Source organism: Heterodontus francisci, chromosome 45 (assembly GCF_036365525.1).
Source record: "Heterodontus francisci isolate sHetFra1 chromosome 45, sHetFra1.hap1, whole genome shotgun sequence".
Classification (NCBI taxonomy): domain Eukaryota; kingdom Metazoa; phylum Chordata; class Chondrichthyes; order Heterodontiformes; family Heterodontidae; genus Heterodontus; species Heterodontus francisci.
This window is the reverse complement of record NC_090415.1, coordinates 14,722,872-15,011,229: the sequence shown is the minus strand read 5'-3', so window position 1 is coordinate 15,011,229 and position 288,358 is coordinate 14,722,872. Positions and strand designations below refer to the sequence as shown.

At 42.9% G+C, this 288,358-nt stretch overlaps 3 protein-coding genes and 1 long non-coding RNA gene across 15 annotated transcripts; all 4 read left to right on the top strand.

Moving 5' to 3' along the window:
- Window positions 1–90,089: 90,089 nt before the first annotated feature.
- Window positions 90,090–91,522, top strand: LOC137356348 (uncharacterized). Its single transcript, XR_010971034.1, has 3 exons — window positions 90,090–90,680; window positions 90,879–90,914; window positions 91,485–91,522. It is a non-coding gene; the product is annotated as an uncharacterized lncRNA (long non-coding RNA).
- A 2,168-nt stretch (window positions 91,523–93,690) lies between these two features.
- LOC137356126 (immunoglobulin superfamily member 1-like) lies at window positions 93,691–172,591 on the top strand. 5 transcript variants are annotated; one of them, XM_068021924.1, is made up of 11 exons: window positions 93,691–93,952; window positions 97,533–97,823; window positions 101,759–101,866; window positions 112,349–112,567; window positions 149,974–150,097; window positions 152,478–152,513; window positions 153,084–153,374; window positions 155,247–155,552; window positions 159,132–159,422; window positions 162,657–162,764; window positions 163,440–165,222. In XM_068021924.1, the coding sequence occupies exons 5-11, from the start codon at window positions 150,067–150,069 to the stop codon at window positions 163,499–163,501; spliced, it is 1,125 nt and encodes a 374-aa protein (XP_067878025.1). In that variant the 5' UTR covers window positions 93,691–93,952; window positions 97,533–97,823; window positions 101,759–101,866; window positions 112,349–112,567; window positions 149,974–150,066; the 3' UTR covers window positions 163,502–165,222. The 5 variants fall into 5 exon arrangements, with proteins under 5 accessions (XP_067878025.1, XP_067878028.1, XP_067878029.1 ...); XM_068021927.1 differs by lacking the exons at window positions 93,691–93,952; window positions 97,533–97,823; window positions 101,759–101,866; window positions 163,440–165,222 and adding exons at window positions 111,710–111,822; window positions 172,512–172,591; XM_068021928.1 differs by lacking the exons at window positions 93,691–93,952; window positions 97,533–97,823; window positions 101,759–101,866 and adding an exon at window positions 151,294–152,279 and having other exon boundaries at window positions 112,361–112,567.
- Window positions 172,592–173,377: 786 nt separating this feature from the next.
- Window positions 173,378–226,133, top strand: LOC137356452 (immunoglobulin superfamily member 1-like). Of its 4 annotated transcripts, none has more exons than XM_068022344.1 (8): window positions 173,378–173,450; window positions 210,891–211,014; window positions 213,391–213,426; window positions 213,997–214,287; window positions 216,159–216,464; window positions 220,045–220,335; window positions 223,572–223,679; window positions 224,355–226,133. In XM_068022344.1, the coding sequence occupies exons 2-8, from the start codon at window positions 210,984–210,986 to the stop codon at window positions 224,414–224,416; spliced, it is 1,125 nt and encodes a 374-aa protein (XP_067878445.1). In that variant the 5' UTR covers window positions 173,378–173,450; window positions 210,891–210,983; the 3' UTR covers window positions 224,417–226,133. The 4 variants fall into 4 exon arrangements, with proteins under 4 accessions (XP_067878445.1, XP_067878446.1, XP_067878444.1 ...); XM_068022345.1 differs by lacking the exon at window positions 173,378–173,450 and adding an exon at window positions 186,075–186,099; XM_068022343.1 differs by lacking the exon at window positions 173,378–173,450 and adding an exon at window positions 209,987–210,105.
- A 7,381-nt stretch (window positions 226,134–233,514) lies between these two features.
- Window positions 233,515–286,602, top strand: LOC137356148 (immunoglobulin superfamily member 1-like). Of its 5 annotated transcripts, XM_068021961.1 has the most exons (10): window positions 233,515–233,647; window positions 234,174–234,392; window positions 234,519–234,656; window positions 271,344–271,467; window positions 273,855–273,890; window positions 274,461–274,751; window positions 276,624–276,929; window positions 280,510–280,800; window positions 284,036–284,143; window positions 284,819–286,602. In XM_068021961.1, the coding sequence occupies exons 4-10, from the start codon at window positions 271,437–271,439 to the stop codon at window positions 284,878–284,880; spliced, it is 1,125 nt and encodes a 374-aa protein (XP_067878062.1). In that variant the 5' UTR covers window positions 233,515–233,647; window positions 234,174–234,392; window positions 234,519–234,656; window positions 271,344–271,436; the 3' UTR covers window positions 284,881–286,602. The 5 variants fall into 5 exon arrangements, with proteins under 5 accessions (XP_067878062.1, XP_067878061.1, XP_067878063.1 ...); XM_068021960.1 differs by lacking the exon at window positions 234,519–234,656 and having other exon boundaries at window positions 233,516–233,647; XM_068021962.1 differs by lacking the exons at window positions 233,515–233,647; window positions 234,174–234,392; window positions 234,519–234,656 and adding exons at window positions 270,439–270,560; window positions 272,350–272,480.
- Window positions 286,603–288,358: the final 1,756 nt, after the last annotated feature.

Genomic DNA, 288,358 nt, shown 5'->3' with positions numbered 1-288,358 from the left:
TGTTCTTGTGCTAGCACTGCTGTTGCAAATCCCTGTTTTTCGCTAACATACAGGGAAAAAAGGCTTGGTATATACGGGTAGTGCTAGAGCTGGGGCCTCCACCATCGCTTTCTTAAGGTCTAAGAATGCTTTATTTCTTTCTGGTGTCCATTCAATGATAGAGGGTTCATTTTGCAACGTGGCTGATCTCAGAATTGCATCCATTTCTCTTTAATCATAGATCCACTGTCTGCAGTATCCCACCATCCCCAAAAAGGATAAAATGTCTATCTTAGTTTTTGTGGATGGGCATATTTTGAACCGCTTTGATGCGCTGCCCGTGTTCCAACACGAAGCCAAAATACTGTACTGATGTCTGGCAAAATTGCAATTTTTTTTTTAGAACATTACAGCGCAGTACAGGCCCTTCGGCCCTCGATGTTGCGCCGACCTGTGAAACCATCTGACCTACACTATTCCATTTTCATCCATATGTCTATCCAATGACCACTTAAATGCCCTTAAAGTTGGCGAATCTACTACTACTGCAGGCAGGGCGTTCCAAGCCCTTACTACTTCTGAGTAAAGAAACTACCTCTCACATCTGTCCTATATCTATCACCCCTCAACTTGCAGCTATGTCCCCTCGTGTTTGCCATCACCATCCGAGGAAAAGGACTCTCACTATCCACCCTATCTAACCCTCTGATTATCTTATATGTCTCTATTAAGTCACCTCTCCTCCTCCTTCTCTCCAACGAAAACAACCTCAATTCCCTCAGCCTTTCCTCGTAAGACCTTCCCTCCATACCAGGCAACATCCTAGTAAATCTCCTCTGCACCCTTTCCAAAGCTTCCACATTCTTCCTATAATGCGGTGACCAGAGAGTCCCTATGACCCCTTTTGGCCAGGTGTCGTAGCAGCGTTAGGGTATCTTCTAGACAGTCGAGTCCGGTTGTAGATGATACTAACAGGTCATCGGCATACGCTATTACGGTGAATTGATTGGATAGTTGACACTGCTCCAAATCATTCTTCACTGCCGCGGCATAAACGGCAGGACTTTCAGTGTAACCTTGAGGCAAACGAGTCCAGGTATATTGCTGATTTTTATACGTCAACGCAAATAGATACTGACTGTCCGAATGTAACGGATGAGAGTATTATATTAGTATCCGGTACTAGAGGGGCAATAGGGACAACAATCTTGTTAATGGCCGTCAGATCTTGCACTAATCTCCAGTTGTTAGTGCGTCCTATTTTTGTAATAGGCAACATCGGCGTATTGCAACGACTTTGTGCTTTTTCCAACACGCCTTGTTCTATCAGTGCTTCTATTACTGGAGCTATGCCTTCCTCTGCTTCTGAAGCTAAGCGATATTGCTTGAGACACGGTAATATGGCGTTTTTCTGAAACTGGACCCTGTGTTCAGGGGCTGAGTATATTCTTCCAACGTGATTTTTATGTTGGGCCCATAATTCTGGAGGTACTTTTATCAACGCGAGGGGCAACAATAATCGAGATTCTCCAGGGGACTGTTGTCTCTCAAATATGGTATCCCATTGCCTCTTACCTATCTTCATTCCCCCTTCACATTCATTGAAAAAATCTACCTCCCCCTCTTCGTCCCCTCATGGGAGGACGATTGAAAATAATGGATGATAATCTTTTATTCGTTTTATCATTTCTCCTACTTCTTTCGGGCGGGCAGGTGTTTTAACTGCCAATGTAAGATGAGGTTCCGATGTGTTCCCCATTTCAAATCTCGCGTACTGACTAGGATTAAGTTAAATCAGGACTCCCAGACTTTCATTTCCAAAATATAAGTAGGGTGAAGCCTGTACTAATTCAGGCAGGCCCAAATATGGGTTGTCAAACTGCCGATATTGCTGGGAATCTGTATGCGTGAACCAGGCCGGACAACGGACCCTTTGTTTTTCCTTGCTGGCCATGATGATATATTGCAAATTATTTTCGTGTTTTTCATCAATTGTCAAGACACCATATATTTGCTGTATCAATCGGATTATCATTCAACTGCCAGCAGTATAATATGGGGACGTTTTCTTTTTTTGTTTCCATTCATGTATTCATTAATTGGTATGCTTTTATTTGGGGGAGTTCCATCCACATACCATCAGGGGTGCAAAATAGGGTGGCTCCGAATTTGCACAATGCCTGTCGTCCTAACATGGGGAGAGGGGCAGTTTTTGAAACAATGAGAGTGTCTGCAATTGAACTTCCATGTATATAAAGTTCAGTTGGCTCGGATAAGGGTTCTAACATGGGGACACCGGCTACACCCATGCTGAGGATATTTGTCTGGCTTTCGGGCAGTCCCACAAAAGGGGGCACAGAGGACATAGCAGCTCCGGTATCAACCAAAAGATCCAAATAACTATTGCCTAACTTTACCGTGGTCATAGGCTGCTCCTTCATTGATTTGGACTGTCTGATTACTGTCGCCTGTACCGCCACTTCTTCCGGGCTGTCCTATGCAGATTGGTTATTAAAGGAGAATGGGGTTGGTCTTTGGCTCGGGTATTCTCTCTGGTATTCTCTAGCCTGAGGGCATCCCTGTTGTTTCGGGGGACATTGACAATCCCTTGCCCAGTGACCTATTTTGCCACAATTTCTGCACTCATCCTGTGTTTTATCTCTACTTCGCCACTGGCCTCGGCCCCTTCCTCTTCCTCTTCCATAACCCCCTCTTGCTGTGAATCCTCCTCTATTTTGCTGGAAAAATTGTCCTGGTGGTTTTAATTTTTGTTCTCTGGCGGAGCTAAAAAGTCCTTCTCTGTCCATGTTTATTAATGCTGTGACTACTTGTGTCCATGTTTGTTCTTGCCAATTTAGATTAACCAATTTAAAAGCTTGTGCGTCGGAGGGCAGCATGCAATTCAATAAAGTTTGTACTGCTAGGGGTCGATTGCCTTCCATTGGGACTCCTGCATGTTCTTCCCATTTACTCCTAAATCGGGCCACAATATCTGGGATAGTCTCATCTTTTCGTTGCAAGCAGCGGGTTACTTCTCCTATATCACTATGTTTCTTTGCTCCTCTCAAAATGGCTTCTTTTCCTCTGTTCTCTAACCAATGCACAAGTGACTCATTTCCCTGATCCCGTTGTTCATTATCTTGCCTAAATTGTCCATTTTCTCCAGGAGGGTAGACCACGAGGACCCGTAGGCACATTTTAGTATCATTAACACATCCCCAGGAAGGGGTGAATAAATGTCACACATTTGCTGCAGCCAGTTGTGAAAGGCAATCAGCTTTGTTAGGGGATTTGGGGCTTCGGTTATCATATCCCGAGCTTCTGCTGGGGGCCAAGGTTTTAAGACCGGCATATCGCCAATCATTACTCTTGGATACATTTCCATGCCTGTACTACTATCTGGGGGTTCCAGATCATCTTCCGTCGTGGAACCTACTACTTGCATTTTGGATCGGGTCCCATCAGCGGGACCTCCCGCGCCCCTATCCTATGGATCATCTCTGGGACGTTCCACCACCTCTTCCTCTTGAACTGTTGGGAGTGCTTCTGCTCCCCCATTCCCTGGATTATGAGCGGGATTATTAGGATTATAGGGAGGTGGCTGCTGGTGTCTCCAAGCAGCAGCCATCAGTAGTAAGTTATTTAATTCCTCTCCGGGGTCAGTGGATTCCTTGGCTGGTAGTCCAGGATACATTCCTACTATACGGGTGGTAGGTGGAATTGCCTTAATAACCTCCTCTTCTTTTTTCTCTTTTTTCTTTGGAGGCTGGTGCCTTTGGGCCACCTCCTTCCATTTTGCAAAACTCCATAACATATAGGAGATATCCCAATCGGGGTCTCCTCCCTCTGCCTTTGTAATATCTTCTCATTCCTGTATTCGAGATTACTTAAAACTTCACCCATACGGCCAGTCACCGTTAGACCAACCATATAGATCGCTACTAAAAGTTACCACATATTGATCATCTCCAGTTTCTCTTATTACTGTATCAGCTGGCGATCCCGGTGGAACAATGGGATCTCCTACCTTCCTTCGTGGTCGGATCGTTTTTCGTATTCTTGCTTCGGTCTTTTTCTTGTGCTGGCAGTTTGCACCCGTTCCCACACGGGTGTCCTTACCTTTTGTTACTCCTTTGGCAGGAGCGGATGTGTCCGCTCGACTGCCTTTGTTACTCATTCTCCTCCTGTAACTTAAATGTCTTTAGTTATATACAACAGTGCCCGCGATCTATAATTTATAAAAATATACAATGAGCGCTCACCGTTTTTCTTTTCCCTTTTCCGAGCCTCGAAGTCAACCCTTATTCTCTATAGTAGCTACTTTCTTATATTCTGTTGCTTTAAGTCTCACTCCTTTCCTTCTCGGCGATCTTGCCTCAGCTCAACAGGCTTTGGCTCAGCTCGAGTCATCGGCCGGACTAGACTAAGCAATCCTGCGCCGTCCCCTTTTCAGCTCGGACGCGCAGCGCCGTCCTCGTTTCAGCTGGGACGCGCTAGGAACTCTCCCCCTTTCAGCTAGGGGGCTCCGCGACTTTCCCAATGGGTCAGCTCCCAAATTTAGATATTTTGGGATCAGGCTTCAGCCAACTGTCCCTTGCCCCCTCTGGTCACTTCGCCGAGTTAATATTGGCCTTCACGTGGGGCCCAGTCGCCCTCTTAATTCCTTCTCAGGCTGGGTGATTGAGACATTAGGGTCGCAGAAGAGTTGACTTACCCCTGATCCTGCCGATTAACTATTCACTAGGTTTGTTTTGGATCCCGTTAACTTAGGGATCCTGCCGACTACGACAATTTTGTCGTGGAAATTCAATAATACAGATGGAGACTTCGTGATTCGCTGCTAGGAGTTTATTGACGTGATATCACGGAGAGCCCGTACAGTCCACACTGTAAGCAGCACTCTCCCGAACAGAGAAGAGTGCTTACATTTATACACCAAAGTAAACGACTTTGCGCTATCAGTTTATATTCCTTTACATTAGTCATCTCTGACCCCATCAAGGGCATTCCTTATCATTAATCTCACAGAGATAGGTAGTATTGTTGGAAAAGAGCCCATTGTTCCAAATCACAATGGGTTACCTGATTATACCACAAAGGAGCAAATGTTCTGATAATTACTGGAATCACAGGCGTCTGCTAGTCTACATGATTCCACATCATCAGCATTTACTTTTAACTATTTCGTTCCTTAGCAAGCATAATTATTTTACTTATTTTCCCTGATTATTATTTTCTTCCACAGCATTTGATAGAATCAGAGTGTTTACTAGTACAACGGGAGGAAATTCGGGCCACCATGTCTGGAAGAAATTTGGAAAGAGCTATTCAATATTTCCCCACATAGCTCACCTTCCACGGAACCCTGCAATGTTTTCATTTGAGAGATAAATGCACTGTTTTTTTGAAGGTTACCACCGCAAAGCATCCATTGTGTTTTCAGTCAGTTCATTTCAGATCATAACATGTCATTGCGTCAATAAAATCTCTTCGCCCCTCTGGATTGTTTTAACCAATTATCTTAAATCTTCGTCCTTTGATTACTGACCATCCTGCAATTGGCAAACGTGTCTTCCGAACTACTCTATCAAATTCCCTCTGAATGTTAAGTATGTATTCTAAATCTCTTCTCAAGGTTAAACTTTAACAAGTATAATCCCCAAATCTCTAGTCTCACCAGATAAATCTGCCTCATCGTGGTATTATGGTCTTTGTGTCGCAAGCAGAAAGAGATCCCAATATCATGCTCTTTTCCAAACATCATGCTTAAAATCTTTCTTCGTTTAACCCTAATCAGATCCATAAATACAGCTGTGAATGTTGCAAGAGAAAGAAAAAGCCTATCTCTAAGGAACTGACCAATGTCATCGCACAGCATTAAAAAGGAAAAAATGAAGCTGGCGGCAATATAGCTGAGTGGAAAGTAAACATCATAGACTTACCTATCTTCCATATGTCTCTCTCCCTCCCTATCACCGTTTTAAGCTATCACTTATCTACCTGTTTATTTTCTGTTTAAATCTATCAGTCCATTAATTCATTTATGTATCTACTATATTGTTTTTTCTGTCTTTCTGCAAGATCAAAAATGCTCGAGATTAAATTAATTGTGGTCAGGCATTATTGGAATTATTTGCATGTGTGAATGACAACCGAGTGCCTGTTTTACGACCTCTCTAACAAATTGCCTGGCTCCAAGTGGAGAAGATGTCGGCAACCACAATTTTAAAGGTAAGTTTTATTTTTGCTTACGCTGACCCTTGGAGAGGAGCAATACTCTCTACTGACTGCAAAACTTTCCTCATGGCAGCAGCTGACCGGGATCGGAACCTATCCTGCTGTTTTATTTTTTCCTGTTGTGCTATCGGTCTTTTGCCTTTACAGTCCGAGATTCTATTTTTTAATGATAGTAAATGAGAAATGTTTCCTTGCTACAGTTTGAATAATCATAACACCACGCTCCAGTTGTTCACTACATTTTTTTTTCATTGCTCTTGAGATGGGAGCCTCACTGGCAAAGGCAGAATTTGTCGCCCATCCCTCATTGGACCTAAACGGTTTTTAAGCCAACCAGAGCGGAGTGTCTCGTGAGGATATTGCAAAAGGCAGTTTCGAGTCAAACACGTTGGTGTGGATATGGAGTCACATGTCAGCCGCACTGGGTGAGATTGACAGATATGCTCCTTAGAAGAACACTAATGAGCCAGAGATGGGGGTGGGGTGCGGGAGATGTCAACCCAAACGTATTATTGTTGTTAGTACTACTGGAACTTTACATTTCTCAATCAGTTGAATTTCATTGCCTGCAACGGTGGGATTTAAACTCGTGTTAATGAAGTACGCCTCGAAATTCCTGCAGTATTAATCCAGTAACATTACCACTATGTTATCGTTCCACCCGCATTAACGTCTCTACTGCAATCTATGTTCATGGAGCACATGGGCTGCAGTGGTATAAGAAGGCAGATCACCACCACCTTCTCAAGGACATTTGGGGATGGATAATAAAGGCTTGCCTGCTCAGCGATGCTCACATTCGATTGACTCTACCATGGTACCACACAACCAACCCCAGTTTAACGAACTGTTTGGGAGAGCATGTGAAGCAGCAACAGGCATGGCTAAAAATACAGGATGGCACAGTGGCACAGTGGTTAGCACCGCAGCCTCACAGCTCCAGGGACCCGGGTTCGATTCCGGGCACTGCCTGTGTGGAGTTTGCAAGTTCTCCCTGTGTCTGCGTGGGTTTTCTCCGGGTGCTCCGGTTTCCTCCCACAAGCCAAAAGACTTGCAGGTTGATAGGTAAATTGGCCATCATAAATTGTCACTAGTATAGGTAGGTGGTAGGGAAATATAGGGACAGGTGGTGATGTTTGGTAGGAATATGGGATTAGTGTAGGATTAGTATAAATGGGTGGTTGATGTTCGGCACAGACTCGGTGGGCCGAAAGGGCCTGTTTCAGTGCTGTATCTCTGATCTAATCTAATTGACATGAATGAGAAATCGCGGGTTCAGCATGCTACAGACATAATTCAGTGTTCCTAGAACCAAACGATTTGATGATATCTCTGACAGATCCAGTGGTGAACACTTAAACAACCATCTGGAGCTGGAGGCCCCACGAGCACTCCCGTCTATCATGATACCTGAGTTCAGCATGGGAGTGCAAAAGACAAGGCTGAAGCGTTTGCAAACACCAGAAGTGCTGAGTGATGATTCATCTCCACCTGCTCCTGATGTCCCCGGCATCACAGATGCAACTCGGCGCCGTCAGTCTATTTTTAATCATCAGCGAACTGCTCACTGATGCTCAGTTTGGTATCTGCTAAGACCACTCAGCTCCAGACCATAACTGGGAAAAGAGCTGCATTTCAGAGGTGAGGTGAGAGTCACTGCCCTTGAAATCGAGGCATTTGAACAGTATCGTATCAAGGAGAGCTAGAAAAATTGAATTCACTCAGGATCTTGATGGGGTCGGTGGGAACTGTTCACTGATTGGAATCATTCTGAGAACTGTTCAAAGAACATTGCAGTCCCAGTTCTCCCAGGAAAGCAAAACGGTTACAACAGCTATTCACCATTTTATCGTTTCATTCCTTCATAATTGCTGTTATATGTTCAATTAACAGAGAGACCAATTCTGTACATTGCTCTTGCCTCACTCGTGCAAAGAAAAAAAACAAATTCTTAAAATCATCCGATGAACTTGAATGGTTCCTAAAATGCCTTTTCTATCATGCTTAGCTATCTAATATTTTTACTTATTGCTTTCTCCTATTTTAAACACATATGAAACATTTTGTCTTTTCAGACACAAAATGGGCAACAGCGGTTTGGCTGCCGGTTTTACATAGCTCTCAACTTCGGCTACCATTCACAAATGGAAACAGAAGTCAGATGAGGTGTACATAGAGCTGCCTATACTCAATCTCCTGAGTTGTTCGGCTTCTCAAATGAATTTCAAAGCCATTCGTCAGGCTGTTTGGGCCATTTACCTCCGAACCATTGGATCTGCCATCAGACAGCTTCCCAGTGTCTGTGAATTTGTCCTTAAATAGTGATGTCACCGCGTTGTTTTCCATTGGAATGGTTCTGTTACTCATGTAATCATTGATTCATCAATAAATAATCTATTTTCGTAATTTTATTATTATTTCATTTATTTGTTATTATGATTACATACCGATTGTTGCTAGGCATTCCTTTGACATGCAAATAATTTGTAAACAATGTTATATTTAATTGCGCATATATGTTCAATGCTGCTACTCAATGGCAGGTCAAAGCATGATATATTATGAGCCAGTGAGAAAGCATAACACTATAAAGCAATGCATAATGCAAATAGACAGCTATGCATTCAGCATCTCCAGTAATAACACTGGAGAGTTCCAGTCACAATATATACTGATTAACATTAACATAACTCTTGTTTCGAGACACTAGTCTATGTTCTATACCCACAACTGTAATGGAACCTGTCTTTGTAAACTGTCATGCCGAATTCACATCCTTTCAGCGGTGGCAATGAAGCACTACAGTTTGATATCACATGGTTCGTCTGGATGTCCTCCAGAGTAAGTCGCACATTCGAAACAAGACCAAGTGCTGTCTACAGAAGAAGTCACATTGCAGGTTATGGAACAATTGGCTAAAGGTCCGCCAATAGGAATCAGTCCCCGTTTTGATTAATACATGTTGTGTTCTTTGAACTGCACTTTGGCCGTACTATTTACAGTTAAGTAGCTAAACCTCTGGTAATGGTAGAAGCAGAGTTAGTCAGAACATCGAAATTTCTCTGATAAACAGAGCAAGAAACAGAAAGGTGCAAAGCCAGGGATTGGAGGACCACCAGTGAGTGGAATGCATAATTACACAGCTGTCAATTTGCATAGCGCCAACCTGAAATGGGGCTCCAGGAATCTATAGCGAAACACCTTCACACAGCATTCCAGCAAAAAATAACATGACTGTAAAACCTTTATGCAGCAAAATACATACAGAGAGAATCATGACATTCTAACGGAACAAATTACGTTCTAAGCAGAACGACATGGGGTTTCATTGTTTATGAGCGTTCAGATCCAAGTTGCATCGCTTTCAAAATCGGACAGTTGAACTGGGTGGTTCAATAAGCATCCGTTGTGTGCGAAATGTCAGTATCTACACACTGCTTTCTTCATGGAGTTTGTCAGCTGCGCTTGTTGAAAACTGGCTTCGATTTCCTGAATCTTTACTTTTTGAGCCATTTTCTGTTGCAGGAAAATAACATATTGGTCAGAAAACAATGAGTGCAGTTGCTTTCTTTTTTTTTGTGCCAGGGCCATGATATTATGCAAATATGTAATTAGAAGATGCACATTTAATGTGATGTCAATTTGTGTTTCATAACGCTCCTATGAAAGACAGTTAAACTATGTTAAAGGCGCTATATAAATACCAGTTGTTTTTGTTACTCCAATATAAGCTTCTGCACTAATGCATGAAAAATACCTTTGAATTTATTTACTGAATATCTCCATCTAAATTACCCAGATATACTTCATACTGATGTTGGGCTAGATTCTCCCAGCATCATTTTAACACCAGTGAATGACACTGTTAGAACATAGTTTAAGGAGATTTCCCTCCACCGATTGCAGACGACATGTTAATTCACTTATTTTTAATGCTTATGAAAAGAAGGCGGGTAAAATGGATGTAAGATACAGGTCACAGCAACATAACACAGTTATTTTCAGGGGTATTGTAATCTCCTGGTATGTTTGCTATTGCCTCGGGATTTGAAAAGCAATTTGTTTTTTTCTTCCGCTTGAATTGATTTTGGGCTTTAACTTTTCCTTCACTTTCCCGGGAAATCACATGGTTTGCGTGAGTTCGGGAATATAAATTGGTCTGCGGAACAGGGAGAGTATATCAGAATATATTTTTCTATCTGTCCTTTGTATCAGCCCTAATATTATAGCTCTTAGTATACAGCGGGCAGAAGCGGAGGGCCTATTTCAGTCCCTGCTTTGCTGAGTATTCAAACGTTTGTTCCATTTTCAATGTCTCACATTGCAAAGCCAGGCACGGGGTTCCAATTTAATCATTAATAAATTATTTAGTGAGGCTACTATTGCGTCCAGACAGTTTCAACAACCCTCCTCCCTCTCCCCGCCCCCATCACCGCTCTGCAGTTTTAATTTCAGCGGTGATTCGGCACTTGACTAGAAGGCCAGATTTTCTTTTTTTTAAATAAAAAATAACAAACCATTGTCCGTACTCTATTTAAATAAAGGTAAAGTGAGACATTAACTAATTTCAACAACAATTGTTGTCAGTATTACAAGTCACATGGTCCCCAACCAGCAGCAAATGTTAACTTATGTAAAAGATGATTAAAATAAGGTGAAAAAAAAACACTGAGCCTGAAGTTTTGTATCATCCACATTGCCGACGCACCTGTAATACAAGTTGTGCTATTCAGCAACCACATTTTTTCAGTTCCCACCTAAGCAAATTTATAGTTAGAACCGGGATAGCAGCGGCAACACAGAGGTGGATAAATCCTTCCATGTAATTGTGGTCTGGAATATAAACATTGGTAAATCCCCGACACCGGTATTAATGTGAAAGAGATTCGCTCAATACGGGCGGAAACAAGGAACTTGTGGGTCGTCGATATTTGTGTAAACTAACGAGGTGCTGAAATCACCTCGAGCAATAGTGCGAAACTGGCGGTTTCATATCGCCCGTTTTAACCCTTGACCAATATGCAATTGAGCTGACTCAACAGAGCGTAACATCTGTTATGCACTAGAACAGGCTCTCCCTGCTTTCCCGTACAGTTAGTATCCACGCCCAGGTCTAATTTCACTGCATATCAACAATACTTTGCGCCCGCCCCGATATCGCTTGATTCCCTGAAGGACCAAAAATCCATCCATCACAGCCTTAACCATGTTCAAAGATGGAACATCCACAACCTTCGGTCTTAGAGAATACCAAAGATTTGCAATCCTCTGAGTGAAGATATTTCTCCTGCTCTCATTCATAAATGACCGGACCCTGATCCTGAGACTGTGACCCCGTCTTCCAGATTCCCCAGTCGGGGAAACAACCTATCAGTATTTGTTCTATTAATCTCCTTCAGAATGTGCATGTTTCAATGTGATTGTCTCACATTTCTCGAAAGTTTAGAAAGTATAGACCTAGTTTACTCAGCTTCTCATCATAGGACAACCCTATCATGGCTGGAACTAATTTAGGAACAATTCCTTGTTCGTTATCCAGGGCTAGAATATTTTTCCTGAAATATGGAGACCAAATGTGCGCACAGATCTCCACATGTGGTCTCATTAAAGCCCTGTACACTTGTAGCAAGACGTCCATATGCTGGTATTCCAATCACATTGCAGTCAAGGCCAAAATGCCATTTGCCTTCCTAACTGCTCGTTGTAGCTGCATGCTGATTTTTTTTGTGTTCCTTCTGCAATTTCCACATAATAAGTTTCCATAAACAGCAACGAGACGAGAAATCTTTTTAGTGATGCCTTTTGATTAGTGAACATTGGTCATGGAACTTGGGGGAGCTTCGCCTGCTCTTCAATGAAATACTTCCATAGATTTAAAAAGTCTATTTGAGAGTACAGCCATGCATCATTGTTATGTATCATATACAATTCAGCACGAGAGATAATGCAGAAAACCTTTTTTAACAACACTGGATTGTACGCCTACATTCTATTCTCAAATTCTTGATGAGAAACTTGAACCCATGATATTCTGACTCAGAGGTGCGTTTGCTGCTACTGCGTCACTCATGCCATGCAACAGTTCATATTCATGCAACTTTCAAAACGCAACCTAATGAATTAAGATGAATGTCGTTGCATATAATGCACGCTTTCAATGAAAACAGAGCTGTTCGGTCATCACATGTTTGCATCACTTCCCATAAGTTTGCAAACTAAGCTCTGCCACTTACTAGCAATGCTCTGTTTCTATTAAAAAGATTACCTCACAGCATTTTCCTGCATTCACACAATAACAGCTTAAGTAAATCATTTGTCTCAAATTTTAGCACAACACTGTCACAATTCATATCAATTATGCTGTTACTTTTAGCACAATTCTCCAGATATCAGCATAAAAGGTGCAAAGGATTGGGAGAACTTCTGCACAAATTGTTTACATCACAACTAAAGTTCGTCATGTATTTTTTTCATTGGTTTGAAACTATACTGTTAGAAGGCAGTGGTTCCCACATTAATCACCACTCCTCTAGGTTAAATCTATCATCATTTGGAGTTTCCACGGATTTCAAGGACCTGGTTAAGGCTGCAAATCATATGCTGGAACGTATGGGTGCAGATATCACAATGGGTATAATTTGATTTTATTTTTAATCCAATCAAAATAGAAAATATATTTTTATATATTTTTACAAAATGCATTTTCAGTAATCTGACATTGGATTACTCGAGGCTGCTGGCCGAGACACGCCGATTTATATTTGTGATAAACCGATTTTCAACGTATGAATCAAACTTCCCCAAATAACTACTCGCAAATATATCAAAGAATATTTGGCCAGCATTATATTACTGATTCAGGGGAGAGTTTGTGATTGCGGATATGCAAATTAATCTGAGAAAAACGAAAGAAAAACACTTCTCATGTTGGGCGTAACTAGATCCACAATCGCCAATTGTACCAGAAACTGTATCCCCACTGCAGTCATTTCTGCATTTAGATATCAATTTCCTGTACCACTTTTATTCATAACAAAAGTGTTGGCTGACTACTCATACTAATCCTTTAAAAATAATAATTGGATATGCATTTCAAGCACGTTTAGCTACAGGCTACGTTTTAAGGGCTGGAATGTGAGACGAGGTTGGGTAGCTCTTTTTTGGCCGCCCAGGCACGTTGAGCCGAATGGATGTTGGCATGTGCTAAACTCCCAAAGTGACCGTATTAGTGTATTTCTCTCTACCATATCTGTTTCACTTATTCGATCGACAATTTGGATTAAATCACCTATGAACCTTCTAAATATCAGTGAATATTTTCCATGCATTCTATCCTGCAGATACAAAGGGCAGCATTTCAAAAGCACTTAGGTGGTTGTCTGTACCGGCTGACGATGTTGTCACAATCTTTGTGCCACAAAATCAAGTCTCCGAATTTCTACTGCTTTTAAACGCATCATAATAAAGTCGTCAGTGGTCAAATCAGTAAGCAATTGAGGACAACCATCATCACCAACCGAGTGGTTAGAAGGTGGAACTTGCTAGTCATTCAACTTCACTGGAGGCAGTGAAGAGAAAACCCGTGAAGCATATGAGAGAGAAAGGACCTAGTGTGGGAGGGGGCACGTGTGGAGCATGAACCCGGCATGGACGAACAGACCCAGCGCTCTATTTAGGTTATCTAATTGCTATGCATTCCTATGTAAATCTATTTCAAAACTGTTTTAGTTATCAAAGACATCCCTTCATTCTTTCCATGCCCTATCTCTTCCTAAAACCAGCCACGCAAGAAAATAATGCACATCTGAGTATCTGAAACTCAGCACCGCCATCGTAACAGAAAGTGAGATATTAACATTGCTGCCATATTATTTGCCAGAATAATACAGAGGCAAATGGAAACTGCTTTGAATCGCATTGTGGACTGTAACACCTTGAGTTAATAGCTAATTTCTTCATTCATGATGGTAAAGTGGGGCTTTCATGGGCAACAAATTTAGATGAAGAGGTGTGAATGTGATATCTAGCCATACCTGAACAAATAACAGACGCTGCCTCGCCAGGGCTGCAGTTGTGTTCTCCCAAGGTTTTGGTTTGACAATGCAATAAATTCATCTCTGCGCCATTGCATTGAACATCATCCAACCAAAAGGAACCAGAGGCTGCTCCAAAATGAGCACTGGGAGGAGCTGATTTTGCGGCTCCACAGCCCAGCTGCCAACAGACCACATTCGCATCAAGTATGTCCCACTCGTCATCACAGACTGCTCCCCAAGTGTCGTCGTAATACACCTCCACTCGTCCGGAACAAGAGCTTGTCCCATTGATCAATCGCACTTGTATCTCATCTGAAAGTAGGGAGAGTGAGAAATGTGAACTATTGTACTCTATTCAAATATTTCAGAACCTTCCTGTTGTATGATTCGATATTTCGTGCTCCGTGCCTAAAGCATTGTTTTTTTTCATCTGACAAAAGCCATTTTTTAATCTAGGCGATTGATTTCCACGTTCCCCATTCTTCATTGACGTGCCTACGCCCGGGAACATTTTCTTTCTCTGCTATGGAAAATTCAAACAAGGACTGTAGCTCATAATCAGTACAGCGAATTGATCTAACTTCCTTTTCACAAGTGTTCATGGCACTTCACACATTAGCTCCCTCGACTGTTATGAGAAACTATTTATTTCTAGGTGTGAATAGAAATAGTGTCAGTGCTACAAATTTGTTCCTGCTCGCACTTGAGGAGAAATATTTACTGTTGGCAACATGTTGAAAGGGTGATATCAGTTCACTCGCCCCTTACACCGATCAACTGACTTGCATGTCCATCCTGGCGAGAAGCAAAGGTTTAAACTACCCCATAACCAGCCAATGGGGTTGTCACGCCAACGTGCTTTGCTTAATAATTTTCTTTAACCCACTGATTGATCTGAATTTATATTTTTCTATAACATTTAAAAAGGGAACAGACAGAAGATGACTTTGCTGGCATCTCAAGATGACCACTTAATTTGCAATTCTGGATCCTACATTGCATGGTCTGTGAGGAGGAAGACGAAATGTCTGTTGACCCGAACAAGAACTACGATCCAGAAAATTAAAAAAAAGGCTTGTTCTTAGTAGCAAGACGAAATACCCTGCTAGCTACCATGCTTGAATCACTGGGTAACTGTCATGTGGCAAGCCTTTCCCACCATCTGCGGTTTTAAGCTGGTATTTCTTTGCAGCAGCAGGGAGATGCGTCTAGACTCTGACACGTGCAGACCCAAGTGGTGGTCCCTCCTCTCTCTCTCTCTCTCTTTCCATTTCAGCTTGCAAGCATCAAATTCTGCCTGCTGACTGACCACCTCTGCATTCTCCAATTATAAACAAAAGACCCTTTGGAAGAAATCTTCCGCATCACTGTCCCCAAGAGACCCACAGAATCAGTCAACTTCAAACCAAAGCCACATGACCAACAAATTCAGATAGAAGCCAGCCGAATCACCAAACTCAGCAGACTGTATATCTTTTTTCTCTATGAATCTAGCTCAACCAAAATAACCTTCTACGGTCTGTAACCTATTTATGAGTTTCTGAATCTCTAGTGTCTGTGTATGTGTGAAATTTGGATCATGGTTTATTATTTTATTTACTTCCGATTAAGCACAATAAAGTTAACCTCCTTCATTGTTAAACTCGATCAAACCAGGCCGATTGGTTTGTGTTCTGATGACGGCAAGGAAATGATCAAACACCGATTGAACTGGCCATTACATGCACTGTAAACAGGAATCAAACCTGTCACGGACAAATAATAGGAGGGAAAGAGGGAGGCCCTTCTCACCTGACCATAACAGGGGTAAAATTATCTCTTGGACGGTACCACAGAATATTAAGAAGAGCATTCACAATATACTCTTCGCTTCTCCCCGAAGTCAGTTATATTGACTTAAGGCGAGTGTTGCCTTTGATCTGAAGTTGGATCGGTATGCTGGCCGGGTAAGAGGGGTTTTTAGAGATACAGCACTGACACAGGCCCTTCGGCCCACCGAGTCTGTGCCGACCATCAACCACCCATTTATACTAATCCTACACTAATCCCATATTCCTACCACATCCCCACCTGTCCCTATATTTCCCGACCACCTACCTATACTGGGGGCAATTTATAATGGCCAATTCACCTATCAACCTGCAAGTCTTTGGCATGTGGGAGGAAACCGGAGCACCCGAAGGAAACCCACCCCGGGTTGTGTGAGGGTAATGCTGAAGCGAACCATTGACAACTGCTCAATTCTGCAGGCCCAATCGTCTGCTTCTATGCAGTGAATTTTACAGTGTGAACGCTCTTCAGAGGGATCTTATCTCTGTCAATGCAGGATTTCTTCAATATTGCAATGGAATTATTGCTGAGAACCTGAAACTCAGCACCGCTGTCATAACAGAATGCTATATTGCGGCCATATTGCTTTCCAGGACATTACAGAGGTAAACGCAAACAGCTTTGAATGCATTGCGGACTCTATCACTTGACGTTCCTACCTAACCTGTTCCTTCAAGCTTATGAAGAGGGACTGTCAGGGGAAAAAGCATTAGATATGCAGGTGTGCATGTGATATCTAGCCGTACCTGCACAAATAACAGATGCTGCCTCGCGAGGACTGCAGTCGTGTTCTCCCAACGTTTTTCTTTGACACTGCAACAAATTCGCCTCAGTGCCATCGCATTGAACATCATCCAACAGAAAGGGTCCAGACGCTGCTCCAAAATGAGCACTGCTCGGAGCTGATTTTGCGGGTCCACAGCCCAGCTGCCGACAGACAACGTTCGCATCAAGTAAGTCCCAATCATCATCACAGACTGCTGCCCAAGTGTTGCTATAATATAGCTCCACTCTTCCGGAACAAGAGCTTGTCCCATTGATCAATCGCAATGGTTTTTCACCTGAAGGTGGGGAAGAGTGAGAAATGTGAATGATTGTACTCTATTGAAATATTTCTGCACCCGCATTTTCCCAATCCTCTGCTTCTATATTTTCTGCTCCTGACTTAAACTTTGTTTTTTCTATCCGTGGAAAATGTTTTTAGTCTAGGCGATCAATTTACTGGTTCCCCATTGCTCGTTGACACGCCGACACGTGCGAAAATATTCATACTCTGTTATGGGAAGATGGAAATACGGACCATAGCTCATAATCGGTACAGTGCATTGATCCCAATTCCTGTTAACAAGGGTTCATGGAATTTCACCGGTTAACTTACTGGACAATTGCAAGGCACTATTCATTTCAAGGTGTGAATAAGCAGTTGGACGACTACATGTACATTTCTACTCACACCTGTTAAGAAGTATTTACTATTTTCAACATGCTTAAAGGGTGATATCAGGCCATCGCATATTATGCAGATCACCTGACATTCATTTGCATCTTGATCATAATCAAAGGTTTTATTTACAACAATATATGGCAATGGGGTGGCCAATGCAATTTGCTTTGTTGAGTGACATCTTTCTTTAATCAACGGACTAGATACATCTGAATTGGCATTTTTTAAAATAAATTTAAAAAGAAGCAGATAAAAGATCATTTAGCTAGAATCTTAACATGACCATCTAAAAAGTCAATAAAAAGGACTGAAACCGGATGGACCACCTCGCATCGACCTAGGCACCGGAAACGACAAAGGCCAACCCAGCCCTGTCGACCCTGAAAAGTCCTCCTTACTAACATGTGGGGGCGTGTGCCAAAGTTGCAAGAGCTGTCCCATAGACTAATCAAGCAACAGCCTGACAGAGTCATACTCATGGAATCATACCTGACAGACAATGTCCCTGACTCTGCCATCACCGTCTCTGGTGTCCAGTCCCAGCAAGCAGAGGTGGCGGCACAGTGATATACAGTAGGGAGGGAGTTGCCCTTGGAACCCTCAATATCGACTCGGGACCCCACGAAGTCTGATGGCATCAGGTCAAACATGGACAAGGAAACCACCTGCTGATTACCACCTACCACCCTCCCTCAGCTGATAACTCAGTACTCCACCATGTTGAACACCACTTGGAGGAAGCACTGAGGGTGGCAAGGCCACAGAATGTACTCTGGGTGGGGGACTTCAATGTCCATCACCAACAGTGTCTTGGTAGCACCATTACTGACCGAGCTGGCTGAGTTCTAAAGGACACATCTGCTAGTCTGGGTATGTGGCAGGTGGTGAGAGTACAAACATTAGGGGAAAACATACTTGACCTCGTCCTCATCAATCTGCCTGCCGCAGATGCATCTCTCCATGACAGTATTGGTAGGAGTGACCACCGCACAGTCATGGTGGAGACGAAGTGCCGCCTTCGCATTGAGGATACCTTCCTTCGTCCTGTGTGGCACTACCACCGTGTTGAATGGGATAGATTTCGAACACATCTAGCAATGCAAAACTGGGCATCCATGAGGCGCTGAGGGTAATCAGCAGCAGCAGAATTGCACTCAACCACAATCTGTAACCGCATGGCCCGGCATATCTCCCACTCTACCATTACCATCAAGCCAGGAGACCAAACATGGTTCAATGAAGAGTGCAGGAGTGCATGCCAGGAGCAGCACCAGACATACCCCAAAATGAGGTGTCAACCTGGTGAGGCTACAGCACAGGACTACCTGAGTGCCAAACTGCTTAAGCAGCATGCGATAGACAGAGCTAAACGATCCCATTTCCAACGAATCAGATCTAAGCTCTGCAGTCCTGCCACATCCAGTTGTGAATGGTGGTGGACATTTAAAAAGCTGGAGGAGGTGGCTCTTCAAATACCCCTATCCTCAATGATGGAGGAGCCCAAAACATCAGTGCAAAAGATAAGGCTGAAGCATTTGCAACAATCTTCAGCCAGAAGTGCGGAGTTGATGATCCATCTCGGCCTTCTCCTGAAGTCCCCAGCATCACAACTGCCAGATTTCATCCAATTCGAGTCACTCCACGTGGTATCAAGAAACGATTGAAGGCACTGGATACTGCAAAGACTATGGGGCCTGGATATTCCGGCAATAGTACTGAAGACCTGAGCTCCAGAATGTGGAAGTGAGCAGAAAGGCATGGCACTATGCTTGATGGGAAATATAGCCAAGTTAGGAATAGTAGCTTTGCTGAGCTCTGATGAAATGATTTAAAGCTTGAGAAACTGCAATTAAATAGTTAAAAGTAAAGGCTGAGAGTGTGAGATCGTATAAACTTACAGGCTCTGGTAATTGCAAGGACATTTGTTCATTTATGACTTGATTGTGTGACTCCTTGTGGTTTGGAACAAATGGATTCCTGTGAGACATGCTGGCCATCCCTGTGTGAGTGATGATAAGGAATGAAAGGCCACACTATCACTGTATACTGTTGCTGCTTGGTGTTACTTCATGATGTGACTTGATAGAGATTACAGGATCCCAGGACTTATGACAATTGTGGGAAGCAAAAGCAGTATCTGTGGGAATCAAAATCAGTATCTTGTTTCTAACCCCTCTTCGTTTGTTAATTGTCTTAATGTCTGTTTTCTTTTGATCTTGCTGATGCAAAACAATATTATGTTCGTAACAAGTATGTATTGAGAATGGAGTGTATTGTAACCTCAGTAACAGATGTACTGCATGTCACCACGTGGGTGAAGTCGAATTGTACCGCACTGATGGTGTAGCATAAATCTTAATGTATAAACAGTAGTACCTGTATCACAAACTTAACTTACTCTGGGGGGGGCGGGGGGGACCCGACAGACTCTGGTGGAGTCAGTGCCGCTGTTCTCAGAGTAAGTCCTCTGGCGACTGCGCAAATAAAGTAATTGATTTTACCTGCACATCCGACTCGGTATATTTACTGAACCAGACTGAAGGCAAAAAGAACATTTTGGTGTCAGAAGTGGGATATCAACATGCGACCGCCGATCATCAGCGAAATCAGAATCAGACTAGTGTTGGACGGAGAGAGGGGAAATGGGCCCCCGATGTGAGTAGTTGATATGTGACCACGTCGGTTTTCCCCTGTCTCGTAGTCTGATAAAAGTTTGATCACTCGCTTATGGTCAGGTAAGATTGTCTGGACGAGATCAACGATCAGTCTGGCGGATTAGAAAGACAAGGATCAGTCGTTGTCGGTACGACTGAGGGTTAATTTTAAGGTCAGGTTTAGTCGGTTAGTTTAGACGACGGCTGATGGGGACTGAGGTTAAACTTTTATGTCAGGGTTAGTCGGTTAGTTTAGACTGCGGCTGAGGGGAACTGAGGTTAAAGTTTTATGTCAGGATTAGTCGGTTAGTTTAGACTACGGCTGAGAGGAACTGAGGTTAAAGTTTTTTCTCAGCATTCGTCAGTTAGTTTAGACTACGGCTGATGGGGACTGAGGTTAAAGTTAAAGTCGGTCGCGACTGAAGGTTATGCAAGGTCGTTTTAGAACGGCTGAGATTAAGGTTTTATTATTTTATTGTGAATAACTGTGTAGATAATTTGTAAGTAATTTTAACTATTTAGATAATTTGTAAGTAAATTTTAACTGTTTAGATAAGTTGTAAGTAATTTTAACTGTTCAGACAATAATTTGTAAGTAAATTTTACCTCTTGGACTGTCGGGGCGTACAACGCAGTTTGTAGTTTGTAATAATAGTTCGTGATGATAGTTGTGAAAATGGGAAACTGTTTAGATAATACAAGTGATCCATCCTGTCCATTACCAGTATTGTGTGATAAGTATCCGGATAAAGGGAAAGACTTCAGACAATTATCGGCAGCCTTAAATAAGAAATTAGGAGACCAATGGCCCTTAGGTGGGACAAAAGATTTGGAAGTGACTTAAAAAAAAACCCCAAGAAAATATCTGGAAACAAAATAAAGGCAATAGGGCCAAAGAATTAATTGGATTATGGAGACAATATTGTCAGGAGAAAAAAAAATAGAATCCTCCTATCAAGTTGGCAAGAAAACGCCCTCAAACAGAATTATCGATTAGTGAAGGGGGAAACCAAAAGACTCTAAAAATTCTGTTGATCCCAACATTGACTGCACCTGTTCGTCGCCTTGTGTGTGGTTCGTCCTTTGTTTGTGTTACTGTGTCTATTCATTTTCTTGTGTCTTGTTTGTTTTCTTTCGTTTTAATGCTGCTTGATTCATAGAAAATAACTCGGGTTTGAGAAAGTAGAAGGAAGAATGGGCTTGACGGCTTGTAAGGAGGAAGGGTTGCCCCCGGGGACAAGTAAACCATGTCCTCTGGAGAAAGGCGACCCACGTCCGTTTGCCCACTCGAGAAAGACGCAGAAGCACCATGGTAAACATGTGTTTTAAAGATAGGTATGTTTTAGAATAAAAACCAGTTACTGTGTCTTTGATTTGAATGTGAGAATGTTGGAATCTTCCGCGAATGAATTGAATGTCTGGGATGTACAGCTTGTGTTCTGTAAAACTGACTGTCGTTAACTCTTTGTTGTCTGGCCTTAATGATGAGAGAATGAGTCTGTTACTTTTTCTATTTTTACAAGTGTATATTTTGTGGGAACCTTGAGTCATGTCTTGGTTGTGAATTAGTTGAACCTGTGTGTGTTCCTTGACATCGGGACAGGGAATTTTGAAAGAGATTTGGTATTTTGAATTCGTAACCCATTGCAGAAATCAATTTTCGAAGTTGTTTGGAATTGAATGAGTGTGAAAAGTGATTGTTGAGTGTGTTCATTTCGATTTAGTGTTGTGCACCCAGGAATGGGTTATAAAGTTGAATTATATTTTAAGTTAAAATTCTATTTTTATTTTTAGCTGGTTTTGCAACGGTGAAAAGGCAATGAACAATTTTCTGAGAGATAAGCTTCAGCCTTGAAGGTCTGAAGATGCTTGGCAGAAATCCAATTTGAAATTTACAACTCCTGCTTTAATTGGAGTTCCAGGTTAAAATCTGTTCTAGTTTTTTTGGAGTTTAAATTAAAGACATGTTTTACTGACTGTTTTAAGTAGCAAATGTTAGGAATTGGATATTGGTCTAAGGGAGAGAAGGATAAACAAAGGAGATATAGGAAATATTCTGTCTGTTTAAAGTTTGTTTAAGAAGCTGGTGTTAAATATTTTGTGTTAAGAATGTCAAATAACTTTTACTTTAGTTTTTGGTTTTATTACAGTCATTTGAAAAGGCGCCTGTAGAATGAACAAGAAAATGATGTAGTTTACCTATCTTTTAAAATAAGCACGTTCGATTCTGTTCTGTGTGTAGTTAATAAGTAGTATAAGTTAATAAATCTGAATTGAATTAATACTATTAAGGTTATTTGACCTGTTTAAGTTGAAGAACTGGAAATTTCATTTGTTGCCACAATGAACTTTCAAGTTTATTATGTCATGTTTTGGAGGAGTCTTCGGTTCCGGACAGAGGACTCACTCATATAAAATTGGCAGTTTTGATTTTAAATATTATTGCAGTGAATTGGAATTTGGAGTCATCTTTGCTAAAAAAAAAAAATCCTTGGATTAGAAACCTCTTATAAAAGATGCAAAAAAATAAGTTTGGAAACAATTGGAGTTTAATCTAAAATCCTGTCTTTCCTCATGGAGATGGTTTCCTTTGAAGTTGAGAATTTTACTAAAGATTTTGTTGTTTGAAAATCCTAAGGATAAAAAAAAACATTTAAAAAGGAGTTTAGTTCTTTTCCATTAAAAAAAAGGGTTACGTAGAGCAGCGCAGTGGAGAATGCTTTGCTCGGCCCCCTTGGAGACAAGCAAGAAATTAATCCTGCTGCAACCACCCTGATCAATGAGACAAAGTGCTTGAGAAGGCGAGATAGTTGCAAGCACTTCTGTCTTTATCGTACAAAAAGTACAACCAAGTCTGGGCATAAGAAATTGGAATCGATAAACAAAATTAAATTGATATGAGTGGTTATTTAAAGCAGTCAAAGGAAAATTTACTGTTATTTGAATTTGGAATAATCTGAGATGTCAAAAATCCAGTTTAATTTGGCAAGTTATTTAAGGAATTAAAATGTCACCTAAGGTAAAAAAAAAAACATGAATAATATACACTAATGTCTGGAATCAAATGGAAATGTTTGATTTCTGTTTCAAAGAATTATGAATATTAATTGTAAAGGTTCCCCAGGGCTCAAAATGAGAGAGAATTATAATTAATGGGAATTGGCAATCAGATCTGTCTGATGCAAGCGCTAATAAAGGAATTCTGGGGATAAACAAATAGTGAAATAAACAGCTAATTTCCAAGAAGCCTCGAATTTTCCAGTGAAAGTCAGGAAAGTGTAGATAAGACTGGCAATTGATAGTTTTCTCTTGGAGATATGAGTTTTTAAGAGAGCTACATTTGAAAGTCTGGCCATAACCTGAGACATCAGGACGCTGCAGGGGGAGGTAAGCAAAGATCTCAGACAGACACCACCAGCATCCCCCCCTCTTTTATCACCGCTGATATTTGATCTTTTGATAAGATCACCTGAGAGTTCAGAATATGTGGCATGACAGTGGGATACCAGTGTAAGTGTGCAGATGTGATTTGTTATTTGGAAAGCAACGGAAGCATTTGTGGCATTTTCAACTTCAAAGGCGTGCAACCCTAAGGATACCAAAAGGATTGAAAAAAATAGATTAAAATGGAGTGTGGGGTTTTTTTTCCGATCAGAAAAGAAAAAGGTTTTGTAAAGTGACGCAGCTGAGACGATTTTACTCCGCCCCTTGAAAAAAAAACACCGCTGCAGCTGCTGTTTTTCCATTTAACCCACCACACAATTTTGCATTGCTGAGAGTAAAATGTATATATAATGGAAATTATTAAACCTTAAATTTCTAAATTGACCGATAGAATTGGACAAATTAACCCATTGGGCTCAGGGGCAGAGCCGCAGTGGATTCTTTGTGGGTTGTTTTTAAGCAGGTGACGACAGGCCATGTGAGAATTGATGCCACAGCAAGAGATCCAGCAGCTTTGAGAATTTAAGACCTTAATTGCAGATCAATGAGACAATTTTCAGCATCTGCAGTATTTTGCTTTTATTTTAGTGAACAATTTAATCTACCAGGTGTGTCAGATTTTGACAGCAAAGGCCCTCAACGGACCTTTTGTGTCAAAATCATTGTTCGGGGGTGTACAAGGGAAGGAGCTAACAATCAAACCAGCATTCAAAATTTATCAAACGGACAACAAGCTCCAATTAGCTCGATTACCCCCACATTTTAATTACTAACGAGTAAGGTTACGACCCAACAGCCACAAGTGACTGGTCTCCCTTGCCCGGCCTTGACTACAGGACCAAAAAATGGACTTGCGATAATAAAGCTAATAAAAGTGTATACGATAACATAAAACTTGAGTTGGTACTGGTAATATTGAATATCTCAGATATCCAACTACCTGGCTGGTGCCCTAAGACCCGAGAGTAGTACAAGGTATTACTGTAACAATTGTTGAGACAGGAATTTGGTAATGAGGGAATAATAAAGAGAAAGAGACATAAGCATAGCTTAGTGAATAACGCAGCCACAGTCCTTAATACGGGAACTTCAATTGTCAATACTATAGATTTGGAAAATGTGGACCAGAATGTTAGAACACTTAGTCAGCTAGTAAAGGATATTTTGAAAAAGGAACAAAAAGGACAGAGTGGTGTAGCTAAAATAGGAAAGGACTTGATGAATACGGTGACAGGAAGGGTGCTAAGACTGCCAAGGTATGTCGTAGCAGGTAGTGAGGAAATAGGACCCGCAAGAGAAAGGGTTAAAGATTTGTGAAGGAGCTGTGCAGACAACTGCACAAGGTGTGGCAGGAGGTTCTATAGAAACATGAGAGGAACAGACAAAGGTAGCTGTTGTGGGAGACAAAGTAATGGTAAGGGGAAAAGCCGGAGGAAACATGGTCCCAACTGAAAGAAATACAATCAAGGGAATAATGATAGTATTGATAGGTATTTGGATTATTATTAGATGGGTTACTAACTGGGCAAGGATTGTGGGGAACGAAACCCGAGCACAACGGGACCATATAGATAATTTCAAAAGAGTAGAGATGATAATATAAATTAACTCCTGGATTCCCCAGGACATGTTTGGTCCCCACAGGTAGACATGTATCCCTCATCGGAGGATACTCACAACATGGACAAGTACTAACACCTGGTGACCACCAGGGCAGTGTGTTCAAATTACAGATATAACCACTGGTGGCGAATGGGAAAGAACCGGACTGCAGTGGCTGTGGGGCCTGATGCTAATATCCGGAGAGGAAGAACAAAGACCCGGTAATGGATGCACAACAGATTAATGAAAGGAGTATTAATATGGACTATATGAACTATGGGGCATAGCACAACATGCTGGATGGGAAGTGTGTACGGTGTTCCACAGATGACCGTGCTAACTGCGTGACCAGACAGAAAGTGGCAGGGGTGACTGAGAGCTGTGTGTTCGGAATTGTTTGTGCCCCCCCATTGGGCAACAGATGATAAGGAAAGTTGAAAGGAACATGGATGTGTGCGGGTACATCGAGCCCAGGGGAAGCGTTGTATGATAATGTTAAACATGAGATTGTGCCTGCCCTGGTCAATATCTCAAATGCCGGGATATTGTGCGGAACAGGCAAGAAATATGTATAGTTTATTAAGTAAGATTGTAATGCAGCAGGCTGCCGATGCCATGGGTGCCACCAGATTTAGAGGCCAGGATCAGCTTTATAGAACAAAGAGGGGAACAGTTAATGACGTTGCTACCAGATTCGATACCGATGCCTCCATCGTAAACTCATTAGATATACTTAAAAAGATGGAACACCTTAAAGGAGTAATGAAGGGACTATTAAAGAGAGCAGAGAAAAATCAGGAGGATCAGACCAATCTGGGAAAAGAGGGTATGGAGATGCAATTAGATGGAATTACGATATTAGAGGCACATGCCAGAACCATCAACCACCTCATAGATAGAGAACGGGAAGATGCTGCAAAGCCAAGGCAGGGACAACTCGGTCACGCTTATGGCTTGTGGATGGTGGGACAGACACGACACAACCTCGATCAGGTACAAAGGGGGGAGGTGCCCGATTGGATAGACAGCCCACATCTGGCTCGGCTAGCCGAGAGAAAAGGGACACTGAACAATTGTACTCCGAAAGTACTCACCAGAGTATACCCAGTGATCCCAGATTGTGAAATGGGCAAAGCTATAGGAGTGGCAATAGTCCTGATGATCCCAATAGTCACTGCAGGGAATCAGGGCCATGTCTCCATTACCAGTTGGAAAATATTGGGGTCCTACGGGGTAATACCTCCCTCCGCTACTATTTAATTGAAACCTCCGCCATACTCAGAAACAATACACTATATGAAACCTCCCTCATGGGATGCAAGCAAAGGGGGGACTTACAGTATGTCCTCACCCAGTGGGACAGGGAGAACTGGATGAATGTGGGTTCAATCGAACCGACGGTTGTGTCGTAGAGATCATACCTGCTCCAAAGCATTTTGCAAGAACAGGCTACGGAGGTAAAGGGAAATACTGCGTTTCCACCACAGGAAGTTCCTACCGCTACAATAATCTACAATGCCCTATCCCATTTTCTCATTTTTACTTTACGCCCTTACAGCCAGTCATTATAGGGCAAGCCCGAATTATCCAGGTTCGGCGTACAGGTACCAAGATCATTAACATCACTGATCATCTCCATGACCGCCTACAGGATTACAAGGAACCAGAACCAGTCCCCATCCCACACCTGGTCGAAGTGCTAAGGGAATTAAGGCTCAGGGTGAGCCAATCCATAAAACTCTGCCACCAACTGCAGACAAAAATCAAAAAGCTAGAGAAAGATACGGACACAGAATTGCAGGACCGGAGTTGGTAGGAGAAGATTTGGGATTGGGGAATGAATGTGAATATCTACCCCTAGATTCGGATAGTTTCTCATGTGCTAGTCGGAGTACAGTTGATACTGGCCATAACATGGGGCATACTGGCCTGCCGATCATACAGGCGATATGTGTAGCGAAGGAGGGTGAAAACTAGAGCAAAAGCAAGACAGACAATTTGTCTATCCAGGGGAATAAGTCATTTGGATCACATTAATGTAAAAAAAAACCAACAATAATAAATAGTATCGGTTGGGAAGACTAGGGTTAGTCTCCTACCGAAAGCGGGGATTGTTGTAGGGTATTCCCAAGCGCAGAGGCACCTGCAGTAAATATCATACTGTTTAAATATTATTTGAATAACCAGTAACATATATTAATGAACAGTGACATTTCAAATAATGAAAGCGTTTGTAGTACATACAGTTCGTGAATGTTAGAACAAACGAAGGAAAATTGGAGGCAAATTGGTGCAGGACAGGTACCAGTTTGGATAAATTACACCCAGTCGGAGAATTTAGCTAGTCACACAAATGATAAAATTACCAGGTGCCAAATCAGAAAACTTGAAGTAAGGAAAGATCAGGAATGTGTAAATACAGGATCTATGAGTATTGGAGTAGTGTTGGGAATACCTGTAATTCTGAGAGATAAGTTAGGGATGCAATTATACAATGCAGAAAATACAGGAGTGATGAGGGGAAAAGATTACATAAAATACAATGATATATTACCCTATGTTATGGAAATTGGAAAAGATGTAATTGGAACAATATTGTCCATTGTCTGAGTGTAGTCTGGAAAACCAGGTGGTCATACGTCCTCATCATAAATATAAAACGGCAGAATCAAAATGTGGGTTTAATGCCACTGCAAATTACACCATGGAGACTAGGAAAGCATTGTCAGAGCTAACCCATGTGGCCTATATGGGAAAGGGGGGATATCGCTTAACCACCACAGCGAAGGAGTACCAGTATGGACATAAACGGACTTGTCCGGTGAGCAACAGTACATTTTGGTTCAACCCACAAATACCAACCCGAGTAGGGAAGATGGAGTTGGTACAGATACATAAGCAAAAGACAGAAACGATAACTGTGACAGAAAGTATTAGAGGATTTGACAAATTACCTCCAAGAATATGAATATACTATTCAGCCATTGCCCACACGCTTGGGTAAAGAGAGACAGCAGCTAGAAGTCATTGCTATCGTGTAATACAATTTGGAACAACAGTCGAAGATGCGACAAGATGAGATTGACGAGATAAATGATTCTACCTGGCAGGAGGACTTATGGAACTGGGGGTCAGACGTGCAGATACACCCCTGGTTTAGGATTATCTCCATGCTCTGATAGTGGTTTCGGGTATCATGGTGTTATATGTGACCTACTTAATTTGGCAACTTTAGAAATTAATTAGGCGATGTAAGAGGATGTATGAACACAGGTTGGACAGCTACCCAAAAAGCAATTAGTGTTCGAACTTTCTCTGTAAAAGGAGGGACAATTAGTTATGTCATAAAAGGGTAATTGTATAACCTATTCATATATTGTTAAAATGAATTAGTGAATGATCAGTATACTCTAAGAATGAAATTGCGACTGTATTATGTTCGCACAATTGATTGATTATGTAATAGTGATGTTAAAATTGTGCTTTCTTCAATACTACACTGCTTATGCTTTTGCTTTGCAAATGAAATTGTAATTGTACAAGTGTACCACCTTTAATGTTGTAAGAAAGTAGTTGAAGCCCCTGCAAAACTTATGCCTTTACAGAGTTCCTGCAGGTCCTTCTTATGGCACAAGCAGGCAATGTATTGAATGCGACCCCTCTGGGTGTTGAAGGCTGTTTCTAGACAAATAGAGACCATTAAAGGCACCTAAGTGGGATCAAGAGATTGATTTATAAATAATATATAGCCATATAAATACCATGGCTACAAAAGCAGGTCAGAGTGCAGCGAGTAACTCACCTCCTGAATATCCAAAGCCTGTCCACCATCTACAAGGCACAAGTCAGGAGTATGATGGAATACTCTCCACTTGCCTGGATGGGTGCAGCTCCAAAAACACTCAAGAAGCTCGACACCATCCAGGACAAAGCAGTCCGCCTGATTGGCACGCCATGCACAATCATTCACTCCCTCCATCACCGATGCACAGTGTCAGCAGTGATTACCATCTACAAGATGCACTGCAGCAGCGCACTAAAGCTCCTTAGACAGGACATTCCAAACCCGCGAACTCTGCCAACTAGAAGAAGAAGGACATCAAATGCATGGGAACACCACTACCTGCAAGTTCCCCTTCAAGTCACGCACCATCCTGACTTGGAACTATATCGCCGTTCCTTCACTGTAGCTGGGTCAAAATCCTGGAACTCCCTTCCTAACAGCACTGTGGATGTACCTACCCCACATGGACTGCAGCAGTTCAAGAAAGTAGCTCACCACCACCTTCTCAATAGCAATTAGGGATAGGCAATAAATGCTTCCTGGCCAGCGACGCCCACATCCCATGAATGAATAATAATAATAAAAGGACCACTGGATCCTACATTGGAAGTCGTATGATCTCTACACAAAATGTCTGCTCATGCCCACAACAACCAAGACCTAGGAAGTTTAAGGAAACGGCCTGTTCCTTTTACCACGAAGAAATACACTGCAAGCTACCATGCTTGAATCACTGTGTGACTGCCATGTGACAAGCGTCCCCCCACCATCTCAGGTTTTAGACTGGTATTACCCTGCAGTAGCCAGGAAAAGCATCTGAACACTGACACGTGCAGATCCAAGTGGGGATCCCTCTTTTCTCTCTCCCTCCATTCTAGCTTGCAAGCTTCAAACCCTGCCTGCTAACTGAACACCTCTGCATACTCCATCTACAAACGGAAACACCTTTGAGGAAGTGTTCCACATCACTATCGCCAAGAGAAACACAGAATCAGTCATCTATCTCTTCAAACTAAAATATGCCGGACCACCAAATTCAGCTAGAAGCAAGCCAAACAAGCAAACTCCACCGACTTTACACTGCTTTTCCTATCGACTCTGACTCAGTCAATCTACCCTTCCCCTCTTTGTAACCTATTTAGGTGTGAGTGAACCTCGAGTATATATGTGCGTATGTGAGTGAAAGTTGGAGCTTAGTTTATTGTTTTATTTCGTTCTTCACGATAGAGAAGACATATAACTCTACCCGAACCGACAATGAAAGCCTCTGAGGTTGTCCGACAGCTCTGTGTCGTATTTTGTCTTGCTTCTTTTCGACCTCAAGACGTTGCAAGGCTATTTAATAAAAATAAAGTGCTTATTCATATATATACACTGTTGTACAGTAGTAAATTTGTCAAGCTGACAGACCATTAATTCTATCAACATCACATAGTCTGTTTTTGTGATGTAGGTGGAGGGTGGAATGTTGGTAAGGAATCCTTGTGAAATCACTTGCTCTTCTTCGAAGTAGTGCCATACTGTATTTTTTAACAGTCAATCTCAGAGGGGTCTCCACTTTAAATTACTAAAATATACTAACGATTGAATGAGATAACCTCACTTAAATTTCACAAATCGAAAGACAATAAGTCGTCTGGTTTATGTATGGAGTCGAGTTGCAAGTATCCTGATTCAGCAGAGAGTGTTTGTATCCTAGTCTTTGGAATGTCAGTGACACCGATACATATATATTGATTGCCCATCACAGCGGTGATCATTCCACATGTTCATAAGCTAGGGAGCACGAATGATGGATGGCCACTCATGGCTACAGAGGGGAATTCAGCAGGGGCATCGTTAGTCACATATTGCTGACTGTGTGAAAATTATGCAAACGGAGTGTTTACGGTTACTGTTGGAGAAGCCTGTGAACTGAAGTTTGGTAGCTATGCTGATCGGGTGAGAAGGCCTTTGTCAGGGTGATTGTGAAGCGAGACATTGACAACTGCTCATTTCTTTTGGACTAATAGTGTGTTTCTGTGCTGTGATTTCCATGGTGTGAACCCTCGTCAGATAGATCTCAGCTATGTCAATCCAGGATTTATTCAGTATTGCATTGGAGTTATTGCTGAGGACCTGAACCTCAGCAGCGCCAACTTAACATAATGCCAGATATTCACATTGTTGCTATATTGTTTAACAGGGCAATAGAGGGCTAAACGGAAACTGCTTTGAATTGCATTGTGGACTTAATCACTTTAAGTTCGTCTCTAATTTCTTCCTTCATCCTTGTCAGGTCGGGCATTCAGGGGCAAAAAGATTAGATGTACAGGTGTGCGTGTGATATCTATCCGTACCTGAACAAATAACAGGCGCTGCCTCGTCAGGACTGCAGTTGTGTTCTCCCAACGTATTACTTTGACACTGTAATAAATTCGTCTCAGTGCCATTGCAATGAACATCATCGAGCAAAAACAGTCCAGACGCTGCTCCAAAATGAGCACTGCTCAGAGCTGATTTGGCGACTCCACAGCTCATCTGCCTACAGACAACGTTCGCATCAAGTATGTCCCAGTGGTCATCACAGACCGCTCCCCAAGTGTAATCCTAATACACCTCCACTCGTCCGGAACAAGAGCTTGTCCCATTGATCAGCCGCATTGGTGCCTCGTCTGAAAGTGGGGAAGAGTGAGAAATATGGATGAGTGTACTCTGTTGAAATATTTCTGAACCAGCATTATCCCAATCCTCGAGTTCCATATTTTGTACTCCGTGCCTTAACCATTGTTCTTTCTATCTGCGGAAAATCATTTTAGTCAAAGCTTGTCGGGAAATGTACAGAAGAGCAGTGGGGGGCATTCAAAAAGGAAATGGGGAGGGAATAGGCCCAACATGTTCCCTCTCGGGTAATAGGTAGGAGCAACAAGCCTAGAGAACTATGGATGACCAAAAACATTCAGGGTACGATGAGAAGGAAAAGAGAGGCTTTCAGCAAATACAAGGAGAAAAAATCAATGGAAGCATTAGTGGAGTGCAGAAAGTGTAGGATGGAGCTTAAGAGAGGAATTAGGAGAGCAAAGAGGGGATATGAGAAAGCTCTGGCTGGTAAAAGTAGGGAAAATCCCAAGATATTCAACAAGCATATCAATGGGAAGAGGATAACCAGGGAAACCCATTAGGGACCAAGGAGGATATTTCTGGGTGGAGCCAGAGGACATTGCTAGGGTGTTGAACGAATACTTCACATCTATCTGCACCGAAGAGAATGCGGATGTAGATATGGAAATTAGAGAGAGAGACCGTGAGGTTCTTGACCAAATTGTCAGAGGGAGTGACAAGGTATTGGAGGTTTTGTAAGGCTTAAAAGTGGATAAATCTCCAGGTCCGGACGATTTGTGTCCCAGGATGCTGTGGGAGGCGATGGTGGAGATTGGCTCTGACCCCAATTTTTACTTCCTCTCTGGCCACAGGAGAGGTGCCAGAGGACTGGAGAACAACTAATGCGGTCCCACTATGTAAAAAATGTTGTAGAGATAAGGCAAGGAACGACAGACCAGTGAGTCTCATGTCAGTGGTAGAGAAACTGTTGGAGAAAATTCTGAAGAAGAGAATCTATCACCACTTGGAGAGGCAAAATTTGATTAGGAATAGTCAGCATGGTTTTGTCAGAGGGAGGTCATGCCTAACAAATTTGATTGAATTTTATGAGCATGTGAACAGGTGTGTAGATGAGGGTAGTGCAGTTGATGTAGTTTACATGGATTTCAGCAAAGCCTTTGACAAGGTCCCAAATGGAATACCTATCAAGAAAGCAAATGCACATGGGACACAAGGTAACTTGATAAGGTGGATTGGGTGGCATAGTGGCGCAGTGATTAGCAACGCAATCTCACAGCTCCAGCGACTCAGGTTCAATTCTGGGTACTGCCTGTGTGGAGCTTGCAAGTTCACCCTGTATCTGCGTGGGTTTCCGCTGGGTGGTCTGGTTTCCTCCCACAGCCAAAGACCTGCAGGCTGATAGGTAAATTGGCCGTTATAAATTGCCCCAAGTATTGGTATGTGGTAGTGGGGGAACATAGAGACAGGTGGGGATGTGGTAGCTATATGGGATTAGAGTATGATTAGTATAAATGGGTGGTTGATGGTCGGCACAGACTCGGTGGGCTGACTGTTTTAGTGACTGGAAGCCAGTGTCCAGTGGCGTCCCGCAGGGATCTGTACTGGGTCCTCCATTGTTTGTCATTTATATAAACGAAATAGATGACTATGTGAGGCTGTAGGATCAGTACGTTCGCGGATGACACAAAGATTGGCCGACTGGGTAACAGTGAGGTGGAGTGTCTTAGGTTACAGGAAGATATAGACGGGATGGTCAAATGGGCAGAAAAGTGGCAGATGGAATTTCACACTGAAAAGTGTGAGGCGATACTCTTCGGATGGAGTAATGTGACGTGGAAGTATTCAATGAATGGCCTGACACTGGGAAGAGTTCCGAGGAACAAAGGGACCTTGGCGTGTTTGTCCATGGATCTCTGAATGCAGAAGGAAAGGTTAACAGGGTGGTGAAAAAGGCATATGGGACACTTGCCTTTATCAATCGAGGCATAGATTACAAAAGCAGGGAGGTCATAGAACATAGAACATAAAACAGTACAGCACAGTACAGGCCCTTCGACCCACGATGTTGTGCCGACCCTTTAACCTACTCTAAGATCAAACTACCTAGATACCCTTTATTCTACTATCGTCCATGTTGGAGTGGTATAGAACTTTGTTGAGGCCACAGCTGGAGTACTGTGTGCAATTCTGGTCGCCACATTATAGGAAGGATGTGATTGCATTGGAGGGGGTGCAGAGGCGATTCACCAGGATGTTGCCTGGATGAAACATTTAAGCTATGAAGAGAGGTTGGAAAGGCTTGGATTGTTTTCGCTGGAGCAGAGAAGACTGAGGGGTGACCAGATCTAGGTGTACGAGATTATGAGGGGCATGGACAGGGTGCATAGGGAGCAGCTGTCCCCCTTAGTTGAAGGGTCAGTTACGAAGGGTCACAAGTTTAAGTTGAGGGATGGGAGGTTTAAGGGGGCTTTGATGAAGAACCGTTTGACCCAGAGGGTGTTGACGGTCTGGAATGCCCTGCCTGGGAGGGTGGTAGAGGCAGGTTGTCTCACATCCTTTAAAAAAGAACTTGGATGAGAACTTGGCACGTCATAACATTCAAGGCTATGGACCAAGTGCTGGCAAATGGGATTAAATCGACAGGTCAGTGTTTTAATGCATCGGTGCAGACTCGATGGGCCGAAGGGCCTCTTCTGCACTGTATTATTCTGAGATTCTGTGATATCATTTTACAGGTTCCACATTGCTCGTTGACATGCCTAAACTCAGGAACAAATTCATTGTCCGTTTTGGGAAGAAGGAAGTACGGACAGCATCATAATCAGTACAGTGCATTGATCTCAAATCCTGTTCACAAGTGATCATGCAATTTCACCAATTAACTACCTCAACTATTACAAGGCACTATTTATTTCAAGCTGTGAGTCGGCAGTGGGACGACTACACGGTCATTCTACTCACACCTGTCAAGAAGTAATTGCTGTTCTCAACATGTTTAAAGGGAGATATCAGGTCATCGCACATTATGCAGACCACCGGACTTTCATTTCAACCCTGACCATAATCAAATGCTTAAAATACCTCAAATCTAGCCAATGGGGTGGTCACTGCGATGTACTTTGTTGAGTGATAATTTTCATTGTTCGACTAAGTACCTGAATTGATGTTTTTTTAAAGAAATTGTGAAAAGGAGCAGAAAATATATCACTTTGCTGCCATCGTAAGATGACCACTTAATTTGCTACACTGCATCCCACATTGCAAGTCGTGTGAGGTGCAGAAAAAATGTCTGCTCATCCCAACAGCAACCAAGACCCAGGATGTTTGTGCTTTTTAGCAAAAAGAAATACATTGCAAACGACCATGCTTGAATCACTGTGTGACTGCCATGTGACAAGACTTCCCCAATCATCTAAGGTTTTCGGCTGACATTTCACTGAGGCAGCAAGGAGAAGCATCTGGACACTGACACGTGCAGATCCACGTGGGGATCCCTTTTCTCTCTCTCCCTCCATACCAGCTTGCAAGCTTCAAACCCTGCCTGCCGACTGAACACCTTGCATACTCCAGCAACAATGTGAAAAACCTTTGGAGGAAATCCACATCACTGTCGCCAAGAAACCCACAGAGTCAGTCATATATCCCTTCAAACTAAAAGCCTCGGCACCACTGATTTCAGCTGGAAGGCAACCAAATCAGCCAGCGCCACCGACTGTATACTGTTTTGCCTATGGACTCTAACTCAACCAATCTACCCTCGCCTCTTTGTAATCTTTGTAGATGTGTGTGGAACTTTCGTGTGTGTTTGTGTATGTGCATGTGGGTGAAAGTTGAGGCTTAGTTTATTCTTTTATTTAGTTCTTTTTAAGTATAATAAAGTTAATCTCTTACTTTCGTAAACGTAATTCTTGATTGATCAGAGCAAGTAATCAAATAACGTATGAATTGGCCTGTACATCCACGTTAAACAAGAAATAAACCTGTTGTTGTCAAACAAGGCGAGGTTAAAGAGGGAAGCCCTCCTCACTTGACCCTAACAGCGATAAAATTACTTCTTGGGCAGTCTCACAGAATAGTGAGTTCGATATCCACAATTTATTGTACACTTCGCTCATCGTCAGGTCTATTGGCTTCAATTGACCTGAATATTGCTCTGGGAGTATAACTGGTTTTCATTATGATATGTCTTGCATTGCATCACAAACCAAAAGAAAACTCAATCCCAAAACAACTCATCTGGGGAGGTATGTTCTGTAAGCAGAACTTCAGTGGCAAAATGTAATGATCCTTGGTGTGTATATCTACAGTTGATCATGCAAATCCATTTTGATACTAGAGTAGAAATGCAACTCTACCCAAACCAACAATGGAAGCCTTTTAGGTAGGCCGACAATTCTGTGTAGTTATTTTTCTCTTGTTTTTTTTCGATTTCCAGAAGTCGCAAGGCCATTTAATGAAAGTAAAGTGTTGATTCAAGTATAGACACTGTTGGAAAGTAGTAACGTTGTCAAATTGATAGGTCAACAATTCCATCAGCATCACAAAATCTGTTTCTGTGATATTGGTTGAGGGTGAAATGTTGGTAAGGAGTGCTTGTGAAGTCAACTGCTCTTCTTCGAAGCCTTGCCCTGTTGTTTTTCTTTAGTTTTTTAACGGTAAACCACTGAGGGGTATCTATTTAAATTACTAAGATACACTATCGATTGAATGGGATAACCTCACTTAAATTGCAAAAGTCGAAAGACAATAAGTCGCCTGGTTTATGTATGGAGTCGAGTTACAAGTATCCTGATTTAGTAGAAATTGTTTGCATCCTCGTCACTGGAATACCAGTGACACCGATGCATCTATATTTATAGCCTATCACAGCAGTGATCATTCCACATGTTCCTCATCTCAGAAGCATGAATGACGGATGGCCACTCATGGCTACAGAGGGGAAATCAGGAGGGACATCATTCGTCATATATTGCTGGTTTTGTGAAAATTATGCCACACGGAGTGGTTAAGGTGGGTATTCTTGAAGCCTGTGAACTGAAGTTGGATAGCTATGCTGATCGGGTGAGAGGTACCGTGTCAGGATGATGCAAAATAGAGCCAATAACAACTGCTCCGTTCTGTTGGCCTAATAGTGTGCTTCTGTGCTGTGAATTCTATCGTGTGAAGCCTCGTCAGAGAGACCTCATCTATGTCAATCCTGAATGTATTCAGTATTGCACTGGAAGTATTTCTGTGTGCCTGAAACTCAGCACCACCATCATAACAGAATGTCAGCTATTCACATTGCTTCCATGTTGTTTTTGCAGGAGAATACAGATGTAAATTAAAACTTGTTTGACTTACATTGTGGACTGTATCACTTTAAGTTCATAACTAATCTGTTTCTTCATGCTTGTAAAGTGGGGCTTTTAGGGGTAGAAGCATTAGGAGTGCGGGTCTACTTGTGATATCAAGCCGTACCTGAACAAATAACAGACGCTGCCTCTCCAGAACTGCAGTTGTGTTCTCCCACCGTTTTGCTTTGACATTGAAATAAGTTCATTTCTGTACCGTTGCATTGAAAATCCTCCAACAAAAAGGAGCCAGGCCCTGCTCCAAAATGAGCTCTGGTAGGAGCTGATTTTGTGGCTCCACAGCCCAACTGCCTGCAGACAACGTTCGCATCAAGTATGTCATAGTGCACCTCCACTCGTCCGGAACAAGAGCTTGTCCCATTGATCAATCGCACTGTTATCTTATCTGCAAGTAGGGAGAGTGAGAAATGTGAGCTATTGAACTCTCTTCAAATATTTCTGAATCTGCATTTACTTCTCCTATGCTTTCATATTTTGTGCTCCGTGTCTTAACCGCTGTGCTTTTTGATCTGACAAAATTCATTTTAGTCTAGGCGATCGATTTCCAGGTTCCCCATTCCTCATTCACACGCATATACCCGGGACCATTTTCATTCTTGGTTATAGGAAGATTGAAATGGGACTGTAGCTCATAATCAATACAGCGAATTTATCTAACCTCCTGTTCACAAGTGTTCATGGCATTTCATACATTAACTCCCTCGACTGTTACAAAAAACTGTTTATGTCTCGGTGTGAATCGACATAGTGTCACTGCTACACGCTTGTTCCTGCTCGCACTTAAGAAAAAAATATTAACTGCTGGCAACATATTCATCATGGCAACATGGCAACATGGCAACATCAGTTCAGTCGCTTATTATTCCGACCGCTTGACTTTCATTTCAGCGAGTAACACACGTTTAAGCTGCCCCATAACCAGCCACGGGATTGTTACGCCAACATGCTTTGCTGAATAATTTTCTTTAACCCACTGACTGATCTGAATTCACATTTTATAAAGAAATGTAAAAAGGAACAGATGGAATATGACGTTGCTAGCAGCTGAGGCTGACCACTTAATTTGCAACACTGGATCCTACATTGTAAGGCCTGTGAGGAGGGTAACGAAATGTATTTTGACTCCATCAAGAAATAAATTCCAGGAAGTTTAAGGAAACGGCCTGTTCTTTATGAGCAAGACGAAGTGCATTGCTAATTACCATGCTTGAATCACTAGGTAACTGCCATGTGGCAAGGCTTCCTCGCCATCTGTGGTTTTAAGGAGGTATTCTCTGCCGCAGCAAGGAGATAGGTCTGGACTCTGAAACGTGCAGACCCAAGTGGGGGTCCCTCCATTCCCTCACTCCATTATAGCTTGCAAGCATCAAACCATGGCTGCTGACTGGCAACCTCTGCACACTTTTACTACAATCAGAAGCATCTTTGGTAAAAAATCTTCCAAATCACTGTCTCCAAGAGACCCACAAAATCAGTCAACTATCTGTTCAAAGTAAAATCTTCAGGAGCACCATATTCAACTAGAAGCCAGTCGAAACACCACACTCTATAGACTGTATACCTGTTTTTTTGGTCTCTGTGATGGTAACTCAACCAATCTACTCGTCCTCATTCTGTAACATACTTCAGTGTTTCTGAACTACGTGTGTGTGTGTGTGTGTGTGTGTGTGTGTGTGTGTGTGTGTGTGTGTGTGTGTGTGTGTGTGTGTGTGTGTGTGTGTGTGTGTGTGTGTGTGAAATTTGGAGTGTGGTTAATTACTTAATAATTTCAATTATTTCAGATTAACTACAATAAAATTAACCTGCTTCATTATTAAACTCGACAAAACCTGGCCGATTGGTTCATGTTCTGATCACGCCAAGTAAATAATCAAACAGCGAGGGAACTGGCCAGTAGATCCACTTTAAACAAAAATTTTACCTGTTGCGGACAAACAAGGCAAGGGGAAAGAGGGAGGCCCTGCTCACCTGACCATAACAGGGGTAAAATTATTTCTTGGATGGCACCACAGAATATTAAGTACAGCATTCACATTCCACTCTACTGTTTGCCCAGAGGTCAGTTCTGTTGACTGCACTAGAACTGAATATTGCTCTGGGAGTATAAGTGGCTGTCAATACGATATTCGTCGCATTACACTACAAGCCTAAAGGAAATTCAGACCCAAATATGGCAATTGGTGAGGTATGTTCTTTAAGCGGAACCTCAGTGACAAAATGTAATGATTCCTTGGTTTTCTTATCGCAAGGTTGATCATTAAAATCAGTTTTAACGCTGGAGAAGAAATGTACAACTACCCTAAACACCAAAGGAAGCCGCTTAAATAGACTGACAATTCGTTTGGTTTTTCTCATGCTTCTTTTGTAGTTCAAGAAGTGGCAAGGTTATCTAAAGAGATTAAAGTATTTTTGAAGAATGGACCGTGTTATTAAGTCGAAATGTTTGCAAATTGACAGAACAGTAATTCCAGCAACATCGCATCATCTGTTTCCGTGATGTAGGTTGAGGGGGAAATGTTGGGAAGGAGTCTATGTGACGTCACCTACTCTTCTTCGAAGTACTGCCCTGCACTTGTTCTTAACCGTCCACCTCAGAGGAATCTCTATTTTAAATTACTAAGATATACTAAGGATTGAATGGAATAACCTCGCATAAATTTCACAAATCTAAGGTCAATCTGTCGCCTGGTTTATGTATGGAGTCCATTTTCAAGTATCCTGATTCAGTAGAGATTGTTTATATCCTTGTCATTGGACTGTCCATGACACCAATACATGCATTTATTGTCCATCACAGCGGTAATCATTCCACTTGCTTCTAATCTGGGGAGCACGAATGTCGGAGGGCCACTCATGAATACAGAGGAGAGTTCAGGAGGGACATCGTTCGTCACACATTGTTGGTTGAGTGATAACTTTGCCACGTTGAGTGGTTAACGCGAGTGATACAGTTGCATTTGAACTGAATGTGGATAGCTATGTTGATCGGGTGAGAGGGTCTGTGTCAGGGTGATGCTCAAGCGAGCCATTAATAACTCCTCACTTCTGTTGGCTCAATAGTCTCCTTCTGTGCTGTGAATTCTATCGTGTGCACCAACGTCAGAGAGATCTCATCTCTGTCAATGCAGGATTTCCTCAGTATTGCACTGGATATTTTCTGAGTACCTGAAACTCAGCACCGCCAGTGCAACAGAATGCCAGTTATTAACATTACTGCCATGTTGTTATCCACGACAGTACAGAGGTAAACGGAAACTACTTTGAATTACAATGTGGGCTTCATCACTTTACGTTCATATCTGATCTGTTCGTTCATGCTTGTGAAGTGGAAATTGTAGGGGAAACAGATTAGATGTGCAGATGTGCTCTAGCCGTACCTGAACAAATAACAGACGCTGCCTCGCCAGGACGACAGTTGTGTTCTCCCAACGTTTCTCTTTGACAATGTAATAAATGCATCTCTGTGCCATTGCATTGAACATCATCCAACCAAAAGGACCCAGACGCTGCTCCAAAATGAGCACTGCTGGGAGCAGATTTTGCGGGTCCGCAGCCCAGCTGCCTGCAAACAACGTTCGCATCAAATATGTCCCAATAGTCATCACAGCCTGCGCCCCAAGTGCCGTCATAATACACCTCCACTCGTCCAGAACAAGCGTTTATCCCATTGATCAGTCGCACTGGTATCTCACCTGCAAGCAGCAAGAGTGAGAAATGTGAACGATTTTACTCTATTCAAATACTTCAGTACCTACCTTTCCGTTCCCGAAGCTTCCATATTCCGTGCTCTGTGTCTTAACCATTGCATTTTCTTTCTTATCTGACAGAAGTCATTTTATACTAGGCGATCAGTTTCAAGATTCCCCATTCCTCATTGACACGCCTGCACCCGGAAACATTTTCATTCACTGTTATGGAAGATTGACATATGGACTGTAGCTCATAACCTGTACAGTGAATTGATCTAACCTCCTGTTCACAAGTGTTCATGACATTTCACACATTAGTTAGAGCAATAGTTATAGGGGAATCTATAGTCAGGGGCACAGATAGGCGCTTCTGTGGACGTGGAAGAGACTCCAGGATGGTATGTTGCCTCCCTGGTGCCAGGGTCAAGGATGTCTCTGAACGGACAGGGGGCATTCTGAAGGGGGAGGGTGAACAGCCAGAGGTTGTGGTACACATCGGTACCAACGACATAGGCAGGAAGAGTGACGAGGTCCTGCAGGGAGATTTTAGGGTGTTAGGTAGTAAGTTAAAAAACAGGACCTCTCGGGTTATAATCTCTGGATTACTCCCTGTGCCACGTGCCAGTGAGGCTAGAAATAGGAAGATAGTGCAGCTAAACACGTGGCTGAGCAGCTGGTGTAGAAGGGAAGGTTTCAGATATCTGGACAATTGGGCTCTTTTCACGGACAGATGGGACCTGTACAAGAAGGACGGGTGGCTTCTAAACTGGAGGGGCACTAATATCCTTGCTGCAAAGTTTGCTAGCGTCACTCAGGAGGGTTTAAACTAGTGTGGCAGGGGTGTGGGGACCAGAGCAGTAGGACAGTTAGTGAATACATGAGGAGGACATAGTAAATAAGGCCAGTAGGACTTAGAGGAAGAGCAGGCAGGGAGCTGTTGCTGAGCACAGCGGGACTGGTGGTCTGAAGTGCATTTGTTTCAATGCGAGAAGTATAACAGGTAAGGCAGATGGACTTAGAGCTTGGATTAGTACTTGGCAATATGTTGTTGTTGCTATTGCAGAGACCTGGTTGAGGGAAGGGCAGGATTAGCAGCTAAATGTTCCATGCTTTTGAACCGTCAGGCGGGATAGAGGGGGATGTAAAATGGGTGGGGGAGTTGCATTACTGGTTAAGGAGAATATCACAGCTGTACAGCGGGAGGACACCTCAGAGGGGTCATGCAGCGAGGCAATATGGGTGGTGCTCAGGAATAGGAAGGGTCCCGTCACGATGTTCGGGGTTTACTACAGGCCTCCCAACAGCCAGCGGGAGATAGAGGAGCAGATATGTAGACAGATTTAGGAAAGATGGAAAGGTAACAGGGTTGTGCTGGTGGGTGATTTTAACTTCCCCTATGTTGACTGGGACTCACTTAGTATTAGGGGCTTGGATAGGGCAGAGTTTGTGAGGAGCATCCAGGAGGGCTTCTTGAAACAGTACGTTGATAGTCCAACCAGGGATGGGGCCATTCTGGACCTGGTATAGGGGAATGAGCCCGGCCAGGTGGTCGAAGTTTCAGTGGGGGAGAATTACGGGAGTAGTGACCATAATTCCGTAAGCTTTAAGGTACTTGTGGATAAGGGTAAGAGTAGTCCTCGGGTGAAGGTGCTAAATTGGGGAAAGGCTAATTATAACAATATTAGGCAGGAACTGAAGAATTTAGATTTGGGGCGGCTGTTTGAGGGTAGATCAACATCTGACATGTGGGAGTCTTTCAAATGTCAGCTGATTAGAATCTAGGACCAGCATGTTCCTGTGAGGAAGAAAGACAATTTGGCAAGTTTCGGGAAGCTTGGATAACACGGGATATTATGAGCCTAGTTAAAAAGAAAAAGGAAGCATTTGTAAGGGCTGGAAGGCTAGGAACAGACGAAGCACGTGAGGAATATAAAGACAGTAGGAAGGAACTTAAGCAAAGAGTTATGAGGGCTAAAAGGGGTCATGAAAAGTCATTGGAAAACAGGATTAAGGAAAATGCCAAGGCTTTTTATACATATATAAAGAGCAAGAGGGTAACCAGGGAAAGGGTTGGCCCACTCAAGGACAGAGATGGGAATCTATGTGTGGAGCCAGAGGAAATGGGCGAGGTGCTAAATGAGTAGTTTGCATCAGTATTCACCAAAGAGAAGGACTTGGTGGATGATGAGCCTAGGGAAGTGAGTGCAGATAGTCTCAGTCATCTCATTATCAAAAAGGAGGAGGTGTTGGGTGTCTTGCAAAACATTAAGGTAGATAAGTCCCCAGGGCCTGATGGGATCTACCCTAGAATACTGAGGGAGGCAAGGGAAGAAATTGCTGAGGCCTTGACAGAAATCTTTGCATCCTCATTGGCTACAGGTGAGGTCACAGAGGACTGGAGAATAGCCAATGTTGTTCCTTTGTTTAAGAAAGGTGGCAAGGATAACCCAGGAAATTATATGCCAGTGAACCTTACGTCGGTGATAGGGAAAATATTAGAGAGGATTATTCCGGACAGGATTTACCCCCATTTGGAAACAGACGAACTTATTAGCGAGAAGCAGCATGGTTTTGTGAAGCGGAGGTGGTGTCTTACTAATTTAATTGAGTTTTTTGAGGAAGTGACGAAGATGATTGATGAAGGTAGGGCAGTGGATGTTATCTATATGGACTTTAGTAAAGCCTTTGACAAGGTCCCGCATGGCAGACTGGTACAAAATGTGAAGTCACACGGGATCAGAGGTGCGCTGGCAAAATGGATACAGCACTGGCTCGGTCATAGAAAACTGAGGGTATCAGTGGATGGGTGTTTTTCTGAATGGAGGGATGTGACTAGTGGTGTTCCGCAGAGATCAGTGCTGGGACCTATGCTGCTTGTAGTACATATAAATGATTTGGAGGAAAATGTAGCTGGTCTGATTAGTAAGTTTGTGGGCAACACAAACGTTGTTGGAGGTGCGGACAATGATGAGGATTGTCAGAGGATAGAGCAGGATAGAGATCAGTTGGAGACTTGGGCGGAGGAATGGCAGATGGAATTTAATCTGGACAAATGTGAGCTAATGCATTTTGGAAGGTCTAATGCAGGTGGGAAGCATACAGTAATTGGAAGACCCCTTAGGAGTATTGACAGGCAGAGAGATCTGGGCGTACAGGTCCACAGGTCACTGAACGTGGCAACGCAGGTGGATAAGGTAGTCAAGAAGGCATAAGGCATGCTTGCCTTCATCGGTCGGGGCATAGAGTATAAAAATTGGCAAGTCATGTTGCAGCTGTACAGAAGTTTAGTTAGGCCACACTTAAAATATTGCGTGCAATTCTGGTCGCCTCACTACCAGAAGGACGTGGAGGCTTTGGAGAGGGTACAGAGAAGGTTTACCAGGATCTTGCCTGGTCTGGAGGGTATTAACTATGAGGAGAGGTTGGAAAAGCTCGGATTGTTTTCACTGGAACGACGGAGGTGGAGGGGCGACATGATGGAGCTTTACAAAGTTATGAGCAGCATGGACAGAGTGGATAGTCAGAAGCTTTTTCCCAGGGTGGAAGAGTCCATTACTAGGGGACATAGGTTTAAGATGCGAGGGGCAAAGTTTACAGGGGATGTGCGAGGCAACGTTTTGACTCAGAGGGTGGTGAGTGCATGGAACTTGCTGCCAGGGGAGTTGGTGGAAGCAGATACGATAGCGACGTTTAAGAGACATCTTGACAAATACATGAATAGTAAAGGAATAGAGGGATATTGGCCCCGGAAGTGCATAAGATGTTAGCTTCGGCAGGCATCAAGATCGGTGCAGGCTTGGAGGGCCGAATGGCCTATTCCTGTGCTGTACTGTTCTTTGTTATTTGTTCTTTATTCTATTAACTCCCTCGACTGTGACGAGAAACTGTGTATTCTAAGTGTGAAGGTTCAAAGTGTCATGGCTACATGTTTGTTCCTGCTCACACTTGAGGAGAAATATTTACTGCAGGCAACATGTTGAAAGGTTGATATCAGTTCAGTCGCCGATTATAACGACCGCATGGCTTTCATTTCCATACCGGTGAGAAACACACGTTTAACCTACCCCATAGCCAGCCAATGGGTTTATGATGCCAACGTGCTTTGCTGAATAAGTTTCGTTAAACCACTGACTGATCTGAATTTATATTTGTTTGAAGGAATTTAAAAAGAAACAGATGGAAGATGAGGTTGCTAACAGCTTAAGATGACCATTTAATTTACATTACGGGATCCTACATTGTACGTCCTGTGAGGAGGGAGACGAAATGTCTGTTGACCCCACCAAGTACTAAGATCCAGGAAATTTAAGGAAACGACCTGTTCTTTTTAGGAAGACGAATTATACTTCTCACTACCATGCTTGAATCACTGGGGAATTGTCATGTGGCAATCCTTCTCCACCATCTGTGGTTTTCAGCTGGTATTTCCCTGCATCATCAAGGAGATGCTGCTGGATTCTGACACGTGCAGACTGAAGTGGGAGTCCCTCCACTTTATCTCTCTCACTGTCTCCATTCCAGCTTGCAAGCAACAAGCCCTACCTTCTGACTGACCACCTCTGCATACTCAAGCTACAATCAGATGCCCCTTTGGAAGAAATCTTCTCAAACACCGTCTTCCAGAGACCCACTGAATCAGTCAACTAGCTTTTCAAACTAAAATACTCAGGGCCACCCAATTCAGCTAGAAGCCAGCTGAATCACCTAAGTCTACAGACTGTATACGTTATTTTTTCTGTGACTCTAACTCAACCAATCTACCCTATCCCGCTCTGCAACCTATTTATGTGTTTCTGAATCTCTGGTTTATGTGTGTGTGTGTGACAGGTGCGGTGTAGTATATTATTTTATTTTGTTCGGATTAAGTACAATAAAGTTAACCTCCTCCCTGTTAAACTCGATAAAACCTGGCCGATTGGTTCCTCTTATGATCATGGCAAATAAGCAATCAAACACGGACGGAATTGGCCAGCACATCCACTTTAAACCAGAATTAAACCTGTCGTGGGAAAAAAGGCGATGGAAAAGAGGGAGGCCATGCTCACCTGACCATAACAGGGGTAAAATTACTTCTTAAACCGTATCACAGAATATTAAGTACAGCATCCACAATCCACTCTTTGCTTTGCCCCGAAGTCAGTTCTGTTGACTTCAATAGAACTGAATATTGTTCTGGGAGCATTAGTGGCTGCGATATTGTTAGTATTGCACCACAAATGTAAGGAAATTCAAGCCTATATATGTCAATTGGGGAGATATGTTCTCTAAGCGGAACTTCAGTGGCAAAATGTAATGATTCCTTGGCATGCTTATCTCAAGGCTGATCATTGAAATCAGTTTTAACGCTGGAGAAGAAATGTACCTCTCACCGAAGCAGCAACGGAAGTCCCTTAAACAGATTGACAGTTCTGTGTTTTTTCTTTCTCATCCTTCTTTTGAGTTGAAGAATTGGCAAGGATTTTTAAAGAAATTAAAGTATTCTTGAATTATTGATAGTGTTGTAAAGTAGTAAAGTTTGCAATTTGATGGAACAGTAATGTTGGTTGAGGGTGAAATGCTGGGAAGGAGTCAGTGTGAAGTCACGTGCTCTTCTTCTAAGTAGCGCAATGTATTATTTTTTACCGCCCACCTCAGTGGGATCGCTAATATATAATAACGATTGAATGGGATAATCACTTACAATTCACAAATCGAAAATCAATAAGTCACCCGGTTTGCTTATGAAATCGAGTTTCAAGTATCCTCATTCAACAGTGATTGTTTATACTCTTGTCATTGAAATGTCCGTGACATAAATAAATATGCATCGATTGCCGATGACAGCGGTGATCATTCCAGTTCTTTCTAATCTGGGGCGCATGAATGTCAGATGGCCACTCATGCATACAGAGGGGAATTCATGAGGGACATCGTTTGTCACATATTGTTGGTTGTGTGAACATTTTGCCATTCGAAGTAGTTAAGGCGAATGCTGCAGAAGCCTTTGCACTGAAGTTGGATAGGTATACTGATCGGGTGAGAGGGGCTTTTGCAGGGTGATGCTAAAGTGAAGCATTGATTGCTGCTCATTTCTGTTGGCCCAATAGTCCGCTTCTGTGCTGTGAATGTTGTATTGTGAACCCTGGTCGGAGAGATCTTATCTCTGTCAGTGCAGGATATATTCAATATTGCACTGGAATTACTTCTGAGTACCTGAAACGCCGCACCGCCATCATAACAGAATGCGAGATATTCACATTGCCGCCATATTGTTTTCCAGGACATTACAGAGGTAAATTGAAACTGCTTTGAATTGCATTGTGGAACTTGTCACTGTAAGTTCATACCGAATCTGTTCCTTCCTGCTTGTAAAGTGTGACTTTCATGGCCAAAAACATTAGATGTGAAGGTGTGCATGCAAAATCTCGCCCTACCTGAACAAATAACAGATGCTGCCTGGTCACGACTGCAGTTGAGTTCTCCCAAAGTTTTTCTTTGACACTGCAATAAATGTGTCTCATTACTATCGCTTTGAACATTATCCAATAAAAACGGTCCAGACGCTGGTCCAAACTGAGCAAAGCTTAGAGCTAATTTTGCGGGTCCACAGCCCAGCTGCCTACAGACAACGTTCGCATCAGGTATGTTCCAATCGTCATTACACACCGCTCCCCAAGTGTTGTTCTAATATAGCTCCACTCTTCCAGAACAAGAGCTTGTCCCATTGATCAATCGCACTGGTTGTGAAACTCAAGACAACCTATCCGACTGGTTCGTGTTATGATTATAGCAAGTATGCAATCAAACACCTAATGATTTCGCCAGTGTATCCACTTTAAAACCAGAATTAAACCTGTTGTGGTCAAACAAGGAGAGGGAAAAAGGGGAAGCCCTTCGAGCCCTCTTCACCTAACTGTAACAGAGATAAAGTTACTTCTTGGACGGTACCACAGACCCGTCAGTACGGCATCCACAGTCCACTTTATGTTTCGCCCTATTGTCAGTTCCACTGAAGTCAAAAGAACTGGATATTGCTCTGGGGGTCTACGTGGCTGTCATTACGAATCCTTGGTGTGGCTATGTCAAAGTTATTCGTTCAAATTAATGCTAGAGAAGAAATGTACCTCTAGCTGAACCAACAATGGAAGCCTCTTAGGCAGGCCGACATTTTTTTTTTGCCTTTTTTGTCTTACTTCTTTTGTACTTCAAGAAGTTGCAATGCTATTTTTAGAGACTAAAATATTTATTCAGTCCGCATACTGTTGTAAAACAGTAAAGTTGGCATGATGACACAACAGCAACTTTATCACCATCACAATCTGTTTCCGTGATGTTTGTTGAGAGGGAAATGTTGAGCAGAACTCCATTTGAAGTCACCGGCTCTTCCTTCAAGTCGTGCCTTTTATTTTTACCATCCACCTCAGAGGGGCCTCGATTTTAAATTACTAAAATATAGTACCCATTAAATGGGATAACCTCACTTAAACTTCACAAATCGAAAGTCAATAAATCGCTTGTTTTATGTGCGGAGTCGATTTTCAAGTACCCTGATTCAGTATTGATTGCTTATATCCTTGTCATTCGAATGCCTGTGACACCACTAAACATGCATTTATTTCCCACCCACATTGCCTGAATAAAAAAAAACAGGCACAGTGGCGATCTTTCCACTTGTTCCTACTGTGGGGATCATTAATGTCGGATGGCCACTGAGGCTACAGAGGGGTATTCAGGAGGGACCTCGTTACTCACATCTTGTTGTTTGTGGAAAAGTCACGTGCTGTCGTTAAGGCATGTGGTGAAGAAGCCTTTGAACTGAAATTGGAAAGGTATGCTGATCAGATGAGAACGGGCTGCAGCAGGATGATGACAAAGCGGAGCATTGGCAACTGCTTATTTCTGTTGGCCCGGTAGTCAACTGCTGTGCAGCAAACTCTATATTGTTAACTATCGTCAGCAGAGCTCAGCTCAGTCAATGCAGGATTTCTTCAGTATTGCATTGGAATTATTTCTGAGTGCTTCGAACACAGCACCACCCTTGTAACAGAATACCTGATATTCACATTGCTGCCATATTGTATTGGAGGACAATGGAGAGGTAAATGGAATCTATTTGCAATTGCACTGAGCACTGTCGCATTTTAAGATGATGTGATATCTGGCCAGACCTGAACAAATAACAGATGCTGCCTCGTCAGGATTGCAATTGTGTTTTCCCAACGTGTTTCTTTGTCACTGGAATAAATTCGTCTCAGTGCCATTGCACTGAACATCAACCAACCAAAAGGACCCAGACGCTGGTCCAAAATGAGTACTGCTCGGAGAGGATTTTGCGAGTCCGCAGCCCAGCTGCCTACAGACAACTTTCGCATCAAGTATGTCCCAATCGTCATCACAGACTGCTCCCCAAGTCTCGTCGTAATACACCTCCACTCGTCCAGAGCAAGAGTTTCTCCCATTCATCAATCGCATTGGTATCTGATCTGACAGTGGGGAGATTGAGAAATGTGGATGACTGTCCTTTATTCAAATATTTCTGAACCCGCAATTTCTTGTCTATACTTCCATATTTTGTGTTCCTTGTCTTAACTCTTATTCTTTTAACTGCGGAAAGACATTTTAGTAAAGATGATCGACTTCCAGGTTCCCCATTCACAGGCCTACACCCGCGACCATTTTCATTCACTGTTAAGCGAAACTATTTATTTCAAGGTTTGAGAAGGCATAGTCAAACTGCTTCACGCTTATTTCCACTCACACCGACCAGAAATACATACTTTTGGCGACATGTTGAAAAGGCGACATCAGTTCAGTCGCCCATTACGAACACCGCCAGATATTTATTTTCATCCAGGTCATAACCAAAAGTTTAAATGACCCAATAACCAGCCAAAGGGGTAAGACCACGTCTTGGACAATACCACAGAATCGTCAGGACTGCATCCACAGCCCAGCTTATGCTTCGCCCCATAATCAGTTCTATTGATTTCAATGGAACTGAATATCGTTCTGGACGTATAAGTGGTTGTTAATACGATATCGCCAGCTTTGCACCACCAGCCGAAATAAAATTACAGCCCGAAATATGTCAATTGGGGAGCCATGTTCCTTAGTAGGACTTGAGAGCGACAACGTAATGATTCCTTCGTGAGCCCATGTCAAAGTTGATCTGTCAAATCAGTTTTGATGAAAGCAAAGTAATGTAATTGTACCTGAACAAATAATGGAAGACACTTAGGCAAGTGTGCGTATCTCCCCTCCGCGCATCACCCCCGCACCGACCCCCGCCCCCCCCCCCCCCGTTTTCATTTGAATCAGGATCTCGCAAGGTTATTTTAAGGAATTAAAATACTTATTAAATGTTGGACAATGTTATAAAGTAGTAAAGTAGGCGAATTGACACAAACAGAAATTTCACCAACATCACATAATCTGTTCTTGTGATGTAGGTTGCGGGGGCAATATTGGGCAGGGTTCCATGTGAAGTCAACTGCTCATCTTCGAATTAGGACCATGCGTTGTCTAACCTGTCCACCTCAGTGCTCTCTCGATTATAATTTACTAAAATACATGCCATTGAATGGAATAACCTCATTCAAATTTCACAAATCGAAAGGCAATAAGTCCCCTCGTTTATGTGTTCAGTCGAGTTTCAAATATCTCGATTCACGAGAGAATACTTTGTATATTTGTCTTTGGACTGTCAGTGACACCAATAAATCTGCACTTACTGCCCTGGCTCAGCTACCATAATAAATACAAGGCACAGCGGTGATCTTTCCACTTGTTCCTCATCTGGGGACCGTGAATGTCGGTTGGCCACTGATGGAACCCGTGGGGGAATGGAGGAGCAGCATCTTTACTCAGATATTTTTGTGTGTTTGCAATATTATGCAACGTGGAGTGCTAAAGGCGAGTGTTGTAGATTCCTTTGAACTGAAGTTGGGCAAGTATGCTGCTCAGGTGAGAAGGGGTGCGACTGGATGATGCTGAAGCGGAGCATTGATACCTGCATATTTCTGTTGGCCCAGAAATCTGCTTCTGTTCTGGAAATTCTATATTGTTAACCCTCTTGATAAAAGTCTCAATCCTGTCATTGTAGCAGTTCTGGAGTACTGCATTGGAATGTGAGTCGACATTTTGTACTCAAGTCTCTCTAATGGGATTGAATTACACCTTCTTCTGAGAGGCGCAAGTGTAACAAATTGAAATAATTCGGACAGATAGAGGGAACATGAGTTTGATCAGTATGACACTGAATAATGGCCATAGGTTTTGTATTCCACTGGCTGGAGTGGTTGTTGAATCCAGGACTTCCAACTCAGAAGAAAAAGTACGAGCAACTGAGCAAAGTCGGACAGTCAAAAAGAGAGAACATTGTGTTTGCCTGATACTCACGGCACAGAGACCCTCTTGGCTCGTTCTCACTTACCATTAACGTACACATGCACTGAGTCGCTGCTGGTTGAGTTCGTAAGATTTCCGAATTTGCTCGTCTGGTAGTGACACGTATAGTTTCCACTCGTGTTGGCATTCATATCCTGGATGTCGAAGCTAAAACTGTAAGCTCCATCTGTAGCATTTCCAGTAGCAATGGGATCAGTTTCACCAGCTTTCTTTAAATAAAACGTACTCCCAGAGTAAAAACTCCAAGCCGTGCAAGTCAGCATTATTCTTTCTCCTGTTATGAAACTACCACGTTTCCTTTCCGGAGAGAGAATGGGTTTCAGTGGTCGATCTGCAATCCAAAGTTAAAACTGTTAGTATTTCCATGTCAATAACTAACTGAGCAGAATCTAAACGTCATTATGCATGGAGGTACCAAAATTATTCTCTTCACTTTGCATGGTCTGCAATTCCAAGTCGCTCAACTTTTTGTTTTTCTTATCTGGTCCAATTCAATACATATATCCTCTGTCAGAATGTGTCACTGAATTTCAATTACAAAGGAGTAAGCACAGTTTTCAATTCAAACCCGACTTTACTCCTTATTTCACTAGCAGGGAGCATTGCCGCACATCGTCCTGCAAAGGAGCTCTCTATCGAAGTTGCTCCCTATTGTGTGATCAGAAGTTTCTGGCATCACTCCAATTCCTCAGCAAAGTCAATGCAGAATTGAACTGTTTATGTTATGGACGCAATTAGTTGGGTTGAAAGTTAATTCCTTATATGCCTCAAAATTTCTCAGGAGTGAGCAATACATAACTTTCATCTCCATATAAGGATTTGTCCCATCGGCTCCCAGGTCTCCACAGAATAATACTCCATACAGAATTTCAGTTATATTGGTGTGTTAATCCAATTTACTGCTGTTCTGGTAGTTGCTATCCACTCAAAGATGCGAAGGGAGTTATTTCAGCATGCTCAACAGATGATCGCCATAAAGCACCGTCGCTAAAATGCCAATGAGCTTCACATTATTTGAACTATCATTATTCAGTATGTGGTCTTGGAAATATAAATACAACTCTCGGACCTTTAAAAGCAGTTTTAAAATACAATTAATTTACAAGAAATTGATGTTTCGGCGAGGCAATCTTCCTCTATGATTCCTCCCCTGTTGTTTGTATATTTATTTCATTCTACTTATATTTCTATCTTTCATTCTTCTGTTAATCATTCCGAATTTACTGGGAAAAAAACAACGAATATTGTACCTGAGCAAATTACTGATGCGTCCTCATGGTGATTACAGTTGTGCACACCGAAGCCAGCTGACTGGCACTGCCAAAGGTTGGTCTCCGACCCATTGCATTGAACAGAATCCAGCCAAATGGATGAGATGCCTTCTCCAAATCTGGCACTTCCAGGTGCAGATTCAACAAACCCACAATGCAGCTCTGTACAGACGACGTCAGCATCAGATAGGTCCCAACCATCATCGCAAACTGTTCCCCATATGTCATTGTAAAAGATCTCGACTCTTCCTGAACATGGGCTGTCTCCATCTACAAGTCTGGTTTGAACTTGTTCTGAGAAAGGCATGAATTAATAACTGAAGGAACGAATAAATACAAACAAGCAAACAAATAAGCAAATAAATAAATGAATTCGTTTGCTATGAACACATTTGTGCAAACAAGCGAAAAAGGAGAAGGGAAAGATTGATGGAAAGGACAGGAAAAATCATTCGGTATACAAAACATAAATATGTTGGCCAGACTAATGATTTTTGAGCCAATCCTCACAATCTGAGGATATCAAACTAAAGGCACTATTTAAACAAAGCTTTACCAAAGACTTGAACAAGAGAAAATGACTTTTGTTTTGCATACTGCGACTGTGGATGCGACATAATCGTCGGCTTTTGCTAATGGAATGATAGGATCATACAGAACAGAAAGTGACACCAATTAGGGCCATCGCTCCTTTGACAGCTCTTTGAACGTCCATTCAATTGCAACTATTTAGCTACACTTTCCACTTGCTTACTTTTGGTCGAAGAAAGCTTTTCATCATTGCTTAACGAGAGACACACAAGAACATCAATATGCATCTCGTTCACCAATATTTATCCCTGTTAATTTTTTGCCTTTGCGAGCATACAATAAAAAACGCACGAATCACCAGTATGATGCCGACCATAAAATGCTAATAATATGCATGGAATAGCTTTGTATTCCGTCATTACCGCCGAATTAGGCCCGACGTGATACAGGTTTGTGCTCACAAAACCCTTGTATCGCAATGTCTTGGGCGGGTCGAGGGATCAGGCATGTTGTGTTAACTTTGATGAAGAGGCATCCGTTGTGAAGCACCCCGAAGGAAACTTTGAGGAGCTGACGGAATGCCTGCACGTCACTCACCCTTATCCTCAGGGTGTTGATTATGACAGAGTGTAGAAATAACGTGACTGAAGAGCTTAAAGGAGGCATATAACGATGGTCACAGAAGCATAGGGAGAGATTAAGAGGACATAAGTGTATCTTTTTCGTTCCATATATTTCTGATTTCTGATGTCTACATTTGATGTATTTTTCTAGGGTAATTTCGTGGCAGCATGCATGGAATCTGGAGACCAAAGTTAGAATTGTTATCACGGTATGAATAAAGCACGTAAACTGCTCTCATGCTGGATCATGGAGTGTGATGTGTCTGAGCTCTCACACAGAAAAATGAACTCAACAATAAAATACAGCATACCCTAATGGAATCGTATAATACTGTTGGGTCAGCACACATGAGCACGTCAGAAGCCAGACTTTGTGCTTGTTACTATTGATGTCTGAGTACTCTGGTGTTTAACGTAATGCAACAAAATGGAACAGTCTCAACAGGATGTCATGCTGGTGGTTAATTTAAGTGATGAGACAGGTGGCTGCACATTATTTGGGTTGGTGCATCAAAAACAAGGTTGTATGACCTTAAAATTAAAGCTGGCAGCTTCAGGGCACTTCTTCAAACAGAGTTTTGTTGACATTTAGAATTGACCTCTTTATCAAACTGCTGAGGCATTTCAGTTTTCAATGTCAAATCCCAAACCGATAATATTTTTGTTAGCCAAGGATTTTAAGGATTGCTGAAGCAAGGAATAGTGATGAAGTTAAGATACACATCGGCCATTACGTAATTGACTTGTGGAAGAACACTAAAGTGCTGCATGGCCAGTTCTCGTCCGAAAACCCCTATGATTACAACTTGTTGAATATCACGAAAAGCAGTAACGACATTTTATGAAGTATATGCTGTCATTGTCGGAAAAATAACATTTCGCACGTGTGACAAATAAAATACCTGTTGATGTTCGTGAGGAGTTTCCGCCACATTGATTATGTTCCATTCTATTATACCTTGCTAAATTATGGAACACTAAATTTGCAAGCTCAATAAATTGATATCCTACTTTGATTGCATCAGTTTGCACTTTCTGGTAAATAATAAAATTGTGCCTCACTTCATTCCATGCATCCTGGACCCAGAAAAGATTATTCAGAGCGTCGCATGTTGAATAGAATACTGAGGAAATATGGTAGCTGGTCTGCATTGCCCTTTCAAATGCAAGCATAATCATAGCAAGACGAGAGCAGGCTTCTTTCACTTATACACTTGGAAAAAACGCAGTATTCATTTAGATCATTGATGATCTTCGATCTAATGATTCGTACACAATTTTGCCCCACATCCCACAACGTCATCCGCTAACAATGTCTCACAAATACAAATTAAGCATCAACAATTCATCAGGCAAAAATTAGTTGTTTGGTGTTGCAGATCTTGAGTATTGCTGCAAACGAAGGTATTGGATCAAAACTTTTCATCTTTCACTCATTTGGACAATTTGCAAGAATATAAATGTAAGGGAAACAACAAAGTTATACCGTAGTTCTGATATGTCGATGACACATCTGCTTTATTTGAATTCGAAGCTACATGTAATAATGTCCGTACATGTCTTATTGGGCTCAAATTCACCTTTGAATTGGAACAGTCAAATGAGCTCCTTTCCCTTGATGTACTAGTTGATAAATCTGCTAAGGGGCTGTCTACCACCGTCTATCATAAACCGACCTTAACTGGTCAATACACGCGTTGGGGTTCTTAAGCTCCATGTGCTATAAGATTGGCCTTATTGGCAACCTTGTCACTAGGGACAGAGCTGGATGTTGAAATAAAATGATGCAAAGAAATCCTGCGTGACAATGGTTGGATAATTTTTCAGTGCATATCATGCAGAGGTATGAACGGGCATAAAGCCGTCATTTGCGTCTCTGAAAAGGGCCCATTCTCCCTCAGATTATCCTGGAATGGTAATGTTTTCCAGACATTTGAGCAACGTGTGTAACCGCCGGATTCACACTGTTACTATGCAATATCAAAGAAAAAAGAACAGTGCAGCACAGGAACAGGCCATTCGGTCTTTCAAGCCTGAGCCGATCTTGATGCCTGCCTAAACTAAAACTTTCTGCACTTCCAGGGACCATATCCCTCTATTCCCATCCTAGTCATGTATTTGTCAAAATGCCTCTTAAACGTAGCTATCGTACCTGCTTCGCACATCCCCTCCAAACTTTGCCCCTCTCACCTTAAACCGATGTGCCCTGGTAACTGTCTCTTCCACCCTGGGAAAAAGCTTCTGACTATCCACTCTGTCCATACCGCTCATAACTTTGTCAACCTCTATCATGTCACCCCTCCACCTCCGTCATTCCAGTGAAAACTATCCGAGTTTATCCAACCTCTCCTCAAAGCTACTGACTTCCAGACCAGGCAATATCCTGGTAAAGCTCTTCTGTACCCTCTCCAAAGCCTCCACGTCCTTCTGCATGCAATATTCTCAGTGTGGCCTAACTAAAGTTCTGTACAGCTGCAGCATGATTTGCCAATTTATATACTCTATGCCCCCACCGATTAAGACAAGCATGCCGTATGCCTTCTTGACTACCTTATCCACCTGCGATTCCATTTTCAGTGACCTGTGGACCTGTACGCCCAGATCTCTATGCCTGTCAATACTCCTAAGGGTTCTGCCATTTACTGTATACTTCCCACCTGCATTAGATCTTCCAAAATGCATTAGCTCACATTTGTCCGGATTAAACTCCATCTGCTATTTCTCTGCCTAAGTCTCCAACCGATTTATATCCTGCTGTATCCTCTGACAATCCTAATCTCTATCCGCAACACCACCAACCTTTGTGTCATCCACAAACTTACCAATCAAACCAGCTACATTTTGCTCCAAATCATTTATAGTTACTATAAGCAACAAAGGTCCCAGCACTGATCCCAGCGGAACACCACTAGTCACATTCCTCCATTCAGAAAAGCACCCTGCCACATGTCTGGTACTGTCACTAGCAGATTCCTGCCGTCGAGCCAAAAAGACGTTCTGCTAAACACACAAATGAGTAGTGTGATATATGCATTTTAATGCCAGTGTGATGCTAGGTCGTTAGATGCCGTACATCGAAAAGAGTAGTGGAACATATGAAAAAGCATGTCACTTCCACTGTCCGCAATAGACAAGGTACAGGTCATACCCAACAATCCCGTACTTGCAAATCTCAGCAGACGGTGTCAAACTCTAGATGTGATTCTGTGATTGGACATTTGCAAAATAATCATCAGTGCGATACAAATTACGCTGACAACCAAATTAAGATGGTCATTCTGGCTGCAGGAAGGTGCATTTTCACGTACTGGAAGCGACATATATTAATCCACGGGGCCCTGTTCTTTGTAGACAGAAAGAGCATGTATAGACTTTGTACATGTTTCAGCTGCACAAAATAAGTGACAGCCTTCGCTGGTTCATTCCTCAGAGCAATGTCTTGACCAATCAGAGTCAAGCTCTCCACTTTAAATTTCTATCAAAGCTTGGCAGTTAACTGTCAGTCAGTATTAACTGGTGCGATCTCCATGGCAACGCCTCTACCAATCAGATTCCACGTGCCCAGCAATCCGCAGTCTCTTCCCAAACGGTTCAAGTTAGTTATTTACTTTACATCGGTATTCTTGTGATTTGTCCTGATGACTGCAAGATGAAAAGCTTTGCGAAAATGTCTCTATTTTCATCAATACTCAAGCAACAATTGTTGTTTATTTAGAATCACAGAATCATGAAATAGTCATACCACAGAAGTAGTTCATTTAGCCAGTTATCTCCATGCCGGCTTTCGGCAAGAGATACTCAACAAGTCCCACTCGACTACTTTCCTGCAGGCCGAGAATCTTTTCTTACAATAATTACTGAATTCCCGCGTGAAAGCCACAATGTAATCTGTCTTCACCACACTCTCAGGCAGTGCATTTCAGATCTGAACCACTTGCTGCATATAAAAGATTGATCCTCATGTCGCCAGTATATATTTTGTTATCAACATCAATTGGAGTGCTCTGTTCCTGGACCCTTTTGCCAATTGTAATAGTATCCCTCTATCTCTTCTGTCTTGAACCCCCATGATTTTGAACTTCTCTCACGTATCGACTCAACCTTATGTCGATAAAGATAAAAATTCCATATTTTGGATTCTGTCCTCATTGCTGAAGCTCTCATCACGAGACCATTGTCGTAAATGATTTCAACATACTTACCATGCCTTCAAATCCTTTGTTCTGCACCCTCTCAAATGTCATTACAACCTTACTGAAGGGAGATCTGAACGGCTACTTTGTGCATAACAGTATTCTAGAATTCCAATCCTGAAAGGTCAGGCGCTAACGAGAGACCATTCGTCCTAGTCCTTCAATAAAAACTTGGATATGCACTTGAAACACCATTACCAGTAGGGATACATGCCAGAGCTCCAAAGTGCAATTGGGCTAGTTAGAACTTTCTTGGCTGGTACAGACACAATAAGCCAAATGGATGTTTGAAAGTGCTAAAGTTCCTGATGAACGTCAGCAGTTCCTCTCAAACAGCTGTTCCACTGGATAGCTTTATAACCTCGATCAATTCACCGATTAAGCGTCAAAATTGCAGGTACTATAAGCATGGCTTGTGCAGTTTGGGCTGATAAGTTGCAAGTAACATTCACGCCACACATGTGCCCGGCAATGACCATCTCCAACAGGAGGGAATCGAACCAATTCTCCTTGTTATTCAATGGCATTACCATTGCCGAATCTCCCACTCTCAACATCCATGTCTCACCATTGAACAGAAGCTGGACTGGACCAGCCACATAAAGGCTGTGGCTACAAGATAAGTTCACAGGCAAGGAATTCTGTGCTGAGTAAATCACCAATTCCTGTCCACCATCTACAAGGCACAAGCCAGGAGCTTGATGGAATTCCCATCACTTGTCTGGATGTTTGAAACTATAACAACACACAAGAAGTTCTTCTTCATGTGGCACTATCATAATGACAAATGGGATAGGTTTCGAACAGATCTAGCAATGCAAAACTGGACATCCATGAGGCGCTGTGGGCCATCAGCAGCAGCAGAATTGTACTCAACCACAATCTGGAACCTCATGGCCCGGCATATCCCCCACTCTACGATTAACTTCGAGCCAGGTGACGAACCCTGGTTCAATGAAGAGTGCAGGAGGGCATGCCAGGAGCAGCACCAGGAATACCTCAAAATGAGGTGTCAACCTGGTGAAGCTACAACAGAGGATTACTTGCATGCCAAACTGCGTAAGCAGCATGCGATAGGCAGAGCTAAGCGATCCCATAACCAATGGATCAGATCAAAGCTCTGCAGTCCTGCCACATCCAGCCATGAATGGTGGCGGACAATTAAACAACTAACTGGAGGGCGTGGCTCCACACATATCCCAATCCTCAATGATGGGGGTGCCCAGCACATCAGAGTGAAAGATAAGGCTGAAGCATTTGCAACAATCTTCAGCCAGAAGTGCCGAGTTCATGATCCATCTCGGCCTCCTCCTGAAGTTCGCAGCATCACAGATGCCAGACTTCAGCCAATTCGATTCAGTCCGCGTAATATTAAGAAACGACTGAAGGCACTGGAGACTGCAAAAGCTATGGGCCCTGACTATATTCCGACGAAAGTACTGAAGACCTGTGCTCCAGAACCTGCTGCGCCCCTAGCCAAGCTGCTCCAGCACAGCGAGAACGCTGGCATCTACCCTGCAATGTGCAATATTGCCCAGGTATGTCCTGTACACAAAAAGCAGTACAAGTCCAACCTGGCCAATTACCGCCCCAGCAGCCTACTCTCAATCATCAGTAAAGTGATGGAAGGTCTCATCAACAGTGCCATCAAAGGCACTTGCTTCGCAATAACCTGCTCAGTGACGCTCAGTTTGGGTTCCGCCAGGGCCACTCAGCCCCTGAACGCAGTACAGCCTTGGTTCAAGCATGGACAAAAGAGCTGAACTCAGGAGGTGAGGTGAGAGTGACTGCCCTTGACCTCAAGGCAGCATTTGATCGAATATGGCATCAAGGAGCCATAGCAAAACTGAGGTCAATGGGAATCAGGGGGGAAACACTCCGCTGGCTTGCGTCATACCTCGCGCAAAGGAAGATGGTTGAGGTTGTTAGAGGTCAATCATCTGAGCTCCAAGACATTACTGCAGGAGTTCCTCAGGGTCGTGTCCTGGGCCCAAACATCTTCAGCTGCTTCATCAATTACCTTCCTTCAATCATAAGGTCAGCGGTGGGGATGTTCACTGATGATTGCACAATGTTCAGCACCATTCGTGACTCCTCAGAAACTGAAGCAGTCTGTGTAGAAATACAGCAAGACCTGGACAATATCCAGGCTTGGTCTGATAATTGGCAAGTAACATTCGCGCCACACAAGTGCCAGGCAATGACCATTTCCAACAAGGGAGAATCTAACAATCTCCCCTTGACATTCAACGGGATTACGATCGATGAATCCCCCACTATCAACATCCTAGGGGCTACCATTGACCAGAAACTGAACTGGAGTAGCCATATAAATACCGCGGCTGCAAGAGCAGGTCAGTGGCTAGGAATCCTGAGGCGAGTAACTCACGTCCTGACTCCCCAAAGCCTGTCCACCATCTACAAGGCACAATTCAGGAGTGTGATGGAATACTCTCTACTTGCCTGGATCGGTGCAGCTCCAACAACATTCAAGAAGCTTGACACCATCCAGGTCAAAGCAACCCGCTAGATTGGCACCCCAGCTACAAACATTCACTCCCTTAACCACCGACGCACAGTGGCAGCAGTGTATACCATCTACAAGATGCTCTGCAGCAATGCACCAAGACTCCCTGGACAGCACCTTCCAAACCCGCGACCTCTACCAACTAGTAGGACAAGGGCAGCAAATACATGGGAACGCCACCACCTGCAAGTTCCCCTCCAAGTCACACAATATCCTGACTTGGAAATATATCGCCGTTCCTTCACTGTGGCTGGGTCAAAATCCTGGAACTCCCTTCCTAACAGCACTGTGGGTATACCTACCCCAAATGGACTGCAGCGGTTCAAGAAGGCAGCTCACCACAACCTTCCCAAGGGCAATTAGGGATGGACAATAAATGCTGGCCTAGCCAGTGACGCCGACACCCCTTGAATGAATAACAAAAATCATCCTGAAATAAGCAGATGGCTTGATTGCCCCCTTCCAGAACCTCTAACATTCACTCCCTCCAGCATCGATGCACAGAGGCAACAATATGTACCATATCAGAGGTACATTGCAGCAACTCACCAACTCTCCTTATAAAGCAACTTCCAAACCCACGAACTCTACCACCTGGAAGGACAAGGGCAACAAATGCATGGGAACACGACGTCCAAGTGCCCCTCCAGCGACACGCACAATCCGTTCTTGGAACTATATCGCCGTTTCTTGACTGCTGCTGGGTCAAGATCCGGGATCTCCTTTCTTCACAGCACTTTTGGTTTAACTACACCCGAAGGAGTGCAGCATTCGAGAAGCAGGTCTGCACCAGCTTCGAAAGGGCAATTCAGGTGCGTAATCAATGCTGGCCTAGCTAGCAACACCCACATCCTCTGAACAAATAAAGCGTCTCACCTCTCTTCATTGGAGACCAGGTTTAATTCTCGAAAATATACACTGCTGCTACACGAGGCTCACATTAGCATTCTGTGTTTTGCACAAGTATCGCCTAGCGAGTAAAGAGTTAACATGTAGAACAACATCTACCCCCTGTAATCTATACCTCCACTACCAATATCGAGCGTTCTATCAGACATTTCAATTACTTTTCTGTTTTGCTGTTTGGGGACATAGTAGTAATCTATTTGCCAGGACTAAAAGGACTCTTGGATCTCCTATGTTCCTACTGCAACATTGGCACAGAGTAATGAAATCAGTAAGTCATTCTCGACAAATATCTGCACTATTCGAAAGTTTTGATGGTGGAATTTGCTCGCAAATGCAGTTGTTGAAGTGACGAAAGGAACAGAAGCTTAGCCATGACAGGTCGATGAATTAATGTGGGAGAGGGCACGTGTTGAGCTTTCACACTGGCATAGATCTGAAGAATCAATGCCCTGCGTTGGTGCACTAAGTTCGATGTATATCTCTGCAATTCTCTCCAAGTATCATAATTAATAGAGAACAAGAGCTGACCCCATTGATCAATCGCATTGGAATCTCATCGGAAAGTGGGGAAAGTGAGAACTGGGAACAACTGTACTCCATTCAAGCGTTTCTAAACCTGCCATTTTGTCTCGTTTTCTTCCATATTTTATGTTCTGCCCTTTAACTGTTTTTCTTTTCTCAGGAAATGTAATTTAATTCAAGGCGATCGATTTCCAATTTCCTTTTTACTCATTGGCTCACTAACCCACAGAAATAATTTAATATGCTGTTATGATAAGACAGCACTGTTTGCACTGGAGTGCTGACTTGGGTTGCATTAGAGTGCTGTCGTGGAAGTTTGGTAACTGAGGATATTTAAGGGTTAATTTTATCTTAAATCTAATCTGTCTTTTTATTTAGCAGATTAATTTAACAGTTGCTGTTAGGGTTGGAGAAGTTGAGTTTTGGACCAGCTTTAAACAGGGTTCACTCAGGCTCTGCTTGCAGCTGCACCTTGTTAATTACATAACTGGTTTAAACCAGTTTTCAGGGGGCTTGAGTCGGTCAGTATAAAAGTGATCCATCTTACAGTGCTGACTTTGTTTGCACTGGAGTGCTGACCTGGGTTGCATTAGAGTGCTGCAGTTGAAGTTTGTTAAATGAGGAAGTTCGGTAAGGAGGGAGCGAGGAGCTCACTCATCCCTGTTTCTCACCTGTCCTCAGAGTGAGGGGAGCCGAGAGCTTCCAAAGAGCACAGCTGACTGGGAGAAGACTCGGAGGCCGGCGTTCCAGACTGGTAAGTGTAAAAAAAACTTCCCTCTGGTAAAAAAAACCTGAAAGTGACATCACAGGATAACTGTGACCTGATTGGCTGGTAGGTTTTTTTTTTACTGAATATGAATATAAAACATTGGTGAAAATTGATTAAAACCCTAATTAACTAACTAATACATAGAGTAACTAAGCCAGAGGGAGGAGATTACTGTATTTACTGAGCATTTAATATTTATAGTAGGAATCTAGCACAAGGGACTACATGGCAAATAATAACAATTTAGTAAGGATTTAATCAGTATTTATTTATTTTAATTAATTTATTAATTAGTTCTATAAATGTCAGTCAGAGAAGTGAAGTGCTTCATCTGTGAGATGTGGGAGGTCCATGATGCTTCCAGAGTTCTGGACGACTACGTCTGCTGGAAATGTACCCAGTTGCAGCTCCTCACAGACCGCATGGAACGGTTGGAGCGGCAACTGGATGCACTTAGGAGCATGCAGGTGGAAGAAAGTGTCATGGACAGGAGTTTTAGACAAGTGGCTACACCCAGGGTGCAGGCAGATAGATGGGTGACCGCTAGAAGGGGAAGGCAGTCAGTGCAGGAATCCCCTGTGGCGATCCCCCTCTCTAACAAGTATACCGTTTTCGATACTGTTGGGGCGGATGGCCTATCAGGAGAAAACAGCAGCAGCCAGAGCAGTGGCACCACGGCTGGCACTGTTGTTCAGCAGGGAGGGACAACGCCCAGAAGAGCAATAGTTATAGGGGACTCTTTCGTCAGTGGCACAGATAGGCGCTTCTGTGGACGTGAAAGAGACTCCAGGATGGTATGTTTCCTCCCTGGTGACAGGGTCAAGGATGTTTCTGAACGGACAGGGGGCATTCTGAAGAGGGAGGGTGAACAGCCAGAGGTTGTGGTACACATCGGTACCAATGACATAGGCAGGAAGAGTGACGAGGTCCTGCAGGGAGAGTTGAGGGAGTTAGGTAGAAAGTTAAAAGACAGGACCTCTGGGGTATTAATCTAGGGATTACTCCCTGTGCCACGTTCCAGTGAGGCTAGAAACAGGAGGATAGTGCAGCTAAACACGTGGTGGAACAGCTGGTGTAGAAGGGAGGCTTTCAGATATCTGGACCATTGGGATCTCTTCAGGTACAGATGGGACCTGTACAAGAAGGATGGGTTGCATCTTAACAAGAGGGGCACAAATACCCTGGATGCGAGGTTTGCCACTGTCACTTGGGAGGGTTTAAACTAGTGTGGCAGGGGGTTGGGAACCAGAGCAGTGGGACAGCAAGTGAAATAAATGAGGGGAAATAATAAATAAGACCATTAAGACTGAGAGGAAGAGCAGGCAGGGAGATGTTGCGGAGCACAGCGGAACTGGTGGTCTGAAGTGCATTTGTTTCAATGCGAGAAGTATAACAGGTAAGGCAGATGAATTTAGAGCTTGTATTAGTACTTGGAACTATGATGTTGTAGCTATGACAGAGACCTGGTTGAGGGAAGGACAGGATTGGCAGCTAAATGTTCCAGGATGTAGAAGCTTCAGACGGGATAGAGGGGGATGTAAAAGGGGTGGGGGTGTTGCATCACTTGTTAAGGAGAATACCAAAGCTGTAATGCGGGAGGACACCTCAGAGGGGTCGTGCAGCGACGCAATATGGGTGGAGGTCAGGAATAGGAATGGTGCAGTCACGATGTTGGGTATTTACTACATGCCTCCCAACAGCCAGCGGGAGGTAGAGGAACAGATATGTAGACAGAATTTGGAATGATGTAAAGGTAACAGGGTTGTAGTGGTGGGTGATTTTAACTTCCCCTATATTGAGTGGGATTCGCTTAGTGCTAGGGACTTGGATGGGGCAGAATTTGTATGGAGCATACAGGAGGGCTTCTTGAAACAATATGTAGATATTCCTACTCGAGATGGGGCCGTACTGGACCTGGTATTGGGGAATGAGCCCGGCCAGTTGGTCGAAATTTCAGTAGGGGTGCACTTCGGGAACAGTGACCAGCATTCCGTATGTTGTAAGGTACTTGTGGATAAGGGTATGAGTAGTCCTCGGGAGAAGGTGCTAAATTGAGGGAAGGCAAATTATAACAATATTAGGCAGGAACAGAAGAATTTAGATTGGGGGCGGCTGTTTGAGGGCAAATCAGCATCTGTCATGTGGGAGTCTTTCAAACGTCAGTTGATTAGAATCCAGGACCAGCATATTCCTGTGAGGAAGAAGGATAGGTTTGGCAAGTTTCGGGAACCTTGGATAACGCAGGATATTGTGAGCCTCGTCAAAAAGAAAAAGGAAGCATTTGTAAGGGCTGGAAGGCTTGGAACAGACAAATCCCTTGAGGAATATAAAGACATTAGAAAGGAACTTGAGCATGGAGTCAGGAGGACTGGAAGGGGTTATGAAACGTCATTGGCAAACAGGATTAAGGAAAATTCCAAGGCTTTTTGCACGCATATAAATAGCAAGAGGGTAACTAGCGAAAGGGTTATCCCAATCAAGGACAGAGAAGGGAATCTACGTGTTTAGCCAGAAGACTTGGGCGAGGTACTAAATGAGTACTTTGCATCAGTATTTGTCGAAGTGATGGACCTGATGGATGATGAGCCAAGGGAAGGAAGTGTAGATAGTCTCAGTCATCTCATTATCAAAAAGGAGGAGGATTTGGGTGTCTTGCCTTCATCGGTCGGGGCATAAAGTATAAAATTTGACAAGTCATGCTGCAGCTGTACAGAACTTTAGTTAGGCCACACTTTGAATATTGCGGACAATTCTGGTCGCCCCTCTACCAGATGGACGTGGAGGCTTTGGAGAGGGTACAGAAGAGGTTTACCAGGATAATGCCTGGTCTGGAGGGCATCAGCCTGAGGAGAGATTGGATAAAATCGGATTTTTTTCACTGGAACGACGAAGGTGGAGGGGCAACATGATAGAGGTTTACAAAGCTATGAGCGCCATGGACAGAGTGGATAGTCAGAGGCATTTTCCCACGGCGGAAGAGTCAGTTACTAGGGGACATAGGTTTAAGGTAACAGGGGAAAAGTTTAGAGGGGATGTGCGAGGCAAGTTCGTTACACAGAGGGAGGTGAGTGCCTGGACCTTGCTGCCGGGGCAGGTGGTGGAAGCAGGTACAATAGCGACGTTTAAGAGGCATCTTGACAAAAATATGAATAGGATGGGAATAGAGGGATTCAGTCCCTGGAAGTGCAGAACGTTTTAGTTTAGGCAGGCATCAAGATCGGCGCAGGTTTAGAGGGCCGAATGGCCTGTTCCTGTGCTGTACTTTTCTTTGTCCTTTGCTCTAAATAGAGTCTGACGCTCTAAATCAGTCGGGTAAATTGATCTAACATCCTGTTCACAGGAGTGCTTCTGGCTCTTCCAAACTACCTCAACTGTCACGTGAAATTCCAAGGCATGAATAGAAATAGCGACACAACTACACGCCCCTTCCCACTCACTCGAAAGAACAATATTTAGTCTTGGCAACATTTTGAAAGAGCAACTTCAGTTAAGTCGCAAAATGTAATGATTTTTTGGTGCGACTATCTGAAATTTGATAATTCCAATCAGCTTCAGTGTTGGACAAGAAATATAATTCTGCCCGAACTAATAATGGAAGCAAAAACAAGAAATGCTGGACATACTCAGCAGGTCTGACAGCATCGGTGGAGAGAGAAGCTGAGATAACCTTTCAGATCAGTGACCCTGCTTCAGAACCAAAAATGGAAGCCTTTTGGCAGACCAACAATTGTGTGTTTTATTTTGTTTTGCGTCTTCGCAAAGTTGGAGACTAATTAAACAGAGTAAAATGCTTATTGAGGTTAAGACATTCCAGTAAAGTGTAAAGTTCACACTTTAGAAAAACACAAATTTCATCATCATTATCATCATCATCATTCGCATCAGCATCCGTAATCTGTATTTATGATGTTGGTTGTGAGTGAAATGTTGGGCAGAAATCTATGTGAATGCATCTGCTCTTCTTGGAAACAATGCCATGGGAGTTTCTTTCTTTGTTGTTTTTTTTTAACGGTCCACCTTAGAGATTTCTCTATTTTAATTTATTAATTTATATTCCATATTGAGTGGGATAACCTGACTTAAATTTCACAAATCGCAAGTCGATAGTTTGCCTGGTTTATGTGAGAAGTCGGGTTTCAAATATCCTGATTTACTAGATATTGATTTTTATCTTTAGTCATTAAAATGTCCGTCACACCGATAATTCGCATTCAGTGCCCATCCTCGGTTCCCCGATAAAACCAGGCACAGCATTTGGGTGAATCTCACCGCCCAGAGATCCTGGTGGCTCGTTGTTGCTTACCTGTTACGTACACATGCACTGAGTTGCTGCTGCTTGAATTTGTAAGTTTTCCGAATTTACTCGTCTGATAGTCACACGTGTAGTTTCCACTCTTGCTGACATTCACATCCTTGATGGTGAAGGTAATACTGTTAGCTCCATCTGGAGCATTTCCAGTAGCAATGGGATCAGTTTCACCAACTTTCTTCAAAGAAAACGTACTGCCTGAGTAAAAACTCAAAGTCGTGCAAGTCATCGATATTGATTCTCCTGCTATGAAAATACCACTTTTCTTTCCAAGAGAGAGGATGGGCTTTAGTGGTCGATCTGCAATCCAATGTTAAAACTGTTTATATTTCCGTATCAGTAACTATCTGAGCAGAATCTGAACGTTATTGTGCATGGAGGTACCAACATATTTCTCTTTACTCAACAAATTATCGGCTTACTGCACCCTCACTATATGGCCGATGAACTTCATATTCTTTGAACTAGCATTTTTCCTCTTTCTATCATTCCACCTTTTGTTAATCATTCCGACATTACTGAATAATAAAAACAAACAACGGATATTGTACCTGAGCAAATTACTGATGCGTCCTCATGGTGATTACAGTTGTGCACACCCAAGGCATCTGACTGGCACTGCCACAGATTTATCTCCGACCCATTGCATTGAACCGTATCCAGCCAAATAGATGAGATGCCTTCTCCAAATGTGGCATTTCCAGGTGCGGATTCAACAAACCCACCATGCAGCTCTGTACAGACGACCTCAGCGTCAGATAGGTCCCAACCATCATCGCAAACCGTTCCCCATATGTCATTGTAATAGATCTCGACTCTTCCTGAACATGGGCTGTCTCCATCTACGAGTATAGTTTGAATTTGTTCTGAGAAAGGCATGAATTAATAAATGAAGGAATGAATAAATACAAACAAGCAAACAAATAAGCAAATGATGAAATGGATTTTTTTTCTATGACCACATTCGTGCAAACAAGCGAAAAAAGAGAATGGGAAAGATATATGGAAAGGACAGGAAAAACGATTCTGTAAGAACCAGAAGACATTCGACTGAAACGAGGAAGCTAAACAGGCTGATTCGCAGTTCACAACCATTGTATGGCACACCCGATTTTCAGTTCATTCTTGTCAATGAAACTGATTATCGGCCTTGGCTTCCAACAGACAGCTTATCCGAAATGCTCTGTCTAATTTAACCGGTTATCCAAAGTAAGCAATAAAACAGGGACCAGAGAGTGAATGGTTATGTCTTGTATTGTATGCATTTGTTCTTATCTGCGACTCATTTGGAGATTACCTGTTTTACTAAAAGGAAAGACTCCACCACAGTATCAAGCTGTGTCAACTCCCTGAACATTATTTATCGTTGCCCCAAACTAATTTGTGTCCGTTCTTGCTGCACCTTTTTCTTTATGTTGTTCTGGGAGATTCCTCGGAATTGACTTTGAATTTTAACACCTCGACTTTCATCACTTCCTGGGTAGAACGCAGAACAATTATTTGCCTTGTGGCACTCGTATTAAAGGAAGGTTTATCCAGCACGTTCTGTAAGTACTGTGTGAAACAAGACGCCGTACGTTCCTATGTGTCTACATATTTCTGCAAGCTTTGGGCTGTTTGTTTCTTGTCGAGCTCATTGGGTGAATGTGGCACTGTGACACTTTGACACACAGGCGCTGATTGCATTCTTCTGTTTGAGTAATTCGCTTCCAGTAGCAGATATTCGTGTCACCAAAATTCACAGATAGGAATCGAAACCTGAGACTAATCACCCCAAAGTTTGCACTTCACTTCAGTATATAAAAGAAAATATGTTGGCCTGACTAAAATTTTTGAGCACAAAAATAATCTCGTGACTCTCCTCATAACCAGTCCTCACTAGGTGAGGATATCAAACGAAAGGCACTATTTAAATAAACCTTTACCAAAGTCTTGTACAAGAGAAAATGACCTTTTTGGTTTGCTTTGCTGTGACTGTGGATGCGACATAATCGTCGGTTTGTGCTAATGGAATCCTAGGATCATACAGAACAGAAAGTGACACTAATCAGAGCCATCGTGCCTTTGACAGCTCTTTGAAGGTCCATTTAATTCGTACTATTTAGCTACTCTTTCCACTTGTTTACTTTTGGTCGAATATAGCTTTTCATCATTGCTGAACGAGAGAGACACAAGAACATCTATATGTATCTCGTTCACCACTAATTATCTCTGTTACTCTTTCGCCTTTGCGTGTATACAATAAAAAATCGCACGATTCACCAGTATTATGCCGACCATAAAATGTCAATGATATGAATGCAATAGCTTTGCATTCCTTCATTACCGCTGATGTTGGCTTACTTGGGCTTGTTGTGCGATCAGACATGCTGAGTTAGTACAGGTTTCAGCATTTGATGAACAGGCATCCATCGTGAAGCACACCGAAGGAAACTTTGAGGAGCTGACGGAATGCCTGCACGTTACTCACCCGAAAACTAAGGGTGTTGATTATGACAGAGTGTAGTAATAACGTGACTGAAGAGCTTAAAGGAACCATCCAACCATGGTCACAGAAGCATTGGGAGAGATTAAGAGGACGGAAGTGTGTCTTTTTCTTTCCATATATTGCTGATTTTTGATGTCTACATTTGGTAGACATTGTATGGTAATTTCATGGTCGCATGCATGGAATGTGGAGACCAAAGTTAGAATTGTTATAATGGTATGAATAAACCACGTAAACTGTACTCATGCTGAGTCATGGAGTGTGATGTGTTTGAGCTCCTTTACAGAAAAATGAACTCAACAATAAACTACAGCAGACCCTCATGGAATCGCATAATACTGTTGGGTCAGCACACATGAGCACGTCAGATACCTGACTTTGTGCTTGTTACTATTGATGACTGGGTACTCTGGTGTTTAACGTGATGCAACAAAATGGAACAGTCTCAACAGGATGTTATGCTGGTGGTCAATTTAAGTGATAAGACAGGTGGCTGCAAATTATTTGGGTTGGTGCATCAAAAACAAGGCTGTATGACCTTAAAATTAATGCTGGCAGCTTCAGGGCACTTCTTCACATAGCTTTGTTGACATTTAGAATTGACTTCTTTATCAAACTGCTGAGGCATTTCAGTTTTCAATGTCAAAACCCAGACCGATATATTTTTGTCAGCCAAGGATTTTAAGGATTGCTGAAGAAAGGAATAGTGATGGAGTTAAGATACACATTGGCCATTACGTAATTGACTTGTGGAAGAACACTGAAGTGCTGCATGGCGAGTTCTTGTCCCAACACCCCGATGGTTACAACTTGTTGAATATCACGAAATGCAGTAACGACATTTTATGAAGTTTAGGCAGTCATTTGATTTGATTTAGATTTGAGTTACTGCACTGAAACATGCCCTTCGGCCCACCGGGTATGTGCCGACGATTAACCACACATTTATGCTAATCCGACACTGATCCCACATTCCTACCACATCCTCACCTGTCCCTATATTCCCCGACCACCTACCAACACGAGTGGAAATTTACAATGGCCAATTTACATATCAACCTGCAAGTCTTTTGGCTGTGGGAGGAAACCGGAGCAACCAAAGGAAACCCACGCAGACACAGGGAGAACTTGCAAACTCCACACAGGCAGTACCCAGAATTGAACCCGGGTCGCTGGAGATGTAAGGCTGCGGTGCTAACCACTGCACCACAGCGCCGCCCTATGCCACTTGTGTCATTTTCGGGAAAATAACATTTCGCACGTGTGACAAATAAAATACCTGCTGATTTTTGTGAGGAGTTTCTGCCACATTGATTATGTTCTGTTCCATTACACCTTGCTAAATTACGGAACACTAAATTTGGAAGCTCAATAAATTGATATCCTGTTTTGATTGCACCAGTTTGCACTTTCTGGTAAATAATAAAATTGTGCCACATTTCATTCCATGCAACCTGGACCCAGAAAAGATTATTCAGAGCGTCGCATTTTGAATAGAATACTGAGGAAATATGGTGGGTCGTCTGCATTGTCCTTTCAAATGCAAGCATAAGCATAGCAAGACGGGATCAGGCTTTTTTTCATTTATACACTTGGAAAAAACGCAGTATTCATTTAGATCATCGCTGATCTTCGTACTCATGATTCGTATACAACTTTGCCCCACATCCCATAACGCCTTCCGTTAACAATATCTCACAAATACAAATTAAGCATCAACAATTCATCAGGCAAAAATTAGTTGTTTGGTGTTGCAGATCTTGAGTAGAGCTGCAAATGAAGGTATTGGATCAAAACTTTTCATCTTACACTCATTTGGACAATTTGCAAGAATATCAATGTAAGGGAAACAACAAGGTTATACCGTAGTTCTGCTATGTCGATGATACGTCTGCTTTATTTGAATTCGAAGCTACATGTAATAATGTCCGTACATGTCTTATTGGGCTCAAATTCACCTTTGAATTGGAACAGTCAAATGAGCTCCATCCCCTTGATGTACTGGCCGATAAATCTGCAAAGGGGCTGTCTACCACCGTCGATCATAAACCTACCTTAACTGGTCAATACACGCGTTGGGGTTCATAAGGTCCATGTGCTATAAGATTGGGCTTATTGGCAACCTTGCAACTAGGGCCTGAGCTGAATGTTGAAATAAATCGATTCAAAGAAATCCTGCGTGACAATGGTTAGATAATTTCTCAGTGCATATCATGCAGAAGTATGAACTGGCGTAAAACCGTCATTTGCGTCTCTGAAAAGGGCCCATTCTCCTTCAGATTACCCTGGAAGGCTAATGTTTTCCAAACATTTGAGCAACATGTGTAGTCACCGGCTTCACACTGTTACTATGCAATATCAAAGAACAAAGAACAGTGCAGCACAGGAACAGGCCATTCGTCCCTCCAAGCCTGCGCTGATCTTGATGCCCACATAAACTAAAACCTTCTGCACTTCCGGGCACCGTATCCCTCTATTCCCATCATATTCGTGTATTTGTCAAGATGCATCTTAAACGTTGCTATCGTACCTGCTTCCACCACCTCCCCCGGCAGCAAGTTCCAGGCACTCACCACCCTCTGTGTAAAGAACATGCCTCGCACTTCCCCTCTGAACTTTGCCCCTCTCACCTTAAACCTATGTCCCCTAGTAACTGAGTCTTCCACCCTGGGAAAAAGCTTCTGACTATCCACTCTGTCCATGCCGCTCATAACTTTGTAAACCTCTTTCATGTCACCCCTCCACCTCCGTCGTTACAGTGAAAACAATCCGAGTTTATCCAACCTCTCCTCATAGCTAATGCCTTCCAGACCAGCCAACATCCTGGTAAACCTTTTCTGTACCCTCTCCAAAGCCTCCACTTCCTTCTGGTAGTGTGGCGACCAGAATTACAGGCAATTTCCTGAGTGTGGCCTAACTAAAGTTCTGCACAGCTGCAGTATGTCTTGCCAATTTATATACTCTATGCCCCCACCGATGAAGGCAAGCATGTCGTATGCCTTCTTGACTACCTTATGCACCTGCGATGCCACTTTCAGTGACCAGTGGACCTGTACGCCCAGATGTCTGCCTGTCAATACTCCTAAGGGTTCTGCCATTTAATGTATATTTACCACCTGCATTAGATCTTCCAAAATGCATGAGCTCAGATTTGTCCGGATTGAACTCCATCTGCCATTTCTCTGCCCAAGTCTCCAAGCGATCTATATCCTGCTATATTCTCTGACAATCCTCATCAATATCCACAATTCCACCAACCTTTGTGTCATCCACAAACTTTCTAATCAGACCAGCTACATTTGGCTCCAAATCATTTATATTTACTACAAAGAGCAAAGGTAAAAGCACTGATCCCTGCGGAACACCACTAGTCACATTCCTCCGTTCAGAAAAGCACCCTTCCACCCGTGTGGTACTGTCACTAGCAGATTGCTGCCGTCAAGCCAAAAAGACGTTCTGCTTAACACACAAATGAGTAGTGTGATATATGCATTTCAATGCCAGTGTGATGCTTGGTCTTTATATGCCATGCATCTCAATGAGTAGTGGAACATAGGAAAAAGCATGTCATTTGCACTGTCCGCAATAGACAAGGGACAGGTCGTACCCAACAAACCCGTACTTGTAAATCTGAGCAGACAGTGTCAAACTCTAGATGTGATTCTGTGAATGGACATTTGCGAAATAATCATCAGTGTGATACAAATTAGGCTGACAACCAGCGGGCTGCAGGGAGGTGCATTTGCACGTACTGGAAGCTACATATATTAATCCACTGGGCCCTGTTCTTTGCAGACAGAAAGAACATGTATAGACTTTGCACATGTCTCAGCTGCACAAAATTAATGACAGACTTCGCTGGTTCATTCCTCAGGGCAATGTCTTGACCAATCAAAGTCAAGTTCTCTGCTTTAAATTTCTATCAAAGCTTGGTAATTAACTATCAGTCAGTATGAACTGGTGTGATCTCCATGGCAACGCCTCTACCAATCAGATTCCACTTGCCAACCAATCAGCAGTCTCTTCCCATGCGGTGCATTCTGTTATTTACTTCATATTGGTATTCTTGTGATATTTCCTGATGACTGCAAGATGAAAAGCTTTGCGAGAATGTCTCTATTTTCATCAATACTCAAGCAACAATTGTTGTTTATTTAGAATCACAGAATCATGGACTAGTCATACCACAGAAGTAGGTCATTCGGCCCGTTATCTCCATGCTGGATTTCGGCAAGAGATACTCAACAAGCCCCACTCCACTGCTTTCCTGCAGGCCAAGAATTTTCTCTTACAATAATTACTGAATTCCCTCATGAAAGCCACAATGTAATTTGTCTTCACCATACTCTCAGGCTGTGCATTTCAGATCTGAACTACTTGCTGCATAAAAAAGATTGATCCTCATGTCGCCAGTATATCTTTTGTTATCAACATCAATTGGAGTGCTCTGGTCCTGCACCCTTCTGCCAATTGTAATAGGATCCCTCTATCTCTTCTGTCTTGAACCCCCATGATTTTGAACATCTCCAACGTATCGACTCAACCTGATGTTGATAAAGATAATAATCCCATCTTTCGGATTCTGTCTTCATTGCTGCAGCTCTCATCACTTGATGCTTGTCGGAAATGGTTTCAACATACCTGCCATGCCTTCAAATCCTTTTTTCTGCACCCTCTCAAATGCCTTTACAACTTTACTGAAGGGAGATCTGAACGGCTACTTTGTGCATAACAGTATTCTAGAATTTCACTCCTGAAACGTCAGACGCTAACTATAGACCTTTCGGCCTGGTCCTTTAATAAAAACTTGGATATGCAGTTGAAACACCATTACCAGTAGGGATACATGCCAGAGCTCCAAAGCACAATTGGGCTCGGGAGCACTTTCTTGGCTGGTACAGACACAATAAGCCAAATTGATGTTTGAACATGCTAAAGTTCCTGATGAACGTCAGTAGTTCCTCTCGAACAGCGGTTCCACGTGATAGCTTTAAATCCACGATCAATTCACCGAATAGGCGTCAAAATTTTAGGTACTATAATAATGGCTTGTGCAGTTTGGGCTGATAAGTGGCAAGTAACATTCACGCCACACATGTGCCAGGCAATGACCATCTCCAACAGGAGAGAATCGAACCACTTCTCCTTGTTATTCAATGGCATTACCATCGCCGAATCTCCCACGATCAACATCCATGTTTCACTATTGAACAGAAGCTGAAATGGACCAGCCACATAAAGGCTGTGGCGACAAGATAAGTTCACAGGCAAGGAATTCTGTGCTGAGTAACTCACCAATCACTGTCCACCATCTGCAAGGCACAAGCCAGGAGCTTGATGGAATTCCCATCACTTGTCTGGATGATTGAAACTATAACAACACACAAGTAGTTCATCATCATGTGGCACTATCATCATGATAAATGGGATAGGTTTCGAACCGATCTAGCAATTCAAAACTGGGTATCCATGAGGCGCTGTGGGCCATCAGCAGCAGCAGAACTGTACTCAACCGCAATTTGGAACCTCATGGCCCGGCATAACCCCACTCTACGAGCAGCTTCAAGCCAGGTGACCGACCCTGGTTCAATGAAGAGTGCAGGAGGGCATTCCAGGAGCAAATCAGGAATACTTCAAAATGCGGTGTCAACCTGGTGAAGCTACAACACAGCACTACTTTCTGCCAAACTGCATAAGCAGCATGCTATAGACAGAGCTAAGCGATCCCATAAACAATGGATCAGATCTAAGATCTGCAGTCCTGCCACATCCAGCCGTGAATGGTGGTGGACAATTAAACAACTAACTGGAGGAGGTGGCTCCACACATATCCCCATCCTCAATGATGGGGGAGCCCAGCACATCAGTGCGAAAGATAAGGCTGAAGCATTTGGAACAATCTTCAGCCAGAGTGCTGAGTTGATGATCCATGTCGGCCTCCTCCTGAAGTCCCCAGCATCACTGATGCCAGACTTCAGCCAATTCGATTCACTCCACGTGATATCAAGAAACGACTGAAGGCACTGGATAATGCAAAAGCTATGGGTCTTGACAATATTCAGACAGTAGTACTAAAGACCTGTGCTCCAGAACTTGCAGCGCCCCTAGCCAAAGTGCTCCAGCACAGCTACAACACTGGCATCGACCCTGCAAAGTGGAAGATTGCCCAGGTATGCCCTGCACACAAAAAGCAGGACAGGGCCAACCCGGCCAATTACCGCCCCATCAGACTACTCTCAATCATCAGTAAAGTGATGGAAGGTCTCATCATAAGTGTCATCAAGGGCACTTGCTTCGTAATAACCTGCTCAGTGACGCTCAGTTGGGGTTCCGCCAGGGCCACTCAGATCCAGACCGCAGTACAGCCTTGATTCAAACATGGACAAATGTGCTGACCTCAAGAGGTGAGGTGAGAGTGTCTGCCTTTGACATCAAGGCAGCATTTGACCGAGTATGGGAGCTAGGAGCCCCAGCAAAACTGAGGTCAATGGGAATCAGGGGGGAAACGCTCCGCTGGCGTCATACCAGCGCAAAGAAAGATGGTTGTGGTTGTTGGAGGTCAATCATCTGAGCTCCAGGACATTACTGCAGGAGTTCCTCAGGGTAGTGTCCGAGGCCAAACCATCTTCAGCTGCTTCATCAATGACATTCCTTCAATCAGAAGGTCAGAAGTGGGGATGTTCACTGATGATTGCACAATGTTCAGCACCATTTGCGACTCCTCAGATACTGAAGCAGTCTGTGTAGAAAAACAGCAAGACCTGGACAATATCCAGGCTTTGTCTGATAAGTGGCAAGCAACATTCGGGCCACACAAGTGCTAGGCAATGACCATCTCCAACAAGGGAGAACCTAACGATCTCCCCTTGACATTCAACGGCATTACGATCGCTTAATCCCCCACGATCAACATCCTAGGGCCAACCATTGACCAGAAACTGAACTGGAGTAGCCATATAAATACCGAGGCTACAAAGCAGGTCAGAAGCTAGGAATCCTGAGGCGAGTAACTCACCTCCTGAATATCCAAAGCCTGTCCACAGTCTACAAGGCACAAGTCAGGAGTGTGATGGAATACTCTCCACTTGCCTGGATGGGTGCAGCTCCAACAGCAGTCAAGAAGCTTGACACCATCCAGGCCAAAGCAGCCCGCTAGATTTGCACCCCAGCTACAAACATTCACTCCCTCCACCACCGACGCACAGTGGCAGCAGTGCGTACCATCTACAAGATGCACTGCAGCAATGCACCAAGTCTCCTTGGACAGCACATTCCAACCCCGCGACCTCTACCAACTAGAAGGACAAGGGCAGCAAATACATGGGAACGCCACCACCTGCAAGTTCCCCTCCAAGTCACACACCGTCCTGATTTGGAACTATATCGTCGTTCCTTCACTGTGGCTGGGTCAAAATCCTGGAACTCCCTTCCTAACAGCACTGTTGGTATACCTACCGCACATGGACTACAGCGGTTCACCACCACCTTCTCAAGGGCAATTAGGGATGGGCAATAAATGCTGATCTGGCCAGTGACGCCTGCACCCCTTGAATGAATAAAAATAAATCATCCTGAGTAAAGCAGCTTGCTTGATTGCCGCCCTCTAGACCTCCAACATTTACTCCCTCCACCACCGACGCACAGTGGCAACAATATGTACCATATCAAAGCTACACTGCAGCAACTCACCAACTTACAAGCACGCGAACTCGACCACCTGGAAGGACAAGGGCAACAAATGCATGGGAACACGACGTCCAAGTGCCCATCCAACGACACGCACAATCCGTTCTTGGAACTATATTGCCGTTTCTTCGCTGTTGCTGGGTCAAGATCCGGGATCTCCTTTCTTCACAGCACTTTTGGTTTAACTACACCCGAAGGAGTGCAGCGTTCGAGAAGCAGGTCTGCACCAGCTTCAAATGGGCAATTCAAGTGCGTATTCAATGCTGGCCAAGCTAGCGACACCCACATCCTCAGAACAAATAAAACGTCTCACCTCGTAATGTACCCCATTGTAGACCAGCTTTAATTGTCGAAAATCTACAATGCTGCTCCACAAGGCTAACTTTAGCATTCTGTGTTTTGCACAAGTATAGCCTAGCCAGTAAAGAGTACACTTGCAGAACAACATCTACCCCCTGTAATCTATACCTCCACTACCAATATCCAGCGTTCCATCAGACATTTCAATTACTTTTCTGTTTTGCTGTTTGGGGACATAATAATAATCTATCTGCCAGGACTAAAAGGACTCTTGGATCGACAATGTTCCTGCAGCAACATTGGCACATAGTAATGAAATCAGTAAGTCATTCTGGACAAACATCTGCACTATTCGAATGTTTTGATCTTGGAATTTGCTCGCAAATGCAGTTGTTGAGCTTCGCCATGATAGGTCGATGAATTAATGTGGGAGAGGGCACGTGTGGAGCAATGACACTGGCATAGATCTGAAGAATCAATGCCCTGCGTTGGTGCACTCAGTTCTATGTTTATCTCTGCAATTCTCTCCAAGTATCATAATTAATACAGAACATGAGCTGGCCCCATTGATCAATTGCATTGGAATTTCATATGTAAGTGGGGAAAGTGAGAACTAGGAACGACTGTACTCTATTCAAGCGTTCCTAAACCTGCCATTTTGTCTCGTTTTCTTCCATACTTTATGATCTGCTCTTTAACTGTTGTTCTTTTCTCAGGAAATGTAATTTAATTCAAGTCGACCGATTTCCAATTTCCTTTTTACTCATTGGCACACCAACCCACAGGAATAATTTCATTTGTTGTTTTGATAAGATCGCACTGTTTGCACTGGAGTGCTGACTTGCATTGCATTAGTCTGCTACAGTGGAAGTTTGGTAACTGAGGATAATTAAGGGTTAATGTTATATTAAATCTAATCTGTCCTTTTCTTTAACAGATTAATTTATCAGTTGTGATTAGGGTTGGAGAAGGTGAGTTTTGGACTAGCTTGAAACAGGGTTCACTCAGACTCTGCTCGCAGCTGCACCTTGTTAATTAGATAACTGGCTGAAACCAGTTTTCAGGAGACTAGAGTCAGTCAGTATAAAAGTGATCCATCTTACAGTGCTGACTTTGTTTGCACTGGATTGCTGACTTGGGTTGCATTAGAGTGCTGCAGTGGAAGTTTGGTAACTGAGGAAGTTCGGTAAGGAGGGAGCGAGGAGCTCCTTTATTTCCTACCTGTCCGCCGAGTGAGGGGTGCCCAGAGCTTCCAAATAGCACAGCTGACTGGGAGAAGACTCGGACGGCGGACTTCCAGACTGGTAAGTATAAAAAACTTACTTCTGGTAAAAAGAAAAACCTGAAAGTGACGTGAAAGGAAAACTGTGACATGATTGGCTTGCAGGGAATTTTTTTTACTGAATTTGAAAATAAAACATTGATTAAAAATAATAAAAACCATAATTAACTGACTAATAAATAGAGTAATTAAACCAGAGGGAGGAGATTACTGCATTTACAGAGCATATAATATTTATCGTTGGAATCTAACACTGGGGACCAAATAGTTGATTATAACAATTTAGTAAGGATTTAATAAGTATTTATTTATTTTAAATTAATTTATTAATTAGTGCTAGAAATGTCAGTTAGATGGGAAAAGTGCTTCAACTGTAAGATGTGGGAGGTCCGTGATGCTTCCAGCGTTCTGGACGACTACGTCTGCAGGAAGTGTACCCAATTGCAGCTCCTCACAGACCGCATGGATCGGTTGGAGCGGGAACTGGATGCACTTAGGAACATGCAGGTGGCAGAAAGTGTCATAGACAGGAGTTTTAGAGAAATGGTTGCACCCAAGGTGCAGGCAGATAAATGGGTGACCGCGAGAAGGGGCAGGCAGTCAGTGCAGGAATCCCCTGTGGCTATAACCCTCTCGAACAAGTATGCCGTTTTGGATACTGTTGGGGCGGATGGCCTATCAGGGGATTATCGCAGCAGCCAGAGCAGTGGCACCACGGCTGGCACTGTTGTTCAGCAGGGAGGGACAAAGCGCAGAAGAGCAATAGTTATAGGGGACTCTATAGTCAGGGACACAGATAGGCGCTTCTGTGGACATGAAAGAGACTCCAGGATGCCATGTTGCCTCCCTGGTGCCAGGGTCAAGGATGTCTCTGAACGGACAGGGGGCATTCTGAAGAGGGAGGGTGAACAGCCACATGTTGTGGTACACTCCGGTACCAATGACATAGGCAGGAATAGTGATGAGATCCTGCAGGGGGAGTTAAGGGAGTTAGGTAGAAAGTTAAAGGACAGGAGCTCTCGGGTTGCAATCTCGGGATTACTCCCTCTGTCACGTGCCAGTGAGGCTAGAAACAGGAGGACAGTGCAACTAAACACGTGGCTGAAAAGCGGGTGTAGAAGGAAGGGTTTCAGATATCTGGACCATTGGAATCTCTTCATGGACAGATGGGATCTGCACATGAAGGACGGGTTGCATCTAAACAGGAGGGGCACAAATATCCTGGCTGCGAGGTTTGCTAGCGTCACTTGGGAGAGATTAAACTCGTGTGGCAGGGGGGTGGGAACCAGAGCACTAGAACAGCAAGTGAAATAAATGAGGGGGAACTAGTAAATAAGGCCAGTAAGACTGAGAGGAAGAGAAGACAGGGAGATGTTGCGGAGCACAGCAGGACTGGTGGTCTGAAGTGCATTTGTTTCAATGCGAGAAGTATAACAGGTAAGGCAGATGAACTTAGAGCTTGGATTAGTACTTGGAACTATGATGCTGTTGCTATTACTGAGACTGGGTTGAAGGTAGGGCAGGATTGGCAGCTAAATGTTCCAGGATTTAGAAGCGTCAGACGGGATAGAGGGCGATGTAAAAGGGGTGGGGTGTTGCATTACTTGTTAAGGAGAATATCAAAGCTGTATCGCGTGAGGACACCTCGGAGGGGTCGTGCAGCGAGGCAATATGGGTGGAGGTCAGGAATAGGAAGGGTACAGTCACGATGTTGGGGGTCTACTACAGGCCTCCCAACAGCCAGCGGGAGGTTGAGGGGCAGATATGTAGATAGATTTTGGAAAGATGTAAAGGTACCAGGGTTGTAGTGGTGGGTGATTTTAACTTCCCCTATGTTGACTGGGACTCACATAGTGCAAGGGGCTTGGATGGGGCAGAATTTGTAAGGAGCATCCAGGAGGGCCTCTTGAAACGATATGTAGATAATCCAACGAGGGATGGGGCTGTACTGGACATGGTATTGGGTAATAAGCTCGGCCAGGTTGTCGACGTTTCAGTCGGGGAGCATTTCGGGAACAGTGACCATAATTCCGTAAGTTTTAAGGTACTTGTGGACAAGGATCAGAGTAGTTCTCGGGTGAAGGTGCTAAATTGGGGAAGGCAAATTATAACAATATTCGGCAGGGACTGAAAAATTTAGATTGGGGGCGGCTGTTTGAGGGTAAATCAACATCTGACATGTGGGGGTCTTTAAAACGTCAGTTGATTAGTATCCAGGACCAGCATATTCCTGTGAGGAAGACGGATAAGTTTTGCAAGTTTCGGGAACCTTGGATAACGCGGGATATTGTGAGCCTTGTCAAAAAGAAAAAGAAAGCATTTGTTAGGGCTGGAAGGCTAGGAACAGACGAATCCTTTGCGCAATATAAATACAGTAGAAAGGAACTTGAGCAAGGAGTAAAGAGGGCTAAAAGGGGTCATGAAAAGTCATTGGCAACAGGATTCAGGAAAATCCCAAGTCTTTTTGTACGTATATAAAGAGCCAGAGTGTTGCGAGGGAAAGGGTTGGCCCACTCAAGGACAGAGAATGGAATCTCCGTTCGGAGCCAGAGGAAATGGGCGTGGTACTAAATGAATACGTCGCATCGGTATTTACCAAAGAGAAGGATGATGAGCCTCGGGAAGGGAGTGTAGATATTCTCAGTCATCTCATTATCAAAAAGGAGTAGATGTTCGGTGTCTTTCAAAGCATTAAGGTCGATAAGTCCCCAGGGTCTGATGGGATCTACGCAAGAATACTGAGGGAGGCAAGGGATGAAATTGCTGTGACCTGGACAGAAATCTTTGCATCCTCATTGGATACCGATGAGGTCCCAGAGGACTGGAGAACAGCCAATGTTGTTCCTTTGTTTAAGAAGTGCAGCAAGGATAATCCAGGAAATTTTTGGCCGGTCAGTCTTATGTCAGTGGCAGGGGAATTATTAGAGAGGATTCTTCAGGACAGGATTTACTCCCATTTGGAAACAAACGAACTCATTAGCAAGAGGCAGCATGGTTTTGTGAAGGGGAGGACATTTCTCGCTAATTTGATTGAGTTTTTTGTGGAAGTGACAAAGATGATTGATGAAGTGGATGTTATCAATATGGACTTCAGTTAAGTCTTTGACAAGGTCCCTCATGACAGATTGGTACAAAAGGTGAAATCACACGGGATCACAGGTGAGCTGGCAAGATGGATACAGAACTGGCTCAGTAATAGAAGACAGAGGGCAGCACACGTGTGGAAGGGTGCTTTTCAGAATGGAGGGATGTTTCTAGTAGTGTTCCGCAGGGACCTTTGCTGTTTATAGCATGTATAAATGATTTGTAGGTAAATGTAGCGAGTCTGATTAGTAGGTTTGCGGATGTCACAAAGGTTGGTGGAGTTGCGGATAGTGATGAGGTTTGTCAGAAGATACAGCAGGATACAGATCGGTTGGAGACTTGGTCTGAGAAATTGCAGATGGAGTTTAATCCAGACAAATGTGAGCTAATGCATTTTGGAAGGTACAATGCAGATGGGAAATATACAGTAAGTGGCAGAACCCTTAGGAGTATTGACCGGCACAGAGCTCTGGGCGTACAGGTCCACAGGTCACTGAATGTGGCAACGCAGGTGGATAAGCTAGTCAAGAAGGCATACGGCATGCTTGCCTTCATCGGTGGGGGCATAGAGTATAAAAAATGGCAAGTCATGCTGCAGCTGCACAGAACTTTAGTTCGGCCACACTTAGAATATTGAGTGTAATTCTGGTTGCCACACTACCAGAAGGACTTGGAGTCTTTGGAGAGGGTGCAGACGAGGTTTAACAGGATGTTTCCTGGTCTGGAGGGCATTCGCTATGAGGAGTGGTTGGATAAACTCGGATTGTTTTCACTGGAACGACGGAGGTGGAGGGGCGACATGATAGACGTTTACAAAGTTATGTGTGGCATGGACTGAGTGGATAGTCAGAAGCTTTTTCCCAGGGTGGAAGAGCCAGTTACTAGGGAGCATAGGTTTAAGGCAGGAGGGACCAAGTTTAGAGGGGATGTGCGAGGCAAGGTCGTTCCACAGAGGGTGGTGAGTGCCTGGAACTTGCTGCTGGGGGAGGTGGTGGAAGCAGGTACAATAACGACGTTTAGGAGGAATCTTGACAAATACACGAGTAGGATGTGAATAGAAGGATACAGTCCCCGGAAGTGCAGAAGGTTATAGTTTAGGTGGGCATCAAGAACGGCCCAGGCTTGGAGGGACGAATGGCCAGTTCCTGTGCTGTACTTTCCTTTGTTCTTTGCTCTAAATAAGGACTGACGCCCAAATCAGTCAGGCTAATTGATTTAACATCCTGTTCACAGGAGTGCTTATGGCTCTTGCAAACTACCTCAACTGTCACGTGAATTTCCAAGGCGTGAATAGACATCGCGATGCAACTACACGCCCCTTCCCACTCATTCTGAAGAACAATATTTAGTCTTGGCAACATTTTGAAAGAGCAACTTCAGTTAAGTCGCAAAGTGTATTGATTCCTTGGTGCGACTATCTGAAAGTTGATCATTCCAATCAGTTTCAGTGTGAGACAAGAAATATAATTCTACCCGAACTAATAATGGAAGCAAAAACAAGAAATGCAGGAAATACTCAGCAGGTCTGGCAGCATCTGTGGAGAGAGAAGCAGTGCTAACATTTTAGGTCAGGGTCCCTTCTTCAGAACCAAAAATGGAAGCCTTTTGGCAGTCCGACAATTGTGTGTTTTATTTTAATTTGCGTCTTAACGAAGTCAGAAAATAATTAAACAGATTAAAGTGCTTATTGAAGTTTAGATATTCCAGTAAAGTATACAGTTGACAGTTCCGGAAAAAAAACACAAATTTCATCATCATTATCATTTTCACCATCATTCGCATCAGCATCAGGTAATCTGTGCTTATGATGCTGGTTGCGGGTGGAATGTTGGGCAGGAATCTATGTGAATGCATCTGCTCTTCTTGGAAAGAAAGCCATGGGAATTTCTTGTTTTTTTGTTTGCTTTTTCTTAACTGTCCACCTCTGAGATTTCACTGTTTTAACTTATTAATTATAAATTACATATTGAGGGGGATAACCTCACTTAAATTTCACAAAACGCAAGTCAATAGCTCGCCTGGTTTATGTGAGAAGTCGGGTTTCAAATATCCTGATTCACTAGATATTGATTTGTATCTTTAGTCATTAAAATGTCCATCACGCCGAGAATTCGCATTTGTTGCCCATCCTCTGATCCCTGATAAAACCAGGCACAGCAGTGATCAGCACTTGGTTCGAAAATGGAGGACCACTGCAAGTTGCATTTTGCAATTAAGAAGCGATATCTTTACTAAGATAATTTCGGTTACATGGAAAATTGCGTCACGTGGAGTGGCTAAGGTGAGTGGTGCAGAAGCACTCGAATTGAAGTTAAATAGGAATACTGATCGCGTGAAATAGGGTAAAGTAGGATGAGGCGAAGGCAGAACATTGACACATGCTCATTTATGTTAGCCCAATAGTCTGCTTCTGTGCTGTAAATTCTACATTGCTGATCCTCGTCATCAAGGTCTCACCTCCATCAATGCAGCATTTCTGGAGTACTGCACTGGAATGGGACTGAATTGCACGTTCTTCAGAGAAGCACAAGTGTAACCAATTGAAACAGATCGGACTGACAGAGGGAACGAGCGTTTGCCTGCCTCGGAGACATTTGTGTGACAGTGAAAAGGCGACTGAGATTTTGCATTCAATTTGCTGAAGTATTCCATGTATCCAGGACTTCCAATTCATGGGAGAAAGTGCAAGCAAATGAAAAAATTCGCACAGTCAGAAAGAGAAAAAATGCATTTGGGTGAATCGCACCGCCCAGAGATCCTGGTGGCTTACCTGTTATGTATACATGCACTGAGTCGCTGCTGCTTGAATTTGCAAGTTTTCCGAATTTACTCGTCTGATAGTCACACGTGTAGTTTCCACTCTTGCTGACATTCACATCCTTGATGGTGAAAGTTATACTGTTAGCTCCATCTGGAGCATTTCCAGTAGCAATGGGTTCAGTTTCATTCGCTTTCTTCAAATAAAATGTGATGCCTGAATAAAAACTCAAAGCCATGCAAGTCATCGTTATTGATTCTCCTCTTACGAAAATACCACTTTTCCTTCCCAGAGAGAGTGTGGGCTTCAGTGGGCGATCTGTAATCCAAAGTTAAAACTGTTAGTATTTCCGTATCAGTAACTATCTGACCAGAATATAAATGTCATTGTGCATGGAGGTACCACCATCTTTCTCTTTACTCAACAGATTATTGCCATAAACCACCCTCACTAATAGGCCGATGAACGTCACATTCTTTGAAATAGCATTTTTCCTCTTTCTCTCATTCCATCTTTTGTTAATCATTGTGAAGGTACTGAATAATAAAAAAACAAGAACGGATATTGTACCTGAGCAAATTACTGATGCGTCCTCATTGTGATGACAGTTGTGCACACCGAAGCCAGCTGACTGGCACTGCCACAGGTTTGTCTCCGACCCATGGCATTGAACAGAATCCAGCCAAATAAATGAGACGCCTTCTCCAAATCTGGCATTTCCAGGTGCAGATTCAACAAACCCACAATGCAGCTCTGCACAGACGACCTCAGCATCAGATAGGTCCCAACCATCATCGCAAACCGTTCCCCATATGTCATTGTAATAGATCTCGACTCTTCCTGAACATGGACTGTCTCCATCTACGAGTCGAGTTTTAAATTGTTCTGAGAAAGGCATGAATTAATTAAAGAAGGAATGAGTAAATACAAACAAGCAAACAATAAATAACTGGATTCGTCTGCTGTGAACACATTTGTGCAAACAAGCGAAAGACGAGAATGGGAAAGATTGATGGAAAGGACAGGAAAAATCATTCGATAAGAACCAGATGAAATTCTATTGAAACGAGGATGCTTAACAGTCTGATTCGCAGTTCACAACCATTGCATGGCTAACCCGATTTTCAGTTCATTCTCGTCAATGATACTGATTGTCGGCCTTGGTGTCCAACAGGCAAATTATCCGAAATCCCCTGTCTAATTTAACTGGCGATAACGCCAGTTATCCAAAGTGAGCAATAAAACAGGGACCAGAGAGTGAATGATTGCATCCGGTATTGAACGCATTTGTTCTTATCTGTTACTCAGTTGCAGGCTACCCATTTTACTAAAGGGAAAGACTCCACCACAGTATCAAGCTGCGTCAACTCACTGAACATTATGTCGTTGCCCCAAATAATTTGTGTATGTTCTTGCTACACATTTTTTGTCATGTTATTTTGAGAGATTTCTCGGAATTGACTTTGAATTTTAACACCTCAGTTTTCATCATTTCCTGGGTAGAAGGCAGCACCATTATTTGCCTTACCTTGTGGCACTAATATTAAAGGAAGGTTTATCCAGCACGTTCAGTAAGCACTGTGTGAAACAAGACACCGTACTTTTCTATGTGTCTACATATTTCTGGAAGCTTTGGGCTGTTTGTTTCTTGGCTGGCTCATTGGGTGAATGTGGCACTGTGTCACTGTGACACACAGGCGGTAATTGCATCTTTCTGTTCGAATAATCCGCTTCCAGTAGCCGATGTTCGTTCTCCCCAAATACACAGATAGTAATCTGAACCTCAGACAAGTCACCCCAAAGTTTGCACTTCACTTAAGTATATAAAACAAAATATGTCGGCCTGTCTAATGTTTTCTGAGCAGAAAAATAATCTCGGGAACGTCCTCAGTGCTAATCCTCACCATGTGAGGATATCAGACGAAAGGCGGTGTTTTATTAAAGCTGTACCAAAGTCCAAGAGAAAATTACGTTTTTGTTGCTTTGCTGTGAATGTGAATGCGACAAAATCGTCGGTTTGTGCTAACGGAATCATAGGATCATACAGAACAGGAAGTGACACCAATTAGGTCCTTCGTGCCTTTGACAGCTCTTTGAAGGTCCATTTAATTCGTACTATTTAGCTGCTCTTTCCACTTGGTTATTTTCTGTCACATATATTTGTTCATCATTGCTTAACGAGAGAGACACAAGAACATCAATATGTATCTCTTTCACCACTATTTATTTCTGTTACTCTTTCGCCTTTCCATGCATACAGTAAAAATAATGCAGCAATTCGCCAGTATGATGCCGACCATAAATTGCTAATTATATGCATCGAATCGCTTTGTATTCCAACATTTAGGCCCGACTTGACACAGGTGTGTGTTCACAACACCCTTGTATCGCAATGTCTTGGGCTGGTTGTGGGATCAGCCATGTTGAGTTAATACACATTTCAGCTTTGATGAACAGGGATTCGTTGTGAAGCAAACCGAAAGAAACTTTGAGGAGCTGATGGAATGTCTACACGTCACTCAACCGTGTCCCAAGGGTATCGATTATGACAGAGTGTAATAAGAATGTGATTGAAGAGCTTAAAGGAACCAAATAACCATGGTCGAGAAGCATTGGGAGAGATGAAGTGGACGTAAGTGTATCTTTTTCATTCTATATATTTCTGATTTCTGATGTCTGCATTTGGTGTATTTTTGTATTGTAATTTAGTGGTAGTATGCGTAGAATGTGAAGACCAAAGTTACAATTGTTACAACGGTATGAATAAACCACTGCAAGCTGTACACATGCTGGATCATGGGGTGTGACGTGTCTGAGTTGTTAGACAGATAAATGAACTCAACAATCGAATATAGCTCAGCCATAATGGAATCGTATAATACTGTTCCATCAGCACACATGAGCACGTCAGAAACCTGACTTTGTGCTTGTTACTATTGATGTCTGGGTCCTCTGGTGTTTAACATGCAACCAAATGTAACAGTCTCAACAGGAGGTCATGCTGGTGGTCAATTTATTTCATAAGATAGGTGGCTGCAAATTATTTGGGTTCGTGCATCAAGAACAAGGTTCTATGACCTTAAAGTCAAACCTGGGCAGATTCAGCGCTCTTCTTCACACATAGTTTTGCTGACATTTAGAATTGACCTCTTTATCCAACTACTGAGGCATTTCAAATCAGCAGTTCAAGAAGCAGGTCTGCACCAGCCTCTCAAGGGCAATTTATGTGGGCAATCAATCTGGCCTAGCCAGCGAGCGACACCCACAACCCCTGAAAGAATAAATGTACCCCATTGGAGAGCAGGTATTATAATGGAAAATGTACACTGACTTCTCCGCAAGTCTAACATTAGCTGTCTGTGCTTTAAAAGGTATGGTCTAGACAGAACAGAGTACACATGTAGAATAATACCTGGCACAGCAACCTATACTTCAAGTACCATTGCCAGCGTTCCACTAGTCATTTGGATTACTTTTTTTTTGTTTTACAGTTTGGGGAGATGATAATAATCAATCTGTCAGGACTAAAATGCCTCTGGCCAATTCTCGATTGACAGACTCTTCCACAGGCTCTGCAGATAAAATTCCTTGTCGGGGCTGTTACACAGCTGGCTCTCTGCTTCCACTTCCGTCTCTTTTCCGACCAATTGCTCGGTCTCTTCGAATCATCTCTGTTTAGCCTCGCCTTTAATGCTGTCCACCAGCTCTGGCGATCGCTGGCAAATGACTCCAGCGAATTGCGTTCACTGTCGCAGGACCTCATGTCGAGTTTGCAGACGTCATTAAAGCGGCATCATGGTCCAGATAACAGTGACGATCTCGCTGTAGAATGCGCCCTTGGGGCTCCTGTCATCATCCTTGTGGCTCACATGGCCAAGCCATCTCAAGCGCTGCTGGCTCAGTGGGCCGTATAACCTGGGGACGTTGGCCACCTCGAGGAATTCTGCATTGGAGTTACGGTCCTGCCATCTGATTCCAAGGATTCTCCACAGACTGCAAAGTTGGAACGTGTTCTGACGTCGCTCTTGGCTGTAATACACTGCCCAGGCCTCGCGGCCATAGAGTAAGGTACTGAGGACACAGGCTTGAAATTCTTGGACTTTTGTGTTCTGCGACAGTGCGCAATTTTTCCACACCATCTTGGCCAGTCTGGACAGAGCAGTAGATGCCTTTCCCACGTGCTTGTTAATTTCTGCATCGGGAGACAGGTTACTGATAATATTTGAGCCTCGGTAGGTGAACTCTTGAACGACTTCCAGAGCGTGGTCGCCGATATTTATGGACGGAGCATTTCTAACTTCCTGTCCCATGATGTTCGTTTTCTTTAATCTGATCTCTAGTCCAATTTTGTTGCAGGTAGCCACAATCCTGTCGCTACGTCTCTGCAGACATTCTTCTCTGTGGGATGTTAATGCAGCATCGTCAGCGAAGAATAGTTCCCTGGTGAGGATTTTCCTTACTTTGATCTTCGCACTAAGATGGGAAAGATTGAACAACCTGCCATCTGATCTTGTGTGGAGGAAAAGTTCTTTTTCTTCTGAAGACACATAGTTTTTTTACTTCTTTGGCCTCCTTGTCTCGGGATACAAAAGGTAAGCGCCTGGAGGTGGTCAGTGGTTTGTGGAGCAGCACTTGGAGTGGCTATAAATGCCAATACTAGAGTGACCGACTTTCATAGTATATGGAAATGCAATCAGTACGTATTTATCTACAATCATGCATACTAATCGAATGTTTTAACGGTATTACCTGCTCGCAAATGCAGTTGTTGAGTTGACGAAAGGAATAGAAGGCTAAATCATTACAGGTCGATGAAGTAGTGCACGAGGGGGCACGTGTGGAGCTTTGACAGTGACATAGATCTGAAGATCCAATGCCCTGCTTTGGTGCACAAAGATCTATGTATAGCTCTGCAAAACTCTCCCAGTATCATCATTAAAACACTAGCACTGTTCTAGAACAAGAGCTTGTCCCATTGATCAATCGCATTGGAACCTCGTCTGAAAGTGGGGAGTGTGAGAAATGTGAACGACTGGACAATATTCAAATATTTCTGAACGTGCATTATTGTCTCCTTTCCTTCCATATTTTATGTTCCATGCTTTAACTATTATTCTTTTATCAGCAAAATGTAATTCAAATCAAGGCGATCGATTTCCAAGTTTCATAATCCTCATCAACACACCTAGACCCGGGAATATTTTCCCGGTAGCAAGAAATATAACGTTATGCGATTACAGTTCGATGGGTCTCGTGTGGAACATTCAGACGAGCACAGACATGAAATACCAATGCCTGTCCACTGCACCTTCCATGTGTATATAGCAATGAATGCAGCTATATTATTATTATGTTATTATTATATAATGAATGCAGCTATCTGTTTTCGCCATAATCTAGGGGTTACGAAAAACAATTTAGTTCCACTACATGACAGAGTGAGATTCTTTCAAAAACAAATCATTTTCAACGTGACCGGAGTGAGATGATTTTGTTCGTCATGTAATTACGATTCAAGATGTGTGCGTCATAGTTCATTGATGCCATGAGAAAATATTGCCCTTGGCAGGAGTGCTGCGCCTCGTCCCGGACATGTTACCAGGGCCCCAACTAATGACGAAAGCTTGCATTGCCTGGAATAGAGAAGGCTAAAAGATTATTTTGATCGGGATTTTTAAGATTTTGACAATAATTGAAAATATAGAGAAAGAAAAAGTTGTTCACTGTTGCAGAATCCAAAACAAGGATCCAAGCACTTGAAATCACCTCCAGACCCTACAGGTCCGAATTAGGGAACTCGTGTTTCACCGAATGGGCGGTGGAATGCAAAAGATGCTATCTCAATGTTTTTTATACCTTGAGGTGCATAGTGCTTTACGCGCCAAGATGATTAAATTTCTTATTCAGAGATTATGGAGCCAAGGCTTGCAGATGGAGTTCGAATGCAAATCAGAAATTATCTTATTGAATGGCGTAACAGGCTAGGGGCTGTTCCTATATTCCTTTGCTCCGAGAAATGCAAACTTTATGTAAAGCATGAGAACAAACTGTGTAAATATGCCTTGCAGTCTTTGAGTATAGAAGATTACAGGTTGATCTGATCGAGACACGGATAATGAAAAAAACTGGTTCTACGATAATGGGGAACCTAAAAGCAAACTAAGTTTTAGAAGAATCGAGAACACACAACTTGCAATTGAGCACTCAGCGATTCAGGAGAGAACTCAGAAAGTACTTCCTAACACAGTGGGCATCTGTCGCATTCTCACCCAAAATAAACACTTGGGTGTAAACCGTCAACTTGAGCCTTCAAAGCTGAGATCAATAGCTGTTACTTTGGGTATTGAGGGCTATGGAGTGAAGTCAGGAAAATGAAGCTGAGATACAGGTGAGCTATTATAAAATTGAACAGTGGGGCAGATGAAAGAAGTTTAATGACCTTCGCCTCTTCCTAATGTTCCTAATACAATGATAATTTAGGAAGTGGCTATATCGATTCTCTGAGAATTGGTACATTTGGTTGGAGATCATTAAAATATCGATGTGCATTTTTTTTTACTTTCTTCGTATTTTGTTTTTTCTGCAGTTCATCTCCATTTGCTAGTCGGACAGGGAACAAACTGTGAGTCTTCAGAAGTAAATGTTACTAACCAATTCACTAACCTGAACCTGAGGGTACTATTGGCATGATACCCAACGACTTAGTACTGGGGAAAGCTGTAAAACTGCAGGGCGCACTGACCCTTTACATAAATTGTTATGGGAAATTTTGCAGTATTTTCTTCAAGTTCCAATATTCCGAAAGAGATTGTCCTCACTATCCAGCAAATATCGTGTGTTAAATTGTATTAAACAACCATGCGCTTTGCTGTCCAAAAGCATGCAGTTTCGCTTTAGCCTTTCTTGTGGTGTAATAAATAACTGTGTTTAAATTGGTTACAATTGTTCTTCTTAGGTTCATTGAAACATTTGTATCATTATTACGACCTTAACCATAATCAAAAATTGTTTGATAGTTCAAAGCTATTTAAAAGCAGAGGGCGTTCTGTCTTCTGACACTATCGTCATTGCAGCATGGATGCGTTTCTTGTTTTGGTAAAGGCCACATGGAACTTTGTTTATTATAATAAGCGAAAAGTAAATTTACGAAAAGAATTTCGTCGATAAGCTGTTCTATTTGTCCATTCCTCAGATGTTTTACCGAAACCAACCTTATCTCTGAATCCACCCTTCAATGGTTTCCTTCGGGGGAAAAAATAAACTTGACTTGTCGTTGCCAGTGTCCCATCACGAGGATCCACGTTTACAGAAGTCAGGATAGGGTCAACCAAAGTTATATCAACCACGGGAAGTGTGAGATCTCATTAGCATTCATAGCAGGCCATGCCCATGACGGGAATTACACATGCCAATGTATAGTCTTGAAGAATAATGAATGGAGATATTCAAATGAAAGCGACGTTGTTCAGATACATATTCGAGGTACATATTTGATTAAGGGTTCTAATTGTCATGTTAATTACAGGGGAAACTGTTCTCGTCACTGGTGCTTAAGGCGTAATTCATGGACCCTCGGACGTCAGTTATATTTGCGTGTTCGTCTCGTTATGCAAAGCAATCCGGGGTACATCGATTTGAAACTGACGGTGTTAAGCAGTCTATAGGTCTTTTTAAACTCCAATTTCATATGGAACGGTTTTGGGTTAGGAGCCTGCTAATGGTGGACAGCTCTAGCAGTTGTCGGCGCATATTTGCTCATTCTGAGAAGGCATTTCCGCCGCTTTCCTTCAACCTGCAGAAAATGTCTTTTTTTTTTAAATAAGCGACCCTCCTGGCAGTCGGAGAGTGAGTCGAAGGCAGAGCAACCCTTCAATATAATCAATCTTGTCATCTCCTTTTTGGTGCTTCTGGTGGAGGAATAGCAACGGGCCATTGGTGTATTTGCACTTAAATGTATTCATGCATTGTTAAATACTGCAGCTAAGTGAGGATATGATATTGAACTGGAAAGTTTGATATGTGATTCAATCAGTCACTTGGTTTTCTACAGAGAAACTGGAGGCTAGTCAAATCAGCTGGGGCGGAGGTGTAAAACGTGCAGTATCGCATTGACCGACATTACAACATTCAGCCTCTCGAGCCTGCACCACCATTTAACAAGATCATAGCTGATCTGTTTCTGTCTCGAACTCCACACTCCTATCTACCCCTGATAACCTTGATTCCCTTGTGTCTACCTCCACGTTAAAAAAAATACAATGATCCCTGCCTCCACCACCTTCTGAGGCAGAGAGTTTCAAAGTCACACAACCCTCTCAGAAAATAAAAACTCCTCATCACTGTCGTAAAAGGGCAACCCATAATTTAAAAGTGTCCCCTAGTTCTGGACTCACCAACAAAAGGAAACATCCTTTTCCAAATCCACCTTGTTACAGCCTTTCAGGATCGCATATATTTCACTCAGCTCTCCCCTCACTCTTCAAAACTCCAGCGAAAACAAGTCCGTCTGACCAACCTGTCCTCATTAGAAAATCCTCGCATTTCAGGTGTCAATTTAGTAAACCTCCTCTGAACCAACTCCAACGCATTTACGTCCTTCCTTAAATAAGGAGACCAAAACTGCACGCAGTATTCGAGATGTGTTCTCACCAATGTCCTGTATAACGGAAGCATAGCATCCTTACGTTTATTTCCAATTCCTCTCGTAATAAAGGGTAGCATTCCATTGGCCAACAGTATGCAAAATGCCCGTAATTGCAGTGAATGGAATTAAATATGTGGCATGGCATGAAACGTGCACCCGATCACTTCAGGCCCAGTCTGTAACACTTTCCGAGATCAAATTCTAGTCGGTAGATTTGAAGATGCATCTCAAAGCAAGAAGGAGATGTGGAGAGGTGGAGTGGTTTAGGGGCAGAATTCCAGAGCTTTCAGGTATGGTAATGCAGCATTTATGGTTGAACAGAGAGACAGTTGCAATGTGCAAATCAGGGGCAAAGACTTCAGAAACTGAAGCGTTAGAGGTGAAGAGACCCAGATAAAGAGTGACGTGAGAATCGGAGGGGAATGGTAAACTTTTGAGCTCAAGGATGGTCAAGATTGAGCAGGCAGTATAGACATGTGCACTTATAGACTGTCCAAGGTTCATTCTTGAAAGGCAGCGAAAGGTGACTGGACGAAATAGCCTGCACATTCGTATTTACCCTTCTCAGTATGCGGTTTATTGTTTTGATTCGATGTTTATGTGGAAATAGGATTACATGTTGAATGTCTCAATGTGCCATTCCGTCGAATTGTGCTATACAATTTCATATGTTTGTTTTTTTCCTGTTATGCATTCCAATATTTTTCCAGAGGAAGTCGCAATGCCGAATATTGTCACGAAGCCAGCTTCTGGTGCCGTTTCAATCGGAGAAAAACTCCATATAAGCTGCAAAGGCGACATTCGCTCCGCAGGGGGGACATTTCACTTATACAAAAGTAACAAAAGGTCACCTCTGCTGTCCCATAATGCTTCTGATGCTGCTCGAACTGTGACCTTTACCATCGACATTCAAAACAAACAGTCGGCAGGCAATTACAGCTGCCGATATCAAACGGAGATTCTCAGAAAGTTGGTGCATTCGCCATTCAGTACAGAGGCGAAGATTACTGTGAGAGGTAGGGAGCAACACATATCAACACGTGTTTTAATGTGCTCATGTCTCAATATCAGTCACTTTAGAATGAACGCAGGCGATGAACTAATTTTAATTCCAACCCTCATGTAAGAATTTATCTGCAAAAGTCAACTGTGGCTGAATTGTTGATCTATTGTATTAACATTTTCTATCCGAGTTCCATGCGCCGGAGGAACTAAGCACTAAACGGGTTTAGAGCAGAATAATCCTAAAACTGATCCTACAGATGGTCATAGATGGTCGACTGGATCGATGGCGTGAAGAGCTAATGGGAGCCGAATGGAAAAAGATTGGTGCAAGAATGTGAAATTCAATTCACGCCTCTTAATCACAAAGGTTCCACGTTCAGTTCCCGCTCCAAGATTGAGCACAAGAAAGGCTGACACTCCACTTCAGTACTGAGAGAGTGCTGCACTGTCGTAGATGCTATCCTTTGGATGAAAAGTTAATCCGAGGTTCCATTTGCCTGCTCGGTTCAATGTGAAAGACCCCCTGGCAATAGTTCGAACAAAAGCATTGCAGCTAACTCTGGGTCCTGGCCAATACTTAGCCCGCAATCAATATTAGAAACACATGGATTATCTGGTCATTATCACATGGCAGTTTATGGATGTCTGATTGCGCAGGTTGACTGCGACGTTTGCTACATTTCAGAAGCTGCAAAACGGTTTGCACGTCTGGTGGTCATGAAAGGCGCTATATAAATGCAGTTTTTCTTTAAATAAATAGACAGCGGATGGTTAGGACTGTCCATACAGAATTGAGAATCTATGTAAGTGACCACTTTGTGTTCATTATTGAACGAAGACAAAATGGGATGCACTAAATGCCCTGCAATAAAATAAAGAATAGGCACAGTCGGTTTCACGCTTTTTTCCATCCTATCTTATATTGTAAATATTACCTAATAGCAACATTTATGTGAAACGTATGTCATATACTTTTAGTTTTAACTGAATGGCACAATTTGCAATATATATATATTGCATAGAGTATAATTTAAGACGCTGGAAACATTTTGTGGGACATTTGTTTTTGAAGTAATTATGTTGCAAGTAAACTTCAAGTGCTGGGAATCTCCATGGACCTCGAGTACAATGCAGTTTCAAATGGAGAAACAGTTCATGCTACCTGTAAGCATAGCATGCCCCCCACAAAGGGGTATTCTCCTTATACAAAAATCATAAAAGGGAACCATTCGCTTAATACATCTGACGCTTAGCCGAATGCGGCCTTTGCCATAAATACACTTAATAATGGCTCTAGATTTAATCGTAGTTCTTGATATCAGTCAGTTTAGCGAAGGTCTGATGGAGTCGTCATTCACTTAAGATACAGGGATTACCATGCAATGCATGGGTCAACAAATATCAAATATTTTATAGCAATTTATCTGAAAGAATTATTCCTTCGATCATATCAATGTATAATTGGTAATGGACTTCAAATGCAATACAAACGACATTTACGAACGTGCTTGGAGAAATTCACTTGGGATTAGTTTTGATCAACTGTCTTACCTTTTCCTTGTTGCATGGGCTGCATAAGTTCACTCCTCACAGTTTTAGCGCAAAATATGTCAAAGCAAAGAAAATGAAAATTGCTGTTTAATTTATTTTTATTATTTAGTCGTTTGGAGGATGTGGGCATCACTGGTTAGGCCAGCATTTATTGCCCTTTCCTAATTCCCCTTGAAAAGGTGGTGGTGAGCTGCCTTCTTGAATCGCTGCAGTCTTCGGGGTGTAGGTACACCCACAGTGCTGTTAGGAAGGGAGTTCTAGGAATTTGACCCAGTGACAGTGGAGGAACGGCGAAATAGTTCCAAGTCAGGGTAGTGTGTAGCTTGGAGGAGAACTTGAAGGTGGTGGTGCTCCCATGCATCTGATGTCCTTGTCTGTCTAGTTGGAAGAGGTCATGGGTTTGGAAGATGCGGTCGAAGGAGTCGTGGCGAGTTGCTGCAGTGCATCTTGCTGCTGGTACACGTTGCTGCCACTGTATTTCTGTAGTGGAGGGAGTAAATGTTGAATGAGGTGGATGGGGTGACAATGAAGTGGGTGGCTTTGTCCTGGAGGGTGTGTGGCAACTTGAGTGTTGTTGGAGCTGCACTCATCCAGGCAAGTGGAGATTATTCCATCAAACTCCTGACTTGTGCCTTGTAGATGGTGGATAGGCATTGGGGCGTCAGGAGGTGAGTTATTCGCGACATAATTCCGGGCCTCTGACTTGCTCCTTTAGCCACAGTATTTGTGTGGCTGGTGAAGTTCATGTTTAGGTCAATGGTAACTCCCAGGAAGTTGATAGTGGGGGATTCAGCGATGGAAATGTCATTGAACATCAAGGCCAAATGGTTAGATCATCTCTCGTTTGAGATTGCCATTGCCATGCACTTATGTGGTGCGAATGTTACTAGCCACTTATCCGTCTGAGCCTCGATGTTGTCCAGGTTTTGTTGCATCTGGACACGGGCTGCTTCAGTATCTGAGGAATTGCGAATGGTGCTAAACATTGTGCAATCATCAGCGAGGAACTGTGCTTCTGACCTGATGACAGAGGAAAGGTCATCGATGAAGCAGCTGAAGATGGTTCGGCCTAGGACATTACCCCAAGGAGCTCCTGCAGTGATGTCCTGGGACTGAGATGATTGACCTCCAGCAACCACAACCATCTTCCCTTGTGCTAATGTAGTGAAAAAAAGTTCACCAAACTAAATACGCCTAATATTGATAATGTATGCAAAACAGTCTATATACACTTAGGAACTCTTCCGTTTTCTACATGGTCTGATGGACTTTCAAGTTTTTACCCAAATAAATAACACCATCTCCATCCAAGCAGCCCTCATAATTCTATAAGTATAGTGAGGAAAATTGGTGCATGTATACAATATTATATATATATAGACTCCTCTAGCCTTAAAATTCTTATCCTTCTGTTCAAATCCCTGCATGACCTCGACACTCCAGTCTCTGCCAGTCCGACAACAATTCGGCATCTGTGTAATCTTCCAATTCTGGACACTTATTCAGCTCCAATTTTTATCGTTCCAGGATTGGTAATGTGGATGTAGTCACCTGCATAGCAAACTTTCGAATTCTGTCTGCAAAATTTCTGCTAAATTATGGTGGGAAATTTACAACAGTTTCTTAAAGTTTTAATATTCCCAATAAAGTCCCTATTACGAAGCGGCAATCATGACGTTTCCCCTATTTTAAACTGCATTTAAAACCCTGCATGTTGCTATCAGAAATCATGTAATTTCCCCTTCAGCCTTTCCTATGGTGTAATAAATAACTGTGTTTAAAATGGCTGCTGTTGCAGTTTTCTTTGTTCGTTGAAACTTTCATGTTATTACGGCCTCAACAGTCATTGGAAATTATTCATTAATTCCAATGATAAAGCTCTTTAAATGCAAAGGCACGTTATTTTTTGGTACTATCGTCATTGCAACACAGATGAGATTTCTGTAAAAGGACACATTGCACTAGGTTTTTCACAACAATATAAATGTAGATTCATTGAAAAAAAATGTTGATAAACTGTTCTGTTTGTCCATTTCTCAGATGCTTTATCGAAGCCAACCTTAACTCTGAATGCACCCTTCAGAGCTTTCAGAACGGGAGAGAAAATAACCTTGACTTGTCGCTGTCAGTGTCCCATAATGAGGATCCACTTTCGCAGAAATCAGGATAGGATCAACTACACTGATCTTAAAGATGGAAAGTGTGAGACCTCTTACGATTTCATAGCAGGTCATGGTCATGAAGGGAATTACACATGTCAATGTTTAATCGCAGAGACTGGAGAATGGAGCCATTCAAAACACAGTGACCCTGTTCAAATATATATTCGAGGTATGTTATGAAAACAGATTCTGTCACTGAGATTACTTGAATTGGGGGGTACTTGCTCGCCCAACAAGAGTTCCAATTGCCCTGTTAAACATAAACGTAGGGGAAACTGTTTTTGTCACAGGTTCTTAAAGCGGAATTCAAGGATGCGTGGGCAGAGGTTATGTTGCCCATCCATGTTGCTGTGCAAAGCAATCCGGGATACATCGATTTGAACTTGCTGGTGTAAGTCAGGGCAGAGGTCAGGTTAAACTGCACTTGCTAGTGCAGTCTGGTTTATAACGGGTTAGGATTAGGAAACTTGCTGGTCGTGGCGAGTTCCAGCAGTTACTGAAACATCTTTCCTCAGTGTAAGAAGGCACTTCAGCCGCTTTCCTTCAACTTCCCGAAAAAACTCCAGCGTTTGGAGTAAGAGACCACGCTGGCAGACAGTGTGTGGGTGGAAGCCAGAAGAATCCTTTCATATGATTCCACTCTTACCCAGTGTGCGCACTGACACGGAACACAAAAGTCCGAGTGTATCAGGCCTGTGTCCTCAGTACCTTGCTCTACGGCAGCGAGGCCTGGACAACGTATGCCAGCCAAGAGCGACGTCTCAATTCATTCCATCTTCGCTGCCTTCGGAGAATACTTGGCATCAGGTGGCAGGACTATATCTCCAACACAGAAGTCCTTGAAGCGGCCAACACCCCCAGCTTATACACACTACTGAGTCAGCGGCGCTTGAGATGGCTTGGCCATGTGAGCCGCATGGAAGATGGCAGGATCCCCAAAGACACATTGTACAGCGAGCTCGCCACTGGTATCAGACCCACCGGCCGTCCATGTCTCCGTTATAAAGACGTCTGCAAACGCGACATGAAATCGTGTGACATTGATCACAAGTCGTGGGAGTCAGTTGCCAGCATTCGCCAGAGCTGGCGGGCAGCCATAAAGACAGGGCTAAATTGTGGCGAGTCGAAGAGACTTAGTAGTTGGCAGGAAAAAAGACAGAGGCGCAAGGGGAGAGCCAACTGTGCAACAGCCCCAACAAACAAATTTCTCTGCAGCACCTGTGGAAGAGCCTGTCACTCCAGAATTGGCCTTTATAGCCACTCCAGGCGCTGCTTCACAAACCACTGACCACCTCCAGGCGCGTATCCATTGTCTCTCGAGATAAGGAGGCCCAAAAGAACTCTTACCCAGTGTGCGCACAACTGCGTGTTAATGGTTCTGGTCAAATAATATCTTTCGTAGATTTGTAGTAAACTGTATTCACGCATTTTTCCACATTCTAGCTAAATGAGGACATGGCGTTGAACCGGACATGTCTATATGTGACTCAATCAGTCATTTGAACTTCTGTAGAGGCATCTGCGCTGAAGAAAATTGGGGGCCGGGAAGATTGTATCGCGCAGCTGGTGCAAAATGTGCACTATCTGATTGACCACCATTATGTGCAGTGCCTGATATTCAGTCCCATAATGGATTTGAAGATTTGGCGTGGCTTGGAATGGGCGACCGATTGGATATTGACCATTTAGCACCATCGCCACAGACCAAATTCGAGCCCCTATGTTGAAAGACGCATTTCAAACGAGGGAAGCGATGTAGAGACGTGAAGAGGTTTTGGGGGTGGACTTCCAGCAGTCAAGGCCTCGACAGCTGAAGGCATGGTCACCAATAGTGGAAGAATTAATATTGAATATTACAAAGATAAGGAGGGAAGAGACCACGCCGGGATTTGAAAACAAGAATTCTTTTTTTTTTAATTGAGTCCTTGCAAAATGCACTGACAGATAATGAGCAGCACTATGATCTTTTGCAGCCGTTATTCAGTTCGAAGCACCAAATGAAAGTTCAGTAGCAACCAGATAGTATCGACTTGGATACGGTGGAGAACTTTCAGGTGTGGTAATATCAAATCAGTGCACTGAACAGAGAGAGACTTGCAATGTACATATCGAAGGCAAAGACTCAATAACCTGAAGTGGGCAGTGGTGAAGAGAGCCAGATAAACAGTTATGTGAGAAAGTAGAGACAAGGTGATCTTCTGAGATCAAGGGTCGCCAGAATGAAGGCTCGATCCCCACAACCCTGCAAGTCTATTTCCCTTCAAGTGGCCATCTAATTTCCTTTTGAAGTCATTGAATGCCTTCACTTTCGCCGCACTGGGCAGCGAGTTCCATATCATTACCACCTGCTGTTCTTCCTCATATACCCCAGGCATCTCTTTCCCAAAGCCTTCAACCATTAGTTAATAGGAACATTAATCCCTAGCTAACATATTAAAGCCTGTCATAATCTTGTACACTTCTGCTAAAGCTCCCCTCGATTTCGTTTGTTCTTTTAATAAGACTTCAATGGAGGGTTTACATCCAGGGTTGTACAACATGCAGCCTGCAGGCGAGCATACAGCCAATGGTTCCCATCCAGCCAAAGAATATTTTCCTGAGTTGAGAAGTTGTCTTCTTCTTTCAGACCGGCTTTGAAAACATCACGATGTGAGTTTCACAGCTGACAGATGTTTAGGGCGGGGACTGTGTTTTTCCAACTTCAGACAGATTCGGGGCTTGCCAACGGATTCGAACTTCTTTTTTAAAGGCAGCCAGAAACAAACAGCGCGACTTCAAAAAAAAACTAACTAACCTCAAAGCTTATGTGCTGAGCACTCCAGCTCCCTACAACTGTCCGAGATAGAGCGAGAGGGACAGAGAGGGGAGGGGGACAGAGTGAGAGAAACAGGCTTCTGAGCCTGGTGTATCTTATGATCACTGCGTATTTCAATGACTTGGGTGTGGGCTTGGAGGGAGTAATGCCTAGCAGAGAACTGTGTCTATCCCCCCGATTGTACTAACTCCTCCTATCACTGTGTTCCTATTTACTACCCCCCCTCGAATGGCTCCCTGTACCAAGGTGCCATGGTCAGTTTGCTCATACACAGTCCAGCCCTCACTATCACCCATACAAGTTGAAAGGACCTTAAACTTGTTGAACAATAGCAAGGGCTCAGGCTCCTCTACTTCTGCCTTCTTGTCCCCTTACCTGCATCACTTGCAGTCGCACATCCCTGACCACTGATCAAATCAGAAGACGCAATCGCACGGGGTGTGACTGCTTTCTGGAGCAAAGTTTCCAGGTATGGTCCCCCTCCCTGTCCCCCTCCCTGATGCCTAAGTATTGCCAGATTCAATCCACGCTAGTGATTCTGAGATGTAAACTTATTTTGTAAAGACAAACTACACTTAGTAATTGTCATCTGAATCTAAGAATCCTTGGTGCAGTGGATGAACAGCATCAATCGAGATATGGGAACATGAAATTAAAGGTCAATGAAACCATCAGAGTAAAAGATAGGTTTAACAACAATGTAAAAGCCTAACAGTACTAATTATCTACTTAAAAGATTAACACGTTATGAAAGACCCAGGTTAGGACTGGAATGCACTGCCTGAGAGTGTGGTGGAGGCATATTCAATAGAGACCTTCGAAAGAGTACTGGATAAATTTATGATGAGAACATTTTCCAGGGCTGCGGAGGAAAGGCAGGGCAATTGGACGAAGTGAGCTGCTCTCGCAGAAAGCGGGCACGGACAGGACAGGCTGAATGGCCTCCTTCTGTGCTGTAACCATTGCATGCTTCTATGATTCTATACATTAATGAAGGTTCCTTCTATTCATCAATTCCAGACAAATAGTTCAACATGTTCTAAGAGAATGTGCTAACCAATTTGACAGAAAATTATTAATCTCCTTCAAGTATTATTATGAATGTAACTTGTTATTACTGTTTTTTATTGTGTTTTTTTAGTAAAACAAGTAATACCAGCGGGTTTTCCAACGTTTTTGAATAAAGAAAAATAAACAATTCTTCTCTATTTATAATTGTTTTTTGGAAAGGTTGAATTGTAACATATGTCACGCATACATCAAAGAAAAATATTTCTCCTTCTCCACAGGACAACATCTCACAGCTGCCCTCGTTCAGCTCTGCCTCAGTATCTTATTGCTTATCGTGATTTTGATCATCATTGTTGACCATTTTGTTAATGTCATTCCGCCAGGAGGTAAGACACTAAAAGAAAATGCTAGATGTTATTTCTCTCTAAATGGATATTCTGTGATATTCTATATCTAAAAAAAGTCAAATCAATGGTGTTCTGTCTAATGCAGAGCCTGCAGGATATCATCTTGCACTCAAACACAGATTGAAGAAGCTAGCTATCTCTCTTTGTTTTCCCCGAAAAGCAACTGTTGTTTGATAGAACAATCACAGAGCCACTGAGCCTAGATGACCCTGCTGCAGTGTCACAAAAAGAAATGCAAGTTAAGGATAAAACTTGCATAAAACCTCCTTCATTCTGATGTGCCAATCTAATGTCCATCTAAAGAAAAGCAAAATATTGTGATTGAAATTATCGCCATAAATGCTGGCCATCCCCAGTAGGTCAGGCATCCATTGTGGCAAGGGAAAGTGTGTCATTCTTTTAGATATGCGACCTTTCATCAGAATTAGAAAATGCTGGCGAGTAATGGTTTTAAACAAGCTTAGAGGCACGAAAATAGGATAGGAAGGAACGAACTAAATGGAAGGTCTTCCATAAGGTGGAAAGTAAGAATGGTAGAATAATGTAACAGATGATGATGATAACGATGCTGGGCAAATAAAGGATGGCAATGGTCGAAGTTAAGAAACAAAGCACTTGTCTAAATAGATACTTATACATTTGAAATTTCTACAGGAGTAAAGGCATTGGACAATACTGGCTCCCCTTCACTTCGCAGAAGACCAACACAGGACTGAAATTTCCTTAGAATGATTCAGTGTCTCAAGGGTGCCTTTTGAAGATCAGCAGAAGCATGTTTTGCAGTGGATTTAGACCTTTACATCTTTATTTCTGTCATGGGAAAAGCATTTCTGATCTGATACCCTTCTCTCTAATTTCTGACGTTTCATAGACAATCAAGTGCTGCACAACTTATGCTTATTTTATCAGAACATGGAGCATTTGATGCCATTTTGTGAAAATCAAATGCATTTTGCAGTTGACGTTGTGCCAAGTAATGATACAAAACTCAGCTTCAAGCTCTCTGGCTCTTGGTGTTAACACAATGAATGTTTGTTTCATCCCACATAAACAGCTGCGCAGTGTGAGATTTAAAAGAAACAGAAACCTGTCTATGACAATCAGAAGATGTTTCATTGCTGTCTTTGTGTTCTGACCCTGAGGGGTCCAAATCATACGGATGAGTGCAGCTCCATCAACACACAAGATGTCCAACACAGCCCTGGGCAAACCAGCCCGCCTGAGGCCTCCCCACACCACTTTGGACATTAATTACCTCCACCACAGTAGCAGCAGTGTATATTATCTATATGATGTTTTGCAGCAACACGTCAAGGCTCCTTCGAAACCACCGTCTAATCCCTCGGACTCTGCCACAGAGAAGATAAGGAAAGGCAGCAGGCCTTTCCTTAGAAATAACATTACCTGCAATTCCTCTCCAAATCACAAATCATCCTAACATGGAAGTATACTTTCACTGCGGCTCAGTCAAATACTGGAACTCCGCCCTTAAAAGCATTGTGGGTAACAAACGACATAGACTGACGTTTCAAGAGCATGGGTAGCCATCACTTTCAAATGAGCCGTTAGAGATGGTCAACAAATGTTGGCATTGTCGGCGACAACCACAAACTATGACAAAATGAATGACAATGGCTAAGCGCAGTTATGTTGCTGAGAAAATGGCAGGAGTGTTTATGAGTTGCATCAGCACGGTCCGGTTATTTTTTTTTATTTAGAGATACAGCACCGAGTCTGTGCCGACCATAAACCACCCATTTATACTAATCCAATACTCCTGCCACATCCCCCACCTGTTCCGATATGTCCCAACCTGTACTGGGGGCAATTTGTAATGGCCAATTTACCCATTAATCTGTGGGAGGAAACCAGAGCACCCAGCGAAAACCCACGCAGACACAGGAAAAACTTATAAACGCCACACAGGCAGTACCCAGAATTGAACCCAGGTTGCTAGAGCTGTGAGACAGTGGTGCTAATCACTGCGCCACTGTGCCATGCTGGGTGTCGCGGCTAAGGAATGGAAACTAATGTAGAAATCTGTCATGAGCCGCACCCTCCAAGGATAGCCCAGAATATCAGACTGTAACTGGCCCTTGAGGCTGGGCGTGCAAACAATATGCAAGCCAGATAATGTAGCATGACTCTACGCTTTGACTGATGTTTTGACTGAGAAAATCTATCCTTCCCACAAACCCAGTTTACCTGGGAGGGCAAAATAGAGGTCCGTTCAGAATCTCCTTTTGTTTATTGCACTTTACATTCAGATTCCCTTTCCTCTCTTGTGCATGGTTAAATGGGTATTTCATTGCAAAACGCAAATCAGTTTAGATTGTCTTTCAAGTGGAACACGACCACAAAAGAAGCTGGATGTGGCATGATATATCAAATCTCTGTTGGGTATTATGTTCAACATTCGACAAATAAATTATCTTCAGGTGCGAGTAATACCTGCGTCAGGCTCAGTCTTTCCAATGCAGCACGAGCTTAACAGGGACTGTTTCTGTGTTATAGACAGTTCAGCAAGATGACCCAATTTAAGTAATAGTATTTATGCAGGCGTTGACAACTTCATAATCAGAATTGTTGGTACAAGACAAGGATCAACTCCTGATTGATGGAGTTGAAAACAATGTGATCTTCTCTAATTCTTGTTAAGATAGAATAATATTAAGGAAAAAGTCGGTCTTTCAACACCAACAGTTCTGGTAATAACCACAGAGTATTGGGCGCCCGCACAGTCCAAAGTCGGCTACTTACTGTTCCACGTTCATTTTTTAAAGCCATTCTTACCGAAAATGGCATTAATTGACTAGAACTTACAGCACCAAAAAGGCTACACGGCCCATTTGATCCATGCCAGCGTTTGAGCTCCACACGACGCCTCCCCAATTCACATCATTTAGAACAATTGGAATAAAGGGTAATGCTTTTGGGGAGGGGAAACACAGCAAGAAAATACACAAGAACCGGGGGTGGGTGGGGGAGATTGAGAGGGGTAGAAGTATTAAGAGACATTGGAGTGCATGCCCACAGGTCCTTGCAGACGGCAGTAGAGGTATGTAGTGTGTTGAAGAAGGCATATGGAATGCTTTCCTTTATTGGCCGAGGGAAAGAATACAAAAGCAGAAATGTGATGCTTGAATTGTATAAAACGTTGTTTAGATCACAGCTTTAGTATTACGGACAGCTCTGGTCACCACATTACAGGAATGACATAATTGTTCGGGAGAGAGTACAGAGGAGATTTACAAGAATGTTGCCTTGGCTTGAACTTTTCAACTAGGAGGAAAGATTGGATCGACCAGGGTTGTTTTCCTGAGAAGAGAAGAGGCTGAGCGGTGACCTAATTGAGGTGTACAAAATTATGAAGGGCCTAGATACAGTGGACAGGCAGAACCTGTTTCCCCTAATGGACAGGTCAATTAACAAGAGCACAGATTTAAGGTGATTGGAAAAAGATTTTACACCCAGAGGGATGTAGATGTCTGGAATCCACTGCCAGAAATGATGGTGGAGGCATAAATCCTCAACTCATTTAAAAGATACCTGGACATGCACCTGAAGTGTTATAAACTGGAATGCTATGGACCAGGAGCTGGAAGGTGGGATTATATTGGGCCGCTACCTTTTTTTCATCCGGTATAGGTACGTTGGACTGAATGACCTCCTTCCATGCCTTAATTTTTCTGTGGTTCTATGGGTAAAGTTCGATGTTCATTTCTCCCTTTCTGCTTATCTAAGTCAACTGTGTGCATGTGACTCACCTCCAATACACCTTGCGTTAGCAAGTTCCACAATCTAGCCACTCTCTGGTAAAGAATTTTCTGCTAAATTCCCTATTGGATTGGTAGTGACAATTGTATATTTATAGCTGCTGGTTTTGCTTTCCCCGCACATGGAAACATCTTCTCCAGATTTTCTCTATCTAATTCTTTCATATACATAGATGGGGATCACATCACTACTCAGCGTTGTCTTATTATTGCTACTATATTTATGCGGTTTGTGGTATATGAATAATTTCAGTCCCACACTAACATGGTTGACATTGTTTGTGTGAGAACCTACTGGATTAGGGATACATTCCGTTCCCTGAAAGCCATTAGTGTAACAATTAGAATTTACCAGCTCTCCAGCAGTTGTGCGCGTTATTTTTGCTCCGTCTTGGCAAATGGCCAGTCATTAGACGTTATTTCTAGTTTAATGGTTCAGTAACGCAACCAACGCAATGACCATTCCCACCTGATCTGCAGGGAAAAGTGACTGGAATTTCTTCCAATGAAACTGCCGTTTTGAACGGTAATGGATAAGGTTTGAGAAGTTAATTATGATGTGTAACTGCTGAAAAGGAAGTACATTAGTTCCGTCAGGATATTGGAAAAGGGGTTGCAATATTAATTCGGATTGAAAGAGTTAAATGTTTGATAAACATGTTACGAACTTGAAGCCAGCAGATGCATGACCGCGTTTGGGTTACCAAGCCTGCTTAGCCACCATGACTGCAATAGCCACAATTCTTTGAATGATTGATCACTTACGATATCGTTCGTGGAATGATTGACTGCGTGCCTGTTTTCTGGATGATGAGATAACTTAGTGAACGGCAGGAAGTGAAGCAGAAGCGTTATCAGATTGGATATTCCAAAAAAAGGGAAGTGGTGAGAGATCTGTTAGCCAGGAGCTATATTATACAGAGATCTCAAGAATATTTTGTGCAACCTTGTGTTTGGATATTTAACCCTTTCATTATCAATTCTACTGTCATTGTAAGCAATACTGCCCAGATTTTCAGATCATGCGAATGTATGCAGCAGTGGCCTCAGCAATGTTCCCCGAGCTGTGCAGCTGAAAGTCCAGTGCAGGATGAGCACAAGATGGCCCCTTTTGAGATACCGCGTTACGGCCGCACGAACAAAAGAAAAAAATGATTGGTTGTTTCTTAAACGAATTGGCCACACAATGAAAAATAAAAGAGTATGTCTTGGTCCTCAGAAAGAATTATAACAGCCGCTGCTATTTCATAATGAGCTATGTGGGCGTGGCTGGCAGACCAGCAACTGGTTGCCCATCCCCTAATAACCGTGGACCGAGTGCTTTGTTGAGACATTTCAGAGGGCAGTTATGAATCAAACACATTGCTGTGGGACTGGAGTCTCATGTCAGATAGACCAGATAAGGACGGCAGATTATCTTCCCTAAAGGACGTCAGTGAACCACGTGGCGATTTACTACAATCACTGACAGTTGCAGTACGACTGAGAGTAGATTTCAATTCCAATTTGTTACCTAATTGGATGTAAATTTCAGCAGTGCCCTGGTGGGATTTAAACCCGAGTCCCCAGGGCATTAGTCTGGGCCTCTGCATTCCTAGTCGAGTGGTACTGCCACTACGTCACCATCTCCCACTGGTCCCACAGCCATGGTAGCAAGCTCGGAGGCGACTTGGCTGCAAACTACGGCATTGAGACGGATCCAAGATGGAGTCCCTTCCTCCCCCAGGCCACTGGGGAGGTTTCCCAGGGTAAAACAGAAAGTCATGTGCACCAGCAGCCGAGCCACAGAGGCGGGTAGCTCATTTGCATAACGGAAGACACAATCGGTGTGAGTTTCCGGCGTCGCTGGCGTTTTGCCGGCGGCGAAGGGGCCGCGCCTGAGATGAGGAGGCTAGCAGCTCCGAAGGGGTAGCCCCATTGCTGCAGTCTTGGCAACTATCGGAGAAAGAGACTCCATGCCTCAAAGAGTGAGCCGTGGATAGGAAAGTCATCCCCGAAGGCCAAACAATCCAACATTATTCTTACGCCGTTTTGTTTTCATTTGGAAGACAGTACTTTACAAGTAACTGGGGGGGGGGGGGGAAACAACAATAATTTTCAAAATGGATATGGAAATAACTTCGGAAATGATAAGGATGATCTTCTGAGGATGTACTTAGAGCTTGGAGTGGTACTTGGAACTATGATGTTGTTGCCATTTCAGAGACTTGGTTGAGGGATGGACAGGATTGGCAGCTAAATGTTGCAGGATTTAGAAGCTTCAGGCGGGATAGAGGGGGGGAAAAGGGTTGGGGGAGTTGCATTACTTGTTAAGGAGAATATCACAACTGTACTACGGGAGGACACCTCGGAGGCGTCGTGCAGCAAGGCAATATGGGTGGAGCTCAGGAATAGGAAGGGTGCAGTCACGATGTTGGAGGTTTTCTACTGGCCTCCCAACAGCCAGTCGGAGGTAGAGGATAGGATATGTGGACAGATTTTGGAAAGATGTAAAGGTAACAGGGTTGTAGTGGTGGGTGGTTTTAACTTCCCCTCTATTGACTGGGACTCACTTAGTGCTAGGGGCTTGGATCGGGCAGAATTTTTAAGGAGCATCCAGGAGGGCATCTTGAAACAATATGTAGATAGTCAAACTAGGGATGGGGCCGTTCTGGACCTGGTATTGGTGAATGAGACCAGCCAGGTGGTCGAAGTTTCAGTAGGGGAACATTTCGGGAACAGTGACCATAATTCCATAAGTTTAAAGGCACTTGTGGATAAGGATAAAACTAGTCCTCGGGTGAAGGTGCTAAATTGGGGGAAGGCTAATTATAACAATATTAGACAGGAGCTGAAGAATTTAGATAGGGGGCGGCTGTTTGAGGGTAAATTGACATCTGACAAGTGGGAGTCTTTCAAACGTCAGTTGATTAGAATCCAGGAGCAGCATATTCTGTGAGGAAGAAGGATAGGTTTTGCAAGTTTCGGGAACCTTGGATAACGCAGGATATTGTGAGCCCAGTCAAAAAGAAAAGGGAAGCATTCATAAGGGCTGGAAGGCTAGGAACCGCCGAATCCCTTGAGGAATATAAAGACAGCAGGAAGGAACTTTAGCAAAGTGTCAGGAGGGTTAAAACGGGTCATGAAAAGTCATTGGCAAATAGGATTAAGGAAAATCCCAAAGCTTTTTATACGTAAATAAACAGCAAGAGGGTAACTAGGGAAAGGGTTGGCCCACTCAAGGCAGAGAAGGGAATCTATGTGTGGAGCCAGAGGAAATGGGCGAGGTACTAAATGAGTACTTTGCATTAGTATTCACCAAAGAGAAGGACTTGGTGGATGATGAGTCCAGGGAAGGGAGTGCAGATAGTCTCAGTCATCTCATTATAAAAAAGGAGGAGGTGTTGGGTGTCTTGCAAAGCATGAAGGTAGATAGGTTCCCAGGGCCTGATGAGAGCTACCTCACAATACTCCGCGAGGCAAGGGAAGAAATTGCTGGGGCCTTGACAAAAATCTTTGCATCCTCATTGGCTACAGGTGAGGTTCCAGACGACAGGATAATAACCAAAGTTGTTCCCTTGTTTAAGAATGGTAGAAAGGATAATCCAGGAAATTATAGGCCGGTGAGCCTTACGTCAGTGTTAGGGAAATAATTAGAGAGGATTCCTCGGGACAAGATTTACTCTCATTTGGAAACAAGCGAATTTATTAGCGAGAGGCAGCACGGTTTGGTAAAGGGGAGGTCGTGTCTCACTAATTTGATTGAGTTTTTTGAGGAAGTGATGATGATGATTGATGAAGGATGTTATCTATATGGACTTCAGTAAAGCCTTTGACAAGGTCCCTCATGGCAGACTGACACAAAAGGTGAAGTCACACAGGATCAGAAGTGTGATGGCAAGATGGATACTGAACTGGCTCAGTCATAGAAGACAGCGGGTAGCAGTGCTTTTCTGAATGGAGGGATGTGACTAGTGGTGTTCCGCAGGGATCAGTGCTGGGACCTTTGCTGTTTGTAGTATATATAAATGATTTGGAGGAAAATGTAGCTGGTCTGATCAGTAAGTTTGCAGATGACACAAAGGTCGGTGGAGTTGCGGACAGTGATGAGGATTGTCAGAGGATACAGCAGGATATAGATCGGTTGGAGACTTGGGCTGAGAAATGGCAGATGGAGTTTAATCCGGACAAATGTGAGGCAATGCATTTTGGAAGGTCTAATGCAGGTGAGAAGTATACAGTAAATGGCAGAAGCCTTAGGAGTATTGACAGGCAGAGGGTTCTGGGCGTACAGGTCCACAGGTCACTGAAAGTGGCAAAGCACGTGGGTAAGGTAGTCAAGAAGCCATACAGCATGCTTGCCTTCATCGGTCGGGGCATAGACTATAAAAATTGGCAAGTCCTGCTGGAGCTGTACAGAACTTTAGTGAGGCCACACTTAGAATATTGTGTGCAATTCTGGTCGCCACACTACCAGAAGGACGTGGAGGCTTTGGAGAGGGTGCAGAAGAGGTTTGCCAGGATGTTGCCTGGTCTGGAGGGCATTAGCTATGAGGAGAGGTTGGATAAACTCGGATTGTTTACACTGGAATGACGGATGTGGAGGGCGACCTGATAGAGGTTTCCAAAGTTATGAGTGGCATGGACAGACTGGATAGTGAGAAACTTTTTCCCAGGGTGGAAGAGTCAGTTACTGGGGGACATAGGTTTAAGGTGAGAGGGGCAAAGTTTAGGTGGGATGTGCGAGGCAAGTTCTTTACACAGAGGGTGGTAAGTGCCTGGAATTTCCTGTCGGCGGAGGTGGTGGAAGCAGGTACGATAGCGACGTTTAAGAGGTATCTTGACAAATACATGAATAGGATGGGAATAGAGGGACACGGTTCCCGGAAGTGCAGAAGGTTTTAGTTTCGGCAGGCATCAAGATCGGCGCAGGCTTGGAAGGCCGAATGGCCTGTTCCTGTGCTGTACTGTTCTTTGTTCTTTGCTCTTGATACACTTGCAGGGCCATGGAGAAGATGCAGATGAGGGGCAATAATTGTCTCAATGTTCAAATGAGCCATCACAACCATGATTGGCCGAATAGCCTCGTTCTGTGGTGTATGCTGCAATAGTTCTTGGAGGAGCTATCATTTCCCTCTGCAAACACCGTGTGGCAGTCGAGCAGAAATGCTGCCCACTTGTGATCTGATTCACAATATCAACCAAGCATTCTTCATGATTCCTGCTTAATAATTGTGAGCTTGCATACAGTTTTGCTAGTTCAGGTACTGAAGCATTCCGTGTAGAAATGCAGCAAGACCTGGACAAAGGGGGAAGGGCAAGAAGAACAAAAGGGAAGGCCATTAACATTCCTTCTGAACAATGCTTTTGTCTTTCAACGCAACTTTGTTTTGTGACATCTTTGTCATTTAATCTCTCCTGCAGGACTTTCTCTTTTGTTCGTCTCCCCCATACCATTTTTCACTCGCTCGAAGCCTATTAAATTGCTTACCTGTGCCAGTTCCGAGGAAAGGTTACCGACCTTAAACGTTGACTCTGCTTCTTTCTCCACAGATTTTTCCAGACCTGCTAAGTATTTCCAGCACTTTCTGATTTTATTTTGGATAAAGAGTTATGTGAAACTGGGAGGGGAAGCTAATTTTTGGAGCTCAAGGGTGGTCAGAATTGTGCAGGCAGATTGAAGATGTGTAGTAAGAGACTGCCCAAAGGTAGGAAATACTGACTGGACAGAAGAACCAGCACGTTCGGATATCCCCTTTTAATTGTATAATTTTTAATTTGATGTTTGTTTGGAAGGATGACTACATTTACGATGTCCCAGTGTGTCACTCAGTCGAATTGTGACATTAAATTTTGGATGTCTTTTGATTGCAATATTATTGCCGTTTAACTCCCAGTTCTGTAAATCTCCATTGATCCATCCTCTGGTGTCGAGTGAATCGGAAACATAGTTCATATAACCTGAAATGCGACATTTGCTCCACAGGGGGAGCATTTCACTTACATCGGAAAAAAAGGATCACCTCTGCAGTCCCATAATATTCTGGTACTGCACAAACTGCAAACTTCATCATAGACATCCGAAGCGAACAATCTGCAGGAAGCTATAGGTGCCGGTATCCAACTGAGATTCTTGAAAATATGGTGCATTCGCCATTCAGCAAAGACACAAAGATTACTGTAAGATTTATGAGAGTTCGGTAATAACATATAACAACACAAGGTTTAGGGCGATAATGTCTCAACAATGATCTCGTCGAATTAAAATGTGCAATTAAATAATTAATATGCCAACCGCCTAATAAGGATTTCCCTACAAAAGTAAACTTTGGATAGATGGTTGATAAATTGCGCTAATATTTTCTATCCAAGCTCAATGGGCTGGAGGAACTAAGAGCTGGACATATTTGAGTACTAAAAATATCACAAAAATAAACTGCTACTGTCCCCAAATGTCTTTTTTGTTTCTCTGGCCAGATAACTTTAAGAAAGGCAGGAAGTAAAACAGATCCTTTATTAACTGGATGCTTCATCAAGGAAAGTGGTGTGAAATTAGTTAGCCAGCACATATGATACACTGACATCTCAACATGAGTTTGTGCACCTTGTCTTTGGATATGTAACCCTCCAATTGCCCAAGTTGCTGTCATTGTAAACATTAATGTCCAGCGTGTCAAATACTTTTTTGCATCCTTCTATCCCGCAGCTGCTAGCTCAGGAAACTTGCTAAGAAATTGCAAAGCTCCCACTCGTCTTTGATGCACCACCCCCAAGTGTTTTCGCAATAGTGAGCAAGCAGGAAGGAATGAGTAGGCTGTTGCTGCAGTCTCACAGTCACATTGTTATCAAGAGAAGCTGACAGCTTATGAATTGCTGATAATCTTCTCCTTTGGTCACATTCCACACTGCTTCCCGCTTCATACTGGTGAGTACTCACAAATTCAAATAGTAATTCACACCTACTGCCCAGGTATGTAGACGACTGTCTTTTTTGCTTCCACTCACTGTTGGCATTGTCATGGTATAAGTTTTGTTTTTCTCTTCTGTACAGGCAAAACGCTACAGTTAGCATTTTATGTGATTGTACGAGCTGCAGCAGAAGCCTCTGTCTTCATGATCATGTCAGTTATGGGGCATTTTTGATAATCAAACACTCGTCAAATTTATAGGAACTCCGCCTCTCGAAATGGTGCGTTAAGATCATTGTTTATTTCTCGTCCCTGCCTGAATTTAGCTGACATTGCTACTTAATTGATGCACCGTTTGATGCAACAGGGAAGGTTTTCAGCCTCATTTCTTGAAAATGATTCTTTTATTCTCTTTGGAAATAACTACCTTTGGAAAGAGTAGATAAAACAAAGCTTTTCTTAGATTAATTAATGGAAATTCAAAAGCGTCCTGTGGTTAGATTTCGCCATTTTCTCTTTTATTTCTCTCACGGCATTAGTCATCATCATTTCCCCAGAGCATTAGCCGCACTGCTCATCTCAAATCTCCAAGAAACATGCTGGGCAGCAGAATCTCTTATAAACACTTGGTGCATGATACCAGCTCTGATGAAACATTGCATGCAATACAAACTCTGCAACTCAACTAGCCATCTCCATATTGCTGAACACCGGTTCTGTAGATCAGAGAAGAGACACACCATCTCTTCTCAACTTCTCCTGGAAATAACCTCTGCATTTGGACAAGAAATGTTTAGATTCCCGACTAACGAATGGTCGTGAATATAAGAGGTATGATCAGTAAGTTCACAGATGACAAGAAAATAGGTGGTGTCGTCAATAGTTAGGAGCATAGTCTTAGATTACAGGAACGATTTCGATGGGCTGGTAGGATGGGTGGAGCAGTGGCAGATTGAATTTAATCCTGAGAAGTGTGAGGTGATGCATTTTGTAAGTATTAACAAGACAAGGGAATATAAAATTGATGGTAGGACCCTAGGAAGTACAGAAGGTCAGAGGGACCTTGGTGTACTTGTCCATAGATCACTGAAGGCAGCAGCACAGGTAGATAAGGTTGGTTAGGAAGGCAAATGGCATATTTCTCTATATTAGCTGAGGCATAGGTTATAAGAGCAGGGAGATTATGATGGGGCTCAATAAAACGCTAGATAGGCCACAGCTGGAGTACAGTGTACAGTTCTGTGCACCACACTATAAGAAAGATTTGATTGCACTGGAGAGGGTGCAGAGGAGATTCACCAGGATGTTGCCTGGGCTCGTGCGTTTCAGCTATGAAGAGAGACTGAAAAGGCTAGGGTTGTTTTCTTTAGAGCAGATAAAGCTGAGCAGGGACATGATTGAGGTATACAAAATTACGAGGGGCATTGATTGGTTAGATGGGAAGAAACTTTTTTTCTCTTAGCCGAGGGGTCAAATACCAGGGTGCATAGATTTAAGCTAAGGGCAGGAGGGTTCGAGGGGACATGAGGAGAAAAAAATCACCCAGAGGGTGGTTCGACTCTGGAACGCACTGCCTGCCGAGGTGGTCGAGGCAGGAACCATCACGGCATTTATGAAGTATTTAGATGAGCACGTGAAACGCCATAGCATACAAGGGTACAAGCCAAGTGCAGGGAAATGGCATTAGAATAGTTAGGTGCATGATGGTTGGTACAGACACAATGCACCGAAGGGCCTGTTTCTGTGCTGTATGACTCTATGACTCTCTGTCACATGTTATCAGTTATAAGCAAGACCGTGGGTGTACTTTGGAATTACTCATGCATTAGATAGCATCCTGCTTTGATTTCACAAAGGATAATGAATATGTTGATGGCATCACGTCTGTACCTCACCATTTTCTCACAGTATTGCTGGAAAAAAAACCTTACATTGGTCAAACATGACTGTTCCTGCAATGAGTTCTCAAGTCCATATTTGCAGGAGAGGCGGAAGCATTGTAGTAATGCCACTGGACTAGCAACACAGTGTTCCAGGCTCCTTCAATGGGGAGAGGGAGTTGAATCTCACTATGGCAAATGGTAATAAATGAATTCAATTTATCTGGAAATTTTAAAAAAGGGTAATGTAATGGTGAACATGAAAAAATTGTCGATTGATGCAAGAACAGGTTCACTAATGTCCTCTATGAAAAAAAAGTTACCGCCCTTACTGGATATGGCCCGCATGAGATTCCAAACACACAGGCGTGTGATTGACTCTCAACTGCCCTCTGAAATAGCCTAGCAAGCCACTCAGCTCAAGAGCGGATAGTAAATGCTGGCCGAGGCCGCAATCCAACTTGAAGAAGCATGTTTTGAATTTCTATCGAACTTTATAAGATAGCATCACCCAAGGATATTATTCAGAGCTCTCTCTCTCACTCTCACCGTCCCTCTCACTCCATCCCTCTCCCTCTCCCTCTTTCTTTGCTGGTCGTTTGATGCAGCAATCCGGATGGCGTTCCAATACCGTTCTGGTTACCCATAACCTTGCACCTTCCACTAAAAAAGATGTCTAATCCCTTCTGCTTGGCAATGGACTCCGCTCGCCCTGCTGCTGGTGTTGTTACCACTTCAGTATCCTTACTTCTCTTTCTCGACACTCAGTTACTAACTATTACATGTTACTTCTGAAGTCGTGCCTTTTCTTTTGCTTTTTTTGTTTTGGTTTTTTTATACCATTCCATCAATTCTATTCTTAATGGGGCAGTAAGACCATGGATACAAATGGGTCGACAAACTCGAAGCAGGAAGTTGGAATAATTATTTATCACTCTGGAAGGAACTATATACGGTGTCCCCCAGGGCTTGGTTATTGATAACAATGCTCTTTTTTGATATATATATATATATATATATATATTGACAAACCACATAGGAACAAATAAATTAAGAGCAGAAGCAGTTGACTCGGCCTCTCGATCCTTCTCCTCCATTCAAAAAGATCGTGCTTGATCTGAATGTCACGTCAACTCCACATTCCTGCCTACGCCCAATAACCTTTGATCCCCTTGCTGATAATCTACCTACCTCTTCCTTGAAACTATTCAAAGACTCTTCTTCAACCGTATTGTGAGGAAGAGAATTCCAAAGACTGGCGACCCACTGAGAGAGAAAAAATCTCCTCATCACTCTTAAATGGGCGACCCCTTATTTTTAAACAGTGACCACGAGATCGAGATTCTCCCACAAGGGGAAACATTCTTTCCACATCCACCCTGTCGAAACCCCTCAGAATCTTATATGTTTCAATCAGGTCGCTGCTTACTGTTCTAAACTCCAGTGGATACAAGCCTAGCATGTCCAGCCTTTCCTCAAAACAACCCGCCCATTACACGGATTCGTCCAGTAAAACTTCTCTGAACTGCTTCCATCACATTGACATCGTTTCTTAAATAAGGAGACCAATACTATCAACCATACTCCAGATGTGATCTCACCAATGCCCTGTATAACCTCCCTACTTTTGCATTCAGTTTCCCTTGCGATGAATGATATCTTCTATTCGCTTGCCGAATTACTTGCTCTATTTGCAAACTAAACGTTTTGTGATTCATGTGCTAGGACACCCAGAACCCTCCGCATCTCAGAGCTCTACAATCTCTCACCATTTAGATAATATACTTTAAAAACAATTATTATTCATGCAAAAATGGACAATTTGACATTTTCCAACATTATAATCCATCTGCCAGATCTTTGCCCACTCACTTAGCCTAACAATATCACAGTGTAGCTTCCTTATTTCCTCTTCAAAACTTACTTTCCTACCTATCTTTGTGTCGTCAGCAAATTTAACAAGCATACCTTGGGTCACTTCATCCAAATAATTTGTAGAAGTTGTAAAAGGATGTCGCCCCAGCACTGATCTCTGTGGCATACGACAGGTTACATCTTGCCAAACAGAAAATGGTCCAATTATGCATAATCTCTGTTTCCTGTTCGTGAGCAAATCTTCGCTCTATGCCAAAATGTTACCCCCTACACCATGTAGTTTTATTTAATTTTCAGGAAACCTAAGTACAGTACATCCTTGAAATGGACAGATAACATAATACCTTAACTTTAATGTGGAGAATGATGAAGTTAAGCAAATTAAAAGCAATAATGATGAGACGCAATATAAATTAAAAGGAACAATTTTAAAGGTAGTGCCTGCACAAAGAAACCTGTGGGATCATATACACAATCGTGCAGATGATTGGAGGAGCAAATTAAACAAAATGAGTACGCAGGTATAGCCTTCATAAATAGAATTCTAAATAAATTACGGAAACAAGGATGTTATGCTAAACCTTTGCAAATCATTATTTGGAAATTAACTTTAGTATATGTTCCGCATTTAGGCACCATATTTTAAGAAGGATGTCAGGTAATTTATCAGAATGGTATCGGGGAAGGGCAGTTGCATTTATGTTGGGTACAAGTGAAGTTGGTAATTGTTTCCACTGTGCTGCTTCACTCTATGATTCTGCAACTGTTCATCTAAACCTAATTATTCTAATATCATAATGTGACCTCTGTTTCTTGACAGGACATCAGCCAGAAACGTTAACTCTGGTTCTCCCTACACAGCTTTTATTTCATTCATTCAGGGATGTGGGCGTCGCAGGTTAGGCCAAAAGTTATTGCCCATCCCTTATTGCCCTTGAGAAGGTGGTGGTCATCTGCCTTCTTCAACTGCTGCAGTCCATTTGGGGTAGGTACACCCACAGTGCTGCTAGGAAGGGAGTTCCAGGATTTTGACCCAGCGACAATGAGGGAACGGCGATATAGTTCAAAGTCAGGATGGTGTGTGACTTAGAGATGAACTTGCAGGTGGTGGTGTTCCCATGCGTTTTCTGCCCTTGTCCTTCTAGTTGGTAAAAGTCGCGGGTTTGGAAGGTGCTGTCTAAGGAGCCTTGGTGCATTGCTGCAGAATATCTTGTAGATGGTACACACAGCTGCCACTGTACGTCGGTGGTGGAGGCAGTGAATGTTTGTAGATCGGGTGACAATCAAGCGGGCTGCTTTGTCCTGCATGGTGTCGATCTTCTTGAGAGTTGTTGGAGCTGCACCCAGCCAGGCAAGTGGTGAGTATTCCATGACACTCCTGACTTGTGCCTTGTAGATGGTGGACAGGCTTTGGGGAGTCAGGAGCTGAGTTACCCGCCTCTGGATTTCTAGCCTCTTACCTGCTCTTGTAGCCACGTATTTATATGGCTACTCCAGTTCAGTTTCTGGTCAGTGGTAGCCCCTAGGATGTTGTTAGTGGGGGATTCAGCGATGGTAATGCCGTTGAATGTCAAGGGGAGATGGTTAGATTTTCTCTTGTTGGAGATGGTCATTGCCTGGCACTTGTGTGGCGCAAATGTTACTTGCCACTTATCGGCCCAAGCCTGGATATTTTCCAGGTCTTGCTGCATTTCTACACGGACTGCTTCAGTATCTGAGGAGTCACGAATGGTGCTGAACATTGTGCATTTTTTATCAGAGTACATCCCCACTTCTGACCTTATGATCGAAGGTAGGTCATTGATGAAGCAGCTGAAGATGGTTGGGCCTAGGACACTACACTGAGGAACGTCTGCAGTGATGTCCTGGAGCTCCGATGATTGACCTCCAACAACCACAGCCATCTTCCTTGGCGTTAGGAAGGGTTTTCATCCCGATTCCCATTAACTTCAGTTTTGCTAGGGCTCCTTCATGCCATACTCGGTCAAATTCTGCCTTGCTGTCAAGGGCAGTCACTCTCACCTCACCTCTTGAGTTCAGCTCTTTTGTCCATGTTTGAAACCAGGCTGTAATGAGGTCAGGAGCTGAGTAGCCATGGCGGAACCCAAACTGAGCTTCACTGAGCAGGTTATTGGTAAGCAAGTGCCGCTTTATTGCACTGTTGAAGACACCTTCCATCACTTTATAGATGATTGAGAGTAGGCTGATGGGGCGGTAATTGGCTGGGTTGGACTTGTTCTGCTTTTTGTGTACGGGACATACCTGGGCAATTTTCCACATTGCAGGGTAGATGCCAGTGTTGTAGCTGTACTGGAACAGATTGGCTAGGGAAGCAGCTAGTTCTGGAGCACAGGTCTTCAGTACTATTGCCAGAATATTGTCTGGGCCCATAGCTTTTGCAGTATGCAGTGTCTTCAGTCGTTTCTTGATATCAGGCGGAGTGAATCGAATTGGCTGAAGTCTGGTATCTGTGATGCTGGGGACTTCAGGAGGAGGCCGAGATGGATCATCAACTCGACACTTCTGGCTGAAAATTGTTGCAAATGCTTCAGCCTTATCTTTCGCACTGATGTGCTGGGCTCCCCCATCATTGAGGATGGGGATATTTGTGGTGTCACCTCCTCCAGTTCTTTGTTTAATTGTCCACCACCATTCACGGCTGGTTGTGGCAGGACTGCAGAGCTTACATCCTAAGTTAAAGCTGCTGTAAGGCCTGCTGATAATTTCCAGAATTTCCATCTTTCAGTTCAGATTTCCATCATTCACTGTATTTTGCTTCTGCTTTTCAATTCATGTGCACAAACTCAATAAGAGTAATAATATTTCCACTGATCCGAACATAAACCTGGTTGCCACAAGAATCCCATCATTCTTCCTAAAGTGTAATGGCCAGGTCTGGATGCAATCCTCCAGTTGTGAAACGAACAGGAGCTTTTCAAAGTTTCAGGGCAACCTGACTGCTTTGGGACTCACTACCTGTATTTCTGAAGTCAAAAATCCCAAAGGTTTTGCCAAATAATCTCTCGATATGACTGCCACCTTTAAATATCTGTGTGTATGAACCCCCTGCAAACACTTTAGAACTGTCCCATTCAGTCTATATTGCCTATGTCAATTCTTTTTTGCCAAAAGTCATAACCTCACAGTTCTCTGTATTAAATACCATTTGTCATTTCTCTGGGTCTATTATGCTCGGCATTCTATGTCCCTTTGCAGTTGATTGGTATCATCCTTCTTGCCTGCATCGACGTTTGGGATCATCGGCATGTTTTGGAATTTTATTCCATCTTCCAATATCCAAGACATTTTGGATATCAAAAAGCAGTGGTCCTAGCAGTGAACCTTGGGTAACATCACTGCCGACCATGCTTTGGTCTGAAAAACAAGCATTTCCCAAGACTCATTGTTTTCTTTCCTGAGCCGTTTATTTAAATCCTTGCTGAAACTCATCCTCCTATTCCGTGAGCCTTAATTTTGTTCCCCAGCCTTTATGTGATACTTTATGGAAAGCTTTCTCAAAGCCATATAGACAGCATCCTTTGCAATTCCTTCATCATCCATTGCTGTTACTTCATCAGAACATCAATTAGATTTGTCAAACAGGATCTGCCTTTTACAAATCCGTTCTCACTAATAACTCACACTTCTTCATCTGCCTCTTGATTTATCCCCTTAATTATTGTTTCTATAATCGTGTCCACATCAGATGTTAAACTGACCAGCATGTGGTTGCGAGGACTGGCATTAGGCCTTTTCTTGTACAAGGGCGTGACATGATTGGGAAGGGAAGGTGCAGCGAGACTTGGTGTCCTTGTGCTCCAGTCACTGAAAGTAAGCATGCACGTGCAGCAGACACTAAGAAGGCAAATGGTATGTTGGCCTTCATAGTGAGAGGATTCGAGTCCAGGGGCAAGGATGTCTTGCTGCAATTATACACGGCCGTGGTGAGACTACATCTGGAGTACTGTGTGCAGTTTAGGTCTCCTTCTCTGAGTAAGGATGCTCTTGCTATGGAGGGAGTCTAGCAAAAGTTCACCAGGCTGATTCCTGGGATGGCAGGACTGACGTATCAGGAGAGATCGGGCCCATTAGGCTTGTATCCGCTAGAGTTTAGAAGAAGGAGAGGGGATTTCATAGAAAGCTACAAAATTCCAACAGGACTGGACAGACTAGACGCAGGAAGGATGTTCCCGACGGCGGGGAAGTCCAGGTCCAGGGGTTACAGTCTAAGGATAATGGGTAAGCCATTTAGGACAGAGATGAGGAGGGGTTTCTTCACCCCGAGAGTGGTGAACCTGTGGAATGCTCTACCATGGGAAGCAGTTGAGGACAAATCAGTGAATGTATTCAAGAAAGAGTTTGATATAGTTCTTAAAGTTCAAGGGATACGGGGACAAAGTGGGAACAGAGGACTGAGTTTAGATGATCAGCCATGATCGCATTAAATGGCAGTATAGGCTTGAAGGGCCGAATGGCCTACTCCTGCTCCTATTTTTCCATGTTGCTATGTTTCTATATGAATTTCACGAACCATTTGGCACCTCCCCGGTATCTAGAGAAGATTGAAAGTTGACGGCAAGTGCTTCCACCATCTCACTTCCACTTCCAAATGGGATGTAAGCCATCCAGACCAAATGTCTTATCCACTGTGAACATAGCCAACCTTTACAATACATCCTGCCCACCAATGTTCAACTCGTATGTTATGTCTACCATCTCTGCTGCCAATGATAATGTGTGCCTTGTTTCAGATTCGAATTGGTGTTGCTGCGACCACACCGCAAAGTATTAACCATTAAATGGTCGCAACTCCAGAAAATTTGCTGTGGTCGTCATACACAGACCACAGCAATACTTGTTAAAGAACAGCAAAATAGCGCAGGTGCTGGAAAGTGGAAATAAAAACAGACAATTCTGGAAATACTCAGCATCTGTTCAGGGCTGGAGAGGAATGTACAATGGGAAGGCGAGGATCCAGTCACCGTGGTCCATGTAGGCACTAACGACATAGCCAGGACAAGTCAGTACGAGGAGCTAGGCACCAAATTAAGAAGCAGAACCTCAAAGGTAACAATCTCTGGATTATTACCTGAGCCACGTGCAAATTGGCATTGGGCAAATAAGATTAGAGAAATCAATATATGGCTCAAAGACTGGTGTCGTAGAAGTATTTCCGGATCGTGGGGCAATGGCACCAGTACTGGGGAAAGTGATGGCTGCACCCTTGTGATTGTCCACACATGAACCGTGCTGGTGTCAGTGTTCTAGCGAGCAGCTCAACCAGGGAAGTAGAGAGGGTTTCAAACTAAATAGTGGTGGCAAGGGATTAAACTTAGGAAGACATCATAAAACAAGGAGTAGAGACAAGGCAAGAGAGAAAATCATTAATATGGGAAATAATAAACAGACTGTGGCAGAAACGGATAGAGCGTACAAATCTAAGATTAAATCAACAGATAAGGCAACAAAAATAATTTTAAAAAAGATCAAACTAAACGCTCTGTATCTGAATGCACGAAGCATTCAGAAGAAAACAGATGAACTGAGAGTGCAAATAGAAATAAATGTATAAGTACGATCTAATAGCCATTACAGAGACATGGCTGCATACGATTATAGGAAATAGGGGCAGGGGTGGGCCATTCGGCCCGTCGAGCTCACTTAACCATTCAAACGAAGTATGGCTGATCATCCAAATCAACATCATTTTCTCCCACGATCTCCATACTCCTTGACAGATCGAGTGGTAGAAAGATACAGCACCGAAACAAGCCTACGGCCCAACGAGTCCACGCCATCCATCAAGGACCATTTTGTACTGGTCTTACATTAATCTCATTTTCCCCCCTCACATCTCCACCTTCCCTCAATTTTCCTACCACGTACATACACTAGGAGCAACTTTTTCAATGGCCAATTTAACTATCAATCTGCATGCCCTTGGCATGTGGGAGGAAATCAGAGCACCCGGAGGAAACCCACGCAGTCACAGGGAGAACTTGCAAACTGAAAACAGGCAGTACCCTGAACCGGACCCAGGTTGTTGGAGCTGTGAGGCTGCGGTGCTAGCCGCTACGCCACTGTTGATTTTGATTTTTTTTTTTGATTTAGAGATACAGCACTGAAACAGGCCCTTTGGCCCACCGAATCTGCGTCGACCATTTATACTAATCCTACACTAATCCCTTATTCCTACCACATCCTCACCTGTCCCGATATTCCCCGACCACCTACCTATATTAGGGGCAATTTATAATGGCCAATTTACCTACCAACCTGCAAGTCTTCTGGCTGTGGGAGGAAACCGGAGCACCCGGAGAAAACCCACGCAGACAGAGGGAGAACTTGCAAAATCCACACAGGTAGCACCCAGAATTGAACCCGAGTCGTTGCAGTTACGAGGCTGCGGTGTTAACCACTGTGCCACCCCAAATGTTGCTGTGACTCAGGTATATTGAAGGAGGTGGCTGTAGAGATAGTGGCTGCCTTGGTTGTTATCTTTCAAAATTCAATTGATTCTGGAAGGGTTCCTGCAGACTGGAAAGTAGAAAATGTAACACCACTATTTATGAAGGGAGCGAGGGTGAAAATGGAGAACTACAGACCTGTTCGATTGATCTCAGGGAATCTGTTATAGAGGATGAGGTAACTGGACACATGGAAAATAATAATATGGTTGCACAGAGTCAGCATGGAATTGCAAAGGCAAATCATATTTGAGAAACATGTTGGAGTTTTTTGAGGATATTTCTTGTAGCATAGATAAAGGACAACAAGTGGATGTGGTGTATTTGGATTTATAGAAGGCTTTTGATGACGTGCCACACAGGAGGTTAGTAAACAAAATTTAAAAAAACATGGGATTGGGGGTAATACACTGCAATGGATTGAGAATTGGTTAACAGGCAGAAAGCAGAGAGTAGGAATAAATGGATAATTTTCAGGAAGCCAGGCTGTTACTAGTGGGATACCGCAAGGGTCAGTGCCTGGGCCAGAGTTGTTTACAATCTACATAAATGGCTTGAATATGGGGACCAATTGTAATATTTCCAAATTTTATGAAGACGCAAAACTATGAGGGGATTTCGACGGGCTAAGTGAATGGGCAAGAACATGGTAGATGGAATATAAAGTGAGTAAATGTGAAATGATACACTTTGGCAGAGTATTTCTTAAATAGTGAGTGTTTGGGAAGTGTTTCTGTCCAAATAGACCTGGGTGTCCTTGTTCAGGAGTCATTAAAACTAGTATGCAGGTGCAGCAAGCAATTAAGAAGGCATGTGGGATGTTGGCCTTCATTGCAAGGGGCTTTGAGTGCAAGAGTCAAGATGTCTTGCTTCAATTGTATGAAGCCTTGGTGAGACCGCAACTGGAGTATTGTGTACAGTTTTGGTCGCCTTTTCTAAGGAATGATATACTTTCCATAGAGGGAGTGCACCGAAGGTTCACCAGACTAATCCCAGGGATGGTATTGTCTTAGAAGGATAGATTGCAGAAATCTGTCCTGCATGCTCCAGAACTGGGAAGAATTAGAGATGCTCTCATTGAAACTTACACAATTCTTTCAGGGCATGACAGGGTAGATGCGGATAGGATGTTTCTTCTGGCTGGTGAGGCGAGAACAGTCCCAGAGTAAGGGGAAGGCCATTTAAGACTGGGTGAGGAGAAACCTCTTTGCTCAGAGGGTGGTGAATCTGTGAAATTCTCTAACCCAGGGGGCTGCGAAGCTCAAACAGTGATTATGTTCAAGACAGAAGTTATTGCTTTTATTCCTGGTGAAATATGGATACTTTTGATGAAACGCAGTTCAGGAAATGCATCATTTGTTTTTCACAAGTTTTTGAGGCTGCCTTACAAAACACTGGCAGTAGTGGGATTCGAACCCACGTCCCAAATGGGACTGGAGCCTACATCCAGCCCCTTAGACCACTCGGCCTCGCTACCACATGAAAACGTGTTTTACGAGTTGGCTGACAGTCTAAAGTAGTGGTACCGCGAATCCATTGACCTCTGCACGCATTGTTTTGAATTTAACCCTCATCGTTACTGTATTACAGGATCGCTGTGTTTTATAGTTTTCCAACACATGAAAGAATCTTGCATATGAGTCTCATTATACCGCAAACCATAATGGGGGCGGGGTGGTGGGCTGTACTTGGTTATTGATTGCATTGCTGTCTTACTCTGTTTGCTCTCAGCTGCAAATTCATCAGAATTGGATGTGTCACAGTTTTGCAGCCCCTCAGTCCGAGGCTCATCCGAACTTGGCCTCAGAGCACAGTTTCACAGTGGAGCTGAGCCATTGCGGCCTCTTGTGCCTCCACAGGCAGATCGCTTGCGGTCGAGGATCAGATGCGGGGCTGCATGATGGAAATTGCAGGGAAAAGGAAGGGGCACCAGGGAGGTTCAACGGGGAGAGAAGCAATTTCTTTCACTACTTCAGTGGTACTTTTATAGACCCTGTGTTCATAAATGGAATGAAAAATGTTGGGTTCGCACAGTGCAAACTTCCAGTTTCTCAGACATTTGACGAAGGCTCACTGAAACCGAACAAGAAACTTGCTGACACGCTCCAGCCCCAGACACTGTGTGACATCCTCGGGGCCTGGACATTGGTGCCCATTCTCGGGGCTCAGACACTGCTTCACAATCTCGTGGCCCATAAATCTTGATCACATCCTCGGAGCCAAGGCGCAGTGTCACATCCTCGGCGACGAACAGTAGTTTACATCCTTGTATTCCTGAAACCAGTTCTCACCTCTGGGTCCAGACGCTACTTCACATCCTCGGTGCTCAGAAATTGCTTCATATCCTCGGGACCGGCGCACCCTGATGGATTCAGCCCGCTTTATGAGGGTTAAAACAAGGATAACGTTCCAAGCAACCCTGATGCTGCTTCAATGCGAGAGGTATAACAGGTAAGGCAGATGAACTTAGAGATTGGATTTGTGCTTGGAAATATGATGTTGTTGCCATGACAGAGACTTGGTTGAGGGAAGGGCAGGATTGGCAGCTAAATGTTCCAGGCTTTAGAAGCTTCAGGCGGGATAGAGGGGTATGTAAAAGGAGTGGGGGAGTTGCATTACTTGTTAAGGAGAATATCACAGCTGAACTGCGGGAGGACACCTCAGAGGGGTCATGCAGCGAGGCAATATGGGTGGAGCTCAGGAATAGGAAAGGTGCAGTCACGATATTTGGGGTTTACTACAGGCCTCCCAACAGCCAGCGGGAGGTAGAGGAGCAGATATGTAGACAGATTTTGGAAAGATGTAAAGGTAACAGGGTTCTAGTGGTTGGTGATTTTAACTTCCCCAATATTGACTGGGACTCACTTAGTGCTAGGGGCTTGGATGGGGCAGAATTTGTGAGGAGCATCCAGGAGGGCTTCTTGAAACAGTATGCAGATAGTCCAACTAGGGATGGGGCCATTCTGGACCTGGTATTGGGGAATGAGCCCGGCCAGGTGGTCGAAGTTTCAATGGGGGAGCATTTCGGGAGCAGTGACCATAATTCCATAAGTTTTAAGGTACTTGTGGATAAGGATAAGAGTAGTCCTATGGTGAAGGTGCTAAATTGGGGGAAGGCTAATTATAACAATATTAGGCAGGAACAGAAGAATTTACATTGGGGGCGGCTGTTTGAGCGTAAATCAACATCTGACATGTGGGAGTCTTTCAAACGTCAGCTGATTAGAATCCAGGACCAGCATGTTCCTGTGAGGAGGAAAGACAAGTTTGGCAAGTTTCGGGAACCTTGGATAACATGGGATGTTGTGAGCATAGTCAAGAAGAAAAAGGAAGCATTTGTAAGGGCTGGAAGGCTAGGAACAGATGAAGCACTTGAGGAATATAAAGACAGTAGGAAGGAAATTAAGCAAGGAGTTAGGTGGGCTAAAAGAGGTCATGAAAAGTCATTGGCAAATAGGATTAAGGAAAATCCCAAGGCTTTTTATACATATATAAAGAGCAAGAGGGTAACCAGGGAAAGGGTTGGCCCACTCAAGGGCAGAGGTGGGAATCTATGTGTGGAGCCAGAGGAAATGGGCGAGATGCTAAATGAGTACTTTGCATCAGTATTCACCAAGGAGAAGGACTTGGTGGATGAAGAGCCTAGGAAGGGAGTGCAGATAGTCTCAGTCATCTCATTATCAAAAAGGAGGAGGTGTTGGGTGTCTTGCAAAGCATTAAGGTTAATAAGTCCCCAGGGCCTGATGGGATCTACCCTGGAAGACTGAGGGAGGCAAGGGAAGAAATTGCTGGGGCATTGGCAGAAATCTTTGCATCCTCATTGGCTACAGGTGAGCTCCCAGATGACTGGAGAATAGCCAATGTTGTTCCTTTGCTTAAAGAATGGTGGCAAGGATAATCCAGGAAATTATAGGCCGGTGAGCCTTATGTCAGTGGTAGGGATGCAATTAGAGAGGATTCTTCTGGACAGGATTTACTCCCATTTGGAAACAAACGAACTTATTAGCGAGAGACAGCATGGTTTTGTGAAGGGGAAGTCGTGTCTTACTAATTTGACTGAGTTTTTTGAGGAAGTGACGAAGATGATTGATGAGGGAAGGGCGGTGGATGTTGTCTATATGGATTTTAGTAAAGCCTTTGACAAGGTCCCGCATGGCAGACTGATGCAAAAGGTGAAGTCACACGGGATCAGAGGTGAGCTGGCAAGATGAATACAGAACTGGCTCGGTCACAGAAGACAGAGGGTAGCAGTGGATGGGTGGTTTTCTGAATGGCGGGATGTGACTAGTGGTGTTCCGCAGGGATCAGTGCTGGGACCTTTGCCGTTTGTAGTATATATAAATGATTTGGAGGAAAATGTAGCTGGTCTGATTAGTAAGTTTGCGGATGACACAAAGGTTGGTGGAGTTGTGGATAATGATGAGGATTGTCAGAAGATACAGCAGGATATCGATCGGTTGGAGACTTGGGCGGAGAAATGGCAGATGGAGTTTAATCCAGACAAATGTGAGGTAATGCATTTTGGAAGGCTCATGCAGGTGGGAGGTATACAGTAAATGGCAGAACCCTTAGGAGTATTGATAGGCAGAGAGATCTGGGCGTACAGGTCCACAGGTCACTGAAAGTGGCAATGCAGGTGGATAAGGTACTCAAGAAGTCATACGGCATGCTTGCCTTCATCGGTCGGGGCATAGAGTAAAAAAATTGGCAAGTCATGTTGCAGCTGTACTGAACCTTAGTTAGGCCACACTTAGAATATTGCGTGCAATTCTGGTCGCCACACTACCAGAAGGACGTGGAGGCTTTGGAGAGGGTACAGAGGAGGTTTACCAGGATGTTGCCTGGTCTGGAGGGCATTAGCTATGAGGAGAGGTTGGAAAAACTCGGATTGTTTTCACTGGAAGGACGGACGTGGAGGGGCGACATGATAGAGGTTTACAAAGTTATGAGCGGCATGGACAGAGTGGATAGTCAGAAGCTTTTTCCCAGGATGGAAGAGCCAGTTATTCGGTGACAGATGTTGAAGCTGCGAGGGGCAAAGTTTAGAGGGGATATGCGAGGCAAGTTTTTTACACAGAGGGTGGTGAGTGCCTGGAACCTGCTGCCAGGGGAGGTGGTGGAAGCAGATACGATAGCGACGTTTAAGAGACATCTTGACAAATATATGAATAGGAAGGAATAGAGTGATATGGACCCCGGGAGTGCAGAAGGTGTTAGTTTAGGCAGGCATCAAGATCGGTGCAGGCCTGGAGGGCCGAATGGCCTGTTCCTGTGCTGCACTGTTCTTTGTTCTTTGTTCTTTGAATCTGCTTCCACCAGCCATTCAGGCAGCGCATTCCAGATCACAACAACTAACACTTATAGTTAAAATGTTAAAGTATTTTGTACAATGAACAATTCTATGCTTACTTGTTATCGACTATAACTGGATATGAAAAAAAGACATCCTCAGCTCCTTTCTCACTGTCTCTTTGGCCAATTAATGCCAAGAGCTGGAAGTTGAGAGTAGAATAAATAAAATGTTTCAGCCAGTACGGACATGATGTGCTGAATGGCCTCCTACTGTGCAGAAATGTTTGCATGTTTCTATATTCAATCTCCGTCCTCTGGTAACAGAGAGAGGGGGAAGGTGAGAGAGAGAGCAGATAGTGACAGATGGAGAAATTGAGAAGCAGAGAGCCTCTTTCTCCCACGTTGGCCTTGGAACTATTTAGAAAATAAAAGGGAAATGATTTGCTTTTTGAAGGTGAACTTAAAACCTTAACAAAATGCTTTCAAGACCCAGTGGTTATTTGAACTCACAGCCTCTCATTTACAAGACCAGCTCTAAACCCTGAGGTATGGAGCCACCTGTGCCCCAGTGCTGGACATTCCCCAGTTAGTGCTGCATGTTCGAAAAATCATGTGCATGTCAGTTAAGCAAAGATTGTCACAGAATCACGGAATTTTTGCAGCACAGAAGGAGGCCATTCTACCCATCGTGTCTTTGCTGGCACTCTGAACGACCAATTAACCTAGTGCCAGTGCCCCAACTTCTCCCCATAACACTGCACCTTATTCCATTTCGCAAAGCAATCAAATTAACTCTTGATTGCCTCAATTGATCCTGCCTCCACCACACTCAAAGGCAGGGCATTGTGGAGATACGAGAATAACAGACCCACCCAGTCACTCTCCCTGTGTAGGTACTAAAATAACAGACCCATTCAGAGAACTTCCCTTTGGAGAAACTATAATAACAGAACCACTCAGTCACTCTCCCTGTGGAGATACTATAGTAATAGACCCACCCAGTGACTCTCCTTGTGTAGATAATAAAATAACATACACATTCAGCGAATTTCTCTGTGGAGATACTGTAATAACAGACCCACCCAGTCACTCTCCCTGTGTACATACTAAAATAACAGACCCACTCAATTACTCTCCCTGTGCAGACTCTATAATAACAGGGCCACTCAGTGACTCTCCCTGTTGAGATACGATAAAAACAGACCCACTCATGACTCTCGCCGCAGGGATATAATAATAATAATAGCCCCACTCAGTCACTCTCACTGTGAAAACACTATAATAACAGACCCACTTCGTCACACGCCCAGGGGAAATAATGTAATTACAGACTCACTCAGTGGCTCTCACTGTGGAGATATTATAATAACAGATCCACTCAGACACTCCCATTGTGCTGATACTAACAGAGCCATTCAGTCACGCTCCCTGCGAAGAACCAGTAATAACAGAACCACGCATTAACCCTCACTGTGGAGATACTATAATAACAGACACACTCGGTGTTTCTCCTCGTGGAGACCCCATAATAAGAGACCCTCTGAGTCACTATCCCTGTGGAGATAATATCATAACAGACCCACCCAGTGCACGGTTTGGGGTATAAAGGCATAATTACAAAGCTTGTAGCTGATAGGAAATTCAGAAATGTAAGGACGGTGAGGGCTTTTAGACTTCAGGATGACTTGGACAGTCCGTGACACGGGCAGGCACATGGCAGATAGCATAAATACATACAAGTGTGAAATAATGTATTTTGGAAGGAGAGATGTGAAGAGACAGGGTAAACTAAATGGGATCATTTTAAACGTGGTGCAGGAAGGGAAAAAGACACATGGTCTCATCTACATAAAGTCAGAAAATTATGTAAGAAATGGGGGGGGAGATAAAGACATTTTCACTCAATCAGTTTGTTTGATATGGAATTCACTGTCTCAAAATGAACTGAAAGCAGATTCACTCTTATCTTACAAACGGCAGGTGGCTGTATACTTGGAAAGGAAACATAGGGAAGGCTTTACTGAAATAATAGGTGAGGGGGAATAGGTGGATATTTCTATCGTGGGGCAGCACATGAAGGAGTGGCCGAATTGCCTTGGTACGGGCTGTATGATGGTACAGTTCCATGAGGAATTGTGTCTCCTTCGTCATCCCTGCCTAATAATTGTGAGCTGGCATGCAGTTTGCGCTGCTGAATTCTGCTCGGATGATGTGAATGTGAGCGACAGTGCCAAGAAAACAATTTAATGTTGAGAGTTTTATGTTATTTCAAATTCTTGTCAGTGGTACCAAATTCGCTTGTGACAGGTGTCACGAATGGTCAATGTTGTTTGCTCTGAACAGTACATAATTCTATTAAACTTTTCTCCATCCAATGCACCCTTCTGAGTGGAATGTGGGAATATGATAAGAACCAATGGAAACAGGCAGGAAAGAGCTAATAACGCTGCAGCTGCAGAGTTTCACAGTTGTGAGCTCCCTTAACTGAAGCTTGGCGCTTCAGAATTGCTGATAATTTTCTCCTGTGGTCAGAATCCACATTTCTTGCTGCTGGTGGCCGATGAGTGACAACATGTTGCAACACTAATCTAACGCAATTAATTTTGCCATCTCTTTAGTGTAAAGGCTGGGAGTGGGCAAGGCAGGCAAAATGGTGCAGGAAGGAGTCGGGTGGAGTGTCAGTTGTCTTCCTGCTGCCATGCCATCTTGGTAGCAGCGGCAAAACTGGCTGATGACCCACCTGCCTGGAATCCAATTGAGCCACTTATGTGGCCCATTAAGGCCTTCTTCCTGCCTCTGTTGGCATTTTACCAGCTGGTAGGAGGCTCGCTGCCATATGGGGAGAACGCCCAGTGAAACCTGGCGTCCATCAAGCGGGCTCCTGGGAAGCCTCAATTTTGGGCACTTTGTGTCCCACAGAGGGACCCCCAGGCGACAATGGCAGTTAACAGGGCAATAGCGCTGCCTGCACACAGCAAACAACAGCAACCCCCCCGCCCCCCTCCCCGCCCCCAACCCCCTTGCTGGGACCTGAATGCTGGACCCCAAATTACAAAGGGAGGTATTTTCTTTACTTATTAAAACACTTGAAAAATTGTATTCAAAATGAGTTCAGAGTATAAAGTTCAACAACACACATTAGAGGCTGCCTTTTCTGCACAAAGGAAACCCAGGAGTGGATTATAAGGTCCATTCATATTTCAATTATAGGGGCTGCCAAATGATATGACATTTAGTGGATAATTTGAGTGACAGTCATGCGAGTTAAAATTGGCCACTGAAGGAATACTAATGACTCATTTTATTCATAACACATGCTTATAATATAATTCATGAACTTGTTTGCTTTAACATTGCAAGAACGGAATTGGAAAAATAGCTGCAGTGCCCTGTCCAGACCACCTGGTTGTAAGCATGTTGATGATTTTTCTTAACTTAAAAAAGGCAAACAATTTCAAGAATTCGATCTACCCAGTTATTGAAAGAAGACAAAAACATTAGTCTACCACGAAATTCCGTGATGGGATTGATTATATAGAAAGTCTTATTGCAGCTGTTGTGTGATGTACATCTGGAAAGCTGCCACATTATGATTGAAAGCGAGTGTCACTGACCACATCAATGGATGTTGTGGACAAAATTCACTAGGAATTATCTGAAAAGCCAAAATGCAGGATCCAACTTACTTAATTCTCATTACTGAGTGGATGAGACACTAACCTATACCCAAGTTATCTCAGTTTTGATAATCCAGTGTTTCAAATGCAAATATTAAAAATGAAGATGCATAGAACCAATATTTATTGTATCTAGTCTAGACGTTAATTGGCATTGTGCACATTGTGTTTTATCTTGAATATGGGGTTGGTGGGGGCGGGGGATGGAGGTTGAATAATTAACACTGGCCATCCAATTATCAATTCTAAATCTTCCACAGTAATGAATTAAAACACCCTGGCATATTAATCTGCCGTTACAGTCTATATTAGTCAAACTAATAATTTGTGTTCCTTAAATGAAGTATTCCTCTGATTCTAAAGGGCTGGTATTCTGTTCCAGGGAGTGAATACAGAGTTGGCTATTTCTAGAAACTTCGGTTCATGTCAAAACCATTTGAAGGCATTGAACAATGTAGCATTATTAATGCAATATTTTCCCATCAAATGCTGATCATTTCAAACAAGCTATAATGGCTGTAGAACTAATGTTGATTGATTTTCAAAAGCAAGCCTTTGCCCCATTAGGGACCAACTGATTGTTGCACAGTAGCAGACAAGTAAAATTGCAGAGAGAACTCCATCAGATTAGATTAGAGATACAGCACTGAAACAGGCCCTTCGGCCCACCGAGTCTGTGCCGAACATCAACCACCCATTTATACTAATCCTACACTAATCCCATATTCCAACCAAACATCCCCACCTGTCCCTATATTTCCCTACCACCTACCTAGACTAGTGACAATTTATAATGGCCAATTTACCTATCAACCTGCAATTCTTTTGGCTTGTGGGAGGAAACCCACGCAGACACAGGGAGAACTTGCAAACTCCACACAGGCAGTACCCGGAATCGAACCCGGGTCACTGGAGCTGTGAGGCTGCAGTGGTAACCACTGCGCCACTGTGCCGCCCATCGCTGAGCTTTTTTTTTTAAATGCATATCAGATCACGTCTGTTAGCTGGTTCTTTTCCCAGAGAATGTAGAGCCTCGTGAATACATTGTCAGCTGGTGTAGTGGGTGCTGACCTTCTCAGTGGCTGCAAGAGGGAGCTCGATCTGTTCCTGTCTGTGAGAAAGATTGTGTCATATAGGAGATACGTTTCTTTATAGGTAAAACGTGGTCCATGTAATCTCCTGGACAGGTTTTGGACTGCCAGGGTAGCAGGGCATTGGCGAGGACGTTTGCTGAGATTTTTCCCCACGTTGGCCCAGGGTTATTATGTTTTTTTGTGCCACTCCTAGTAGATTTATAGGTGGGTTAGGGAGAAAGAAGAAGTGTTTAGCCGTGATGGTCCAGCGATATTGGTGTGAGACAGTTTTGATGGGCCAGCGAGTCTTCCTGCGGCATTCACATAAGATTGCAAGCTGGAAATTTTCCTCTGTATCGACTCAAATTGTACAGGGACCTTAATGCAATAAATGCTACAAGTGCATCCTTCCTCAATATTGTAGACAAAGAAAGAAGTAGCAGTGGATATAAAACAGACAAAAAGTTGGTTGAGCTCTCTGACAGCACCATGAATGGTTTCCTAAACTGTTTACAATGGAAGCGTAATGTGGATGTCACATTCTCACACTTGTTGATTCATCTTGTCTACCTTCGGCACCCTAACAGAGTTTGGGAACTCTCTGACAAAGTACTACTGATATAGATTTCCCAATTGCACTACATGGCTTGGCCATGTGAGCCGCATGGAAGATGGCAGGATCCCCAAAGACACATTGTACAGCGAGCTCGCCACTGGTATCAGACCCACCGGCCGTCCATGTCTCCGTTATAAAGACGTCTGCAAACGCGACATGAAATCGTGTGACATTGATCACAAGTCGTGGGAGTCAGTTGCCAGCATTCGCCAGAGCTGGCGGGCAGCCATAAAGACAGGGCTAAATTGTGGCGAGTCGAAGAGACTTAGTAGTTGGCAGGAAAAAAGACAGAGGCGCAAGGGGAGAGCCAACTGTGCAACAGCCCCAACAAACAAATTTCTCTGCAGCACCTGTGGAAGAGCCTGTCACTCCAGAATTGGCCTTTATAGCCACTCCAGGCGCTGCTTCACAAACCACTGACCACCTCCAGGCGCGTATCCATTGTCTCTCGAGATAAGGAGGCCCAAAAGAAGAATTGCACTACTAAGTGCCGTTCCCATGAGCTGGTGGTATTGTTTTATTTTTAGTCCACATTTTTTTTTTTCTGTTTCATTAATATGCTTGAGATTTTCGAGTCGTGTTGGGCATCAAAAAAAAAAAAGACTCTGGTTGGGTTTTGATTGGCTGTTGTCAGGTCGGACACGGTTCAGGTTTTAGCTTTACACCTTAGCCAGGCTTCACTTCACAGCTTTTCACTTTATCGTTATTCTCTGTGAGCAAGTTTTCATTTCTCTGTCCATAGAGGCTGCCACTGCAGCTGTCTTCCTTTCTTTCAGTCTGCTCTGAGGCTGCCAAGTGCTTGTCTTCTGTCTGTGCCTTCAGAAAAATTGTTACATTTAACTGGAATAAAACGTCAATAGATCATTTTCCCTTTCCATTATGCAAAGTCCAGAAGCCTGGCATCAAATGAAGTTGTGTGTGGAATCAGAGGAGATAGGGGAAGCGTTAAATGAATATTTTTCGTCAGTATTTACAGTAGAGAAAGAAAATGTTGTCGAGGAGAATACAGACTACTAGGCTAGATGGGATTGAGGTTCACAAGGCGGAGGTGTTAGCAATTTTGGAAAGTGTGAATGTAGATAAGTCCCCTGGGCCAGATGGGATTTATCCTAGGATTCTCTGGGAAGCCAGGGAGGAGATTGCAGAACCTTAGTCCTTGATCTTTATGTCATCATTGTCGACAGGAATAGTGCCGGAAGACTGGTGGATAGCAAATGTTGTCCCCTTGTTCAAGAAGGGGCGTAGAGACAGCCCTGGTAATTATAGACCTGTGAGCCTTACTTCGGTTGTGGGTAAAATGTTGGAAAAGGTTATAAGAGACAGGATTTATAATCATCTTGAAAAGAATCAGTTCATTAGTGATAGTCAGCACGGTTTTGTGAAGGGTAGGCTGTGCCTCACAAACCTTATTGAGTTTTTCGAGAAGGTGACCAAACAGGTGGATGAGGGTAAAGCCGTGGATGTGGTGTATATGGATTTCAGGAAGGCATTTGATAAGGTTCCCCGCGGTAGGCTATTGCAGAAAATACGGAAGTATGGGATTGAAGGTGATTTAGAGCTTTGGATCAGAAATTGGCTAGCTGAAAGAAGACAGAGGGTGGTAGTTGATGGAAAATGTTCATCCTGGAGTTTAGTTACTAGTGGTGTACCGCAAAGGATCTGTTTTGGGGCCACTGCTGTTTGTCATTTTTATAAATGACCTGGATGAGGGTGTAGAAGGGTGGGTTAGTAAATTTGCGGATGACACGAAGGTCGGTGGAGTTGTGGATAGTGCCGAAGGATGTTGTAGGTTACAGAGGAACATAGATAGGCTGCAGAGCTGGGCTGAGAGATGGCAAATGGAGTGTAATGCGGAAAAGTGTGAGGTGATTCACTTTGGAAGGAGTAACAGGAATGCAGAGTACTGGGCTAATGGGAAGATTCTTGGTAGTGTCGATGAGCAGAGAGATCTTGGTGTCCAGGTACATAAATCCCTGAAAGTTGCCACCCAGATCAATAGGGCTGTTAAGAAGGCATATGGTGTGTTAGCTTTTATTAGTAGGAGGATCGAGTTTCGGAGCCACGAGGTCATGCTGCAGCTGTACAAATCTCTGGTGCGGCCTCACCTGGAGTATTGCGTGCAGTTCTGGTCACCGCATTATCGGAAGGATGTGGAAGCTTTGGAAAGGCTGCAGAGGAGATTTACTAGGATGTTGCCTGGTATGGAGGGAAGGTCTTACGAGGAAAGTCTGTGGGACTTGAGGTTGTTTTCGCTAGAGAGAAGGAGGAGGAGAGGTGACTTAATAGAGACATATAAGATAATCAGAGGGTTAGATAGGGTGGATAGTGAGAGTCCTTTTCCTCGGATGGTGATGGCAAACACGAGGGGACATTGCTTTAAGTTGAGGGGTGATAGATATAGGACAGATGTTAGAGGTAGTTTCTTTACTCAGAGAGTAGTAGGGTCGTGGGACGCCCTGCCTGCAACAGTAGTAGACTCGCCAACTTTAAGGGCATTGAAGTGGTCATTGGATAGACATATGGATGAAAATGGAATAGTGTAGGTCAGATGGTTTCACAGGTCGGCGCAACATCGAGAGCCGAAGGGCCTGTACTGCGCTGTAATGTTCTATGTTCTAAATAACCGCCTGGGCATTCTATTGTTTCCAAGTTTTTACAGATGCCATGCACATTTGCCTCCTCAGAATCACTGACTCCATTTTTACGATCCAAAAGGCTGGGACGGTGAAAAACATTGTTCTTCAGGTGTTATACCCTGGCAATCTCTGTTTGTTTCAGTTAAAAAAAATTATTTGATCTGTGTTCTCTGTTGTCCTGGTAACCAAGATGTCTGCCTTGTCCTTCAGCAGAGTGCTTGTGAGGTCACCTGACTTCTCAGACATTATCTTAAACTTGAAAAAAATCAAAGTATTTTTTTAAACATAATCATTTTAAAAAGTCCAGCGTTCATAACATCATCATGCCCTAAATGTGTTGCAATTCTGCATGCAGAACTTTTCGGACGTTGCAAAAGAATTATTGTGTGTTTCCATTTTTTTTTTCTGAATTTGGCTGTGATGTTGTTTAATTGTTGCATCATGCAACTCAATGTGGAAGATTTCTAACTTCCATTTCCTCAAAACATCTTTTTTAAGTCTGAAAATAACTCCTTTTTGAAGGAGTAATGTAAGCAAAATTTCCCTAACATTGCCAGACACTCAGTCGTTTCCTTGTTGACTGATTCACCTCCGTCGTCAATTTCACATCTCCCTCAGTATCTACCCCAACTACCTCCCCGTAGCAGTTACCATTTTATTCATCCAAACTTACAAAACATATGATGGGAGCAACAGCTGTATGCAGGCTTGCTCACCTTTTTCCAGCACTGATAACCGACTCTTCAAATCTACTGCAGCCTCCTTCTCAATGCACGACGATTCTGGATGACAGGACAAGTACAAATAGCACTAATTTGCCCCTAATTCTGTTCACCCAAAGCCTCTCCTTTGTTTGGAAAGGAAACTGTATGATTCAGCAAGAATAATATAATATCGTGTAGCTTGCACCATTGGAAAAGACAAAGCAAGAACTATCACTCAAATGCAGGTATGCATCTCTGACACCGTTCTTCCAGAGTCTTGGTCTTCCTTTGAAAGGAACAGGTAGCATTCAGTCAGACTTTGGTCACTTAATATCCTGCAGGTTGCACGATTACACTAGACCGAAAATAAACTGAGATTACTGTCATTTTTGAAATATATTTATAATCTGCGTATAAACTGCTTAATTTCAAATGGCTAGATATATGACAACTGAAATTTAATGCAGATGAATATGGAGCAATGTATGTTTGAAGGAAGTATAAAGAAATGTTATGAACATTAAGTGGTATGATTTTAAAGCACCAGGAAATACAGTGAGACATGGGATCTCAAGCAGGCAATTGTAAAAGTTTCAGGACAATTTCATTTATCTCGTAAAGGAAAAGGGATACAGAATGTTGGGTTTTATGAATAGACGTATAGTGAGCAAAGTATTCTACATCAAGAATTCCTAGACATTTAAGGCATACTTGTATTATGAACGCTGGACTTTGTAACATTTTATATTTTTTTAAACTGTCACTTTTAAAAGTTTAAGATGCAGTCCAAGAATCAGATGACCTCGCAAGCATTTTGCCTAAGGACAAAACAAGAATCTTTGTTACCGGGACAACAGAGAACATAGATCAAACACTTTAAAAAAAACACATAACCTGCAGGGTTTTCACCCTCCCAGATAAAGTGGAAGTCCTGTACTCAGAGAATACTGATAAAGGGAATGTCTGCGAAGATTGAACGTGTTTTGAAAGTTGAGGTTTGCAGACAAGTAAAATGCCAGCAGGATCACCAGGAATTGACCTATTCACGGACGTTCAGCTCGTTAGTGCATGAAGAAATGAGCGAAGAGGACATTGAATTTGGGATGGTCTGGGAGTTCCAACCCATTGCAACTGGGAGGAGTTTGCGAAGGGTAACCCTCAAAGACGACTGTGTAACATATAGATGTAGTGTGACGTTTAAAATAATAAAAGTAAGGATATTATACCACACTTGTAAAAATCATTGCTTGGAATGTGGGTGCAAATCTGGACATTTCTTTTTCGGAAGGGTGCCATGACTTTGTACATGCTGCAGAGGAGATATGCCAGATTGTGTCCAGGGATGAGGCACTTCAGTTACATAGTAATTCTAGAACATAAAATGGACCTCTTCTCCTTTATAGAGCTGTGCAAAAATATGATTAGATTTAATAGAGTAAATGAGGAAAAACATTTATAGCTGGCTGGAGAGGTGGTAACTATACGAAAACAAAAGAACCTGCGAGGAGATGAGGATTTCTTCAAAGCAGCGAGTTTGAAATTCATTGTCTGAAAGTGTGATCATAGCTGATTAGATTGTATTTTTTAAAGGGAATTGGGAATGAATGACTGACCCTGGTAAAACGGAAGTGGTGGGAGCCTAAATGATAGCTGTTTCAAAGAGGTGTGAGCTGCAGCATCGCCATCTTCTTTGTTTCTTCTCTATATGATTCTAAAACTGTTCAGCTCAAAGAATATACTTCTAATATCATGAAGCGACCTGAAACGACCTGTTTATTTATTCTTTTACACTCCACAGATGCTACCATATCTGCTGAGTATCTCCAGCATTTTCTGTTTTTACTTCAGCCTTCCATCATCGGCTGTATTTATCTTCTGCTTATCCATTCGTGTGCACCACATCAGTAAATGTGATAAACTTCCCTGTGCTCCGGATAGTTGACACTGGTTGTCACAACACGGGTTCTGAAAGAATACAGGGAATATATAATTATAGGTCAGGGCAACGGAATATAACAAGGTTGATAGGTTAATTGGCCATTATAAATTGCACTTAGTATAGGTAGGTGGCAGGGAAATATAGGGACAGGTGGGGATGTGGTAGGAATATGAGATTAGTGTAGGATTAGTATAAATGGGAGGTTCATGGTTGGCACAGTCTCGGTGGGCCGAAGGGCCTGTTTCAGTGCTGTATCGCTAAAAAAAAAAGCAAGTGGGTTTCCTCCGGGTGCTCCGGTTTCCTCCCACATGCCAAAGACTTGCAGGTTGATAGGTTAATTGGCCATTATAAATTGCACTTAGTATAGGTAGGTGGCAGGGAAATATAGGGACAGGTGGGGATGTGGTAGGAAGATGTGATTAGTGTAGGATTCGTATAAATAGGTGGTTGATGGTCGGCACAGACTCGGTGGGCCGAAGGGCCTGTTTCAGAGCTGTATCTCTAAACTAAACTAAACAAGATGTTCTCTATATTCTATTATTAAATCAGCGATCAACAGCCATTACACCGTGCGAAATGTAACTATACAGTCAGAAATAGGAGACTATGCCATTCAGACTCTCGGGGACGCTCAAAGTTCAATTACATTATGTCTTAATGCATCTCAACTCTGTCTATCTTCCTTTACCTCATTTCCCTGAATATCCTTACCGAACCAAAACTATCCAGCATAGTCTGAAAAGTTCAAAGTCACCCAGCATCCATGGCATGTTGTGTCTGTCCTGATGTAGCTGCTAAACGGTCTGGCACTTATCTTGCGATAATGGCCTCTGGTTCATAACTTTCCCACTTGACTTCAACACGATTTTTGCTTCATGAGATTGTCTCAAGCATCTGCCATAGACAACCTCTCAATCCTCTACACTTCAGGAAATGCAAGCAAAGTCATGAAAAATGTCCTTACAAGGCAACCGTCTAAGCCCCAGCCTTATTATGATACATCTAGGCTGCAACGCTAAGATGTTCGGCGTCGTGACTAAAGCTGAAAGCAGTACTCGAGATGGGGTCTAATCAGAGCTCTGTCTCACTGTCACATAGCTTCCATACGTTGTTTTCCAGGCCGCTTGGCACCAATGTATCATTCCCCCAGCATTTCTGGTTGTTTTCTTGTACCTCTCTTTTTATTTTAACGATTGAGCACTTGAGCTCCGAAATCTCTGATGAAAGGTCACATAGACCTGAAGCGGTAACTCTATTTGTCTTTCCATAAATGCTGGTGCCTGGTGAGGATATACAGCATTATTTCTGTTTTTTTCCGAAATCTCCTTGCTCCCTAGTCTTTCGTTTATTGCTTTTTGGGAAATATTCCTCTTTATCTTTATTGGGGGGGGTGGGAATAAAACGTGGATGAGATCCTTCTTTCGCAAACTGAACTTAATCCAGCAGGGAATTAACCACTCAATTCATCTGACCATGTCTCTTTGAGACTTCCAGCACTACTTGCTAACCCTCATAATTGACTGCAATCTATACACAAAACAATGAATTTACATCTCTCCATTCATACTTCTGAGTCACTAATAACTAAGGTGAGAAATTGAGGAACCAGAACATACCCCTGGGGATTACGATTTCCAAATCTTGCTATGGCAGTCTGTCTGTCTATCTATCTATCTATCTATCTATCTATCTATCTATCTATCTATCTATCTATCTATCTATCTATCTATCTATCTATCTATCTATCGATCTATCTATTTGTATATTTATCTGGTCATCCAAACATCTCTTTATCCATCCATCCATCATATTGCCCTGTATGCTGCAAATCTCCCTTGAATTCTGTGCACATTAACAATATCAACAAGCAGACTAGCCTATGCCTTTTACAGTGGTAGGAGTTTTGTTGCTCAGTCCAAGTGATTGAGTGCTTAAGTCCTACTCCAAAGACATGAGGACATAATATTTGCTTACAGCTCAGTTCACTACATTTCTGCCTATTCTGAAAGCAAGTTAATTTGAGATTCTGTGTGCCATTTAAGGTATATCTGCAACAAGAGAACCTTATGGTTCTCCAAGCTAGTCATGCAATACATCAATTGAAACAAGAATTGAATCAAACTAATTGTTCCTAAACTGATGTGTAACAACAACTACAGCATGCACGTGGTGGATTTCAGGGAGTACACCAACCCCGCAGAGAAGCGGACCACACTCAAGAGTGAATTTTAAATCTGAGGAATTGAAATAGATTTCAAAGGCAACTGATAATAAAATAATACCCATAGTGAAGATCAAAAATGTGTTACTCAATGGAAAATTAAAAAACGGAAGTGAAACCATCCCTCAGACTGATGGTAAATGCTTTCTTTTTTTTTAAGATTGTCCAGGAGAATAGCTAAGTTAAAACCTCCAAAGCAATGGTTAAAACTACTGTTAGAAATTAATCATAATTGCTCTTTTCGATGAATGAGAATTTGATTTTATTTTTGTTACTTACGTGTGGATCTTGGGAACCAGCATAGACTACCACCAGGACAGAATTTGGTTCGGTACGGGAGGTAATGAATCGATCAAGATATCGGACGCCAACTCGGTGTTCATGATTAAGAGGGCTTGCCAGCACTGGCACTCAGTTCCTGTGTTATTTCATATCTGTGCCTGCTTGCGCTCTCGACTGCAGAAATTCAGATTGGCAATGTTTTTTTTTCTTTTGTTGTAAGAATATTGAAGGGTTTATTTAATTGTGAACGCTAACCTTTTATTTAGCTTGTTCCATGTTTATAGTTATATTACATCATCTTTCTCAAAAACACCTCTTGCTATTCTGTTCAGTGTGTGGTTAATAAGCATTGGTCTGTATTAATTTACGATTATTACGATTACCCTGTTAAGTTTGGAAGACTGAAATGTCATTAGTGGCCACAATGTTTAATCTAAAATATTGTCTTCCCTAATGGAGATGTTTTCTATTGAAGATGATAATGTTACTCATGATTTTTATTGTTTCCAATGCCTAAGGATACAAAAAAAAGAGCATTTGGAAAATCTGTTGAAAATTGAGTTTCATTAGTTCTTTTGCAATTGGGGAAGTTTAGTTTGAAAATAAAAGTTGCATAAAGTAGGAATATTTTGCTCCACCACTTTGAAAATGAGCAGAGCCATTTAACCTTTGTGCTGGCAAGATTTTTTTTTCTCATTGAATTTGCCACAGACATTTCATATTTCTGAGTGTAAATGTTCGTATTGGACGTTAATAAAATGTAAGTTCCTAAATTAGCACATTTGTTTGGACAAATTAGCCCATGGGATTTTGAGTAGGACCAAATGGATTCGTTGTGATTTTTACAGCAGACAACAATGGTCAGGACAACATGCATACAGATCCTACCACAAGAGATTTCGAAGTTTATTTTTTTTAAGAATTTATCTGCATACGTCAAATGTCACAGCATGATGGCGCTTTGGACGAAAGGTTTTGCCACACAAAGACTTCGCCTTAAGCCGTTCAAGCCATTTGTTATCTTCCAAGGAACATAATTTTAGAAGGATAGATATTGAAGCCAGCTGGAAATATTAAATCATCAGTCCTGGGGATAATTCTTTTTGAGATTTGAATCGATTAAAATGAATTAATATGGCTAGCTATTTCAAGCGCTCAAAGGCAACATTTACCTGAAATCTAAGGAGATAATCAAATTTTAGTTTTAAAAAAATACCTGATAGCAAGGCAGTCTAGGTGGTGCTTACTTATATAAATAAAGATTTCCTTTGGGGATAAATAAATTGAACAGTAACAAAACCTGCCAGCCCAATAACACTGTTATTTCAATTTGGAATAATTTGTAATGCAAAATGGTCAGTGTAACTTAGCAAGCTACTTATAAGAAAATAAAATATACTTGTGATAAAAAAAAACAACAAACAAGATATTTTAGAACATATGTGAAAAGAGAAGCAGAGTTAACGTTTCGGGTCAGTGACCCTGGGAGTTCCGAAGAAGGGTCACTGACCCGAAACGTTAACTCTGCTTCTCTTTTCACAGATGCTGCCAAACCTGCTGAGTGGTTCCAGCATTTCTTGTTTTTATTTCAGATTTCCAGCATCCGCAGTATGCTGCTTTTATTTAAGATATTTTAGACGCCCCCCCCCCCCCGCCAACATCCGGGTTTGTGGTGGAGGGACCCTGAAAATACTTCCATGACAGGCCTGCCACGCTACCCGATGCCGGGGAGATCCGAGGCGGCCCGCTGGTGAGGAGGGAGAGGAGTGAAGTGTTCAGCAAAGGAAGGGTGGACCGAGGAATACCATTGCTATTGGTTTATGGGATGGTGGGAAGGGATTGAAGGTCAAAGTTACTAAAGATGGTGAGGTGGGAGAAGTTCGGGATCGGAAGAAAAGATTTGTTGGGGGCGTGGGCAATTAATAAACCTATTAGTCATAACGGGGTGGGTATGACAGGTGCTTGGAACTTTGAATACAATTTGATCATATTTTCTGAAGAACCGTGTACTTTAAAAATTAAAATGCCTGGGAAAGGCCTGCAAACCTTTATTAATGGCACCAGCGCCTGTGTGCCGGTGCCGGATGCCATTGCCGGGGACAGAGCACATGCACTCTCCATGTAAATGAGCCAGCACACTAAATATCGTGGAGGCTGGGGGAGCACATCTGACGCATATGCTGCGCCATTTTTGAAGTTCGCTGCTGAGATCGGTGGCGAGCTGTAAAAATTCAGCCTATGCTAATGCCTGGAATCAAATAGAACTGTTTGATTTCTGTTTAAAAGGTAATATGAATATTGGACTGTAACGTTCCTCCAGGTTTCATAAATGAAATAGAATAGGAACTAATGGGATGTTTAAAACTGCATGAGACTAAGTGATGAGTGTGAGTGACAGAGGCAGGAAAAATCAAACTAAAGAATATGAATTGGAAGAGTTAGGGACATTTGGTTAGAAATTGCATTTAGTAGTTTTCTCTTGGAGATACTTGCACCATTGCCGATTTTGTTTTAAATTCATTGGCTAGTCTGACTACTATAGCAGGACCATGCAGTGGGAAATAATCAAAGACCTCATACAACGCACCCCCCACCCTTGATCGTGTGATATGATCAATGGAGAGTTAAGAATATGTGACTTGATGTCGGGACTCCGGTGTAAGTGTGGAAACGTAATTTGCCACGTGTTAAAATAAATAACATGCAAAATGCATGATGACTTGCACAACTGGACGGGTCTCAGACATGCTTCACTACTTGACACAGTACGACAGGAAATGGTTAAAGTGACCAGTGGAGTGAGAAAACAGTTTAAACTATCAAGGCATTGCTGCATACTCCATAGAGAAACTGACTTTAAAATCAGGATAGAATGGTACCTGTCAGAGGGGTAAAATTGTTGGGCGCTTGACATAAAGAAGGATATGGAATCTTGATTAAGACAACTGAGGGCTAGATCTAGTACTTAGTAAGAACGATGCACAAAATTAATATAGGTAAAGAGATAGCTGTCGAATCGTTTAATTTTATGTATGATATGTTACTTGAAACGGAACTTTCAACATCACAATAATTTAGAATGAACATCTCTTCAGCAAAAAAAGAAAGAAAGAGGAATTTTTTGAATGGAATGATTTTTAAGTGGGGAGTGCCATTCACTCAAGTATAAGAATAAGCTACACGCAGATCAACCCCACCCCCCCCCCTCCCTCCTCAATGAGCTTACATATTTCTAAGGTGTTTCATGACAAAAGGTCAACACGCTATGAATATTCAGCTGGGCTTGCGATCTACCCTGGGTTATGCAGTCGTTCGTATGACCTAGTGGGCTCACCTCCTCCAAAATGTAAAAACAACCTGATTTTTCTGTCTAAGACATTGATGCCCAAGAAAGCAGCTGTCTGCGCAGTGAAGTACCGAAAATAGTGCCTTAAAAATTAGGGTCATTCTATACTTGTGGGTAGGCCAACATCACGTCAAGAGTTAGCTCATTATTCGCCCCTCCACCAATATACGCTTACAAACCAGATACAGACTCTAGCCACCAGATTGGGAAATACCACTAAAAATGTAGATAAATTGCCAACCATTATGCAGAGGTTCATGACCGACCCAGAGCACTGACGGTCAGATGGCTCAGGCTTCGGGACAGTCAGTAGAGGCCAAGGGGGATACCCCCTCTGAAGGAGACAGCCCCACAAACACATGGCCTGAAGTGGGGTTCAGACGTGATGAGAATGGATGGCTAGTGATCACCGTTATGCTGTCCCGGTGCCAACAACAATTTATGCTGGTGGACGCTGGAACCACTGTGACAATTGCTCGTACCTCAGACCCTGCATGTCAACTCGCAGTGTGTAAGGGTTGCTTTGCTAAATCCAGCGCCAATAGGGCCCAGGCTTTGGTGCATCCCAATTAATCTACTGTTGTCACTATTCTTTGGGGGTAATGGGAATTTATATACGACAACCAGGGATAGACGGTGTTGTCTGGGGAGTGATTCGTTACAACATCCCAGCTCACCCAGACTCACAAGTCTGATTCAACAGCCCTCCTCCGCTTTCGCCACATCTAAAGATGATTGTGGATGACTGATAGGGATGTATTAATGGCCCAGTCTATCAGTAAACAGTATCTTATTCCTAAAGAGAGCCTCCCCTGTCTCGAAGAGGTTATTGAGTCCTTTGGTGAGCAAAGTGTCTTCTGTGCAGGAACGATCATGAAAGATTTGAGACAATGTTTATTGATCGCAGGTACATCAAGGCTCTTCTATTCTAATCTGATTGAAGGACCGCAAATAGGGGATTATGACGATTGATAAGGCGTTTGTAGATGGCGCGAGGAATCAGTACATGAATACTTCATTCTCTAGGTGGGGACTATAAGGTGTAGAGAATTTGCAACTTAATTTTATGAGTAACTTTTTAATACTTTTTTCTAAGGCTGAATGTAATGGCAAGGCTGGATTGCAAAGCATGACGGTCAGAATCGCTGAAATATGACATTTTGTCAATGTTGAGATGTGCTTGTGTGTGGAACTGCATGTAGCCTAAAATGGAAAGGGGAGGTCATGCAGCTGCAGAGGGGCTCACATTGTAAAAGCTATGGACATATATTACGTTTCTGAAAAATTAAGGACAGCTAAACAAATAGTACTAATTATATGCTATGTACACTAATGCATTGAAGTCTAGTTGAAATAAAGCCTGCTTTATCATGAAGTGTTTTTTTTCTCAAGGCCATACTCTGTTTAAACCTTTGTGTAAGAACAGTGGGAGAGATGGGCTGAAGAGTCCTTACAGGGGTCGAGATGAGATAAGTGTGAAACTGCAGAATTGACAAAATGTTTAGTATCAGCAATAATCTGGCATTTACGATCCTTGATAAAATAAAAAGAACCAGGAAACATCTGTAAAGTGTATAGTTTGAAGCATTAACTAACATGGGTCCAACAATGATGTCAACCAGGACCAATTAGGATACCTGGAACAATTCATAACCTAATATGGTAAGATCCCAGCACCCCAAGAAGTGTAAAAGAAAGGGTGTTACAGGATACACGTAGAACGAGAAGATAGACTACAGTGAACAAAACACAACATGAGAAGAAGAAGGAGAGAAGTCTAGGGCCCAGCGACCTCTGAAGAGGAACCGGTGTTGATCGTTGCTGATAACCTATCGCCGTTGTTAAGTGTTAGCTTTGTATATGTTAGGTAAGCCTAATAATCGTTCTGACTGGATCACAAAACTTGAATCTGTACCTTGTAAGTCTAACTTGGTCAAGAATCCCATGGTAAGACCTGTCGGGTGTCCTCTGTCTCACCTTTATCCAGGTAACACCAACTGAAACTTAAAAATGTAACAACTTTATTCAAGAATGGAGGGACAGGAAAACTGCAGACCAGTTATCCAGACATCAGGCACACAGGAAATGCTGGCATCTATCAGTAAGGACGTCTTAACAATACACGTAGACATTCATAACATGATCAGACAGAGTCAACATGGTTTTAAGAAACAGAAATCGTGATTGACAAATTTACTAGAGTTTGTTGAGGATGTAACTGTTAGGGGAGATAAAGGGGAGTTACTATGTGTCGTATACTTGGATTTCAAAAAGACATTCTATAGAATTGCCACGTAAAAGGTTAAAATGCAAGTTCAGTGCTCATGGGGTTGGAAGTAATATGTTTGTATGGACGGATGATTGTTCAACGGGCAGGAAGCAGAAAGTAGGGATAGACAAAGCATTTTCAAGTTGACAGGCTGTAACCAGTAGAGTGCCACAAGGATCAGTGCTGCAGATTAGCAATTTGAATCTATATTAATGACTTGGCTGAAGAGACTGAAAGTGGCGTATCCAGATTTGGTGATGATGCAAAGCTAGGCGGGAATGTAAGCTGTGAGGAGAAAGCAAAAAGGCTGCAAAAAAGGTAAATGAGTGGGCAACAAGCTGCCAGATGAAGTGTAACGTGGGAAAGTGTGAGGTCAATGTGAAAGGCGTGCAACTTCTAAATGTTAATGCTCCTTGAGACTTGGATGTATTCGTACAAAGACACAGAAAGTTAACAAACAGGTACAACAAGCAATTAAGAAGGCACATGGCATGTTGGCCTTCATGACAATGGGATTGGAGTACATAAGTAACTATTTCTTGCGACAATCGTCTAGGGCTTTGGTGAGACCACACTTGGTGCACTGTGCACAGTTTTGGTCTCTGTATGCAACAAATAATATATTTGCTTTGAGGCAATACAAAGAAGCTTCACTCGATTGGTTTCTGGGATGAGAATTGTTGCCATATGATCAGATGCTGAGTAAATTATGGCGATACTCTGGAGCTTAAAGCAACGAGAGGTGACCCCATTGAAACAGGTAAGATTCTGAAGCGGCTTGAAAGGGTTGGCACTGAGGGGTTGTTTCCGCTGCCTGGGAAATCGAGAACACAAGGGTGCAGTCTCAGAATCCGAGGTCGATCATTTGGAACGGGAACTGGAGAAATTTCTGCACTCAGAGGGCTGGGAATGTTTGGAGTTGTTGTCCATCTTCGACATTTAAGGCAGAGATAGAATGGTTTTGGTCTCTCAGAGAATCACCGGGAGCAGGCGGGGTGTGGAGAAGGGTCATAAAGTCATAGAGTCATACAGCACAGAAACAGGCCCTTCGGCCCATCGGATCTGTGCCGGCCATCAAGCACCTAACTATTCTAATCGCATTTTCCAGCATTTGGCCCGTAGCCTTGTATGCTGTGGCGTTTCAAGTGCTCATCTACATACTTCTTAAATGTTGTGAGGGTTGCTGCCTCTACCACCTCTTCAGGAAGTGCGCTCTCGATTCCAGCCACCCTCCAATCGTTTTTTCTTCCATTCAAATCCTCACTATTCCTCCTGCCCCTTACCTTAAATCTATGCCCTCTGGTTATTGACCCCTCCACTAACGGGAAAAGTTTCTTCCATACTAACCTATCAATGCCCCTCATAATTTTGTATACTTCAATCATGTCCCCCCTTGGCCTTCTCTGCTCTAAGGAAAACAACCCTCGGCTTTTCTGTCTCTTTTCATAGCCGAAATGCTCCAGCTCAGACAACATCCTAATGAAACTCCACTTCACCCTCACCAGTGCAATCACATCCTTCCGATAGTGTGGTTCCCAAAATTGCACACAGTACTCCAGCTGTGGCCTAACTAGCGTTTTATACAGCTCCATCACAACCTCCCTGCTCTTATATTCTATACCTCGGCTAATAAAGGCAAGTATCCCATATGACTTCCTAACCACCTTATCTACCTGTGCTGCTGCCTTCAGTGATCTATGGACAAATACACCAAAGTCCTTCTTACCCTCTGTACTTTCTGGGGTCCTACCATCCATTGTATATTCTCTTGCCCTGTTAGTCCTCCAAAAATGCCTCAACTCACACTTCTCAGGATTAAATTCCATTTGCCACTGCTCTGCACATCTTACCAGCCCATCAAAATCGTCCTGCAATTTAAGGCTTTCATCCTCACTATTTCGTGCCATCTGAGAACTTACTGATCATACCTCCTATATTCATGTCTAAATCATTAATATAGACCACAAACAGCAAGGGTCCCAGCACCGATCCCAAGGGGCAGAAGACCTGCCATTATCGAATTGAATGGCAGTGCAGGCTCGGGGAGGCTTGTGGTCTACTACTGCACATATTATTGTTTTTTGTTCTGATCTGAGTCACTAGATGACTGCAGTAGGCACTCAGATCACGATTGATCCAGTATTCTTTTTACATTTGACGTCTTTCCTATGTGAAATGATAGTTGTGGTAAAAGCTGCTGACAACCATTTTCACAGCCACAGCATCAGTAATAAGAAGACGTGTTCACTGTGCAGTTTGTTTTAAATGAAAGAGGGAAGTGCAGTTTATGTACTTACATGCTCTCAAAGGCAGCAGCTAAGGTTATTTGAATCGTATTCATCTCTGCTGTGTTCTTTGAAGGTAGGTTAGTATTGCAGTAGCTGTGAATCTTCAGATATACTTATATATATATATATATATATATCGAGATAGCTATCAACCAAATGCTCATCTTGTCTCTCAGGGACACGAAAAAGTTTTAGAGTGAACTAATTAGCGACTGCTTTTCTGAGAACATTGTAGTCAATCATTATCTGAAATGGGAGATGTGTAAAATGTTTTGTACAATATCTCTGGGGTTTTCGTATGAACGTGATCAGCCGTGCCATCAAGCATTCCCTTTCAATACTCTACCGACCACAGTAAAACCACAGGCTGTCTCAAGTAGCACGGGAACTAAATCTGTCACTAAAACCAAAACAGGGTTCTTGCATTTTAGAAGAGATTTTATGAATACAATATATGCACAAAGAACGTGATGAAGTCAGTTATACAACAGACAGAATCTGAAAGGGAAACCACCCATCTCGGCGTGTTCCTATGACAGCATCCGTTACTTTTGACTTCGAATTCGATATCCTTTATTATTAGAACAATGCCTCCAATAGTGAAAAATCTTTAGCGAGGTGAAGGAAAAATACTGTGATTGCCTAAAATGCACACTGGTTTCTTTATGTCTCATGCAAGCATATATACTGGTGTAGCATGCCAAATCTGTGGCAGAAGGAAAAGGTCTTGTAACATTATGTACTGTCCACTGAAGGATGTTCTTTATTCCTCAGTGACTGCTTGACTAATTCTAACACCCTGCTATAATTTGTGACACAGTATTCTTGACTATTATGTTGTAATCTCTGTTCCTGCAGCTGCAACCACGCCATAGGCATTATCCAAAAATAAGTCACAACAAGAAATAACAAAAGCTAATTCTGACAAGAGTGTGCCAACCTGAGTGGAACATGTTTGCTTTCTCAGTTGTTCTTGGGATCGGTGAGTATGGGTCTCACTTTTTTTTTCATTACCGCCTTGAAAGACAAGTTGGCCAGATGTTTATGCCCTGCTCCAGAAGCGGACGCCGGGGGAGTGGGGGGAGGGGCGGGGGGACGGTGAGGGGCGGGGGGGAGTCAAATCCAGTTGCCTAACCACCACCTCACCCGCCCCTCGCTATTTTACTAGCGAAGGGTGTATGGGAGTGGTGGGTAGTGGTGGCATACGGCCTGTCCGACCCAAGCCAACTGAGACCCAGTAAAGTGCCACTTACGGGCCTCCTTGCTAGTATCTTACCAGCAGCTGACGGTAACTTCAGCACCCGAAGAGGAGCAGGACGCAGGAAAACCTGGCAGCCGACTTGAGGGCTGCAGAAGGGCCCGCCTGATCTGGCACCCTGTGGCTTGTGGTGGGCTCCTCAAGCTTCATGGGCTGTCCCCTGCTAAAACCACCCCTCTGCCATAAACTCCCAGCCCCCTACCCTTGCGGATAAAGCCTGATCCCCACATTCTTGTTCCGAGGGGAAGTCCATCACACCACCTCTCTTTGGGTGCAGTCCCAGCAGTAACCGCTGCTCCTGGTTGCACTGCTGAAGAGTTGCCGTCTGACTGGCTGGCAGCTCTTGGAGGCGGGACAGCCAGCCTCAGAGGTGCGGATGTCCCGACCGAGGACAATTAAGGGCTGAGCCACGCGAAAATACTGGCGGCGCCCAACAAAGGTGGAGGCAGCTCTCCCTTGACTTTTAAGCCAAGGATCTTTCTTTCAATAGAACTTTTAACAGTTCAGAAAGCCGCCTGAACTGAAGCCTTGCAGGATCAGGGCTCAGGTCGGAGAAACTACTTTTTCTTCAAAATTCACATATTAGACATACTTATTGAAATTATAGGGATTATAAATACAACTTTACAGGGTAAAGTCCGAAAATCGTGGTCTTAGATCATCACAGAGGGAAAACACATACACTCCAGTCATTTTTTGACCACTCTCCTCATGAAAGCAAGCTGAAAGGAAGTAAAGGGAAGATATGTGTTCCCAAAAAAGAAAAATGATATCGATATATTTAACTGGCTTTATGTCCATCACTCACTTTTTCCGTCTACTTCACCTTCCATGTGTATATAGCAATGAATGCAGCTATATTATTATTATATTATTATTATATAATGAATGCAGCTATCTGTTTTCGCCATAATCTACAGGTTACGAAAAACAATTTAGTTCCACTACATGACAGAGTGAGATTCTTTCAAAAACAAATCATTTTCAATGTGACCGGAGTGAGATGATTTTGTTCGTCATGTAATTACGATTCAAGATGTGTGCGTCATAGTTCATTGATGCCATGAGAAAATATTGCCCTTGGCAGGAGTGCTGCGCCTCGTCCCGGACATGTTACCAGGGCCCCAACTAATGACGAAAGCTTGCATTGCCTGGAATAGAGAAGGCTAAAAGATTATTTTGATCGGGATTTTTAAGATTTTGACAATAATTGAAAATATAGAGAACGAAAAAGTTGTTCACTGTTGCAGAATCCAAAACAAGGATCCAAGCACTTGAAATCACCTCCAGACCCTATAGGTCCGAATTAGGGAACTCGTGTTTCACCGAATGGGCGGTGGAATGCAAAAGATGCTATCTCAATGTTTTTTATACCTTGAGGTGCATAGTGCTTTACGCGCCAAGATGATTAAATTTCTTATTCAGAGATTATGGAGCCAAGGCTTGCAGATGGAGTTCGAATGCAAATCAGAAATTATCTTATTGAATGGCGTAACAGGCTAGGGGCTGTTCCTCTGTTCCTTTGCTCCGAGAAATGCAAACTTTATGTAAAGCATGAGAACAAACTGTGTAAATATGCCTTGCAGTCTTTGAGTATAGAAGATTACAGGTTGATCTGATCGAGACACGGATAATGAAAAAAACTGGTTCTACGATAATGGGGAACCTAAAAGCAAACTAAGTTTTAGAAGAATCGAGAACACACAACTTGCAATTGAGCACTCAGCGATTCAGGAGAGAACTCAGAAAGTACTTCCTAACACAGTGGGCATCTGTCGCATTCTCACCCAAAATAAACACTTGGGTGTAAACCGTCAACTTGAGCCTTCAAAGCTGAGATCAATAGCTGTTACTTTGGGTATTGAGGGCTATGGAGTGAAGTCAGGAAAATGAAGCTGAGATACAGGTGAGCTATTATAAAATTGAACAGTGGGGCAGATGAAAGAAGTTTAATGACCTTCGCCTCTTCCTAATGTTCCTAATACAATGATAATTTAGGAAGTGGCTATATCGATTCTCTGAGAATTGGTACATTTGGTTGGAGATCATTAAAATATCGATGTGCATTTTTTTTTACTTTCTTCGTATTTTGTTTTTTCTGCAGTTCATCTCCATTTGCTAGTCGGACAGGGAACAAACTGTGAGTCTTCAGAAGTAAATGTTACTAACCAATTCACTAACCTGAACCTGAGGGTACTATTGGCATGATACCCGACGACTTAGTACTGGGGAAAGCTGTAAAACTGCAGGGCGCACTGACCCTTTACATAAATTGTTATGGGAAATTTTGCAGTAGTTTCTTCAAGTTCCAATATTCCGAAAGAGGTTGTCCTCACTATCCAGCAAATATCGTGTGTTAAATTGTATTAAACAACCATGCGCTTTGCTGTCCAAAAGCATGCAGTTTCGCTTTAGCCTTTCCTGTGGTGTAATAAATAACTGTGTTTAAATTGGTTACAATTGTTCTTCTTAGGTTCATTGAAACATTTGTATCATTATTACGACCTTAACCATAATCAAAAATTGTTTGATAATTCAAAGCTATTTAAAAGCAGAGGGCGTTCTGTCTTCTGACACTATCGTCATTGCAGCACGGATGCGTTTCTTGTTTTGGTAAAGGCCACATGGAACTTTGTTTATTATAATAAGCGAAAAGTAAATTTACGAAAAGAATTTCGTCGATAAGCTGTTCTATTTGTCCATTCCTCAGATGTTTTACCGAAACCAACCTTATCTCTGAATCCACCCTTCAATGGTTTCCTAATGGGGGAAAAAATAAACTTGACTTGTCGTTGCCAGTGTCCCATCACGAGGATCCACTTTTACAGAAGTCAGGATAGGGTCAACCAAAGTTATATCAACCACGGGAAGTGTGAGATCTCATTAGCTTTCATAGCAGGCCATGCCCATGACGGGAATTACACATGCCAATGTATAGTCTTGAAGAATAATGAATGGAGATATTCAAATGAAAGCGACGTTGTTCAGATACATATTCGAGGTACATATTTGATTAAGGGTTCTAATTGTCATGTTAATTACAGGGGAAACTGTTCTCGTCACTGGTGCTTAAGGCGTAATTCATGGACCCTCGGACGTCAGTTATATTTGCGTGTTCGTCTCGTTATGCAAAGCAATCCGGGGTACATCGATTTGAAACTGACGGTGTTAAGCAGTCTATAGGTCTTTTTAAACTCCAATTTCATATGGAACGGTTTTGGGTTAGGAGCCTGCTAATGGTGGACAGCTCTCGCAGTTGTCGGCTCATATTTGCTCATTCTGAGAAGGCATTTCCGCTGCTTTCCTTCAACCTGCAGAAAATGTCTTTTTTTTAAAATAAGCGACCCTCCTGGCAGTCGGAGAGTGAGTCGAAGGCAAAGCAACCCTTCAATATAATCACTCTTGTCATCTCCTTTTTGGCGCTTCTGGTAGAGGAATAGCAACGGGCCATTGGTGTATTTGCACTTAAATGTATTCATGCATTGTTAAATACTGCAGCTAAGTGAGGATATGATATTGAACTGGAAAGTTTGATATGTGATTCAATCAGTCACTTGGTTTTCTACAGAGAAACTGGAGGTTAGTCAAATCAGCTGGGACGGAGGTGTAAAACCTGCAGAATCGCATCGACCGACATTACAACATTCAGCCTCTCGAGCCTGCACCACCATTTAACAAGATCATAGCTGATCTGTTTCTGTCTCGAACTCCACACTCCTATCTACCCCTGATAACATTTATTCCCTTGTGTCTACCTCCACGTTTAAAAAAATACAATGATCCCTGCCTCCACCACCTTCTGAGGCAGAGAGTTTCAAAGTCACACAACCCTCTCAGAAAATAAAAACTCCTCATCACTGTCGTAAAAGGGCAACCCATAATTTAAAAGTGTCCCCTAGTTCTGGACTCACCAACAAAAGGAAACATCCTTTTCCAAATCCACCTTGTTACGGCCGTTCAGGATCGCATATATTTCACTCAGCTCTTCCCTCACTCTTCAAAACTCCAGTGAAAACAAGTCCCGTCTGACCAACCTGTCCTCATAAGAAAATCCTCGCATTTCAGGTGTCAATCTAGTAAACCTCCTCTGAATCAACTCCAACGCATTTACGTCCTTCCTTAAATAAGGAGACCAAAACTGCACGCAGTATTCGAGATGTGCTCTCACCAATGTCCTGTATAACTGAAGCATAGCATCCTTACGTTTATTTCCAATTCCTCTCGTAATAAAGGGTAGCATTCCATTGGCCAACATTATGCAAAATGCCCGTAATTGCAGTGAATGGAATTAAATATGTGGCATGGTATGAAACGTGCACCCGATCCCTTCAGGCCCAGTCTGTAACACTTTCTGAGATCAAATTCTAGTCGGTAGATTTGAAGACGCATCTCAAAGCAAGAAGGAGATGTGGAGAGGTGGAGTGGTTTAGGGGCAGAATTCCAGAGCTTTCAGGTATGGTAATGCAGCATTTATGGTTGAACAGAGAGACAGTTGCAATGTGCAAATCAGGGGCAAAGACTTCAGAAACTGAAGCGTTCGAGGTGAAGAGACCCAGATAAAGAGTGACGTGAGAATCGGAGGGGAATGGTAAACTTTTGAGCTCAAGGATGGTCAAGATTGAGCAGGCAGTATAGACATGTGCACTAATATACTGTCCAAGGTTCATTCTTGAAAGGCAGCGAAAGGTGACTGGACGAAATAGCCTGCACATTCGTATTTACCCTTCTCAGTATCCGGTTTATTGTTTTGATTCAATGTTTATGTGGAAATAGGATGACATGTTGAATGTCTCAATGTGACATTCCGTCGAATTGTGCTATACAATTTCATATGTTTGTTTTTTTTCTGTTATGCATTCCAATATTGTTCCAGAGGAAGTCGCAATGCCGAATATTGTCACGAAGCCAGCCTCTGGTGCCGTTTCAATCGGAGAAAAACTCCATATAAGCTGCAAAGGCGACATTCGCTCCGCAGGGGGGACATTTCACTTATACAAAAGTAACAAAAGGTCACCTCTGCTGTCCCATAATGCTTCTGATGCTGCTCGAACTGTGACCTTTACCATCGACATTCAAAACAAACAGTCGGCAGGCAATTACAGCTGCCGATATCAAACGGAGATTCTCAGAAAGTTGGTGCATTCACCATTCAGTACAGAGGCGAAGATTACTGTGAGAGGTAGGGAGCAACACATATCAACACGGGTTTTAATGTGCTCATGTCTCAATATCAGTCATTTTAGAATGAACGCAGGCGATGAACTAATTTGAATTCCAACCCTCATGTAAGAATTTATCTGCAAAAGTCAACTGTGGCTGAATTGTTGATCTATTGTATTAACATTTTCTATCCGAGTTCCATGCGCCGGAGGAACTAAGCACTAAACGGGTTTAGAGCAGACTAATCCTAAAACTGATCCAACAGATGGTCATAGATGGTCGACTGGATCGATGGCGTGAAGAGCTAATGGGAGCCGAATGGAAAAAGATTGGTGCAAGAATGTGAAATTCAATTCACGCCTCTTAATCACAAAGGTTCCACGTTCAGTTCCCGCTCCAAGATTGAGCACAAGAAAGGCTGACACTCCACTTCAGTACTGAGAGAGTGCTGCACTGTCGTAGATGCTATCCTTTGGATGAAAAGTTAATCCGAGGTTCCAGTTGCCTGCTCGGTTCAATGTGAAAGACCCCCTGGCAATAGTTCGAACAAAAGCATTGCAGCTAACTCTGGGTCCTGGCCAATATTTAGCCCGCAATCAATATTAGAAACACATAGATTATCTGGTCATTATCACATGGCAGTTTATGGATGTCTGATTGCGCAGGTTGACTGCGACGTTTGCTACATTTCAGAAGCTGCAAAACGGTTTGCACGTCTGGTGGTCATGAAAGGCGCTATATAAATGCAGTTTTTCTTTAAATAAATAGACAGCGGATGGTTAGGACTGTCCATACAGAATTGAGAATCTATGTAAGTGACCACTCTGTGTTCATTATTGAACGAAGACAAAATGGGATGCACTAAATGCCCTGCAATAAAATAAAGAATAGGCACAGTCGGTTTCACGCTTTTTACCATCCTATCTTATATTGTAAATATTACCTAATAGCAACATTTATGTGAAACTTATGTCATATACTTTTAGTTTTAACTGAATGGCACAATTTGCAATATATATATATTGCATAGAGTATAATTTAAGACGCTGGAAACATTTTGTAGGACATTTGTTTTTGAAGTAATTATGTTGCAAATAAACTTCAAGTGCCGGGAATCTCCATGGACCTAGAGTACAATGCAGTTTCAAATGGAGAAACAGTTCATGCTACCTGTAAACATACCATGCCCCCCACAAAGGGGTATTCCACTTATACAAAAAGCATAAAAGGGAACCAGTCGCTTAATACATCTGACGCTTAGCCGAATGCGACCTTTGCCATAAATACACTTTATAATGGCTCTAGATTTAATCGTAGTTCTTGATATCAGTCAGCTTAGCGAAGGTCTGATGGAGTCGCCATTCACTTAAGATACAGGGATTACCATGCAATGCATGGGTCAACAAATATCAAATATTTTATAGCAATTTATCTGAAAGAATTATTCCTTCGATCATATCAATGTATAGTTGGTAATGGACTTCAAATGCAATACAAACGACATTTACGAACGTGCTTGGAGAGATTCACTTGGGATTAGTTTTGATCAACTGTCTTACCTTTTCCTTGTTGCATGGGCTGCATAAGTTCGCTCCTCACAGTTTTAGCGCAAAATATGTCAAAGCAAAGAAAACTAAAATTGCTGTTTAATTTATTTTTATTATTTAGTCGTTTGGAGGATGTGGGCGTCACTGGTTAGGCCAGCATTTATTGCCCTTTCCTAATTTCCCTTGAAAAGGTGGTGGTGAGCTGCCTTCTTGAACCGCTGCAGTCTTTGGGGTGTTGGTACACCCACAGTGCTGTTCGGAAGGGAGTTCTAGGAATTTGACCCAGTGACAGTGGAGGAACGGCGAAATAGTTCCAAGTCAGGGTGGTGTGTAGCTTGGAGGAGAACTTGAAGGTGGTGGTGCTCCCATGCATCTGATGTCCTTGTCTGTCTAGTTGGAAGAGGTCATGGGTTTGGAAGATGCGGTCGAAGGAGTCGTGGCGAGTTGCTGCAGTGCATCTTGCTGCTGGTACACGTTGCTGCCACTGTATTTCTGTAGTGGAGGGAGTGAATGTTGAATGAGGTGGATGGGGTGACAATGAAGTGGGTGGCTTTGTCCTGGAGGGTGTGTGGCAACTTGAGTGTTGTTGGAGCTGCACTCATCCAGGCAAGTGGAGATTATTCCATCAAACTCCTGACTTGTGCCTTGTAGATGGTGGATAGGCATTGGGGCGTCAGGAGGTGAGTTATTCGCTACATAATTCCGGGCCTCTGACTTGCTCCTTTAGCCACAGTATTTGTGTGGCTGGTGAAGTTCATGTTTAGGTCAATGGTAACTCCCAGGAAGTTGATAGTGGGGGATTCAGCGATGGAAATGTCATTGAACATCAAGGCCAAATGGTTAGATCATCTCTCGTTTGAGATTGCCATTGCCATGCACTTATGTGGTGCGAATGTTACTAGCCACTTATCCGTCTGAGCCTCGATGTTGTCCAGGTTTTGTTGCATCTGGACACGGGCTGCTTCAGTATCTGAGGAATTGCGAATGGTGCTAAACATTGTGCAATCATCAGCGAGGAACTGTGCTTCTGACCTGATGATAGAGGAAAGGTCATTGATGAAGCAGCTGAAGATGGTTGGGCCTAGGACATTACCCCAAGGAGCTCCTGCAGTGATGTCCTGGGACTGAGATGATTGACCTCCAGCAACCACAACCATCTTCCCTTGTGCTAATGTAGTGAAAAAAAGTTCACCAAACTAAATATGCCTAATATTGATAATGTATGCAAAACAGTCTATATACACTTAGGAACTCTTACGTTTTCTACATGGTCTGATGGACTTTCAAGTTTTTCCCCAAATAAATAACACCATCTCCATCCAAGCAGCCCTCATAATTCCATAAGTATAGTGAGGAAAATTGGTGCATGTATACAATATTATATATATATAGACTCCTCTAGCCTTAAAATTCTTATCCTTCTGTTCAAATCCCTGCATGACCTCGACACTCCAGTCTCTGCCAGTCCGACAACAATTCGGCATCTGTGTAATCTTCCAATTCTGGACACTTATTCAGCTCCAATTTTTATCGTTCCAGGATTGGTAATGTGGATGTAGTCACCTGCATAGCTAACCTACGAATTCTGTCTGCAAAATTTCTGCTAAATTATGGTGGGAAATTTACAACAGTTTCTTAAAGTTTTAATATTCCCAATAAAGTCCCTATTACGAAGCGGCAATCATGACGTTTCCCCTATTTTAAACTGCATTTAAAACCCTGCATGTTGCTATCAGAAATCATGTAATTTCCCCTTCAGCCTTTCCTATGGTGTAATAAATAACTGTGTTTAAAATGGCTGCTGTTGCAGTTTTCTTTGTTCGTTGAAACTTTCATGTTATTACGGCCTCAACAGTCATTGGAAATTATTCATTAATTCCAATGATAAAGCTCTTTAAATGCAAAGGCACGTTATTTTTTGGTACTATCGTCATTGCAACACAGATGAGATTTCTGTAAAAGGACACATTGCACTAGGTTTTTCACAACAATATAAATGTAGATTCATTGAAAAAAATGTTGATAAACTGTTCTGTTTGTCCATTTCTCAGATGCTTTATCGAAGCCAACCTTAACTCTGAATGCACCCTTCAGAGCTTTCAGAACGGGAGAGAAAATAACCTTGACTTGTCGCTGTCAGTGTCCCATAATGAGGATCCACTTTCGCAGAAATCAGGATAGGATCAACTACACTGATCTTAAAGACGGAAAGTGTGAGACCTCTTACGATTTCATAGCAGGTCATGGTCATGAAGGGAATTACACATGTCAATGTTTAATCGCAGAGACTGGAGAATGGAGCCATTCAAAACACAGTGACCCTGTTCAAATATATATTCGAGGTATGTTATGAAAACAGATTCTGTCACTGAGATTACTTGAATTGGGGGGTACTTGCTCGCCCAACAAGAGTTCCAATTGCCCTGTTAAACATAAACGTAGGGGAAACTGTTTTTGTCACAGGTTCTTAAAGCGGAATTCAAGGATGCGTGGGCAGAGGTTATGTTGCCCATCCATGTTGCTGTGCAAAGCAATCCGGGATACATCGATTTGAACTTGCTGGTGTAAGTCAGGGCAGAGGTCAGGTTAAACTGCACTTGCTAGTGCAGTCTGGTTTATAACGGGTTAGGATTAGGAAACTTGCTGGTCGTGGCGAGTTCCAGCAGTTACTGAAACATCTTTCCTCAGTGTAAGAAGGCACTTCAGCCGCTTTCCTTCAACTTCCCGAAAAAACTCCAGCGTTTGGAGTAAGAGACCACGCTGGCAGACAGTGTGTGGGTGGAAGCCAGAGGAATCCTTTCATATGATTCCACTCTTACCCAGTGTGCGCACAACTGCGTGTTAATGGTTCTGGTCAAATAATATCTTTCGTAGATTTGTAGTAAACTGTATTCACGCATTTTTCCACATTCTAGCTAAATGAGGACATGGCGTTGAACCGGACATGTCTATATGTGACTCAATCAGTCATTTGAACTTCTGTAGAGGCATCTGCGCTGAAGAAAATTGGGGGCCGGGAAAATTGTATCGCGCAGCTGGTGCAAAATGTGCACTATCTGATTGACCACCATTATGTGCAGTGCCTGATATTCAGTCCCATAATGGATTTGAAGATTTGGCGTGGCTTGGAATGGGCGACCGATTGGATATTGTCCATTTAGCACCATCGCCACAGACCAAATTCTAGCCCCTATGTTGAAAGACGCATTTCAAACGAGGGAAGCGATGTAGAGACGTGAAGTGGTTTTGGGGGTGGACTTTCAGCAGTCAAGGCCTCGACAGCTGAAGGCATGGTCACCAATAGTGGAAGAATTAATATTGAATATTACAAAGATAAGGAGGGAAGAGACCACGCTGGGATTTGAAAACAAGAATTCTTTTTTTTTTTAATTGAGTCCTTGCAAAATACACTGACAGATAATGAGCAGCACTATGATCTTTTGCAGCCGTTAGTCAGTTAGAAGCACCAAATGAAAGTTCAGTAGCAACCAGATAGTATCGACTTGGATACGGTGGAGAACTTTCAGGTGTGGTAATATCAAATCAGTGCACTGAACAGAGAGAGACTTGCAATGTACATATCGAAGGCAAAGACTCAATAACCTGAAGTGGGCAGTGGTGAAGAGAGCCAGATAAACAGTTATGTGAGAAAGTAGAGACAAGGTGATCTTCTGAGATCAAGGGTCGCCAGAATGAAGGCTCGATCCCCACAACCCTGCAAGTCTATTTCCCTTCAAGTGGCCATCTAATTTCCTTTTGAAGTCATTGAATGCCTTCACTTTCGCCGCACTGGGCAGCGAGTTCCATATCATTACCACCTGCTGTTCTTCCTCATATACCCCAGGCATCTCTTTCCCAAAGCCTTCAACCATTAGTTAATAGGGACATTAATCCCTAGCTAACATATTAAAGCCTGTCATAATCTTGTACACTTCTGTTAAAGCTCCCCTCGATTTCGTTTGTTCTTTTAATAAGACTTCAATGGAGGGTTTACATCCAGGGTTGTGCAACATGCAGCCTGCAGGCGAGCATACAGCCAATGGTTCCCATCCAGCCAAAGAATAGTTTCCTGAGTTGAGAAGTTGTCTTCTTCTTTCAGACCGGCTTTGAAAACATCACGATGTGAGTTTCACAGCTGACAGATGTTTAGGGCGGGGACTGTGTTTTTCCAACTTCAGACAGATTCGGGGCTTGCCAACGGATTCGAACTTCTTTTTTAAAGGCAGCCAGAAACAAACAGCGCGACTTCAAAAAAAAACTAACTAACCTCAAAGCTTATGTGCTGAGCACTCCAGCTCCCAACAACTGTCCGAGATAGAACGAGAGGGACAGAGAGGGGAGGGGGACAGAGTGAGAGAAACAGGCTTCTGAGCCTGGTGTGTCTTATGATCACTGCGTATTTCAATGACTTGGGTGTGGGCGTGGAGGGAGTAATGCCTAGCAGAGAACTGTGTCTATCCCCCCAATTGTACTAACTCCTCCTACCACTGTGTTCCTATTTACTACCCCCCCTCGAATGGCTCCCTGTACCAAGGTGCCATGGTCAGTTTGCTCATACACACTCCAGCCCTCACTATCACCCATACAAGTTGAAAGGACCTTAAACTTGTTGAACAATAGCAAGGGCTCAGGCTCCTCTACTTCTGCCTTCTTGTCCCCTTACCTGCATCACTTGCAGTCGCACATCCCTGACCACTGATCAAATCAGAAGACGCAATCGCACGGGGTGTGACTGCTTTCTGGAGCAAAGTTTCCAGGTATGGTCCCCCTCCCTGTCCCCCTCCCTGATGCCTAAGTATTGCCAGATTCAATCCACGTTAGTGATTCTGAGATGTAAACTTATTTTGTAAAGACAAACTACACTTAGTAATTGTCATCTGAATCTAAGAATCCTTGGTGCAGTGGATGAACAGCATCAATCGGGATATGGGAACATGAAATTAAAGGTCAATGAAACCATCAGAGTAAAAGATAGGTTTAACAACAATGTAAAAGCCTAACAGTACTAATTATCTACTTAAAAGATTAACACGTTATGAAAGACCCAGGTTAGGACTGGAATGCACTGCCTGAGAGTGTGGTGAGGCATATTCAATAGAGACCTTCGAAAGAGTACTGGATAAATTTATGATGAGAACATTTTCCAGGGCTGCGGAGGAAAGGCAGGGCAATTGGACGAAGTGAGCTGCTCTCGCAGAAAGCGGGCACGGACAGGACAGGCTGAATGGCCTCCTTCTGTGCTGTAACCATTGCATGCTTCTATGATTCTATATATTAATGAAGGTTCCTTCTATTCATCAATTCCAGACAAATAGTTCAACATGTTCTAAGAGAATGTGCTAACCAATTTGACAGAAAATTATTAATCTTCTTCAAGTATTATTATGAATGTAACTTGTTATTACTGTTTTTTATTGTGTTTTTTTAGTAAAACAAGTAATACCAGCGGGTTTTCCAACGTTTTTGAATAAAGAAAAATAAACAGTTCTTCTCCATTTATAATTGTTTTTTGGAAAGGTTGAATTGTAACATATGTCACGCATACATCAAAGAAAAATATTTCTCCTTCTCCACAGGACAACATCTCACAGCTGCCCTCGTTCAGCTCTGCCTCAGTATCTTATTGCTTATCGTGATTTTGATCATCATTGTTGACCATTTTGTTAATGTCATTCCGCCAGGAGGTAAGACACTGAAAGAAAATGCTAGATGTTATTTCTCTCTAAATGGATATTCTGTGATATTCTATATCTAAAAAAAGTCAAATCAATGGTGTTCTGTCTAATGCAGAGCCTGCAGGATATCATCTTGCACTCAAACACAGATTGAAGAAGCTAGCTATCTCTCTTTGTTTTCCCCGAAAAGCAACTGTTGTTTGATAGAACAATCACAGAGCCACTGAGCCTAGATGACCCTGCTGCAGTGTCACAAAAAGAAATGCAAGTTAAGGATAAAACTTGCATAAAACCTCCTTCATTCTGATGTGCCAATCTAATGTCCATCTAAAGAAAAGCAAAATATTGTGATTGAAATTATCGCCATAAATGCTGGCCATCCCCAGTAGGTCAGGCATCCATTGTGGCAAGGGAAAATGTGTCATTCTTTTAGATATGCGACCTTTCATCAGAATTAGAAAATGCTGGCGAGTAATGGTTTTAAACAAGCTTAGAGGCACGAAAATAGGATAGGAAGGAACGAACTAAATGGAAGGTCTTCCATAAGGTGGAAAGTAAGAATGGTAGAATAATGTAACAGATGATGATGATAACGATGCTGGGCAAATAAAGGATGGCAATGGTCGAAGTTAAGAAACAAAGCACTTGTCTAAATAGATACTTATACATTTGAAATTTCTACAGGAGTAAAGGCATTGGACAATACTGGCTCCCCTTCACTTCGCAAAAGACCAACACAGGACTGAAATTTCCTTAGAATGATTCAGTGTCTCAAGGGTGCCTTTTGAAGATCAGCAGAAGCATGTTTTGCAGTGGATTTAGACCTTTGCATCTTTATTTCTGTCATGGGAAAAGCATTTCTGATCTGATACCCTTCTCTCTAATTTCTGACGTTTCATAGACAATCAAGTGCTGCACAACTTATGCTTATTTTATCAGAACATGGAGCATTTGATGCCATTTTGTGAAAATCAAATGCATTTTGCAGTTGACGTTGTGCCAAGTAATGATACAAAACTCAGCTTCAAGCTCTCTGGCTCTTGGTGTTAACACAATGAATGTTTGTTTCATCCCACATAAACAGCTGCGCAGTGTGAGATTTAAAAGAAACAGAAACCTGTCTATGACAATCAGAAGATGTTTCATTGCTGTCTTTGTGTTCTGACCCTGAGGGGTCCAAATCATACGGATGAGTGCAGCTCCATCAACACACAAGATGTCCAACACAGCTCTGGGCAAACCAGCCCGCCTGAGGCCTCCCCACACCACTTTGGACATTAATTACCTCCACCACAGTAGCAGCAGTGTATATTATCTGTATGATGTTTTGCAGCAACACGTCAAGGCTCCTTCAAAACCACCGTCTAATCCCTCGGACTCTGCCACAGAGAAGATAAGGAAAGGCAGCAGGCCTTTCCTTAGAAATAACATTACCTGCAATTCCTCTCCAAATCACAAATCATCCTAACATGGAAGTATACTTTCACTGCGGCTCAGTCAAATACTGGAACTCCGCCCTTAAAAGCATTGTGGGTAACAAACGACATAGACTGACGTTTCAAGAGCATGGGTAGCCACCACTTTCAAATGAGCCGTTAGAGATGGTCAACAAATGTTGGCATTGTCGGCGACAACCACAAACTATGACAAAATGAATGACAATGGCTAAGCGCAGTTATGTTGCTGAGAAAATGGCAGGAGTGTTTATGAGTTGCATCAGCACGGTCCGGTTATTTTTTTTTATTTAGAGATACAGCACCGAGTCTGTGCCGACCATCAACCACCCATTTATACTAATCCAATACTCCTGCCACATCCCCCACCTGTTCCAATATGTCCCAACCTGTACTAGGGGCAATTTATAATGGCCAATTTACCCATTAATCTGTGGGAGGAAACCAGAGCACCCAGCGAAAACCCACGCAGACACAGGAAAAACTTATAAACTCCACACAGGCAGTACCCAGAATTGAACCCAGGTTACTAAAGCTGTGAGACAGTGGTGCTAACCACTGCGCCACTGTGCCACACTGGGTATCGCGGCTAAGGAATGGAAACTAATGTAGAAATCTGTCACGAGCCTCACCCTCCAAGGATAGCCCAGAATATCAGACTGTAACTGGCCCTTGAGGCTGGGCGTGCAAACAATATGCAAGCCAGATAATGTAGCATGACTCTACGCTTTGACTGATGTTTTGACTGAGAAAATCTATCCTTCCCACAAACCCAGTTTACCTGGGAGGGCAAAATAGAGGTCCGTTCAGAATCTTTTTGTTTATTGCACTTTACATTCAGATTCCCTTTCCTCTCTTGTGCATGGTTAAATGGGTATTTCATTGCAAAACGCAAATCAGTTTAGATTGTCTTGCAAGTGGAACACGACCATAGAAAAAGCTGGATGTGGCATGATATATCAAATCTCTGTTGGGTATTATGTTCAACATTCGACAAATAAATTATCTTCAGGTCCGAGTATACCTGCGTCAGGCTCAGTCTTTCTAATGCAGCACGAGCTTAACAGGGACTGTTTCTGTGTTATAGACAGGTCAGCAAGATGACCCAATTTAAGTAATAGTATTTATGCAGGCGTTGACAACTTCATAATCAGAATTGTTGGTACAAGACAAGGATCAACTCCTGATTGATGGAGTTGAAAACACTGTGATCTTCTCTAACTCTTGTTAAGATTGAATAATATTAAGGAAAAAGTCGGTCTTTCAACACCAATAGTTCTGGTAATAACCACAGAGTATTGGGCGCACGCACCATCCAAAGTCGGCTACTTACTGTTCCACGTTCATTTTTTAAAGCTATTCTTACCGAAAATGGCATTAATTGACTAGAACTTACAGCACCAAAATGGCTACACGGCCCATTTGATCCATGCCAGCGTTTGAGCTCCACACGACGCCTCCCCAATTCACATCATTTAGAACAATTGGAATAAAGGGTAATGCTTTTGGGGAGGGGAAACACAGCAAGAAAATGCACAAGAAACGGGGGTGGGTGGGGGAGATTGAGAGGGGTAGAAGTATTAAGAGACATTGGAGTGCATGCCCACAGGTCCTTGCAGACGGCAGTAGAGGTATGTAGAGTGTTGAAGAAGGCCTATGGAATGCTTTCTTTTATTGGCCCAGGGAAAGAATACAAAAGCAGGAATGTGATGCTTGAATTGTATAAAACGTTGGTTAGACCACAACTTTAGTATTACGTACAGCTCTGGTCACCACATTACAGGAATGACATAATTGTTCGGGAGTGAGTACAGAGGAGATTTACAAGAATGTTGCCTTGGCTTGAACTTTTCAACTAGGAGGAAAGATTGGATCGACCAGGGTTGTTTTCCTGAGAAGAGAGGAGGCTGAGGGGTGACCTAATTGAGGTGTACAATATTATGAGGGGCCTAGATACAGTGGACAGGCAGGACCTGTTTCCCCTAATGGACAGGTCAATTAACAAGAGCACAGATTTAAGGTGATTGGAAAAATATTTTACACCCAGAGGGATGTAGATGTCTGGAATCCACTGCCAGAAATAATGGTGGAGGCATAAACCCTCAACTCATTTAAAAGATACCTGGACATGCACCTGAAGTGTTATAAACTGGAATGCTATGGACCAGGTGCTGGAAGGTGGGGTTATATTGGGCCGCTACCTTTTTTTCATCCGGTACAGGTACTTTGGACTGAATGACCTCCTTCCATGCCTTAATTTTTCTGTGGTTCTCTGGGTAAAGTTCGATGTTCATTTCTCCCTTTCTACTTATCTAAGTCAACTGTGTGCATATGACCCACCTCCAATACACCTTGCGTTAGCAAGTTCCACAATCTAGCCACTCTCTGGTAAAGAATTTTCCGCTAAATTCCCTATTGGATTGGTCGTGACAATTGTATATTTATAGCTGCTGGTTTTGCTTTCCCCGCACATGGAAACATCTTCTCCAGATTTTCTCTATCTAATTCTTTCATATACATAGATGGGGATCACTACTCAGCGTTGTCTTATTATTGCTACTATATTTATGCGGTTTGTGGTATATGAATAATTTCAGTCCCACACTAACATGGTTGACATTGTTTGTGTGAGAACCTACTGGATTAGGGATACATTCCGTTCCCTGAAAGCCATTAGTGTAACAATTAGAATTTACCAGCTCTCCAGCAGTTGTGCGCTTTATTTTTGCTCCGTCTTGGCAAATGGCCAGTCATTAGACGCTATTTCTAGTTTAATGGTTCAGTAACGCAACCAACCCAATGACCATTCCCACCTGATCTGCAGGGAAAAGTGACTGGAATTTCTTCCAATGAAACTGCCGTTTTGAACGGTAATGGATAAGGTTTGAGAAGTTAATTATGATGTGTAACTGCTGAAAAGGAAGTACATTAGTTCCGTCAGGATATTGGAAAAGGGGTTGCAATATTAATTCGGATTGAAAGAGTTAAATGTTTGATAAACATGTTACGAACTTGAAGCCAGCAGATGCATGACCGCGTTTGGGTTACCAAGCATGCTTAGCCACCATGACTGCAATAGCCACAATTCTTTGAATGATTGATCACTTACGATATCGTTCGTGGAATGATTGACTGCGTGCCTGTTTTCTGGATGACGAGATAACTTCGTGAACGGCAGGAAGTGAAGCAGAAGCGTTATCAGATTGGATATTCCAAAAAAAGGGAAGTGGTGAGAGATCTGTTAGCCAGGAGCTATATTATACAGAGATCTCAAGAGTATTTTGTGCAACCTTGTGTTTGGATATTTAACCCTTTCGTTATCAATTCTACTGTCATTGTAAGCAATACTGCCCAGATTTTCAGATCATGCGAATGTATGCCGCAGTGGCCTCAGCAATGTTCCCCGAGCTGTGCAGCTGAAAGTCCAGTGCAGGATGAGCACAAGATGGCCCCTTTTGAGATACCGCGTTACGGCCGCACGAACAAAAGAATAAAAATGATTGGTGGTTTCTTAAACGAATTGGCCACACAATAAAAAATAAAAGAGTATGTCTTGGTCCTCAGAAAGAATTATAACAGCCGCTGCTCTTTCATAATGAGCTATGTGGGCGTGGCTGGCAGACCAGCAACTGGTTGCCCATCCCCAAATACCCGTGGACCGAGTGCTTTGTTGAGACATTTCAGAGGGCAGTTATGAATCAAACACATTGCTGTGGGACTGGAGTCTCGTGTCAGATAGACCAGATAAGGACGGCAGATTATCTTCCCTAAAGGACGTCAGTGAACCACGTGGCGATTTACTACAATCACTGACAGTTGCAGTACTACTGAGAGTAGATTTCAATTCCAATTTGTTACCTAATTGGATTTAAATTTCAGCAGTGCCCTGGTGGGATTTAAACCCGAGTCCCCAGGGCATTAGTCTGGGCCTCTGTATTCCTAGTCGAGTGGTACTGCCACTACGTCACCATCTCCCACTGGTCCCACACCCATGGTAGCAAGCTCGGAGGCGACTTGGCTGCAAACTACGGCATTGAGACGGATCCAAGATGGAGTCCCTTCCTCCCCCAGCCCACTAGGGAGGTTTCCCAGGGTAAAACAGAAAGTCATGCGCACCGGCAGCCGCGCCACGGAGGCGGGCAGCTCATTTGCATAACGGAAGACACAATCGGTGTGAGTTTCCGGCGTCGCTGGCGTTTTGCCGGCGGCGAAGGGGCCGCGCCTGAGATGAGGAGGCTAGCAGCTCCGAAGGGGTAGCCCCATTGCTGCAGTCTTGGCAACTATCGGAGTTAGAGACTCCATGCTTCAAAGAGCGAGCCGTCATCCCCGAAGGCCAAACAATCCAACATTATTCTTACGCCGTTTTGTTTTCATTTGGAAGACAGTACTTCACAACTAACTGGGGGGGGGGGGGGGAAACAACAATAATTTTCAAAATGGATATGGAAATAACTTCGGAAATGATAAGGATGATCTTCTGAGGATGTACTTAGAGCTTGGAGTGGTACTTGGAACTATGATGTTGTTGCCATTTCAGAGACTTGGTTGAGGGATGGACAGGATTGGCAGCTAAATGTTGCAGGATTTAGAAGCTTCAGGCGGGATAGAGGGGGGGGAAAAGGGGTGGGGGAGTTGCATTACTTGTTAAGGAGAATATCACAACTGTACTACGGGAGGACACCTCGGAGGCGTCGTGCAGCAAGGCAATATGGGTGGAACTCAGGAATAGGGAGGGTGCAGTCACGATGTTGGAGGTTTTCTACTGGCCTCCCAACAGCCAGTCGGAGGTAGAGGATAGGATATGTGGACAGATTTTGGAAAGATGTAAAGGTAACAGGGTTGTAGTGGTGGGTGGTTTTAACTTCCCCTATATTGACTGGGACTCACTTAGTGCTTGGGGCTTGGATCGGGCAGAATTTTTAAGGAGCATCCAGGAGGGCATCTTGAAACAATATGTAGATAGTCAAACTAGGGATGGGGCCGTACTGGACCTGGTATTGGTGAATGAGACCAGCCAGGTGGTCGAAGTTTCAGTAGGGGAACATTTCGGGAACAGTGACCATAATTCCATAAGTTTAAAGGCACTTGTGGATAAGGATAAAACTAGTCCTCGGGTGAAGGTGCTAAATTGGGGGAAGGCTAATTATAACAATATTAGACAGGAGCTGAAGAATTTAGATAGGGGGCGGCTGTTTGAGGGTAAATTGACATCTGACAAGTGGGAGTCTTTCAAACGTCAGTTGATTAGAATCCAGGAGCAGCATATTCTGTGAGGAAGAAGGATAGGTTTTGCAAGTTTCGGGAACCTTGGATAACGCGGGATATTGTGAGCCTAGTCAAAAAGAAAAGGGAAGCATTCATAAGGGCTGGAAGGCTAGGAACCGCCGAATCCCTTGAGGAATATAACGACAGCAGGAAGGAACTTTAGCAAAGTGTCAGGAGGGTTAAAACGGGTCATGAAAAGTCATTGGCAAATAGGATTAAGGAAAATCCCAAAGCTTTTTATACGGAAATAAACAGCAAGAGGGTAACTAGGGAAAGGGTTGGCCCACTCAAGGCAGAGAAGGGAATCTATGTGTGGAGCCAGAGGAAATGGGCGAGGTACTAAATGAGTACTTTGCATTAGTATTCACCAAAGAGAAGGACTTGGTGGATGATGAGTCCAGGGAAGGGAGTGCAGATAGTCTCAGTCATCTCATTATAAAAAAGGAGGAGGTGTTGGGTGTCTTGCAAAGCATGAAGGTAGATAGGTTCCCAGGGCCTGATGAGAGCTACCTCACAATACTCCGCGAGGCAAGGGAAGAAATTGCTGGGGCCTTGACAAAAATCTTTGCATCCTCATTGGCTACAGGTGAGGTTCCAGACGACAGGATAATAACCAAAGTTGTTCCCTTGTTTAAGAATGGTAGAAAGGATAATCCAGGAAATTATAGGCCGGTGAGCCTTACGTCAGTGTTAGGGAAATAATTAGAGAGGATTCCTCGGGACAAGATTTACTCTCATTTGGAAACAAGCGAATTTATTAGCGAGAGGCAGCACGGTTTGGTAAAGGGGAGGTCGTGTCTCACTAATTTGATTGAGTTATTTGAGGAAGTGATGATGATGATTGATGAAGGATGTTATCTATATGGACTTCAGTAAAGCCTTTGACAAGGTCCCTCATGGCAGACTGACACAAAAGGTGAAGTCACACAGGATCAGAAGTGTGATGGCAAGATGGATACAGAACTGGCTCAGTCACAGAAGACAGCGGGTAGCAGTGCTTTTCTGAATGGAGGGATGTGACTAGTGGTGTTCCGCAGGGATCAGTGCTGGGACCTTTGCTGTTTGTAGTATATATAAATTATTTGGAGTAAAATGTAGCTGGTCTGATCAGTAAGTTTGCAGATGACACAAAGGTCGGTGGAGTTGCGGACAGTGATGAGGATTGTGAGAGGATACAGCAGGATATAGATCGGTTGGAGACTTGGGCTGAGAAATGGCAGATGGAGTTTAATCCGGACAAATGTGAGGCAATGCATTTTGGAAGGTCTAATGCAGGTGAGAAGTATACAGTAAATGGCCGAAGCCTTAGGAGTATTGACAGGCAGAGGGATCTGGGCGTACAGGTACACAGGTCACTGAAAGTGGCAAAGCACGTGGGTAAGGTAGTCAAGAAGCCATACAGCATGCTTGCCTTCATCGGTCGGGGCATAGACTATAAAAATTGGCAAGTCCTGCTGGAGCTGTACAGAACTTTAGTGAGGCCACACTTAGAATATTGTGTGCAATTCTGGTCGCCACACTACCAGAAGGACGTGGAGGCTTTGGAGAGGGTGCAGAAGAGGTTTGCCAGGATGTTGCCTGGTCTGGAGGGCATTAGCTATGAGGAGAGGTTGGATAAACTCGGATTGTTTACACTGGAATGACGAAAGTGGAGGGGCGACCTGATAGAGGTTTCCAAAGTTATGAGTGGCATGGACAGACTGGATAGTGAGAAACTTTTTCCCAGGGTGGAAGAGTCAGTTACTGGGGGACATAGGTTTAAGGTGAGAGGGGCAAAGTTTAGGTGGGATGTGCGAGGCAAGTTCTTTACACAGAGGGTGGTAAGTGCCTGGAATTTCCTGTCGGCGGAGGTGGTGGAAGCAGGTACGATATCGACGTTTAAGAGGTATCTTGACAAATACATGAATAGGATGGGAATAGAGGGATACGGTTCCCGGAAGTGCAGAAGGTTTTAGTTTCGGCAGGCATCAAGATCGGCGCAGGCTTGGAAGGCCGAATGGCCTGTTCCTGTGCTGTACTGTTCTTTGTTCTTTGCTCTTGATACACTTGCAGGGCCATGGAGAAGATGCAGATGAGGGGCAATAATTGTCTCAATGTTCAAATGAGCCATCACAACCATGATTGGCCGAATAGCCTCGTTCTGTGGTGTATGCTGCAATAGTTCTTGGAGGAGCTATCATTTCCCTGTGCAAACACCGTGTGGCAGTCGAGCAGAAATGTTGCCCACTTGTGATCTGATTCACAATATCAACCAAGCATTCTTCATGATTCCTGCTTAATAATTGTGAGCTTGCATACAGTTTTGCTAGTTCAGGTACTGAAGCATTCCTTGTAGAAATGCAGCAAGACCTGGACAAAGGGGGAAGGGCAAGAAGAACAAAAGGGAAGGCCATTAACATTCCTTCTGAACAACGCTTTTGTCTTTCAATGCAATTTTGTTTTGTGACATCTTTGTCATTTAATCTCTCCTGCAGGACTTTCTCTTTTGTTCGTCTCCCCCATACCATTTTTCACTCGCTCGAAGCCTATTAAATTGCTTACCTGTGCCAGTTCCGAGGAAAGGTTACCGAACTTAAACGTTGACTCTGCTTCTTTCTCCACAGATTTTTCCAGACCTGCTAAGTATTTCCAGCACTTTCTGATTTTATTTTGGATAAAGAGTTATGTGAAACTGGGAGGGGAAGCTAATTTTTTGGAGCTCAAGGGTGGTCAGAATTGTGCAGGCAGATTGAAGATGTGCAGTAAGAGACTGCCCAAAGGTAGGAAATACTGACTGGACAGAAGAACCAGCACGTTCGGATATCCCCTTTTAATTGTATCATTTTTAATTTGATGTTTGTGTGGAAGTATGACTACATTTACGATGTCCCAGTGTGTCACTCAGTCGAATTGTGACATTAAATTTTGGATGTCTTTTGATTGCAATATTATTGCCGTTTAACTCCCAGTTCTGTAAATCTCCATTGATCCATCCTCTGGTGTCGAGTGAATCGGAAACATAGTTCATATAACCTGAAATGTGACATTTGCTCCACAGGGGGAGCATTTCACTTATATCGGAAAAAAAGGATCACCTCTGCAGTCCCATAATATTCTGGTACTGCACAAACTGCAAACTTCATCATAGACATCCGAAGCGAACAATCTGCGGGAAGCTTTAGGTGCTGGTATCCAACTGAGATTCTTGAAAATATGGTGCATTCGCCATTCAGCAAAGACACAAAGATTACTGTAAGATTTATGAGAGTTCGGTAATAACATATAACAACACAAGGTTTAGGGCGATAATGTCTCAACAATGATCTCGTCGAATTAAAATGTGCAATTAAATAATTAATATGCCAACCGCCTAATAAGGATTTCCCTACAAAAGTAAACTTTGGATAGATGGTTGATAAATTGCGCTAATATTTTCTATCCAAGCTCAATGGGCTGGAGGAACTAAGAGCTGGACATATTTGAGTACTAAAAATATCACAAAAATAAACTGCTACTGTCCCCAAATGTCTTTGTTGTTTCTCTGGCCAGATAACTTTAAGAAAGACAGGAAGTAAAACATATCCTTTATTAACTGGATGCTTCATCAAGGAAAGTGGTGTGAAATTAGTTAGCCAGCACATATGATACACTGACATCTCAACATGAGTTTGTGCACCTTGTCTTTGGATATGTAACCCTCCAATTGCCCAAGTTGCTGTCATTGTAAACATTAATGTCCAGCGTGTCAAATACTTTTTTGCATCCTTCTATCCCGCAGCTGCTAGCTCAGGAAACTTGCTAAGAAATTGCAAAGCTCCCACTCGTCTTTGATGCACCACCCCCAAGTGTTTTCGCAATAGTGAGCAAGCAGCAAGGAATGAGTAGGCTGTTGCTGCAGTCTCACAGTCACATTGTTATCAAGAGAAGCTGACAGCTTATGAATTGCTGATAATCTTCTCCTTTGGTCACATTCCACACTGCTTCCTGCTTCATACTGGTGAGTACTCACAAATTCAAATAGTAATTCACACCTACTGCCCAGGTATGTAGACGACTGTCTTTTTTGCTTCCACTCACTGTTGGCATTGTCATGGTATAAGTTTTGTTTTTCTCTTCTGTACAGGCAAAACGCTACAGTTAGCATTTTATGTGATTGGAAGAGCTGCAGCAGAAGCCTCTGTCTTCATGATCATGTCAGTTATGGGGCATTTTTGATAATCAAACACTCGTCAAATTTATAGGAACTCCGCCTATAGAAATGGTGCGTTAAGATCATTGTTTATTTCTCGTCCCTACCTGAATTTAGCTGACATTGCTACTTAATTGATGCACCGTTTGATGCAACAGGGAAGGTTTTCAGCCTCATTTCCTGAAAATGATTCTTTTATTCTCTTTGGAAATAACTACCTTTGGAAAGAGTAGATAAAACAAAGCTTTTCTTAGATTAATTAATGGAAATTCAAAAGCGTCCTGTGGTTAGATTTCGCCATTTTCTCTTTTATTTCTCTCACGGCATTAGTCATCATCATTTCCCCAGAGCATTAGCCGCACTGCTCATCTCAAATCTCCAAGAAACATGCTGGGCAGCAGAATCTCTTATAAACACTTGGTGCATGATACCAGCTCTGATCAAACATTGCATGCAATACAAACTCTGCAAGTCAACGAGCCATCTCCATATTGCTGAACACCGGTTGTGTAGATCAGAGAAGAGACACACCATCTCTTTTCAACTTCTCCTGGAAGTAACCTCTGCATTTCGACAAGAAATGTTTAGATTCCCGACTAACGAATGGTCGTGAATATAAGAGGTATGATCAGTAAGTTCACAGATGACAAGAAAATAGGTGGTGTCGTCAATCGTTAGGAGCATAGTCTTAGATTACAGGAACGATTTCGATGGGCTGGTAGGATGGGTGGAGCAGTGGCAGATTGAATTTAATCCTGAGAAGTGTGAGGTGATGCATTTTGTAAGTATTAACAAGACAAGGGAATATAAAATTGATGGTGGGACCCTTGGAAGTACAGAAGGTCAGAGGGACCTTGGTGTACTTGTCCATAGATCACTGAAGGCAGCAGCACAGGTAGATAAGGTTGGTTAGGAAGGCATATGGCATATTTCTCTATATTAGCTGAGGCATAGGTTATAAGAGCAGGGAGATTATGATGGGGCTCAATAAAACGCTAGATAGGCCACAGCTGGAGTACAGTGTACAGTTCTGTGCACCACACTATAAGAAAGATTTGATTGCACTGGAGAGGGTGCAGAGGAGATTCACCAGGATGTTGCCTGGGCTCGTGCGTTTCAGCTATGAAGAGAGACTGAAAAGGCTAGGGTTGTTTTCTTTAGAGCAGATAAAGCTGAGCAGGGACATGATTGAGGTATACAAAATTACGAGGGGCATTGATTGGTTAGATGGGAAGAAACTTTTTTTCTCTTAGCCGAGGGGTCAAATACCAGGGTGCATAGATTTAAGCTAAGGGCAGGAGGGTTCGAGGGGACATGAGGAGAAAAAAATCACCCAGAGGGTGGTTCGACTCTGGAACGCACTGCCTGCCGAGGTGGTCGAGGCAGGAACCATCACGGCATTTATGAAGTATTTAGATGAGCACGTGAAACGCCATAGCATACAAGGGTACAGGCCAAGTGCAGGGAAATGGCATTAGAATAGTTAGGTGCATGATGGTTGGTACAGACACAATGCACCGAAGGGCCTGTTTCTGTGCTGTATGACTCTATGACTCTCTGTCACATGTTATCTGTTATAAGCAAGACCGTGGGTGTACTTTGGAATTACTCATGCATTAGATAGCATCCTGCTTTGATTTCACAAAGGATAATGAATATGTTGATGGCATCACGTCTGTCCCTCACCATTTTCTCACAGTATTGCTGGAAAAAAACCTTACATTGGTCAAACATGACTGTTCCTACAATGAGTTCTCAATTCCATATTTGCAGGAGAGGCGGAAGCATTGTAGTAATGCCACTGGACTAGCAACACAGTGTTCCAGGCTCCTTCAATGGGGAGAGGGAGTTGAATCTCACTATGGCAAATGGTAAAAAATGAATTCAATTTATCTGGAAATTTTAAAAAAGGGTAATGTAATGGTGAACATGAAAAAATTGTCGATTGATGCAAGAACAGGTTCACTAATGTCCTCTATGAAAAAAAAGTTACCGCCCTTACTGGATATGGCCCGCATGAGATTCCAAACACACAGGCGTGCGATTGACTCTCAACTGCCCTCTGAAATAGCCTAGCAAGCCACTCAGCTCAAGAGCGGATAGTAAATGCTGGCCGAGGCCGCAATCCAACTTGAAGAAGCATGTTTTGAATTTCTATCGAACTTTATAAGATAGCATCACCCAAGGATATTATTCAGAGCTCTCTCTCTCACTCTCACCGTCCCTCTCACTCCATCCCTCTCCCTCTCCCTCTTTCTTTGCTGGTCGTTTGATGCAGCAATCCGGATGGCATTCCAATACCGTTCTGGTTACCCATAACCTTGCACCTTCCACTAAAAAAGATGTCTAATCCCTTCTGCTTGGCAATGCACTCCGCTCGCCCTGCTGCTGGTGTTGTTACCACTTCAGTATCCTTACTTCTCTTTCTCGACACTCAGTTACTAACTATTACATGTTACTTCTGAAGTCGTGCCTTTTCTTTTGCTTTTTTTGTTTTGGTTTTTTTATGCCATTCCATCAATTCTATTCTGAATGGGGCAGTAACACCATGGATACAAATGGGTCGACAAATTCGAAGCAGGAAGTTGGAATACTTATTTATCACTCTGGAAGGAACTATATACGGTGTCCCCCAGGGCTTGGTTATTGATAACAATGCTCTTTTTTGATATATATATATATATATATATATTGACAAACCACATAGGAACAAATAAATTAAGAGCAGAAGCAGCTGACTCGGCCTCTCGATCCTTCTCCTCCATTCAAAATGATCGTGCTTGATCTGATTGTCACCTCAACTCCACATTCCTGCCTACGCCCAATAACCTTTCATCCCCTTGCTGATAATCTACCTACCTCTTCCTTGAAACTATTCAAAGACTCTTCTTCAACCGTCTTGTGAGGAAGAGAATTCCAAAGACTGGCGACCCACTGAGAGAGAAAAAATCTCCTCATCACTCTTAAATGGGCGACCCCTTATTTTTAAACAGTGACCACGAGTTCGAGATTCTCCCACAAGGGGAAACATTCTTTCCACATCCACCCTGTCAAAACCCCTCAGGATCTTATATGTTTCAATCAAGTCGCTGCTTACTGTTCTAAACTCCAGTGGATACAAGCCTAGCGTGTCCAGCCTTTCCTCAAAACAACCCGCCCATTCCACGGATTCGTCCAGTAAAACTTCTCTGAACTGCTTCCATCACATTGACATCGTTTCTTAAATAAGGAGACCAATACTATCAACAATACTCCAGATGTGATCTCACCAATGCCCTGTATAACCTCCCTACTTTTGCATTCAGTTTCCCTTGCGATGAATGATATCTTCTATTCGCTTGCCGAATTACTTGCTCTATTTGCAAACTAAACGTTTTGTGATTCATGTGCTAGGACACCCAGAACCCTCCGCATCTCAGAGCTCTACAATCTCTCACCATTTAGATAATATACTTTAAAAACAATTATTATTCATGCAAAAATGGACAATTTGACATTTTCCAACATTATAATCCATCTGCCAGATCTTTGCCTACTCACTTAGCCTAACAATATCACAGTGTAGCTTCCTTATTTCCTCTTCAAAACTTACTTTCCTACCTATCTTTGTGTCGTCAGCAAAGTTAACAAGCATACCTTGGGTCCCTTCATCCAAATAATTTGTAGAAGTTGTAAAAGGTTGTCGCCCCAGCACTGATCTCTGTGGCACACCACACGTTACATCTTGCCAAACAGAAAATGGTCCAATTATGCGTAATCTCTGTTTCCTGTTCGTGAGCAAATCTTCGCTCTATGCCAAAATGTTACCCCCTACACCATGTAGTTTTATTTAATTTTCAGGAAACCTAAGTACAGTACATCCTTGAAATGGACAGATAACATAATACCTTAACTTTAATGTGGAGAATGATGAAGTTAAGCAAATTAAAAGCAATAATGATGAGACGCAATATAAATTAAAAGGAACAATTTTAAAGGTAGTGCCTGCACAAAGAAACCTGTGGGATCATATACACAATCGTGCAGATGATTGGAGGAGCAAATTAAACAAAATGAGTACGCAGGAATAGCCTTCATAAATAGAGTTCTAAATAAATTACGGAAACAAGGATGTTATGCTAAACCTTTGCAAATCATTATTTGGAAATTAACTTTAGTATATGTTCCACATTTAGGCACCATATTTTAAGAAGGATGTCAGGTAATTTATCAGAATGGTATCGGGGAAGCGGAGTTGCATTTATGTTGGGTACAAGTGAAGTTGGTAATTGTTTCCACTGTGCTGCTTCACTCTATGATTCTGCAACTGTTCATCTAAACCTAATTATTCTAATATCATAATGTGACCTCTGTTTCTTGACAGGACATCAGCCAGAAACGTTAACTCTGGTTCTCCCTACACAGCTTTTATTTCATTCATTCAGGGATGTGGGCGTCGCAGGTTAGGCCAAAAGTTTTTGCCCATCCCTTATTGCCCTTGAGAAGGTGGTGGTCATCTGCCTTCTTCAACTGCTGCAGTCCATTTGGGGTAGGTACACCCACAGTGCTACTAGGAAGGGAGTTCCAGGATTTTGACCCAGCGACAATGAGGGAACAGCGATATAGTTCTAAGTCAGGATGGTGTGTGACATAGCGAGGAACTTGCAGGTGGTGGTGTTCCCATGCGTTTTCTGCCCTTGTCCTTCTAGTTGGTAAAAGTCGCGGGTTTGGAAGGTGCTGTCTAAGGAGCCTTGGTGCATTGCTGCAGAATATCTTGTAGATGGTACACACAGCTGCCACTGTACGTCGGTGGTGGAGGCAGTGAATGTTTGTAGATGGGGTGACAATCAAGCGGGCTGCTTTGTCCTGCATGGTGTCGAGCTTCTTGAGAGTTGTTGGAGCTGCACCCAGCCAGGCAAGTGGAGAGTATTCCATCACACTCCTGACTTGTGCCTTGTAGATGGTGGACAGGCTTTGGGGAGTCAGGAGGTGAGTTACTCGCCTCAGGATTTCTAGCCTCTGATCTGCTCTTGTAGCCACGTATTTATATGGCTACTCCAGTTCAGTTTGTGCTCAGTGGTAGCCCCTAGGATGTTGTTAGTGGGGGATTCAGTGATGGTAATGCCGTTGAATGTCAAGGGGAGATGGTTAGATTTTCTCTTGTTGGAGATGGTCATTGCCTGGCACTTGTGTGGCGCAAATGTTACTTGCCACTTATCGGCCCAAGCCTGGATATTTTCCAGGTCTTGCTGCATTTCTACACGGACTGCTTCAGTATCTGAGGAGTCACGAATGGTGCTGAACATTGTGCATTTTTTATCAGAGTGTATCCCCACTTCTGACCTTATGATCGAAGGTAGGTCATTGATGAAGCAGCTGAAGATGGTTGGACCTAGGACACTACACTGAGGAACGTCTGCAGTGATGTCCTGGAGCTCCGATGATTGACCTCCAACAACCACAGCCATCTTCCTTGGCGTTAGGAAGGGTTTTCATCCCGATTCCCATTAACTTCAGTTTTGCTAGGGCTCCTTCATGCCATACTCGGTCAACTTCTGCCTTGCTGTCAAGGGCAGTCACTCTCACCTCACCTCTTGAGTTCAGCTCTTTTGTCCATGTTTGAAACCAGGCTGTAATGAGGTCAGGAGCTGAGTAGCCATGGCGGAACCCAAACTGAGCTTCATTGAGCAGGTTATTGGTAAGCAAGTGCCGGTTTATTGCACTGTTGAAGACACCTTCCATCACTTTACAGATGATTGAGAGTAGGCTGATGGGGCGGTAATTGGCTGGGTTGGACTTGTTCTGCTTTTTGTGTACAGGACATACCTGGGCAATTTTCCACATTGCAGGGTAGATGCCAGTGTTGTAGCTGTACTGGAACAGATTGGCTAGGGAAGCAGCTAGTTCTGGAGCACAGGTCTTCAGTACTATTGCCAGAATATAGTCTGGGACCATAGCTTTTGCAGTATGCAGTGTCTTCAGTCGTTTCTTGATATCAGGCGGAGTGAATCGAATTGGCTGAAGTCTGGCATCTGTGATGCTGGGGACTTCAGGAGGAGGCCGAGATGGATCATCAACTCGGCACTTCTGGCTGAAAATTGTTGCAAATGCTTCAGCCTTATCTTTCGCACTGATGTGCTGGGCTCCCCCATCATTGAGGATGGGGATATTTGTGGAGTCACCTCCTCCAGTTCTTTGTTTAATTGTCCACCACCATTCACGGCTGGATGTGGCAGGACTGCAGAGCTTAGATCCTAAGTTAAAGCTGCTCTAAGGCCTGCTGAGAATTTCCAGAATTTCCATCTTTCAGTTCAGATTTCCATCATTCACAGTATTTTGCTTCTGCTTTTCAATTCATGTGCACAAACTCAATAAGAGTAATAATATTTCCACTGATCCGAACATAAACCTGGTTGCCACAAGAATCCCATCATTCTTCCTAAAGTGTAATGGCCAGGTCTGGATGCAATCCTCTAGTTGTGACCCGAACAAGAGCTTTTCAAAGTTTCAGGGCAACCTGACTGCTTTGGGACTCACTACCTGTATTTCTGAAGTCAAAAATCCCAAAGGTTTTGCCAAATAATCTCTCGATATGACTGCCACCTTTAAATATCTGTGTGCATGAACCCCCTGCAAACACTTTAGAACTGTCCCATTCAGTCTATATTGCCTATGTCAATTCTTTTTTGCCAAAAGTCATAACCTCATAGTTCTCTGTATTAAATACCATTTGTCATTTCTCTGGGTCTATTATGCTCGGCATTCTATGTCCCTTTGCAGTTGATTGGTATCATCCTTCTTGCCTGCATCGACGTTTGGGACCATCGGCATGTTTTGGAATTTCATTCCATCTTCCAATATCCAAGACATTTTGGATATCAAAAAGCAGTGGTCCTAGCAGTGAACCTTGGGTAACATCACTGCCGACCATACTTTGGTCTGAAAAACAAGCATTTCCCAAGACTCATTGTTTTCTTTCCTGAGCCGTTTATTTAAATCCTTGCTGACACTCATCCTCCTATTCCGTGAGCCTTAATTTTGTTCCCCAGCCTTTATGTGATACTTTATGGAAAGCTTTCTTAAAGCCATATAGACAGCATCCCTTGCAATTCCTTCATCATCCATTGCTGTTACTTCATCAGAACATCAATTAGATTTGTCAAACAGGATCTGCCTTTTACAAATCCGTTCTCCCTAATAACTCACACTTCTTCATCTGCCTCTTGATTTATCCCCTTAATTATTGTTTCTAAAATCGTGTCCACATCAGATGTTAAACTGACCAGCATGTGGTTGCTAGGACTGGCATTAGGCCTTTTCTTGTATCAGGGTGTGACATGATTGGGAAGGGAAGGTGCAGCGAGACTTGGGTGTCCTTGTGCTCCAGTCGCTGAAAGTAAGCATGCACGTGCAGCAGACAGTAAGAAGGCAAATGGTATGTTGGCCTTCAAAGTGAGAGGATTCGAGTACAGGGGCAAGGATGTCTTGCTGCAATTATACACGGCCGTGGTGAGACTACATCTGGAGTACTGTGTGCAGTTTAGGTCTCCTTCTCTGAGTAAGGGTGCTCTTGCTATGGAGGGAGTCTAGCAAAAGTTCACCAGGCTGATTCCTGGGATGGCAGGACTGACGTATCAGGAGAGATCGGGCCCATTAGGCTTGTATCCGCTAGAGTTTAGAAGAAGGAGAGGGGATTTCATAGAAAGCTACAAAATTCCAACAGGACTGGACAGACTAGACGCAGAAAGGATGTTCCCGACGGCGGGGAAGTCCAGGTCCAGGGGTTACAGTCTAAGGATAATGGGTAAGCCATTTAGGACAGAGATGAGGAGGGATTTCTTCACCCCGAGAGTGGTGAACCTGTGGAATGCTCTACCATGGGAAGCAGTTGAGGACAAATCAGTGAATGTATTCAAGAAAGAGTTTGATATAGTTCTTAAAATTCAAGGGATACGGGGAGGAAGTGGGAACAGAGGACTGAGTTTAGATGATCAGCCATGATCGCATTAAATGGCAGTATAGGCTTGAAGGGCCGAATGGCCTACTCCTGCTCCTATTTTTCCATGTTTCTATATGAATTTCACGAACCATTTGGCACCTCCCCGGTATCTAGAGAAGATTGAAAGTTGACGGCAAGTGCTTCCACCATCTAACTTCCACTTCCAAATGGGATGTAAGCCATCCAGACCAAATGTCTTATCCACTGTGAACATAGCCAACCTTTACAATACATCCTGCCCACCAATGTTCAACTCGTATGTTATGTCTACCATCTCTGCTGCCAATGATAATGTGTGCCTTGTTTCAGATTCGAATTGGTGTTGCTGCGACCACACCGCAAAGTATTAACCATTAAATGGTCGCAACTCCAGAAAATTTGCTGTGGTCGTCATACACAGACCACAGCAATACTTGTTAAAGAACAGCAAAATAGCGCAGGTGCTGGAAAGTGGAAATAAAAACAGACAATTCTGGAAATACTCAGCATCTGTTCAGGGCTGGAGAGGAATGTACAATGGGAAGGCGAGGATCCAGTCACCGTGGTCCATGTAGGCACTAACGACATAGCCAGGACAAGTCAGTACGAGGAGCTAGGCACCAAATTAAGAAGCAGAACCTCAAAGGTAACAATCTCTGGATTATTACCTGAGCCACGTGCAAATTGGCATTGGGCAAATAAGATTAGAGAAATCAATATATGGCTCAAAGACTGGTGTCGTAGAAGTATTTCCGGATCGTGGGGCAATGGCACCAGTACTGGGGAAAGTGATGGCTGCACCCTTGTGATTGTCCACACATGAACCGTGCTGGTGTCAGTGTTCTAGCGAGCAGCACAACCAGGGAAGTAGAGAGGGTTTCAAACTAAATAGTGGTGGCAAGGGATTAAACTTAGGAAGACATCATAAAACAAGGAGTAGAGACTAGGCAAGAGAGAAAATCATTAGTATGGGAAATAATAAACAGACTGTGGCAGAAACGGATAGAGTGTACAAATCTAAAATTAAATCAACAGATAAGGCAACAAAAATAATTTTAAAAAAGATCAAACTAAAAGCTCTGTATCTGAATGCACGAAGCATTCAGAAGAAAACAGATGAACTGAGAGTGCAAATAGAAATAAATGTATAAGTACGATCTAATAGCCATTACAGAGACATGGCTGCATACGATTATAGGAAATAGGGGCAGGGGTGGGCCATTCGGCCCGTCGAGCTCACTTAACCATTCAAACGAAGTATGGCTGATCATCCAAATCTACATCATTTTCTCCCACGATCTCCATACTCCTTGACAGATAGAGTGGTAGAAAGATACAGCACCGAAACAAGCCTACGGCCCAACGAGTCCACGCCATCCATCAAGGACCATTTTGTACTGGTCTTACATTAATCTCATTTTCCCCCCCTCACATCTCCACCTTCCCTCAATTTTCCTACCACGTACATACACTAGGAGCAACTTTTTCAATGGCCAATTTACCTATCAATCTGCATGCCCTTGGCATGTGGGAGGAAATCAGAGCACCCGGAGGAAACCCACGCAGTCACAGGGAGAACTTGCAAACTGAAAACAGGCAGTACCCTGAACCGGACCCAGGTTGTTGGAGCTGTGAGGCTGCGGTGCTAGCCGCTACGCCACTGTTGATTTTGATTTTTTTTTTTGATTTAGAGATACAGCACTGAAACAGGCCCTTTGGCCCACCGAATCTGCGTCGACCATTTATACTAATCCTACACTAATCCCTTTTTCCTACCACATCCTCACCTGTCCCGATATTCCCCGACCACCTACCTATATTAGGGGCAATTTATAATGGCCAATTTACCTACCAACCTGCAAGTCTTCTGGCTGTGGGAGGAAACCGGAGCACCCGGAGAAAACCCACGCAGACAGAGGGAGAACTTGCAAAATCCACACAGGTAGCACCCAGAATTGAACCCGAGTCATTGCAGTTACGAGGCTGCGGTGTTAACCACTGTGCCACCCCAAATGTTGCTGTGACTCAGGTATATTGAAGGAGGTGGCTATAGAGATAGTGGCTGCCTTGGTTGTTATCTTTCAAAATTCAATTGATTCTGGAAGGGTTCCTGCAGACTGGAAAGTAGAAAATGTAACACCACTATTTATGAAGGGAGCGAGGGTGAAAATGGAGAACGACAGACCTGTTCGATTGATCTCAGGGAATCTGTTATAGAGGATAAGGTAACTGGACACATGGAAAATAATAATATAGTTGCACAGAGTCAGCATGGAATTGTAAAGGCAAATCATATTTGAGAAACATGTTGGAGTTTTTTGAGGATATTTCTTGTAGCATAGATAAAGGACAACAAGTGGATGTGGTGTATTTGGATTTATAGAAGGCTTTTGATGACGTGCCACACAGGAGGTTAGTAAACAAAATTTAAAAAAACATGGGATTGGGGGTAATACACTGCAATGGATTGAGAATTGGTTAACAGGCAGAAAGCAGAGAGTAGGAATAAATGGATAATTTTCAGGAAGCCAGGCTGTTACTAGTGGGATACCGCAAGGGTCAGTGCCTGGGCCAGAGTTGTTTACAATCTACATAAATGGCTTGAATATGGGGACCAATTGTAATATTTCCAAATTTTATGAAGACGCAAAACTATGAGGGCATTTCGACGGGCTAAGTGAATGGGCAAGAACATGGTAGATGGAATATAAAGTGAGTAAATGTGAAATGATACACTTTGGCAGAGTATTTCTTAAATAGTGAGTGTTTGGGAAGTGTTTCTGTCCAAATAGACCTGGGTGTCCTTGTTCAGGAGTCATTAAAACTAGTATGCAGGTGCAGCAAGCAATTAAGAAGGCATGTGGTATGTTGGCCTTCATTGCAAGGGGCTTTGAGTGCAAGAGTCAAGATGTCTTGCTTCAATTGTATGAAGCCTTGGTGAGACCGCAACTGGAGTATTGTGTACAGTTTTGGTCGCCTTTTCTAAGGAATGATATACTTTCCATAGAGGGAGTGCACCGAAGGTTCACCAGACTAATCCCAGGGATGGTGGTATTGTCTTAGAAGGATAGATTGCAGAAATCTGTCCTGCATGCTCCAGAACTGGGAAGAATTAGAGATGCTCTCATTGAAACTTACACAATTCTTTCAGGGCATGACAGGGTAGATGCGGATAGGATGTTTCTTCTGGCTGGTGAGGCGAGAACAGTCCCAGAGTAAGGGGAAGGCCATTTAAGACTGGGTGAGGAGAAACCTCTTTGCTCAGAGGGTGGTGAATCTGTGAAATTCTCTAACCCAGGGGGCTGCGAAGCTCAAACAGTGATTATGTTCAAGACAGAAGTTATTGCTTTTATTCCTGGTGAAATATGGATACTTTTGATGAAACGCAGTTCAGGAAATGCATCATTTGTTTTTCACAAGTTTTTGAGGCTGCCTTACAAAACACTGGCAGTAGTGGGATTCGAACCCACGTCCCAAATGGGACTGGAGCCTACATCCAGCCCTTAGACCACTCGGCCTCGCTACCACATGAAAACGCGTTTTACGAGTTGGCTGACAGTCTAAAGTAGTGGTACCGCGAATCCATTGACCTCTGCACGCATTGTTTTGAATTTAACCCTCATCGTTACTGTATTACAGGATCGCTGTGTTTTATAGTTTTCCAACACATGAAAGAATCTTGCATATGAGTCTCATTATACCGCAAACCATAATGGGGGCGGGGTGGTGGGCTGTACTTGGTTATTGATTGCATTGTTGTCTTCCTCTGATTGCTCTCAGCTGCAAATTCATCAGAATTGGATGTGTCACAGTTTTGCAGCCCCTCAGTCCGAGGCTCATCCGAACTTGGCCTCAGAGCACAGTTTAACAGTGGAGCTGAGCCATTGCGGCCTCTTGTGCCTCCACAGGCAGATCGCTTGCGGTCGAGGATCAGATGCGGGGCTGCATGATGGAAATTGCAGGGAAAAGGAAGGGGCACCAGGGAGGTTCAACGGGGAGAGAAGCAATTTCTTTCACTACTTCAGTGGTACTTTTATAGACCCTGTGTTCATAAATGGAATGAAAAATGTTGGGTTCGCACAGTGCAAACTTCCAGTTTCTCAGACATTTGACGAAGGCTCACTGAAACCGAACAAGAAACTTGCTGACACGCTCCAGCCCCAGACACTGTGTGACATCCTCGGGGCCTGGACATTGGTGCCCATTCTCGGGGCTCAGACACTGCTTCACAATCTCGTGGCCCATAAATCTTGATCACATCCTCGGAGCCAAGGCGCAGTGTCACATCCTCGGCGACGAACAGTAGTTTACATCCTTGTATTCCTGAAACCAGTTCTCACCTCTGGGTCCAGACGCTACTTCACATCCTCGGTGCTCAGAAATTGCTTCATATCCTCGGGACCGGCGCACCCTGATGGATTCAGCCCGCTTTATGAGGGTTAAAACAAGGATAACGTTCCAAGCAACCCTGATGCTGCTTCAATGCGAGAAGTATAACAGGTAAGGCAGATGAACTTAGAGATTGGATTAGTGCTTGGAAATATGATGTTGTTGCCATGACAGAGACTTGGTTGAGGGAAGGGCAGGATTGGCAGCTAAATGTTCCAGGCTTTAGAAGCTTCAGGCGGGATAGAGGGGTTTGTAAAAGGGGTGGGGGAGTTGCATTACTTGTTAAGGAGAATATCACAGCTGAACTGCGGGAGGACACCTCAGAGGGGTCATGCAGCGAGGCAATATGGGTGGAGCTCAGGAATAGGAAAGGTGCAGTCACGATGTTTGGGGTTTACTACAGGCCTCCCAACAGCCAGCGGGAGGTAGAGGAGCAGATATGTAGACAGATTTTGGAAAGATGTAAAGGTAACAGGGTTCGAGTGGTTGGTGATTTTAACTTCCCCAATATTGACTGGGACTCACTTAGTGCTAGGGGCTTGGATGGGGCAGAATTTGTGAGGAGCATCCAGGAGGGCTTCTTGAAACAGTATGCAGATAGTCCAACTAGGGATGGGGCCATTCTGGACCTGGTATTGGGGAATGAGCCCGGCCAGGTGGTCGAAGTTTCAATGGGGGAGCATTTCGGGAGCAGTGACCATAATTCCATAAGTTTTAAGGTACTTGTGGATAAGGATAAGAGTAGTCCTATGGTGAAGGTGCTAAATTGGGGGAAGGCTAATTATAACAATATTAGGCAGGAACAGAAGAATTTACATTGGGGGCGGCTGTTTGAGCGTAAATCAACATCTGACATGTGGGAGTCTTTCAAACGTCAGCTGATTAGAATCCAGGACCAGCATGTTCCTGTGAGGAGGAAATACAAGTTTGGCAAGTTCGGGAACCTTGGATAACATGGGATGTTGTGAGCATAGTCAAGAAGAAAAAGGAAGCATTTGTAAGGGCTGGAAGGCTAGGAACAGATGAAGCACTTGAGGAATATAAAGACAGTAGGAAGGAAATTAAGCAAGGAGTTAGGTGGGCTAAAAGGGGTCATGAAAAGTCATTGGCAAATAGGATTAAGGAAAATCCCAAGGCTTTTTATACATATATAAAGAGCAAGAGGGTAACCAGGGAAAGGGTTGGCCCACTCAAGGGCAGAGGTGGGAATCTATGTGTGGAGCCAGAGGAAATGGGCGAGATGCTAAATGAGTACTTTGCATCAGTATTCACCAAGGAGAAGGATTTGGTGGATGAAGAGCCTAGGAAGGGAGTGCAGATAGTCTCAGTCATCTCATTATCAAAAAGGAGGAGGTGTTGGGTGTCTTGCAAAGCATTAAGGTAATAAGTCCCCAGGGCCTGATGGGATCTACCCTGGAATACTGAGGGAGGCAAGGGAAGAAATTGCTGGGGCATTGGCAGAAATCTTTGCATCCTCATTGGCTACAGGTGAGCTCCCAGATGACTGGAGAATAGCCAATGTTGTTCCTTTGCTTAAAGAATGGTGGCAAGGATAATCCAGGAAATTATAGGCCGGTGAGCCTTATGTCAGTGGTAGGGATGCAATTAGAGAGGATTCTTCTGGACAGGATTTACTCCCATTTGGAAACAAACGAACTTATTAGCGAGAGACAGCATGGTTTTGTGAAGGGGAGGTCGTGTCTTACTAATTTGACTGAGTTTTGTGAGGAAGTGACGAAGATGATTGATGAGGGAAGGGCGGTGGATGTTGTCTATATGGATTTTAGTAAAGCCTTTGACAAGGTCCCGCATGGCAGACTGATGCAAAAGGTGAAGTCACACGGGATCAGAGGTGAGCTGGCAAGATGAATACAGAACTGGCTCGGTCACAGAAGACAGAGGGTAGCAGTGGATGGGTGGTTTTCTGAATGGCGGGATGTGACTAGTGGTGTTCCGCAGGGATCAGTGCTGGGACCTTTGCCGTTTGTAGTATATATAAATGATTTGGAGGAAAATGTAGCTGGTCTGATTAGTAAGTTTGCGGATGACACAAAGGTTGGTGGAGTTGTGGATAATGATGAGGATTGTCAGAGGATACAGCAGGATATCGATCGGTTGGAGACTTGGGCGGAGAAATGGCAGATGGAGTTTAATCCAGACAAATGTGAGGTAATGCATTTTGGAAGGCTAATGCAGGTGGGAGGTATACAGTAAATGGCAGAACCCTTAGGAGTATTGATAGGCAGAGAGATCTGGGCGTACAGGTCCACAGGTCACTGAAAGTGGCAATGCAGGTGGATAAGGTACTCAAGAAGTCATACGGCATGCTTGCCTTCATCGGTCGGGGCATAGAGTAAAAAAATTGGCAAGTCATGTTGCAGCTGTACAGAACCTTAGTTCGGCCACACTTAGAATATTGCGTGCAATTCTGGTCGCCACACTACCAGAAGGACGTGGAGGCTTTGGAGAGGGTACAGAGGAGGTTTACCAGGATGTTGCCTGGTCTGGAGGGCATTAGCTATGAGGAGAGGTTGGAAAAACTCTGATTGTTTTCACTGGAAGGACGGACGTGGAGGGGCGACATGATAGAGGTTTACAAAGTTATGAGCGGCATGGACAGAGTGGATAGTCAGAAGCTTTTTCCCAGGATGGAAGAGCCAGTTATTCGGTGACAGATGTTGAAGCTGCGAGGGGCAAAGTTTAGAGGGGATATGCGAGGCAAGTTTTTTACACAGAGGGTGTTGAGTGCCTGGAACCTGCTGCCAGGGGAGGTGGTGGAAGCAGATACGATAGCGACGTTTAAGAGACATCTTGACAAATATATGAATAGGAAGGAATAGAGGGATATGGACCCCGGGAGTGCAGAAGGTGTTAGTTTAGGCAGGCATCAAGATCGGTGCAGGCCTGGAGGGCCGAATGGCCTGTTCCTGTGCTGCACTGTTCTTTGTTCTTTGTTCTTTGAATCTGCTTCCACCAGCCATTCAGGCAGCGCATTCCAGATCACAACAACTAACACTTTTAGTTAAAATGTTAAAGTATTTTGTACAATGAACAATTCTATGCTTACTTGTTATCGACTATAACTGGATATGAAAAAAAGACATCCTCAGCTCCTTTCTCACTGTCTCTTTGGCCAATTAATGCCAAGAGCTGGAAGTTGAGAATAGAATAAATAAAATGTTTCAGCCAGTACGGACATGATGTGCTGAATGGCCTCCTACTGTGCAGAAATGTTTGCATGTTTCTATATTCAATCTCCGTCCTCTGGTAACAGAGAGAGGGAGAAGGTGAGAGAGAGAGCAGATAGTGACAGATGGAGAAATTGAGAAGCAGAGAGCCTCTTTCTCCCACGTTGGCCTTGGAACTATTTAGAAAATAAAAGGGAAATGATTTGCTTTTTGAAGGTGAACTTAAAACCTTAACAAAATGCTGTCAAGACCCAGTGGTTATTTGAACTCACAGCCTCTCATTTACAAGACCAGCTCTAAACCCTGAGGTATGGAGCCAACTGTGCCCCAGTGCTGGACATTCCCCAGTTAGTGCTGCATGTTCGAAAAATCATGTGCATGTCAGTTAAGCAAAGATTGTCACAGAATCACGGAATTTTTGCAGCACAGAAGGAGGCCATTCTACCCATCGTGTCTTTGCTGGCACTCTGAACGACCAATTAACCTAGTGCCAGTGCCCCAACTTCTCCCCATAACACTGCACCTTCTTCCATTTCGCAAAGCAATCAAATTAACTCTTGATTGCCTCAATTGATCCTGCCTCCACCACACTCAAAGGCAGGGCATTGTGGAGATACGAGAATAACAGACCCACCCAGTCACTCTCCCTGTGTAGGTACTAAAATAACAGACCCATTCAGAGAACTTCCCTTTGGAGAAACTATAATAACAGAACCACTCAGTCACTCTCCCTGTGGAGATACTATAGTAATAGACCCACCCAGTGACTCTCCTTGTGTAGATAATAAAATAACATACACATTCAGCGAATTTCTCTGTGGAGATACTGTAATAACAGACCCACCCAGTCACTCTCCCTGTGTACATACTAAAATAACAGACCCACTCAATTACTCTCCCTGTGCAGACTCTATAATAACAGGGCCACTCAGTGACTCTCCCTGTTGAGATACGATAAAAACAGACCCACTCATGACTCTCGCCGCAGGGATATAATAATAATAATAGCCCCACTCAGTCACTCTCACTGTGAAAACACTATAATAACAGACCCACTTCGTCACACTCCCAGGGGAAATAATGTAATTACAGACTCACTCAGTGGCTCTCACTGTGGAGATATTATAATAACAGATCCACTCAGACACTCCCATTGTGCTGATACTAACAGAGCCATTCAGTCACGCTCCCTGCGAAGAACCAGTAATAACAGAACCACGCATTAACCCTCACTGTGGAGATACTATAATAACAGACACACTCGGTGTATCTCCTCGTGGAGACCCCATAATAAGAGACCCTCTGAGTCACTATCCCTGTGGAGATAATATCATAACAGACCCACCCAGTGCACGGTTTGGGGTATAAAGGCATAATTACAAAGCTTGTAGCTGATAGGAAATTCAGAAATGTAAGGACGGTGAGGGCTTTTAGACTTCAGGATGACTTGGACAGTCCGTGACACGGGCAGGCACATGGCAGATAGCATAAATACATACAAGTGTGAAATAATGTATTTTGGAAGGAGAGATGTGAAGAGACAGGGTAAACTAAATGGGATCATTTTAAACGTGGTGCAGGAAGGGAAAAAGACACATGGTCTCATCTACATAAAGTCAGAAAATTATGTAAGAAATGGGGGGGGGAGATAAAGACATTTTCACTCAATCAGTTTGTTTGATATGGAATTCACTGTCTCAAAATGAACTGAAAGCAGATTCACTCTTATCTTACAAACGGCAGGTGGCTGTATACTTGGAAAGGAAACATAGGGAAGGCTTTACTGAAATAATAGGTGAGGGGGAATAGGTGGATATTTCTATCGTGGGGCAGCACATGAAGGAGTGGCCGAATTGCCTTGGTACGGGCTGTATGATGGTACAGTTCCATGAGGAATTGTGTCTCCTTCGTCATCCCTGCCTAATAATTGTGAGCTGGCATGCAGTTTGCGCTGCTGAATTCTGCTCGGATGATGTGAATGTGAGCGACAGTGCCAAGAAAACAATTTAATGTTGAGAGTTTTATGTTATTTCAAATTCTTGTCAGTGGTACCAAATTCGCTTGTGACAGGTGTCACGAATGGTCAATGTTGTTTGCTCTGAACAGTACATAATTCTATGAAACTTTTCTCCATCCAATGCACCCTTCTGAGTGGAATGAGGGAATATGACAAGAACCAATGGAAACAGGCAGGAAAGAGCTAATAACGCTACAGCTGCAGAGTTTCACAGTTGTGAGCACCCTTAACTGAAGCTTGGCGCTTCAGAATTGCTGATAATTTTCTCCTGTGGTCAGAATCCACATTTCTTGCTGCTGGTGGCCGATGAGTGACAACATGTTGCAACACTAATCTAACGCAATTAATTTTGCCATCTCTTTGGTGTAAAGGCTGGGAGTGGGCAAGGCAGGCAAAATGGTGCAGGAAGGAGTCGGGTGGAGTGTCAGTTATCTTCCTGCTGCCATGCCATCTTGGTAGCAGCGGCAAAACTGGCTGATGACCCACCTGCCTGGAATCCAATTGAGCCACTTCTGTGGCCCATTAAGGCCTTCTTCCTGCCTCTGTTGGCATTTTACCAGCTGGTAGGAGGCTCGCTGCCATATGGGGAGAACGCCCAGTGAAACCTGGCGTCCATCAAGCGGGCTCCTGGGAAGCCTCAATTTTGGGCACTTTGTGTCCCACAGAGGGACCCCCAGGCGACAATGGCAGTTAACAGGGCAATAGCGCTGCCTGCACACAGCAAACAACAGCAACCCCACCCCCCCCTCCCCGCCCCCAACCCCCTTGCCGGGACCTGAATGCTGGACCCCAAATTACAAAGGGAGGTATTTTCTTTACTTATTAAAACACTTGAAAACGTCACACTGCACCTATGCAGTATACAACCCCATTTGATGTCGAAAGCCTGGCAGTTAAACGTTGCGAATGCCTCTCCGGTTCAATGATTTGAATCTTTGAGGCATTTCTCAAAGTCAATGTCCTCTTTGCTCACTTCTCCGATCACGTTCGAGCTGGACATCCATGAATAAGGCAATTGCTGGTGATGCTGTTGGGCTTTACCTTCTCGATAAACCTCAACTGTCAAGATAGGTTCAATTCTTTTCAGTAAAGCCTGGCTACCTGACCAGACCCGACTACATGTGTTAGGTTCGGTTCGGGTCAGGCTGGACTGTATTGTTTAGCTTTGGCAGTCTTGGCACCATTTTTCATGTCTGCTTATATGAAAACCCCAATATAAATACATATTATGTATTAAAACTTAAGTGTGACATTTTTAAACTAAACATTTCACCGATATGATGTAAAAAATATATGGGAACAGATTTATTTTTCCAGACTGGTTTTAAGTCCGGAAATGTTTGTGAATTACATTTGTAAGGCAATTGTATTCAAAATGAGTTCAGAGTATAAAGTTCAACAACACACATTGGAGGCTGCCTTTTCTGCACAAAGGAAACCCAGGGGTGGATTATAAGGTCCATTCATATTTCAATGATAGGGGCTGCCAAATGATATGACATTTAGTGGATAATTTGAGTGACAGTCATGCGAGTTAAAATTAGCCACTGAAGGAATACTAATGACTCATTTTATTCATAACACATGCTTATAATATAATTCATGAACTTGTTTGCTTTAACATTGCAAGAACGGAATTGGAAAAATAGCTGCAGTGCCCTGTCCAGACCACCTGGTTGTAAGCATGTTGATGATTTTTCTTAACTTAAAAAAGGCAAACAATTTCAAGAATTCGATCTACCCAGTTATTGAAAGAAGACAAAAACATTAGTCTACCACGAAATTCCGTGATGGGATTGATTATATAGAAAGTCTTATTGCAGCTGTTGTGTGATGTACATCTGGAAAGCTGCCACATTATGATTGAAAGCGAGTGTCACTGACCACATCAATGGATGTTGTGGACAAAATTCACTAGGAATTATCTGAAAAGCCAAAATGCAGGATCCAACTTACTTAATTCTCATTACTGAGTGGATGAGACACTAACCTATACCCAAGTTATCTCAGTTTTGATAATCCAGTGTTTCAAATGCAAATATTAAAAATGAAGATGCATAGAACCAATATTTATTGTATCTAGTCTAGACGTTAATTGGCATTGTGCACATTGTGTTTTATCTTGAATATGGGGTTGGTGGGGGCGGGGGATGGAGGTTGAATAATTAACACTGGCCATCCAAGTATCAATTCTAAATCTTCCACAGTAATGAATTAAAACACCCTGGCATATTAATCTGCCGTTACAGTCTATATTAGTCAAACTAATAATTTGTGTTCCTTAAATGAAGTATTCCTCTGATTCTAAAGGGCTGGTATTCTGTTCCAGGGAGTGAATACAGAGTTGGCTATTTCTAGAAACTTCGGTTCATGTCAAAACCATTTGAAGGCATTGAACAATGTAGCATTATTAATGCAATATTTTCCCATCAAATGCTGATCATTTCAAACAAGCTATAATGGCTGTAGAACTAATGTTGATTGATTTTCAAAAGCAAGCCTTTGCCCCATTAGGGACCAACTGATTGTTGCACAGTAGCAGACAAGTAAAATTGCAGAGAGAACTCCATCAGATTAGATTAGAGATACAGCACTGAAATAGGCCCTTCGGCCCACCGAGTCTGTGCCGAACATCAACCACCCATTTATACTAATCCTACACTAATCCCATATTCCAACCAAACATCCCCACCTGTCCCTATATTTCCCTACCACCTACCTAGACTAGTGACAATTTATAATGGCCAATTTACCTATCAACCTGCAATTCTTTTGGCTTGTGGGAGGAAACCCACGCAGACACAGGGAGAACTTGCAAACTCCACACAGGCAGTACCCGGAATCGAACCCGGGTCACTGGAGCTGTGAGGCTGCAGTGGTAACCACTGCGCCACTGTGCCGCCCATCGCTGAGCTTTTTTTTTTAAACGCATATCAGATCACGTCTGTTAGCTGGTTCTTTTCCCAGAGAATGTAGAGCCTCGTGAATACATTGTCAGCTGGTGTAGTGGGTGCTGACCTTCTCAGTGGCTGCAAGAGGGAGCTCGATCTGTTCCTGTCTGTGAGAAAGATTGTGTCATATAGGAGATACGTTTCTTTATAGGTAAAACGTGGTCCATGTAATCTCCTGGACAGGTTTTGGACTGCCAGGGTAGCAGGGCATTGGCGAGGACGTTTGCTGAGATTTTTCCCCACGTTGGCCCAGGGTTATTATGTTTTTTTGTGCCACTCCTAGTAGATTTATAGGTGGGTTAGGGAGAAAGAAGAAGTGTTTAGCCGTGATGGTCCAGCGATATTGGTGTGAGACAGTTTTGATGGGCCAGCTAGTCTTCCTGCGGCATTCACATAAGATTGCAAGCTGGAAATTTTCCTCTGTATCGACTCAAATTGTACAGGGACCTTAATGCAATAAATGCTACAAGTGCATCCTTCCTCAATATTGTAGACAAAGAAAGAAGTAGCAGTGGATATAAAACAGACAAAAAGTTGGTTGAGCTCTCTGACAGCACCATGAATGGTTTCCTAAACTGTTTACAATGGAAGCGTAATGTGGATGTCACATTCTCACACTTGTTGATTCATCTTGTCTACCTTCGGCACCCTAACAGAGTTTGGGAACTCTCTGACAAAGTACTACTGATATAGATTTCCCAATTGCACTACTAAGTGCCGTTCCCATGAGCTGGTGGTATTGTTTTATTTTTAGTCCACATTTTTTTTTCTGTTTCATTAATATGCTTGAGATTTTCGAGTCGTGTTGGGCATCAAAAAAAAAAGACTCTGGTTGGGTTTTGATTGGCTGTTGTCAGGTCGGACACGGTTCAGGTTTTAGCTTTACACCTTAGCCAGGCTTCACTTCACAGCTTTTCACTTTATCGTTATTCTCTGTGAGCAAGTTTTCATTTCTCTGTCCATAGAGGCTGCCACTGCAGCTGTCTTCCTTTCTTTCAGTCTGCTCTGAGGCTGCCAAGTGCTTGTCTTCTGTCTGTGCCTTCAGAAAAATTGTTATATTTAACTGGAATAAAACGTCAATAGATCATTTTCCCTTTCCATTATGCAAAGTCCAGAAGCCTGGCATCAAATGAAGTTGTGTGTGGAATCAGAGGAGATAGGGGAAGCGTTAAATGAATATTTTTCGTCAGTATTTACAGTAGAGAAAGAAAATGTTGTCGAGGAGAATACAGACTACTAGGCTAGATGGGATTGAGGTTCACAAGGAGGAGGTGTTAGCAATTTTGGAAAGTGTGAATGTAGATAAGTCCCCTGGGCCAGATGGGATTTATCCTAGGATTCTCTGGGAAGCCAGGGAGGAGATTGCAGAACCTTAGTCCTTGATCTTTATGTCATCATTGTCGACAGGAATAGTGCCGGAAGACTGGTGGATAGCAAATGTTGTCCCCTTGTTCAAGAAGGGGCGTAGAGACAGCCCTGGTAATTATAGACCTGTGAGCCTTACTTCGGTTGTGGGTAAAATGTTGGAAAAGGTTATAAGAGACAGGATTTATAATCATCTTGAAAAGAATCAGTTCATTAGTGATAGTCAGCACGGTTTTGTGAAGGGTAGGCTGTGCCTCACAAACCTTATTGAGTTTTTCGAGAAGGTGACCAAACAGGTGGATGAGGGTAAAGCCGTGGATGTGGTGTATATGGATTTCAGTAAGGCATTTGATAAGGTTCCCCACGGTAGGCTATTGCAGAAAATACGGAGGTATGGGATTGAAGGTGATTTAGAGCTTTGGATCAGAAATTGGCTAGCTGAAAGAAGACAGAGGGTGGTAGTTGATGGAAAATGTTCATCCTGGAGTTTAGTTACTAGTGGTGTACCGCAAAGGATCTGTTTTGGGGCCACTGCTGTTTGTCATTTTTATAAATGACCTGGATGAGGGTGTAGAAGGGTGGGTTAGTAAATTTGCGGATGACACGAAGGTCGGTGGAGTTGTGGATAGTGCCGAAGGATGTTGTAGGTTACAGAGGAACATAGATAGGCTGCAGAGCTGGGCTGAGAGATGGCAAATGGAGTGTAATGCGGAAAAGTGTGAGGTGATTCACTTTGGAAGGAGTAACAGGAATGCAGAGTACTGGGCTAATGGGAAGATTCTTGGTAGTGTCGATGAGCAGAGAGATCGTGGTGTCCAGGTACATAAATCCCTGAAAGTTGCCACCCAGATCAATAGGGCTGTTAAGAAGGCATATGGTGTGTTAGCTTTTATTAGTAGGAGGATCGAGTTTCGGAGCCACGAGGTCATGCTGCAGCTGTACAAATCTCTGGTGCGGCCTCACCTGGAGTATTGCGTGCAGTTCTGGTCACCGCATTATCGGAAGGATGTGGAAGCTTTGGAAAGGCTGCAGAGGAGATTTACTAGGATGTTGCCTGGTATGGAGGGAAGGTCTTACGAGGAAAGTCTGTGGGACTTGAGGTTGTTTTCGCTAGAGAGAAGGAGGAGGAGAGGTGACTTAATAGAGACATATAAGATAATCAGAGGGTTAGATAGGGTGGATAGTGAGAGTCCTTTTCCTCGGATGGTGATGGCAAACACGAGGGGACATTGCTTTAAGTTGAGGGGTGATAGATATAGGACAGATGTTAGAGGTAGTTTCTTTACTCAGAGAGTAGTAGGGTCGTGGGACGCCCTGCCTGCAACAGTAGTAGACTCGCCAACTTTAAGGGCATTGAAGTGGTCATTGGATAGACATATGGATGAAAATGGAATAGTGTAGGTCAGATGGTTTCACAGGTCGGCGCAACATCGAGAGCCGAAGGGCCTGTACTGCGCTGTAATGTTCTATGTTCTAAATAACCGCCTGGGCATTCTATTGTTTCCAAGTTTTTACAGATGCCATGCACATTTGCCTCCTCAGAATCACTGACTCCATTTTTACGATCCAAAAGGCTGGGACGGTGAAAAACATTGTTCTTCAGGTGTTATACCCTGGCAATCTCTGTTTGTTTCAGTTAAAAAAAAATATTTGATCTGTGTTCTCTGTTGTCCTGGTAACCAAGATGTCTGCCTTGTCCTTCAGCAGAGTGCTTGTGAGGTCACCTGACTTCTCAGACATTATCTTAAACTTGAAAAAAATCAAAGTATTTTTTTAAACATAATCATTTTAAAAAGTCCAGCGTTCATAACATCATCATGCCCTAAATGTGTTGCAATTCTGCATGCAGAACTTTTCGGACGTTGCAAAAGAATTATTGTGTGTTTCCAATTTTTTTTTCTGAATTTGGCTGTGATGTTGTTTAATTGTTGCATCATGCAACTCAATGTGGAAGCTTTCTAACTTCCATTTCCTCAAAACATCTTTTTTAAGTCTGGAAATAACTCCTTTTTGAAGGAGTAATGTAAGCAAAATTTCCCTAACATTGCCAGACACTCAGTCGTTTCCTTGTTGACTGATTCACCTCCGTCGTCAATTTCACATCTCCCTCAGTATCTACCCCAACTACCTCCCCGTAGCAGTTACCATTTTATTCATCCAAACTTACAAAACATATGATGGGAGCAACAGCTGTATGCAGGCTTGCTCACCTTTTTCCAGCACTGATAACCGACTCTTCAAATCTACTGCAGCCTCCTTCTCAATGCACGACGATTCTGGATGACAGGACAAGTACAAATAGCACTAATTTGCCCCTAATTCTGTTCACCCAAAGCCTCTCCTTTGTTTGGAAAGGAAACTGTATGATTCAGCAAGAATAATATAATATCGTGTAGCTTGCACCATTGGAAAAGACAAAGCAAGAACTATCACTCAAATGCAGGTATGCATCTCTGACACCGTTCTTCCAGAGTCTTGGTCTTCCTTTGAAAGGAACAGGTAGCATTCAGTCAGACTTTGGTCACTTAATATCCTGCAGGTTGCACGATTACACTAGACCGAAAATAAACTGAGATTACTGTTATTTTTGAAATATATTTATAATCTGCGTATAAACTGCTTAATTTCAAATGGCTAGATATATGACAACTGAAATTTAATGCAGATGAATATGGAGCAATGTATGTTTGAAGGAAGTATAAAGAAATGTTATGAACATTAAGTGGTATGATTTTAAAGCACCAGGAAATACAGTGAGACATGGGATCTCAAGCAGGCAATTGTAAAAGTTTCAGGACAATTTCATTTATCTCGTAAAGGAAAAGGGATACAGAATGTTGGGTTTTATGAATAGACGTATAGTGAGCAAAGTATTCTACATCAAGAATTCCTAGACATTTAAGGCATACTTGTATTATGAACGCTGGACTTTGTAACATTTTATATTTTTTTAAACTGTCACTTTTAAAAGTTTAAGATGCAGTCCAAGAATCAGATGACCTCGCAAGCATTTTGCCTAAGGACAAAACAAGAATCTTTGTTACCGGGACAACAGAGAACATAGATCAAACACTTTAAAAAAAACACATAACCTGCAGGGTTTTCACCCTCCCAGATAAAGTGGAAGTCCTGTACTCAGAGAATACTGATAAAGGGAATGTCTGCGAAGATTGAACGTGTTTTGAAAGTTGAGGTTTGCAGACAAGTAAAATGCCAGCAGGATCACCAGGAATTGACCTATTCACGGACGTTCAGCTCGTTAGTGCATGAAGAAATGAGCGAAGAGGACATTGAATTTGGGATGGTCTGGGAGTTCCAACCCATTGCAACTGGGAGGAGTTTGCGAAGGGTAACCCTCAAAGACGACTGTGTAACATATAGATGTAGTGTGACGTTTAAAATAATAAAAGTAAGGATATTATACCACACTTGTAAAAATCATTGCTTGGAATGTGGGTCCAAATCTGGACATTTCTTTTTCGGAAGGGTGCCATGACTTTGTACATGCTGCAGAGGAGATATGCCAGATTGTGTCCAGGGATGAGGCACTTCAGTTACATAGTAATTCTAGAACATAAAATGGACCTCTTCTCCTTTATAGAGCTGTGCAAAAATATGATTAGATTTAATAGAGTAAATGAGGAAAAACATTTATAGCTGGCTGGAGAGGTGGTAACTATACGAAAACAAAAGAACCTGCGAGGAGATGAGGATTTCTTCAAAGCAGCGAGTTTGAAATTCATTGTCTGAAAGTGTGATCATAGCTGATTAGATTGTATTTTTTAAAGGGAATTGGGAATGAATGACTGACCCTGGTAAAACGGAAGTGGTGGGAGCCTAAATGATAGCTGTTTCAAAGAGGTGTGAGCTGCAGCATCGCCATCTTCTTTGTTTCTTCTCTATATGATTCTAAAACTGTTCAGCTCAAAGAATATACTTCTAATATCATGAAGCGACCTGAAACGACCTGTTTATTTATTCTTTTACACTCCACAGATGCTACCATATCTGCTGAGTATCTCCAGCATTTTCTGTTTTTACTTCAGCCTTCCATCATCGGCTGTATTTATCTTCTGCTTATCCATTCGTGTGCACCACATCAGTAAATGTGATAAACTTCCCTGTGCTCCGGATAGTTGACACTGGTTGTCACAACACGGGTTCTGAAAGAATACAGGGAATATATAATTATAGGTCAGGGCAACGGAATATAACAAGGTTGATAGGTTAATTGGCCATTATAAATTGCACTTAGTATAGGTAGGTGGCAGGGAAATATAGGGACAGGTGGGGATGTGGTAGGAATATGAGATTAGTGTAGGATTAGTATAAATGGGAGGTTCATGGTTGGCACAGTCTCGGTGGGCCGAAGGGCCTGTTTCAGTGCTGTATCGCTAAAAAAAAAAGCAAGTGGGTTTCCTCCGGGTGCTCCGGTTTCCTCCCACATGCCAAAGACTTGCAGGTTGATAGGTTAATTGGCCATTATAAATTGCACTTAGTATAGGTAGGTGGCAGGGAAATATAGGGACAGGTGGGGATGTGGTAGGAAGATGTGATTAGTGTAGGATTCGTATAAATAGGTGGTTGATGGTCGGCACAGACTCGGTGGGCCGAAGGGCCTGTTTCAGAGCTGTATCTCTAAACTAAACTAAACAAGATGTTCTCTATATTCTATTATTAAATCAGCGATCAACAGCCATTACACCGTGCGAAATGTAACTATACAGTCAGAAATAGGAGACTATGCCATTCAGACTCTCGGGGACGCTCAAAGTTCAATTACATTATGTCTTAATGCATCTCAACTCTGTCTATCTTCCTTTACCTCATTTCCCTGAATATCCTTACCGAACCAAAACTATCCAGCATAGTCTGAAAAGTTCAAAGTCACCCAGCATCCATGGCATGTTGTGTCTGTCCTGATGTAGCTGCTAAACGGTCTGGCACTTATCTTGCGATAATGGCCTCTGGTTCATAACTTTCCCACTTGACTTCAACACGATTTTTGCTTCATGAGATTGTCTCAAGCATCTGCCATAGACAACCTCTCAATCCTCTACACTTCAGGAAATGCAAGCAAAGTCATGAAAAATGTCCTTACAAGGCAACCGTCTAAGCCCCAGCCTTATTATGATACATCTAGGCTGCAACGCTAAGATGTTCGGCGTCGTGACTAAAGCTGAAAGCAGTACTCGAGATGGGGTCTAATCAGAGCTCTGTCTCACTGTCACATAGCTTCCATACGTTGTTTTCCAGGCCGCTTGGCACCAATGTATCATTCCCCCAGCATTTCTGGTTGTTTTCTTGTACCTCTCTTTTTATTTTAACGATTGAGCACTTGAGCTCCGAAATCTCTGATGAAAGGTCACATAGACCTGAAGCGGTAACTCTATTTGTCTTTCCATAAATGCTGGTGCCTGGTGAGGATATACAGCATTATTTCTGTTTTTTTCCGAAATCTCCTTGCTCCCTAGTCTTTCGTTTATTGCTTTTTGGGAAATATTCCTCTTTATCTTTATTGGGGGGGTGGGAATAAAACGTGGATGAGATCCTTCTTTCGCAAACTGAACTTAATCCAGCAGGGAATTAACCACTCAATTCATCTGACCATGTCTCTTTGAGACTTCCAGCACTACTTGCTAACCCTCATAATTGACTGCAATCTATACACAAAACAATGAATTTACATCTCTCCATTCATACTTCTGAGTCACTAATAACTAAGGTGAGAAATTGAGGAACCAGAACATACCCCTGGGGATTACGATTTCCAAATCTTGCTATGGCAGTCTGTCTGTCTATCTATCTATCTATCTATCTATCTATCTATCTATCTATCTATCTATCTATCTATCTATCTATCTATCTGTCTATCTATTTGTATATTTATCTGGTCATCCAAACATCTCTTTATCCATCCATCCATCATATTGCCCTGTATGCTGCAAATCTCCCTTGAATTCTGTGCACATTAACAATATCAACAAGCAGACTAGCCTATGCCTTTTACAGTGGTAGGAGTTTTGTTGCTCAGTCCAAGTGATTGAGTGCTTAAGTCCTACTCCAAAGACATGAGGACATAATATTTGCTTACAGCTCAGTTCACTACATTTCTGCCTATTCTGAAAGCAAGTTAATTTGAGATTCTGTGTGCCATTTAAGGTATATCTGCAACAAGAGAACCTTATGGTTCTCCAAGCTAGTCATGCAATACATCAATTGAAACAAGAATTGAATCAAACTAATTGTTCCTAAACTGATGTGTAACAACAACTACAGCATGCACGTGGTGGATTTCAGATAGTACACCAACCCCACAGAGAAGCGGACCACACTCAAGAGTGAATTTTAAATCTGAGGAATTGAAATAGATTTCAAAGGCAACTGATAATAAAATAATACCCATAGTGAAGATCAAAAATGTGTTACTCAATGGAAAATTAAAAAACGGAAGTGAAACCATCCCTCAGACTGATGGTAAATGCTTTCTTTTTTTTTAAGATTGTCCAGGAGAATAGCTAAGTTAAAACCTCCAAAGCAATGGTTAAAACTACTGTTAGAAATTAATCATAATTTCTCTTTTCGATGAATGAGAATTTGATTTTATTTTTGTTACTTACGTGTGGATCTTGGGAACCAGCATAGACTACCACCAGGACAGAATTTGGTTCGGTACGGGAGGTAATGAATCGATCAAGATATCGGACGCCAACTCGGTGTTCATGATTAAGAGGGCTTGCCAGCACTGGCACTCAGTTCCTGTGTTATTTCATATCTGTGCCTGTTTGCGCTCTCGACTGCAGAAATTCAGATTGGCAATGTTTTTTTTTCTTTTGTTGTAAGAATATTGAAGGATTTATTTAATTGTGAACGCTAACCTTTTATTTAGCTTGTTCCATGTTTATAGTTATATTACATCATCTTTCTCAAAAAAACCTCTTGCTATTCTGTTCAGTGTGTGGTTAATAAGCATTGGTCTGTATTAATTTACGATTATTACGATTACCCTGTTAAGTTTGGAAGACTGAAATGTCATTAGTGGCCACAATGTTTAATCTAAAATATTGTCTTCCCTAATGGAGATGTTTTCTATTGAAGATGATAATGTTACTCATGATTTTTATTGTTTTCAATGCCTAAGGATACAAAAAAAAGAGCATTTGGAAAATCTGTTGAAAATTGAGTTTCATTAGTTCTTTTGCAATTGGGGAAGTTTAGTTTGAAAATAAAAGTTGCATCAAGTAGGAATATTTTGCTCCACCACTTTGAAAATGAGCAGAGCCATTTAACCTTTGTGCTGGCAAGATTTTTTTTTCTCATTGAATTTGCCACAGACATTTCATATTTCTGAGTGTAAATGTTCGTATTGGACGTTAATAAAATGTAAGTTCCTAAATTAGCACATTTGTTTGGACAAATTAGCCCATGGGATTTTGAGTAGGACCAAATGGATTCGTTGTGATTTTTACAGCAGACAACAATGGTCAGGACAACATGCATACAGATCCTACCACAAGAGATTTCGAAGTTTATTTTTTTTAAGAATTTATCTGCATACGTCAAATGTCACAGCATGATGGCGCTTTGGACGAAAGGTTTTGCCACACAAAGACTTCGCCTTAAGCCGTTCAAGCCATTTGTTATCTTCCAAGGAACATAATTTTAGAAGGATAGATATTGAAGCCAGCTGGAAATATTAAATCATCAGTCCTGGGGATAATTCTTTTTGAGATTTGAATCGATTAAAATGAATTAATATGGCTAGCTATTTCAAGCGCTCAAAGGCAACATTTACCTGAAATCTAAGGAGATAATCAAATTTTAGTTTTAAAAAAATACCTGATAGCAAGGCAGTCTAGGTGGTGCTTACTTATATAAATAAAGATTTCCTTTGGGGATAAATAAATTGAACAGTAACAAAACCTGCCAGCCCAATAACACTGTTATTTCAATTTGGAATAATTTGTAATGCAAAATGGTCAGTGTAACTTAGCAAGCTACTTATAAGAAAATAAAATATACTTGTGATAAAAAAAAACAACAAACAAGATATTTTAGAACATATGTGAAAAGAGAAGCAGAGTTAACGTTTCGGGTCAGTGACCCTGGGAGTTCCGAAGAAGGGTCACTGACCCGAAACGTTAACTCTGCTTCTCTTTTCACAGATGCTGCCAAACCTGCTGAGTGGTTCCAGCATTTCTTGTTTTTATTTCAGATTTCCAGCATCCGCAGTATGTTGCTTTTATTTAAGATATTTCAGACCCCCCCCCCCCCCGCCAACATCCGGGTTTGTGGTGGGGGGACCCTGAAAATACTTCCATGACAGGCCTGCCACGCTACCCGATGCTGGGGAGATCCGAGGCGGCCCGCTGGTGAGGAGGGAGAGGAGTGAAGTGTTCAGCAAAGGAAGGGAGGACCGAGGAATACCATTGCTATTGGTTTATGGGATGGTGGGAAGGGATTGAAGGTCAAAGTTACTAAAGATGGTGAGGTGGGAGAAGTTCGGGATCGGAAGAAAAGATTTGTTGGGGGCGTGGGCAATTAATAAACCTATTAGTCATAACGGGGTGGGTATGACAGGTGCTTGGAACTTTGAATACAATTTGATCATATTTTCTGAAGAACCGTGTACTTTAAAAATTAAAATGCCTGGGAAAGGCCTGCAAACCTTTATTAATGGCACCAGCGCCTGTGTGCCGGTGCCGGATGCCATTGCCGGGGACAGAGCACATGCACTCTCCATGTAAATGAGCCAGCACACTAAATATCGTGGAGGCTGGGGGAGCACATCTGACGCATATGCTGCGCCATTTTTGAAGTTCGCTGCTGAGATCGGTGGCGAGCTGTAAAAATTCAGCCTATGCTAATGCCTGGAATCAAATAGAACTGTTTGATTTCTGTTTAAAAGATAATATGAATATTGGACTGTAACGTTCCTCCAGGTTTCATAAATGAGATAGAATAGGAACTAATGGGATGTTTAAAACTGCATGAGACTAAGTGATGAGTGAGAGTGACAGAGGCAGGAAAAATCAAACTAAAGAATATGAATTGGAAGAGTTAGGGACATTTGGTTAGAAATTGCATTTAGTAGTTTTCTCTTGGAGATACTTGCACCATTGCCGATTTTGTTTTAAATTCATTGGCTAGTCTGACTACTATAGCAGGACCATGCAGTGGGAAATAATCAAAGACCTCAGACAACGCACCCCCCACCCTTGATCGTGTGATATGATCAATGGAGAGTTAAGAATATGTGACTTGATGTCGGGACTCCGGTGTAAGTGTGGAAACGTAATTTGCCACGTGTTAAAATAAATAACATGCAAAATGCATGATGACTTGCACAACTGGACGGGTCTCAGACATGCTTCACTACTTGACACAGTACGACAGGAAATGGTTAAAGTGACCAGTGGAGTGAGAAAACAGTTTAAACTATCAAGGCATTGCTGCATACTCCATAGAGAAACTGACTTTAAAATCAGGATAGAATGGTACCTGTCAGAGGGGTAAAATTGTTGGGCGCTTGACATAAAGAAGGATATGGAATCTTGATTAAGACAACTGAGGGCTAGATCTAGTACTTAGTAAGAACGATGCACAAAATTAATATAGGTAAAGAGATAGCTGTCGAATCGTTTAATTTTATGTATGATATGTTACTTGAAACGGAACTTTCAACATCACAATAATTTAGAATGAACATCTCTTCAGCAAAAAAAGAAAGAAAGAGGAATGTTTTTGAATGGAATGATTTTTAAGTGGGGAGTGCCATTCACTCAAGTATAAGAATAAGCTACACGCAGATCAACCCCACCCCCCCTCCCTCCTCAATGAGCTTACATATTTCTAAGGTGTTTCATGACAAAAGGTCAACACGCTATGAATATTCAGCTGGGCTTGCGATCTACCCTGGGTTATGCAGTCGTTCGTATGACCTAGTGGGCTCACCTCCTCCAAAATGTCAAAACAACCTGATTTTTCTGTCTAAGACATTGATGCCCAAGAAAGCAGCTGTCTGCGCAGTGAAGTACCGAAAATAGTGCCTTAAAAATTAGGGTCATTCTATACTTGTGGGTAGGCCAACATCACGTCAAGAGTTAGCTCATTATTCGCCCCTCCACCAATATACGCTTACAAACCAGATACAGACTCTAGCCACCAGATTGGGAAATACCACTAAAAATGTAGATAAATTGCCAACCATTATGCAGAGGTTCATGACCGACCCAGAGCACTGACGGTCAGATGGCTCAGGCTTCGGGACAGTCAGTAGAGGCCAAGGGGGATACCCCCTCTGAAGGAGACAGCCCCACAAACACATGGCCTGAAGTGGGGTTCAGACGTGATGAGAATGGATGGCTAGTGATCACCGTTATGCTGTCCCGGTGCCAACAACAATTTATGCTGGTGGACGCTGGAACCACTGTGACAATTGCTCGTACCTCAGACCCTGCATGTCAACTCGCAGTGTGTAAGGGTTGCTTTGCTGAATCCAGCGCCAATAGGGCCCAGGCTTTGGTGCATCCCAATTAATCTACTGTTGTCTCTATTCTTTGGGGGTAATGGGAATTTATATACGACAACCAGGGATAGACGGTGTTGTCTGGGGAGTGATTCGTTACAACATCCCAGCTCACCCAGACTCACAAGTCTGATTCAACAGCCCTCCTCCGCTTTCGCCACATCTAAAGATGATTGTGGATGACTGATAGGGATGTATTAATGGCCCAGTCTATCAGTAAACAGTATCTTATTCCTAAAGAGAGCCTCCCCTGTCTCGAAGAGGTTATTGAGTCCTTTGGTGAGCAAAGTGTCTTCTGTGCAGGAACGATCATGAAAGATTTGAGACAATGTTTATTGATCGCAGGTACATCAAGGCTCTTCTATTCTAATCTGATTGAAGGACCGCAAATAGGGGATTATGACGATTGATAAGGCGTTTGTAGATGGCGCGAGGAATCAGTACATGAATACTTCATTCTCTAGGTGGGGACTATAAGGTGTAGAGAATTTGCAACTTAATTTTATGAGTAACTTTTTAATACTTTTTTCTAAGGCTGAATGTAATGGCAAGGCTGGATTGCAAAGCATGACGGTCAGAATCGCTGAAATATGACATTTTGTCAATGTTGAGATGTGCTTGTGTGTGGAACTGCATGTAGCCTAAAATGGAAAGGGGAGGTCATGCAGCTGCAGAGGGGCTCACATTGTAAAAGCTATGGACATATATTACGTTTCTGAAAAATTAAGGACAGCTAAACAAATAGTACTAATTATATGCTATGTACACTAATGCATTGAAGTCTAGTTGAAATAAAGCCTGCTTTATCATGAAGTGTTTTTTTTCTCAAGGCCATACTCTGTTTAAACCTTTGTGTAAGAACAGTGGGAGAGATGGGCTGAAGAGTCCTTACAGGGGTCGAGATGAGATAAGTGTGAAACTGCAGAATTGACAAAATGTTTAGTATCAGCAATAATCTGGCATTTACGATCCTTGATAAAATAAAAAGAACCAGGAAACATCTGTAAAGTGTATAGTTTGAAGCATTAACTAACATGGGTCCAACAATGATGTCAACCAGGACCAATTAGGATACCTGGAACAATTCATAACCTAATATGGTAAGATCCCAGCACCCCAAGAAGTGTAAAAGAAAGGGTGTTACAGGATACACGTAGAACGAGAAGATAGACTACAGTGAACAAAACACAACATGAGAAGAAGAAGGAGAGAAGTCTAGGGCCCAGCGACCTCTGAAGAGGAACCGGTGTTGATCGTTGCTGATAACCTATCGCCGTTGTTAAGTGTTAGCTTTGTATATGTTAGGTAAGCCTAATAATCGTTCTGACTGGATCACAAAACTTGAATCTGTACCTTGTAAGTCTAACTTGGTCAAGAATCCCATGGTAAGACCTGTCGGGTGTCCTCTGTCTCACCTTTATCCAGGTAACACCAACTGAAACTTAAAAATGTAACAACTTTATTCAAGAATGGAGGGACAGGAAAACTGCAGACCAGTTATCCAGACATCAGGCACACAGGAAATGCTGGCATCTATCAGTAAGGACGTCTTAACAATACACGTAGACATTCATAACATGATCAGACAGAGTCAACATGGTTTTAAGAAACAGAAATCGTGATTGACAAATTTACTAGAGTTTGTTGAGGATGTAACTGTTAGGGGAGATAAAGGGGAGTTACTATGTGTCGTATACTTGGATTTCAAAAAGACATTCTATAGAATTGCCACGTAAAAGGTTAAAATGCAAGTTCAGTGCTCATGGGGTTGGAAGTAATATGTTTGTATGGACGGATGATTGTTCAACGGGCAGGAAGCAGAAAGTAGGGATAGACAAAGCATTTTCAAGTTGACAGGCTGTAACCAGTAGAGTGCCACAAGGATCAGTGCTGCAGATTAGCAATTTGAATCTATATTAATGACTTGGCTGAAGAGACTGAAAGTGGCGTATCCAGATTTGGTGATGATGCAAAGCTAGGCGGGAATGTAAGCTGTGAGGAGAAAGCAAAAAGGCTGCAAAAAAGGTAAATGAGTGGGCAACAAGCTGCCAGATGAAGTGTAACGTGGGAAAGTGTGAGGTCAATGTGAAAGGCGTGCAACTTCTAAATGTTAATGCTCCTTGAGACTTGGATGTATTCGTACAAAGACACAGAAAGTTAACAAACAGGTACAACAAGCAATTAAGAAGGCACATGGCATGTTGGCCTTCATGACAATGGGATTGGAGTACATAAGTAACTATTTCTTGCGACAATCGTCTAGGGCTTTGGTGAGACCACACTTGGTGCACTGTGCACAGTTTTGGTCTCTGTATGCAACAAATAATATATTTGCTTTGAGGCAATACAAAGAAGCTTCACTCGATTGGTTTCTGGGATGAGAATTGTTGCCATATGATCAGATGCTGAGTAAATTATGGCGATACTCTGGAGCTTAAAGCAACGAGAGGTGACCCCATTGAAACAGGTAAGATTCTGAAGCGGCTTGAAAGGGTTGGCACTGAGGGGTTGTTTCCGCTGCCTGGGAAATCGAGAACACAAGGGTGCAGTCTCAGAATCCGAGGTCGATCATTTGGAACGGGAACTGGAGAAATTTCTGCACTCAGAGGGCTGGGAATGTTTGGAGTTGTTGTCCATCTTCGACATTTAAGGCAGAGATAGAATGGTTTTGGTCTCTCAGAGAATCACCGGGAGCAGGCGGGGTGTGGAGAAGGGTCATAAAGTCATAGAGTCATACAGCACAGAAACAGGCCCTTCGGCCCATCGGATCTGTGCCGGCCATCAAGCACCTAACTATTCTAATCGCATTTTCCAGCATTTGGCCCGTAGCCTTGTATGCTGTGGCGTTTCAAGTGCTCATCTACATACTTCTTAAATGTTGTGAGGGTTGCTGCCTCTACCACCTCTTCAGGAAGTGCGCTCTCGATTCCAGCCACCCTCCAATCGTTTTTTCTTCCATTCAAATCCTCACTATTCCTCCTGCCCCTTACCTTAAATCTATGCCCTCTGGTTATTGACCCCTCCACTAACGGGAAAAGTTTCTTCCATACTAACCTATCAATGCCCCTCATAATTTTGTATACTTCAATCATGTCCCCCCTTGGCCTTCTCTGCTCTAAGGAAAACAACCCTCGGCTTTTCTGTCTCTTTTCATAGCCGAAATGCTCCAGCTCAGACAACATCCTAATGAAACTCCACTTCACCCTCACCAGTGCAATCACATCCTTCCGATAGTGTGGTTCCCAAAATTGCACACAGTACTCCAGCTGTGGCCTAACTAGCGTTTTATACAGCTCCATCACAACCTCCCTGCTCTTATATTCTATACCTCGGCTAATAAAGGCAAGTATCCCATATGACTTCCTAACCACCTTATCTACCTGTGCTGCTGCCTTCAGTGATCTATGGACAAATACACCAAAGTCCTTCTTACCCTCTGTACTTTCTGGGGTCCTACCATCCATTGTATATTCTCTTGCCCTGTTAGTCCTCCAAAAATGCCTCAACTCACACTTCTCAGGATTAAATTCCATTTGCCACTGCTCTGCACATCTTACCAGCCCATCAAAATCGTCCTGCAATTTAAGGCTTTCATCCTCACTATTTCGTGCCATCTGAGAACTTACTGATCATACCTCCTATATTCATGTCTAAATCATTAATATAGACCACAAACAGCAAGGGTCCCAGCACCGATCCCAAGGGGCAGAAGACCTGCCATTATCGAATTGAATGGCAGTGCAGGCTCGGGGAGGCTTGTGGTCTACTACTGCACATATTATTGTTTTTTGTTCTGATCTGAGTCACTAGATGACTGCAGTAGGCACTCAGATCACGATTGATCCAGTATTCTTTTTACATTTGACGTCTTTCCTATGTGAAATGATAGTTGTGGTAAAAGCTGCTGACAACCATTTTCACAGCCACAGCATCAGTAATAAGAAGACGTGTTCACTGTGCAGTTTGTTTTAAATGAAAGAGGGAAGTGCAGTTTATGTACTTACATGCTCTCAAAGGCAGCAGCTAAGGTTATTTGAATCGTATTCATCTCTGCTGTGTTCTTTGAAGGTAGGTTAGTATTGCAGTAGCTGTGAATCTTCAGATATACTTATATATATATATATATATATATCGAGATAGCTATCAACCAAATGCTCATCTTGTCTCTCAGGGACACGAAAAAGTTTTAGAGTGAACTAATTAGCGACTGCTTTTCTGAGAACATTGTAGTCAATCATTATCTGAAATGGGAGATGTGTAAAATGTTTTGTACAATATCTCTGGGGTTTTCGTATGAACGTGATCAGCCGTGCCATCAAGCATTCCCTTTCAATACTCTACCGACCACAGTAAAACCACAGGCTGTCTCAAGTAGCACGGGAACTAAATCTGTCACTAAAACCAAAACAGGGTTCTTGCATTTTAGAAGAGATTTTATGAATACAATATATGCACAAAGAACGTGATGAAGTCAGTTATACAACAGACAGAATCTGAAAGGGAAACCACCCATCTCGGCGTGTTCCTATGACAGCATCCGTTACTTTTGACTTCGAATTCGATATCCTTTATTATTAGAACAATGCCTCCAATAGTGAAAAATCTTTAGCGAGGTGAAGGAAAAATACTGTGATTGCCTAAAATGCACACTGGTTTCTTTATGTCTCATGCAAGCATATATACTGGTGTAGCATGCCAAATCTGTGGCAGAAGGAAAAGGTCTTGTAACATTATGTACTGTCCACTGAAGGATGTTCTTTATTCCTCAGTGACTGCTTGACTAATTCTAACACCCTGCTATAATTTGTGACACAGTATTCTTGACTATTATGTTGTAATCTCTGTTCCTGCAGCTGCAACCACGCCATAGGCATTATCCAAAAATAAGTCACAACAAGAAATAACAAAAGCTAATTCTGACAAGAGTGTGCCAACCTGAGTGGAACATGTTTGCTTTCTCAGTTGTTCTTGGGATCGGTGAGTATGGGTCTCACTTTTTTTTTTCATTACCGCCTTGAAAGACAAGTTGGCCAGATGTTTATGCCCTGCTCCAGAAGCGGACGCCGGGGGAGTGGGGGGAGGGGCGGGGGGACGGTGAGGGGCGGGGGGGAGTCAAATCCAGTTGCCTAACCACCACCTCACCCGCCCCTCGCTATTTTACTAGCGAAGGGTGTATGGGAGTGGTGGGTAGTGGTGGCATACGGCCTGTCCGACCCAAGCCAACTGAGACCCAGTAAAGTGCCACTTACGGGCCTCCTTGCTAGTATCTTACCAGCAGCTGACGGTAACTTCAGCACCCGAAGAGGAGCAGGACGCAGGAAAACCTGGCAGCCGACTTGAGGGCTGCAGAAGGGCCCGCCTGATCTGGCACCCTGTGGCTTGTGGTGGGCTCCTCAAGCTTCATGGGCTGTCCCCTGCTAAAACCACCCCTCTGCCATAAACTCCCAGCCCCCTACCCTTGCGGATAAAGCCTGATCCCCACATTCTTGTTCCGAGGGGAAGTCCATCACACCACCTCTCTTTGGGTGCAGTCCCAGCAGTAACCGCTGCTCCTGGTTGCACTGCTGAAGAGTTGCCGTCTGACTGGCTGGCAGCTCTTGGAGGCGGGACAGCCAGCCTCAGAGGTGCGGATGTCCCGACCGAGGACAATTAAGGGCTGAGCCACGCGAAAATACTGGCGGCGCCCAACAAAGGTGGAGGCAGCTCTCCCTTGACTTTTAAGCCAAGGATCTTTCTTTCAATAGAACTTTTAACAGTTCAGAAAGCCGCCTGAACTGAAGCCTTGCAGGATCAGGGCTCAGGTCGGAGAAACTACTTTTTCTTCAAAATTCACATATTAGACATACTTATTGAAATTATAGGGATTATAAATACAACTTTACAGGGCAAAGTCCGAAAATCGTGGTCTTAGATCATCACAGAGGGAAACCACATACACTCCAGTCATTTTTTGACCACTCTCCTCATGAAAGCAAGCTGAACGGAAGCAAAGGCAAGATATGTGTTCCCAAAAAAGAAAAATGATATCGATATATTTAACTGGCTTTATGTCCATCACTCACTTTTTCTGTCTACTTCACCTTCCATGTGTATATAGCAATGAATGCAGCTATATTATTATTATATTATTATTATATAATGAATGCAGCTATCTGTTTTCGCCATAATCTAGAGGTTACGAAAAACAATTTAGTTCCACTACATGACAGAGTGAGATTCTTTCAAAAACAAATCATTTTCAACGTGACCGGAGTGAGATGATTTTGTTCGTCATGTAATTACGATTCAAGATGTGTGCGTCATAGTTCATTGATGCCATGAGAAAATATTGCCCTTGGCAGGAGTGCTGCGCCTCGTCCCGGACATGTTACCAGGGCCCCAACTAATGACGAAAGCTTGCATTGCCTGGAATAGAGAAGGCTAAAAGATTATTTTGATCGGGATTTTTAAGATTTTGACAATAATTGAAAATATAGAGAAAGAAAAAGTTGTTCACTGTTGCAGAATCCAAAACAAGGATCCAAGCACTTGAAATCACCTCCAGACCCTATAGGTCCGAATTAGGGAACGGGTGTTTCACCGAATGGGCGGTGGAATGCAACAGATGCTATCTCAATGTTTTTTATACCTTGAGGTGCATAGTGCTTTACGCGCCAAGATGATTAAATTTCTTATTCAGAGATTATGGAGCCAAGGCTTGCAGATGGAGTTCGAATGCAAATCAGAAATTATCTTATTGAATGGCGTAACAGGCTAGGGGCTGTTCCTCTGTTCCTTTGCTCCGAGAAATGCAAACTTTATGTAAAGCATGAGAACAAACTGTGTAAATATGCCTTGCAGTCTTTGAGTATAGAAGATTACAGGTTGATCTGATCGAGACACGGATAATGAAAAAAACTGGTTCTACTATAATGGGGAACCTAAAAGCAAACTAAGTTTTAGAAGAATCGAGAACACACAACTTGCAATTGAGCACTCAGCGATTCAGGAGAGAACTCAGAAAGTACTTCCTAACACTGGAGGCAGTGGACATCTGTCGCATTCTCACCCAAAATAAACACTTGGGTGTAAACCGTCAACTTGAGCCTTCAAAGCTGAGATCAATAGCTGTTACTTTGGGTATTGAGGGCTATGGAGTGAAGTCAGGAAAATGAAGCTGAGATACAGGTGAGCTATTATAAAATTGAACAGTGGGGCAGATGAAAGAAGTTTAATGACCTTCGCCTCTTCCTCATGTTCCGAATACAATGATAATTTATCGATTCTCTGAGAATTGGTACATTTGGTTGGAGATCATTAAAATATCGATGTGCATTTTTTTTTTACTTTCTTCGTATTTTGTTTTTTCTGCAGTTCATCTCCATTTGCTAGTCGGACAGGGAACAAACTGTGAGTCTTCAGAAGTAAATGTTACTAACCAATTCACTAACCTGAACCTGAGGGTACTATTGGCATGATACCCGACGACTTAGTACTGGGGAAAGCTGTAAAACTGCAGGGCGCACTGACCCTTTACATAAATTGTTATGGGAAATTTTGCAGTAGTTTCTTCAAGTTCCAATATTCCGAAAGAGATTGTCCTCACTATCCAGCAAATATCGTGTGTTAAATTGTATTCAACAACCATGCGCTTTGCTGTCCAAAAGCATGCAGTTTCGCTTTAGCCTTTCTTGTGGTGTAATAAATAACTGTGTTTAAATTGGTTACAATTGTTCTTCTTAGGTTCATTGAAACATTTGTATCATTATTACGACCTTAACCATAATCAAAAATTGTTTGATAATTCAAAGCTATTTAAAAGCAGAGGGCGTTCTGTCTTCTGACACTATCGTCATTGCAGCACGGATGCGTTTCTTGTTTTGGTAAAGGCCACATGGAACTTTGTTTATTATAATAAGCGAAAAGTAAATTTACGAAAAGAATTTCGTCGATAAGCTGTTCTATTTGTCCATTCCTCAGATGTTTTACCGAAACCAACCTTATCTCTGAATCCACCCTTCAATGGTTTCCTAATGGGGGAAAAAATAAACTTGACTTGTCGTTGCCAGTGTCCCATCACGAGGATCCACTTTTACAGAAGTCAGGATAGGGTCAACCAAAGTTATATCAACCACGGGAAGTGTGAGAGCTCATTAGCTTTCATAGCAGGCCATGCCCATGACGGGAATTACACATGCCAATGTATAGTCTTGAAGAATAATGAATGGAGATATTCAAATGAAAGCGACGTTGTTCAGATACATATTCGAGGTACATATTTGATTAAGGGTTCTAATTGTCATGTTAATTACAGGGGAAACTGTTCTCGTCACTGGTGCTTAAGGCGTAATTCATGGACCCTCGGACGTCAGTTATATTTGCGTGTTCGTCTCGTTATGCAAAGCAATCCGGGGTACATCGATTTGAAACTGACGGTGTTAAGCAGTCTATAGGTCTTTTTAAACTCCAATTTCATATGGAACGGTTTTGGGTTAGGAGCCTGCTAATGGTGGACAGCTCTCGCAGTTGTCGGCGCATATTTGCTCATTCTGAGAAGGCATTTCCGCTGCTTTCCTTCAACCTGCAGAAAATGTCTTTTTTTTTAAATAAGCGACCCCCCTGGCAGTCGGAGAGTGAGTCGAAGGCAGAGCAACCCTTCAATATAATCACTCTTGTCATCTCCTTTTTGGCGCTTCTGGTAGAGGAATAGCAACGGGCCATTGGTGTATTTGCACTTAAATGTATTCATGCATTGTTAAATACTGCAGCTAAGTGAGGATATGATATTGAACTGGAAAGTTTGATATGTGATTCAATCAGTCACTTGGTTTTCTACAGAGAAACTGGAGGCTAGTCAAATCAGCTGGGGCGGAGGTGTAAAACGTGCAGTATCGCATCGACCGACATTACAACATTCAGCCTCTCGAGCCTGCACCACCATTTAACAAGATCATAGCTGATCTGTTTCTGTCTCGAACTCCACACTCCTATCTACCCCTGATAACCTTGATTCCCTTGTGTCTACCTCCACGTTAAAAAAAAACAATGATCCCTGCCTCCACCACCTTCTGAGGCAGAGAGTTTCAAAGTCACACAACCCTCTCAGAAAATAAAAACTCCTCATCACTGTCGTAAAAGGGCAACCCATAATTTAAAAGTGTCCCCTAGTTCTGGACTCACCAACAAAAGGAAACATCCTTTTCCAAATCCACCTTGTTACGGCCGTTCAGGATCGCATATATTTCACTCAGCTCTTCCCTCACTCTTCAAAACTCCAGTGAAAACAAGTCCCGTCTGACCAACCTGTCCTCATAAGAAAATCCTCGCATTTCAGGTGTCAATCTAGTAAACCTCCTCTGAATCAACTCCAACGCATTTACGTCCTTCCTTAAATAAGGAGACCAAAACTGCACGCAGTATTCGAGATGTGTTCTCACCAATGTCCTGTATAACTGAAGCATAGCATCCTTACGTTTATTTCCAATTCCTCTCGGAATAAAGGGTAGCATTCCATTGGCCAACATTATGCAAAATGCCCGTAATTGCAGTGAATGGAATTAAATATGTGGCATGGTATGAAACGTGCACCCGATCCCTTCAGGCCCAGTCTGTAACACTTTCTGAGATCAAATTCTAGTCGGTAGATTTGAAGACGCATCTCAAAGCAAGAAGGAGATGTGGAGAGGTGGAGTGGTTTAGGGGCAGAATTCCAGAGCTTTCAGGTATGGTAATGCAGCATTTATGGTTGAACAGAGAGACAGTTGCAATGTGCAAATCAGGGGCAAAGACTTCAGAAACTGAAGCGTTAGAGGTGAAGAGACCCAGATAAAGAGTGACGTGAGAATCGGAGGGGAATGGTAAACTTTTGAGCTCAAGGATGGTCAAGATTGAGCAGGCAGTATAGACATGTGCACTAATAGACTGTCCAAGGTTCATTCTTGAAAGGCAGCGAAAGGTGACTGGACGAAATAGCCTGCACATTCGTATTTACCCTTCTCAGTATCCGGTTTATTGTTTTGATTCGATGTTTATGTGGAAATAGGATTGCATGTTGAATGTCTCAATGTGCCATTCCGTCGAATTGTGCTATACAATTTCATATGTTTGTTTTTTTTCTGTTATGCATTCCAATATTGTTCCAGAGGAAGTCGCAATGCCGAATATTGTCACGAAGCCAGCCTCTGGTGCCGTTTCAATCGGAGAAAAACTCCATATAAGCTGCAAAGGCGACATTCGCTCCGCAGGGGGGACATTTCACTTATACAAAAGTAACAAAAGGTCACCTCTGCTGTCCCATAATGCTTCTGATGCTGCTCGAACTGTGACCTTTACCATCGACATTCAAAACAAACAGTCGGCAGGCAATTACAGCTGCCGATATCAAACGGAGATTCTCAGAAAGTTGGTGCATTCGCCATTCAGTACAGAGGCGAAGATTACTGTGAGAGGTAGGGAGCAACACATATCAACACGTGTTTTAATGTGCTCATGTCTCAATATCAGTCATTTTAGAATGAACGCAGGTGATGAACTAATTTGAATTCCAACCCTCATGTAAGAATTTATCTGCAAAAGTCAACTGTGGCTGAATTGTTGATCTATTGTATTAACATTTTCTATCCGAGTTCTATGCGCCGGAGGAACTAAGCACTAAACGGGTTTAGAGCAGAATAATCCTAAAACTGATCCTACAGATGGTCATAGATGGTCGACTGGATCGATGGCGTGAAGAGCTAATGGGAGCCGAATGGAAAAAGATTGGTGCAAGAATGTGAAATTCAATTCACGCCTCTTAATCACAAAGGTTCCACGTTCAGTTCCCGCTCCAAGATTGAGCACAAGAAAGGCTGACACTCCACTTCAGTACTGAGAGAGTGCTGCACTGTCGTAGATGCTATCCTTTGGATGAAAAGTTAATCCGAGGTTCCATTTGCCTGCTCGGTTCAATGTGAAAGACCCCCTGGCAATAGTTCGAACAAAAGCATTGCAGCTAACTCTGGGTCCTGGCCAATATTTAGCCCGCAATCAATATTAGAAACACATAGATTATCTGGTCATTATCACATGGCAGTTTATGGATGTCTGATTGCGCAGGTTGACTGCGACGTTTGCTACATTTCAGAAGCTGCAAAACGGTTTGCACGTCTGGTGGTCATGAAAGGCGCTATATAAATGCAGTTTTTCTTTAAATAAATAGACAGCGGATGGTTAGGACTGTCCATACAGAATTGAGAATCTATGTAAGTGACCACTTTGTGTTCATTATTGAACGAAGACAAAATGGGATGCACTAAATGCCCTGCAATAAAATAAAGAATAGGCACAGTCGGTTTCACGCTTTTTACCATCCTATCTTATATTGTAAATATTACCTAATAGCAACATTTATGTGAAACTTATGTCATATACTTTTAGTTTTAACTGAATGGCACAATTTGCAATATATATATATTGCATAGAGTATAATTTAAGACGCTGGAAACATTTTGTAGGACATTTGTTTTTGAAGTAACTATGTTGCAAATAAACTTCAAGTGCCGGGAATCTCCATGGACCTAGAGTACAATGCAGTTTCAAATGGAGAAACAGTTCATGCTACCTGTAAACATACCATGCCCCCCACAAAGGGGTATTCTACTTATACAAAAAGCATAAAAGGGAACCAGTCGCTTAATACATCTGACGCTTAGCCGAATGCGACCTTTGCCATAAATACACTTTATAATGGCTCTAGATTTAATCGTAGTTCTTGATATCAGTCAGTTTAGCGAAGGTCTGATGGAGTCGCCATTCACTTAAGATACAGGGATTACCATGCAATGCATGGGTCAACAAATATCAAATATTTTATAGCAATTTATCTGAAAGAATTATTCCTTCGATCATATCAATGTATAATTGGTAATGGACTTCAAATGCAATACAAACGACATTTACGAACGTGCTTGGAGAGATTCACTTGGGATTAGTTTTGATCAACTGTCTTACCTTTTCCTTGTTGCATGGGCTGCATAAGTTCGCTCCTCACAGTTTTAGCGCAAAATATGTCAAAGCAAAGAAAACTAAAATTGCTGTTTAATTTATTTTTATTATTTAGTCGTTTGGAGGATGTGGGCGTCACTGGTTAGGCCAGCATTTATTGCCCTTTCCTAATTTCCCTTGAAAAGGTGGTGGTGAGCTGCCTTCTTGAACCGCTGCAGTCTTTGGGGTGTTGGTACACCCACAGTGCTGTTAGGAAGGGAGTTCTAGGAATTTGACCCAGTGACAGTGGAGGAACGGCGAAATAGTTCCAAGTCAGGGTGGTGTGTAGCTTGGAGGAGAACTTGAAGGTGGTGGTGCTCCCATGCATCTGATGTCCTTGTCTGTCTAGTTGGAAGAGGTCATGGGTTTGGAAGATGTGGTCGAAGGAGTCGTGGCGAGTTGCTGCAGTGCATCTTGCTGCTGGTACACGTTGCTGCCACTGTATTTCTGTAGTGGAGGGAGTGAATGTTGAATGAGGTGGATGGGGTGACAATGAAGTGGGTGGCTTTGTCCTGGAGGGTGTGTGGCAACTTGAGTGTTGTTGGAGCTGCACTCATCCAGGCAAGTGGAGATTATTCCATCAAACTCCTGACTTGTGCCTTGTAGATGGTGGATAGGCATTGGGGCGTCAGAAGGTGAGTTATTCGCGACATAATTCCGGGCCTCTGACTTGCTCCTTTAGCCACAGTATTTGTGTGGCTGGTGAAGTTCATGTTTAGGTCAATGGTAACTCCCAGGAAGTTGATAGTGGGGGATTCAGCGATGGAAATGTCATTTAACATCAAGGCCAAATGGTTAGATCATCTCTCGTTTGAGATTGCCATTGCCATGCACTTATGTGGTGCGAATGTTACTAGCCACTTATCCGTCTGAGCCTCGATGTTGTCCAGGTTTTGTTGCATCTGGACACGGGCTGCTTCAGTATCTGAGGAATTGCGAATGGTGCTAAACATTGTGCAATCATCAGCGAGGAACTGTGCTTCTGACCTGATGATAGAGGAAAGGTCATTGATGAAGCAGCTGAAGATGGTTGGGCCTAGGACATTACCCCAAGGAGCTCCTGCAGTGATGTCCTGGGACTGAGATGATTGACCTCCAGCAACCACAACCATCTTCCCTTGTGCTAATGTAGTGAAAAAAAGTTCACCAAACTAAATATGCCTAATATTGATAATGTATGCAAAACAGTCTATATACACTTAGGAACTCTTCCGTTTTCTACATGGTCTGATGGACTTTCAAGTTTTTCCCCAAATAAATAACACCATCTCCATCCAAGCAGCCCTCATAATTCTATAAGTATAGTGAGGAAAATTGGTGCATGTATACAATATTATATATATATAGACTCCTCTAGCCTTAAAATTCTTATCCTTCTGTTCAAATCCCTGCATGACCTCGACACTCCAGTCTCTGCCAGTCCGACAACAATTCGGCATCTGTGTAATCTTCCAATTCTGGACACTTATTCAGCTCCAATTTTTATCGTTCCAGGATTGGTAATGTGGATGTAGTCACCTGCATAGCTAACTTTCGAATTCTGTCTGCAAAATTTCTGCTAAATTATGGTGGGAAATTTACAACAGTTTCTTAAAGTTTTAATATTCCCAATAAAGTCCCTATTACGAAGCGGCAATCATGACGTTTCCCCTATTTTAAACTGCATTTAAAACCCTGCATGTTGCTATCAGAAATCATGTAATTTCCCCTTCAGCCTTTCCTATGGTGTAATAAATAACTGTGTTTAAAATGGCTGCTGTTGCAGTTTTCTTTGTTCGTTGAAACTTTCATGTTATTACGGCCTCAACAGTCATTGGAAATTATTCATTAATTCCAATGATAAAGCTCTTTAAATGCAAAGGCACGTTATTTTTTGGTACTATCGTCATTGCAACACAGATGAGATTTCTGTAAAAGGACACATTGCACTAGGTTTTTCACAACAATATAAATGTAGATTCATTGAAAAAAAATGTTGATAAACTGTTCTGTTTGTCCATTTCTCAGATGCTTTATCGAAGCCAACCTTAACTCTGAATGCACCCTTCAGAGCTTTCAGAACGGGAGAGAAAATAACCTTGACTTGTCGCTGTCAGTGTCCCATAATGAGGATCCACTTTCGCAGAAATCAGGATAGGATCAACTACACTGATCTTAAAGACGGAAAGTGTGAGACCTCTTACGATTTCATAGCAGGTCATGGTCATGAAGGGAATTACACATGTCAATGTTTAATCGCAGAGACTGGAGAATGGAGCCATTCAAAACACAGTGACCCTGTTCAAATATATATTCGAGGTATGTTATGAAAACAGATTCTGTCACTGAGATTACTTGAATTGGGGGGTACTTGCTCGCCCAACAAGAGTTCCAATTGCCCTGTTAAACATAAACGTAGGGGAAACTGTTTTTGTCACAGGTTCTTAAAGCGGAATTCAAGGATGCGTGGGCAGAGGTTATGTTGCCCATCCATGTTGCTGTGCAAAGCAATCCGGGATACATCGATTTGAACTTGCTGGTGTAAGTCAGGGCAGAGGTCAGGTTAAACTGCACTTGCTAGTGCAGTCTGGTTTATAACGGGTTAGGATTAGGAAACTTGCTGGTCGTGGCGAGTTCCAGCAGTTACTGAAACATCTTTCCTCAGTGTAAGAAGGCACTTCAGCCGCTTTCCTTCAACTTCCCGAAAAGACTCCAGCGTTTGGAGTAAGAGACCACGCTGGCAGACAGTGTGTGGGTGGAAACCAGAGGAATCCTTTCATATGATTCCACTCTTACCCAGTGTGCGCACAACTGCGTGTTAATGGTTCTGGTCAAATAATATCTTTCGTAGATTTGTAGTAAACTGTATTCACGCATTTTTCCACATTCTAGCTAAATGAGGACATGGCGTTGAACCGGACATGTCTATATGTGACTCAATCAGGCATTTGAACTTCTGTACAGGCATCTGCGCTGAAGAAAATTGGGGGCCGGGAAAATTGTATCGCGCAGCTGGTGCAAAATGTGCACTATCTGATTGACCACCATTATGTGCAGTGCCTGATATTCAGTCCCATAATGGATTTGAAGATTTGGCGTGGCTTGGAATGGGCGACCGATTGGATATTGTCCATTTAGCACCATCGCCACAGACCAAATTCTAGCCCCTATGTTGAAAGACGCATTTCAAACGAGGGAAGCGATGTAGAGACGTGAAGTGGTTTTGGGGGTGGACTTCCAGCAGTCAAGGCCTCGACAGCTGAAGGCATGGTCACCAATAGTGGAAGAATTAATATTGAATATTACAAAGATAAGGAGGGAAGAGACCACGCCGGGATTTGAAAACAAGAATTCTTTTTTTTTTTAAATTGAGTCCTTGCAAAATACACTGACAGATAATGAGCAGCACTATGATCTTTTGCAGCCGTTAGTCAGTTAGAAGCACCAAATGAAAGTTCAGTAGCAACCAGATAGTATCGACTTGGATACGGTGGAGAACTTTCAGGTGTGGTAATATCAAATCAGTGCACTGAACAGAGAGAGACTTGCAATGTACATATCGAAGGCAAAGACTCAATAACCTGAAGTGGGCAGTGGTGAAGAGAGCCAGATAAACAGTTATGTGAGAAAGTAGAGACAAGGTGATCTTCTGAGATCAAGGGTCGCCAGAATGAAGGCTCGATCCCCACAACCCTGCAAGTCTATTTCCCTTCAAGTGGCCATCTAATTTCCTTTTGAAGTCATTGAATGCCTTCACTTTCGCCGCACTGGGCAGCGAGTTCCATATCATTACCACCTGCTGTTCTTCCTCATATACCCCAGGCATCTCTTTCCCAAAGCCTTCAACCATTAGTTAATAGGAACATTAATCCCGAGCTAACATATTAAAGCCTGTCATAATCTTGTACACTTCTGCTAAAGCTCCCCTCGATTTCGTTTGTTCTTTTAATAAGACTTCAATGGAGGGTTTACATCCAGGGTTGTACAACATGCAGCCTGCAGGCGAGCATACAGCCAATGGTTCCCATCCAGCCAAAGAATATTTTCCTGAGTTGAGAAGTTGTCTTCTTCTTTCAGACCGGCTTTGAAAACATCACGATGTGAGTTTCACAGCTGACAGATGTTTAGGGCGGGGACTGTGTTTTTCCAACTTCAGACAGATTCGGGGCTTGCCAACGGATTCGAACTTCTTTTTTAAAGGCAGCCAGAAACAAACAGCGCGACTTCAAAAAAAAACTAACTAACCTCAAAGCTTATGTGCTGAGCACTCCAGCTCCCTACAACTGTCCGAGATAGAGCGAGAGGGACAGAGAGGGGAGGGGGACAGAGTGAGAGAAACAGGCTTCTGAGCCTGGTGTATCTTATGATCACTGCGTATTTCAATGACTTGGGTGTGGGCATGGAGGGAGTAATGCCTAGCAGAGAACTGTGTCTATCCCCCCGATTGTACTAACTCCTCCTATCACTGTGTTCCTATTTACTACCCCCCCTCGAATGGCTCCCTGTACCAAGGTGCCATGGTCAGTTTGCTCATACACACTCCAGCCCTCACTATCACCCATACAAGTTGAAAGGACCTTAAACTTGTTGAACAATAGCAAGGGCTCAGGCTCCTCTACTTCTGCCTTCTTGTCCCCTTACCTGCATCACTTGCAGTCGCACATCCCTGACCACTGATCAAATCAGAAGACGCAATCGCACGGGGTGTGACTGCTTTCTGGAGCAAAGTTTCCAGGTATGGTCCCCCTCCCTGTCCCCCTCCCTGATGCCTAAGTATTGCCAGATTCAATCCACGCTAGTGATTCTGAGATGTAAACTTATTTTGTAAAGACAAACTACACTTAGTAATTGTCATCTGAATCTAAGAATCCTTGGTGCAGTGGATGAACAGCATCAATCGAGATATGGGAACATGAAATTAAAGGTCAATGAAACCATCAGAGTAAAAGATAGGTTTAACAACAATGTAAAAGCCTAACAGTACTAATTATCTACTTAAAAGATTAACACGTTATGAAAGACCCAGGTTAGGACTGGAATGCACTGCCTGAGAGTGTGGTGGAGGCATATTCAATAGAGAACTTCGAAAGAGTACTGGATAAATTTATGATGAGAACATTTTCCAGGGCTGCGGAGGAAAGGCAGGGCAATTGGACGAAGTGAGCTGCTCTCGCAGAAAGCGGGCACGGACAGGACAGGCTGAATGGCCTCCTTCTGTGCTGTAACCATTGCATGCTTCTATGATTCTATACATTAATGAAGGTTCCTTCTATTCATCAATTCCAGACAAATAGTTCAACATGTTCTAAGAGAATGTGCTAACCAATTTGACAGAAAATTATTAATCTTCTTCAAGTATTATTATGAATGTAACTTGTTATTACTGTTTTTTATTGTGTTTTTTTAGTAAAACAAGTAATACCAGCGGGTTTTCCAACGTTTTTGAATAAAGAAAAATAAACAATTCTTCTCCATTTATAATTGTTTTTTGGAAAGGTTGAATTGTAACATATGTCACGCATACATCAAAGAAAAATATTTCTCCTTCTCCACAGGACAACATCTCACAGCTGCCCTCGTTCAGCTCTGCCTCAGTATCTTATTGCTTATCGTGATTTTGATCATCATTGTTGACCATTTTGTTAATGTCATTCCGCCAGGAGGTAAGACACTGAAAGAAAATGCTAGATGTTATTTCTCTCTAAATGGATATTCTGTGATATTCTATATCTAAAAAAAGTCAAATCAATGGTGTTATGTCTAATGCAGAGCCTGCAGGATATCATCTTGCACTCAAACACAGATTGAAGAAGCTAGCTATCTCTCTTTGTTTTCCCCGAAAAGCAACTGTTGTTTGATAGAACAATCACAGAGCCACTGAGCCTAGATGACCCTGCTGCAGTGTCACAAAAAGAAATGCAAGTTAAGGATAAAACTTGCATAAAACCTCCTTCATTCTGATGTGCCAATCTAATGTCCATCTAAAGAAAAGCAAAATATTGTGATTGAAATTATCGCCATAAATGCTGGCCATCCCCAGTAGGCCAGGCATCCATTGTGGCAAGGGAAAGTGTGTCATTCTTTTAGATATGCGACCTTTCATCAGAATTAGAAAATGCTGGCGAGTAATGGTTTTAAACAAGCTTAGAGGCACGAAAATAGGATAGGAAGGAACGAACTAAATGGAAGGTCTTCCATAAGGTGGAAAGTAAGAATGGTAGAATAATGTAACAGATGATGATGATAACGATGCTGGGCAAATAAAGGATGGCAATGGTCGAAGTTAAGAAACAAAGCACTTGTCTAAATAGATACTTATACATTTGAAATTTCTACAGGAGTAAAGGCATTGGACAATACTGGCTCCCCTTCACTTCGCAAAAGACCAACACAGGACTGAAATTTCCTTAGAATGATTCAGTGTCTCAAGGGTGCCTTTTGAAGATCAGCAGAAGCATGTTTTGCAGTGGATTTAGACCTTTGCATCTTTATTTCTGTCATGGGAAAAGCATTTCTGATCTGATACCCTTCTCTCTAATTTCTGACGTTTCATAGACAATCAAGTGCTGCACAACTTATGCTTATTTTATCAGAACATGGAGCATTTGATGCCATTTTGTGAAAATCAAATGCATTTTGCAGTTGACGTTGTGCCAAGTAATGATACAAAACTCAGCTTCAAGCTCTCTGGCTCTTGGTGTTAACACAATGAATGTTTGTTTCATCCCACATAAACAGCTGCGCAGTGTGAGATTTGAAAGAAACAGAAACCTGTCTATGACAATCAGAAGATGTTTCATTGCTGTCTTTGTGTTCTGACCCTGAGGGGTCCAAATCATACGGATGAGTGCAGCTCCATCAACACACAAGATGTCCAACACAGCTCTGGGCAAACCAGCCCGCCTGAGGCCTCCCCACACCACTTTGGACATTAATTACCTCCACCACAGTAGCAGCAGTGTAAATTATCTATATGATGTTTTGCAGCAACACGTCAAGGCTCCTTCGAAACCACCGTCTAATCCCTCGGACTCTGCCACAGAGAAGATAAGGAAAGGCACAGGCCTTTCCTTAGAAATAACATTACCTGCAATTCCTCTCCAAATCACAAATCATCCTAACATGGAAGTATACTTTCACTGCGGCTCAGTCAAATACTGGAACTCCGCCCTTAAAAGCATTGTGGGTAACAAACGACATAGACTGACGTTTCAAGAGCATGGGTAGCCATCACTTTCAAATGAGCCGTTAGAGATGGTCAACAAATGTTGGCATTGTCGGCGACAACCACAAACTATGACAAAATGAATGACAATGGCTAAGCGCAGTTATGTTGCTGAGAAAATGGCAGGAGTGTTTATGAGTTGCATCAGCACGGTCCGGTTATTTTTTTTTATTTAGAGATACAGCACCGAGTCTGTGCCGACCATCAACCACCCATTTATACTAATCCAATACTCCTGCCACATCCCCCACCTGTTCCGATATGTCCCAACCTGCACTCGGGGCAATTTGTAATGGCCAATTTACCCATTAATCTGTGGGAGGAAACCAGAGCACCCAGCGAAAACCCACGCAGACACAGGAAGAACTTATAAACTCCACACAGGCAGTACCCAGAATTGAACCCAGGTTGCTAGAGATGTGAGACAGTGGTGCTAACCACTGCGCCACTGTGCCATGCTGGGTGTCGCGGCTAAGGAATGGAAACTAATGTAGAAATCTGTCATGAGCCGCACCCTCCAAGGATAGCCCAGAATATCAGACTGTAACTGGCCCTTGAGGCTGGGCGTGCAAACAATATGCCAGCCAGATAATGTAGCATGACTCTACGCTTTGACTGATGTTTTGACTGAGAAAATCTATCCTTCCCACAAACCCAGTTTACCTGGGAGGGCAAAATAGAGGTCCGTTCAGAATCTCCTTTTGTTTATTGCACTTTACATTCAGATTCCCTTTCCTCTCTTGTGCATGGTTAAATGGGTATTTCATTGCAAAACGCAAATCAGTTTAGATTGTCTTTCAAGTGGAACACGACCACAAAAGAAGCTGGATGTGGCATGATATATCAAATCTCTGTTGGGTATTATGTTCAACATTCGACAAATAAATTATCTTCAGGTGCGAGTAATACCTGCGTCAGGCTCAGTCTTTCCAATGCAGCACGAGCTTAACAGGGACTGTTTCTGTGTTATAGACAGTTCAGCAAGATGACCCAATTTAAGTAATAGTATTTATGCAGGCGTTGACAACTTCATAATCAGAATTGTTGGTACAAGACAAGGATCAACTCCTGATTGATGGAGTTGAAAACAATGTGATCTTCTCTAATTCTTGTTAAGATTGAATAATATTAAGGAAAAAGTCGGTCTTTCAACACCAACAGTTCTGGTAATAACCACAGAGTATTGGGCGCACGCACCATCCAAAGTCGGCTACTTACTGTTCCACGTTCATTTTTTAAAGCCATTCTTACCGAAAATGGCATTAATTGACTAGAACTTACAGCACCAAAAAGGCTACACGGCCCATTTGATCCATGCCAGCGTTTGAGCTCCACACGACGCCTCCCCAATTCACATCATTTAGAACAATTGGAATAAAGGGTAATGCTTTTGGGGAGGGGAAACACAGCAAGAAAATGCACAAGAAACGGGGGTGGGTGGGGGAGATTGAGAGGGGTAGAAGTATTAAGAGACATTGGAGTGCATGCCCACAGGTCCTTGCAGACGGCAGTAGAGGTATGTAGTGTGTTGAAGAAGGCATATGGAATGCTTTCCTTTATTGGCCGAGGGAAAGAAGACAAAAGCAGGAATGTGATGCTTGAATTGTATAAAACGTTGGTTAGATCACAGCTTTAGTATTTCGGACAGCTCTGGTCACCACATTACAGGAATGACATAATTGTTCGGGAGAGAGTACAGAGGAGATTTACAAGAATGTTGCCTTGGCTTGAACTTTTCAACTAGGAGGAAAGATTGGATCGACCAGGGTTGTTTTCCTGAGAAGAGAAGAGGCTGAGGGGTGACCTAATTGAGGTGTACAAAATTATGAAGGGCCTAGATACAGTGGACAGGCAGAACCTGTTTCCCCTAATGGACAGGTCAATTAACAAGAGCACAGATTTAAGGTGATTGGAAAAAGATTTTACACCCAGAGGGATGGAGATGTCTGGAATCCACTGCCAGAAATGATGGTGGAGGGATAAACCCTCAACTCATTTAAAAGATACCTGGACATGCATCTGAAGTGTTATAAACTGGAATGCTATGGACCAGGAGCTGGAAGGTGGGATTATATTGGGCCGCTACCTTTTTTTCATCCGGTATAGGTACGTTGGACTGAATGACCTCCTTCCATGCCTTAATTTTTCTGTGGTTCTATGGGTAAAGTTCGATGTTCATTTCTCCCTTTCTGCTTATCTAAGTCAACTGTGTGCATGTGACTCACCTCCAATACACCTTGCGTTAGCAAGTTCCACAATCTAGCCACTCTCTGGTAAAGAATTTTCTGCTAAATTCCCTATTGGATTGGTAGTGACAATTGTATATTTATAGATGCTGGTTTTGCTTTCCCCGCACATGGAAACATCTTCTCCAGATTTTCTCTATCTAATTCTTTCATATACATAGATGGGGATCACATCACTACTCAGCGTTGTCTTATTATTGCTACTATATTCATGCGGTTTGTGGTATATGAATAATTTCAGTCCCACACTAACATGGTTGACATTGTTTGTGTGAGAACCTACTGGATTAGGGATACATTCCGTTCCCTGAAAGCCATTAGTGTAACAATTAGAATTTACCAGCTCTCCAGCAGTTGTGCGCGTTATTTTTGCTCCGTCTTGGCAAATGGCCAGTCATTAGACGTTATTTCTAGTTTAATGGTTCAGTAACGCAACCAACCCAATGACCATTCCCACCTGATCTGCAGGGAAAAGTGACTGGAATTTCTTCCAATGAAACTGCCGTTTGGAACGGTAATGGATAAGGTTTGAGAAGTTAATTATGATGTGTAACTGCTGAAAAGGAAGTACATTAGTTCCGTCAGGATATTGGAAAAGGGGTTGCAATATTAATTCGGATTGAAAGAGTTAAATGTTTGATAAACATGTTACGAACTTGAAGCCAGCAGATGCATGACCGCGTTTGGGTTACCAAGCATGCTTAGCCACCATGACTGCAATAGCCACAATTCTTTGAATGATTGATCACTTACGATATCGTTCGTGGAATGATTGACTGCGTGCCTGTTTTCTGGATGACGAGATAACTTCGTGAACGGCAGGAAGTGAAGCAGAAGCGTTATCAGATTGGATATTCCAAAAAAAGGGAAGTGGTGAGAGATCTGTTAGCCAGGAGCTATATTATACAGAGATCTCAAGAGTATTTTGTGCAACCTTGTGTTTGGATATTTAACCCTTTCATTATCAATTCTACTGTCATTGTAAGCAATACTGCCCAGATTTTCAGATCATGCGAATGTATGCAGCAGTGGCCTCAGCAATGTTCCAGGAGCTGTGCAGCTGAAAGTCCAGTGCAGGATGAGCACAAGATGGCCCCTTTTGAGATACCACGTTACGGCCGCACGAACAAAAGAAAAAAAATGATTGGTGGTTTCTTAAACGAATTGGCCACACAATGAAAAATAAAAGAGTATGTCTTGGTCCTCAGAAAGAATTATAACAGCCGCTGCTCTTTCATAATGAGCTATGTGGGCGTGGCTGGCAGACCAGCAACTGGTTGCCCGTCCCCAAATACCCGTGGACCGAGAGCTTTGTTGAGACATTTCAGAGGGCAGTTATGAATCAAACACATTGCTGTGGGACTGGAGTCTCATGTCAGATAGACCAGATAAGGACGGCAGATTATCTTCCCTAAAGGACGTCAGTGAACCACGTGGCGATTTACTACAATCACTGACAGTTGCAGTACTACTGAGAGTAGATTTCAATTCCAATTTGTTACCGAATTGGATTTAAATTTCAGCAGTGCCCTGGTGGGATTTAAACCCGAGTCCCCAGGGCATTAGTCTGGGCCTCTGCATTCCTAGTCGAGTGGTACTGCCACTACGTCACCATCTCCCACTGGTCCCACACCCATGGTAGCAAGCTCGGATGCCACTTGGCTGCAAACTACGGCATTGAGACGGATCCAAGATGGAGTCCCTTCCTCCCCCAGGCCACTGGGGAGGTTTCCCAGGGTAAAACAGAAAGTCATGTGCACCGGCAGCCGAGCCACAGAGGCGGGTAGCTCATTTGCATAACGGAAGACACAATCCGTGTGAGTTTCCGGCGTCGCTGGCGTTTTGCCGGCCGCGAAGGGGCCGCGCCTGAGATGAGGAGGCTAGCAGCTCCGAAGGGGTAGCCCCATTGCTGCAGTCTTGGCAACTATCGGAGAAAGAGACTCCATGCTTCAAAGAGTGAGCCGTGGATAGGAAAGTCATCCCCGAAGGCCAAACAATCCAACATTATTCTTACGCCGTTTTGTTTTCATTTGGAAGACAGTACTTTACAAGTAACTGTGGGCGGGGGGGGGGGGGGGGGGGAAACAACAATAATTTTCAAAATGGATATTTAAATAACTTCGGAAATGATAAGGATGATCTTCTGAGGATGTACTTAGAGCTTGGAGTGGTACTTGGAACTATGATGTTGTTGCCATTTCAGAGACTTGGTTGAGGGATGGACAGGATTGGCAGCTAAATGTTGCAGGATTTAGAAGCTTCAGGCGGGATAGAGGGGGGGAAAAGGGGTGGGGGAGTTGCATTACTTGTTAAGGAGAATATCACAACTGTACTACGGGAGGACACCTCGGAGGCGTCGTGCAGCAAGGCAATATGGGTGGAGCTCAGGAATAGGAAGGGTGCAGTCACGATGTTGGAGGCTTTCTACTGGCCTCCCAACAGCCAGTCGGAGGTAGAGGATAGGATATGTGGACAGATTTTGGAAAGATGTAAAGGTAACAGGGTTGTAGTGGTGGGTGGTTTTAACTTCCCCTCTATTGACTGGGACTCACTTAGTGCTAGGGGCTTGGATCGGGCAGAATTTTTACGGAGCATCCAGGAGGGCATCTTGAAACAATATGTAGATAGTCAAACTAGGGATGGGGCCGTACTGGACCTGGTATTGGTGAATGAGACCAGCCAGGTGGTCGAAGTTTCAGTAGGGGAACATTTCGGGAACAGTGACCATAATTCCATAAGTTTAAAGGCACTTGTGGATAAGGTTAAAACTAGTCCTCGGGTGAAGGTGCTAAATTGGGGGAAGGCTAATTATAACAATATTAGACAGGAGCTGAAGAATTTAGATAGGGGGCGGCTGTTTGAGGGTAAATTGACATCTGACAAGTGGGAGTCTTTCAAACGTCAGTTGATTAGAATCCAGGAGCAGCGTATTCTGTGAGGAAGAAGGATAGGTTTTGCAAGTTTCGGGAACCTTGGATAACGCGGGATATTGTGAGCCCAGTCAAAAAGAAAAGGGAAGCATTCATAAGGGCTGGAAGGCTAGGAACCGCCGAATCCCTTGAGGAATATAAAGACAGCAGGAAGGAACTTTAGCAAAGTGTCAGGAGGGTTAAAACGGGTCATGAAAAGTCATTGGCAAATAGGATTAAGGAAAATCCCAAAGCTTTTTATACGTAAATAAACAGCAAGAGGGTAACTAGGGAAAGGGTTGGCCCACTCAAGGCAGAGAAGGGAATCTATGTGTGGAGCCAGAGGAAATGGGCGAGGTACTAAATGAGTACTTTGCATTAGTATTCACCAAAGAGAAGGACTTGGTGGATGATGAGTCCAGGGAAGGGAGTGCAGATAGTCTCAGTCATCTCATTATAAAAAAGGAGGAGGTGTTGGGTGTCTTGCAAAGCATGAAGGTAGATAGGTTCCCAGGGCCTGATGAGAGCTACCTCACAATACTCCGCGAGGCAAGGGAAGAAATTGCTGGGGCCTTGACAAAAATCTTTGCATCCTCATTGGCTACAGGTGAGGTTCCAGACGACAGGATAATAACCAAAGTTGTTCCCTTGTTTAAGAATGGTAGAAAGGATAATCCAGGAAATTATAGGCCGGTGAGCCTTACGTCAGTGTTAGGGAAATAATTAGAGAGGATTCCTCGGGACAAGATTTACTCTCATTTGGAAACAAGCGAATTTATTAGCGAGAGGCAGCACGGTTTGGTAAAGGGGAGGTCGTGTCTCACTAATTTGATTGAGTTTTTTGAGGAAGTGATGATGATGATTGATGAAGGATGTTATCTATATGGACTTCAGTAAAGCCTTTGACAAGGTCCCTCATGGCAGACTGACACAAAAGGTGAAGTAGCACAGGATCAGAAGTGTGATGGCAAGATGGATACTGAACTGGCTCAGTCATAGAAGACAGCGGGTAGCAGTGCTTTTCTGAATGGAGGGATGTGACTAGTGGTGTTCCGCAGGGATCAGTGCTGGGACCTTTGCTGTTTGTAGTATATATAAATGATTTGGAGGAAAATGTAGCTGGTCTGATCAGTAAGTTTGCAGATGACACAAAGGTCGGTGGAGTTGCGGACAGTGATGAGGATTGTCAGAGGATACAGCAGGATATAGATCGGTTGGAGACTTGGGCTGAGAAATGGCAGATGGAGTTTAATCCGGACAAATGTGAGGCAATGCATTTTGGAAGGTCTATTGCAGGTGAGAAGTATACAGTAAATGGCAGAAGCCTTAGGAGTATTGACAGGCAGAGGGTTCTGGGCGTACAGGTCCACAGGTCACTGAAAGTGGCAAAGCACGTGGGTAAGGTAGTCAAGAAGCCATACAGCATGCTTGCCTTCATCGGTCGGGGCATAGACTATAAAAATTGGCAAGTCCTGCTGGAGCTGTACAGAACTTTAGTGAGGCCACACTTAGAATATTGTGTGCAATTCTGGTCGCCACACTACCAGAAGGACGTGGAGGCTTTGGAGAGGGTGCAGAAGAGGTTTGCCAGGATGTTGCCTGGTCTGGAGGGCATTAGCTATGAGGAGAGGTTGGATAAACTCGGATTGTTTACACTGGAATGACGGAAGTGGAGGGCGACCTGATAGAGGTTTCCAAAGTTATGAGTGGCATGGACAGACTGGATAGTGAGAAACTTTTTCCCAGGGTGGAAGAGTCAGTTACTGGGGGACATAGGTTTAAGGTGAGAGGGGCAAAGTTTAGGTGGGATGTGCGAGGCAAGTTCTTTACACAGAGGATGGTAAGTGCCTGGAATTTCCTGTCGGCGGAGGTGGTGGAAGCAGGTACGATAGCGACGATTAAGAGGTATCTTGACAAATACATGAATAGGATGGGAATAGAGGGATACGGTTCCCGGAAGTGCAGAAGGTTTTAGTTTCGGCAGGCATCAAGATCGGCGCAGGCTTGGAAGGCCGAATGGCCTGTTCCTGTGCTGTACTGTTCTTTGTTCTTTGCTCTTGATACACTTGCAGGGCCATGGAGAAGATGCAGATGAGGGGCAATAATTGTCTCAATGTTCAAATGAGCCATCACAACCATGATTGGCCGAATAGCCTCGTTCTGTGGTGTATGCTGCAATAGTTCTTGGAGGAGCTATCATTTCCCTGTGCAAACACCGTGTGGCAGTCGAGCAGAAATGTTGCCCACTTGTGATCTGATTCACAATATCAACCAAGCATTCTTCATGACTCCTGCTTAATAATTGTGAGCTTGCATACAGTTTTGCTAGTTCAGGTACTGAAGCATTCCGTGTAGAAATGCAGCAAGACCTGGACAAAGGGGGAAGGGCAAGAAGAACAAAAGGGAAGGCCATTAACATTCCTTCTGAACAATGCTTTTGTCTTTCAACGCAACTTTGTTTTGTGACATCTTTGTCATTTAATCTCTCCTGCAGGACTTTCTCTTTTGTTCGTCTCCCCCATACCATTTTTCACTCGCTCGAAGCCTATTAAATTGCTTACCTGTGCCAGTTCCGAGGAAAGGTTACCGACCTTAAACGTTGACTCTGCTTCTTTCTCCACAGATTTTTCCAGACCTGCTAAGTATTTCCAGCACTTTCTGATTTTATTTTGGATAAAGAGTTATGTGAAACTGGGAGGGGAAGCTAATTTTTTGGAGCTCAAGGGTGGTCAGAATTGTGCAGGCAGATTGAAGATGTGCAGTAAGAGACTGCCCAAAGGTAGGAAATACTGACTGGACAGAAGAACCAGCACGTTCGGATATCCCCTTTTAATTGTATCATTTTTAATTTGATGTTTGTTTGGAAGGATGACTACATTTACGATGTCCCAGTGTGTCACTCAGTCGAATTGTGGCATTAAATTTTGGATGTCTTTTGATTGCAATATTATTGCCGTTTAACTCCCAGTTCTGTAAATCTCCATTGATCCATCCTCTGGTGTCGAGTGAATCGGAAACATAGTTCATATAACCTGAAATGCGACATTTGCTCCACAGGGGGAGCATTTCACTTACATCGGAAAAAAAGGATCACCTCTGCAGTCCCATAATATTCTGGTACTGCACAAACTGCAAACTTCATCATAGACATCCGAAGCGAACAATCTGCAGGAAGCTATAGGTGCCGGTATCCAACTGAGATTCTTGAAAATATGGTGCATTCGCCATTCAGCAAAGACACAAAGATTACTGTAAGATTTATGAGAGTTCGGTAATAACATATAACAACACAAGGTTTAGGGCGATAATGTCTCAACAATGATCTCGTCGAATTAAAATGTGCAATTAAATAATTAATATGCCAACCGCCTAATAAGGATTTCCCTACAAAAGTAAACTTTGGATAGATGGTTGATAAATTGCGCTAATATTTTCTATCCAAGCTCAATGGGCTGGAGGAACTAAGAGCTGGACATATTTGAGTACTAAAAATATCACAAAAATAAACTGCTACTGTCCCCAAATGTCTTTTTTGTTTCTCTGGCCAGATAACTTTAAGAAAGGCAGGAAGTAAAACAGATCCTTTATTAACTGGATGCTTCATCAAGGAAAGTGGTGTGAAATTAGTTAGCCAGCACATATGATACACTGACATCTCAACATGAGTTTGTGCACCTTGTCTTTGGATATGTAACCCTCCAATTGCCCAAGTTGCTGTCATTGTAAACATTAATGTCCAGCGTGTCAAATACTTTTTTGCATCCTTCTATCCCGCAGCTGCTAGCTCAGGAAACTTGCTAAGAAATTGCAAAGCTCCCACTCGTCTTTGATGCACCACCCCCAAGTGTTTTCGCAATAGTGAGCAAGCAGGAAGGAATGAGTAGGCTGTTGCTGCAGTCTCACAGTCACATTGTTATCAAGAGAAGCTGACAGCTTATGAATTGCTGATAATCTTCTCCTTTGGTCACATTCCACACTGCTTCCCACTTCATACTGGTGAGTACTCACAAATTCAAATAGTAATTCACACCTACTGCCCAGGTATGTAGACGACTGTCTTTTTTGCTTCCACTCACTGTTGGCATTGTCATGGTATAAGTTTTGTTTTTCTCTTCTGTACAGGCAAAACGCTACAGTTAGCATTTTATGTGATTGTACGAGCTGCAGCAGAAGCCTCTGTCTTCATGATCATGTCAGTTATGGGGCATTTTTGATAATCAAACACTCGTCAAATTTATAGGAACTCCGCCTCTCGAAATGGTGCGTTAAGATCATTGTTTATTTCTCGTCCCTGCCTGAATTTAGCTGACATTGCAACTTAATTGATGCACCGTTTGATGCAACAGGGAAGGTTTTCAGCCTCATTTCTTGAAAATGATTCTTTTATTCTCTTTGGAAATAACTACCTTTGGAAAGAGTAGATAAAACAAAGCTTTTCTTAGATTAATTAATGGAAATTCAAAAGTGTCCTGTGGTTAGATTTCGCCATTTTCTCTTTTATTTCTCTCACGGCATTAGTCATCATCATTTCCCCAGAGCATTAGCCGCACTGCTCATCTCAAATCTCCAAGAAACATGCTGGGCAGCAGAATCTCTTATAAACACTTGGTGCATGATACCAGCTCTGATCAAACATTGCATGCAATACAAACTCTGCAACTCAACTAGCCATCTCCATATTGCTGAACACCGGTTCTGTAGATCAGAGAAGAGACACACCATCTCTTCTCAACTTCTCCTGGAAATAACCTCTGCATTTGGACAAGAAATGTTTAGATTCCCGACTAACGAATGGTCGTGAATATAAGAGGTATGATCAGTAAGTTCACAGATGACAAGAAAATAGGTGGTGTCGTCAATAGTTAGGAGCATAGTCTTAGATTACAGGAACGATTTCGATGGGCTGGTAGGATGGGTGGAGCAGTGGCAGATTGAATTTAATCCTGAGAAGTGTGAGGTGATGCATTTTGTAAGTATTAACAAGACAAGGGAATATAAAATTGATGGTAGGACCCTAGGAAGTACAGAAGGTCAGAGGGACCTTGGTGTACTTGTCCATAGATCACTGAAGGCAGCAGAACAGGTAGATAAGGTTGGTTAGGAAGGCAAATGGCATATTTCTCTATATTAGCTGAGGCATAGGTTATAAGAGCAGGGAGATTATGATGGGGCTCAATAAAACGCTAGATAGGCCACAGCTGGAGTACAGTGTACAGTTCTGTGCACCACACTATAAGAAAGATTTGATTGCACTGGAGAGGGTGCAGAGGAGATTCACCAGGATGTTGCCTGGGCTCGTGCGTTTCAGCTATGAAGAGAGACTGAAAAGGCTAGGGTTGTTTTCTTTAGAGCAGATAAAGCTGAGCAGGGACATGATTGAGGTATACAAAATTACGAGGGGCATTGATTGGTTAGATGGGAAGAAACTTTTTTTCTCTTAGCCGAGGGGTCAAATACCAGGGTGCATAGATTTAAGCTAAGGGCAGGAGGGTTCGAGGGGACATGAGGAGAAAAAAATCACCCAGAGGGTGGTTCGACTCTGGAACGCACTGCCTGCCGAGGTGGTCGAGGCAGGAACCATCACGGCATTTATGAAGTATTTAGATGAGCACGTGAAACGCCATAGCATACAAGGGTACAGGCCAAGTGCAGGGAAATGGCATTAGAATAGTTAGGTGCATGATGGTTGGTACAGACACAATGCACCGAAGGGCCTGTTTCTGTGCTGTATGACTCTATGACACTCTGTCACATGTTATCTGTTATAAGCAAGACCGTGGGTGTACTTTGGAATTACTCATGCATTAGATAGCATCCTGCTTTGATTTCACAAAGGATAATGAATATGTTGATGGCATCACGTCTGTACCTCACCATTTTCTCACAGTATTGCTGGAAAAAAAACCTTACATTGGTCAAACATGACTGTTCCTGCAATGAGTTCTCAAGTCCATATTTGCAGGAGAGGCGGAAGCATTGTAGTAATGCCACTGGACTAGCAACACAGTGTTCCAGGCTCCTTCAATGGGGAGAGGGAGTTGAATCTCACTATGGCAAATGGTAAAAAATGAATTCAATTTATCTGGAAATTTTAAAAAAGGGTAATGTAATGGTGAACATGAAAAAATTGTCGATTGATGCAAGAACAGGTTCACTAATGTCCTCTATGAAAAAAAAGTTACCGCCCTTACTGGATATGGCCCGCATGAGATTCCAAACACACAGGCGTGTGATTGACTCTCAACTGCCCTCTGAAATAGCCTAGCAAGCCACTCAGCTCAAGAGCGGATAGTAAATGCTGGCCGAGGCCGCAATCCAACTTGAAGAAGCATGTTTTGAATTTCTATCGAACTTTATAAGATAGCATCACCCAAGGATATTATTCAGAGCTCTCTCTCTCACTCTCACCGTCCCTCTCACTCCATCCCTCTCCCTCTCCCTCTTTCTTTGCTGGTCGTTTGATGCAGCAATCCGGATGGCGTTCCAATACCGTTCTGGTTACCCATAACCTTGCACCTTCCACTAAAAAAGATGTCTAATCCCTTCTGCTTGGCAATGGACTCCGCTCGCCCTGCTGCTGGTGTTGTTACCACTTCAGTATCCTTACTTCTCTTTCTCGACACTCAGTTACTAACTATTACATGTTACTTCTGAAGTCGTGCCTTTTCTTTTGCTTTTTTTGTTTTGGTTTTTTTATGCCATTCCATCAATTCTATTCTTAATGGGGCAGTAAGACCATGGATACAAATGGGTCGACAAACTCGAAGCAGGAAGTTGGAATAATTATTTATCACTCTGGAAGGAACTATATACGGTGTCCCCCAGGGCTTGGTTATTGATAACAATGCTCTTTTTTGATATATATATATATATATATATATATATATATTGACAAACCACATAGGAACAAATAAATTAAGAGCAGAAGCAGTTGACTCGGCCTCTCGATCCTTCTCCTCCATTCAAAAAGATCGTGCTTGATCTGATTGTCACCTCAACTCCACATTCCTGCCTACGCCCAATAACCTTTGATCCCCTTGCTGATAATCTACCTACCTCTTCCTTGAAACTATTCAAAGACTCTTCTTCAACCGTATTGTGAGGAAGAGAATTCCAAAGACTGGCGACCCACTGAGAGAGAAAAAATCTCCTCATCACTCTTAAATGGGCGACCCCTTATTTTTAAACAGTGACCACGAGATCGAGATTCTCCCACAAGGGGAAACATTCTTTCCACATCCACCCTGTCGAAACCCCTCAGGATCTTATATGTTTCAATCAAGTCGCTGCTTACTGTTCTAAACTCCAGTGGATACAAGCCTAGCATGTCCAGCCTTTCCTCAAAACAACCCGCCCATTACACGGATTCGTCCAGTAAAACTTCTCTGAACTGCTTCCATCACATTGACATCGTTTCTTAAATAAGGAGACCAATACTATCAACCATACTCCAGATGTGATCTCACCAATGCCCTGTATAACCTCCCTACTCTTGCATTCAGTTTCCCTTGCGATGAATGATATCTTCTATTCGCTTGCCGAATTACTTGCTCTATTTGCAAACTAAACGTTTTGTGATTCATGTGCTAGGACACCCAGAACCCTCCGCATCTCAGAGCTCTACAATCTCTCACCATTTAGATAATATACTTTAAAAACAATTATTATTCATGCAAAAATGGACAATTTGACATTTTCCAACATTATAATCCATCTGCCAGATCTTTGCCCACTCACTTAGCCTAACAATATCACAGTGTAGCTTCCTTATTTCCTCTTCAAAACTTACTTTCCTACCTATCTTTGTGTCGTCAGCAAATTTAACAAGCATACCTTGGGTCACTTCATCCAAATAATTTGTAGAAGTTGTAAAAGGATGTCGCCCCAGCACTGATCTCTGTGGCATACCACAGGTTACATCTTGCCAAACAGAAAATGGTCCAATTATGCGTAATCTCTGTTTCCTGTTCGTGAGCAAATCTTCGCTCTATGCCAAAATGTTACCCCCTACACCATGTAGTTTTATTTAATTTTCAGGAAACCTAAGTACAGTACATCCTTGAAATGGACAGATAACATAATACCTTAACTTTAATGTGGAGAATGATGAAGTTAAGCAAATTAAAAGCAATAATGATGAGACGCAATATAAATTAAAAGGAACAATTTTAAAGGTAGTGCCTGCACAAAGAAACCTGTGGGATCATATACACAATCGTGCAGATGATTGGAGGAGCAAATTAAACAAAATGAGTACGCAGGTATAGCCTTCATAAATAGAATTCTAAATAAATTACGGAAACAAGGATGTTATGCTAAACCTTTGCAAATCATTATTTGGAAATTAACTTTAGTATATGTTCCGCATTTAGGCACCATATTTTAAGAAGGATGTCAGGTAATTTATCAGAATGGTATCGGGGAAGCGGAGTTGCATTTATGTTGGGTACAAGTGAAGTTGGTAATTGTTTCCACTGTGCTGCTTCACTCTATGATTCTGCAACTGTTCATCTAAACCTAATTATTCTAATATCATAATGTGACCTCTGTTTCTTGACAGGACATCAGCCAGAAACGTTAACTCTGGTTCTCCCTACACAGCTTTTATTTCATTCATTCAGGGATGTGGGCGTCGCAGGTTAGGCCAAAAGTTATTGCCCATCCCTTATTGCCCTTGAGAAGGTGGTGGTCATCTGCCTTCTTCAACTGCTGCAGTCCATTTGGGGTAGGTACACCCACAGTGCTGCTAGGAAGGGAGTTCCAGGATTTTGACCCAGCGACAATGAGGGAACGGCGATATAGTTCAAAGTCAGGATGGTGTGTGACTTAGAGATGAACTTGCAGGTGGTGGTGTTCCCATGCGTTTTCTGCCCTTGTCCTTCTAGTTGGTAAAAGTCGCGGGTTTGGAAGGTGCTGTCTAAGGAGCCTTGGTGCATTGCTGCAGAATATCTTGTAGATGGTACACACAGCTGCCACTGTACGTCGGTGGTGGAGGCAGTGAATGTTTGTAGATCGGGTGACAATCAAGCGGGCTGCTTTTTCCTGCATGGTGTCGAGCTTCTTGAGAGTTGTTGGAGCTGCACCCAGCCAGGCAAGTGGTGAGTATTCCATGACACTCCTGACTTGTGCCTTGTAGATGGTGGACAGGCTTTGGGGAGTCAGGAGCTGAGTTACTCGCCTCTGGATTTCTAGCCTCTTACCTGCTCTTGTAGCCACGTATTTATATGGCTACTCCAGTTCAGTTTCTGGTCAGTGGTAGCCCCTAGGATGTTGTTAGTGGGGGATTCAGCGATGGTAATGCCGTTGAATGTCAAGGGGAGATGGTTAGATTTTCTCTTGTTGGAGATGGTCATTGCCTGGCACTTGTGTGGCGCAAATGTTACTTGCCACTTATCGGCCCAAGCCTGGATATTTTCCAGGTCTTGCTGCATTTCTACACGGACTGCTTCAGTATCTGAGGAGTCACGAATGGTGCTGAACATTGTGCATTTTTTATCAGAGTACATCCCCACTTCTGACCTTATGATCGAAGGTAGGTCATTGATGAAGCAGCTGAAGATGGTTGGGCCTAGGACACTACACTGAGGAACGTCTGCAGTGATGTCCTGGAGCTCCGATGATTGACCTCCAACAACCACAGCCATCTTCCTTGGCGTTAGGAAGGGTTTTCATCCCGATTCCCATTAACTTCAGTTTTGCTAGGGCTCCTTCATGCCATACTCGGTCAAATTCTGCCTTGCTGTCAAGGGCAGTCACTCTCACCTCACCTCTTGAGTTCAGCTCTTTTGTCCATGTTTGAAACCAGGCTGTAATGAGGTCAGGAGCTGAGTAGCCATGGCGGAACCCAAACTGAGCTTCACTGAGCAGGTTATTGGTAAGCAAGTGCCGGTTTATTGCACTGTTGAAGACACCTTCCATCACTTTACAGATGATTGAGAGTAGGCTGATGGGGCGGTAATTGGCTGGGTTGGACTTGTTCTGCTTTTTGTGTACAGGACATACCTGGGCAATTTTCCACATTGCAGGGTAGATGCCAGTGTTGTAGCTGTACTGGAACAGATTGGCTAGGGAAGCAGCTAGTTCTGGAGCACAGGTCTTCAGTACTATTGCCAGAATATTGTCTGGGCCCATAGCTTTTGCAGTATGCAGTGTCTTCAGTCGTTTCTTGATATCAGGCGGAGTGAATCGAATTGGCTGAAGTCTGGTATCTGTGATGCTGGGGACTTCAGGAGGAGGCCGAGATGGATCATCAACTCGACACTTCTGGCTGAAAATTGTTGCAAATGCTTCAGCCTTATCTTTCGCACTGATGTGCTGGGCTCCCCCATCATTGAGGATGGGGATATTTGTGGTGTCACCTCCTCCAGTTCTTTGTTTAATTGTCCACCACCATTCACGGCTGGTTGTGGCAGGACTGCAGAGCTTACATCCTAAGTTAAAGCTGCTGTAAGGCCTGCTGATAATTTCCAGAATTTCCATCTTTCAGTTCAGATTTCCATCATTCACTGTATTTTGCTTCTGCTTTTCAATTCATGTGCACAAACTCAATAAGAGTAATAATATTTCCACTGATCCGAACATAAACCTGGTTGCCACAAGAATCCCATCATTCTTCCTAAAGTGTAATGGCCAGGTCTGGATGCAATCCTCCAGTTGTGAAACGAACAGGAGCTTTTCAAAGTTTCAGGGCAACCTGACTGCTTTGGGACTCACTACCTGTATTTCTGAAGTCAAAAATCCCAAAGGTTTTGCCAAATAATCTCTCGATATGACTGCCACCTTTAAATATCTGTGTGTATGAACCCCCTGCAAACACTTTAGAACTGTCCCATTCAGTCTATATTGCCTATGTCAATTCTTTTTTGCCAAAAGTCATAACCTCACAGTTCTCTGTATTAAATACCATTTGTCATTTCTCTGGGTCTATTATGCTCGGCATTCTATGTCCCTTTGCAGTTGATTGGTATCATCCTTCTTGCCTGCATCGACGTTTGGGATCATCGGCATGTTTTGGAATTTTATTCCATCTTCCAATATCCAAGACATTTTGGATATCAAAAAGCAGTGGTCCTAGCAGTGAACCTTGGGTAACATCACTGCCGACCATGCTTTGGTCTGAAAAACAAGCATTTCCCAAGACTCATTGTTTTCTTTCCTGAGCCGTTTATTTAAATCCTTGCTGAAACTCATCCTCCTATTCCGTGAGCCTTAATTTTGTTCCCCAGCCTTTATGTGATACTTTATGGAAAGCTTTCTCAAAGCCATATAGACAGCATCCTTTGCAATTCCTTCATCATCCATTGCTGTTACTTCATCAGAACATCAATTAGATTTGTCAAACAGGATCTGCCTTTTACAAATCCGTTCTCACTAATAACTCACACTTCTTCATCTGCCTCTTGATTTATCCCCTTAATTATTGTTTCTATAATCGTGTCCACATCAGATGTTAAACTGACCAGCATGTGGTTGCGAGGACTGGCATTAGGCCTTTTCTTGTACAAGGGCGTGACATGATTGGGAAGGGAAGGTGCAGCGAGACTTGGGTGTCCTTGTGCTCCAGTCACTGAAAGTAAGCATGCACGTGCAGCAGACACTAAGAAGGCAAATGGTATGCTGGCCTTCATAGTGAGAGGATTCGAGTCCAGGGGCAAGGATGTCTTGCTGCAATTATACACGGCCGTGGTGAGACTACATCTGGAGTACTGTGTGCAGTTTAGGTCTCCTTCTCTGAGTAAGGATGCTCTTGCTATGGAGGGAGTCTAGCAAAAGTTCACCAGGCTGATTCCTGGGATGGCAGGACTGACGTATCAGGAGAGATCGGGCCCATTAGGCTTGTATCCGCTAGAGTTTAGAAGAAGGAGAGGGGATTTCATAGAAAGCTACAAAATTCCAACAGGACTGGACAGACTAGACGCAGGAAGGATGTTCCCGACGGCGGGGAAGTCCAGGTCCAGGGGTTACAGTCTAAGGATAATGGGTAAGCCATTTAGGACAGAAATGAGGAGGGGTTTCTTCACCCCGAGAGTGGTGAACCTGTGGAATGCTCTACCATGGGAAGCAGTTGAGGACAAATCAGTGAATGTATTCAAGAAAGAGTTTGATATAGTTCTTAAAGTTCAAGGGATACGGGGACAAAGTGGGAACAGAGGACTGAGTTTAGATGATCAGCCATGATCGCATTAAATGGCAGTATAGGCTTGAAGGGCCGAATGGCCTACTCCTGCTCCTATTTTTCCATGTTGCTATGTTTCTATATGAATTTCACGAACCATTTGGCACCTCCCCGGTATCTAGAGAAGATTGAAAGTTGACGGCAAGTGCTTCCACCATCTCACTTCCACTTCCAAATGGGATGTAAGCCATCCAGACCAAATGTCTTATCCACTGTGAACATAGCCAACCTTTACAATACATCCTGCCCACCAATGTTCAACTCGTATGTTATGTCTACCATCTCTGCTGCCAATGATAATGTGTGCCTTGTTTCAGATTCGAATTGGTGTTGCTGCGACCACACCGCAAAGTATTAACCATTAAATGGTCGCAACTCCAGAAAATTTGCTGTGGTCGTCATACACAGACCACAGCAATACTTGTTAAAGAACAGCAAAATAGCGCAGGTGCTGGAAAGTGGAAATAAAAACAGACAATTCTGGAAATACTCAGCATCTGTTCAGGGCTGGAGAGGAATGTACAATGGGAAGGCGAGGATCCAGTCACCGTGGTCCATGTAGGCACTAACGACATAGCCAGGACAAGTCAGTACGAGGAGCTAGGCACCAAATTAAGAAGCAGAACCTCAAAGGTAACAATCTCTGGATTATTACCTGAGCCACGTGCAAATTGGCATTGGGCAAATAAGATGAGAGAAATCAATATATGGCTCAAAGACTGGTGTCGTAGAAGTATTTCCGGATCGTGGGGCAATGGCACCAGTACTGGGGAAAGTGATGGCTGCACCCTTGTGATTGTCCACACATGAACCGTGCTGGTGTCAGTGTTCTAGCGAGCAGCACAACCAGGGAAGTAGAGAGGGTTTCAAACTAAATAGTGGTGGCAAGGGATTAAACTTAGGAAGACATCATAAAACAAGGAGTAGAGACAAGGCAAGAGAGAAAATCATTAATATGGGAAATAATAAACAGACTGTGGCAGAAACGGATAGAGCGTACAAATCTAAGATTAAATCAACAGATAAGGCAACAAAAATAATTTTAAAAAAGATCAAACTAAACGCTCTGTATCTGAATGCACGAAGCATTCAGAAGAAAACAGATGAACTGAGAGTGCAAATAGAAATAAATGTATAAGTACGATCTAATAGCCATTACAGAGACATGGCTGCATACGATTATAGGAAATAGGGGCAGGGGTGGGCCATTCGGCCCGTCGAGCTCACTTAACCATTCAAACGAAGTATGGCTGATCATCCAAATCAACATCATTTTCTCCCACGATCTCCATACTCCTTGACAGATCGAGTGGTAGAAAGATACAGCACCGAAACAAGCCTACGGCCCAACGAGTCCACGCCATCCATCAAGGACCATTTTGTACTGGTCTTACATTAATCTCATTTTCCCCCCTCACATCTCCACCTTCCCTCAATTTTCCTACCACGTACATACACTAGGAGCAACTTTTTCAATGGCCAATTTAACTATCAATCTGCATGCCCTTGGCATGTGGGAGGAAATCAGAGCACCCGGAGGAAACCCACGCAGTCACAGGGAGAACTTGCAAACTGAAAACAGGCAGTACCCTGAACCGGACCCAGGTTGTTGGAGCTGTGAGGCTGCGGTGCTAGCCGCTACGCCACTGTTGATTTTGATTTTTTTTTTTGATTTAGAGATACAGCACTGAAACAGGCCCTTTGGCCCACCGAATCTGCGTCGACCATTTATACTAATCCTACACTAATCCCTTATTCCTACCACATCCTCACCTGTCCCGATATTCCCCGACCACCTACCTATATTAGGGGCAATTTATAATGGCCAATTTACCTACCAACCTGCAAGTCTTCTGGCTGTGGGAGGAAACCGGAGCACCCGGAGAAAACCCACGCAGACAGAGGGAGAACTTGCAAAATCCACACAGGTAGCACCCAGAAGTGAACCCGAGTCGTTGCAGTGACGAGGCTGCGGTGTTAACCACTGTGCCACCCCAAATGTTGCTGTGACTCAGGTATATTGAAGGAGGTGGCTGTAGAGATAGTGGCTGCCTTGGTTGTTATCTTTCAAAATTCAATTGATTCTGGAAGGGTTCCTGCAGACTGGAAAGTAGAAAATGTAACACCACTATTTATGAAGGGAGCGAGGGTGAAAATGGAGAACTACAGACCTGTTCGATTGATCTCAGGGAATCTGTTATAGAGGATGAGGTAACTGGACACATGGAAAATAATAATATGGTTGCACAGAGTCAGCATGGAATTGCAAAGGCAAATCATTTTTGAGAAACCTGTTGGAGTTTTTTGAGGATATTTCTTGTAGCATAGATAAAGGACAACAAGTGGATGTGGTGTATTTGGATTTATAGAAGGCTTTTGATGACGTGCCACACAGGAGGTTAGTAAACAAAATTTAAAAAAACATGGGATTGGGGGTAATACACTGCAATGGATTGAGAATTGGTTAACAGGCAGAAAGCAGAGAGTAGGAATAAATGGATAATTTTCAGGAAGCCAGGCTGTTACTAGTGGGATACCGCAAGGGTCAGTGCCTGGGCCAGAGTTGTTTACAATCTACATAAATGGCTTGAATATGGGGACCAATTGTAATATTTCCAAATTTTATGAAGACGCAAAACTATGAGGGGATTTCGACGGGCTAAGTGAATGGGCAAGAACATGGTAGATGGAATATAAAGTGAGTAAATGTGAAATGATACACTTTGGCAGAGTATTTCTTAAATAGTGAGTGTTTGGGAAGTGTTTCTGTCCAAATAGACCTGGGTGTCCTTGTTCAGGAGTCATTAAAACTAGTATGCAGGTGCAGCAAGCAATTAAGAAGGCATGTGGGATGTTGGCCTTCATTGCAAGGGGCTTTGAGTGCAAGAGTCAAGATGTCTTGCTTCAATTGTATGAAGCCTTGGTGAGACCGCAACTGGAGTATTGTGTACAGTTTTGGTCGCCTTTTCTAAGGAATGATATACTTTCCATAGAGGGAGTGCACCGAAGGTTCACCAGACTAATCCCAGGGATGGTGGTATTGTCTTAGAAGGATAGATTGCAGAAATCTGTCCTGCATGCTCCAGAACTGGGAAGAATTAGAGATGCTCTCATTGAAACTTACACAATTCTTTCAGGGCATGACAGGGTAGATGCGGATAGGATGTTTCTTCTGGCTGGTGAGGCGAGAACAGTCCCAGAGTAAGGGGAAGGCCATTTAAGACTGGGTGAGGAGAAACCTCTTTGCTCAGAGGGTGGTGAATCTGTGAAATTCTCTAACCCAGGGGGCTGCGAAGCTCAAACAGTGATTATGTTCAAGACAGAAGTTATTGCTTTTATTCCTGGTGAAATATGGATACTTTTGATGAAACGCAGTTCAGGAAATGCATCATTTGTTTTTCACAAGTTTTTGAGGCTGCCTTACAAAACACTGGCAGTAGTGGGATTCGAACCCACGTCCCAAATGGGACTGGAGCCTACATCCAGCCCCTTAGACCACTCGGCCTCGCTACCACATGAAAACGCGTTTTACGAGTTGGCTGACAGTCTAAAGTAGTGGTACCGCGAATCCATTGACCTCTGCACGCATTGTTTTGAATTTAACCCTCATCGTTACTGTATTACAGGATCGCTGTGTTTTATAGTTTTCCAACACATGAAAGAATCTTGCATATGAGCCTCATTATACCGCAAACCATAATGGGGGCGGGGTGGTGGGCTGTACTTGGTTATTGATTGCATTGCTGTCTTACTCTGTTTGCTCTCAGCTGCAAATTCATCAGAATTGGATGTGTCACAGTTTTGCAGCCCCTCAGTCCGAGGCTCATCCGAACTTGGCCTCAGAGCACAGTTTAACAGTGGAGCTGAGCCATTGCGGCCTCTTGTGCCTCCACAGGCAGATCGCTTGCGGTCGAGGATCAGATGCGGGGCTGCATGATGGAAATTGCAGGGAAAAGGAAGGGGCACCAGGGAGGTTCAACGGGGAGAGAAGCAATTTCTTTCACTACTTCAGTGGTACTTTTATAGACCCTGTGTTCATAAATGGAATGAAAAATGTTGGGTTCGCACAGTGCAAACTTCCAGTTTCTCAGACATTTGACGAAGGCTCACTGAAACCGAACAAGAAACTTGCTGACACGCTCCAGCCCCAGACACTGTGTGACATCCTCGGGGCCTGGACATTGGTGCCCATTCTCGGGGCTCAGACACTGCTTCACAATCTCGTGGCCCATAAATCTTGATCACATCCTCGGAGCCAAGGCGCAGTGTCACATCCTCGGCGACGAACAGTAGTTTACATCCTTGTATTCCTGAAACCAGTTCTCACCTCTGGGTCCAGACGCTACTTCACATCCTCGGTGCTCAGAAATTGCTTCATATCCTCGGGACCGGCGCACCCTGATGGATTCAGCCCGCTTTATGAGGGTTAAAACAAGGATAACGTTCCAAGCAACCCTGATGCTGCTTCAATGCGAGAGGTATAACAGGTAAGGCAGATGAACTTAGAGATTGGATTTGTGCTTGGAAATATGATGTTGTTGCCATGACAGAGACTTGGTTGAGGGAAGGGCAGGATTGGCAGCTAAATGTTCCAGGCTTTAGAAGCTTCAGGCGGGATAGAGGGGTATGTAAAAGGAGTGGGGGAGTTGCATTACTTGTTAAGGAGAATATCACAGCTGAACTGCGGGAGGACACCTCAGAGGGGTCATGCAGCGAGGCAATATGGGTGGAGCTCAGGAATAGGAAAGGTGCAGTCACGATGTTTGGGGTTTACTACAGGCCTCCCAACAGCCAGCGGGAGGTAGAGGAGCAGATATGTAGACAGATTTTGGAAAGATGTAAAGGTAACAGGGTTCTAGTGGTTGGTGATTTTAACTTCCCCAATATTGACTGGGACTCACTTAGTGCTAGGGGCTTGGATGGGGCAGAATTTGTGAGGAGCATCCAGGAGGGCTTCTTGAAACAGTATGCAGATAGTCCAACTAGGGATGGGGCCATTCTGGACCTGGTATTGGGGAATGAGCCCGGCCAGGTGGTCGAAGTTTCAATGGGGGAGCATTTCGGGAGCAGTGACCATAATTCCATAAGTTTTAAGGTACTTGTGGATAAGGATAAGAGTAGTCCTATGGTGAAGGTGCTAAATTGGGGGAAGGCTAATTATAACAATATTAGGCAGGAACATAAGAATTTACATTGGGGGCGGCTGTTTGAGCGTAAATCAACATCTGACATGTGGGAGTCTTTCAAACGTCAGCTGATTAGAATCCAGGACCAGCATGTTCCTGTGAGGAGGAAAGACAAGTTTGGCAAGTTTCGGGAACCTTGGATAACATGGGATGTTGTGAGCATAGTCAAGAAGAAAAAGGAAGCATTTGTAAGGGCTGGAAGGCTAGGAACAGATGAAGCACTTGAGGAATATAAAGACAGTAGGAAGGAAATTAAGCAAGGAGTTAGGTGGGCTAAAAGAGGTCATGAAAAGTCATTGGCAAATAGGATTAAGGAAAATCCCAAGGCTTTTTATACATATATAAAGAGCAAGAGGGTAACCAGGGAAAGGGTTGGCCCACTCAAGGGCAGAGGTGGGAATCTATGTGTGGAGCCAGAGGAAATGGGCGAGATGCTAAATGAGTACTTTGCATAAGTATTCACCAAGGAGAAGGACTTGGTGGATGAAGAGCCTAGGAAGGGAGTGCAGATAGTCTCAGTCATCTCAATATAAAAAAGGAGGAGGTGTTGGGTGTCTTGCAAAGCATTAAGGTTAATAAGTCCCCAGGGCCTGATGGGATCTACCCTGGAAGACTGAGGGAGGCAAGGGAAGAAATTGCTGGGGCATTGGCAGAAATCTTTGCATCCTCATTGGCTACAGGTGAGCTCCCAGATGACTGGAGAATAGCCAATGTTGTTCCTTTGCTTAAAGAATGGTGGCAAGGATAATCCAGGAAATTATAGGCCGGTGAGCCTTATGTCAGTGGTCGGGATGCAATTAGAGAGTATTCTTCTGGACAGGATTTACTCCCATTTGGAAACAAACGAACTTATTAGCGAGAGACAGCATGGTTTTGTGAAGGGGAAGTCGTGTCTTACTAATTTGACTGAGTTTTTTGAGGAAGTGACGAAGATGATTGATGAGGGAAGGGCGGTGGATGTTGTCTATATGGATTTTAGTAAAGCCTTTGACAAGGTCCCGCATGGCAGACTGATGCAAAAGGTGAGTCACACGGGATCAGAGGTGAGCTGGCAAGATGAATACAGAACTGGCTCGGTCACAGAAGACAGAGGGTAGCAGTGGATGGGTGGTTTTCTGAATGGCGGGATGTGACTAGTGGTGTTCCGCAGGGATCAGTGCTGGGACCTTTGCCGTTTGTAGTATATATAAATGATTTGGAGGAAAATGTAGCTGGTCTGATTAGTAAGTTTGCGGATGACACAAAGGTTGGTGGAGTTGTGGATAATGATGAGGATTGTCAGAGGATACAGCAGGATATCGATCGGTTGGAGACTTGGGCGGAGAAATGGCAGATGGAGTTTAATCCAGACAAATGTGAGGTAATGCATTTTGGAAGGCTCATGCAGGTGGGAGGTATACAGTAAATGGCAGAACCCTTAGGAGTATTGATAGGCAGAGAGATCTGGGCGTACAGGTCCACAGGTCACTGAAAGTGGCAATGCAGGTGGATAAGGTACTCAAGAAGTCATACGGCATGCTTGCCTTCATCGGTCGGGGCATAGAGTAAAAAAATTGGCAAGTCATGTTGCAGCTGTACTGAACCTTAGTTAGGCCACACTTAGAATATTGCGTGCAATTCTGGTCGCCACACTACCAGAAGGACGTGGAGGCTTTGGAGAGGGTACAGAGGAGGTTTACCAGGATGTTGCCTGGTCTGGAGGGCATTAGCTATGAGGAGAGGTTGGAAAAACTCGGATTGTTTTCACTGGAAGGACGGACGTGGAGGGGCGACATGATAGAGGTTTACAAAGTTATGAGCGGCATGGACAGAGTGGATAGTCAGAAGCTTTTTCCCAGGATGGAAGAGCCAGTTATTCGGTGACAGATGTTGAAGCTGCGAGGGGCAAAGTTTAGAGGGGATATGCGAGGCAAGTTTTTTACACAGAGGGTGGTGAGTGCCTGGAACCTGCTGCCAGGGGAGGTGGTGGAAGCAGATACGATAGCGACGTTTAAGAGACATCTTGACAAATATATGAATAGGAAGGAATAGAGTGATATGGACCCCGGGAGTGCAGAAGGTGTTAGTTTAGGCAGGCATCAAGATCGGTGCAGGCCTGGAGGGCCGAATGGCCTGTTCCTGTGCTGCACTGTTCTTTGTTCTTTGTTCTTTGAATCTGCTTCCAGCAGCCATTCAGGCAGCGCATTCCAGATCACAACAACTAACACTTATAGTTAAAATGTTAAAGTATTTTGTACAATGAACAATTCTATGCTTACTTGTTATCGACTATAACTGGATATGAAAAAAAGACATCCTCAGCTCCTTTCTCACTGTCTCTTTGGCCAATTAATGCCAAGAGCTGGAAGTTGAGAGTAGAATAAATAAAATGTTTCAGCCAGTACGGACATGATGTGCTGAATGGCCTCCTACTGTGCAGAAATGTTTGCATGTTTCTATATTCAATCTCCGTCCTCTGGTAACAGAGAGAGGGGGAAGGTGAGAGAGAGAGCAGATAGTGACAGATGGAGAAATTGAGAAGCAGAGAGCCTCTTTCTCCCACGTTGGCCTTGGAACTATTTAGAAAATAAAAGGGAAATGATTTGCTTTTTGAAGGTGAACTTAAAACCTTAACAAAATGCTTTCAAGACCCAGTGGTTATTTGAACTCACAGCCTCTCATTTACAAGACCAGCTCTAAACCCTGAGGTATGGAGCCACCTGTGCCCCAGTGCTGGACATTCCCCAGTTAGTGCTGCATGTTCGAAAAATCATGTGCATGTCAGTTAAGCAAAGATTGTCACAGAATCACGGAATTTTTGCAGCACAGAAGGAGGCCATTCTACCCATCGTGTCTTTGCTGGCACTCTGAACGACCAATTAACCTAGTGCCAGTGCCCCAACTTCTCCCCATAACACTGCACCTTCTTCCATTTCGCAAAGCAATCAAATTAACTCTTGATTGCCTCAATTGATCCTGCCTCCACCACACTCAAAGGCAGGGCATTGTGGAGATACGAGAATAACAGACCCACCCAGTCACTCTCCCTGTGTAGGTACTAAAATAACAGACCCATTCAGAGAACTTCCCTTTGGAGAAACTATAATAACAGAACCACTCAGTCACTCTCCCTGTGGAGATACTATAGTAATAGACCCACCCAGTGACTCTCCTTGTGTAGATAATAAAATAACATACACATTCAGCGAATTTCTCTGTGGAGATACTGTAATAACAGACCCACCCAGTCACTCTCCCTGTGTACATACTAAAATAACAGACCCACTCAATTACTCTCCCTGTGCAGACTCTATAATAACAGGGCCACTCAGTGACTCTCCCTGTTGAGATACGATAAAAACAGACCCACTCATGACTCTCGCCGCAGGGATATAATAATAATAATAGCCCCACTCAGTCACTCTCACTGTGAAAACACTATAATAACAGACCCACTTCGTCACACGCCCAGGGGAAATAATGTAATTACAGACTCACTCAGTGGCTCTCACTGTGGAGATATTATAATAACAGATCCACTCAGACACTCCCATTGTGCTGATACTAACAGAGCCATTCAGTCACGCTCCCTGCGAAGAACCAGTAATAACAGAACCACGCATTAACCCTCACTGTGGAGATACTATAATAACAGACACACTCGGTGTTTCTCCTCGTGGAGACCCCATAATAAGAGACCCTCTGAGTCACTATCCCTGTGGAGATAATATCATAACAGACCCACCCAGTGCACGGTTTGGGGTATAAAGGCATAATTACAAAGCTTGTAGCTGATAGGAAATTCAGAAATGTAAGGACGGTGAGGGCTTTTAGACTTCAGGATGACTTGGACAGTCCGTGACACGGGCAGGCACATGGCAGATAGCATAAATACATACAAGTGTGAAATAATGTATTTTGGAAGGAGAGATGTGAAGAGACAGGGTAAACTAAATGGGATCATTTTAAACGTGGTGCAGGAAGGGAAAAAGACACATGGTCTCATCTACATAAAGTCAGAAAATTATGTAAGAAATGGGGGGGGGAGATAAAGACATTTTCACTCAATCAGTTTGTTTGATATGGAATTCACTGTCTCAAAATGAACTGAAAGCAGATTCACTCTTATCTTACAAACGGCAGGTGGCTGTATACTTGGAAAGGAAACATAGGGAAGGCTTTACTGAAATAATAGGTGAGGGGGAATAGGTGGATATTTCTATCGTGGGGCAGCACATGAAGGAGTGGCCGAATTGCCTTGGTACGGGCTGTATGATGGTACAGTTCCATGAGGAATTGTGTCTCCTTCGTCATCCCTGCCTAATAATTGTGAGCTGGCATGCAGTTTGCGCTGCTGAATTCTGCTCGGATGATGTGAATGTGAGCGACAGTGCCAAGAAAACAATTTAATGTTGAGAGTTTTATGTTATTTCAAATTCTTGTCAGTGGTACCAAATTCGCTTGTGACAGGTGTCACGAATGGTCAATGTTGTTTGCTCTGAACAGTACATAATTCTATTAAACTTTTCTCCATCCAATGCACCCTTCTGAGTGGAATGTGGGAATATGACAAGAACCAATGGAAACAGGCAGGAAAGAGCTAATAACGCTGCAGCTGCAGAGTTTCACAGTTGTGAGCTCCCTTAACTGAAGCTTGGCGCTTCAGAATTGCTGATAATTTTCTCCTGTGGTCAGAATCCACATTTCTTGCTGCTGGTGGCCGATGAGTGACAACATGTTGCAACACTAATCTAACGCAATTAATTTTGCCATCTCTTTGGTGTAAAGGCTGGGAGTGGGCAAGGCAGGCAAAATGGTGCAGGAAGGAGTCGGGTGGAGTGTCAGTTGTCTTCCTGCTGCCATGCCATCTTGGTAGCAGCGGCAAAACTGGCTGATGACCCACCTGCCTGGAATCCAATTGAGCCACTTATGTGGCCCATTAAGGCCTTCTTCCTGCCTCTGTTGGCATTTTACCAGCTGGTAGGAGGCTCGCTGCCATATGGGGAGAACGCCCAGTGAAACCTGGCGTCCATCAAGCGGGCTCCTGGGAAGCCTCAATTTTGGGCACTTTGTGTCCCACAGAGGGACCCCCAGGCGACAATGGCAGTTAACAGGGCAATAGCGCTGCCTGCACACAGCAAACAACAGCAACCCCCCCCCCCCCCGCCCCCCTCCCCGCCCCCAACCCCCTTGCTGGGACCTGAATGCTGGACCCCAAATTACAAAGGGAGGTATTTTCTTTACTTATTAAAACACTTGAAAATTGTATTCAAAATGAGTTCAGAGTATAAAGTTCAACAACACACATTAGAGGCTGCCTTTTCTGCACAAAGGAAACCCAGGAGTGGATTATACGGTCCATTCATATTTCAATTATAGGGGCTGCCAAATGATATGACATTTAGTGGATAATTTGAGTGACAGTCATGCGAGTTAAAATTAGCCACTGAAGGAATACTAATGACTCATTTTATTCATAACACATTCTTATAATATAATTCATGAACTTGTTTGCTTTAACATTGCAAGAACGGAATTGGAAAAATAGCTGCAGTGCCCTGTCCAGACCACCTGGTTGTAAGCATGTTGATGATTTTTCTTAACTTAAAAAAGGCAAACAATTTCAAGAATTCGATCTACCCAGTTATTGAAAGAAGACAAAAACATTAGTCTACCACGAAATTCCGTGATGGGATTGATTATATAGAAAGTCTTATTGCAGCTGTTGTGTGATGTACATCTGGAAAGCTGCCACATTATGATTGAAAGCGAGTGTCACTGACCACATCAATGGATGTTGTGGACAAAATTCACTAGGAATTATGTGAAAAGCCAAAATGCAGGATCCAACTTACTTAATTCTCATTACTGAGTGGATGAGACACTAACTTATACCCAAGTTATCTCAGTTTTGATAATCCAGTGTTTCAAATGCAAATATTAAAAATGAAGATGCATAGAACCAATAATTATTGTATCTAGTCTAGACGTTAATTGGCATTGTGCACATTGTGTTTTATCTTGAATATGGGGTTGGTGGGGGCGGGGGATGGAGGTTGAATAATTAACACTGGCCATCCAAGTATCAATTCTAAATCTTCCACAGTAATGAATTAAAACACCCTGGCATATTAATCTGCCGTTACAGTCTATATTAGTCAAACTAATAATTTGTGTTCCTTAAATGAAGTATTCCTCTGATTCTAAAGGGCTGGTATTCTGTTCCAGGGAGTGAATACAGAGTTGGCTATTTCTAGAAACTTCGGTTCATGTCAAAACCATTTGAAGGCATTGAACAATGTAGCATTATTAATGCAATATTTTCCCATCAAATGCTGATCATTTCAAACAAGCTATAATGGCTGTAGAACTAATGTTGATTGATTTTCAAAAGCAAGCCTTTGCCCCATTAGGGACCAACTGATTGTTGCACAGTAGCAGACAAGTAAAATTGCAGAGAGAACTCCATCAGATTAGATTAGAGATACAGCACTGAAACAGGCCCTTCGGCCCACCGAGTCTGTGCCGAACATCAACCACCCATTTATACTAATCCTACACTAATCCCATATTCCAACCAAACATCCCCACCTGTCCCTATATTTCCCTACCACCTACCTCGACGAGTGACAATTTATAATGGCCAATTTACCTATCAACCTGCAATTCTTTTGGCTTGTGGGAGGAAACCCACGCAGACACAGGGAGAACTTGCAAACTCCACACAGGCAGTACCCGGAATCGAACCCGGGTCACTGGAGCTGTGAGGCTGCAGTGGTAACCACTGCGCCACTGTGCCGCCCATCGCTGAGCTTTTTTTTTTTAAACGCATATCAGATCACGTCTGTTAGCTGGTTCTTTTCCCAGAGAATGTAGAGCCTCGTGAATACATTGTCAGCTGGTGTAGTGGGTGCTGACCTTCTCAGTGGCTGCAAGAGGGAGCTCGATCTGTTCCTGTCTGTGAGAAAGATTGTGTCATATAGGAGATACGTTTCTTTATAGGTAAAACGTGGTCCATGTAATCTCCTGGACAGGTTTTGGAAAGCCAGGGTAGCAGGGCATTGGCGAGGACGTTTGCTGAGATTTTTCCCCACGTTGGCCCAGGGTTATTATGTTTTTTTGTGCCACTCCTAGTAGATTTATAGGTGGGTTAGGGAGAAAGAAGAAGTGTTTAGCCGTGATGGTCCAGCGATATTGGTGTGAGACAGTTTTGATGGGCCAGCTAGTCTTCCTGCGGCATTCACATAAGATTGCAAGCTGGAAATTTTCCTCTGTATCGACTCAAATTGTACAGGGACCTTAATGCAATAAATGCTACAAGTGCATCCTTCCTCAATATTGTAGACAAAGAAAGAAGTAGCAGTGGATATAAAACAGACAAAAAGTTGGTTGAGCTCTCTGACAGCACCATGAATGGTTTCCTAAACTGTTTACAATGGAAGCGTAATGTGGATGTCACATTCTCACACTTGTTGATTCATCTTGTCTACCTTCGGCACCCTAACAGAGTTTGGGAACTCTCTGACAAAGTACTACTGATATAGATTTCCCAATTGCACTACTAAGTGCCGTTCCCATGAGCTGGTGGTATTGTTTTATTTTTAGTCCACATTTTTTTTTCTGTTTCATTAATATGCTTGAGATTTTCGAGTCGTGTTGGGCATCAAAAAAAAAAGACTCTGGTTGGGTTTTGATTGGCTGTTGTCAGGTCGGACACGGTTCAGGTTTTAGCTTTACACCTTAGCCAGGCTTCACTTCACAGCTTTTCACTTTATCGTTATTCTCTGTGAGCAAGTTTTCATTTCTCTGTCCATAGAGGCTGCCACTGCAGCTGTCTTCCTTTCTTTCAGTCTGCTCTGAGGCTGCCAAGTGCTTGTCTTCTGTCTGTGCCTTCAGAAAAATTGTTACATTTAACTGGAATAAAACGTCAATAGATCATTTTCCCTTTCCATTATGCAAAGTCCAGAAGCCTGGCATCAAATGAAGTTGTGTGTGGAATCAGAGGAGATAGGGGAAGCGTTAAATGAATATTTTTCGTCAGTATTTACAGTAGAGAAAGAAAATGTTGTCGAGGAGAATACAGACTACTAGGCTAGATGGGATTGAGGTTCACAAGGAGGAGGTGTTAGCAATTTTGGAAAGTGTGAATGTAGATAAGTCCCCTGGGCCAGATGGGATTTATCCTAGGATTCTCTGGGAAGCCAGGGAGGAGATTGCAGAACCTTAGTCCTTGATCTTTATGTCATCATTGTCGACAGGAATAGTGCCGGAAGACTGGTGGATAGCAAATGTTGTCCCCTTGTTCAAGAAGGGGCGTAGAGACAGCCCTGGTAATTATAGACCTGTGAGCCTTACTTCGGTTGTGGGTAAAATGTTGGAAAAGGTTATAAGAGACAGGATTTATAATCATCTTGAAAAGAATCAGTTCATTAGTGATAGTCAGCACGGTTTTGTGAAGGGTAGGCTGTGCCTCACAAACCTTATTGAGTTTTTCGAGAAGGTGACCAAACAGGTGGATGAGGGTAAAGCCGTGGATGTGGTGTATATGGATTTCAGTAAGGCATTTGATAAGGTTCCCCGCGGTAGGCTATTGCAGAAAATACGGAGGTATGGGATTGAAGGTGATTTAGAGCTTTGGATCAGAAATTGGCTAGCTGAAAGAAGACAGAGGGTGGTAGTTGATGGAAAATGTTCATCCTGGAGTTTAGTTACTAGTGGTGTACCGCAAAGGATCTGTTTTGGGGCCACTGCTGTTTGTCATTTTTATAAATGACCTGGATGAGGGTGTAGAAGGGTGGGTTAGTAAATTTGCGGATGACACGAAGGTCGGTGGAGTTGTGGATAGTGCCGAAGGATGTTGTAGGTTACAGAGGAACATAGATAGGCTGCAGAGCTGGGCTGAGAGATGGCAAATGGAGTGTAATGCGGAAAAGTGTGAGGTGATTCACTTTGGAAGGAGTAACAGGAATGCAGAGTACTGGGCTAATGGGAAGATTCTTGGTAGTGTCGATGAGCAGAGAGATCGTGGTGTCCAGGTACATAAATCCCTGAAAGTTGCCACCCAGATCAATAGGGCTGTTAAGAAGGCATATGGTGTGTTAGCTTTTATTAGTAGGAGGATCGAGTTTCGGAGCCACGAGGTCATGCTGCAGCTGTACAAATCTCTGGTGCGGCCTCACCTGGAGTATTGCGTGCAGTTCTGGTCACCGCATTATCGGAAGGATGTGGAAGCTTTGGAAAGGCTGCAGAGGAGATTTACTAGGATGTTGCCTGGTATGGAGGGAAGGTCTTACGAGGAAAGTCTGTGGGACTTGAGGTTGTTTTCGCTAGAGAGAAGGAGGAGGAGAGGTGACTTAATAGAGACATATAAGATAATCAGAGGGTTAGATAGGGTGGATAGTGAGAGTCCTTTTCCTCGGATGGTGATGGCAAACACGAGGGGACATTGCTTTAAGTTGAGGGGTGATAGATATAGGACAGATGTTAGAGGTAGTTTCTTTACTCAGAGAGTAGTAGGGTCGTGGGACGCCCTGCCTGCAACAGTAGTAGACTCGCCAACTTTAAGGGCATTGAAGTGGTCATTGGATAGACATATGGATGAAAATGGAATAGTGTAGGTCAGATGGTTTCACAGGTCGGCGCAACATCGAGAGCCGAAGGGCCTGTACTGCGCTGTAATGTTCTATGTTCTAAATAACCGCCTGGGCATTCTATTGTTTCCAAGTTTTTACAGATGCCATGCACATTTGCCTCCTCAGAATCACTGACTCCATTTTTACGATCCAAAAGGCTGGGACGGTGAAAAACATTGTTCTTCAGGTGTTATACCCTGGCAATCTCTGTTTGTTTCAGTTAAAAAAAATTATTTGATCTGTGTTCTCTGTTGTCCTGGTAACCAAGATGTCTGCCTTGTCCTTCAGCAGAGTGCTTGTGAGGTCACCTGACTTCTCAGACATTATCTTAAACTTGAAAAAAATCAAAGTATTTTTTTAAACATAATCATTTTAAAAAGTCCAGCGTTCATAACATCATCATGCCCTAAATGTGTTGCAATTCTGCATGCAGAACTTTTCGGACGTTGCAAAAGAATTATTGTGTGTTTCCAATTTTTTTTTCTGAATTTGGCTGTGATGTTGTTTAATTGTTGCATCATGCAACTCAATGTGGAAGATTTCTAACTTCCATTTCCTCAAAACATCTTTTTTAAGTCTGGAAATAACTCCTTTTTGAAGGAGTAATGTAAGCAAAATTTCCCTAACATTGCCAGACACTCAGTCGTTTCCTTGTTGACTGATTCACCTCCGTCGTCAATTTCACATCTCCCTCAGTATCTACCCCAACTACCTCCCCGTAGCAGTTACCATTTTATTCATCCAAACTTACGAAACATATGATGGGAGCAACAGCTGTATGCAGGCTTGCTCACCTTTTTCCAGCACTGATAACCGACTCTTCAAATCTACTGCAGCCTCCTTCTCAATGCACGACGATTCTGGATGACAGGACAAGTACAAATAGCACTAATTTGCCCCTAATTCTGTTCTCCCAAAGCCTCTCCTTTGTTTGGAAAGGAAACTGTATGATTCAGCAAGAATAATATAATATCGTGTAGCTTGCACCATTGGAAAAGACAAAGCAAGAACTATCACTCAAATGCAGGTATGCATCTCTGACACCGTTCTTCCAGAGTCTTGGTCTTCCTTTGAAAGGAACAGGTAGCATTCAGTCAGACTTTGGTCACTTAATATCCTGCAGGTTGCACGATTACACTAGACCGAAAATAAACTGAGATTACTGTTATTTTTGAAATATATTTATAATCTGCGTATAAACTGCTTAATTTCAAATGGCTAGATATATGACAACTGAAATTTAATGCAGATGAATATGGAGCAATGTATGTTTGAAGGAAGTATAAAGAAATGTTATGAACATTAAGTGGTATGATTTTAAAGCACCAGGAAATACAGTGAGACATGGGATCTCAAGCAGGCAATTGTAAAAGTTTCAGGACAATTTCATTTATCTCGTAAAGGAAAAGGGATACAGAATGTTGGGTTTTATGAATAGACGTATAGTGAGCAAAGTATTCTACATCAAGAATTCCTAGACATTTAAGGCATACTTGTATTATGAACGCTGGACTTTGTAACATTTTATATTTTTTAAAACTGTCACTTTTAAAAGTTTAAGATGCAGTCCAAGAATCAGATGACCTCGCAAGCATTTTGCCTAAGGACAAAACAAGAATCTTTGTTACCGGGACAACAGAGAACATAGATCAAACACTTTAAAAAAAACACATAACCTGCAGGGTTTTCACCCTCCCAGATAAAGTGGAAGTCCTGTACTCAGAGAATACTGATAAAGGGAATGTCTGCGAAGATTGAACGTGTTTTGAAAGTTGAGGTTTGCAGACAAGTAAAATGCCAGCAGGATCACCAGGAATTGACCTATTCACGGACGTTCAGCTCGTTAGTGCATGAAGAAATGAGCGAAGAGGACATTGAATTTGGGATGGTCTGGGAGTTCCAACCCATTGCAACTGGGAGGAGTTTGCGAAGGGTAACCCTCAAAGACGACTGTGTAACATATAGATGTAGTGTGACGTTTAAAATAATAAAAGTAAGGATATTATACCACACTTGTAAAAATCATTGCTTGGAATGTGGGTCCAAATCTGGACATTTCTTTTTCGGAAGGGTGCCATGACTTTGTACATGCTGCAGAGGAGATATGCCAGATTGTGTCCAGGGATGAGGCACTTCAGTTACATAGTAATTCTAGAACATAAAATGGACCTCTTCTCCTTTATAGAGCTGTGCAAAAATATGATTAGATTTAATAGAGTAAATGAGGAAAAACATTTATAGCTGGCTGGAGAGGTGGTAACTATACGAAAACAAAAGAACCTGCGAGGAGATGAGGATTTCTTCAAAGCAGCGAGTTTGAAATTCATTGTCTGAAAGTGTGATCATAGCTGATTAGATTGTATTTTTTAAAGGGAATTGGGAATGAATGACTGACCCTGGTAAAACGGAAGTGGTGGGAGCCTAAATGATAGCTGTTTCAAAGAGGTGTGAGCTGCAGCATCGCCATCTTCTTTGTTTCTTCTCTATATGATTCTAAAACTGTTCAGCTCAAAGAATATACTTCTAATATCATGAAGCGACCTGAAACGACCTGTTTATTTATTCTTTTACACTCCACAGATGCTACCATATCTGCTGAGTATCTCCAGCATTTTCTGTTTTTACTTCAGCCTTCCATCATCGGCTGTATTTATCTTCTGCTTATCCATTCGTGTGCACCACATCAGTAAATGTGATAAACTTCCCTGTGCTCCGGATAGTTGACACTGGTTGTCACAACACGGGTTCTGAAAGAATACAGGGAATATATAATTATAGGTCAGGGCAACGGAATATAACAAGGTTGATAGGTTAATTGGCCATTATAAATTGCACTTAGTATAGGTAGGTGGCAGGGAAATATAGGGACAGGTGGGGATGTGGTAGGAATATGAGATTAGTGTAGGATTAGTATAAATGGGAGGTTCATGGTTGGCACAGTCTCGGTGGGCCGAAGGGCCTGTTTCAGTGCTGTATCGCTAAAAAAAAAAGCAAGTGGGTTTCCTCCGGGTGCTCCGGTTTCCTCCCACATGCCAAAGACTTGCAGGTTGATAGGTTAATTGGCCATTATAAATTGCACTTAGTATAGGTAGGTGGCAGGGAAATATAGGGACAGGTGGAGATGTGGTAGGAAGATGTGATTAGTGTAGGATTCGTATAAATAGGTGGTTGATGGTCGGCACAGACTCGGTGGGCCGAAGGGCCTGTTTCAGAGCTGTATCTCTAAACTAAACTAAACAAGATGTTCTCTATATTCTATTATTAAATCAGCGATCAACAGCCATTACACCGTGCGAAATGTAACAATACAGTCAGAAATAGGAGACTATGCCATTCAGACTCTCGGGGACGCTCAAAGTTCAATTACATTATGTCTTAATGCATCTCAACTCTGTCTATCTTCCTTTACCTCATTTCCCTGAATATCCTTACCGAACCAAAACTATCCAGCATAGTCTGAAAAGTTCAAAGTCACCCAGCATCCATGGCATGTTGTGTCTGTCCTGATGTAGCTGCTAAACGGTCTGGCACTTATCTTGCGATAATGGCCTCTGGTTCATAACTTTCCCACTTGACTTCAACACGATTTTTGCTTCATGAGATTGTCTCAAGCATCTGCCATAGACAACCTCTCAATCCTCTACACTTCAGGAAATGCAAGCAAAGTCATGAAAAATGTCCTTACAAGGCAACCGTCTAAGCCCCAGCCTTATTATGATACATCTAGGCTGCAACGCTAAGATGTTCGGCGTCGTGACTAAAGCTGAAAGCAGTACTCGAGATGGGGTCTAATCAGAGCTCTGTCTCACTGTCACATAGCTTCCATACGTTGTTTTCCAGGCCGCTTGGCACCAATGTATCATTCCCCCAGCATTTCTGGTTGTTTTCTTGTACCTCTTTTTTTATTTTAACGATTGAGCACTTGAGCTCCGAAATCTCTGATGAAAGGTCACATAGACCTGAAGCGGTAACTCTATTTGTCTTTCCATAAATGCTGGTGCCTGGTGAGGATATACAGCATTATTTCTGTTTTTTTCCGAAATCTCCTTGCTCCCTAGTCTTTCGTTTATTGCTTTTTGGGAAATATTCCTCTTTATCTTTATTGGGGGGGTGGGAATAAAACGTGGATGAGATCCTTCTTTCGCAAACTGAACTTAATCCAGCAGGGAATTAACCACTCAATTCATCTGACCATGTCTCTTTGAGACTTCCAGCACTACTTGCTAACCCTCATAATTGACTGCAATCTATACACAAAACAATGAATTTACATCTCTCCATTCATACTTCTGAGTCACTAATAACTAAGGTGAGAAATTGAGGAACCAGAACATACCCCTGGGGATTACGATTTCCAAATCTTGCTATGACAGTCTGTCTGTCTATCTATCTATCTATCTATCTATCTATCTATCTATCTATCTATCTATCTATCTATCTATCTATCTATCTATCTATCGATCTATCTATTTGTATATTTATCTGGTCATCCAAACATCTCTTTATCCATCCATCCATCATATTGCCCTGTATGCTGCAAATCTCCCTTGAATTCTGTGCACATTAACAATATCAACAAGCAGACTAGCCTATGCCTTTTACAGTGGTAGGAGTTTTGTTGCTCAGTCCAAGTGATTGAGTGCTTAAGTCCTACTCCAAAGACATGAGGACATAATATTTGCTTACAGCTCAGTTCACTACATTTCTGCCTATTCTGAAAGCAAGTTAATTTGAGATTCTGTGTGCCATTTAAGGTATATCTGCAACAAGAGAACCTTATGGTTCTCCAAGCTAGTCATGCAATACATCAATTGAAACAAGAATTGAATCAAACTAATTGTTCCTAAACTGATGTGTAACAACAACTACAGCATGCACGTGGTGGATTTCAGGGAGTACACCAACCCCGCAGAGAAGCGGACCACACTCAAGAGTGAATTTTAAATCTGAGGAATTGAAATAGATTTCAAAGGCAACTGATAATAAAATAATACCCATAGTGAAGATCAAAAATGTGTTACTCAATGGAAAATTAAAAAACGGAAGTGAAACCATCCCTCAGACTGATGGTAAATGCTTTCTTTTTTTTTAAGATTGTCCAGGAGAATAGCTAAGTTAAAACCTCCAAAGCAATGGTTAAAACTACTGTTAGAAATTAATCATAATTTCTCTTTTCGATGAATGAGAATTTGATTTTATTTTTGTTACTTACGTGTGGATCTTGGGAACCAGCATAGACTACCACCAGGACAGAATTTGGTTCGGTACGGGAGGTAATGAATCGATCAAGATATCGGACGCCAACTCGGTGTTCATGATTAAGAGGGCTTGCCAGCACTGGCACTCAGTTCCTGTGTTATTTCATATCTGTGCCTGCTTGCGCTCTCGACTGCAGAAATTCAGATTGGCAATGTTTTTTTTTCTTTTGTTGTAAGAATATTGAAGGGTTTATTTAATTGTGAACGCTAACCTTTTATTTAGCTTGTTCCATGTTTATAGTTATATTACATCATCTTTCTCAAAAAAACCTCTTGCTATTCTGTTCAGTGTGTGGTTAATAAGCATTGGTCTGTATTAATTTACGATTATTACGATTACCCTGTTAAGTTTGGAAGACTGAAATGTCATTAGTGGCCACAATGTTTAATCTAAAATATTGTCTTCCCTAATGGAGATGTTTTCTATTGAAGATGATAATGTTACTCATGATTTTTATTGTTTCCAATGCCTAAGGATACAAAAAAAAGAGCATTTGGAAAATCTGTTGAAAATTGAGTTTCATTAGTTCTTTTGCAATTGGGGAAGTTTAGTTTGAAAATAAAAGTTGCATAAAGTAGGAATATTTTGCTCCACCACTTTGAAAATGAGCAGAGCCATTTAACCTTTGTGCTGGCAAGATTTTTTTTTCTCATTGAATTTGCCACAGACATTTCATATTTCTGAGTGTAAATGTTCGTATTGGACGTTAATAAAATGTAAGTTCCTAAATTAGCACATTTGTTTGGACAAATTAGCCCATGGGATTTTGAGTAGGACCAAATGGATTCGTTGTGATTTTTACAGCAGACAACAATGGTCAGGACAACATGCATACAGATCCTACCACAAGAGATTTCGAAGTTTATTTTTTTTAAGAATTTATCTGCATACGTCAAATGTCACAGCATGATGGCGCTTTGGACGAAAGGTTTTGCCACACAAAGACTTCGCCTTAAGCCGTTCAAGCCATTTGTTATCTTCCAAGGAACATAATTTTAGAAGGATAGATATTGAAGCCAGCTGGAAATATTAAATCATCAGTCCTGGGGATAATTCTTTTTGAGATTTGAATCGATTAAAATGAATTAATATGGCTAGCTATTTCAAGCGCTCAAAGGCAACATTTACCTGAAATCTAAGGAGATAATCAAATTTTAGTTTTAAAAAAATACCTGATAGCAAGGCAGTCTAGGTGGTGCTTACTTATATAAATAAAGATTTCCTTTGGGGATAAATAAATTGAACAGTAACAAAACCTGCCAGCCCAATAACACTGTTATTTCAATTTGGAATAATTTGTAATGCAAAATGGTCAGTGTAACTTAGCAAGCTACTTATAAGAAAATAAAATATACTTGTGATAAAAAAAAAACAACAAACAAGATATTTTAGAACATATGTGAAAAGAGAAGCAGAGTTAACGTTTCGGGTCAGTGACCCTGGGAGTTCCGAAGAAGGGTCACTGACCCGAAACGTTAACTCTGCTTCTCTTTTCACAGATGCTGCCAAACCTGCTGAGTGGTTCCAGCATTTCTTGTTTTTATTTCAGATTTCCAGCATCCGCAGTATGCTGCTTTTATTTAAGATATTTTAGACGCCCCCCCCCCCCCCCCGCCAACATCCGGGTTTGTGGTGGGGGGACCCTGAAAATACTTCCATGACAGGCCTGCCACGCTACCCGATGCCGGGGAGATCCGAGGCGGCCCGCTGGTGAGGAGGGAGAGGAGTGAAGTGTTCAGCAAAGGAAGGGAGGACCGAGGAATACCATTGCTATTGGTTTATGGGATGGTGGGAAGGGATTGAAGGTCAAAGTTACTAAAGATGGTGAGGTGGGAGAAGTTCGGGATCGGAAGAAAAGATTTGTTGGGGGCGTGGGCAATTAATAAACCTATTAGTCATAACGGGGTGGGTATGACAGGTGCTTGGAACTTTGAATACAATTTGATCATATTTTCTGAAGAACCGTGTACTTTAAAAATTAAAATGCCTGGGAAAGGCCTGCAAACCTTTATTAATGGCACCAGCGCCTGTGTGCCGGTGCCGGATGCCATTGCCGGGGACAGAGCACATGCACTCTCCATGTAAATGAGCCAGCACACTAAATATCGTGGAGGCTGGGGGAGCACATCTGACGCATATGCTGCGCCATTTTTGAAGTTCGCTGCTGAGATCGGTGGCGAGCTGTAAAAATTCAGCCTATGCTGATGCCTGGAATCAAATAGAACTGTTTGATTTCTGTTTAAAAGGTAATATGAATATTGGACTGTAACGTTCCTCCAGGTTTCATAAATGAGATAGAATAGGAACTAATGGGATGTTTAAAACTGCATGAGACTAAGTGATGAGTGTGAGTGACAGAGGCAGGAAAAATCAAACTAAAGAATATGAATTGGAAGAGTTAGGGACATTTGGTTAGAAATTGCATTTAGTAGTTTTCTCTTGGAGATACTTGCACCATTGCCGATTTTGTTTTAAATTCATTGGCTAGTCTGACTACTATAGCAGGACCATGCAGTGGGAAATAATCAAAGACCTCATACAACGCACCCCCCACCCTTGATCGTGTGATATGATCAATGGAGAGTTAAGAATATGTGACTTGATGTCGGGACTCCGGTGTAAGTGTGGAAACGTAATTTGCCACGTGTTAAAATAAATAACATGCAAAATGCATGATGACTTGCACAACTGGACGGGTCTCAGACATGCTTCACTACTTGACACAGTACGACAGGAAATGGTTAAAGTGACCAGTGGAGTGAGAAAACAGTTTAAACTATCAAGGCATTGCTGCATACTCCATAGAGAAACTGACTTTAAAATCAGGATAGAATGGTACCTGTCAGAGGGGTAAAATTGTTGGGCGCTTGACATAAAGAAGGATATGGAATCTTGATTAAGACAACTGAGGGCTAGATCTAGTACTTAGTAAGAACGATGCACAAAATTAATATAGGTAAAGAGATAGCTGTCGAATCGTTTAATTTTATGTATGATATGTTACTTGAAACGGAACTTTCAACATCACAATAATTTAGAATGAACATCTCTTCAGCAAAAAAAGAAAGAAAGAGGAATTTTTTGAATGGAATGATTTTTAAGTGGGGAGTGCCATTCACTCAAGTATAAAAATAAGCTACACGCAGATCAACCCCACCCCCCCTCCCTCCTCAATGAGCTTACATATTTCTAAGGTGTTTCATGACAAAAGGTCAACACGCTATGAATATTCAGCTGGGCTTGCGATCTACCCTGGGTTATGCAGTCGTTCGTATGACCTAGTGGGCTCACCTCCTCCAAAATGTAAAAACAACCTGATTTTTCTGTCTAAGACATTGATGCCCAAGAAAGCAGCTGTCTGCGCAGTGAAGTACCGAAAATAGTGCCTTAAAAATTAGGGTCATTCTATACTTGTGGGTAGGCCAACATCACGTCAAGAGTTAGCTCATTATTCGCCCCTCCACCAATATACGCTTACAAACCAGATACAGACTCTAGCCACCAGATTGGGAAATACCACTAAAAATGTAGATAAATTGCCAACCATTATGCAGAGGTTCATGACCGACCCAGAGCACTGACGGTCAGATGGCTCAGGCTTCGGGACAGTCAGTAGAGGCCAAGGGGGATACCCCCTCTGAAGGAGACAGCCCCACAAACACATGGCCTGAAGTGGGGTTCAGACGTGATGAGAATGGATGGCTAGTGATCACCGTTATGCTGTCCCGGTGCCAACAACAATTTATGCTGGTGGACGCTGGAACCACTGTGACAATTGCTCGTACCTCAGACCCTGCATGTCAACTCGCAGTGTGTAAGGGTTGCTTTGCTGAATCCAGCGCCAATAGGGCCCAGGCTTTGGTGCATCCCAATTAATCTACTGTTGTCTCTATTCTTTGGGGGTAATGGGAATTTATATACGACAACCAGGGATAGACGGTGTTGTCTGGGGAGTGATTCGTTACAACATCCCAGCTCACCCAGACTCACAAGTCTGATTCAACAGCCCTCCTCCGCTTTCGCCACATCTAAAGATGATTGTGGATGACTGATAGGGATGTATTAATGGCCCAGTCTATCAGTAAACAGTATCTTATTCCTAAAGAGAGCCTCCCCTGTCTCGAAGAGGTTATTGAGTCCTTTGGTGAGCAAAGTGTCTTCTGTGCAGGAACGATCATGAAAGATTTGAGACAATGTTTATTGATCGCAGGTACATCAAGGCTCTTCTATTCTAATCTGATTGAAGGACCGCAAATAGGGGATTATGACGATTGATAAGGCGTTTGTAGATGGCGCGAGGAATCAGTACATGAATACTTCATTCTCTAGGTGGGGACTATAAGGTGTAGAGAATTTGCAACTTAATTTTATGAGTAACTTTTTAATACTTTTTTCTAAGGCTGAATGTAATGGCAAGGCTGGATTGCAAAGCATGACGGTCAGAATCGCTGAAATATGACATTTTGTCAATGTTGAGATGTGCTTGTGTGTGGAACTGCATGTAGCCTAAAATGGAAAGGGGAGGTCATGCAGCTGCAGAGGGGCTCACATTGTAAAAGCTATGGACATATATTACGTTTCTGAAAAATTAAGGACAGCTAAACAAATAGTACTAATTATATGCTATGTACACTAATGCATTGAAGTCTAGTTGAAATAAAGCCTGCTTTATCATGAAGTGTTTTTTTTCTCAAGGCCATACTCTGTTTAAACCTTTGTGTAAGAACAGTGGGAGAGATGGGCTGAAGAGTCCTTACAGGGGTCGAGATGAGATAAGTGTGAAACTGCAGAATTGACAAAATGTTTAGTATCAGCAATAATCTGGCATTTACGATCCTTGATAAAATAAAAAGAACCAGGAAACATCTGTAAAGTGTATAGTTTGAAGCATTAACTAACATGGGTCCAACAATGATGTCAACCAGGACCAATTAGGATACCTGGAACAATTCATAACCTAATATGGTAAGATCCCAGCACCCCAAGAAGTGTAAAAGAAAGGGTGTTACAGGATACACGTAGAACGAGAAGATAGACTACAGTGAACAAAACACAACATGAGAAGAAGAAGGAGAGAAGTCTAGGGCCCAGCGACCTCTGAAGAGGAACCGGTGTTGATCGTTGCTGATAACCTATCGCCGTTGTTAAGTGTTAGCTTTGTATATGTTAGGTAAGCCTAATAATCGTTCTGACTGGATCACAAAACTTGAATCTGTACCTTGTAAGTCTAACTTGGTCAAGAATCCCATGGTAAGACCTGTCGGGTGTCCTCTGTCTCACCTTTATCCAGGTAACACCAACTGAAACTTAAAAATGTAACAACTTTATTCAAGAATGGAGGGACAGGAAAACTGCAGACCAGTTATCCAGACATCAGGCACACAGGAAATGCTGGCATCTATCAGTAAGGACGTCTTAACAATACACGTAGACATTCATAACATGATCAGACAGAGTCAACATGGTTTTAAGAAACAGAAATCGTGATTGACAAATTTACTAGAGTTTGTTGAGGATGTAACTGTTAGGGGAGATAAAGGGGAGTTACTATGTGTCGTATACTTGGATTTCAAAAAGACATTCTATAGAATTGCCACGTAAAAGGTTAAAATGCAAGTTCAGTGCTCATGGGGTTGGAAGTAATATGTTTGTATGGACGGATGATTGTTCAACGGGCAGGAAGCAGAAAGTAGGGATAGACAAAGCATTTTCAAGTTGACAGGCTGTAACCAGTAGAGTGCCACAAGGATCAGTGCTGCAGATTAGCAATTTGAATCTATATTAATGACTTGGCTGAAGAGACTGAAAGTGGCGTATCCAGATTTGGTGATGATGCAAAGCTAGGCGGGAATGTAAGCTGTGAGGAGAAAGCAAAAAGGCTGCAAAAAAGGTAAATGAGTGGGCAACAAGCTGCCAGATGAAGTGTAACGTGGGAAAGTGTGAGGTCAATGTGAAAGGCGTGCAACTTCTAAATGTTAATGCTCCTTGAGACTTGGATGTATTCGTACAAAGACACAGAAAGTTAACAAACAGGTACAACAAGCAATTAAGAAGGCACATGGCATGTTGGCCTTCATGACAATGGGATTGGAGTACATAAGTAACTATTTCTTGCGACAATCGTCTAGGGCTTTGGTGAGACCACACTTGGTGCACTGTGCACAGTTTTGGTCTCTGTATGCAACAAATAATATATTTGCTTTGAGGCAATACAAAGAAGCTTCACTCGATTGGTTTCTGGGATGAGAATTGTTGCCATATGATCAGATGCTGAGTAAATTATGGCGATACTCTGGAGCTTAAAGCAACGAGAGGTGACCCCATTGAAACAGGTAAGATTCTGAAGCGGCTTGAAAGGGTTGGCACTGAGGGGTTGTTTCCGCTGCCTGGGAAATCGAGAACACAAGGGTGCAGTCTCAGAATCCGAGGTCGATCATTTGGAACGGGAACTGGAGAAATTTCTGCACTCAGAGGGCTGGGAATGCTTGGAGTTGTTGTCCATCTTCAACATTTAAGGCAGAGATAGAATGATTTTGGTCTCTCAGAGAATCACCGGGAGCAGGCGGGGTGTGGAGAAGGGTCATAAAGTCATAGAGTCATACAGCACAGAAACAGGCCCTTCGGCCCATCGGATCTGTGCCGGCCATCAAGCACCTAACTATTCTAATCGCATTTTCCAGCATTTGGCCCGTAGCCTTGTATGCTGTGGCGTTTCAAGTGCTCATCTACATACTTCTTAAATGTTGTGAGGGTTGCTGCCTCTACCACCTCTTCAGGAAGTGCGCTCTCGATTCCAGCCACCCTCCAATCGTTTTTTCTTCCATTCAAATCCTCACTATTCCTCCTGCCCCTTACCTTAAATCTATGCCCTCTGGTTATTGACCCCTCCACTAACGGGAAAAGTTTCTTCCATACTAACCTATCAATGCCCCTCATAATTTTGTATACTTCAATCATGTCCCCCCTTGGCCTTCTCTGCTCTAAGGAAAACAACCCTCGGCTTTTCTGTCTCTTTTCATAGCCGAAATGCTCCAGCTCAGACAACATCCTAATGAAACTCCACTTCACCCTCACCAGTGCAATCACATCCTTCCGATAGTGTGGTTCCCAAAATTGCACACAGTACTCCAGCTGTGGCCTAACTAGCGTTTTATACAGCTCCATCACAACCTCCCTGCTCTTATATTCTATACCTCGGCTAATAAAGGCAAGTATCCCATATGACTTCCTAACCACCTTATCTACCTGTGCTGCTGCCTTCAGTGATCTATGGACAAATACACCAAAGTCCTTCTTACCCTCTGTACTTTCTGGGGTCCTACCATCCATTGTATATTCTCTTGCCCTGTTAGTCCTCCAAAAATGCCTCAACTCACACTTCTCAGGATTAAATTCCATTTGCCACTGCTCTGCACATCTTACCAGCCCATCAAAATCGTCCTGCAATTTAAGGCTTTCATCCTCACTATTTCGTGCCATCTGAGAACTTACTGATCATACCTCCTATATTCATGTCTAAATCATTAATATAGACCACAAACAGCAAGGGTCCCAGCACCGATCCCAAGGGGCAGAAGACCTGCCATTATCGAATTGAATGGCAGTGCAGGCTCGGGGAGGCTTGTGGTCTACTACTGCACATATTATTGTTTTTTGTTCTGATCTGAGTCACTAGATGACTGCAGTAGGCACTCAGATCACGATTGATCCAGTATTCTTTTTACATTTGACGTCTTTCCTATGTGAAATGATAGTTGTGGTAAAAGCTGCTGACAACCATTTTCACAGCCACAGCATCAGTAATAAGAAGACGTGTTCACTGTGCAGTTTGTTTTAAATGAAAGAGGGAAGTGCAGTTTATGTACTTACATGCTCTCAAAGGCAGCAGCTAAGGTTATTTGAATCGTATTCATCTCTGCTGTGTTCTTTGAAGGTAGGTTAGTATTGCAGTAGCTGTGAATCTTCAGATATACTTATATATATATATATATATATCGAGATAGCTATCAACCAAATGCTCATCTTGTCTCTCAGGGACACGAAAAAGTTTTAGAGTGAACTAATTAGCGACTGCTTTTCTGAGAACATTGTAGTCAATCATTATCTGAAATGGGAGATGTGTAAAATGTTTTGTACAATATCTCTGGGGTTTTCGTATGAACGTGATCAGCCGTGCCATCAAGCATTCCCTTTCAATACTCTACCGACCACATTAAAACCACAGGCTGTCTCAAGTAGCACGGGAACTAAATCTGTCACTAAAACCAAAACAGGGTTCTTGCATTTTAGAAGAGATTTTATGAATACAATATATGCACAAAGAACGTGATGAAGTCAGTTATACAACAGACAGAATCTGAAAGGGAAACCACCCATCTCGGCGTGTTCCTATGACAGCATCCGTTACTTTTGACTTCGAATTCGATATCCTTTATTATTAGAACAATGCCTCCAATAGTGAAAAATCTTTAGCGAGGTGAAGGAAAAATACTGTGATTGCCTAAAATGCACACTGGTTTCTTTATGTCTCATGCAAGCATATATACTGGTGTAGCATGCCAAATCTGTGGCAGAAGGAAAAGGTCTTGTAACATTATGTACTGTCCACTGAAGGATGTTCTTTATTCCTCAGTGACTGCTTGACTAATTCTAACACCCTGCTATAATTTGTGACACAGTATTCTTGACTATTATGTTGTAATCTCTGTTCCTGCAGCTGCAACCACGCCATAGGCATTATCCAAAAATAAGTCACAACAAGAAATAACAAAAGCTAATTCTGACAAGAGTGTGCCAACCTGAGTGGAACATGTTTGCTTTCTCAGTTGTTCTTGGGATCGGTGAGTATGGGTCTCACTTTTTTTTTCATTACCGCCTTGAAAGACAAGTTGGCCAGATGTTTATGCCCTGCACCAGAAGCGGACGCCGGGGGAGGGGGGGAGGGGCGGTGGGACGGTGAGGGGCGGGGAGGAGTCAAATCCAGTTGCCTAACCACCACCTCCCCCGCCCCTCGCTATTTTACTAGCGAAGGGTGTATGGGAGTGGTGGGTAGTGGTGGCATACGGCCTGTCCGACCCAAGCCAACTGAGGCCCAGTAAAGTGCCACTTACGGGCCTCCTTGCTAGTATCTTACCAGCAGCTGACGGGAACTTCAGCACCCGAAGAGGAGCAGGACGCAGGAAAACATGGCAACCGACTTGAGGGCTGCAGAAGGGCCCGCCTGATCTGGCACCCTGTGGCTTGTGGTGGGCTCCTCAAGCTTCATGGGCTGTCCCCTGCTAAAACCACCCCTCTGCCATAAACTCCCAGCCCCCTACCCTTGCGGATAAAGCCTGATCCCCACATTCTTGTTCCGAGGGGAAGTCCATCACACCACCTCTCTTTGTGTGCAGTCCCAGCAGTAACCGCTGCTCCTGGTTGCACTGCTGAAGAGTTGCCGTCTGACTGGCTGGCAGCTCTTGGAGGCGGGACAGCCAGCCTCAGAGGTGCGGATGTCCCGACCGAGGACAATTAAGGGCTGAGCCACGCGAAAATACTGGCGGCGCCCAACAAAGGTGGAGGCAGCTCTCCCTTGACTTTTAAGCCAAGGATCTTTCTTTCAATAGAACTTTTAACAGTTCAGAAAGCCGCCTGAACTGAAGCCTTGCAGGTTCAGGGCTCAGGTCGGAGAAACTACTTTTTCTTCAAAATTCACATATTAGACATACTTATTGAAATTATAGGGATTATAAATACAACTTTACAGGGCAAAGTCCGAAAATCGTGGTCTTAGATCATCACAGAGGGAAACCACATACACTCCAGTCATTTTTTGACCACTCTCCTCATGAAAGCAAGCTGAACGGAAGCAAAGGCAAGATATGTGTTCCCAAAAAAGAAAAATGATATCGATATATTTAACTGGCTTTATGTCCATCACTCACTTTTTCTGTCTACTTCACCTTCCATGTGTATATAGCAATGAATGCAGCTATATTATTATTATATTATTATTATATAATGAATGCAGCTATCTGTTTTCGCCATAATCTAGAGGTTACGAAAAACAATTTAGTTCCACTACATGACAGAGTGAGATTCTTTCAAAAACAAATCATTTTCAACGTGACCGGAGTGAGATGATTTTGTTCATCATGTAATTACGATTCAAGATGTGTGCGTCATAGTTCATTGATGCCATGAGAAAATATTGCCCTTGGCAGGAGTGCTGCGCCTCGTCCCGGACATGTTACCAGGGCCCCAACTAATGACGAAAGCTTGCATTGCCTGGAATAGAGAAGGCTAAAAGATTATTTTGATCGGGATTTTTAAGATTTTGACAATAATTGAAAATATAGAGAAAGAAAAAGTTGTTCACTGTTGCAGAATCCAAAACAAGGATCCAAGCACTTGAAATCACCTCCAGACCCTATAGGTCCGAATTAGGGAACTGGTGTTTCACCGAATGGGCGGTGGAATGCAACAGATGCTATCTCAATGTTTTTTATACCTTGAGGTGCATAGTGCTTTACGCGCCAAGATGATTAAATTTCTTATTCAGAGATTATGGAGCCAAGGCTTGCAGATGGAGTTCGAATGCAAATCAGAAATTATCTTATTGAATGGCGTAACAGGCTAGGGGCTGTTCCTCTGTTCCTTTGCTCCGAGAAATGCAAACTTTATGTAAAGCATGAGAACAAACTGTGTAAATATGCCTTGCAGTCTTTGAGTATAGAAGATTACAGGTTGATCTGATCGAGACACGGATAATGAAAAAAACTGGTTCTACTATAATGGGGAACCTAAAAGCAAACTAAGTTTTAGAAGAATCGAGAACACACAACTTGCAATTGAGCACTCAGCGATTCAGGAGAGAACTCAGAAAGTACTTCCTAACACTGGAGGCAGTGGACATCTGTCGCATTCTCACCCAAAATAAACACTTGGGTGTAAACCGTCAACTTGAGCCTTCAAAGCTGAGATCAATAGCTGTTACTTTGGGTATTGAGGGCTATGGAGTGAAGTCAGGAAAATGAAGCTGAGATACAGGTGAGCTATTATAAAATTGAACAGTGGGGCAGATGAAAGAAGTTTAATGACCTTCGCCTCTTCCTCATGTTCCTAATACAATGATAATTTAGGAAGTGGCTATATCGATTCTCTGAGAATTGGTACATTTGGTTGGAGATCATTAAAATATCGATGTGCATTTTTTTTTTACTTTCTTCGTATTTTGTTTTTTCTGCAGTTCATCTCCATTTGCTAGTCGGACAGGGAACAAACTGTGAGTCTTCAGAAGTAAATGTTACTAACCAATTCACTAACCTGAACCTGAGGGTACTATTGGCATGATACCCGACGACTTAGTACTGGGGAAAGCTGTAAAACTGCAGGGCGCACTGACCCTTTACATAAATTGTTATGGGAAATTTTGCAGTAGTTTCTTCAAGTTCCAATATTCCGAAAGAGATTGTCCTCACTATCCAGCAAATATCGTGTGTTAAATTGTATTCAACAACCATGCGCTTTGCTGTCCAAAAGCATGCAGTTTCGCTTTAGCCTTTCTTGTGGTGTAATAAATAACTGTGTTTAAATTGGTTACAATTGTTCTTCTTAGGTTCATTGAAACATTTGTATCATTATTACGACCTTAACCATAATCAAAAATTGTTTGATAATTCAAAGCTATTTAAAAGCAGAGGGCGTTCTGTCTTCTGACACTATCGTCATTGCAGCACGGATGCGTTTCTTGTTTTGGTAAAGGCCACATGGAACTTTGTTTATTATAATAAGCGAAAAGTAAATTTACGAAAAGAATTTCGTCGATAAGCTGTTCTATTTGTCCATTCCTCAGATGTTTTACCGAAACCAACCTTATCTCTGAATCCACCCTTCAATGGTTTCCTAATGGGGGAAAAAATAAACTTGACTTGTCGTTGCCAGTGTCCCATCACGAGGATCCACTTTTACAGAAGTCAGGATAGGGTCAACCAAAGTTATATCAACCACGGGAAGTGTGAGAGCTCATTAGCTTTCATAGCAGGTCATGCCCATGACGGGAATTACACATGCCAATGTCTCGTCTTGAAGAATAATGAATGGAGATATTCAAATGAAAGCGACGTTGTTCAGATACATATTCGAGGTACATATTTGATTAAGGGTTCTAATTGTCATGTTAATTACAGGGGAAACTGTTCTCGTCACTGGTGCTTAAGGCGTAATTCATGGACCCTCGGACGTCAGTTATATTTGCTTGTTCGTCTCGTTATGCAAAGCAATCCGGGGTACATCGATTTGAAACTGACGGTGTTAAGCAGTCTATAGGTCTTTTTAAACTCCAATTTCATATGGAACGGTTTTGGGTTAGGAGCCTGCTAATGGTGGACAGCTCTAGCAGTTGTCGGCGCATATTTGCTCATTCTGAGAAGGCATTTCCGCTGCTTTCCTTCAACCTGCAGAAAATGTCTTTTTTTTTAAATAAGCGACCCCCCTGGCAGTCGGAGAGTGAGTCGAAGGCAGAGCAACCCTTCAATATAATCACTCTTGTCATCTCCTTTTTGGCGCTTCTGGTAGAGGAATAGCAACGGGCCATTGGTGTATTTGCACTTAAATGTATTCATGCATTGTTAAATACTGCAGCTAAGTGAGGATATGATATTGAACTGGAAAGTTTGATATGTGATTCAATCAGTCACTTGGTTTTCTACAGAGAAACTGGAGGCTAGTCAAATCAGCTGGGGCGGAGGTGTAAAACGTGCAGTATCGCATCGACCGACATTACAACATTCAGCCTCTCGAGCCTGCACCACCATTTAACAAGATCATAGCTGATCTGTTTCTGTCTCGAACTCCACACTCCTATCTACCCCTGATAACCTTGATTCCCTTGTGTCTACCTCCACGTTAAAAAAAATACAATGATCCCTGCCTCCACCACCTTCTGAGGCAGAGAGTTTCAAAGTCACACAACCCTCTCAGAAAATAAAAACTCCTCATCACTGTCGTAAAAGGGCAACCCATAATTTAAAAGTGTCCCCTAGTTCTGGACTCACCAACAAAAGGAAACATCCTTTTCCAAATCCACCTTGTTACGGCCGTTCAGGATCGCATATATTTCACTCAGCTCTTCCCTCACTCTTCAAAACTCCAGTGAAAACAAGTCCCGTCTGACCAACCTGTCCTCATAAGAAAATCCTCGCATTTCAGGTGTCAATCTAGTAAACCTCCTCTGAATCAACTCCAACGCATTTACGTCCTTCCTTAAATAAGGAGACCAAAACTGCACGCAGTATTCGAGATGTGTTCTCACCAATGTCCTGTATAACTGAAGCATAGCATCCTTACGTTTATTTCCAATTCCTCTCGGAATAAAGGGTAGCATTCCATTGGCCAACATTATGCAAAATGCCCGTAATTGCAGTGAATGGAATTAAATATGTGGCATGGTATGAAACGTGCACCCGATCCCTTCAGGCCCAGTCTGTAACACTTTCTGAGATCAAATTCTAGTCGGTAGATTTGAAGACGCATCTCAAAGCAAGAAGGAGATGTGGAGAGGTGGAGTGGTTTAGGGGCAGAATTCCAGAGCTTTCAGGTATGGTAATGCAGCATTTATGGTTGAACAGAGAGACAGTTGCAATGTGCAAATCAGGGGCAAAGACTTCAGAAACTGAAGCGTTAGAGGTGAAGAGACCCAGATAAAGAGTGACGTGAGAATCGGAGGGGAATGGTAAACTTTTGAGCTCAAGGATGGTCAAGATTGAGCAGGCAGTATAGACATGTGCACTAATAGACTGTCCAAGGTTCATTCTTGAAAGGCAGCGAAAGGTGACTGGACGAAATAGCCTGCACATTCGTATTTACCCTTCTCAGTATCCGGTTTATTGTTTTGATTCGATGTTTATGTGGAAATAGGATTACATGTTGAATGTCTCAATGTGCCATTCCGTCGAATTGTGCTATACAATTTCATATGTTTGTTTTTTTTCTGTTATGCATTCCAATATTGTTCCAGAGGAAGTCGCAATGCCGAATATTGTCACGAAGCCAGCCTCTGATGCCGTTTCAATCGGAGAAAAACTCCATATAAGCTGCAAAGGCGATATTCGCTCCGCAGGGGGGACATTTCACTTATACAAAAGTAACAAAAGGTCACCTCTGCTGTCCCATAATGCTTCTGATGCTGCTCGAACTGTGACCTTTACCATCGACATTCAAAACAAACAGTCGGCAGGCAATTACAGCTGCCGATATCAAACGGAGATTCTCAGAAAGTTGGTGCATTCGCCATTCAGTACAGAGGCGAAGATTACTGTGAGAGGTAGGGAGCAACACATATCAACACGTGTTTTAATGTGCTCATGTCTCAATATCAGTCATTTTAGAATGAACGCAGGTGATGAACTAATTTGAATTCCAACCCTCATGTAAGAATTTATCTGCAAAAGTCAACTGTGGCTGAATTGTTGATCTATTGTATTAACATTTTCTATCCGAGTTCCATGCGCCGGAGGAACTAAGCACTAAACGGGTTTAGAGCAGAATAATCCTAAAACTGATCCTACAGATGGTCATAGATGGTCGACTGGATCGATGGCGTGAAGAGCTAATGGGAGCCGAATGGAAAAAGATTGGTGCAAGAATGTGAAATTCAATTCACGCCTCTTAATCACAAAGGTTCCACGTTCAGTTCCCGCTCCAAGATTGAGCACAAGAAAGGCTGACACTCCACTTCAGTACTGAGAGAGTGCTGCACTGTCGTAGATGCTATCCTTTGGATGAAAAGTTAATCCGAGGTTCCATTTGCCTGCTCGGTTCAATGTGAAAGACCCCCTGGCAATAGTTCGAACAAAAGCATTGCAGCTAACTCTGGGTCCTGGCCAATATTTAGCCCGCAATCAATATTAGAAACACATAGATTATCTGGTCATTATCACATGGCAGTTTATGGATGTCTGATTGCGCAGGTTGACTGCGACGTTTGCTACATTTCAGAAGCTGCAAAACGGTTTGCACGTCTGGTGGTCATGAAAGGCGCTATATAAATGCAGTTTTTCTTTAAATAAATAGACAGCGGATGGTTAGGACTGTCCATACAGAATTGAGAATCTATGTAAGTGACCACTCTGTGTTCATTATTGAACGAAGACAAAATGGGATGTACTAAATGCCCTGCAATAAAATAAAGAATAGGCACAGTCGGTTTCACGCTTTTTACCATCCTATCTTATATTGTAAATATTACCTAATAGCAACATTTATGTGAAACTTATGTCATATACTTTTAGTTTTAACTGAATGGCACAATTTGCAATATATATATATTGCATAGAGTATAATTTAAGACGCTGGAAACATTTTGTAGGACATTTGTTTTTGAAGTAACTATGTTGCAAATAAACTTCAAGTGCCGGGAATCTCCATGGAAATAGAGTACAATGCAGTTTCAAATGGAGAAACAGTTCATGCTACCTGTAAACATACCATGCCCCCCACAAAGGGGTATTCTACTTATACAAAAAGCATAAAAGGGAACCAGTCGCTTAATACATCTGACGCTTAGCCGAATGCGACCTTTGCCATAAATAGACTTTATAATGGCTCTAGATTTAATCGTAGTTCTTGATATCAGTCAGTTTAGCGAAGGTCTGATGGAGTCGCCATTCACTTAAGATACAGGGATTACCATGCAATGCATGGGTCAACAAATATCAAATATTTTATAGCAATTTATCTGAAAGAATTATTCCTTCGATCATATCAATGTATAATTGGTAATGGACTTCAAATGCAATACAAACGACATTTACGAACGTGCTTGGAGAGATTCACTTGGGATTAGTTTTGATCAACTGTCTTACCTTTTCCTTGTTGCATGGGCTGCATAAGTTCGCTCCTCACAGTTTTAGTGCAAAATATGTCAAAGCAAAGAAAACTAAAATTGCTGTTTAATTTATTTTTATTATTTAGTCGTTTGGAGGATGTGGGCGTCACTGGTTAGGCCAGCATTTATTGCCCTTTCCTAATTTCCCTTGAAAAGGTGGTGGTGAGCTGCCTTCTTGAACCGCTGCAGTCTTTGGGGTGTTGGTACACCCACAGTGCTGTTAGGAAGGGAGTTCTAGGAATTTGACCCAGTGACAGTGGAGGAACGGCGAAATAGTTCCAAGTCAGGGTGGTGTGTAGCTTGGAGGAGAACATGAAGGTGGTGGTGCTCCCATGCATCTGATGTCCTTGTCTGTCTAGTTGGAAGAGGTCATGGGTTTGGAAGATGTGGTCGAAGGAGTCGTGGCGAGTTGCTGCAGTGCATCTTGCTGCTGGTACACGTTGCTGCCACTGTATTTCTGTAGTGGAGGGAGTGAATGTTGAATGAGGTGGATGGGGTGACAATGAAGTGGGTGGCTTTGTTATGGAGGGTGTGTGGCAACTTGAGTGTTGTTGGAGCTGCACTCATCCAGGCAAGTGGAGATTATTCCATCAAACTCCTGACTTGTGCCTTGTAGATGGTGGATAGGCATTGGGGCGTCAGAAGGTGAGTTATTCGCTACATAATTCCGGGCCTCTGACTTGCTCCTTTAGCCACTGTATTTGTGTGGCTGGTGAAGTTCATGTTTAGGTCAATGGTAACTCCCAGGAAGTTGATAGTGGGGGATTCAGCGATGGAAATGTCATTTAACATCAAGGCCAAATGGTTAGATCATCTCTCGTTTGAGATTGCCATTGCCATGCACTTATGTGGTGCGAATGTTACTAGCCACTTATCCGTCTGAGCCTCGATGTTGTCCAGGTTTTGTTGCATCTGGACACGGGCTGCTTCAGTATCTGAGGAATTGCGAATGGTGCTAAACATTGTGCAATCATCAGCGAGGAACTGTGCTTCTGACCTGATGATAGAGGAAAGGTCATTGATGAAGCAGCTGAAGATGGTTGGGCCTAGGACATTACCCCAAGGAGCTCCTGCAGTGATGTCCTGGGACTGAGATGATTGACCTCCAGCAACCACAACCATCTTCCCTTGTGCTAATGTAGTGAAAAAAAGTTCACCAAACTAAATATGCCTAATATTGATAATGTATGCAAAACAGTCTATATACACTTAGGAACTCTTCCGTTTTCTACATGGTCTGATGGACTTTCAAGTTTTTCCCCAAATAAATAACACCATCTCCATCCAAGCAGCCCTCATAATTCTATAAGTATAGTGAGGAAAATTGGTGCATGTATACAATATTATATATATATAGACTCCTCTAGCCTTAAAATTCTTATCCTTCTGTTCAAATCCCTGCATGACCTCGACACTCCAGTCTCTGCCAGTCCGACAACAATTCGGCATCTGTGTAATCTTCCAATTCTGGACACTTATTCAGCTCCAATTTTTATCGTTCCAGGATTGGTAATGTGGATGTAGTCACCTGCATAGCTAACTTTCGAATTCTGTCTGCAAAATTTCTGCTAAATTATGGTGGGAAATTTACAACAGTTTCTTAAAGTTTTAATATTCCCAATAAAGTCCCTATTACGAAGCGGCAATCATGACGTTTCCCCTATTTTAAACTGCATTTAAAACCCTGCATGTTGCTATCAGAAATCATGTAATTTCCCCTTCAGCCTTTCCTATGGTGTAATAAATAACTGTGTTTAAAATGGCTGCTGTTGCAGTTTTCTTTGTTCGTTGAAACTTTCATGTTATTACGGCCTCAACAGTCATTGGAAATTATTCATTAATTCCAATGATAAAGCTCTTTAAATGCAAAGGCACGTTATTTTTTGGTACTATCGTCATTGCAACACAGATGAGATTTCTGTAAAAGGACACATTGCACTAGGTTTTTCACAACAATATAAATGTAGATTCATTGAAAAAAAATGTTGATAAACTGTTCTGTTTGTCCATTTCTCAGATGCTTTATCGAAGCCAACCTTAACTCTGAATGCACCCTTCAGAGCTTTCAGAACGGGAGAGAAAATAACCTTGACTTGTCGCTGTCAGTGTCCCATAATGAGGATCCACTTTCGCAGAAATCAGGATAGGATCAACTACACTGATCTTAAAGACGGAAAGTGTGAGACCTCTTACGATTTCATAGCAGGTCATGGTCATGAAGGGAATTACACATGTCAATGTTTAATCGCAGAGACTGGAGAATGGAGCCATTCAAAACACAGTGACCCTGTTCAAATATATATTCGAGGTATGTTATGAAAACAGATTCTGTCACTGAGATTACTTGAATTGGGGGGTACTTGCTCGCCCAACAAGAGTTCCAATTGCCCTGTTAAACATAAACGTAGGGGAAACTGTTTTTGTCACAGGTTCTTAAAGTGGAATTCAAGGATGCGTGGGCAGAGGTTATGTTGCCCATCCATGTTGCTGTGCAAAGCAATCCGGGATACATCGATTTGAACTTGCTGGTGTAAGTCAGGGCAGAGGTCAGGTTAAACTGCACTTGCTAGTGCAGTCTGGTTTATAACGGGTTAGGATTAGGAAACTTGCTGGTCGTGGCGAGTTCCAGCAGTTACTGAAACATCTTTCCTCAGTGTAAGAAGGCACTTCAGCCGCTTTCCTTCAACTTCCCGAAAAAACTCCAGCGTTTGGAGTAAGAGACCACGCTGGCAGACAGTGTGTGGGTGGAAACCAGAGGAATCCTTTCATATGATTCCACTCTTACCCAGTGTGCGCACAACTGCGTGTTAATGGTTCTGGTCAAATAATATCTTTCGTAGATTTGTAGTAAACTGTATTCACGCATTTTTCCACATTCTAGCTAAATGAGGACATGGCGTTGAACCGGACATGTCTATATGTGACTCAATCAGTCATTTGAACTTCTGTAGAGGCATCTGCGCTGAAGAAAATTGGGGGCCGGGAAAATTGTATCGCGCAGCTGGTGCAAAATGTGCACTATCTGATTGACCACCATTATGTGCAGTGCCTGATATTCAGTCCCATAATGGATTTGAAGATTTGGCGTGGCTTGGAATGGGCGACCGATTGGATATTGACCATTTAGCACCATCGCCACAGACCAAATTCTAGCCCCTATGTTGAAAGACGCATTTCAAACGAGGGAAGCGATGTAGAGACGTGAAGTGGTTTTGGGGGTGGACTTCCAGCAGTCAAGGCCTCGACAGCTGAAGGCATGGTCACCAATAGTGGAAGAATTAATATTGAATATTACAAAGATAAGGAGGGAAGAGACCACGCCGGGATTTGAAAACAAGAATTCTTTTTTTTAAAAATTGAGTCCTTGCAAAATACACTGACAGATAATGAGCAGCACTATGATCTTTTGCAGCCGTTAGTCAGTTAGAAGCACCAAATGAAAGTTCAGTAGCAACCAGATAGTATCGACTTGGATACGGTGGAGAACTTTCAGGTGTGGTAATATCAAATCAGTGCACTGAACAGAGAGAGACTTGCAATGTACATATCGAAGGCAAAGACTCAATAACCTGAAGTGGGCAGTGGTGAAGAGAGCCAGATAAACAGTTATGTGAGAAAGTAGAGACAAGGTGATCTTCTGAGATCAAGGGTCGCCAGAATGAAGGCTCGATCCCCACAACCCTGCAAGTCTATTTCCCTTCAAGTGGCCATCTAATTTCCTTTTTAAGTCATTGAATGCCTTCACTTTCGCCGCACTGGGCAGCGAGTTCCATATCATTACCACCTGCTGTTCTTCCTCATATACCCCAGGCATCTCTTTCCCAAAGCCTTCAACCATTAGTTAATAGGAACATTAATCCCTAGCTAACATATTAAAGCCTGTCATAATCTTGTACACTTCTGTTAAAGCTCCCCTCGATTTCGTTTGTTCTTTTAATAAGACTTCAATGGAGGGTTTACATCCAGGGTTGTACAACATGCAGCCTGCAGGCGAGCATACAGCCATTGGTTCCCATCCAGCCAAAGAATATTTTCCTGAGTTGAGAAGTTGTCTTCTTCTTTCAGACCGGCTTTGAAAACATCACGATGTGAGTTTCACAGCTGACAGATGTTTAGGGCGGGGACTGTGTTTTTCCAACTTCAGACAGATTCGGGGCTTGCCAACGGATTCGAACTTCTTTTTTAAAGGCAGCCAGAAACAAACAGCGCGACTTCAAAAAAAAACTAACTAACCTCAAAGCTTATGTGCTGAGCACTCCAGCTCCCAACAACTGTCCGAGATAGAGCGAGAGGGACAGAGAGGGGAGGGGGACAGAGTGAGAGAAACAGGCTTCTGAGCCTGGTGTATCTTATGATCACTGCGTATTTCAATGACTTGGGTGTGGGCGTGGAGGGAGTAATGCCTAGCAGAGAACTGTGTCTATCCCCCCGATTGTACTAACTCCTCCTACCACTGTGTTCCTATTTACTACCCCCCCCTCGAATGGCTCCCTGTACCAAGGTGCCATGGTCAGTTTGCTCATACACACGCCAGCCCTCACTATCACCCATACAAGTTGAAAGGACCTTAAACTTGTTGAACAATAGCAAGGGCTCAGGCTCCTCTACTTCTGCCTTCTTGTCCCCTTACCTGCATCACTTGCAGTCGCACATCCCTGACCACTGATCAAATCAGAAGACGCAATCGCACGGGGTGTGACTGCTTTCTGGAGCAAAGTTTCCAGGTATGGTCCCCCTCCCTGTCCCCCTCCCTGATGCCTAAGTATTGCCAGATTCAATCCACGTTAGTGATTCTGAGATGTAAACTTATTTTGTAAAGACAAACTACACTTAGTAATTGTCATCTGAATCTAAGAATCCTTGGTGCAGTGGATGAACAGCATCAATCGGGATATGGGAACATGAAATTAAAGGTCAATGAAACCATCAGAGTAAAAGATAGGTTTAACAACAATGTAAAAGCCTAACAGTACTAATTATCTACTTAAAAGATTAACACGTTATGAAAGACCCAGGTTAGGACTGGAATGCACTGCCTGAGAGTGTGGTGAGGCATATTCAATAGAGACCTTCGAAAGAGTACTGGATAAATTTATGATGAGAACATTTTCCAGGGCTGCGGAGGAAAGGCAGGGCAATTGGACGAAGTGAGCTGCTTTCGCAGAAAGCGGGCACGGACAGGACAGGCTGAATGGCCTCCTTCTGTGCTGTAACCATTGCATGCTTCTATGATTCTATACATTAATGAAGGTTCCTTCTATTCATCAATTCCAGACAAATAGTTCAACATGTTCTAAGAGAATGTGCTAACCAATTTGACAGAAAATTATTAATCTTCTTCAAGTATTATTATGAATGTAACTTGTTATTACTGTTTTTTATTGTGTTTTTTTAGTAAAACAAGTAATACCAGCGGGTTTTCCAACGTTTTTGAATAAAGAAAAATAAACAATTCTTCTCCATTTATAATTGTTTTTTGGAAAGGTTGAATTGTAACATATGTCACGCATACATCAAAGAAAAATATTTCTCCTTCTCCACAGGACAACATCTCACAGCTGCCCTCGTTCAGCTCTGCCTCAGTATCTTATTGCTTATCGTGATTTTGATCATCATTGTTGACCATTTTGTTAATGTCATTCCGCCAGGAGGTAAGACACTGAAAGAAAATGCTAGATGTTATTTCTCTCTAAATGGATATTCTGTGATATTCTATATCTAAAAAAAGTCAAATCAATGGTGTTCTGTCTAATGCAGAGCCTGCAGGATATCATCTTGCACTCAAACACAGATTGAAGAAGCTAGCTATCTCTCTTTGTTTTCCCCGAAAAGCAACTGTTGTTTGATAGAACAATCACAGAGCCACTGAGCCTAGATGACCCTGCTGCAGTGTCACAAAAAGAAATGCAAGTTAAGGATAAAACTTGCATAAAACCTCCTTCATTCTGATGTGCCAATCTAATGTCCATCTAAAGAAAAGCAAAATATTGTGATTGAAATTATCACCATAAATGCTGGCCATCCCCAGTAGGTCAGGCATCCATTGTGGCAAGGGAAAATGTGTCATTCTTTTAGATATGCGACCTTTCATCAGAATTAGAAAATGCTGGCGAGTAATGGTTTTAAACAAGCTTAGAGGCACGAAAATAGGATAGGAAGGAACGAACTAAATGGAAGGTCTTCCATAAGGTGGAAAGTAAGAATGGTAGAATAATGTAACAGATGATGATGATAACGATGCTGGGCAAATAAAGGATGGCAATGGTCGAAGTTACGAAACAAAGCACTTGTCTAAATAGATACTTATACATTTGAAATTTCTACAGGAGTAAAGGCATTGGACAATACTGGCTCCCCTTCACTTCGCAAAAGACCAACACAGGACTGAAATATCCTTAGAATGATTCAGTGTCTCAAGGGTGCCTTTTGAAGATCAGCAGAAGCATGTTTTGCAGTGGATTTAGACCTTTGCATCTTTATTTCTGTCATGGGAAAAGCATTTCTGATCTGATACCCTTCTCTCTAATTTCTGACGTTTCATAGACAATCAAGTGCTGCACAACTTATGCTTATTTTATCAGAACATGGAGCATTTGATGCCATTTTGTGAAAATCAAATGCATTTTGCAGTTGACGTTGTGCCAAGTAATGATACAAAACTCAGCTTCAAGCTCTCTGGCTCTTGGTGTTAACACAATGAATGTTTGTTTCATCCCACATAAACAGCTGCGCAGTGTGAGATTTAAAAGAAACAGAAACCTGTCTATGACAATCAGAAGATGTTTCATTGCTGTCTTTGTGTTCTGACCCTGAGGGGTCCAAATCATACGGATGAGTGCAGCTCCATCAACACACAAGATGTCCAACACAGCCCTGGGCAAACCAGCCCGCCTGAGGCCTCCCCACACCACTTTGGACATTAATTACCTCCACCACAGTAGCAGCAGTGTATATTATCTATATGATGTTTTGCAGCAACACGTCAAGGCTCCTTCGAAACCACCGTCTAATCCCTCGGACTCTGCCACAGAGAAGATAAGGAAAGGCAGCAGGCCTTTCCTTAGAAATAACATTACCTGCAATTCCTCTCCAAATCACAAATCATCCTAACATGGAAGTATACTTTCACTGCGGCTCAGTCAAATACTGGAACTCCGCCCTTAAAAGCATTGTGGGTAACAAACGACATAGACTGACGTTTCAAGAGCATGGGTAGCCACCACTTTCAAATGAGCCGTCAGAGATGGTCAACAAATGTTGGCATTGTCGGCGACAACCACAAACTATGACAAAATGAATGACAATGGCTAAGCGCAGTTATGTTGCTGAGAAAATGGCAGGAGTGTTTATGAGTTGCATCAGCACGGTCCGGTTATTTTTTTTTATTTAGAGATACAGCACCGAGTCTGTGCCGACCATCAACCACCCATTTATACTAATCCAATACTCCTGCCACATCCCCCACCTGTTCCGATATGTCCCAACCTGTACGAGGGGCAATTTATAATGGCCAATTTACCCATTAATCTGTGGGAGGAAACCAGAGCACCCAGCGAAAACCCACGCAGACACAGGAAAAACTTATAAACTCCACACAGGCAGTACCCAGAATTGAACCCAGGTTGCTAGAGCTGTGAGACAGTGGTGCTAACCACGGCGCCACTGTGCCACGCTGGGTATCGCGGCTAAGGAATGGAAACTAATGTAGAAATCTGTCACGAGCCTCACCCTCCAAGGATAGCCCAGAATATCAGACTGTAACTGGCCCTTGAGGCTGAGCGTGCAAACAATATGCAAGCCAGATAATGTAGCATGACTCTACGCTTTGACTGATGTTTTGACTGAGAAAATCTATCCTTCCCACAAACCCAGTTTACCTGGGAGGGCAAAATAGAGGTCCGTTCAGAATCTTTTTGTTTATTGCACTTTACATTCAGATTCCCTTTCCTCTCTTGTGCATGGTTAAATGGGTATTTCATTGCAAAACGCAAATCAGTTTAGATTGTCTTGCAAGTGGAATACGACCATAGAAAAAGCTGGATGTGGCATGATATATCAAATCTCTGTTGGGTATTATGTTCAACATTCGACAAATAAATTATCTTCAGGTCCGAGTATACCTGCGTCAGGCTCAGTCTTTCTAATGCAGCACGAGCTTAACAAGGACTGTTTCTGTGTTATAGACAGGTCAGCAAGATGACCCAATTTAAGTAATAGTATTTATGCAGGCGTTGACAACTTCATAATCAGAATTGTTGGTACAAGACAAGGATCAACTCCTGATTGATGGAGTTGAAAACACTGTGATCTTCTCTAACTCTTGTTAAGATTGAATAATATTAAGGAAAAATTCGGTCTTTCAACACCAATAGTTCTGGTAATAACCACAGAGTATTGGGCGCACGCACAGTCCAAAGTCGGCTACTTACTGTTCCACGTTCATTTTTTAAAGCCATTCTTACCGAAAATGGCATTAATTGACTGGAACTTACAGCACCAAAATGGCTACACGGCCCATTTGATCCATGCCAGCGTTTGAGCTCCACACGACGCCTCCCCAATTCACATCATTTAGAACAATTGGAATAAAGAGTAATGCTTTTGGGGAGGGGAAACACAGCAAGAAAATGCACAAGAAACAGGGGTGGGTGGGGGAGATTGAGAGGGGTAGAAGTATTAAGAGACATTGGAGTGCATGCCCACAGGTCCTTGCAGACGGCAGTAGAGGTATGTAGAGTGTTGAAGAAGGCCTATGGAATGCTTTCTTTTATTGGCCGAGGGAAAGAATACAAAAGCAGGAATGTGATGCATGAATTGTATAAAACGTTGGTTAGACCACAGCTTTAGTATTACGCACAGCTCTGGTCACCACATTACAGGAATGACATAATTGTTCGGGAGAGAGTACAGAGGAGATTTACAAGAATGTTGCCTTGGCTTGAACTTTTCAACTAGGAGGAAAGATTGGATCGGCCAGAGTTGTTTTCCTGAGAAGAGAGGAGGCTGAGGGGTGACCTAATTGAGGTGTACAAAATTATGAGGGGCCTAGATACAGTGGACAGGCAGGACCTGTTTCCCCTAATGGACAGGTCAATTAACAAGAGCACAGATTTAAGGTGATTGGAAAAAGATTTTACACCCAGAGGGATGTAGATGTCTGGAATCCACTGCCAGAAATGATGGTGGAGGCATAAACCCTCAACTCATTTAAAAGATACCTGGACATGCATCTGAAGTGTTATAAACTGGAATGCTATGGACCAGGTGCTGGAAGGTGGGATTATATTGGGTCGCTACCTTTTTTCATCCGGTACAGGTACTTTGGACTGAATGACCTCCTTCCGTGCCTTAATTTTTCTGTGGTTCTATGGGTAAAGAATGTTCATTTCTCCCTTTCTGCTTATCTAAGTCAACTGTGTGCATGTGACTCACCTCCAATACACCTTGCGTTAGCAAGTTCCACAATCTAGCCACTCTCTGGTAAAGAATTTTCTGCTAAATTCCCTATTGGATTGGTAGTGACAATTGTATATTTATAGCTGCTGGTTTTGCTTTCTCCGCACATGGAAACATCTTCTCCAGATTTTCTCTATCTAATTCTTTCATATACATAGATGGGGATCACATCACTACTCAGCGTTGTCTTATTATTGCTATTATATTTATGCGGTTTGTGGTATATGAATAATTTCAGTCCCACACTAACATGGTTGACATTGTTTGTGTGAGAACCTACTGGATTAGGGATACATTCCGTTCCCTGAAAGCCATTAGTGTAACAATTAGAATTTACCAGCTCTCCAGCAGTTGTGCGCGTTATTTTTGCTCCGTCTTGGCAAATGGCCAGTCATTAGACGTTATTTCTA

Excerpts from the sequence above, each read along its gene's own strand:
- LOC137356126 (XM_068021924.1), top strand. The coding sequence starts at position 150,067 with ATGTTTGCTTTCTCAGTTGTTCTTGGGATCG. Across the intron at positions 150,098-152,477 it reads CTCAGTTGTTCTTGGGATCG|TTCATCTCCATTTGCTAGTC; the intron begins GTGAGTATGGGT and ends TTTTTTCTGCAG. Across the intron at positions 152,514-153,083 it reads AGTCGGACAGGGAACAAACT|ATGTTTTACCGAAACCAACC; the intron begins GTGAGTCTTCAG and ends TCCATTCCTCAG.
- LOC137356148 (XM_068021961.1), top strand. The coding sequence starts at position 271,437 with ATGTTTGCTTTCTCAGTTGTTCTTGGGATCG. Across the intron at positions 274,752-276,623 it reads TGTTCAGATACATATTCGAG|AGGAAGTCGCAATGCCGAAT; the intron begins GTACATATTTGA and ends ATATTGTTCCAG. Across the intron at positions 280,801-284,035 it reads TGTTCAAATATATATTCGAG|GACAACATCTCACAGCTGCC; the intron begins GTATGTTATGAA and ends CCTTCTCCACAG.
- LOC137356452 (XM_068022344.1), top strand. The coding sequence starts at position 210,984 with ATGTTTGCTTTCTCAGTTGTTCTTGGGATCG. Across the intron at positions 213,427-213,996 it reads AGTCGGACAGGGAACAAACT|ATGTTTTACCGAAACCAACC; the intron begins GTGAGTCTTCAG and ends TCCATTCCTCAG. Across the intron at positions 214,288-216,158 it reads TGTTCAGATACATATTCGAG|AGGAAGTCGCAATGCCGAAT; the intron begins GTACATATTTGA and ends ATATTGTTCCAG.